The 272158-nt window shown below is 39.4% G+C and overlaps 4 protein-coding genes and 2 long non-coding RNA genes across 8 annotated transcripts; 4 read left to right on the top strand and 2 right to left on the bottom strand.

Moving 5' to 3' along the window:
- Positions 1–35926: 35926 nt before the first annotated feature.
- Positions 35927–45050, top strand: tmem168a (transmembrane protein 168a). The gene is made up of 6 exons (XM_028044149.1): positions 35927–36027; positions 37116–38083; positions 38795–39070; positions 40311–40453; positions 42687–42964; positions 43848–45050. Exons 2-6 carry the CDS (start codon positions 37247–37249, stop codon positions 44396–44398), a joined length of 2085 nt encoding a protein of 694 aa, XP_027899950.1. The 5' UTR covers positions 35927–36027; positions 37116–37246; the 3' UTR covers positions 44399–45050.
- A 23781-nt stretch (positions 45051–68831) lies between these two features.
- On the top strand, positions 68832–76907 carry LOC114161079 (uncharacterized). The gene is made up of 2 exons (XR_003598933.1): positions 68832–75764; positions 75797–76907. It is a non-coding gene; the product is annotated as an uncharacterized LOC114161079 (long non-coding RNA).
- On the bottom strand, positions 76420–82446 carry ifrd1 (interferon-related developmental regulator 1). The gene is made up of 12 exons (XM_028044137.1): positions 82224–82446; positions 79856–79960; positions 79239–79320; positions 78939–79063; positions 78700–78857; positions 78567–78617; positions 78301–78479; positions 78122–78230; positions 77892–78026; positions 77681–77809; positions 77078–77173; positions 76420–77004 (listed from the first exon to the last, which is right to left on the bottom strand). Exons 1-12 carry the CDS (start codon positions 82252–82254, stop codon positions 76918–76920), a joined length of 1287 nt encoding a protein of 428 aa, XP_027899938.1. The 5' UTR covers positions 82255–82446; the 3' UTR covers positions 76420–76917.
- A 26878-nt stretch (positions 82447–109324) lies between these two features.
- dock4b (dedicator of cytokinesis 4b) lies at positions 109325–239027 on the top strand. Of its 3 annotated transcripts, XM_028043594.1 has the most exons (53): positions 109325–109565; positions 142636–142719; positions 147944–147984; positions 149198–149253; positions 149333–149429; positions 150739–150887; positions 152693–152777; positions 160687–160838; positions 167067–167148; positions 167237–167297; positions 167788–167920; positions 169208–169296; positions 175631–175756; positions 184844–184968; positions 185291–185453; positions 187717–187823; positions 188992–189145; positions 190858–190955; positions 191054–191137; positions 191950–192050; positions 193405–193486; positions 194084–194254; positions 195902–196094; positions 197063–197199; positions 198965–199099; positions 199524–199622; positions 200478–200572; positions 200762–200837; positions 201058–201158; positions 201314–201372; positions 202083–202231; positions 203459–203544; positions 205490–205516; positions 205885–205980; positions 206111–206171; positions 208046–208139; positions 208634–208782; positions 209315–209401; positions 209520–209624; positions 209888–210029; positions 212128–212294; positions 214191–214277; positions 215622–215798; positions 219418–219501; positions 220245–220364; positions 220703–220824; positions 222352–222463; positions 223937–224018; positions 225231–225340; positions 227999–228071; positions 230754–230870; positions 231445–231506; positions 236492–239027. In XM_028043594.1, the coding sequence occupies exons 1-53, from the start codon at positions 109529–109531 to the stop codon at positions 236945–236947; spliced, it is 5937 nt and encodes a 1978-aa protein (XP_027899395.1). In that variant the 5' UTR covers positions 109325–109528; the 3' UTR covers positions 236948–239027. The 3 variants fall into 3 exon arrangements, with proteins under 3 accessions (XP_027899395.1, XP_027899397.1, XP_027899396.1); XM_028043596.1 differs by lacking the exon at positions 230754–230870; XM_028043595.1 differs by lacking the exon at positions 205490–205516 and having other exon boundaries at positions 109326–109565.
- On the bottom strand, positions 177307–180493 carry LOC114160797 (uncharacterized). The gene is made up of 2 exons (XM_028043597.1): positions 178610–180493; positions 177307–178401 (listed from the first exon to the last, which is right to left on the bottom strand). Exons 1-2 carry the CDS (start codon positions 179445–179447, stop codon positions 177974–177976), a joined length of 1266 nt encoding a protein of 421 aa, XP_027899398.1. The 5' UTR covers positions 179448–180493; the 3' UTR covers positions 177307–177973.
- Positions 239028–260700: 21673 nt separating the features above from the next.
- LOC114160715 (uncharacterized) lies at positions 260701–270954 on the top strand. Its single transcript, XR_003598838.1, has 3 exons — positions 260701–260840; positions 266164–266333; positions 270865–270954. It is a non-coding gene; the product is annotated as an uncharacterized LOC114160715 (long non-coding RNA).
- Positions 270955–272158: the final 1204 nt, after the last annotated feature.

The following is a 272158-nucleotide window of genomic DNA, read 5'->3' as shown; positions in this document are numbered from 1 at the left end:
TTGACACCAGGTGTGGCAAAATATATGCCGCCGTGGGTAAAGTACAATCAAGAATATTGACTGTATATATTATTTTAAGCACATGCTACACCGCTTTTAGCTTGGCCAGGCTCCCGCAGCAAGACATTTTTTCCCCATAAGAGAAGATAGATTTATTAATTTTTAATCTATACTCTGGAATTATTGACTTAAAGCAAACTTTTGTCTTATTTCAAGTGAATTAAGATATTTACCCAGAAACTAACCACAACATATTTAGTAAGATTTGACGTTTCTGCACACATAAACTTTACACCATATATATATACACCCGTTTTGTCTTTACACTGTTTTCTCAGGAGGATCTTGGTGCAGATTATTCTGTATGTCACATGGCCGTTTTTTTTGGGGGGGGGTTATTATGTTCGCATGGACCATAGTTCTGATTGGCCAAGTAACTCAAAGAGGCAGGAAAACATTCTCAAAATTAATTGTGACATTGCAATATCTTCTCATGCGCCACATCGTAGTACATGTAGAAACACCTTTAATTTGTTTTGTAAGAAAATCCACCAAGTGTTGGATGTTTGGAAAGGGAAAAACAGAGAGCGAGTGACGGCGTGAAAACAATCTAATCAGTGAGTTTGAGATAAATCAGGAGACGTAACATAAAATACTTGGGGGAATGTAGTGTTAATACAATCAGTTCCATCAGCAGCTTGCACAGGGGCTGAGGGCTGCGGTGTGTCACTGATATGATTACCTACTCATCCAAGTCTCTGATCTCATTGTTCTCTGACACGGAAGATAATACATGCATAATAATGCGGGACTGTGCTGCAAATAAAGATTTGATTTTTGCAGCGGTTTTAACGCGGTAGCTTGTTTTGCCGCTTAACTCATTTATTGTGTATAAACGAGTCAAACGGTTAGTGGGAAAAGTAGATTTTTTTTAGACTTGTATTGTCAATGGAGAATAGTGGCATAATTTAAGATTAGAAAACAAAAGTAATCCAGCTGTTATTTTTTTTTAAAAACGTAATAAAAAAGAGAGGAAAACTTTTAAGTATTACTTCTTCTTCTGCTAATAGTAGCAACACATCCATACCCCAAGCTGAGATTATAGATCATGTAGACATTGAAAACCCAAATTGAGATTTTGGCAGTATTTGCAGGAAAACTAAGAAACCTTGTGTTGTGGGGAGACAGTGGAGCTTTCACACTAGGAAAGTTCTCAAGTAATCGATTCGATTGGGAGGGGAACAACAAAACATTTCACACCTTCATTGGGTTTGGTTCACTTTCACGCTGCTTTAAAAAAAAATCATTCAGTTATAGCTACATAATTGGGGCCCTAGCAAAAAAAAAAAAAAGCCCAGCATAAGCTACGAGGGGGGGAGTGGGCTGTATCGCATGCTTCTCTGCATAAGTAAGATAAACAGAACCCCCCCAAAAAAGATGGCAGAGAAGGAGAGACTTTAAGAAGCAGCTCTAGCTCCACAGACACAGAGAACAGTTTTACAGAGAGTTCAACAAGAGTTTTGCTTGTTTGGACCTCACTAGAGTTCAGGTGAACTTTTTCACCTACCAAGACGAAACCTGTTATCTGAGGGGACAAACTCTGGTCGGTTTAAAGTTGACCAAACAATTTTGAAGTGAAAGCGCACCAAGAGTCCATTCGCCCCTTTGATAGGGTGCAGCATTGCTCTCGACTAACCAGTTCGTCTTGCCTCTGCTCACAGCACACGGATCAGGATTGGTCAAATAAAATCCCAGACATACCCAGGTATGATAAGTTTCTTCTGCAGAATATCTGGGCTTTGACAGAGTGAGGAGCGATCCGGAAGAAGAGCTCAATAGAGCTTCTGCTCCTCTCTACCAAAAAGACACAGTCCCTCTTTCTGGGAGGGAGTCCAAAGACGTACTAAAAGGACTACATATCCCTTTTGCCTTTGGAACACCTTGGTATTCCACAATAGAACAAGGTGGGGAGCGTCACTGGGAAAGGGAATGTGTCGGTCTCCCACCTGGACCCGTTATGCCGGGGCCCCAATCTCGGCTTAGCGGAGGACAATAAATGGATTAATGGCTTAGCTTGCAAACTACCACTAATTAGCTAAGACTTTGTTGTTCACAAGAGGCTTCCTGTTCAGCTAACGGCTTTAGAAAAACAATGCACTAGTCTTGGTTACTTTTGTTGCTTAGCAACAACTGAAACCCAATTCTGGCGTTCAGGTTTTTTCTTCTTTCTTTGAAACACCATGCATGTATTGTGCAAACTGCACTTCAGTATGTCATTTTCAGAGCAAACGTAGGGCGGTCACATTTCTCACTGAGCTAAAGCTTAATTGTCTTGGTGGCATTGAGAGGTGGATATCATGTCCTGCTTCAATTCAGTAGCATGCACTTGGTAATCAGATGCCAAAAAGAACACACAGTCACATGAAGCACTTATACTGGCCTTTTCGTGGTGTGATGCAAGCATTGCTGTTGGTGAGACAATGTGTCGAATACACAGAGATAGGAAAACAAAAGAATCATTGATGTTTACATCGAGAGAAAAAAAAACACGCAAACCCACGTTGTTTATTAAAATTAGCTGCAAACAATGAAAGCCTCTCCGCCGCACAATCCCGGTCGTCTGCCGTCGTCGCTGTCAAACCGAATTATTGCGAGAAACAAGAAACGACCCGTTTCTGAATGTGAATGTAGTGGTGATTTAGTTAAAAGAGAATCAAACAGTTGTGAGTCACTGGAATTTATTTTTCTTTAAATCAGTAACAGAAGCCTTGGTTCGGTGTTCACAAGCATCTCCTGAGTGTTTCCTGTGTATATATGCATGGAAGCCTGGAGCTCTATGATGTGTTTTATTTTGGAGGCTGACATAATGGAAGATGAAATTATGTGGATTCAATTATTTTTATTCTTCTTAGTGCAACACTTCGGTACTGTCACATCAGTGTCTACGTTTTGATTGGTGGTCTGTCCTTCCTTGAACCCACAGCGCAAACGCTGAAAATAAAGCCTATGCATAATTGAGTCATCTGGACCGAAATAACCCCACCATGTCAGTGCAAAGAAGAAAAAAAATAACATTCTCCAAGGTACTGTGATTGTAATCACGGTGCATGAACAAAGGGGAATGTTATGTCGCTGTGCGGAGCGGGAGCCCGGGCTTTCTGAAAAATAGAGTAAAGCAGAGCTGAGTAATGTTGGCGACGGTTTATTCACTGGCCGGGACCAAAAGGGAAGGTTATCAAACGGTGTTTGAATCAATATGTAAAACCTGAAATCCCAAAATTATTTGGATTTCACTACTGATGGGAGAATGTTAACCCAGAAGATTTCCATGTAAGACAAGCTGCAGTCGATGAAGCGTATTGTAACAGTGAAACTTAAGTAAGTCAAAGCCAGACTACTGGATCGCTCGAAGAGTCCTTGATGGTTAATTTTTTAGGTTTTGCTCACTTATTTAAGTTCCATATTATGTGGATGGAATACGCACCGGACTAAACATTACATTTCTAATTAGCTACTACTTCCACTAACCATACCATGTGCTTAAACTAGAACTAATTGCTTATGTATAAACTAGAATCAACAAAGATTTTTCTTACTCTTTTCAACCTTTAAGTTCTAGATTAGCTTTTGAGTCTCAAGCAATAAAAATACGTATCAGACAACAGACCAAATAAATTCAGTATGCAGAGTGTGAAATGTTAAATATCCTACCAGATATTGCTTCAGAGTCGTCCTTTGTGACTGTAGTATTGCTCACATTAACATTGCATTGTCAATGGTAGCTCGACATATTGTCCAGCTCTAACCTAGAGGAAAATGTACAGATCGTTTTTCTTGGTAGGCAAGTGTCGTCACAGATGTGATTGTATATTTTCTGAAAATTCATCATTTATCCCTGTGTCCAGCTTTCCGTTTGAACAATGGACATGATCAAACCCAAATCATTTCAAGTTGCCTCCTAATGTGGGATATTGTTGTTTAACTAAAATGTAAAAACCACAGCACATCTCGCACCTGACGATTAAAAGTAGAATAAAAGAGAGTCACAGAGAATCAACACACAGAAAAGTCCAACAAGACTCCATTTAGTTCTTTAAAAAACTTGGCAGCAAATCACTGAAATGATCAACTCCCTTCTGCCTCCTACAAACGCGGTGTTGGTCGTAGAGCATTTTCATCTGGATCTTTCACTGTGTAGATGCTGATTTGTTTGTTTTTGAATAGAAAACTTTCAAAAACCTCTATCCATATTTGTGCAGGCTAAGTTTACACTTTCTCCCATGTGAACCAGTTCTTGATACTCCCCAATCACGTAAAACAACAGTCCACTAAATCTTATAAGTTGTCATTTGTAGCGAAGTCAGGATTCACATCTGCGGTGGCCTTTTTTTGTTGTTGTTGTTGTTGCAGACCATCTCTACAGATAACAGAAAAGCTTCACTTTTTAAGTAATCTGCTCTGCTTCACAGAGAAGTCGTAAGCGAGCCGATTCATCGAGTGAGAAAAGGAAGCCATTTGACTGGATAGCGGGCGCCATCCATTCCCACCCTGACCACAGACATGCAGGTTACAGTGTCCCTGTCTGACTTTATCTCTCGGAGCACAGGCTCGTCTCCAGACCCAAGGTTTCAGGCCCGGCTCTTGCTCAAGATAAAGCCTGAAATAGACCACTCTCGCTGACAGCGAGGCAGCGTTAGATAAGGCTGTTGTGTCCACAGCTTGGAGCTAGAAATGGAGAGGGAGCACAGGGGAGAGAGAGTGTATGCATGAGCAAGTAAGCAGAATACAGTTGAGATTGCAATTCCGTTGAAGGGTTTTGCTGTATGTGTTCGGCCTCCGACCCCCTTGTTCAAACACAGATAAAAGGAGGGGAAGTTATAGAACTGCACAAATCTTTTGCGCCCTTGCTTTTCTCGCTGATTGATTGTGCCTATTGACCCGTGTAGCTTAAAGCCCAAGCCAATTTGGTCACCCTGGCTTACAGAGATAAGAAAATTACCTATTTGCATCGCACACGCCGGTACGTGTGCGTACCGAGGTGAAAGTTCATGCATGCTCGACGGCAGCGTTTTATTAAGCCTCTGCCAGACGCCGAGCAGCAAAAAGTGCATCTGAAATGGCTTTCCTGCGTTGGCATGCGGAAGCCAATCAATAATTGTGTGTCTTAGTAAATTAGATCCTGTAGACAAGAGGCAGTAGTCAGCAGAGCCATCCCAGAGTAACCCCTTGCCTGTTTAGTTCATTCTTCATTAGACAATGGCCCGGAGTAATTGAATTGGCCTGTACAAGCTGAGGGCTTGGCCTTCGCTTTTTCACTTTTGACAGCATATATTCAGATCTGATGGCTGTAGACCAGAACCAAGAGCCCATTTATGACGGAGAGCCAGAGTTAAGACACTTAAAAGTACATTTGCAATCAAATACATTTAGTTTAATGTCCAAGTCTTGGGATTAATATTCAATAGGATGTTGGTCCGTTGAAGTTAAAACTACGTATCAATGTCTCGTGACTGAACAAAATCGGATTTTTATCATACTTCTATACTTTCCTGACTCATTATTCCAGAGTTGACTATCACAATGGCCAGACAACGAACATTGTGATAGTCCGATGGGATGAGAGCATATGATGCCTAACTTTCCATCATTTGCCTCTACATGAACTACGTTTCACAAATAGATGCCATTTTCTTTACGCAATTTTTGTGATATTACCAAATTAATTTTTTGTTTTTATCAGCAGTTGGCACGAACCTAGGAGTACTTGACATTTTCAATGTTTTGTTGAAAATATTGACTCCCACATTCATCTGATTGAAGGTCCTTAGTTTTTTATGGGGTTTTTTTTTTTTTAGGTCTCTTGAATCGTTTTATTTAATTTCCTTGTCAATTTCGCCTTGGGAAAAATAAAAATCAACTAGTCAACAATTTTAATAGTGAAAAACCTCAGGACATTTCAGAAAATGCACCCAAGTTGGGACTCAAATTTTAAATCAGATTTGTTTTTCAAAATAAGATGGAGGTCGTCATTTAAAACTGTCAAAGTTATATATTTTCCCTCCCATTTTAGCCTGGTAGGGCTGCTGGGAGACGTCTGTCTGTTTTCAGCGGTCAAGGCTCAAGAGTTTGGGTAAATCCTGAGCAGGTGAGAAGAGGCCAAAGGAAATCACATTCAATGTTAAGTATTTTGTTTTACTTTTCAAAAAGTAAATGTTATAAGCGCATTCTAGAAAGGTGAAAAAGCTTGAGTCAGCTTCACTTTTGACCTTAAAAAGTCTAGTCACATATGCTATACAAGCTCTTAAATTCAACTAAGATCAATTTGTAAGTTTGCTATTTCAGTGCTTCTTACATTAAGTTTCTTCTTTTCCACTAGCAGAAGGTTCTGTCACACAACTAAACTGCTGGTGTATATAGCATATTGAGACAGTAAAAACAACAACTTAACATAGGCGCACTAAGTTTAGTTTTTACTTGAGCAGTTTCCAGTTTTTTGTTTGCTACAAAGAAACCCCAAAAACATCCATTGGTAAATGTGGTCATAATTCCTTTTGACATGTGCAGTCAAGGAGAAGGAATATGAGGGCTCAAAAGAGAAGAAGGCAGCGAATGACAGTTTAGCAAGAGAGAGCAAAGTGAGGACTTTGCCTGTTTCTGCCTTGCTGAAAAACGCCGTTGTGGTATTCAAGAAAATACACCCAATTTATATTGTTCTCAAAACGGCCAATGAGAAACAACGATCACTAAGTGACGCTGTTTCCGACTTCGGCATGTCCGAAAGTGTGTTCATTTCATTTCATGCTTTTATTCTGTTTTTCTCTGTGACAAGGGAGACAAGAGAGGTACTTCTTTCCCAGTGCAGCTGACTGGGAATTTGGTTCATCTCTTCTAGGAAAGTGTTTCAGGAAGAGATGAGGACCGAAGTGTTTGTTAAAGGGATGATCCAGAACTTTTGAAGTGAAGTTCTGTTAGAAGTAGCAATGTTCATAAAATACTAGAGATACACCGATTTATCGGCACAGATTTGATGAATTTTGGGAGATAGGCGATCGGACAATACTTGCACGTGAAGCCGATCTTATTGTCTGATCTTATCTACCTCAAGAAAGGCCTAGAGGTTTGACTGATTGACCGGCCCACCAAGTCATGTCTGCACGTTTGCAGTTAACAATAGTCGCCCAACTTTTACCAACTCAGCAACTTTATTGCTATTCTTAGCGACATTTCAGTCAAAAAAAATCGGTATTGGCCAAAATCAGAATCGGCAGATCAGGCTTTTTAAAGGTTGCTGATCAGCGATCGGTCAGAAAACTGCAATCAGTGCGACGCTATAAAATACATGCCTATTTCACATCTTGAATTTATACCACTAATTTAGATTTATTATCTCCATACAACATAACTAAAATTTGCTTAAGAAAAACTCTGAACTATTCCTTTAAACTAACCGGAACATACGCATGTAGTTCACTGTTTTGTTTTTTTTTCCTTTTCCACTTTGTAAACATATCCCGTATCTCTTTTGCTGTCACCTGCTACTCTCATCCGCTCTTTTGTTTATCCCTTCATCTCTTCCTGTCCCTTTCAACTCCCTGCCCCGCCGTCTCCCCCCCGCCCCCCATGTCTCTTTCACTGCTGCAGCCTGGGAATCTGCCACCATCCATCGCAAGCAGCAGGTAATGGATCGAGCGAGCGCGGGACCTGATGTGGCTACGGATGAGCCAGCCCCGTGGGCGTGAGAGTGGGTGTTCAAATGGATTTGGAGAAGCTCGCCTGGAGTACCAGCACACCTAGAACTTAGTGTTCACTCCGCGGTGCCAAACCCTTCACATCTCCTCATTTCTTCCCTCAAAGACAAAACAGAACAACAACAAAAAACATGACAGCAGGGTGCCGGAATGTTGTCGGGTTTGGTTGGGGGACATTTTGATGTTATCAGGACGCTCTTCCTTGGCACTCTTTAATCCCGGCAGTGTTGCAAAAGCACTCTGTTCTGCTTCTCGCTTTGTTTGCTGAAGCATAGATCAGGAGCGTCATAAAGGTAGCCCCCCCAATGTCACTTTATCGCTGCTGGAAATCATAAATTGTTTGAGTGCGTCTTGCTACCGGTGTACGCTACGTGTTCAGAGCAGTTGTGGAGTGCAGAGTAAATGGCTCCAAACTAAAGATGAAAAAAGAAAAAATAACTACAGGATGCTGCACTCTCTCCACAGAATCCTAACAGAACACTGGAGGCTAATACTCACAAACATCTGTTAATAAATAATGGATGAAGATGAAATACTTGTACCGGCCACTCTAGAACAGATGTTATTTATAGTGTCATAGAGTTACTGTCTCCATCATGGCTGACTGAATTTAATATAAGACATTTATTTTATGATATCCTAAAGGTACATAGTCATGTATTACAACTTTATGGATTCGTTTAAGCTACGTTTTGTCATATTAGATCCAATTTTGCATGTATTTTGGGGGCGGGGGGGATTTCATGGAATAGGCCGACACAAATTAATAGAACAACAAACCTAAACTAACTTGAAATTTTAAATATATTTTTAGTATTTTCGTCCAGTGTGCCTTGGCTTTGGGGCATTATTTATGAAATATACACAACGTGGCAAACTGACGAGAAGGTAGAAATAGCACTTAAAAATGTATCCACTTTTGCGTTGATTTAAAAAAAAAAAAATTGACCAAATTTGTTGGCTGTCCTAGATTTATCTTTAAGTTGCTAAATAAGACCAGAAAAGGGAGGAAAAGACCTTATGTGTAAAGTTTTGACTTTCTTGTCAAAACTTTAGTGTTTACACCTCAATCCAATGCTGCACCTTTATTATGAACTGCCAAAAAAAAAGTTAAGAGTTATTCAGGGTTTTCTTTTTGTTGTTTTCTTTTATGGTCCACCAAGAAGCCATTCACAGTACAATTAAGAAGTGGTATAAAAAAAAAACCCCAACCTGCTTTCCTTTGCATTTATAAACTAAATTAAGATTCTAAATTGGCCAAAAAGAGAGGAGTGCTCTCCTATAGAAGAGTTACATTTACATGGCAGCAAAGGGTGCCAAATATTTCAGATTTTCGTTTCAAACAATAATAATAAATAAAAAATAAAGAACTCTTCCATTTCTCAGTTTTGTGCTACTTTGCATTTGAGTGTCTGTCACTGAAAATAACGTCTTTAAAGTTTCTGATTTTAACGTGACAATATAAGAAAAATATTTGCTGGAACGCTAAATTACAGTTTCCTTAAATTGAATTATTCTCTATCTGGGAAAGATCCATGTGTCATTTTATGTGTTTTTGCTCACTGAAATATTTGCAGGACCGAAATGAAAATGCATTCTGGCATTGAAAATGTTTGTTTTTGGGGGGGTTTTTTCTGGGTTTATTAGAACACATTTTGGGGGCAGCATGTGGCTACACAAGAGAGAGATGCTGGGACGGCACAGCGGCTGCCTGCAGGCACCGGCGGCAGCCATTGTCGGGGGCGAATAATAGGCCAGACACCTGTTCTCCCAAAATGAAGACAAGCATCCTCTGTTTCTCTGCACGTTTGGGCAAACGGGGGTGAGGCCAAAGACCCGGGGAGAAACAAAATGAAGGCGCATGTTAAGCAATGAGACAGCCAGAGGAAGAAATCAAGGTTATGAGTCCTTGTTAACTTTAATAGACTCTGATGAAGCCGAATGGAATTCCAATAGATTTTTCTGCTGCATGCTTCCCTTTGTGCCGATGCAACTAAATTAAAATAACTGCAGAGAGTCATTTAAATTTTATGAAATATTGCCGTTCATAAGCACGCTGCCCCATAAAGTGAAGATGTAGTTGTTGTTATTTTAAAACACGTGAGTCTTGTATGCTTTGTCCCACGTTATCTCACGTCCCCATTTTCACAATGGCCCTTTTCCGCATGTGCACACAACCACAGCACAATGAAGTCGGTGATTCAGCAGCACTAGATTTTGTTAGCAAATTTGCCTCAAGTGGGTAAAAAGAAAAAAAAAACACAAATTGGCTCCAACTGATGCTCACGTAACATATAATTTATTCACACCTTTCTATTAATGCTCCTGTTGGGATCTGAAGTATATGTTTGCCGAGACTATATAATTACAGGTCGCTCAGCGTGTCAGCTGTGCAACTCCCAGAAAAAAATGAAAGCTAATTTCTTTAAAGAAAAGACAGGGATTTGAGAAAAGGTGTCCAATTTTAAAATACATTCTGTTTTGATTGCTGAAGTTTAACCTCGCGCTGGGAAAATTTGGGTGCGCATATTCAGCTGGGGGAAAAATAGATTGCTTCTTTTTAACGATATCCACGGTGCAACACGTTTTGCCTCGCTTAAAGAAAATTCATTGAAATAAGTGTGAGGTGTTTTATTTTACTCTGTCAAATTGATCAGTTCGTTTACAACCTTTTCAACTTTGATCTAAAACTTTCTCTTTTTTGTGGGGCGTAAGTATGATGTCCCAACAGGGCACATTTCAGATAGCTAATCTTAAAAATCGGACGAGAGAACATGCTACTCAAGTAAGAGAGATGTGTGTCAGATCTTTATGAGTCAGAGAATTATGACCAGAAAATATCTTCTCCAATGTAATCATCTGAAAAATTCAAATAACTGAAAGTGCGACAAACAAGGCTTGATTAGCAATCAAGTTTATCTTACAATGCACAACAAAGAAGTTGATAAGAAAGGTAAAAACCTCACTGAGACAGTTATAGAACCGTGCTTACAATGTTGGTAATTGATGTTGGTGACAAAAACAATCTTTAAATGTTGGTTCTTTGAACAGGGTGTTCTTTGTTCTATTTTTCTACTGGACACATTGTTAAGGCCTGCTGTCACAAGTACATCTGCACCTTTATTTGAGATGTATTACCAGTTAATTACAGAGGAGAGGAATCAAAACTTTACCAGAAAAATCTGCTAGGTTCAGAATAAAGATAAGAGTAACAGGCAACAGAATTTAGTAGTGTACAAACGCTTTCTTCATAGGTGTAACACCCCTCCAAATGCCATCTGCCGTCTGATTACGGATGAAAAGCCTTACATAGATCGCTTCATCTAATGGGTTTCCTTGGCCAGGCAGCTACAGACAAAGCAGACAGTGATCTAAGTCATATATTATGTCATCATCGTCAGATCTCACAATTGCACTTCTAAACACTAATCCTGTTAGAAACCGTTCCTAGAAGAGTTGTAGCAGTTGACACCATGTTAAACTCAATAGATTAAGAATTTAATTCCATTAAACTGGATATGAGTAGGTATCAATGGTAAGCACTGTTGCCTTGCATCAAGAAGGTCCTGGGTTCGATTCCCGGCCCGGGAACATGCAACGGAGTTTACATGTTCTCCCTGTGCATGCGTGGGTTCTCTCCGGGTACTTCGGCTTCCTCCCACCCACAGTCCAAAAACATGACTGTCAGGGTACTTTTTCTCTCTGTGGGGGTGAGTGTTTGTGTGTGTGCATTGATGTTTGTCCTGTTTCTCTCTGTGTTACCCTGGCGACCTGTCCAGGGTGTAGCCTGCCTTTTGCCTCAAACGTTAGCTGGAGATAGGCACCAGCACCTCCCGACCCCGTCTAAACATTGCGAGTACTTGACCGAAATACAAAAGGAAAATGAAGTCTACACAAAGATTTCCGTTGATGTCTTAAATGCAGTTGCAAATTTGTAAGGGTTGAGGAAACAGACTTTTAACGTCTTTGTCTTGGCGAAATTTTGAATTGGACATATGGACATTTCTGAAAATAATTCAGAAAGAACACCAACTTTTTTTTGTTGTTGTCAAAATATCACTATGCCAATGTGTTTTATTTATTAAACATATTTAAGCCGTATCCAGGTTCATAGCACATTGATGTTTGAGCAGTCTTAAAGTTTAAACCATTTCATTCTTTTAGAATGTGCAGTCATTATAAAATAATGAACTGTTGCATTTATCTTTAAAGTCTAATCACTGGAAATAATCACACAATGAATACCATGACAGGAGACGGCAAAGGTTTTGTTGCCACCGCTTTTATGCCGAGGATAGACGTTGGTGTGCAAGTCAGCTAAAGGTATTATTCATGTAAGGTTACCAATAACAATCCACTTCTAGCATGAAGACGTTGTCAGCTAACATATCAACAAACCACAGACATGTATCATCTCAGTGTTTTTCAGCCACAGGAGCCAGGTTTCCCTCTAATAGAAAATATCATCTGACGTGTCTTCACCGCATCATGTGGGTCAAGGTTGTAGCATGGTTACTGATACGACAATCTACACGTCTCCAGTCTTTTCAAATTAGCTGTCTACAAACGCCGGGTCACGTTGCAGGCATGACGACATAAGCGACGAAAAGTGGTGCAGTCAGTGTTGGAGGGTATGCCGGATTGTATGTTATACGAGGACCAGAGCAACTGGCATGATGCAAATCTCTTGCTGAGTAAGCCCGGGGGCAATTTAGCGCAACAATGTAATTTGAATGCTCAAAGATGAATGACACAGTGGGTATACTTGTCAAGACTAATACACTATCAATCCATGACAGCGGCGCCGGAAGAAATTTGTATATATTCAACTGCGTTGCCTTGCAAACGCATTAAACCCTTGAACTTTACGCACACATTACAGCCACAAGCTTCACTGCCTTTTATTGGGATATGATTTGATAGACGAAAACAAAGTAACGCATACCAAAAAAGAAAGTGGAGAGAAAAAATGGCCTGTTGTTATCGGACTTATTTGCAAATAAAAACCTGGAGTTCCTTTTTATGAAGCAAATGAGGCAAAATGTTACATGGAGCAATTTGGATGTAGGCCAAAAGGTCAGCGTTGGTCTCATTCGACAAGACCAACATTCTTATTGTTTGTTGTGTAATCCTCAACTTTTTATGTCTTTCTTCTTGCCACAGTTCCATGAAGATCAGCAAAACCAACAGTTGCTTCTATCAAGACATTCTTCCACCAGAGTTATCACGTCTAAGTAGGTTGCGGTCATTCCTGATGGGAGTGTGAGATGTCTAACGCCGTTTCATGAAAGCAACATTAGAGTTCACTGGCAAAAAAAAGAAAAAAATCAGTTTAAACCGTAATAATTTTTCTACTACTACTTTGTGTTGGTCCATCATTTTATTTTCAATAAAATGAAACGCCTATTAGTTTATCTAGAGAAACTACTCATTACCTTAGATCAACATTTAGTATTAATCTTTTAATATCGTAGCAAGCGAGAAACTCCTGTTAGATTACAAATCCAGAACAAACTTAAAAAGTACCATCTGCTTTATAGAACCAAACATGGAGAACCAACATCTAAGTTTATCAGATCAAGAATCCAGAGAAACTCTTATTAGTTTATAAATGACAGACTATTTATCCTTATTAAACATGGCGAACCAATATGTAGCTCTATACTTTTACCTTGTCTTTCTTTTGGTTTGTTGTTTCCTTCTAGTTCATGTGAAACACTTTGAACTGCCCTGTTGCTGAAAATGTGCTTCATAAATAAAATTACCTTACTTTAAAATAAACTGAAGTTGTTTTGGTAATATAATAGAATGTAGAAACTTTCAAGAAGTATAAGTAATTTTGCATTGCATTTTTTTTTTAAATCACTAAATGTTACTTTTACTTTAAATCAAACCAATCCAACGCTAGCCCCCAAAATATTGCATCTGGAGATATCAGATATTTTGCTCTGTCCAGTCGGAGTACATGCAAAGGAGTGACAGCGCCTCAGAGTACCATTAGTATTCCATCATCGAATGTATTAAACACGCAGAAATGTCAATTTGCATAGCATGTCAGGCCCAGCTGGAGGGAGGCGGAGGGCCTGTCTGTCTCCCTGCGTATTTGTCTAAAGGCAGGACGTGGTTGACACTCTCAGGAGGTGTGAATTCCCTGCTTGTGATTAATTTAGCCCTTCCTGTGGAGGCAGCCTGCCACGAACATTTACCGGGGCCCAGTTTAACTCCAATCAACATGTTCACAGCAAATGCCATCTGGTGGTCTGATTCTGACAAATTACCCCGCATGTTGTGCTTGATAATGCCTCAAAACTGCCGTGTTTATTCTCACGTTGGTGGTTTGTTACTGTGCAAGCAGGGCGAAAACATTGGCTTGATGTGCCGCCGAGCCGATGATGAAGAGAAACCAGACAGGCGGCCAGGCCAGACAAGTCCTCTGTCGTCTCCTGCAGGGAGCCGCGCTGGATTCGTTTCCTCCCCTCGCCCCACTTCCCGAAAACGCTCAAAGTTCTTCCGACTTCGTTGATCCTCACCTGAAGGTTTGCCCCGTGCCGCACCAGTCATGCTTGGTGGGGGATCTGCAGTGAACGGCGGTGCGCCATCGCGTCCCCGCAGTGTACTGCTGTGTCTGCCTCTGCATGTGTCAAGCAAGACCCAGCCTCTGAGGCCTCAACTTCAGGCAGCCTTCCTTCTTATGTCGTTAGGCTCTTTGAAGAACTCAGAGGTCTTTGCTTCCCAGAAAAAGAAAAAAAAAAACTGCTCTGGGGAAACATATAAACATGCGTGGGCAGGAGAGTATGGCTGTGCTAAAGCGGCACACATGAATTCAAATGTTCTTAATTTTGTTGACAGTTTGAGAATAAGCTCATTTCTTAAACGTTGGGATTTCAGGGTTGTAATTAAAAAAAAAGTGTCTCATATGATTCTTGATTTTTAAGCTTCATGGCAAAACAGAGTTTGTTTGTTTTTTTCCTCCTGATTGCAACAGGAAGATGGCCTCAGTTGTGTATAATGACAGGTCAGGTCCGTTATGTCAAACGACTTCCTGGTAGGTAATATCTTATGTTTTCTGTGTCGGCAAAACAAAGTTGTGATATTTTTTTTCAATACTAAAAGACAAAGAACATGGCAACCATGATTTTTTCGAGGGATATTTCTAACAAGGTATTACATATTTATTGTGAAATGATGCTAAAAAAAAAAAAAAAAAACTTCATTGAATTTAATATTAAATAAAGGTATTTCAAGTTACATATTCTTTTTTCATCTGAATATTGTACCAATACATTTCTTGTTAGCAGACCAAGTTATTTCCTTTATTTTCATCAAATATTACAAGCTGTTAGTGTTTGTAAACGAGCGTTGGCCTTGGTGTTAATTTTTCTACTTACACACTCAAGGACACATGCACTTTAAGCTCATGCACGACTGGCTTCCTGCCATCATTCACACAACTTAAAGCCTGTGTTTAATTTCCATTTTCGTGCTGCACTGGCTGCCCCTTAAATTATTAATGTCCACCGGCGGCAGCGGGAGTCCTTTTTTTTCTTCAAAGTGCCATGTTTGTGTTAGATGGGAGGGGGGGAGACACAACTGTGATAAGGAAGTGTGAGGAGAAAGGCTTCGAGAGCAGAATTAGAAGAGAATGGAAAACGGAAAAGGATGTCTGAGAGTATAGGGACGGAGGGAAGGCTCTGTTTGTCATGTATGATAAACTAATACACTTTTCAGTGATGGGACGAAAAAGGTAGTTCCACAAAAGCGAACAGATGGAGTGAGGGTGGGGGAGACGAGGCGTGATGCAGGTAGAAAACAGGGAAGGAAATCCTGACCTTTGTGATATGGACACTACAATAATGTCCATGTGGCTTCCCGTAGGGCAGTGGCACAGCAGCAGAGCATCTGTGGAACATTTTGAGGTCCAGTACGTGAAAGGAAATGTTGAATTTGTCAGAGATCAGCATTTTTGTTTGTTCCCTAAAGCAACAACACCCGTGGAAGAAACACGATCCGCTCGGTGCTTTGGTTTTGTTGCTTACTTCTGTCTCTCTATACGCTCCTTAACTCGGATTTCTTCTCTAGATCGTCATTTTTTCTTTTTTTTAACCTGAAATGAGCAGGTTTTCAGAGGTTCCCTGCTAAATGACAAACATTAGGCTTCACCAGCAGGTGAAGAGCTTGTAATTTAAGTGGAGTTGTTTAATTAAATTTATTATAAGTTATTGGGGCCACAGTCAGTATTTTTTGTCACTACGGAGAAAAAGTTAGATGTGTTCATCTGCTTTATGTGTGATGGATCTGGATTCACAATTCAACTAGGTGAATATTAACCAAACTGCATAAAAATGCCGCTAAATAGCCTAATGTCAATATGATTATAATTTGACGGGTAAAAACAGTACATGGCCGATTTTATTTGTAATGCTGTTGGTCAAAATGACGGAGAACAAAAAGGTCTAGCGCTCCTACCTGAGATTATTTTTTTAACAATGACCCACCTGTTTGTTTTGGCTTATTCCAGATAAAAGCACACTAAAACATTTTTAGGCTTAATAATCTAAATACACAATCTTCATAGTGGACAAGTAACAGAAATCCAAAGTTGTTTTCTGCTTAGCTGAAAATGATTTAGTGTTCTTGTTTGCACCTCTCTCCCTTTCTTTTTTTTTTTTGTTTTATTTTTCTGATTCATCTCCTTGGCAGCTACTAAGCAGCCATGCGGGGAGAGTGGGAGTCGCCGTTTTCAGTGCCTGGTAAGATATCTCCAAATTACAAAGGAGTGTAAATGTATTATTGACCTATATTCTTAGCTAAGCATATAGAAACCTATCTTTTGAACCAGATCTCTCTGGCTCATATATCTGATCTAAGTCCGCTCTGTTTCTTTGTTCTTATAAGCAGAGACTCAGTCTGGTGACAAAGATCAATGATAAATGTTCCCTCTTTTTCTTTTTTACCGTTTTCTTTAATTGCAGCAAGTGTAAGTGGATGCATTTCTCTGTGTGCCGAGTCCTTGCGAGTGTCCGTGTTAGCACAGAGTCAGCTGAACCATAAATCATCTGCATATTTATATTCAGAACAACACTTCCAAACAATGTCGCCCCCAATTACTCCAACCGCTGTGAATCACTGTAAGAATCACAGAACGAAACTGCAAACAGCCACGCCGACAGCCAGGTGAAGAATCCTTCAAAGTGGGTCAGAAAGCAGCTTCGACTCCATAACCTCAAAGAGTCTCTTGAAATTCCTAAAGGCAAGGGGTTTGTTGTTTTTTTCTCTTTTTTTTTTTAAAAAAAGGCTTCTTTTTTTCCTTTCTTCAGCCGCGCTCCATCGATTCATAAAAGGGAAAATTGAAACTAGGAAATGATGCAACAGGAGCTTATTTCTTTACTCTCTCATATTTAAGTTTAGCTTTGCAGAATCTTCATCAAATGCTGCTTTGGTCTGGAATGCGTTTGGTGCGTACTTCAAGAGCAAATCGACGCCACTCCAATGTGAATTTGCGGTGAAATAAACACGTGCGCTGCCTCATTGAACACCAGGAAAAAAAGCACAAAGTGCTTAAAAAGTCTTGCGGGATATACTGTGTGCTAGCTTTGCACATTTAGAGACTGATAATTTACTTAATAAATAGCTCGCGCTCAGTCAGCTTAGTTGGAGATTATATGAACATCAATTTCCACGTCTGCCACTTCCACCATTGTCCAGCATGGAGTGACATCTTGTGTGTCAGTTAAAAGGCTACATTTCGATTTCATCTGACCTTTCCTCCCTATTTTTATTTTCCCCACCATGGCTTGCGGCAGACTCTAGTTGAACCTTTTCCCACTTTCTTCAAACAATAGATTTCATTTCCATCTGTCTTCCAGAGAGAGAGATTGGCGGAGTGCGTCTAGTTGTTGGCAGCTTCTTCTTCTTCAGCTGTGGAGCTCTCTTGCTCTTCCTGTTCCACCTCCTAACTCAGGTTTCACAGCGTTGTCTTTGTAGTTTCCATTTTCAGACGACGTCTTGAACAGCGCCCCGTGAGATGTTGAAACCTTGGAATATTTCTAACCTGACCGTGCTTTAAACCTTTTCAAACCCAAAGCAATGACCTTCCCAGGTGAGCTCCACGATGCTATTTATTATCATGTTCTCTAACAAAAACCTCTTGGTTGGTTGGACTTGGTTTTAATTTTGGGGTCTCAGAGTAGAATTGTGAATCTTCCAATTTTTGGTAAAAAAAAAAAAAAAAAAAAAGTATGTATAGTTTTAGTTTCTCTTCGCAATTTGTCAACATTTGGGTGTGTCTGGGGTAGTTATTTGACAAAGTGTGCTACAATTGCAAAGAAGGGGAAGATATCATGATTACGTTGACAGGGTTTTACCATAAAACAGTGGTAATCAAATTTCTTTTCATCAATTTGCCTGTTTTTTTTTTTTTATTATTCCATTTCTCTGATTTCTTTTTAAGCAGAGGGAATCAGCCTCTATAAACAGCCAGTTTTCCAATGCAGGTTTTGAGAAAGACATCAAAAGGAGCGAATCAAGGGAAACATGACAATTCACACGCTAGCTTGTTTCAAAGATCAAGCGAGACGTGAGCCGACTCGGAATAGTTTTTCAAATAAAAAAAAAAAATACTAACAGTTCAGTCTGTGGAAAGACATAATAAAATTTTTTAAAAATTGAGCATACAAACTGCGGTGATGAGTAAGTGTTGTTACAAACCTCGGTGTGCTTTGGCAGAAGCAATGCGAAGAACAAAAATCCAGCAGAGACACAAAAGCAGCATTGACTGACATCACTTTCACTTCAAGGGGGACAAAAAACAGAACTTGTTTTATCTTAACTTGCGAGGCATAAAAAGAAAAGGAGACAAGGCATCAGTGAGAGTCATTAGCTATCGCTGCTGGGGGTGCAGACTCACACAAAAACGGTGAAAAAAGATTCAGCTGCTCTTGTTTTGAGAGTGGATATTTTGTTTTGTAGGTAAAAAATAAAAATCCAAACTTAGATCTGAGTTGTCTATCTTTCAAGATACAGAATCACATGAAACCCATCTGAGGCTAAAGGGGGAATAAACATATTTTGGCACACACAGGGTGTCACACGTTTTAATGGTGTTTAGACCTACTAGTTGGACCAGAAACTCAGACGTTCATCCAACCAGTTGACGGTTATTGTTTTGCAACATATCCATACTTTTCAAGCAAGGAATTCCTCCCCAAAAAAATTGTAATGCACTGAGTAAAATCAAAACCACTCAGAAATGGAGCATCCACAGGCTCTACAGAGCAACGCGCCACCACCTAACCCTAACCCTAACCCACCGGTTCCCAGGGATTCTGGTGCACCACAGGGATTAAACGTTCACAACAGAGACACTGCTTGCTAACAAAAGGCTGATAAAACTCGAGCGGCTTGACGATGAGGCATCTACACAAACACAAACACACTTATGTGCAACACATGTCACAGGCCTGCATCCAAAATCTCATTAGATTGATTCTTTTCAGTGGAGGAGTTAATTCGGGCATCAGCTGCGATTGCTTCTGCTCGGAAAACAAACCAAGGAGGTGAAAAGAAGAAAGATACCGAATGAGAAATGAACATATTTCGTTTTACTCCCGGAGGCACATTAGGAAATTCAATTTACACATGCAAATTAAATGTTTGTGTTCAACAGATTCAGCTTACGGTCTCGGTCCGGATGCGGTGTACATTGCGACAGCTGAGATTAGCGCACATGTCGTTCATGCAGATGAGATGTGAAATCTACAGAAAGTCAGACGGAACATCAGTCACTATTTCCTTGCATCACTGTTGCCGCTACAGAATATAATACAGGTAGTTGGTAATTGAATTTGGCTGACTGCTGGCCTACAGAGCTTTTAGTAGCTTCTGTTCAATGACATTTTACTCAAATTCGCTGGAAATGAACAGCTTTGCCGACTGAAATAATAGTTATTTTACAAACGTCCAGCAGCCGGTCTTCTTCACTTGCATTTGCTTGCCATTAAGAAATGTAGGACTGACCTCAATCAACAAGTTGCAAGACTTCCATTCTAACATTCTTTTGGTGCTATGATCCACTTTGCAAAGCAAATTATTTTCCTTGTCAGGGCTACGGGTTGGCAGAAAAAACCACGTGTTCATGCCCTGAATACGTAACAGCTGTTAATGCTAATTCGATATCTGGAAGCGTGGCCAACACCCGACAGCTGCCAAGCTACAACCATGGCAGACGACAATTCTGGAAGCAGGTTCTAGTTGCAAACAGGAAAAACTGCTTGACTTGACCATGATTGGGTTAACTGCTTGTAGCCACAGACACCAGTCGATGCATTCCTTTACTTTCAACTACTTGAGGAGAATGCACAAATAGAGACAATACACATGACAACATGTTAGCTGCGTGTTTAAAGGACAATGAAACAAAAAGAAAACGATAATCGCTAAAGTCTGAGAATAGTTTACATGAGTAACAACCATATAGGATTTTAGAAAATTGTAATTTTTAAAATGTTTTTTTTTTTTTTTGGTGTGGTACATCACATTAACGAAAGGGAAAAAATGAAATAACAGAACAAACAAAGATAAAGAAACAGAAAGTATTGTGTTCTAAAGAATGAGTATTATTTAATAATTTATCAAATTCACCGTGGTTACCACAAAGCCTATTCTGTAGGCTTTTTCTAAGGACATGAAAGGTATTTTATTTTGTCAGTCTTGACTCTAAGTTTCTTTGACGCCTTTGAGTTTACCACGCACCTGAGAACAAAACATGTGATTGCAAAATTGATTTTATCCCCTTTTCATTAGACCCGAGACTAAATGAAGACGAATGTGGAGAAAACAAAATTTGCGTCCTTCCTTCATCGTCTCTTTTCAGTTGGCTTCGAGGTTCTCCACCTGAAACGCGCTTATCGCAGTCAACACAGCAGAGAAACCTGACATGTGCTTTTGTTTCAGCCCACATTTGCCCCCTCCTGCCCTTGCTTTCCAATCCGCCCCTCCTTTTGTTCACGCTTCCGCTGTCAGGGGCGATTCCAGCACAAACAAACGCGTATCCGCCAATTAGTGCCGTCAGGCCTTCGCCCTCTGCGAACCTCTCCCGTTTGCCACGAAATATACGGCTTTAAAAGACCTGATCAGGAAGCGTTGTCATGTGGAGCCAGAAGCAAAACACATCGATGGAAGGGGGATTCAAGTTGTATGACCTAAAAGGTCTGGTTCCCAAATTCAGGATGTAAGTTGCCTGCTTGCCTGCAACAGTCTGCTCCAGTATATATCACTGCAGAGTGCTCGCCCCGAGCTCAAGTTAATGCACCGCTCTGCAGTCTGAGGCATGCTGCAGACTCCCGTTGCCATCAACTGTCTACAACCTCTTACATCCGCATATAATTCTGAAAAGTTCAACTTGATGTATTGGGGGGGAAAAAAATAAGAAAGTCAGCAAAGGTCTAACTTTTAGAGTTCCAAGGAAATTGCCACCGAATTCTCAGCAAATGATGTATCCTCATCCAAAACAAAACCAAAGCCAACAGCAGTGAGCCTGCAGTTAGTTGCCAGCTAATTTATCAACTCAAGTTTGTTTCATCCGTCTAAAGGATATTCTCCTCTAAACTGTGGGGATTGTCAGCATAAATTTTAAAAAAAATCAAATCAAATTCAGGCTGCATTTTTATGTTTTGTTTTGGTTTTTTCCCCTGACAAGGCTGAAACCTTCCGGGAAGTTTTAAAAATGGACATTTCCTGTGGTTCACTGAACGTTCCAAAATAATCAACTTGAGGTGACGTTTTCTCTCACATCCAGGACTGGAATACCATGAACATACAACTTTTCTAATCATATTTGCTACTGTGGTTCCAGAACCATAAAGCTGTTATAGATAGAGTTGTAGCCTTTACCTTTAACGTTTATGTACAATCCAATAAATAAATATTTTTAAAAAGACAGCCACTAAAAACATGTGTTTTTGATCATACATATATATATTTAATTGTATCTTTCACAATACTGACAAGTTTAAGTAACATTATTCAACATGGTATGAGAGGATCTCCAAATCTCCAGACCATCTGCAGATTTAAAAACCAGTAAAGCAATATTTTAGCAATTCCAAATTGAATTGAAAGCTAGTGCAAGTAAGCCAGACCTGGAGGAAACATGCACGATGATTTCCATTTGTCGCTTTTAAACGAATCATTTAAAAAAGAAAAAGGATGCCCAAAAAAAACGTGCACACGTTTGCAAATTCTCCCGAAATTTGCACCACATTGTTGCATTAATTAACTGAGTAGGTTCAACTAAAAGAATCGATGCATTTCTAGCAACATGACGTCAAGCTACCTCCACTGTAAATGTGAGCTCAACCAGTCAGAAACGCGGTGAAGCAACCGCAGCATCGTTAGAGCCATAGCAAAGTATGAAACGGTGGCCAGCCGTTGCATCAGCGCCCAATGAATGCACAAGACTGTTGTTTCAAACTGCTGCTGTTTTCAGAGAAAAACTCCTAATGAGACTAGGGTCCTTTAACCCAGCTGAAAACAATATGCTTCAGCTGTCTGCAAAACAGTTCGCTCATTTTATAGTTGAGTCTTAAGGGCAGTTTGACTTTTCCCTGTTATTCAGAAACTGCTGTTTCCAAAAGCAAAAAAATGTTCAAACCTGACGGACGAGGGGATTCATTTTCCAACCGTCATTTTCTACGTTCCCAGCAGACAGGTTTCGGCGTTGGGGCACAGCATCCTCCGCACTTGCGGATGCCGGAGGAAAAGAAGAATATTTTTGCAACAAACAAAGCAAAAAGTAACAACAATAAAAATCAAAATCAGCAGTTGCACTCAGGGTTGGCTCTTGCATAATGGCACCCCTTCTTCTGTGTGCCCATAAACATTTTTGATTTTATTCCCACTAAATGCACACAAAATAATCTTTCTGCACATGTATGAGAGTAATAAAAAACTTATACAAGTTGCAGTAGCTATTTATTTCATCTGGTACATACCATCATCACCACCCCCTTACCAATGCCGCCCTGGGCTATGCCCACACTCAACTTGTTTGGGAAAGTACAAAGGGAAAATGTACAAAATTACATTTCCATTCATGTCTATGCAATTCATTTTAAAATTAATCTGAATGTTGAGATACATTTCAATATGTAATAGATGGTTTAATGTTACTTTTGTGGACAAATGTGACGTACCACTCACTTTTAGCCCTTCCTCACAAGGAGGAAAGACAAGAAAATGTGCCAATTAGGTAAAAGAGATTGATTTTCAGGAGGTCCAAAAAATACTTCAAGTGCGTGTGGTGAGAAAACGACACGTAAATACAGTGAAAATGGTTTCGTGTGCTCTGCCAGGTACAGTGGAGTATCTGAGTGGGTGTCATCATGGAATCTTTAAAGTACAATGACATTTTAAAATGAAAACAAACAACAAGATCTGGTGGCCTAAAACCTGAAAGAAGGTCTTCGCAGAATCTCTCAGCAGAAGAGAGAGGAACTAGACTGTGCTTTGTGTTTTTGTTGTTTTGGGGGGTTTTCCGAGGATAAAGTAGGAGTAAGCAAAGTAATATTTGCATGGCCCAGTGGATTTTGGGGGGAAACCATTACTTCTGAGAGAAATTTATTTATTTATATTTTTAAAGAAAAATGCCCCTTGTTTAAATGCTGAATTTTTCTCATTATTTTTCAATTTGAGCAGAAGGATTTTAATATAACTCTCCCTGGATCTGCATGTGTGCAGCAGTAAAATAAGCTTCTTCTTTCTTTTTTTTTTTGGTCAGTTTTCATTTTCTGTGCCAATTTATTTCCACTTGTGTGTGTGTGGTGTGTGTGTGTGTGTGTGTGTGTGTGTGTGTTTGTGCGTGTGTGTGTGTGTGCTATCTATACATTGCATGTTCTCATCTGGGAAAAACATGAAGGCGCTTTGAAACTTGCATTCGCATTCAATCAGGAAACTTTGTAACCACGTTTCTGCACATTTTGTCAGGGCGCAACTTTTAAGCATATCAGAAGTTAGAATTTCTCGGCTGCTTGCTTCGCAGCATCTAAATAAACAAACTTCCCTATCGCCGCCCGATAAATGTAGTTCAGCTGCTGCTTCAGACACTTCTTCATTGATAACTGAGGCACAGCGGGTAGGGGGAAAATATTTTTTTCTTCTCAAGGCCATCTGTGGGTGAGTCATGACCGGAGTGCATTATAGATTGATATGTTATTATCAAACACTGGCCTCCTGGCTGCGAAGAAAAAGAAGAAGAAGAAGAGAGGGACAGACGGATGGAGGCCAGGGTGGGAGAGTACAAACTAGGATGAAGGATGGTGGAGGAGGAGAGGGCCGAGGGGAAGATGAAAAGCCACAGAAGGGAGGGAGGAGAAGATGCTGTTCAGCTGAGAAGTATAAAGTTGTCACTGTGCGGATAGTTGGGCCAACAAGCAGACATGAAGGTGATGCTGAGTTGTTGTCCGCCCCAGTTCCTTTAAATTTAATAAATGACACAATAATTTGGACGTGCATCAACCAATTATCTGCATTTCATAATGCAGCTGACAAGCCATTAAATAAATTACGTCCACAAACTGAACTGCCCGTCTTCTTTGAAAAATGACCAACCCCTGAAACTATTTATCTTTCTCGAGAAATCCTGAAACTGTACTCTTCGAGCCAAGTCATGACTGAACCCGACCACACTGTTTGCGGGGCATAAACCGGTACTGACAGCAGCTAACAGGTTTTCTAAGTTAATTTTCTAATTAAAGCAAGTGAATCGGTTAAATCTGGTTGGATCTCATCACACCAAAACAGCAGATTATCCCATCATTTAACTTTATGTCGCCTCCATGATGATCTTGTTTACCATTTCTATTTTATACACTCAACGATGCACCTCAGGTCTTGGACTTGCAGATATTGCTTTAGAACAGCTGGTTCTTAACCTGAATGAAAACGATGTTAGCTACCAATCCCTCGGTACGTCTAGGATTGAGAAACAAATTTGTGGATTGAGTGGCATAAATCTCTTGCTTGTTGGTACAGCGACTATTAATCCATCCAGTTATCAAAGAGACAAATATTAACTGATGTGTTTTGCCTGTTAGCTCTAAGCCATGCCTGGCTAATGGTTCTGCTGCCCATTCTCAGTCTCCATTCGTCCTCTCTAACTCAGCAAGGTCAGCAATCTGCCTCCTAAGCAGTTAGCCCTTTAACTCTTGCTCCATAACAAGTCATGTATTAGAGTGCAGATATCATCTGAGGTTAATCTCATCTCAACTGAAAAAAAAAATCTACAAAAACGTCCCCAGATTCTATCACAAGCAGTCAAACATGACCATACTTTTCATGGGGCCAAAAATTTTGACTTTGCGCAATAACTTCTGTTACCATGTCAGTTGGTAACCTAAACAAATGATGAATTTGCAGCTGCAGTCATTTCTAAAACTGTTCAAATGGGGACATACAAGTAGCAGCCTGTTTGAGTCTCACAGACCCTGGGAGGAAGGGTCTGCTGTAACGCTCCTTTGTGCACTGAGGATGCAGCAGTCCGACGTTCTCCAATTTGATGTTATTTTGGCTGCATTATCCTACAGTAGAGAAGAAAGTTGATGGCTACCTCAGAGTCCTGAGGTACCTCAGAGAGCCTGCGATGTGGCCGAGTTTGGTAGAGGCAGCAGAGAATGTCTAAAGATGGCGGCCTGGTGAGTCGATGGAGACGAAATCATTGTAGAGGGTGAAGAGGAACGGTACCCGTACAATTCCCTGCAGGTCGCCCATACCCCAAAGCAGAGAGATAGTCCAGTATACACCACATATATCTACCCCTTCATTCCAGTCCACCTGGGGGCATTTTATAAGGGACACACATACCTTAGAGAAGGTCTAACAAAACCCAAATGAGGCCAAGTATATTTTACGTTTTTGAATGTCAATGCTGTTTCATTCCATTAAAAATACCGTCCTCGCCAGAACATGATCAGTTTACCTCAGCTCAATCTGACGGAAGTTCATCAAAGTATAATTGTCTTGTTTCCAGTGCTGAGGTGCACAAACCCCCGGATCTCGGCTAGCTCATTATCCGGGCAGCTCCAAATAAAACCTGAGGATGTTGCTCTGAATGGGGATGTTTTATTACCGAGAACCTGGCAGCAGACGAGCAATACATATATAATGATGCCGAGAGAAAAGAAATAAAAAGGGGGGGGGGGGAGACGGTGCTGAATAATGGGGAGACTTGATTTAGCAGTTTCACCCCCTAACCTTTCCAGAAAAAGACTTTTTTACAATGGGCTGTTAATGCTTTCTCTCCTTCACAAAGCCCACTGATCCACTTTTATGAAGACACATATTTTCTTTGTGCTGTTTTTTTTTTTAAATGCTCTGACTAAGCAATATGTGCAAAATTTAAAGTAGCTTGACTACATGAGGTAATACAGCCACAGTTCTATTTAATCTGTGCTTTCTTATTTGCTATCCAGGGTCAAACATTGCAATAAATCCTCATATTGCTGCAAGGCTAACTGTATACTCTCTTTCATTACTTTGGTTTTCATTCCACCCACATCTCTCTATTTTTACCCCGCCTCCCCCGAAAGACTCTAGAAAATTTCCAGGTTCCATTTTTAAGTGTACTTAGAGAGACAACATAAAGAATAGCTCTTACTTGTTTACTAAGATAATTATGCCTTTCTTCAAATGATTGCTGTCCAGTGTGGCAGACTCATCACCTGGTAACTTGGCTGTTTTAACTCATGAGCCCTCTTTTGATGCCACTGCACTCAATGGACCTTCACCCAACCTAATTACCTTATTTAGCATTCCCCTCTAAATCCTTGGGAAATAAGGGCGGCCCATGAGAAAATTGGCTTTGATACTTCTTATGGCTTTACAAAAAGTGGAAGATTATGCACTACGTTTCATGATGGAATATTTGGACTCGGCAAAGCTGACCGAGCTTCATTTGAAATGAGTCGACGAGCGCTAATTTTGTGAAAATCTACTGCCTGCCGGCCTGTCAGCTGCAAGGCTGGAGCAAATCAAAATGTTTGAATTTAAGAGGCCTTTAAAAGCTCATCTTTCAGCGGCGGAGACTTTTATGGGAATTCTTGGAAAAAGAAAAAAAAAAGGCTTTTCCAAAAGTTGCATACTTCTGCTTAAATGTGACCTACAGTTCAACATCTTGCTGCATTTTACTTTAAAGTCGAGACAGAGGTACAAATTATTCAAATCCAGAATTCTACATTTCTAGACAACATTAAGACTTCTTTTTCTATTCTAGAACGGCCAAACGGGATAATCTCAGGGATATTATGGTATCTAAATTCCATGCTTTTCAAAATTCTAATTTGTGTAAAATCATATTTAATTATGAGGCAATTTCGGCCATGTGTTCAGAAGCATTTCATGCGAATTGGTTCCCTTTTTATAGGGAGTCCCAAGCAGTAAAAGCTTCAACTTTCCACATAACCCACATTTCTGTAGAGACTAAAACACTGAACTGAAAATATTTTTCTGCTTCTCACCATTTATTTGTGTCATATTTTTCAAATAAGAAGGCTTGTTTTCTTTAGCATTCTGAACTATTTTAAATTAATAATATAAGAGCCAAGCATTGTGGTAGATCAAGAAAAACCTGCATTTTTATCACACTGTGTTTAACTGACATCTTAAGATGACTAGTTATGGATTCCTTATGAATTAAGAAAAGATCATTTATATGTAAAACGTTCACACATCTTAACAGACTTTCAGGCAACACTTAAAATTTTGACAATTATATTTTTGTCAGTGAAGGAATTTGGCGAAGAGCAGAGGTGGTTATGATTAGACCTGCGGCCTATCGAGGACATTCAAAAGGGATTTGTTTTAAGAAAAGAGAGTTGATGCAAGATCAGATCTGAGTTGTATTTTTGCACTACGCACAGATAAATGTCAAAACAGGAAGAAGAAAACCCATCGTGTCAGACAGTCACATTCCACATGTTGATCATTTAATTAGCCTATTGCATAAACTCTAACTTCCCACACCTGATGGGTTTTTTTTGTGGCTGAAAGGCTAAAAACCCAGAAGAAATTTGCAGACATTGTATAATAGTGAAGAAATAAAAGTTTAAAGAATCCTAATCAATATGCTCTGTGCAAATGACAGCGATGACCTTTACGTCCATACAGTCCCATTTAGTTGAGTTTTTATCAATCTGGGCTAAGGTTTATTTTGAATCTATTGTTAAGAATAATGATTATTTTGGTGCTTAATACAGTTAATCTTACGACATGTGTAAAGATATAGCCAACACTCTGATTTGGAACAGTTTTCTGTTGAGCATGTGGGAGCTAAAATAGCAGACATTTAAACAAGCAGGGCCCTTTCCCTCCCCCACACACAAGGCAATAAAATTTACATTCCAATGGCAGAAGAGACTTCAGAGGTGTCTGCGAAATCTCATCTTAGGACTTTTGGCGCCAGGGATCTGCCCGTATCAGAAAGAGATGACCACGAAGTGGTCCGCCCTTTTACTTAGACAAAAACCAGACACCTTTGCCATAATGAGGGGAGTTTCCAAGTTTTTCTGAGTCCCTGAGGGAGTTTCTAATTGGTCAAAGAACGGAACGCCTTGACTGCATATATTAAATAGGGAAACACCTATTTGGTATAAAATTACGTACACGGAGCACGCCGAGAGAGAGAGCGGCCGCTATTTTTTGCCTTTTTTGTCTGTGTTTTGTGTTCGTTTGTCTTCCCCTTGTGTGTTTTTATTTTATTCTTATGAGAAAAATGCATATCTCTGTTCCTCTGCAGCTTTGTTGTTCATTGCTTTGTATGAGATTAAACTCTGTGATCTGTGACGTCAACACACTTTGTTGTTGTTTTGTTTTAGCAGGACGCCGCCACTCGCCAAGGACTCGGGAGAGAAAAGAGGAAAGAGCCAAAACTTTTTGTCCAAAGCTAGCATTAAATGATCCTCTTTTTTTAATACTATCCTGCATAGACATCATGTCACAAGCTCACAAACAACACAAAAGAATGAACTTACTAGTATTCATATATACTTTGTCTATTCAGGTAGAGCAGATGCAGTGACTATGCATAACTATCTTCAATATTTGTCTTTATGGAAAATAATGAAGGTGTACTTTTGCTTTTCTGATCCCTCCATTTCATAATGATCCTAGCAAAGGACCCCCACCCCCAGCCTCGACAGAAAGACGGAGGAGTTTGTTTAGCGTTTGCTAATTACACAATCACGAACCTTCACTGACTCATTTCGCACATCTTAAACAGGGTAATAATGCGCACGCACACACACCTATGTGACATTTACCCCATAATAACCTGTTAAGGTAAAATGTATTTTAGAAGTCATTTTCACGCCAATCAGGCATCTCAATAGACAGGCAGTTCTGAGCTGTTATTACTGTTCTAATGATGCATGAAAGCGTTTAACTCGCTCACCTTGACATTGTGCGAGTAAACATGGTTCTGAGAAATGGAAAAGGAGAGGAGGAGTTACGCGACGGCGGCGTGAGTGACAACGAAGGCGGAAAACGCTGGAAATGATGTCGATGAGGACCCCGGCGTCCTCTCTGAGTGACTCGCTCACGAGAGCACAGACGGCGTCTTGATCCCCATGTTTTCACAAGCTGCGGAGGACAAATTCACCGCCGCACATTTCGAGGACTGACAATGTGCTGCGTCTTAAGCAGCAAATAGTCAGTCTTCAGCAGTTTGTTTTGGAGATTATGCGTGCCGCTGATGTGATCCACAGCGATTGTGTTCGCCAACAGGCCCCTTCGAGTGACGCCGGCCTCTTGGAAAGCACGACAAATCCAGGCTCCGTTGCTGACACCTGCCAATCCTTTGTTTCTAAATCCAAGTCACTCGCCACTTGGTTACCGTGCCTCACAGAACCAGGCAAATTGCTTTCGCTGCAACGCTTTCTAGAACAGTGTAGCTGAGAAAGACAGTAGTAAAGAGTTTACTTTTGATGGTGTGTGATTATAAAGTAAATATGTATTGCTTTTTTGTTACACTTACATGTTTGAGTTGATCAAAAATATCATCTTCCTATTTGACCTTTTCTTAGAAGGTCAGAGAAGAAAAGTCAGATTTTTTTTTCAAGTGGCCCTAATCGTCTTCCGTACAATTTTAAGCTACTCTGGAAAAATGTTTAAATCCACACCGTGCATCTACACTTAATAACTGGTTGGCCTTGGCCTCAACAACTGTTTGCGTTTTGGCTCTTTTTGTGCTTACATTTTGATAATTTTCTTGTTTTTTTTGCATCAGTTTACATCTTGCCATAGGCGATAAGTTAATTTATTTATTTATTTATGCGACTTTATTTATACACTATTTCTACTTTTTGTGCTTGTTGGAATTTGCTCCCTTTAATCAGCATTGTTCTCATTAGCTCTTATCAGCTTTATTATTTATTAGTATGCCACTTTGCTTCCATTCATAACTGTTTCCAATCACCTGATTCTCTTCTTTAAATTAGCCATAATAGAGGGATTTTGTGTTTTTTTTTTTTTTTTTTTTTTTAGCATGAACCATATGTAAGTTCAGATGAGGTCACTTCAGGAAATCAAGTTATCTTTGTCCGATCACATTAAAAACAGTATAAATCTGTATAATGAAAATACTCTTTAAATCCACTGTTTAATATTAGTGACAGCGATAGCTTCATGGCCTTATTATGCCTTCAGATGTTGGTTTATTTTGCTTTGGTGTTCAACATACCCATGAAAGTGATTGTGCCCTAGATATTGGCGAAGCGTGTAATATTGCACAGCAAATCAGGCAGGGTGCATCACTGACGTCCCGCTTCAACATGTCGTGTTGTGCACCGTATGGACCCGTGTCAGGACGCATGTCTGTTTTAAAGTACAAGTGGTTCTCAAGGACATGTCATGTACTCATGCAAAAATTAAAAGAACGAGGCAGTTTGATGGGCGGCTTGTGCTAGTCTTGTGCTACGGCTAGGTGGGATTTTCTACAATAAATCAAAATCCATCACAAAATTACACAAACGTAGACTCGGGTGGTGTTTTTTTTGTTGTTGTTTTTTTTTTTATTAACTTTTTTAAAGAAAACTGGACAATAAAAACAGAACCGGATACTAAAGGATCGATTGCGTAGTTTTGCAAGATGCATGTTCAAAAAGGGCAGAACAACTTTTCAGCAGGCAGTGTGCGTATTCTAGATGGTGACGTCGTACGAGACACAGAAATCGAACTGATTTGGGGCTGCACTGTTGCTTTACATCAAAAGGTTTGAAAGTAAAACAACAGGCTTCCTTCTTTCTAAAACACAGTCAGTCCCACATGTTTCAACTTTCATACAGATGTTTAATACAGAAAAATAAAATGCCTTGAATTTCTACAGGCTACACTTGGACACAAGGTGTTAGTCACTATAAATAAAAGTTAGAGGAGTGTACCTGTTTGCCATGACAACCGTTTTTTTATAGGGTATGAGAGCTCATATAGGACAGCAGAGACATAATTTACTTTGTTGTGACACTAGTGCTTTTTCTGTTTAGTTTTTGTTTCTTCTGAATTCTCCTTGGGATCAAAGTTAAAATCTTTAGTTTTTCTATGGTCATCTATGCCTTATTTCCATCTCGGTATATAGATGTCTCTTCAGAAACATTATGCCAAGCTTGAGTAATGTAAAAGATTTGGCCTGAGGACGGAACCACTTAGCGCTGCTTTGAGTGCACTCAGAGATCCATTTGGAGGAAACATACGTGGCAGCCTCGGCATTCACGTTCTTGTTTTCTACACTTCCAGGTCGACGGAAGACAATATTATTAAATCAAGAAAACATGGACGGCGTGCACACTCTGCGTCGGCAATGCAGTCTCAGCTCTGAAAAGAAGAAAGCAGAAGGTTTTACCCAAATCAGAGCTTGGGAAAGTTGACAAACAGGAACGCCGGTAGTCCGCATTTCTAATTTCTGGGTGAAAACCTTTATCGCGGTCAAGTAGGGGTTCCACAGGGCTGTGTGCCAGCCGACTAAAAATAACTACAGTATGTCGGTGGACAACACAATTGAGCAAAAATGGGGAGCGAATGCAACCGGAAGCCGTCCAGACCTGACAAACGGCGGCCTGATCCAGGTCAATTACAAACGGGGGTACTTTAAAGCTAACCGGCCGAGATAGGAGTCGAATCCCTCATTTGCGGAAACGGTGTGTGTTTAATGAACAATGGCGTTATCATAAGCTCTGCTGTATCACAGAATTAAAATCCATTCTGCCGAGGCGACCGGTTGACTTCAAGAGAGTGCGCGGCATCGCTCACAATGGTGCAAACAGATTCATTATTTGAAGCATAATTCCTCCCCTCCCTTGCTGGCACAATTAATAAATCAGACTTTTCATCTGAACAATTCGTGTTATTAAAAAGCCATCGCTGCCTCACTCAGTGATCTTGGGGAAAATGACTAAATTGGAATGGTAATGTATTATTGCTCTCAACTGGTGGTTATATTCAAAGCTTAGGTTTGCAGGGAAGATGTGCGGCTCTCTACTGTCCAGTTGGAAGTTATTATCAAGTTGGCAAATGCCAGTGCAAAGACTTTAGCTTCTTTTTCTTTCATTGATTTCTTTGATGTCTACTAGTTCATCCCAGTCCTGTTTTCTCTCTTGTAAACAGCAGGTCTGTCACAGTGTCATTTTAAGGAATATAAGTTCAACAAATAGGAGGCCTTGTCAAAGCATGCTCTGAGCAATCACATTAAAAATGACCTAAAACAGGAACCAGACTATGATGTCAAGGTTGTGCGTGCTCTGGAGTCTGACCTCTAAAACTTGTTTTCCTGAGTACTAAATATCTCCGTACTCTTCATCCACCAGTCATCAGCTTGTCTAATCACACCAGCTGAAGTCACACGCCTCTCGTTTTAGATTTTTCATCTCAGCCTTGATGGATATACTAAACACAGAGAACCTTTTTCATTAAGGCTCCTCGTGCAATCCGCCTCTGCTAACATCCAGATTGGGTTCAACTCTCCATCACACCGATTTCTCTGAAGTTGAATCTCTGATTGAACAGGCCTCTTCAGACAGCTGGCGTCCCCTCGTGTGTGTGTGTGTGTGTGTGTGTGTGCGCGCGTTGCCCTGTTCACAGCATTGTAATAAAAGTAAAAAAAGAAAAAACGGCCTTCTAGAAGATGAAACTGAGGGAATGCAGGTCGTGTGGCCAAACTGAAAATAAGTCCTTTATGTGAAATTAGCTGCGGCTGCTCCTCTCAGCCACACTCTGCACTGCTGAGACGAAAGCTACAGAAAAGGTAGCCCGTAATTCAATGCCAAACATCTTAGACGTTTGTGCAGTGACACTTAACAGAGGCTGATAGATAAAATCCCCCAGTGAGGCAACTAGATGAAATAGATTATTTTATGTTGTCCTCCCCTCCTTTAGAGTTTTTTGTTTGTTTGTTGATGTTTTTTTTTTAATCACAGCTCCGGAATCTCTGCACTGGCATAATAAATCTGCGGCACGAGGTATGCTGTCGGTGCCAGTGCGGTGAGACGTCACGGTAGCGTCGAAACAGTTGTAAAGATGAGGGCATTTACATCTCATCTTTGGTAGGAATATGGTTGTTTCATAATAGAAAGTGAAATGTGTCCCTATGGTTACTGACTTGCTAAAGTACCGATTTAAATGCCTATTCAATTTGTTCTGGATAGATTTAGTGTGTATGCTCCAATCACTTGACCCCCTTAAACATTTCTGTGATTTTTATTTTGCCATCACATTTTTCATAAAATCATGCATGTTTTAATATCAGATTAAGATAACCTGAACTGTATGTGAGCCTTTTATGTCCTTATGGAGAAATTGTGTTTTAATTAAACCCATGGAAGGTTTTTAAGCATCAGTACCCTGAACCCATGGGGTCTGTTCGATTTATCTTCAGACTTTGACTGACCCAGTCCTAAATTTTATTTATTTTTTAAAGCTTTTCGCCATGGTGTGCTTTGGATAATTGCCTTGCTGCAAGGATAACTGGACTTTGTGACCCAGTCACAGGCCTTAATCAGAATCAAAATCTGACTTTTTGTAGACTGCTAACAGCATTTCTCATTGTTTCCGTCTTAGCCTGTGGACTGCCTCTTTGATTAATGCTGTCCTTGATTCACGTTCAGTTTAGGTTGACAACAATGTCTTGGTTGGTTTGCAGCTGTTCCATACTCTATCCATTTTTTAGACCTTGAGGCATACTTTATGACCTGACTCTATTTTTGTCCTCCCAATACATCGGAGTTTCTGTGTGTATAGTGATTTGGGTCAGGGGTAATAGCCAATTTTGCAAGCTACTGTACATCTAAAATAAGGGTTGTTTTTGAAGCTGTAACCTTTTAGATCTTTTTTGTTTAAATTGATTCTGTCTTTAACGTAGAATTCCTTGGTAAACATGGTTGTGTTTTGATGTTTCATCAGAAAAAAAGCTGGTCATGCAACAGTTTCATGGAAATAATTTGATCAAATTCTTCAATTATATGTATGTGCAAGCATCTAATTAAATACCTGACCACCCTTTAGTTCTGGTATTTATCTAGTTCCCTGTGCAGACATAAATGAATTTGGAAGAAATTACCAGAAGCCCTTAAAACTGCCTGGGCAAAAATCAAGTGAAACTTTTCTGTTTGTTGCTGCCTCATCACAGGAAGAGAATTAATTAATTTTTTGTCTCATTAATTGTCTCAGGACAGTGAATTTTTTTTTTTTGTTTCAACAGTTCGAGTACCAAGCAGCCTGGATTCGTAGTTCAGCAAAAGACACGGTACAGCTTGTTTTGCATTTCTGTAAAGGAAACTGGATTAGTATCAATTAGTCAGATTCCTTTGTTTCTTTACAGTGCTGAAAGCCGACAGATGCAGGAAGAAAAGCCTTTCTTCTCAAGCATTGTCCAGGGAATTTGAGATTTGTTTAGTAGTCACAAAAAAAGATGCTTATGGTCTACATCCTACTTTATAAATCTCCTGCTTACAAAAGGTAAAATGAAACACCTTTTTTTTTGGACCTTTCTAAAGAACTAATTCTAAAATAAATCATGAAAATTTACAAGAGATGTGTTCTTTATCATGTTTAAATGCATCATATCCTATCTAATTTGAATGACTGAGTTTTTAAAATGTTGGTTGATTTGTGTTTGGTCATCAAGTCCTGCTGCCATTTTCTAAGACGTTTCTCTGATCACAACGCTGATTTATTCTTCAAGGCTGCAGATCCTAGAACACCTGACTCTATACATCCTATTTTCAGGTGTAAACATTTTTAAAATAGGGCAATGTGTGTGTGTGTGTGTGTAGGTGTGTGTGTGTGTGCGCGGGCGTGTGTGTGTGTGTGCATATTTGTGTGAAGAGCGTGCGTTCCCACTTGTGCCTTTTGTCAATCTCTGATCAAAACAGCATGCTCTTATGCTCGCTCTTCTTTGTTTCTATCTCTCCCACACATACGTAAAGTAAAAGTGAGAATTCGTTTTCATTTTGCCTGAGTTCTAAGAAGGTCTTTATTGTTTTATGTCTTTGTATGTGAAAAAGGTAACTTGGGATCAATGGAAAATGCCGACTAAATATGTCCTCATTTATTTTTATTTCTAAATTCTTACGGTTAGTCAGAACTTATTTTATTTTAACAAGTTCAATATGCAAAATTTGAAGCTGAATCAGTTCATCACCATATCATGTTAAGAGAAGTGAATTTATCAAAAGCCACAAGAAAAAAAAAAAAAATATATATATATATATATATATATATATATATATATATATATATATATATATATATATATATATATATAAACATTATATAACTGTAAACATTACATTTAGCTCATAATCAAACAAGCTTGCCTGGAAAATGTTGAACTTTCCAGATGTCAAAAATCTTTTGAATTAAATTGTGGACAACTTATTCTTGTTCTTATTAAACACGGTGAACCTTAGCTTTATATTTTTCTTTCTTTTGGTTTTGTTGTTTCGTTTGTATTGTCTTCTAATGCATGTAAAGCATTAGTATTATTATTATTAGTAGTAGTAATAGTAGTAGTAGTAATGTTACATGTTTGATTGAATGCTTTAAGAAATGTGAGGTTTATCTTTATGAATGTACGGTGATTTTTCTGTGTTACATTTGTGGGGCATTATAACACAAATACAGAAGAAATACAGTAACTGTTTTCTTCTGTACAAAGAAAGCGAAGCGACACACGTTTTACCCTAGCGAGATTCCGTAGTGAGGAATCCGGAAGCACTGCTGTTCACGGCTAACCACCCAACATGTAAGTCACTTCTTTTCTTTTTTTACCATCATAAAACAGATATTATGTTTGTTTTCCGCTGTTTTTTTCTTAGCAGGTGTGTAAGAAACAGGTGGTTGCTCCCGTAAGTTAAAGAGCCGTCACAAATTAGACGTAGTGTTAGCAGAGAAAGCTAACATAGTGAGCAAACTTTTCAGCTTCAGTGAGTGCCACATCGTCACAAACAGACAACAGGGCCTCAGTTTGCTTTTAACGCTGACCAAACAAGACACACATACGTTGTTACGTTTAGGTGGTTTTGTAGCTTGTTTGGAGTCAACATTATAAGCTGTCATGGTGATTTAGATCTAAAATTATGTAAAATGAGAGCACAACTGTCCATAAACTGGCCGATTAAAAGCTTCAGAGCCACATTTCATTCTGCATGTAGATAATATGCGCATGAATAAGGCATATCTATGTTGTTAAACAGCATTCAGCAGAAGTCTCGAAAGAATCCGAATTTTCTAGCAGTAAGAATGCGAAAAACTGTCTAACAAAACTTTAATTTATGAATTGTTTTAGAAATTTTAATTGTTTTTCAAGAAATAAATGTCCAGTTTTTGATTCAGGATAGTGCTTTCATTCAGTCCAAAGCTCGCATTTGTTGTGGTGGTATATAGTTTCGTCAGTGAAAACAGTGAGGGGAAATATTTTTCATTGAATCAAACATCGATTCAGCACTCCATCCATCCATCCATCCATCCATCCATCCATCCATCCATCCATCCATCCATCGATAGATGGGTTTTGTTAAGACTAGACTATTTGCTCTCATAATACTTTTTGCTTATGGGTTGTTGAAAATAGGAACCAGCAGGGTTTGGTAGACATCAAGAATTCCACTAAACTTTTCCGTCATCTGTTTGATTTATATTACCAAAAACTTTAGAAACTGCAGTCTACAGCACAAAGATCAAAGCTGTTTTTAAAGGGACAGCAAAGACAGAAGCATAAAAACTAATCAAGGGAATTATGAGCTGGAAACTTGGAATAGCTTGCAAGCTACATTTATGATTTCTTATTTTCCAGTAATCATTTCTCTTCTTTTTTTTTTTCTTTTTATTCAGGGGTTGATTTTGTGGAAGGTCAACATGAGGCACAGTCCTCCAGTCAGAAGTCCTCAGAGAACAAAAGCAGGACATTGATCCAGTGTTTTTCTCTTTGTTCCGCATTTGGATAAGTCGAGTTCAAGCCAACCATGGATCGGGAGGATGAGGAAGAGGAGCTGACGGTCAAGGTGGCACCGAAGGAGGTGGATGTGTTCACATCCGTGTGCTGCCTGGGCTACTTGTCCAGCATCAACCTCCTGGTGGCGGTGTGCGTCGGCATGTACGTATGCTGGGAGGTGACGAGCGAACCCATGATCCTGGTCATCTTCATCCTTGGCCTCTTCGTCCTGGGAATCGCCAGCATCCTCCAATACTACTTTGCCATGGAGAAGGCCAGCCTCAGCTTGTTCCACCTGTGGTGTGGCTTCCTGCTGGGACTCCTGTGTTTTCTCAACAGCCCCGCCTTGGATTCGAACGTTACAGAACTTGTTGCCAACTATCTCCTTGTGGCCAGCGTGGCGACGAAGGCGGTGTGGGCCGTAACTGAGCGCATATGCCGCTCCGTCCGCTACAAACCCATGCTGCTGTCGTCGTCTGAGTGGCTCGAGCTGTTTGGATTTGGAATCGCCAGCACCACCATGCTCCTTTCCAAGTCGGCGGCCATTGTTGGCTTGGTAGTAGCTCTGGGAGCTCTCGTTGTGGACTTGAGGATGAAATCCCTTCTGGCTTTGCCCAACTTGATCTGTTTTGCCTTGGTTACTTCTCTTGTGTTCTTTCAGGCCTTAGACATCCCAGCCAACCCTTATGCCTTAGGTTGCTACCTCGGCAGGCAGCTCTGTGAGCCCGTTTTGGACGTGTACTTTAGTGGGCTTGGGCCCAGTGAGCGCTGGATGCCAGTGCTCTCACTAGGGAAGGTGTGGAGGAGACTGTCCCTGTTTCCTCTGTGTCTAATGGAGGTGGCCTTCTTCGTCCTCGCTGCCTTAAAGGTAAGAACATCACTGTCAGGGAATTGTTCATTTAAAGCAATTTTATCGTCATGTGTCGGTCTGATAAAGTAGAAAGAGCTCAATGATTTCCATTTGCATGATTTATTGTTTTTCTCTTTTTCTCTCTCTCTCTTTCTACCAAAAACTGGGTGACGAAAGTTTTCAGTCTGCTGCATTGGTCTCAGCTCTAACTTTTTTTGGAAGGACAATTTTGTTCACAGGACCTTCATAATTCATCTTATTTGTTATTTAGGTTTATTTATTTTGTATATTTAAAATGTCTTCCAGTTACAGTTCTTCAATGGTCTTTCGAATGTAAAATCTATTGACCGTTGAGAATGTGTCCTTCCATTGTCGTGGTGTCAAAACCACAATTACAATAATTTCTGGGACAATTTATCATCCAGCAAAATTGACCACCTTGACTAGTCTAGTCATGTACAAGGTTTTTTTTCTCATGAACTTTTTCCGCATTTCTGCTATGTTGAACCGCAAAGTGTGACAAACTAAAGCAGAAAGATTACTTTTTGTAAAAGATAAATCTATAAATAAAGAAAACGTTTAACATTAGCCTCCCTCTCCAGAATTCCCACCTACTTCGTGTTGGTCTATCTATCTACGTGGAGAATTGCAAGGGTTGTGAACATTTTGGCAATGTTTGTTATATGGATTTATCTAATAAATATATATTTGTTACCTTGTCTCGGACAGCTTGGCCACTTGGAGCTTTGGTATCTGGTGATCCCCGGCTTCTGCCTGTTTGGCCTTTTATGGGCCATCTGCCACATCATTTTGCTGATCACTATTTGGGGCTTCCACACCAAGCTGACCGACTGCCAGAAAGCCTGGCGGGCCCATCCGTCAAGTAGACGGAGTCTGGACCAGGTCATGGCCTCTCGGGGCATCCGACACTTCTGCCTCATTTCAGAACGCCTCGTCTTCTTTAGTCTGCTGTCGACTGTCATACTGGGAGCTGTGTCATGGCAGGTAAGATATAGGCTTAAAAGCTATTACATTTTGCCACCATCTGCATGCGGAGATGTTTATGGAACACCCCAATGGTCATGTCGAGAGTTTTTGTCTACATCACTGTCTTGACATCATTTCATGTCGCTCCCCAAACGGAGCCTCTTTTGCTCTTATGTGAAACAAATTTAAATATCCCCATCTACTTGCATGACTAGTACTGATATCTTAACTGGCCTTATTAGGCGCCTTGGAAGAGTTTTGTGGGCACATGTCCTGACTCACAAAATGGTGAATCATGGTTGCTACCAACTGTGAATGTGCCTTAAAAGCTTTCTGGAGTTTACCTGAGATTGCAGTAAATGTCTTCCAAGGTTGACCACATAAGTCCATGTAGCTAAAATTGTATTGTTGCAGATGTAAAATAACTTTTAACAAAACTATGGCTGCAGCTAACTATTTCCATCAGTCAGTATTCTATCGATTGAGTTATCAGATAAAAAGAATTGGTACATTCTGCAGACTTTTTATTTAACTACTTAAGCTTATTTTCACAAAAAATACATGAAAATGCAAATAAGCAATAATTCCATTCTTTTTTTTCAAATAACAAAATCAACATTTTATTGCCCAAAATGCAGTAACATATCATTCCTTTCATTCATTTTTGGTCATTTGTACCAATAACCGATTATCGAATTAGTTGATGATTATTTTCAATAATTGGTCACGATTAATCAGATTAAATGGTTTTTAAGCCGTAATCAAGATATAACTTGTTACAGTTTCAGCACTGTGTTGGTTGAGAAGGTAATTTTTTTTATTAATGAAGCTAGATGTGTAAATGCATTTGAAGGTGAGTTTATTCAGCAGAACATAGCATTGATTTGGCTTTTGTCAGAAACTATTTTCACGAGGTTCACTCAGATCACCATGTCACCTTGTTTTGATTAAATTCCTGACCGTGTCTTACCAAAAACGCAGGTCAGAAAACTGTAAGTTTTAATATACAGCAACTGAACGACAACTTCAAAGCACAATCACAAATCAACCCCTGGTTTATTTATTTCTCTTCAGTGTAACGCGACGCTTTCTCCATTAAGATGGCCTGTCATGTTTTTGCCTTTCGATAATGGCGCCGTCAGTCCTCGACTGTGTTTCTGTCTCAATGCGTGTCGGCGCCAGTTAAGTGAGCCTGTTTGTCTCGATGCGAGCCGTTTGTGGGCTAAACAAAAGCGACTGCCTGTTTGGATTTTCGCAGCCCTCCAACGGTCTCTTCCTGAGTGCCCTGCTGGCGGTGTTGCCCTTGGAGTCTCTCACACACGGCCTGTTCCAGGAGCTGGGCAGCTGCCTGGGAGGAACCTGTGCTGGCTACGCACTGGTGATACCTACAATCTACTCCAGGTACGACCATCCCGTCAAAGACGTGTGAAAGGCCTTCAATTAAGTCAGTTGCAGATGCATACGCGCATGCTGAAAACTGTCTCCGTTTTCTTTTACTCGTTTTAAATAGAATAGAAAGAAATGCCATAGGGAAACAGGTTTTTTGGTTAGTTTGTTTATTTATTTTGGATATTCAAAATGTCTCCCAGTTCCATTGCTGGATGTTCTTTAGAAATGAAGGTTTTATTTTAGATTTGAAAGGATGTACTTGCATTAATATTCCATAATAAGAACTATTATTATATTACATGAAAATAGAACAGAATAGAATATACTTTATTGATCCCCAAGGGGAAACAGCTTATTAGTTGACAAGCTACTCCATCCAAAATGGTGTCCAAATGGGAATATTCTCTTTTACTGCAATAATTCTGGGACAGTTTGTCATCATGACAGGCCGAACTGTTTATTAATAACTTAAAATATTGACAAGACTACATTTAAAATATGTCAAAACCTTTCTTTGGAAGGTAAATATTATTACGCTCCCTCTCTGGACTTAACGCAAGACTAACTGGATAAAAAAAAGTTGACAAAGTTGCATAAACATGTCAATATTTGAGCCCTACAGGGATCACCACGGGTTTCTTTTGCAGCATACTAAGTTGTTCAGCTGCAGCAGACTCTGAGTCAAAAAAAAAAAGCAGTGTTTTTGAAGTTGCCTAGTCAGTCAACAGAAGCTAAACACCGCTTACGTGGTTGTGTTTTCAGATATGAGAACACCTTGGCTGTCTGGATGCAGACAGATTCTAGTGGTATTTCTGGCTACTGTCTGAATGCCAAGTCTTTTAGCTGCTTGTTAGCGTCTGGAAAACACACACAGCTTACTCTAAAAAAATATATATCTTAGTTTGATTTTTAGGCGTTTTAGATATTCTGGGTGCAAGTCTAATTCTGCAGGGAAAGACAGAGGGAGAAAATCAGCAATAAATAATCAACCTCTTGATGGTTGCACGCCGTGTTTTCATATTTGCAGGACCCTCTCAGGGAGATCAGAGAGGTAAGGAAAGGGGACACAAGTTTGGTAAAACAAAAGGAAGCGAGATCTGAAGGCTTTAAGCACTGAGGGAAGGTGGTGGAGGCAAGGGACACACAACAGAGGTGAGGATTTTATTTAAGAGGGGCAAGAGGGTGAAGCTCTGAGGGAGCTTGGGAGAAAAGAACTAGATTTTTTTTTTTTAAGATGAAAGAAGAAGTGTCACAGGGTAAGACGTGGTCTGAATCAGAAAGTTCTAGCTTCGGCTCCCAAAAGCACAACGGGATCTGAAATGATTAAAAGAGTTTTCACTTTTTCGCATTCATCTCACTGCCACAAAATGTAATGTATTTTATCAGAATCGCATGTGATGGGCCAAAAGTAAGTAGTTCAAACGCGTGGAATCGAAGGAAATGGAATGCATGCAAAGCACTTCCATATCATCATGCTGCCACCACCAAAGCAATTTTGTCTTTGCCAAAGAAAAGGATTTCCCACCCACATGCTTTACTTCGCGGATGATGGGTTCAGGGTCATGCTAATTAAAAATCGTGACATTTGTGGTTGTAACTTATTGAGAGTTTCTAACGTTTACTAAAACTTGACATTTTAAAAAATATATATTTTTAGATTTTAAGGAGACTTTTCACATCAAACATTTAGATAAACATTTTAAGGGTATGTATGGAGGTGATAGTGAGGGCACAGGGATGGGTTATGTGTTGTGGCTCCTGTATGGAGAGATCTGTAAGTGTGATGTATGACTTTGCCATCCACTTGACCATGAATAACATCAAGCCCCGAAGATAACAAAAAAGAAAATATAGGGCTGCCCTGAAACGCTGAAAGCCTTGGCTTGTTGTGTGTGTGTCTCTTATCGTGTTGTTGTTACTGTCTGGGAAAGCCTTGTGCCACATGCATCCAAATACTCTTTGAGCTCACCTATTTTCAACCTTGTTTTTTGTTGTCTTGACCCATTTCTGCCCTCGTTTTTCAGTGTTTCTATATTTTGCTTTGCTTTCTTTCTCTGCTCCTGTCCTCTATTTGTCACGTTTCTCAATGGAAGCGAAGACAGTTCCCTGCTCCCAGTCGCGTGCCACTCCATCATCCACTCTCTCTCGTGATGGGAACAAACCAAGTCATTCATCTCTTCTCTGCTGGTGTCACTTCTCTGACTTCCCCGCTCTCACGTCTCTCTCTTCTCTCTCTGTGCCTCAGTGCCAGCGGCCAGCCCACTCTCCTGCCTCCCGAGCACGTTCAGGAGTTGAATCAACGCTCCACGACCATGCTGAACAACATGCAGCGCCTCTTCACGCACCACATGATCCAGTCGTTCGGCTGCGACTACTCCACCAGCGGCGTTACCTTGGAGACCGTGCAGAACAAGCTCCGCAGCTTTCTGGAGCTCCGGACGGCAGACGGGCCTCGTCACGACACGTATTTGATTTTCTACAGTGGGCATTCTCAGAAAGGCACTGGGGCCTGGACTCTGGCAGGTTAGTGCCCAACTGCCATCTTGGTTTGTTAGCAGATGCGTAATAATATTACAGCACAGTTATTTGTGGAAAATATTTTCTTGCCATTATACACAAAAATAATCTACTCATATTCCTTAAATTTCTCCGTTTTTGTCATGCTTTATTGGGATTGTAAGGAAGCATTCACACCAGGCCTGTTTAGTCCGCTTTAATTGAACGCTAGCTTGTTTGCCTGGAAAGTCCAGTGTCGACCAAAAATGTGAACTCTATGAATAAAAGGTCTCGGTTTGGTTAAAGTGAACTCTGGTGCGGTTAGAATGCGTACATGAATGCAAACCGACCGGAAGCCGCTCCAAAAGCAGGAAGCAGGCTGTAGCGCAGGGCATTCTGGGTAAATACAACCAAAACAAACGTTAGCAGGAGAAATGGATCACGGTCTTTTGCGAAAGACAAAAGAGAAATCCCACAACTGCTAAGTTCTCAATTTTCGTTAACATTTCGTGAAGAAGGAAGTTGCGCTTTTGTCTTGAGAGGTTTTTGTGTTGCTTCCTTTGGTGGTTCTCCTTGCAGCGCCACCACAGGCGAGGAGGGGAACAGGCTTTTCAAAGGGTTTTTGGTCCGTTTGACACACAACAATGTGAAAGTGAACCGCACCAGCTGAAAATGTAGCAAATGTTTTTTTTTAGTTTCACCTTCGTCTTAACTGTTCCACTTCGTTTTTAATAGCATTCCTTTTTCAATTAATAAATAAAAGCATCATTTAAAAACTTCATTTTTGTATTACCCCGTTTAACTTTGTCTGATATAAACACTTGCTCAGTGATCTGAGACACAAAAGTATGTCACAAAAAACAAAAATAGAAGAACTCTGTAAATCACAATATCCTTTTCCTCCCCCAAGGAGGCGAGAGTCTGCACCTGAACCAGCTGCTGGACACCTGGAAGGAGAAGAACGCCGGCCACGGCTCCCGCCTCATCATCGTCCTGGACACGGAGAACTCCCTCCCGTGGGTCAAAGAAGTGCGCAGAGCCGAGGGCGTGTACATGGCGGTGCAGGGGGCCGAGCTGCCGCCCTCCAGGCTCGACCCGGAGTCCGGAGATGTTCCCCTCCTCGGCGACTTCACCTCCGAGTGGGTGGAGTTCAACTGCGACCCGACCGGCGACACCCAGTGGGCCGAAAAGGGCAGGACCGTGACGGCCACGTACGGCGTGTCCAAGCACTGGAGCGACTACACGCTTCACCTACCCACCGGTAGCGACGTGGCCAAGCACTGGAAGACCCACTTCCCCAGGGCCACATATCCCATGATCCACCTGTCCAACTGGTGCTGCGGCCTGAACCTGTTCTGGCTGTGCAGCGTGTTTCTGCGCTGCTTCAGGAGGTGTAAGATGGCCTGGTTCCCTCCAGCCATTCTGGACACCGGGCAGGGCATTAAACTGGTGCATTCATAGGAGACAAATGGATAAAAATATTTTAAAAAGTTGGGTGGTTTCTTAATTTGAAGAGGGTGGGTTTGTTATTTTTCTGTTAATTTTCTATCAAAAGTTCTTTACATCTGAAAAAAATGCTTTTTATATTTCTCATTTACATTAGTATTATTTTTAATATTATGTGTAACGGTTTGTTGTTTTTTTTGCCGCCAAAGACCAAATGAAAGACAGAGAATGAGAAATGTTTTACAACTTTTTTTATTTTTTTCAAATTGTGCCATCTATTTATAAAGTTCTGCCTTTACTAAGGGATTTGGGCTCATCATACCCGCCATCTCGTCTCCTCTTATAAATCAATACTTTACAAAAGTGATTTTTACACTGTTCTGCACCTCTTTTCAGTCATTTTCTCCAATCAAGCTTAAGAGTTCTTGCGTTTTGTACAAATTTATGCTGCGATGTAGAAAGTATTTAATCACCACGGAACACATTGTTTCGTTTTTTTTTTATTGCACAGAACACCAGAACCCATTTTGATGATTCCTCCGTGCAATGCTGCTTTCAGGGGAGAGTGTTTCACAAGTGTTTCCAAAGAAGGTCAGGTAGCATCATTCATATGCAAATATCTCTACTGTTGGAACAAATATTGCAAAATAAACATGATGAATTCTGATTTGTTGGAAATGTTATTGGAAATGGCTATTTAGAGTTAGAGGGGCTAAATTCCAATGCGTGCCTCACTTTTCAGATTGAAAAAATGCATTCTGCTTAACAATCGCTCCTTGTTTTGTGCTCAGAACAAAATATAAGCAACATTGCTGACATTGCCATGCAAATATTAGGACTCTGAGCGAAAAGATGAGCGAGGGTGAAAGGAAAAAATCCAAAACAAGGCATGAAGCGTAATCTCAGCAGAGTTTGCTCGGTGAGATCTCGTCTCCCTCGTCTCGGGAAGCCTGAGGGTCCGGTTGCCGGGGCAAAGTTTGGGGGAGACCTTTAAAAGATCAAAGGGGCGGCATTTGTGTAGCTGGGAGAGCCGAGGACAAGAGAACAACAAACACACTTAGTGGCAAATACATTTAAGCTGTTCATTTTGTTTCGTTGCTACAGAAGGGGGGAAAGAAAATTCAGGATTGTGCTTCTTTGTGCTGGTCTTTCAAATTAAATTCAGTTTAAATACATAGAATTTTGATGATGTATTGTGAAAAAAAAATATGTAAAAGCTTAATGTAGGACACATCTCTTGTGGAAATACACGCGCTTGTTAGATAAAACTTACACCAGATGACATAAATACAACAGCTGTGCCTTTAGAATATCTTGGATGCTTTATCAACACTTTAAAGTCTGCATTGAAAATCCGCAGGTTGCATCATAAATTTTGCACCTGCAATGGTATTTTGTTTTAAGAGGAAATATATATATATATATATATATATACATTTGCAGTTCTTTCCAGAAGTCTGGCTCACTGTGTCTTGCAGTTCGCCCGACACTGAAATGTCAAAGCTATTATCTCGCATTACAAGTCTGTTCAGAGGCTTTTACACCATGCTGGATTTAATGCCACTTGCTGGACAGACTGCTCAATTTTCACAGCAGTGGTGCAACCAAAGGGAAGGGGGTTGAGTCTGTAGAAAACACAATATTTCACAGTAAGATAACTTGTATTTGACCTAACGTGCTGTAATCCAATATACAGACGTAATTAATTGTATGTCATAAATAAAAAAAGGCTTGACATTTAAAATAAATACCCAACAATAATTACGTTAATATGTTCTTACACGTTGAAACGTCTGCAAATTTGTCTTCTAATTAAACACTTTGGGAAACATTCAGAAGCATTGGGGGTAAAACGATGAGGCCTTTTCATGGGTCTCTAACTGGCTACTGAGATAATAAAAAGAGGATACATGACACTTCAACTATAGTTGGTATGGGCAAGAGTTATGAGCTTCAGCAGAATTGGGGTCGGATGAAGCAGACCTTTCAGCATCAGTTATTCCATCACTTTGTGAATTCAAGGTCAATACAGTGAATTTAGACAAATATGAACTGTCTTTTATGTGGGCAGCCTTTGCTCCCCTTTGGCATACATAGACTTCTGTGTAGCCACGACACGCACAGAGAGATGGAAATCAGAACGATGATCAAAATGCAAATGAACAAAAGTCATCGTATTTTTTTTGTTGTTTTTTTTATTAGTCGGCCTATGAAAATTATTGTTGGAGTTCATCTTAAATCAAACTACGCTGTTGGTTCTCACAGGCAGCCAGATACGCTTAGTATGAGCCAGATGATGCTGATATGCCAGATTTAATTAAAAAGCGTAAATCGGAGCCTAAAAGGACTGTCAGCCGTCTGTGTGGGATCGGAGGCTCGGTAATTAGCCGCGCTGTCACAGTCGGGTTGAGGCGGGATGGGGCGAGGCTGAGCAGGCTTAGTGAAACAGATGAGATTTTCCATTCTCATCACACATCTGGAAGCCCAGATGTCTTCCTAAGTCGGCCAGGCTTTAACCCCGTAGTTCCGCTCCCGACAAATGCTCATTTAGATGTCATCTGCGAGACTCAGCCGAGGGTTTTTTGGTGCACCTTGGTAGCTCTGAATAAAACACATCTGCTAAATGAATCCTATGAAGCGTGCTTTTAAGATTATCTGGTGGAAACTGGATTTCCTCTGGGAAAAGTGTGTTAAAAGTTGCAGAGACAAACTTTGTTTTTCCACGCAGAATGATAATAAGCTGATGCTTTGTGAGCTTTAGTCGTCTGAAAAGTTACTAATCTCACTTTTAATACGGAGGATATGTGGATAGAGAGACGTTCTTGCCCATAAATGCCCAAATTGCCATCGTCCTATAGATGCGCACCAGGAACACGTCATGGGGCATCAATTACAGTGCTTATTTTTGGCCATCACCTGCTTCATCATAACCTTAAATTTAATATTTACAAACTACCGTAAGATAGTGAATGTCAATGTCCCCCAGGTTAAAGAAAAAGTCCAAATCATTCATAATCCACCTCTGTTCCATGCTTGATAGTTCATCAAATGTAACATTATGGACAAGTATTTTCAGAGAAACTTAAAGTCTTGTAAATCCTTTTTTTTTTTTGCCTGAAAAAAACAACTAGTGGTGTGGCTGTCCTCTGTCTGATGCTTAAATGTCCCACAGCAGCAAATGCACCGTGATGGAAAGGCTGATGAGGTTCACCTGTTGGTGAAATGCACAACCAGGACAGAAGCCTGAGAAGACTAAGAAGAGGCTGATGCGCTGTTAGGTGTTTTGCGATGTAACCACCTGCAGTCAAACAAAAAGTTTTCACCCTGAGGAAAACCCGCCTTTAAAGATGGACTTGCCGCCCACTGAGACTCTGGACTGAGCTTCTGAGGCAACCAGAGGAGAAGCTGCTTTCCGGAAATGAAGGTCCAGGTAAGCTAAACATTCCGGTCTGTTGCTATGTCTGGCTAAACCACTCCCTATTGCCATTGACCCCAGACATTTTCCCCACACAGAAGTTAATGGCCTTGTTTACGTTTTTGGTGTTATTTAGTTTTGGCTAAACATATTTATACTTGCGTCTTCTCAAGACAACATCCCATTTGTCCCACAAATCGCTCAAAGTCCCCTTAGAAAACCTACAGTGGCACGTTTTGCTAGTCTTAGGCAGTTTTTGTAACCATCTTTAATGCTTCCTATATGTCTGCGCACAGGTTATCAGAGTTGAGTAGTAACTGGTTACATTTACTCAGTTGCATTTGCTTGAGTAATTTTTTGGGGAAAAAAAATTTACTTTTAGGAATATTTTTACTTTTACTTGAGAAATTTTATTATGAAGTATTGCTACCCTTTCTTGGGTAAAATTTCTGGATCCCCTGCATACTTTGAGTGACTTCAATGAATGAAGAACAAGATTTAACCAAAATTCACCAGACATGGATGCACACCTGCGGTTTTTGTTAAAGTTTCATTAGTTTTTTATTATTATTATTGAAATTGATTTGGAAAAAATGTTTCTTTTGCCTGTTTCTGTTATTTTGTAATTATTATTATTATCACTTAAATAATACGAGCTTATGAAAATCTGCCTTCAGGAAAATGCTTAAAAATAAACAGGAAAGATGCCTAATTGTAAATACCACATTTACTGCAGCACATGTTATCATACTGCCATAGAGGTACCTTTGGAATTTACACACATAAAATCAAGCATAACCACATCGATCTTTGATTTGACTATCATACAATGTCATTATGACAAAACTAACAGCTACCTTTGTGCAAATGAACTTGTGGTGCTTGCCTTTGATCAGTTTCATTCTACTGGACATGAGGTAGGCTGCAGGCCTGGGCCCATTTCTTGCATTATTCCAGACACCATTTGGGTTTTGGAAATCTAATTAAAAAAAATTTCTGCCCTCTACATCCTCTGGGTAACGGCTGTCGGTATTGTATGTTCCCCACCGACATGATTTGTCCATGATTTCCTATTATTTTCCTCGAAATCCCTATGACCACTGTGCGTTATGACGGCAATGCTGACGAAGGTTAATTCGTCAGCATTGTCCTGAAATTTGTACTTCAAGACAAATTTTGACCCCCTGATTGGTCAGTTGCCGATAAACTTCTTAGAATGATTTACAGGTGGCATCAAGTCAGTTTGTGGCTACTCTTCCCACCTCTTTGAAGGTTATACAACTATAAACTGTCAAAGTTGACACACTCTGCTGGGGGGAAAAAAAAAAATCATATTTCTGTAGTCTGTTGTGGACACCTCTTTTCAAATCCTTGAATATATTCATGAAATCCTTTTTATTGAGATGAATCTGAAATCTGACAGAATTAATGCAAACCCATCTCCTTGCGACACGTCTCCTCGAACTCCCACCGTGATTTGAAATTGTCTTTCCAGCTAATGCGGCGCTGATGAATGACTCGCCTAAACCCACTTCTGCGATCCTCAGTCTGTGTGACTGCCAGTAAATCCGGCTTGGAGATGCACTCGGGTCCCCTTTCCCATCACAACTTAACATACCCACACACTGACCTGGAACATACCTGTTTACTACCCGTAACAAGCACCCATTTGGCTGTAGGCTGTGGGTAATGTTGGATTGCTCTCTTTATCCCTTTTAATGAGTTGGGTTTTCGCTTGAGCCCGTAAGAAACTGCTTCCCCCCCCCTGTGCAGCACACAGGTTAGCATCAGTGACGAATTTAGTTAAATCCATTCGGCATTAGACAGATTCTGAATTTATACCACAACCTTTCCCTGGCTCAACAGAAATCCCGAAGAGGACATGGGACTTTGAATAACTTGTTGAAAGGAGCCATTTAAAAACAGGCACAACATATAATTTTGAGATCATTAGCGAGTGGATGCTTGATTCTAAACCTGCTTCTAGTAACAGTGTGTATCTACAGATGTGCACGCAATACCAAGAAAATGAACACTTTTTTAAAAAATGTTTCTGTGTGTGCGTGTATGTGTGTGTAATGTCAGAAGAACCCCAGGAGGTTTAGCAAGAGCTCGTTTGATTGCAGCCTTACAGTCGGCTCATGCGGTTAGCCAGCCGAGTTCCGGGTGAGGAGAAATGAAAGAGATAAAACGAATGAAAAATCGAAAAATAAGGACACACTGTGATCTATAAATAGTGGAAAAGACAGCTTTCTCCTTAGCTCCAGCTAAAAGAGAAAGCAACGGGAAGAAATAAAACATCCAAGAGGGATGAATAAGCCATATTTGTCTGCAGATGCAAGGATAAGACACTGACAAACGCAAAATCCAAAACAAATGTAGTCTTCGTTCACACAGATGGATTACTGTGGGAATTAAAAGCATGCTGAAGCTCTCGCACAGTTAAACTGCTGTGATCAGAGCTTCATGCTGTTGGGCAATTGGGCAGCAACATGGAATAGCCTAATTTAGAGGCAGATGACAGTGTCCCTGAACAGAGAGGAAAAAATAGACGGAGAAAGGCTCAGCAAAGGTGTGACCCTGAAAATCTTTTTTTTTTCTTCTTCTTTTTTATGGCTATGAAAATAAAATAGGAGCCCATATGGGTAGCGGCAAAAAAAAAAAAACATTCCACAGAAGATTGCAGTAATATTTTAGTAGGCAGGACAATTGAATTGTAGATTTAATATTTGAGCTGAAAGTAGCTTAGAAAGAGATAAAGGTTGTATAACTAGGTGGAATCATGGCGACATAACCACAGAGCAGATCTTCCATCGATCTTCATTGTGTGCCGAAAATATAATCACCCACTTTACAGACTCCTTCAGTTTCTTTTCTTGTTGTTGTCGCATTTAAATGTTTCAAATTACCAAACAATTTTTTGTATCAGACAAAGATAACCTGCATCAACACAAGAAGCAGATTTCAATTTTCACAGAAATGTTATCCTTCTTTCTTTGGGAGCCTAATGGTTAGCCATCAATTTATATTAATATTTTGCTCTGAAGTATTAAAAAAACTAACCAGTCTAACTTTCAACTGCTTCTTGTCAATTTCATGATGGTATTAATCTCTTCCAATGCTTTCATCACAATTGCATGTAAATTATCATTAAGCAAATTTCAGAACATCCAATAGTTTTTTTTCCTTACTAGTGCGCTAGCATTAGTAACCAGCAACTCATTTTTGGAGAAATTTTCGTACTGTACCCTAAACATACAGTGATCATCTACGACAATGGTTGTAAAAAATCTTGTCTTGTTTCTTGTAAAAATCAAGACATGCATTAAATAAATTAGACTAATACTTTTCCAACTTTCTGTAGTCATGAGCTTCGATGGAGCGCTAATGCTGCCTTTACGGATATTTGTTTCAGTGGTTTCTTCTTTCAACCGGCCCCGTGCTTTACTACAGCTAACAAGAATTTATATGAATATAAATTCCACCAGTTTTGGTGAAATATCTAGTGAGTGTTTTAGACTACTGCTTTTCTAACTTTGTGTAGTTGCTAGCTGCGCTGCATTTCACACAAGCTTCAATGTACTGTAAACAGGAAAATGTGTGGACATTTTGTTTCAGCCATGATTTTTTTCCTCCCTCTCTCTCTTTACAATATGTTGAAGGTTGGAAACAATGTTAGCGTCCTCTATATAACAGATAATAAGGAAAAACATATTCTTCATCCAGAAGTAGTACAAGACTAGGGCCAGGAAAAGGGCAGCTGAAGTCTTTGCAGACCCCACACACCCTGGACCCAAACAGTTTACTTTTTCTATCAGCTGGGCAGGACAGAAAGCTATTTGCAAAAACCAGCTGCTACAGAGACTCTCTTTCCCCAGGCTGTTTATCTGAACACAATGAACACTTTACAGCTAGAGTAGTCAGCTTCTCTACTGTGACTCAAAATAAGCTTCTTTTTTTTTTCACTGTCACAATAATCTGTTTTTCTTTCTTATAACAACATTGACTATAAATTCCTGTACATATTGCTCCTTCACCCTTATTTTATTTCCTCTAAAGTTTTTATATTTACACTTTATGGGTATGCTTTAAAAAAAAAAGAGCCAGATTCCTTGATTCTGGACACACTCTTGGCCAATAGAGCTGATTTTGTTTCTGATCTATTAAGTGCATTTCTCATTTGTGTTACTGTTTTTTGAAGAAGTACAATGTTTGAACTGCAACTTGACAGAATAAAACGTTATTCTGAACTGACTAATCTTTCTCTGTACAACATCCTTTGTGTTTGAAGAACATCACTCGAAGACAATCTAAAGAAGGAGGAAGTATCCATTATTAAAGATTGCACTTCCCACTGAGCAAATTGGTAGGGGATCAGTGTTTTTAAGAAACGGTTATTAAAAACAATAGGCATGTCAGGAGGGAAATTAACAGAAAGCAGCTTTTGTACTTATTCCTCTTCTGATTATCACGGATGACGCATGAGACCAGGCAACCTGTCTTATCACCTGAAGCATGCATCGCATTTTAATACATGAAATGTGCCATGTAACTCCGGTTTTGTCCAAAATTTCTCAATCGCTTCAAACTAAAATCACAGAACATAATTAAAACCTTTATGAAGCTCATCTTGCGACAGTGGTTTAATGAGCCCTTCAAGGGCGTTCTCAAATTCAAACTGCTGTTTAAAAAACAGTTTTCTTTTTCTTTAAAAAAAAAAAATTCTTGATGGGTCTCTGTAATAACGTTCCTTGACCTTTGACCCGCTGCTGGCCTTTTCCACTCCTCCTTCCCAGAACTGCAGGATTTTCTGGAGCTGCTAAGCTGTAGTCTAAGGTTGAGATGTTTTAACACCCCATTGTTGATCATATTTTGTTTAATTACCCTGAGTGGACCACGGGGTCCTTTGGAATCGCGACCTGATGCATATTCAACAAACTGACTGAACCAGCAACTGGGAACGATGTGCGTTTGCCTCTGCTCTGAGGATTTATTCGACACCGACCTTCACATCTCCACTGTATTTGCAGAAAAAATGACAGAAATACAGATAATATTATGTTAATAGTGAGAAAGCATGCTCAGGAAAAGCCTTGAGCATGCTGAATTTGAGACGTAAGACGTGTTCAGGCCAGGATTTCATTTCCGTGCCGTGTGTAAGATAAACAAGACGTTTATTACTGCTTTCTTAGAATTGGCATGCGTGCTTGAATATTTGAACCAAAGCACTAATTCAGTTCAGTAATTCAAATTGAAAGAACTTTACAAAACCATGTAGCCTTCTACATTTTTAGGCCAGTTATTAAGGTTTTCCATCTGACTGTATTGAGACTCTTTGCAGCGGTCACTTATACTGAGCATGTATCTGGTGATGGTGAGCAGGACAACTTCCTTTATAACAGGAAGAAACCACCAGCTGAACCTGTCTCGGTGTGAACAGCAATCTGCTGTAGTGGTCTAGAAGTTTGAGGAAAAAAACAGAACAATCAAAATAGTGGAGTAGTTTTAAACACTATTTGAAACTACAAATGTTGTTTTTGGTCCTTTTGTGGCCTCCCAGACTCATAATTATTGTGTGCTCAGGAGTAGTCTAGGTCTGCTAGCCAATACTTTGGTCAGTTCACCACTGCTCCACGGTCAACTGGTGTCTCAAAGCCTTAGAAACTCCTAATTAACCTTTTCAAACTGATAGATAGCAATTATGTTATTCATCTGCACTTAAATTGAAGCATAATGTATTGCCTTTTAAGCTCTTCAAGCCCATTACTGCTCAGTGAGGGTCTATTTATATGTTTTGTTTTGTTTTTATTCTTCAGGTCTTGCATTGCTAGTGTAACTGAGTAAAAAATATTGGTTAATCACAGTAAATTCATGATTTAGCAAGAAAGGCGAAGACATTTTCACATTTCAGCAAATTGATTTGGGTCATTCGTACACTGGCTAAATGAAATGGCTATTTTAAAACTTGTTTGGTTTGAAGCATCAGTAACAAAAAAAAAGAAGAAACCTGTAAATGGAGTGGGGGTGGGGACGGCCTTCTTTTTTTTTTTTTTTTTTGGCCTCACTGTATTTTGTACGCATGACTCACCCTAAGAAATGGCGCAAGTTTCTTTTTATAATCAGAGAAAGATATATTTGAGTCTCACCCCGACCTGAACAGAGAAGCGGCTGCCAAGCCACTGCATGCTTACTTTATTTACTCACCAATGAGGCTTCCCAGTGGCGGAGAGATTGAAGCTGCAACATCAGGGAATGACTTTTATTACCCGGGGGTCCTTTTGTGTTCCTGGCTGTCCACTGTGAAAAAAAGGGCTTTTTATTGTTGTTTTTTTTCTCGACGGAGGAGAGAGGATTTGAAAACATGCACAGGCTAGGTTCGCTGTCTCTGAGTGCCTCAAGATAACTGCTAATAACGCTGGAAGATATTTTACTGTATAAAATATTTACACCATTTTTATTTTCCTGTCCGCATTTTGCACCTCTGTATACAGTCCACGTAATTACACACGCATCGCTGTTTATTTACATACATGAATAAATCCTGGCCTTACGTACAAGTGTTTACTCGGGTGAATGGCGTGCGTGTGTGTGTGTGTGTGTGTACATTTATTGCCTTGTGCAGCATCACAGAGAATTAACAGTCTGAATAACTTAAGCTCTCGCCATGTTAATTAAAGCAGCTTGCCCTCGCAGTGATGCTGCAGCCATGGCGAGACTAATTAATTTTTGAATGGATTCTTTTTAGACTCAAGAATGTTTCTGAGAACTCCCAATGTCCAAACAATTCTGTGCAGTTAGAAGAACTGTTATTAAATGTGGCTAATTATTGTCGAGCTGAACATAAATTCATTTCCTCCTGGTTGTTACAGCTGCAGGGGAAGTCTTTGTTTTTTTAAATTGTTTTTGTAGATGACTGTGTTCACTAATGACTAGACGGATATCAAAGGTAGGACACGTCAAATATCGCCTACCAAGTTCCAGCTGCACCTTTGCCTGCAAGTCACATTGCAAACGTATTTACCGCCCTTGAGCTCCTTTTTTTGTTTTGCCACGATACAACCGCAAAACTCAAAATATAGCACAGATGCATCTTTTTTTTTAAAATAAAAAATCTGAAAAGTGTGGCATGGCTTTGCTTTTCCCCTCCTTTAATCTGATCCCTCTAGGTGAAAGCCGTTTGGTTGCACTGGGGTGTCTTTAAAAAGTAAATTGAGTCCATTTGAACACCAGGACTCAACATGAACCTGGACACCCTGTCCCCACTGTGAAATATGGTGGTGGTAGCATCATGCTGAGGGACACAATGAACGTGTGAAAAGGTGGTCTTATTAGATGGCACCAAAATCAAACTTTTTAGCCTTTATTAAAAAATGTAGGTGTGGCACATCACCCTGAATAATCCACCCATATAAGACATGGTGGCAGCATCATCAGGCTACAGAAAACCTAGAATACACTTTGTAAATCACATGAGGCCAAAGCTGAACTTTTTTGACCACCCTATGTACTTTGAACCACTTATCTCCACTGTGAAATTGGCAGCATCATGTTGTGGGGATGATTTTCTTTAATAGGGACAGGAAAGCTGAGTAGATGAATGCTGCTGAATATTGGACATTTTGCAAATTAGAAATACTTTTTCCCTCTGCTTCAGCTATGCAGCACTTTGTTTTGGTCTGGTGTTTTGTAAGGCTGTGTATTATTTTTTTTATCTACTATTGCCTCAGAGTGGCAGTCATTTAATTTAGGAGTTGTACACAAGGCAAGATGCTGCTAACAGGATGTCCTTGCTGGCGGCTTTATCAGTTAATAAATTCAGATGACCTATGCGATGCAGAAAACTAACCTCTCTTCCTGAACACAAACTATCGAAATTGTCGTTGCCAGTGCTTACCTCAAGTTCATGCGCCTGTGATTGAGTATGCACGTTTCTGTGTGCCTTCACCCCACAGAGCCACTTGGCCCGGGGAGTCTAAAGAAAACACCTGACCCAGAAAGCGGTACAAAGAATGTGAGGCATAACCCTGTCCAGCTCCCGGGTCCCCCCATTCATTCCCATCAGGACCTGTAATAACGCTTGTAACTTGCGGCTGAAATTGCTTTCTGCCTTGTCGGAGTCGGTAGAACTGGACCGCTGCGTGGGGGATGGGGCGGTTTCAGTGTCGGTGTTTCCACCTTCTTTTTTTTTTTTTCTCTTTCAGTGTGTGAATGTGGCTGTAAGAAGCCTGTGGTCAGCCACCATGAAACAATCATATTAGTGTAATGATTTATTTGTGTTGAAAGACCAGGCAGTCCTCGTGATATAGGTTTATGATGGTGTGATAGAGTGGCCTCCAGGCATGCTGTATTTCTACATTCCTCCTAGTCTTATCTTCTGCTACGCTCAGGGCACTTAATTCATCAGTGCTGATGTGATGAATAATGTACGCTGTCATGTTTTTTTACCGGGTGCTTATCTTCTCTGGAACATTTTTGTTTCAGTCTGTGGAACCACCATTTGGATATACACTGCTTCAAAAATATTCATATCAATTATTGGATGATTTTTATTTTTTTTTTGTCTCACTCCGTCAACTTCAAACTTCAGTGTATGTTATGTGATCAACACAAATTAGTGCTAAATTGACAAATGGAACAAAAATTGTGACTTAGTTTTCAAGTTGACTTGGTATACGGTTTCATCCTTCCACCAACTTTCAGCAGCTTCCCTGCTAAACAAAAGCGATGCATGATGCTGCCACCACCACGTTTTAATGGTATAAAAATACTAACCTTTCTTTAACTGTATGTTTGATCTTTCATTTTCACAATATTTTATTTGTGTTATTACATAAAATTCATGGATGTTTATAAACTGACAACGTGAAAAAGTTGAATTAGTGGAAACACTGTTGTAAGGCACTACAGATGTGACAAACTTCTTCTTTTTTTTAATCTCCAAAATGTACCCATACCACTCGACTTCCAGGTCTATATGACATGTTGCCAGGCAATCGGTAGCTTCATTTAACCTGGACTGACATTTGCAGCGATGTCTCAGCAGCCCATCAAGCTGCTCGGGGCTTCATTTGAGAAATTTCAGCCAATCATGCCGAGTTATGCAAAGAGCTCTTGAGAAAGTAAAGGGGTTCAAACTGTAGGGGAGGCAGAATCCCAGTCATTACAGCTTTGAAATAATCTTCCATGTCGACACTTGAGGCACGACTGCATTGATTTTGCTCAAAGAGCTAACTGATGGAAGGTACCCTCTTGCAGTTACTGCTCACACTCTTATAGTGCTTTTTGAAGGCAGCTATAAGGGCGAGCATAAAAACGGGTGATTAAGCACAAACCGACTGTCCTCCCTTCTGAGATATATATTGAGAAACGATATGCTGTGTCAGCTTCTATAAAAGCATTGTCATCAACATCTATTTCATCACTACAACAAAAGTGCTCTTACTCTGCACTTTACTCACCTTCCTTACAATGGAACTGGCAAAAGCTAGCGCAGGATAGAAATGCCTGGCCCAAAGCTTTTTAATAGGAAAGTTGCTTGTCCTGAAAACTTTATTTATTTATGCCACCATTTGTCAGAAGTTATGATTGTCAACGTCACATCTGAGATCTCAGAGAACCCTGTAGTATTACAGGCTAGTTTTCATTTTTACTTGCAAGGTTGTATAGAGTACTTATAAGCAGGCAGTTATCTAGAAAGTTATCTAAAATTCATAAAAATTAAGTTTTTCTCATAAGGAAATTTTAGGAGTAATAAAACTTTTAAAATGCACTTATAACTAGGTTTTATAACTGACTTATTTATGAATTGTTGTTCCCAACAATTCATGAATAGATAGTCGTTGGCGACACCAAAAAGAGAATTACAATAATCAGAATGGCACAGCTATTAGGCGTATCAGGCAGGCGTGACCATGAAATGTACAAGGATGAAAATGAGCTGAATGTCAACATTTATGTGATATGGAAATTCGAGTATTGTCAAAGATTATATGTCGACTCCTGATCTGACCTGAGTAAAACAGTAAAGCTGTTTATTTCAGGGAACGCAGATTTAGGTTGCTATGAAGTTAGAGTATTGTCAGGGATTGGGTATATTGGGGTCGGTGGCAGTTTCTTTTTGAGGACAATACTTAGCATTGTAGATTTTAGAGCTAAATGGACATAAATAGCATTCAGCATGCTGAGCTGAGTGAAGCTTCAATGTTGCATAGAGTAGATCTACATAATAACAGATTACATAACATTTAGAGACATGCTGGAACATTCGAGTAGGAGAGCTATGTTTTTTTTATGTGATTACTAGAGCTCAAAAATATATATATTTTTAATCTTGGAGTAAAATGTGTACCTTAAACACTTGTCAAGCACTCAAAAGTTACCAAATATGTTCCTTGCCTTTTATCCATATAAAACTTTTCTTTGACCTTTTGCAATCCTGCTTCCTTTATGGTTTGTTACTCTTGTAACAAACTGATCCGTGTGGAGAATAGAACATACAGTAACTGGGATATCTACAACAAGCCTCTTCTTGCGAAAAATCATTGATCAAACTACACACATCCTGCCGAGCCATGTAATAATTTCCAGGAAAATTCTATCGAACAGAACTAGTTGACGTATTCGAGTGCATCCAGCTCTACGCTGCAAAAATGGGGACAGCCATAAAAATTGTCCAGGCTGTTTTTGGATTGATTCAGCTCTCAGCTTTGGAGGGGGTCAAGGCTGAGTGAGGCTAAGGTTAGCTTTAATGGTTTGAGCCTCGGTTTATTGGGGGTTAAATGAGACAAGGACCCAAAACTATGTGCTACCTAAAATCCAATTTCGTTTTAATGCCTTTTTGTCATGAGATGACAGCAATACTGCTACCAATATTCTTTAACTTACTGGGGGATTGCTACTAAATTTTGTTTATATGCGGATCATTTGGCTCAGCTCAGCAACAGTGAGGTCCTTTAGCACCTACTACTCTGAGCTGCTGTTTTTAACATCGGTACACCTGCAGACTTTGCTGTCGGATGCATAAAATACACATACGGGCACACATTGTTGAAGAAAAAGAATAAGCAATATTAATTCCAAAGTTTTTCCATACATAAATAGTATTTTCTTGTTTTTTATGCATTTGTTTAAAATGTCTTTTAAATTGTCACCATTTATAGAATCATGGAAAATCACCATCTGACTAGAAAATCTGCAGTTGATGATTTAGTGAGATGGCAAGTGTTTTGACAATGTGGTGTAAATGTAATTATCCAAAAAAAGGTGGCTGGGACATTTTCACCACTTCATTACCATGTTAGGTAACAGTTGACAATCTGAGAAAATGGCTTTGCTGTTTTAGCACCAAAATTAAACCTGATGTTCATTAGAAAGAAAGGCAACATCAGCAGAATAAACAAGTTTGTTTTTTGTTTATGTTTTTTTTTCACAACTGACTACATGTTTAGGTGTAAACTGACTAAAAATGTGTTTGTGGTTTTTTTTAATTTATTTATGTTTTAGTTAAACACATATAGGTACAAATTAATCTGTAATCACCCTAGGATGATGCTGAGAAAGATCCCATTAACGGGTCTTTGTCTGCGACGGACTTAAAGCTGTCTTGGGCAATGGAGTGGATTGCCAATTTGTTGCATCACTGGTTTAGCAGGCACAGAGGAGGGCAGTGGGAGACGATGCAACACCCCGGAGAAAGGCGGTGTCCAAACTTTTTTGGGAACAATTATTGAATTTTCACAGCGTGCCCCTACACACCGGTGACAAACTGGAAAACAAACATGAAAGGAAATCTTGTTTGTTCTCAGATGGGATGAAAACTAGCAGCAAAAATATATTTATTTCTGTTGTGTCTGAGAATTTTTGCCCCAGATGTAGTGTGATCTACAAAAAACACCTAAAATATCGATTAAAATTCAGTCTAAATCTAAAAGAAATGATGAGCCTCTAAAGAATGAGTATATCTGGCTGCACATAAAGGCATTGCACCTTCTCTGGCGAGCAGCCAGCTTTCATCCAGGCTGCAGCTGCAGAAAATCTAATACAGATGACTTCATCATTTTTGCCTAGTGACCTTTCTGGCTCCCTTTCTTTTCCTCTTTACTCCACACCTCCCTCCCCATCCCCTCTCTTCAACACAAACACACCCTTACTACATTCATCCCAGAGTGTCGGCAGCTCTCTCAGTGCGCACCCTCCCAACCTTTCCTCCTTTGCTACCTCCCACTACCCCTACTCCCTTCCAAGGACATTATCAAAGCAAGCTTGAGATTTGCTCCAAGGTGAGGCGGCGACAGAACTCTGCAGAGTTGCGGCATTGTTACCGTCACCGAACTCATTTGCCCGTTGCACAAAACACATCTCATCTCAAACCTAACGTCTGCAGCGGGCGTGAGTGTAGCGATCGATGAATTTCAGCTCAGCCCCGCTAGTGACTGTGAATGAAATGCAAGACAGTGCATTTATTAAGTGAAGAGATATTGATAAGAATGTATTATACACCCACACAAAACAGAGCAATCCAACTGTGTTAGGTTTGTTTGGTTTGGTTTTTTTTGCTCAGAAATTATTGCTGTGAATGCAATGATGGGTTGCATGGAGAGAGTGGAGTTTTGTGTGTTTGGAGGAGCTGAAGGAATATGAGGAAAATATATTTTTTCTGCTCCGACGACTTCACTGGTTGAGTAATCAAACCATACATGTACACATGGAATCGTTGAGGTGAGCAGTTAAATAAGGTTTTGTAGCTTGGCTTTGTCCCCCTATTAATTCCGTTTCACATAAAATATATAAATTAATTTCCAGACCCACAAAATTCAAAATATTCATACATCATTTCCCAATCCGAACTCCTCCCATTTTGCTTTTTTTTTCTCACAAACTTAGAGTTGGGGTTGAGATACAAGGTGTTTTTATCTTCAAATTGTAACCTGCTGTGTCCAATCCAAAAACATGACTGATGTGTGTTTGACTATTATAACTCAACTGAGTTTCAACATCCTGTCTCTTTATTTGAGGAGAAGTTAAGAATTTACAAATGGCCATCCTTAATTATTCATCCACTTTGCACAATCCATGATTGCCACTGGCTGTGAAACGAGTCAGCATGATACAGCCACCGGCGTAGTTGATGGTTGGCAGTTTCTTAAATTTTAAATCTTTAAATTGAGTCTGTTACACTTTCTAATGTCATTGTGGCCAAACATCTTGGTGTTTCCCTTGTCTGATCAAATGTTTTATTATTATTATTTATTTATTTATTCAAATTAAATTTATACTTAGTTACTTTTTTAAAGTTTCTGCATCACACATCTGCAAAGGTCGTTGTCCTCACCGTCGCAATCCTAGTTGTATATCAGAAAATCACCGCAATGTATTGCACGTCTTCAAAACGTAACAATGTTGGGCAAAAATCTTCTGTAGGTGCCGTTGAAACACCGTCAGTCCTGATTAAAACTTCTTTTACAAGCAGTGATAATGTTGGAGCATTGGTTGAGGCTCTCATGTTTGAGAGGGCAGAAGCTTGAGGTCGCTAGTTTTGGAAGGAAGTTAATAAGCTTTATTGACATTTTGTAGGTTCTCATACATCATGTCCTGAATGCAATAAGCAAAAAGGCTCTGAACAATCACAAATTAGTGTCTCTTCACACTATATTATCAATTTCCTCACAAAAATGACATTGGGAAATAAGGACAGAGCAAAGACAGACAAGAAAAGGCCACCAGTCCTACTTGAGATTGAGAAAAGGGTTGGATGGCACAACTTCACTTCCAGGAAGCACATGCTTTCTGTACAGTGTTAGGAAAACTGTTTTTGAGTGGAAACAGTCAAGGTTTGATTTCATGAGTATGGCAGTATTTAATAGAAAGAACATGGTCATATTTTTCAATTGTGGACATTGTAACATTCATTAGGTCATTACTGGTAGTGTAATAAACAGTGTGCTATATACTTTTATCCTAATTTTGTAATTTCTTGTAATATAGGAAGATTTTTGTGGAATATCCAGTTCAGTCACATCTTTGAGGTAATTTGTAGCAGTTGTCTGTCTTTTTTGCGTCTGTTCTGAATAGTGCAGATGGTTTGGGATAAAGGTGTGCTATATAGTGTTTTTCTGCATTATTATTAATGGTAGTAGTAGTATTAAAGTTGATTCATCATCCAAAAGTGACATTTCTGATCTCTCACCTGTAAAGTTTCAAGTCTCCAGCATGCTGAGTTGAGTGAATCCTAAACTGTGTATACTATTTTGTCAAATGTGAAGTGACAAAATTATTTTCATATGGCACGGTCTTCCTACGCTATTAAAGCAAAATGCAGGCAGTAGTGTGTAATTGGGATATTATATCTTTTCAAAAGGGCTTTGAATTTTAAGGTGTCACATTTTATTGACATTATGTGCACATGATTACATATTGTACTTTTTCATATTTCGTTTTTGCTCAAAATCACAAAAAATACCCAATTCCCAAAGTTAGTACTGTTACATAATAATGAGAGCAACATTTCATTTGCCACTCTGTGCAGGATTTATTGGCACGTTGTATTATAAATCCAGCATATAATTTTTTTTACCTACTTGGGTGACATTTTTAAACATACAATTGAATCATTAAGGAGCTTTATTGCAATTTCTCTGTGCGCATCCCAGCACACATGCAGACAGACAATGAAAAATACTTAAAGTGAGTAGTGAAATCTTTCCTATCATTAAACCTTGCTTCCTGACATCGGAGAGGTGAACAAGGAGGTGCAGTAAACATACGAGGGGCGACTGCACTGATGGAAGGGAACACAGCATCCTGTAAATGACACCAACGCATTTACCTGCACTTGTAAAGGATGATGGAATGCATTTAACCCTGAATGCCATGTAAAAGCAGCGACAGAAATACGCCATACAGTTAACAATAATTGGCCTCCCGTTAGCCCGTGCTGCGCTGCTCTCCTTTCACAACATAAGGCTATTTCTTGGAGAGGTTGAGGATAATTACGGGTGCTGTATGTGGATCAAAAATATTAATTCCACTTAAATAGTGAGAGAACGGAACGTTTCTCTGATATCCATTCAATAACATGTGACCATATTAGCATCTGTCATGGATATTACATGCTAACTTGGCTAACTATCCAAGCCTTGATTGAATTTTTCAATGTTAACTTTTACCGTACCTCCCAAGGCCCTTTTGACTCTTAATTTTAAGTCATAAGAAGTAAATGTTATACCTGTTGGTACTAACATATACCAACAGGTATCACATTTTTGCCAGACTCCTATCAATTAGAAACATATCTATCAAGAAATTGACTGCAATACCTAAATGTGCAACACAGCAATACATCAAACTAGACATTTGTGGTTGTGACAATATCTTTAACTTACGAATTACTTTGTGGGTTTCAGGAAATGCTTGCTGCCTGACACAAGCCGTAGGTCGGCATTATGGGAAGGGGTTAAATGTGATTCCCCATGAATGAGATTTATTTGTTGAAGAAAAATAACAGGAGAGCTGGATGTTTGAACCGCTTCAGCTCCACCTCTGGGGATGTTATCCTTGGGTATTTGGGTTTTGGTTTTCATTTGTCTTTTGATCATTTCCTTGTTGTTCATTTGTTTGATAGGTCTTGCCATATTTAATTTTTCTTTGTTGATTAGTGTTGGAAAGGTGTTGCCATATTGCTTCATTCCTTTGGGTTTAGTTTCTAAGTTTATTCTTGTGTTATGTTCTTTGTCCATTTAGATTTATTTCCTTTGAATCTTTTAGTCTTATTTCAGCCGATTAGTATGGAGTGAAAATAGTGTCAAAAAGATTTGTGTGTGCGTAAAATGATTTGTGCGTGCGTAACAGGATTTGTGCATGCGTAAAAAGATTTGTGCGTGCGTAACAGGATTTGTGCGTGCGTAACAGGATTTGTGCGTGTGTAAAACGATTTGTGCGTGCGTAACAGGATTTGTGCGTGCGTAAAAAGATTTGTGCGTGCGTAAAACGATTTGTGCGTGCGTAAAAAGATTTGTGCGTGCGTAAAAAGATTTGTGCGTGCGTAAAACGATTTGTGCGTGCGTAAAAAGATTTGTGCGTGCGTAAAACGATTTGTGCGTGCGTAAAAAGATTTGTGCGTGTGTAAAACGATTTGTGCGTGTGTAAAACGATTTGTGCGTGCGTAACAGGATTTGTAAACCTTAAAAATAAAATACATGTTGAAAAAGTACACACAAATCACCTGGTACGCACACACAAAACTGCAGTTACACACAAATCCGGTTACCAGTGCACAACTATTTTTGAGACTCATTTCACGCCTCGGTGGAAGCTCCAAGATTTGTGTGTAGATGGTGCGTTTACATGCTAGTAAAAGCTGGGACATCTGAGTTTTCTTCGGAACTGTTTCTTTTTTCCACAGTTCAATACATATTTCTCTCTTTACTTGTCTCGTGGCTTAGACATATTTTTGTGAGCGAAAAATACATATGTCATTACACCCACGTCTACTTTTTAATACTATAAGATTGTTTATATATGAATCCGCATTTGGGACCTATTCAACTGTAATTACTTGGGTAAAAAATTCAACCACTAGGTGGCGGAAGTTTATTCCGCTCTGACTGGGAAAAGCCTTCATTCAAACTGAGAGAAGAAACAAGAGAATGGCGGGTCAGCCGAGTGATCATGTTCGTGGTTTACCGTCCGAAGTTAGTGGATGTTAAAATTTGCACGTTTTCCTGACCGTTGTAATGCGTATTTTTTAGATTATTTCAGATTACGTTTTACGTTTCAAGTAGTTCGACCCAAAGTTCTCGCCCTTCTATAGCAATAGCTCATGTCTACGTTAACTAAGCTACTATTAGCCCTCGATTAGCATCGGTCCAGTTTAAAACAGAATCTTCCTGGCCCATTACAGCTATGTCTACGTTTATCACCATGCTCAGCTAGTTTTATGATGCCGACAATAATGTAGGCTTAGGTGACGTCTTTTATTATTTGAAGGATTCATCCCAGATCTCCTCACTAATTGTAGTTTTTGATTTAAATTTTTTTTTAGTTCTGCTACAGACTTATGTTTCGTCTATCACCTGTATATTTTATATCTTACTGTAATCACTTAAGATTTACTCTTCTCTACATTTCTTCCTGGAATATGATGGTCATTGCTTTCGTACCAGAAATAAAGACGTAGAACATCTCTTAACAAATGTACAAATGTATTCTATGCCATACACATACATCTGCACCGTTTTTTATATTAGATTCATGCAGATCATCAATATTTCAAATTTTGTAAATATAACCTCATCCAACACTGAAGCCTTTGTAAGCAGCTGAATATAAGTGTAGTAACTCGGCTGAATCTTTAAAATATTAATATTTCTGTTACTTCATTATGAGCAAACCACATTTCTCATTACTTCCATGTGATGACTTACATTTTTGGGCAGATAATATGTTAAGTTGTGCTTCACATTAACTAAATTGTAATTGTAGCCATCTAGTGAAATTATATTTCTATTGTCCCCAAAAAGTGCTAATAATGTATGTGTTTTCCACATTTCAGTCAGTGTTAAATTTTTCACTTTATAAATTGCATAGTTGAAAAAGGACATATACAAATTAAATATGGAATATTTTATTAATTATCTGCCAGATAATTAATAAAATATAATTATAATAAATTATAATAAAAGACGTCACCTAAGCCTACATTATTGTCGGCATCATAAAAATAGCGGAGCATGGTGATAAACGTAGACATAGCTTTAATGGGCCAGGAAGATTCTGTTTTAAACTGGACCGATGCTAATCGAGGGCTAATAGTAGCTTAGTTAACGTAGACATGAGCTATTGCTATAGAAGGGCGAGAACTTTGGGTCGAACTACTTGAAACGTAAAACGTAATCTGAAATAATCTAAAAAATACGCATTACAACGGTCAGGAAAACGTGCAAATTTTAACATCCACTAACTTCGGACGGTAAACCACGAACATGATCACTCGGCTGACCCGCCATTCTCTTGTTTCTTCTCTCAGTTTGAATGAAGGCTTTTCCCAGTCAGAGCGGAATAAACTTCCGCCACCTAGTGGTTGAATTTTTTACCCAAGTAATTACAGTTGAATAGGTCCCAAATGCGGATTCATATATAAACAATCTTATAGTATTAAAAAGTAGACGTGGGTGTAATGACATATGTATTTTTCTCTCACAAAAATATGTCTAAGCCACGAGACAAGTAAAGAGAGAAATATGTATTGAACTGTGGAAAAAAGAAACAGTTCCGAAGAAAACTCAGATGTCCCAGCTTTTACTAGCATGTAAACGCACCATCTACACACAAATCTTGGAGCTTCCACCGAGGCGTGAAATGAGTCTCAAAAATAGTTGTGCACTCGTAACCGGATTTGTGTGTAACTGCAGTTTTGTGTGTGCGTACCAGGTGATTTGTGTGTACTTTTTCAACATGTATTTTATTTTTAAGGTTTACAAATCCTGTTACGCACGCACAAATCTTTTTACACACGCACAAATCTTTTTGACACTATTTTCACTCCATAGATTAGTCCCACTTAAAATAAATGGTGCTTTTGAATTGGCTGGTTTGCAAACACCAGTCAATATCACTATATTTAAAAAAAAAAACAATTTTGAGTCATATCTTGTGGGTAGGAATAAGCACATTGCATTTGCCACATTCTAGTAGTTTTTTTTTTTGTTGTTTATTTTTACCCATTCTTCTTCGCAAAGCTAACCTGATTTTTGAAGTACATCGACTTTTCAATTATGACCCATGTACAGAGTTACATAACCAGTCATCTTTTTCAGGGTATGTCCTTTCATCCATTTGTGAGGCAGGATTGAAACGGCTATACCATCCATGTACATAAAGATCGTTTGTGTGTGTGGGGGTGCGCGCGGGCGTGGGGGTGTGTATCAGAGGACTGCTGGAGCAGTCATCCTTGCTCTGAGTGACCTTGTTTAATTCAGCACATACATCCAGGCACTGTCACACACAGCCACACACTGCCACAGGCATCAGGCACACAAATACGCTCATGCACATCCATGCTTGCGGTCATGTGAATACACAAGCATGCTCACCCTGGGGACAAGGACATATTTTGTCATTGCTGCTTATCAACAGATATAAACCACAGACAACTAGTGGGAGGCTGGAAGGGGGGATACAGAGGATTTTTAATCAGGTAGATACAACTCTTATTCCATCATACATTTGCTTTAACTCAATAACCAAGCAAGTAAGAGGAATATGAATCAAAAATGTGCTTTGATTATTTCGGCCCAGACTCAGGATTTATATGATGATACCGATAGATCCGTACAAGGAGAGGATGCACTCACCTCACCCCCCGCCCATGCCCCTCATTAGCCTTACACTATCTTGTCTGGTACAAAAAGAAAAGCAATTAAAAGGGGGGGTGAAGCTGAGCAAATTAAAGAGCGGTGCGCAGCGTGTTGCAATAATGAGCGTAATGAGAGATTCAGTGGTTGGTAAAGAAGGAGGTGAGAAAACATCTAGAAAAGCTTCCTTTATGAAACCAGCCAATCCAGCTGGTGAGTTCCAGTAGTGATGAGCAGAGGCAACCAATCAACTCACTCGTTCTGAGCCTTGGCAACAGCTTCCCCAGCACAGCCAAGCGATAGTGGGATGTGCGTGTGCGCGTGCGTGTTTGTGTAGATGTCCTAACATCTGTGGGAGTGTAAAGTGTATATTTATGCAGCAAACGTGCACTTCCTGAAAATTCCTTTTAAAAATCAGCCTCCTCTGTATTCAGGTGTTGTGCGAGACCAGGCATGTCACACAGACTGCCACGTCTGCTCCGATCTGCTGTGTACACTGAAGACCAGGGCTGCTGAGCTGCTTTCATCCCCATGAGTGACAGATTAATTGATGACTTCATGAATTCCTTATTGCGGTCCCCTAAAACACGTGAGACTCAGAGCTAACACACACAGGGGTGTGTGCCTGCATAAATACAACGATCTTGAAAAACTCTTCCAAGTTGGATCAGACAGAAATTGATTTATAGTGCAGCTGATGTTAGAGATAACACTAACCATATAGTTAAAAATTGAAACCAAATGAGTGGTTGGTTGTTTTCTTTTGGTAAACTAAAATCAATATCAGATTTTCTTTTAATGTCCTATCTGTTTGTTGATTTTTAACTCCGGTTTCCATTTGGCCCCAGCAACAGCGAAAAGCTGCTGTGTAGAGTCAATAAGTTGAAAAATACAGTGTAAGCACAGTGCTCATGTTCAAAGCAGATAGATAAGCTTTCAAGCAGGTGCTTCAAATTCAAACATGCAAGAGGCTTTGAGGAAAATAAGGCAGTGACTGTAGCTGGAGATGTACAGTATATGTTTCATATCTTTGCCAGCACTTCACAAGTGAAAAGTTTAAACCCTTTTTTCTATAGCTACACAGTTATTATATAATAATTTTATGGATCTGCTTTGCAATGTCTTGGGTATTTTTATTTTTACCTTCAATTTCTCTAGGAAGTCAGAACTCTAATCTGAGAACTCTGATTGATGTATGAATGATGACCTAAGACGAGCCAGCACTTTGTATTTGCAAGTCAGAAAATCAGAGGAGTTAGCCAATTGTTGTGATGGTAACTACTTTTAGCAATACATGACAATATTTACCATTTTATGTATTAAAATCCAAAAGGAATTCTTCCTCAATTAGAGATGGTGCATTGCTATGTGTGCTGCTGATTCAATTACAATAAACAGGAGCAACTTTCACCCCAGTGAGGTTGCATTTCTTTGATTATAGGAGAATTTGCCAGGCTGCCACAAATTCTTCTGGGCATGTAAAAAATAAAAACATAGAGCTCTAAGAAGAGCAATATACACCAATGCTACATAATCACTGTAAGTGTTACTCATACGTCATAGCATTACGAAATCTCATCCCATGCTATGCAGACGCTCCATCAGCACTGATGAGGAAACCGGAGAACTGCTAGTAAATGACTGAAGTGTGAAAACATGAAGCAAATGTTTTAGACCTTTATTTTGTATCTTGTGGAGCGAGAAAAATGAACAAAGTCCAAACCTTGTTAAAGAGAAAGAACAAAACACAGCTTTATTTCACATCTGCACAGATGGAGAACTCCGAAGAGATCTAACTAGACAAAGGAATCACCTCTCTATATGTACTGTATACTGTCCTTCTCCCACAGACAGTGTCACCACCAACATTCCCAAGGAGCTTATCAGATTAATACACACACAGAGAAAAATGCAACCTTCAGTTAAAAATGGGTTTCAGACAGAATATTCTGTGTCTAATAATAATCGCTCAGCCATCGGTCTGGTGTGTCACTCCGCAAGGTATGACAACTATTTACTTATCGCCTGTTGCTAAGCTTCTGACACACTGAGGCAAACTGTGAAGGCCAGAAGAGAAGCAGTGACTCTGTAAGCCTGAGTGAGACATAATAAACTGATTAATATTAAATAAACTTCTAATAAAAGTAAACACACTGTGAATAATTATTTTTATTCCACAATCCTCTTCGTTTCAAAAGTACATTTCTCTTTTGCTTTTTGAACTCTTGACTTTTTTGTGATGGTATTTGTCAGTTTGTAAACTACCAGTTTGAAGCTGTGACTTCAGCATTCAGTTCAGGGAGTTGGTGACAATTTAAAGAGAAGATCATAGTAAATCTATATTTAAACCTGGCAGCAAAACATACATTTATGTACTAAGTGACCGACAGCGAACTAATCAAAGGTTAATCTGAGAGCAGATTTTTATGACAGACAAAATAAATTCCTGACTTAACTTTTCTTATGAGATAGTCATGTTATTTTGCAATTAGTCACATATTTTAAGGTCAGCAGCTGATTTCATCACATATGCTCATGTAAAAGTGGTGTGGAGTAGATCAATCTGCACATGTTTTTATGGCTGCAGTGATTAAAATATCAGATCTGATGGCTAATGGATTTGACAGTACAAGCACACTGCCAGTCTAGTATCAGTGGGATTGGGCACCCCATTGGGATACAAGTGACAATGAGAGTGCAGAATGGAGTCATGCAGCTATCGTATCCTCTACTGTAGCAAGTTGTACCCGTCCCTCAATATCCTTTCTATTATCACCCAGTCAGGGCTGATGCTTTTGAATGAGGGATAGACCAGGAGAACTAGCTGGACCTTGGATTTTGAAAGATTACAACATAATGCTTGCAGTCCTTACAAACGTGGTATTGGTGGACATGGTTTGTTGAAGATATAGGCCAAGCATTGTTGAAGGTAAATGCAGCTCATTGAGACACTTCCTGCTCGTCAAATTAAACATGCTTCCTGTTACTGTGTCTCATTCTCTGTTATGTCTAGCATACGTTTCAACATCTTTGTAGATTCAGAACATGTTGATTAACTCCTCCAGCTTAGACTGAATAGAAGAAAACCCTCCAATATACTACATGGTATTTTATAAAATGGTCAGCATAAGTATGGGATTAAGACACGTTAACAAGAAAATCACTTTGATTTTTCCCAAATTTCAACAATGTAAATCTTTCTCATTTTTGCCTTTGAACAAAAGAAATGTACATTTATATTTCTAATGGGTTAAATATTGTCAAGTTTCAAAAATCTTGGTTATCAATTACATTTTTACATTTTAAATTAGGTTTCAGGACAAACGGTACAAGGATCAAATTGGCAACCAACACCAATGTAGTTTTTTTTTTTGGCAGATTTAATGGCATGTGTTTGAGAAATGATAGAGACATGAGACTTTACTCTGACTTGGGGTGAAGCACTGAAGTTGACTTGAACTAACCCCTCGAAGATTTGACACTTGACTTTGAACAAATGACTGGTGGTTCATTGACAAATTTTAGATGGGACATTTGTCCGTAAAACAGATTTTTAAATTAATAGTTTAGATAAATTTACACATACAAGCATTAGAAGAGGTTAATAACAGTTGAACACGGGAACGGAAACCCTCCAACTTTGGGGTGCCGCCTGTGACTCAGGCTGTGAGTCAGAGCTTTGGAAGAAGGGCAACAGCATGTGCTTTTCTCAGCCTCAAATGTCACGTGTGTGTTAACCCAGATTTATAGATCAGGGTTTTTTCTTTGTTTTTGTAAACATGGGCTTTCTAAGAGCTAGAAATGCAAATAGCAGGTTTCCTGCACTGAATCTGTCATGTGTGGGACTAATGCTGCCACACATGGAGACAGTGTCGTCCACCCTAACTATGGCCTCTTGCCTCCTCTCTGTGGCATCACCCGGCGAACAGTTGTCATCCCTGACAGGGGTCCCCCCTGACAGAGGGGTCCTCTGTCACTGCCTCACAGAGGAAAAGGGAGTCCGAGTGTGTGCGAGAGACGCAAAAGGAAGGCAGGGTGTGAGGCAGAGAGGGAGGAAAGCTTTTTGAGGTGCTGGAGGAGGGAATGAGCTTTGCCATAGAGCTGTGTTTGAGCGCGCGCACTTGTACGTATCGCACGTCCATGTGTGAGCGTACAGTAGCTGTGAGTCACGCAGTGTGTGGGGGCTATGATGCATCTGCGACCAGCACGACAAAATGTGTTTCGCTTGACTTTATTTCAAGTCTACAACCACATTCCATATGGTGTCGGCTTCGCACAGCAGGATATAGGGCTTCGTTCTGTTGTGCTGCAAGATGAATGAGATGCACAGGCTGTACGCTGAATGAGTGTAGGCCATCCATCTATTTCAGAGCATAAATGCAAATGTTTTCCGAACTTGTTCAAGTCATGTAAGGCAGGCAGAGTAAAGACAGGTTGAGGGGAAGTTGAAACTTCCATCTAAGCCTATTGTTATTGAGAATAGTGGTTGAGAATATGAGGTTATTTTGTTATATTCCTGTGCGATTCAGCGACATACTTTATATTTTCCACCAGAATGAGTCTCTATGTATCATTAGCTATGCTCTACAGCAAACACAGAATTGCTTAATGTAGTTTTGAGTGTTGCTACACCTGATGTCTAAATGGTAAACAACTGCCACCAGCTGGTGAGGTTTAAAATTACACCCTTGTGCTTCAAAAGGCAAGGATATTTCTTTCATGTTTATAGCAAAAGAAAACCAGAATTTAATGATCCTGGACACACTGAGCTTAAGCACGTTTTATTCAATCTTTCAAAAAAAATAGAGTGTTTTATTTTGATTTTATGAAAGACAGAAAGAAAGGAGCACATAATATCTAAGAGGTAGCCACAATGGCACGGTTTTCCCACAAATAAAAAATCTGAAATGAGTTTATTTGGTCAAATGGGACCAAAATTGAAGTTGCCAAGAGGAAAAGGTGAAACTAATGCAAGTTACCATGGAAACATTATTCCCATTAAGAATCATGGAGTCAGCAGCATCGTGCTGTGGAAATATTTTTCCATCAGTATTGACTTTTAGTCAAAAATTTTAAATGTATTTTTGTTCTTCCATTTCCCAATCATGTACTACTTTCCTGTTGGTCTATCAGAATAAATTCCAATAAAATGCACTGAAATTAGCTTGAAAACGTTCACAGGATGACATGTCTCCACCATATCAAGTTCTTGCAGGTACAGCTGTGCATAAAAGGAACACATCAGGATTTAAACAAAGTTTTTTTTTTTTTCTGAACAGTTTTAGCTCTATAGCCATTTTTTATGCATATTCTGAAACTTAATCTCAAACACCCATCTAGAATTATCATCATAATCATCCAATATTTAAAACAAAACTTGCCTCTGAATTCTTTTCCATTTTATTGCCATAGAAAACTATTGTGCTGCTATGTTCCCTTCTAATTTGAAAATGTCATTCATTAGAATGACATAAACATTTAAAGGGCCATTCAGGTCGCAATGATGATTTTATAGAGTCGTTATTCAGTAATATACCGCTACACTTTAAGCATCTACAGTCAGAGAATCAGACGTCGGCTTGTCTCGTTACAAACTTGTGTGCAGATTTAAACCCGTAAAAACATTTGTCATTGAGAAGGCAGTTATTTTGAGTAAAGCAAAAGCTGTCGGCATGGTAAAGACATCTAGACAGCCAACAGAAACCCCTACACCACTTGTCTCTGGGGTTATCGTGTTCCTGCTCCTGCACTGATTCTCATCAAAGTATCTCCGCTGCCTCTGCAGCCATCTAATTATGCCACAGCTGATCTGATATATAGGACTCCCCCTCTTCCTCTAGAGACCAAACAGAGAAGAACAAAGCTCCCCATTTTGGGGGGGTGTTTTTCCTCCCTTCAACACTTAAGTCATCTCCTTGGCTTCCGCTATCTAAAGCCAGTGCACAGAACATGTTAAGGAATCTCAAGCATGGCTGCTGCAGTCACTGTGTGGCTCTAACGGAAAGTGACAGAGAGCGGGACGGATAATCTTCTTGATGTGCTGCATTTTTATGCAGCCTCTGGAGGCAGCAGCCATTTTTATCAGTCACTGCAACAAGCCCTTTGGCAGCTTGGGGATGGCGAGAACACACGGCATCCATTCAGTGACAAAGTACCGACTATCTCTCAGTCCATTTTTTACATACAGATATATTGCGATGGCACATCCAAGTTCAAAATTTCTGAGGAGTGCAAGTATAAAGAACACTGCTGTCAATGTCAGACTTGAGCAAAGAAAGAGGGTGAGCATGCAAGATGACAGGAAATGGAGATCTTACAGAAGCGCACAAGTGGAATAAATGCCTTTATTCAAAAGCGCCCATCAGGAGTGGCTGTGCGTGCAAACGGACTCTTCTTGCTGACAGTGACTGGGAACATCGGATTGCCTAACTAGCCATAGCAAAGACTGGGTCGCAGCGCTGCTGTTGATCAGGCACGCTGCCACATTAGATTGCATTTACTCATGTGATTATGATATTAAAACAGACTTTGCAATTAAATCAGCTGCCTGAAAGGCCAATTAGCTGAAACACAATTAACATTTCCATAACAATCACATCTAATAGTCATCAGCAGCCATCAGCTGGGTCATGCAAAAGACAATAGCAATAACGGGTGCCTTTTTTTTTCTTCTACTGCTTCCACAAATTAATGTTCTTGTTGCATTTTGGGGCTGGGGACACACTGTGATTTTTGTTGCTCTCTGTATCAGTAAGGAAATATTTCAGAGATCTGAATGTAATGGAGATTTCCCACTTACAAGATCTTGATTGATTTTTGTATAAGCTAATGCCATGTTTTGTTGGCTATCAGTGCTTTGTAGTAGGTTCTTTTTTGGTTTTAATTGCTTCAATACCTTTCAGTAAAATTTGACTAATTCTCCACATTTTTAACATTTAAACATTTGCAAAAATGTTTTGCGCATGGCTGTCTTAAGAGTTTAAAAAATAACATCAGGTCAGCCACTAGACAGTTGAGCTCTGGAGCTGTAATGTTTTCCACTGGAAGGAGCCATTTTAGATTTTGGGTCAGCTTTTCAATAACCAGTATGACTCACAGTAGCATAAACGATAGCTTTTACTGTTACACCTCCAATGTCTCGATAAATCAGTTGTGCACGCTCTACAACCAACATTAGTAAAAGTGTAGCTAACACTAGTTAGCCTGCTTACTTAGATTGTACAATCTTTGTTAGTCACTGTGAGGCTATGTTGCGTGTCCTCGTTTTGATGATCTGTTGTCAGAAAAATCTATAAATTGTTTAGACAGTTCTATTTGTTTTAAGCTCGATACGGCCATATTGGTTTTGAAGTTAGACATCTTAACTATGACTCTATGGGCTGTTTACAATGATTTTTCTCACTTAAAATAGTAAAAAGGGACATTTTTCTTTTTGCAATACGTGCCACTATCACTTTCATGGTTTTTCTTTGTGTGCTAACAGCAACACATCTCAGACAAAGTTCTTCCAAATTCAGGTGAGTAAATAATGGAAATGAGGCTAATCATCAATTAACTGAAGGAATCTTATCAGCTCTCTTCTCATTTGATCCTCATTTATCACTCGTGATTGAACATTATTTTCCACCTATTCACAATGGGACTCTGACGAACTCGGAATAACAACAATGGTCTATTGAGATTTATCACGTCTTCTCTATCTGCCTGGATGTTGGAGAGGGACGATCTAATCAAATGATAATGTTTATCTACTGAGGCTGTACAGATTAGGGAGGATTTGTATTAAATCAAGGTTCTAACTGATATAGTCCTGTCAGTAAGTGGTAAACGTATATTAATCAAATTTAATAAGGTAAACCTTTATAATGTCCAGACAATGATACCATATTTAGGAGCTGTACACATTAGTTTGAACAGTATAAAGAAAAGAACAGACACGTTTGCTAACTAACAAACTTTAAGAGGTTATGTTTCATCCTTGTTGGTCAAAGGGTTTCTGTTATGCCTTAGTGATAAGAATGGCTTCATTAAATTGGATTTTACTTATGAAAGTGAGTTTTTTGTGCCTTTGCCTAAGTGGAAAAAAATTATACAAATCACTTTTTGGACCAAAAGGAGTCGTTTAAAAGAAACGTTAAGAAATATGGGTGTGAAGAGAGACGGGGAAAAAAATGAGCGGATGGGACAATCACAACTTCAGAGCCTTTTTGGAATAAAAACGGTCCGACAACATCAAAAATCCTCGACCATACTTAACTGAGATGATGTGCTTTTCCAGGCAATTTTGCTTGTTTCATTCAACATCCATTTGGAGTTATTGTCAAAAAACTCTTTCTCAAAGCACAGTTTCAATTTCAATCACAGTAAAATTTTGCAAGTTAATATTTGTTTATGAATCCAGGACATAAAATTACTGGTTTATTTCAAAAGCAACTAATTGATAGTGAATTTACGCAATTTACATACAGTTTCATTTGTTTTTAACTCCTGATGAGACATGAAGATTTAAGTAACTGGTTCTTGTCTTGTCACCATTCCTTAACATGTCTACCTTTATTGTATTACATATCATCTTGTGTTTCTTTATTTCCATTTGTATGACTTTCTGATCAGAAAAGTCATACAAATCAGAAAGTACTGATCAGAAAGTCATACTAACAAACTAAAGAGGTTTCTGGTCAGAAAGTCATACAAATGTTTGGTTTTTTTCCAGTGTCGATCCACCTTTTAATGTTTTCTCATATTATTGAAATGAAAAAATAAGATTTCCACACCACGTCTTTAAAGATTTAGCAATTACCCCCTTTTTAAACGAAGCCTTTTATCTTTGTATTATGAACCATTTTTAAAATCCAATGTAAAAAATCAAGTGTTTTGCCTTTAAAGTTTAAATATGAGTGAATTAATGTACAAAATCCCAACACCTATAGTCATTTCTTGATGCTCAGGATTTGACACAAATTCTCTAAACCTTTGCAGGAAAGCAACAACAAAACAATTTAAGTGTTCCCATTTTCCTCTTATGATTTAAAGCAGTTTAAATCATCCTATTAGCCCACATAGTCTATTGAAAGCTGTGATATTTACCTTCATGTGACAAAAGCTGCAGTTTCACATATTTTCTTTCCTGCTTTTTCTATAAAATCTGCTCTGTCAAAGGTCTAGCTCAAGCTAACTGAAATGTGTGTACACAGTGGTCATACCCAACATGTCCAAGAGGATTAGGTTAGCATTTTTTTTTCACAACAAAACACCAGGAATAACAAAAGCACTTTTTCTTTTTTTGTTTAATTTGTCCCCCTAATATATATTACCACTACCGAAGACACCATTCACTTAACATAAATAATGACAACTTATTTAGGAGAGTAACATAAATTCAGAGGGTAGGTCTGTATTTTAATGTAGATACCAATTTTACAGTACAAGACTAAAGTCAAATTTTCCTTAAGTTACCAAAAATATTCTGGAAAAGAAGAAATGAATACACAGCAATAAGACAAAAACACTCAACTGTACACCACCAGCCTGTCCAAAATCCATTTTTAAATATTAAATATCCTCGACCGCTTAGTTAATGATGAACAAGATGTTTTACTGATAAATTAAAGAACGTCAGCTAGCAGAAAACACTCTAAATGTGTAGGAGGGAATTTGATGCAAATTTCAGAGCAGACGGTCAATAAAGAACACAATATTTGTTAGAATTTCTTCTAAAAGTGGCCTAATAGAGTAAACAAATTCAACAAATGGTGAAAACGAAAAAAAGCTCAGAATTCTCCCACATCCACCCTCTTGTCTCTGAACTTGCTTCTGGCCTTGGTCCGAGCCTTGAAGGCAGCAGAGTTGTGGAGATGCTGAAATGGAACGATTTGGAATTAGAGTCTTAGTTGAATTTTATAGACAAGCTAGACCTCGTGTTGTATTTACCCTTTCAAAGCGAGAGATTTTCATGGCCTTCATTGTGGCTGAATCGACCAAAATGGGTGGTCCCAGTTCAAACACATCCCGGATGAACTCGTTTGCCTGGAGGAATGGAGTATTGTGCATTACATTACAACTGAAAGTTTCAATATAATTTACATGTGAAGTGTGGCATAATCTGTGCCACACTTCACAGATGAACACATTTCTACAGATTAGAAATGTGTTTCTAATCTGTAGAAACACATTTCAATGCAATTCTTTTGAGTTGTGGTGCACCTCTCCAGTTTTGGTTGAATTTTTAGGAGTGAGATTCTGCTGGAAGATGAACTTCTGCCTTAGTTTCAAGTTTTGAAACTTTAAATAAGTTTCCTTTAGCTCAATCTGTTATCTTGATTCATTTTCACCATTCTCTTTATCATGATGCTGCCATGAGTTTTGTTTTTTTTTTCCTCTAAGCCATAAAGTTTAATTTTAGCCTCATCCTCATCTAACAAAAACTCTCAAAGCCAATTTGGTGTCCTGGACTTTGTGGGAAGCAGTGTAAGAGCGCAAAAATATTTAAAATTATATAAATGGATTCTTTTTAATACACAAAGACTAGAATACCTGAAGGTGGTAGTTCATCCCAGATCCCACAAACTCTCTGAAAGCATCATAGGTCCTCTTTCTGACCCAGCTGTCGATGGTCATGCGCTCGGTTCCGAAGCGAATCGTCTCCGATTGGAAGTCCCCCTCCTGGAAAGGAATTCAAATATTTCAGCCACACATGCCAACCTGACATCCTTTTGAGTGTTGTTTAATCTTTCTACACACTCACCTCAACAGCTTTTAGTACGTCCCTGAACACAGACCTCTGCTTCCTCTTGTCGGTCTTGGCTCGGTGCTTGTTGCAGTCGGTAGCTAAAGCGTTCAGCTTATTGCACAGTTCCTCCCACTCATCAAACTCAAATTCCTGCATATTTAAAAAAAAAAAAGATAGTACTTGGGAAATCAGAAACGTTTCAGTGTACAAAACCTGGTGGCAGACAAATCCAGAGGTGAACTTACAGAATCGATGTCCCTGGCTAGCTCGAAGAGCAAAGCGATCGTCTCCCCAGCAGCGATCCTCATGTTGACATCGTCGCTCTCTAGCAGCTGCTGCAGCCTGGGCAGGTGTCTGCGCAACAAACCAGCAAACATTTCAGCACCAGAGCCGCCAACGCTAACGCCACCGGTCAGATTCTTACGTTTTCAGGACGCTTTGGAGCTGATTGACCGAGCAGATGGTGAGCAGCAGGGCCCAGGACAGCAGGGCATTGACGTGCAGCTGGCTCATCTGCGGACTGATGGAAGGACAGGTTCCGTCCGCCCGGGCGTAGGACCGGGTGAACAGGCTCTCGAAGCACTCCATGGTCGCCTGCACATCCTGAAGCAGAAGAGGGGGCAAAAAATATTTAGAACTTGGGAGTGTGTTTTACTTTGAAAATAAATCAGAAGTGATTGGGCTGCTCACCAAGAAGTCATCCTCTGCAACAAGCGTACAGAGCCCCAAACTTGTTGCCACCTGTTAAAAAAGGAAACATGCCAATTTTAGTCGAATTTCTGAGATTTCAGATGTTTAGACAGGAAGGAAGATGCAGACTTACTGCTTGTCTCGCTTGGATATTAGCTGACCCATCTGCCAGGATGTTTTTGAAGATGGGCTTTAGAGTCTTGAACACCTCCTCGCTCTCGATTCCCGATCCCAACTGAATACACAGCAAGCACGCCAAAGACGCCGCCGCCCTCTGCTCTTCGCCTTTGCCTGGCAACAGGAGGAGAAGCCGTCAACTTCCTGTTCATCTGCCGATAACAAAGAGACTCTGATGTAGAAACGGGCCGATACCTTTCTTGAGGCAACGCTCAATGCTGTCTGTGATGGTCATCCTTCGCTCTGAGATGAACTCGTACAGGATCCGAGTGGCCATTGCCGTCTTGAGACCGTCCAGAGCCCCCTGTCTCGTCTTGGCACTAAACGGGGAGAGAAATGTAGAAAAAAAAAAAAAGATATGATCCAACAGTCGTAGGTAATCATTTAATAAAATAAAATTGGTCCAGATTGTTTTGTGGTCCATGAAGGATTCCTGGACCACCTGTTCTCACTCAAATGAAAACAAAAAAATGAAAAAAAAAGTAGGACTTTAACCTCTTATCCACTGTGCTGTCTATAAACCCCTTCAGCTTATACTGGAAATCCTCCTGGGCGGTGTCCTCACTTGCCTCTCCACCTAAAAATAATCAAACAAATAGTAACATTATTCATAGTTAACATTTACAGAAGCCTTCGCGCTTATTGGCACCCTTGAAAGGACGCGTGCAATCCCTTAAAATAAGGAGCATGAGCTCATAATTACAATTTTTCAGAAACCCAAGCTATAATTTGAAAGCTTATTATGCTTTAAACGATAATCCACAACTTCCTGTATATCTGGAGTATAAAAATGACGGCAGAGAGGGAATTTTCTTCTAGATGTTCAAACTGGGAAAGATGAGAGAAAACGGCATTCCAGTAAAGCAGATTTGTGTTAAGATAGGAAATGGCTGCGAGAATTTAAATTCCTTTTATTTATAATCAGACTGATAATTAAAAGGTTTAATGCACACACAGAGGAAGAAGATAAGGGAGAAATAAAGGGGGAAAAAATCTCACAGGTTAAATCAAACAACTATTGGAAAGTTCAATTTTGAGGGTTTTTTTTACACATCTTTATCAGAATTGCCAATCATTCTGAAGAATAGACGGCTGTACACAGACGAGCCTACCTTCATCTGCTACACTTGTGACGTCACTGAAGCTGCTGCAATGACTGAGTGTCTCGATGGAGGCGTCCTCATCACTGAAAGGCTGCACAGCTCCATGCTGGCCCCCTGAAAACAAAACATTTATTTCACTAAAAAAAAGACACGAGCTTTGTTCTGCACAAATGTGTCAGACAAAATCCCTTATGTAAGTCAGGCATCATACAGGTACTGCAGCAAACACCACCGTTATCTAATCAGTTGTGTTCTTTGGACGGTTTATCCTGCAGGTGCCATGTAGGCAAAGGTAGTCGGGGTGCACTGACTGCAGTACAAACACAGCTGTGTGCCGATTGGAAAGACACAGGTTAAGATAGCTCAACTGACCACTGAATGCAGAGACACGGCTCAAATATAAATAAATAAATAAAGTCTAACTTCAGCTGAGAAAAGAAGCAAGCATTCACATTTGACCAAATATGGAGACAATCACTTAAAGTCATCTGGTACAGTTATCTGCATAATCTGATCAACAGAAATACTTAGTCATACTATTTATATGTACTTTAAATGTTGGTCCAGTGGAGAACAGCATAGCAGAGCAATGTCCAGGCCTGTTTCTGCACACGTCTAGTCAGCAGACTGGAACAATGCAACAAGCTTACAAAAAGTGACATTTCTCTTTTTGGAAGCATTTCGGTTGCACTAAACATGGAAGTGGAAAGCAAATTCACACCACCTGTGACTTTTAAGTTGAAGCTGCTTTAAAACTTAAATTTGTAAGCAGATCACATTTTCAGTGCAAAGTGTATAACATTATCTGAAATAAGAACACTTTGAAATGCAGCAAACTTTTATAACATATTTTTCAAGTAAACAAAAAGAAACATTATTACATTGTTACAAATGTAATAATGCTACATTTAAAAAAAAAAAAATTCAATTCTAATGTCGGTTAAACAAAGCATGTGCTGTTGAGATTTACAGAATAAAGTGAGAGATTATAGCTTTTGACATGTCCAGTTTTTGTGCTTTCCAGTTAAAAAGTTAAAAATAAAAGTAGCATTCATGTATTCTATAAAAAGTAATTGAATCATGCAATAGATTGTCTTTTTCCACTGTACTCTTTAGTAAATACCTCACAACTGTTGTGTGTATTATAAGGCTATGTAGGAAACGGTGCCTGACAACATCCAGGCAGCTCCTGCACAACAAGCTCACTTATTTATACTTGAGCTTTAACATTTATATTTATTATAAAGCCAAAATAAGAATAGAATGTCAGTATAGAGCTAAAACGAAACATTAAATATATACTTTATTAAACCATATAAACAGTGAAATTGTTTATATGTTGAAGCAGGGTAGGGTTATGCTTTAAACCTTAAGAATCTTTTATCCTTTAGAGAAAGGCTCTCTTTTGTACAGGTGAGGAATTTCGAGAAGCATAATGACAGCAAGTAGGAGCCAAAATGAAATCTGACCAGACCAGACTCAACAGGCTCCTCTGTGGCCTGAAGTCACCTCAGGAGGACATGTTTGTTTGGCTTACTAATGCAAGCTTCTCAAATATACCCAGACAAGTGCATTGTCTCAAAGCCGAGACAATGCACTTTAGCTAATAATTTTTCTAAGAACTTATCAGCCTAGTCACGTCACACGTTAATATGTGTTTACAGTGTGTTGGCGTGGGCTTTTCCCACACCACAGCTGATTTCTGGGAACCGGGCGGCGCCACTTCGCTGACCCGCTACACGGAGGACAAAATGTCCTCCTCCTGCTACTACGCCACCAGAACTGATGACAATATTGGAGAAAATACAGACAGTATTTTATAAAAACGTGTGTAACGTTAGTAAATGTTTATGATGAAGAACCGCTAAAACAAATCTGGCTAACAATCGAATAAGATGGAAGTGATGAGCTTTCAGCTCGCAGAGCTGGACTTCCCTTGGTTTTGTTTACACTAAACAGTATATACGCAACTGATAAAACAGTAAAAATAATTAACCGGCTTTAAAAAGTGCTAATCGGTTTTAATAATTAAATATTATTGACGGCAGCAACGTGTTTGGGACAGGGAGTGGTTGATGCTAGCTTGTTAAACACGGTGTAAACAGACATTTTGCCTAACACAATTTGTAAACATTATAACCAAGATTAGTATAAAGTCATGTACTTAAAAACGTTTTAGAAGAAAGCAAAGCTTTGTGTCGAAATTTTTAGCTAGCTTTTGTTTGCACCTAGGCCCGCTCTCCAACGTTTGTAGTTCCAATTGTTAACACGTACAATTCCACGCAATACGTAAGGAAGACTAGAAGAACTACAATTCCCATCACACAAACTGCTCACAGACGCAAGGCCACAGCCTAGCTGCCGTTCTACTACTCACCCTTGCCTTTCTTCTTCTTGTTCCTTGGCATTTTCGTGCAATTTAATATAAAAGATTTGATCAAAAATCAGCCAATACACGACCAGCTTTTATTGTACTGTCTAGTAAAGTGAAAACGTTCCCGTGGCACAGTGGATAAAATGAAATCGAAGGCGATCTTGGAGATAGACTGTTGGCCGAGACGATACATTTTCCTCTCATACACCAGTGCTTCTCGACCGGAGGGCCGCTCTGTGGTTTTATACCGGCAGACATGTCACGAGGAGCTTTCCCGGCATCACTGACCAATAGGAGAACGGCCCGGAGGTATCGAGCGTGCTTGCGCGTGACGCAGTGCGTTTATTGTTTTGGTAAATAGATAAAGGAAGGGAGATAAAGCCATAAGGGGTTATAAAAAACAAAACATTTCTGATTTAGCGCAATGTTTATTCCCTTTAGTGTTTCTATTGGCACTGAAGTGTTAACAGACGCACAAGGACACACAATTAACCTTTTAAAGAAGACATTTTAATGAGATGTAACTTTGACAGTTACCATTAGTGACTACTAGTAGCATCATGTAATAAGCAATACATGGCATTGCAATGTGTGTTGTAGTTGTAATAAAAAATATATATTTATAACCTTCAAAATATCAGCTGCTGTGCTTCAGCTTTTGTGATTAAAGAACCCATATTATTTTCAGATATGTTATGAAAAAAATAGATCAGAGAACCATGATTTCCTTCCTGAAAATTTTGTTTAAAAATGTCCTAAAGTATGCAGAATATAAATAAAAACACTTTTTTTTCAAGAGAATCGAACAAAACAAGGGAGTGGTTATGTATTATTAGTAAGAATTGTAAAATTGTCTTAACAAAACTGAGGCACACCTGTTGGAATGCTATTAATGTACAAAATCCTTGTCAAATATTTAGCATCATCAGTTATATTATTCTATATTTCTGTAGTCTTTATTTCATTTTTATGTCTCATCAAAAAAGCAAATACCAAAAGAAAAACGATGACCTTTGGCCAATGGTTTTATTGTTGTATAATCCAGTCATTTAGTGGGTGGCCATATCTTCTTACCCTTCATAAGTAAAATACAAATCTAACCAAATCATCAGTCAGTACTAAGATTTTTGACCTGGTGACCACAAACTGCTAACTTTCACTTAAACAGATAATAAAATAGATTTTCTTAGGTATTATTTTAATTGAATATTTTAATTTCTTACTCAATTTAACTATTTTTGAGTAATGTAATTGTTCAGTTTTCAAAACTAACCTCCCTGCTGTTGTAATATTATGGCCAAACAACGTCAAAACATAAAAGGGTTAAACCACCTATCTTAGCTCTCCTTTAGAGCTACATGACAATTAAGTCAAAAACGTACCTTGAAGTATTAGTTTTTACAGTTAATGTATTTGTATTTGTTTTTATTTCTGGCTGTGGTGAACAGCACATTGGTCAACTGTGTTGTTTTTAAAGTGCTTTATAAATGAGGCTGGAGTGGAGTATTTCGAACCCCGTACATTTTCCAGGTAAATTGAAGTGAGTAGAAAATCAGAGGGTATTTGTCAGTGATAAGTCAAGGTTAAAGGGTTCGTCCACGCAACACCTTTATCATTTATTTGACTTTGCGTTTGAGAGCAAGGTGGTTCTAGGACAGGACAAAAATAGCTTGCCAGTTGACGGGTGGAAAATCTCACTGGAGATGCAGCCTCCTTGCTGCCGTTCCCATGGCTGGACTGTCAGCAGCGTTCTTGCCAGCTCTGAGAAAAAGCCATAAAGTGCTGTAGCTTGCAGAATCCAAATCGGACTGTTATATTCATGCACCTTGCCTTAGATTCAAGAACGGTTTCCAGAGGTGCACAACGGAGTCACAATTTCTTCATCAGTTAAAGTTGCTTTTCTTGTACAGGGTGCACCGCTGAATCACCATACTCATCGGCAGCAGCGGCTACTCTAATGCCCCTGAGCCACGCTGTGCAGGGACAGAAGCGCTGTTCTGTTTGCAGCATCAAGCTTGAATAATTGATTAGCCAATGTGTGAAGCTGGAGTGTGTTGAGTGGGTGCAGTGACGGTGTGCGGAGAGTGCGAAGTCAAATGGGAAACACACTCGGCAATACCTCCAAATCCCAGATTTTATGCATGGTTTAGAAGAAATCATACAACACTGGGTTCTGTGAAATACTCATGCTTAAATGCAAAAAAAAAAAAAAAAAAAAAAAGCTGCTCAGTGTCGCACTGATTAAAATCATCAAGCGTTACTTAAAAATATAGAAGTTCTCTGGGACTGCCACACTTTAACCTAACCCACTGTGACACTAGGGGGTGCCATCCTGTTTGAAATTCAAAGAGCCACCGTCGCTGCCATCACTGCAGTGGAGCAAGTGGGATTCTCTGACATGTTTTTATGATGCATAATTTATGAAGTGAGTGAACGATGCTCGCTGCTGCTTGGTCTGTGTCTAGCTTGAAACGTTTAATAGGGATGGAGCGTGTGATGCAAATATAAAATGATACAGGAGAGAGGAGAGGAGAAAAAAAGAAGAAAAAGTGGAATCAAACACAGTCTGGGGCTGAGAAATAAACGAGCAGATGTTATATTTAAAGGCACGTTTATGCGGTTCTGGCGAGGCGAAGGAAGGGGTTGTCGGAGGGGAAAGAGGGAGAAATCACCAACAGTAGTTGCCGCTCCATTTTCCCCCCTTACTCGTGTAAGGGGGGAAAATGGAGCGGCTCGTTTCGGGCCTTGTTCAGCATGCCCTGCGTGTTGCATCAGTGGGCACAAGCTCTGGCCAGCCTGATGCCACAGGAATACAAATCACTCCCTGCAGAGAGCGCGGAGTGAGACACGGAGCTGACAGGCGATAATAGAAAATGTCTGAATATTAATTTCGTTTGCGATGCTACTCTATTAAATAATTCATAAATGACATAGCCTGGAGCCGGCTGGCTTAAGCCTGTTGCAGCGAGAGGGGAGCTAAAAACAAAATAAAATAGTAATAATAATAATAATCTTGGTGTCTGTAAGTTGATGAGAACACAACATTAAACAAAGATGAGCAGAGGTGATTTTTTTCAAGACTGCAAGCAGTGTCCTTTGAAATGTCAGAGTGTGCCCTCTCACTGTAATCTACTTCAAACATCGCAAATGACCTGAAGGAAAGTGAAATCAAAGTTCCTCATTTGGTTACTTTAGTTCATCTTTTACGATTAGTAGCATTTTCAGTACTGATAAGCAGGGTTTGGTTTGCAGTACCCTATGAAGGGACCATATGTAGTTTCTAAAATTATGTATCCATCAAGAGGAGTGTTCTTTCTGGTAAAGTTACACTAAAACTGACACATTTGTTCCTAAGGACACATGATGTTACTTAGGAAGTGAAAATCTATATGAAAGTAAAAATCTGCCTATGGAAGTGGGCATTTTTAGCTATATCTGCATTATGTTTATAGATGTTTTCAAACACAAACTGTTTAACACGGTAAAAGCAGGTCAACAGAAAGTAAGTTGTGCATTTTTGACTTTTTCAAAATATGTAGATTGTCAAAAGAGCAACACAACTAGCACAGGCTATACATTAAAGGTTTTAGCTAGTATTAAAATGCATGGATGGATGATGACTCTTTCTAAAAAATTAATTTGGTGGCATGAGAAAGTAACAACAAAATAAAGACTTCAGAGACAGTCTTTTGGACAGATGAATCTGCCTGAACTCTATTTAATGCTTACGGGAAGGTTTGGCAAAAGCAAAGCACAAAAAAATCAGCACAAACTTCACAGACCATCTTTTTAAACCTTGATTGCAGGGGCTTGTTTCGCTGCTGTAGAACACGAGTACCCTGCAGTCACTGAGTTGATCAAAGTATTCTGATAGCTGAAGGGTTGCTTGACCTCACCTCATCAGCAAGGCAATGATGCAAAAAAACAAGACAGCAGGTCTACAATGAAATGACACAAAAAGAAAGAACTAGAGGTATAGAACTAACCCAAAGTACAGACCCCAACTGATGAAAATGCTCTGGGATATTACGACAATCTGCAAACCTTGATCAACTAAACTTTAAGCAGTTCTCCAACCCACTATCATAGCAACAACCCTCTTAGTGATGGTGGTGTTTATCCACAACCAATGTTACAGGCACCTATGAGTTTTTGTGAGGATGATTTCCCAATAAAATTAGTTTCAGAAATCTCTCTATAATTTCACATTTATATTTGCGTTTATCAAACGTCCACCCCAATGTGATAACAATAACAGCAAAGTGCTGGTTAATAAAGATCTAATTTGCCCATCCCGCTCATAAATGGAGACTGCTAGTCACTGAAGCTCTTATTTCCCCTCATTTCACTTTTTGTTTTGACAGGATTTAGCACTTCATCAGACAGCGAGGCTACGCTCCCGTCACTGTAATTACCTTCTCATCTTCGCCTTTTCTTTTTTTTGTGAGTGTGTTTTCTTTCTCGCTGCCTCGTGTTTTGCATCTTCAATCTCAATCCATTAACCTTTTAACAGAACTCCAGAGGTATGGAGGGGTAAAAGGGCCTTTGTTCTGGGCTTCGCCGAAGTGCGTGCCGCACCCTTAGAGCAATCGATGGGATGGATTTTGCTTGATCAAAGACAGTAAAACAGAATAGAAAATTAACTTGACTCAGGAGGAAGAAAGTAAGAAAAACAGAGAAATACCTGCAGTAGCACTTTATTACAACTTTAAACCTCAACTGAGACACTGTCTGGTTCGGAGCAGCGGTTTGCAGATTTGTTTACAAGCAATACATCTAATGACAAGTTGAATTACTTCTTAAACCTGGCCATAGTTGAATGGACGCTTTGCTGTTGGCTCTCCGTAATTGTTTCAGAGAGAGACTCTTTCATAAACAAAAATCCATACTCTAAATTTGCTGAAGGATCAAGGCAGGGGCGCCGCCAGGAATCTTGGGACCCATGACAAGAAATAAAATTGGGCCCCCCACCATTCCCTCTGTGCAGCTGCTGTTACAATTTCTTGAGTCTATCTGACCTATCCAAAGCGTCACAATTTTAAAGGCTTGCGACAGCCTTGCTTTCTTTGGTTCAATACTTATATTAGCACAATATTTACTGCTCGTGAATTTTACATGAAACAGTCTGCATACAGCTTGCAAGTAGGTTGCAAATTGTTGTAGGTTGTAGTTTTAGCTTACTGAAATATCTCTCCCCACAAGCAACAGTCATAGGCAACATGCAAAATATGGATGAAGCAATATAGACTTCTAAAAAATGCTATGCAGTTGCATTTTATTCAAGCTGCAGTACATAACTTTAATAAAAAATATGTTTTCTACATATTTGTTAAAGCTGGCACCATGTCGTGACAGTTTGTTACGAGACAGATAATCTGTGAAAAGATCAATTTCCTCCACCTCCTTCCTGAGCAAAGTAATGCAATGTTCCGACCTAAACAACCAATCAGAACCAGGAGGAGGGTCTTAGTGGTGTCAATCAATCTCATTCACTCACTGCTAAATGTGCTAACAGTGGAGAAACAACTTATCGTTATTGCTAGCTACAGCATAGCACAGAGCAAGTGGAGGGAGGATGAGCAGCCACGTGAGATTGGGATTGACAGCACTAAAACTCTCCTGTCTCTGTTGTTTCTAGATAGTACTGGGAGAAGGCAGATGAAATAAACTTTTCACAGATATTTCTGTACCATACTGTCACAACATAATGACAGTTTTAACAAATATGTAAAAAATATTTTTGATTTTCGCTTAGTAGAGGGCAGGTCAGGAGGGACGTGGGTCAGAGCTGCTGCTAACTGACTCACCTGTTAAGTGTGGTAAGGGGTACAGGTACAAGTCCTTAGAATTGTCATAACTTTTCCCCCCCTGCACGGCTCCCGTGGATCCAGGACAGTAATTTGAGTGAAAGAATTTTGCACCCCAGATAAGACTTATCAGATTATTTAGAGAGAGAAAAAATCCATTTAGGCCCAAAAGCTTTCTCTCTCCCTCTCTCAAACACACACAAACACAAAAACAGGGTAATGGCATTATCACCTAGGCATCTGATTAGGCAGATTAAAAACAGTAAGTGTCTGGCTGGTAATGGCTCTTTGGGTATCCTAACAATCTCGGATATCCCTCTTAAAGTGTTGCAACCACTTTCTACATGTAAATTGTTTGCACTGTTACTAAGCCTTTAAGAACCATCTTAATGTAATTCACATTTTATGTTAAAAACTCAAATTGTCCATTTACAGGGAGTGCACAGAAACGCACAACACCCTAATCTTTTTACATTTTGCTACATTACCAACAAACTTCGTTGCACTGGGGAGGGCATTATGAAATTAACAATGTTGCAGGGAATTCTAAAACTGCAAAACAAGAAAGTTAATACTTAGAACCAACTTTAACTTGCAACAGCCATGTGATTTGCAGATGTAGAGACTGAGTCATTTTTACCCTTTTTGTTTATTTATTTGCAAAATAGCCCAAGCTCAAACAAATCTGAAGTCAAACCAACTGTGAACATAATGTTTCAAGACTTTAGAGTCCCAAATGTATTTAGGTCCATTTTAACATGGGTATTTGCTTCTAGTTGAACCATTCCATTGTATGTTTAGTGCTGGAAAGTGTTTGTTTTTTCCGTCTGTCCCAGTGTGTCTCAGGACTCTCCATTACTTGGATCCATAAATATTCCAATCACCATTAATCCCATAGCATGACAGTGCCACCACCATATCTTACAATGGAGATAGTGTTTTCGGATTGTGGATCTTTAATCACAAATTTTACAATTTGATTTGTGTCTTGTATTTTTGGCCACACTTTGTTCGTCAAGTAAAAACACAAAGCTATATATTTTGTAGCTTGTATTTTTAATTGATGTTTCACAGTTTTGCCTTCTCAAATTGTTAGCTTTATTGTTACAGTTGCCAGAGAAGGAGAAGAAATTGCCACTTTAATATCCCTTGTTACAGATTTCCACAAACAGATATTCGAAAAGCTCCAGGCGTGAAATGCATTCAATTTGTCGACAGCATTTCTCAATTCCGTTTCTTATAAAAGCCCTTCTTCCATTATGGAGATTTGTCTTTTTGTTCCACTCTTCCCTTCTGCTTCCAGTATGCAAACCAGTACAGAAAGGCTTGGCTAGCTGTAACTTGAAAAGATTTCTGGTAGCCAGGTATGAAGATTTCTGGACATATCCCTGTTAAAGTTGATGCAACTGGTTGGTGGTCAGCAAAAAATTAAAATGAAAACTCCCATCTACACACAGGTATCAACTAAATTGTCTCTGTCAGTAATTCACTAGCACAACAGATAAAAAAAAACAAACAACAAATATTAAAATGACATCAAACATTTCCAAAGCACATTCTGCAGGCAGTGATGAAGACTACTGATTTGTGTGTGTCGGTGTGTGTGTGTGTTTGAGAGCTGGCAGCAGCCATCCAGACAATGGGGTTTCTTCAAGAGGAGACATTATGCCCACAGGCTAATAAAGCAGGCAGATCTGTTGGGGAATCTCTCTGGCTTGGCACACTGGATGACTATGCTTCATTGTTGTTTTCTCCCCCTCTACCAGTCTACCATGTGCATCCGTTCTCTTCGAGCCTCTCGTGCATACACACACCAAAACATATGCCATCTGTCTATCAACGCAAATGGTAGTTTATCCACCTTGAGTTGGAGAATATTAAAAATCAATTAGTTCCAGTAAATTTTTAAGGAAAGACTCAGTGCAAAAATACATTTTAGACATATTTATGTTTTTTTCAAACATCTTAGTTAGTACAAGTATTTGACATTTGCAAAAGGTGTTAAAATGTAGTGTGAAATTTTGTGTTATAGGTAAAAAGGACATAAGAAAAACATCTTAATGGAGATTCTACTTTCATACAGGAAAGAAAACCCAATTATTACACTGTTGGATGGATGTTGTTAGACGGTAGCATGTGGACTTGTAGACTTACAGTTGATTTAAAGGTTAATTAATGTCAAGTGATTGTACTCCACCAGGAGGCAATTAAGAATAAGTTATTGCTCTCTTTTATGCAACAACCACAGTTCTATCATAGTCTGATCTTCACAAGGAAGTCCAATTACTAGTGTATCAAGGCACAGATGTCTTTTTTTTTTTTTTTTACTTTGATAAAACATAGAAATAACGTTTATGGTGTGAAAGTTAAAAACACCTGTGGACTCCAGAAGAAAGTTGTCGTATCTCACAGGAACATTTCTTACTTTTTATTGCATTAGCTCCAATAGTATTGTCTCCTGCCCAGCTTCTCCAAAATCAACGTCTTTGACAATGAGGGCTAAGACACGGGCCCCTGTGGAACAGCATTTTTGGGACGTTTAAAGGGTGAAGGTTCTGTCTTGTGTCAGCCGAAGAAACTGCTGTGTACACATGAGAAAGTGTTTATCATTGTGGTCCATGCAATGCTCCTCGATATCGTGTTGGACAATCGATTTAAATTTGATCCTTTGTATCATCACTCGCCGATGAAGCTCTGAAGACAGAAAGATGGAGACAGAACTTTTCTCTATTACTTAATAGCAAATTAAACCTTCCAGCAAATTTTGTTTAAAATGTTTTGCTTGCCGGTTTTTTCCCGTTTTCTTTTTAGTCACCTGGTTTCCAGCAGCTGAAATACCAAAACGTGTAGCTCCTGCACAGTACACTTCAGACAAATCTTGGCAGAGACATGAAAATGTGGCTATAAAGAGCAGGACTTCAAAGAGGACCCAAAGAGGGACGCAGCCTCAAGTTCCTGTGAAGACACTGCGTCCAGGAAGTCAGCTGGGGAAACTCCACACTGTCATCTGGTGTCCATAAAACACTCACTTCCCCTTTTAGACTTCTCTGTTTGGTATTGTTTTTATTGTTCGGTACAAGTCGGTAATAGCCGAGTTGAGTAAAATCAGGAAACCTGGAGGTGCAGACACAGGAGAAAGTAGGTGGTTAAAGAAAAAAGGACCGACGTGTTTAAACTTCAGTCACAAAAAAATTGCGACAATGCAGGCGGGCAGATGTTTACGTGTTGCCTGGCAACCGTATAACTACAAAAGTGGGGGAAGTGTAGTTAGTTCTTTTTTTTTGTTTTGTCTTGTTTTTTTCACATAAGTGCTTTGATTAGTTTTAGAAGAAAAGACAATGGCTCATTCTATGTGGAATATCTTGAAAAACAAAGCTAAAAGAATGAGTGGTAAGAAGTGATGAAGTGTTCTGTAGTGAAATGTACAACAGGCGTAGTATAAAAAGGAGCTAAAAACACAACATTCATAAGTTTTACAGTCTACACTGATTACACAGTCTACATGATTAGAATCCATGAGAAACTCTGAATCTGCTGCTGGGGGGGTTTGGTACTCTATGGAGCTGAATTCTCATTTAAACACTGCCTCTTGGTATGGTGATCATCGTTTTCCTCCTGAGCCCAAGGAATATAGTATATCTGAGAGCTGGTGGAGGATTATGGCTCTCAGGTAGAATCCGCTCATTGGCTTTCCTGTTCAGTCAGTTGTAAATCTCTGTAGAAAGGAAACCTGCGGTGAACTGAACCTCAAGTTGTTCATTCTGTTGAACTGAGAAATATGCAGTACCGTGAGAAAATACTTTGAAATTTGATTTCCGACAATGCTAAACCAAGAGAATGTAGAACGTGCAAATCTCAATTTCATTTTGAATGGAGTAACCCATCCAAACCAGCCTGGGTCGACTTCAAAAATGGATTTCTCCATTGGTAAGTTACACACGTGTGATTGAATTGATTTGTTATTGAGCTTAAGTTTACCCTACCTAGATTACTGCCTGACATGCAGAATCAAAAAAATCATTTAAGCAGAATTTGTCTGACTACATAAATAGTCAAAGGTGTACTGATCCATGGGCGTTTGTGCTTTGGTATGTGGATTCTTCGTATTCAAATAAACGTTTTTTTTAGTTTCTCTGCACAAATCTCCCCCACAGCTGTTCAACATTCCCTTGATTTAATTATTCCTAGCTGGTTTCTTCCATTGTGATCCCCCCTGTTCCTAGCTATGGTTTCTTGTACCTGTAAGTTTATCTTAACTTTTATTTATTAATTTTTTTAATCTCTGCCATTGTTTTGACTGCAGTTGTATGCCTTAGGAACCATAGTTAATTAAATTTATAAACGTATAAGAAAGCTATTGGGATTTATGACATTATCTGAAAAGGCTACAACGCTATTTCAAATGCGTTGGAACTTAGTGGATCATAGAGGTTGAATCGTTTATGGCTGGTGTACTGTAATCTGTTCTCTATTGGCAGAAATCGACTAACTGGCAACAGATGAGAACAAGATGGGGGCGCAAGCTGGCAAAGGGAGAAGTTGATTACTCAGGCAAAAAAACAAACAAAACAAAAACGGTGAACTACTCTGAAGCTGAATAAATCAAACAATGCAAGTCCAATTGCTGGTTCAATGAGAAATTTCACTCATAAATGAACTGGTGTACAAAAATACCACTGCGATTCCAACTATAAATATAAACACTTTACTGTCTCGCGCCAGGCATTGTATTTAAATGACACTGGAAGGTTCTGCAACATATAAGCTGTCATGTTTGAGTTATTAAGCATGAATTATATGTAGACAATGAGAGATGATATCTGCACATACAATTTCCAATAAGTGGCATGAAGCAAATCGGGCCCTAAATGGATATTCACAAAATGTACTGAATTTCACATTTATAATGCATGTCATTCCACCTGTTTTTGTTAAATCAGTATTCAGGCGGTATATTCTTGCAAGAGTCTTGACGGGATAGATTCTGATTTACACTGACAGAAACATTGCTGTGCTCTATCTGAACCCTCACATCACTGCCAGGGGCTACAAATAAAGAAAAGTAAATCCCAGCTTCCCCGCATTCCGACCCAGGGGCTTCAAGGCTTGGGTGAACCTCTACTGTGAACACTGAAAAGAGAACCCGAAAAAAGAAAAAGTTACACCGGCTTCTTATTCGCCATTGAAGGGTGTGTGATGAATGCGCAAATCAGACAGAGAGGATTAAAAAAAAAGTAGAAACGGTCATGGTGGGAATACATTTGGAGGTCAAATGAGTCAAACACAGGAGAGATACGTATAATGATAGAGACGGAGAAATACAGTTAATGGCTTCGGGCAGTATTCAGATGTGCTTAGCGGTCCGGTGCACAGACTGGCTGTAATTTATTACCAAAGTGTGCTTGCTGGAGCTGCTAGGCCCATGGCTTTCTCCGTAATTCATAGAGACAGAAACAAAGGGAAGACGGCGGAGTATTAGAAAACGCTGAGAACACGTACTATTAAATTTACACCACTTTTTTTTTTTAAACGAAATGTATTATTTTTCAATTTGTACTTGGCACTTGGTCAATGGTCTCCTGTCACTTCTAGTTATGATTAGTTTCAAGGAATTATAACTTGAGCAGCCTGGAAAGCGGCGTAACATAGAAATGTGAAAATTAGCGACAAATCAACCATTTTAACAAGCAGGTGTTGGGGGGGGGGGACTATAAAATCTTCCCTGACTCCTCCCTACTTCCATATTTTTATTCCCCTGTCTATTCCATTGAGGTTTTCTAACCCCCAAAATACGGGCTTCCCTCTTATTGATTCGAATGTGTAGTTGGGACTGGGTTTTCTCTTGCAGAGCAAATCTTTAAAGCCCTTTGCAGAAACCTGACATGTCCCAGAGTCCCCAAATCATCCAACAAATGCACAAAGCATTAAAACTAAACGCACAGGGACGAGCACGAACTCTGACTGGGTATTCACCGTCTGAGGATGTTTGTAGGGTGTTCTAACAAAAGGAGAGCAGCCAAAATACAAGCCCAGCAGCAGAATAATGCCCCTCTTAAAATGTAAGGGAGTTGTTAACTAATTATCCATGTTACCCCCAGCCAATGGGACTTTATAATAAAAAAAAGCTAGGTTGAGACGTTGTAAAAACAACCCAAACTGCCTTTCTGTACCTAGAATGCTTTTGACTTGCTTCCCCAGAAGCTACTGTGGCAAGTACTGAAACCTCAAGGAGTTTCTAAAGTCTTGCCGCAGTCTGAATTTCCTGCTCCGAAGTTCTCTAGGTAAGTCTGCTTGGGTCTAAAGTTCCAGTACTCTCTTGAGGGTTGGCATTGTGACCTCTCTTGGACTCAAAGATCCTATGTGGGACTCTGTAATCTTCAGCTGTCATTCAGAGTTTCTTGCTGGGTCCTTGCAGTCTCACCGACTGATCTCCTTGGTGGGTTTCCCGGCCCCAAAAGCTTCTGTATCAGGGGTCTGCAACCTGTGGCTCTGGAGTAGTTCTCTTGAGCTTCCACAACGGCTCTTAATAACTTGACTAAAAACTATACAGAAACAACTGCAGTTTTAGAAATAGATGAAAACAATGGCGGATTTGAGCTAATTTTCAGGGGGGGGGTCATGAAATGATTACATTTAATTTTCACAACAGAATGACACTAAAAACACCAGTCATTTTTATTTATCTCTATTTTCCTTACTGTTAGGCTGAAAACATTGTGCAAATATCAGCATTCCACATCAGAAAATTTAGCCATCATTTTTAAAAAAAAAAAAGGATAATGGTTGTTCTATAAAAAAATTACAAAAATTTTCTGTAATAGTTTTTACCAAAAATTAAAAGATTTTTTTTTTTTTTCCAAAAGCACATGTAATATTTGCAGGTCTAAATCTGTTTTATTAATCTCAACTAAGGGCAAAAAATTTTGGATATTAAATATTTGGATTCTAAAGGTTGCAGTTCCCTGTTATACATCATCATCCTTCATTAGATTCCCCTACAGAAATCAACTGTGGCTTGATGATCAAAAACAAACTGAAAACTGCACCATAAGCTGAGCCAACATCCCATATTATTGTTTTGCATGTTGCAAAGGATTTTAATCACGGTGTGCTCAGAAAACATAATGGAAGCCTTTGAGTTTAATGGGGTGCAAACAGCTGGATGCGGAAGCTGTGCTCATTCCCACCTGGACACATTCTTGGCTGCCTCACTGCTATCAGCTAAATAAACTCCATTAAACAGTCCTGGCACCGACTCGTATTATTAAAAAAGCTTAATTATGTGTTATCTTTTTTTCCCTCTCTCCTTGTCTGCATCTGTGCTGGCATGTGCAATCTATTTCTCATTTTATCTGCAGGCCTAAATCTGTAAATGTTGCCTGTCTGCCTTGCTATCCTTGTATCCGTGTCTCCTCGGTGAGTTTCTTTTTCCTCCACGGACTGTATTGATTCTGCTTTCAACGGCAAGTGTGGAAGTGAGTGTTACTGCAAGCTGGGGCAGCTGGGCGTCTGTTTTCCCTTGAATGTGGTTGAACCCCATTTACGTTTGTCAGTGTGTGAATCCCCACCCCCACATGTTTCTGCTAGTCAACAGAAAGAGACGAGAGATGCCTCCGCGTAACGCTGGAACATTTCAGATTAAAACATCAACTGTCAAATCTATGTATTCTGACACTTGTGGACATTCGGTGAAAAATATAGCAGGATTTCAGTGGATTATTTTTCTGTAATTATTTTATTTTTGGTTTCAAAATATATATTTTTTGGGGGGCAGAAAAATGAAAACCAGAAATCTAGCCCACCCCCCTTTTGCCTCATGTATATGAATAAGGTTTTCCACTTTCTCTGGAGAATTCCAAAAAAATTTATTTATTTTTTTGTTCCACCCCTTCCCCCCCCAGCTTTCTCCACCTCCAAGGTGCTTCTTTTACCACGATTCCACCGCAGTGATGCATGCGCCCGCCACAGAGATCAAAGATTCATAGATCGTATTTCGGTGTTTGCATTTGCACTTGTACGTACGGTGGCTGCCAACAACCGAGCAGATCCAAAAGCACCGTGAAGACGCCTTGGGGGTAAAGGGCGCGAAATCCGGGTCTGGATGTCAGAAACGTCTACGGAATGAGCTGCCTTCATCTGCTCACCGTGAAGGTGAACCACATGCTGGGATGCCTCAAAGCGTCGTCGGTGCATTTAAGACGGCAGTCTGCAGCCAGTCCTCAGACATAAATGTAGATTTAAAAATGAATGAAGCAATAACAGGTACTGTAGAGCAGTGGCGACTTAAGTGGCTTTCTTTAATGGTAAACAAGGTCACGTCTGTCTAGTGACTTTTTCTAAAAGTGGATTTTTGTTCAACCAAATTGCAAATCAAATATATAACACTCAGCTGCGTTAGACTGTTTTTTTTGTGTTTTTTTTACATTTTCAAGTAAAATGCATTTTTAAATGCTACATTTCATGTTGGCTCTCAGACTGCAAATCAGGAAGTTGGACTGTTACATCTATGTGAGACAGCCAAAGGGCTGTTAAAGGTTACAGCGTCGTTTGTGACAGTTTGAACAAAAAGGAAAATCCACCGGGACTCCAGCATGTCTGTCAGGCTCAATATGAAGGGGGGAGACAGAGAATGAGGTCTGTGTGATAAAAAGAGAGTCTAACAAACGCTGTAAAGGTTAGTAATAGACGATAACGCATTCAAGGCCTCTCGTGAAAAAACTGCTTCCTAGTGCAGAGTTAATTAATGCTCTACTTATTTAGAAACACTCTTTATTTCTTTTGCCACGGGATGTGTGAAGGAGTGGGGTGGTGCCTGATTGGTTTGTTTTGATTCAACATAAATTGCAGGATGTGATAAATCATGGGCGCGCAGCTGCTGCTCCGACTATTTTGCTTCTCGGTCCTTCCCCCTCTTCTCGATTGTTCAGTCGTTCCCAATGAGCTTTGCTGATGTGTCACTGCCGAGCTGCTGCAGCCGGCTTGAAAACGCAACCCGACCGTGCCATGGTCGCCAAAGACCCCTGAGAGTTACGCTGGAAGGACGTCCATACAGATCAGACGTGCGCAGATCAGGCTAAGATCGTTTTGCAAACCCTCGAGCTGTTCCACACTTAGTTATGCTGCAACCAATAAGGACGTTAATCGACTTTATTAGGATTTGACAGACCAATGCAAAGTGGCACATAATTTAAAATTAAAGGAAAAGTTGAATTTTTTTTATTTTTTTTTACATAAATGGAAAACTTATAAGTTTGCGAAATAGACCTGTGTTCTAAACGTGGTGGTGGAAGCATCATGCTATGGGAATGTTTTTTTTTTTCTACACAGGCAACCTGCCAAATAGAGGGCAATGTTTCAATTGCAGTGTTGCATAAATAGGCAACTTATGAAGGCAACTGATTGCACTGGATTTTCTGTATATGAATCGGAGTAGAGGGGAGTAAACACTTTTACTCCACACTTTTCAGATTTGATTTAAAATTGTTAATCTTCAGTTATTTTCCTTATGCTTGTACAATTATGAACCGTATTGCGTTGGTTGGTCACCCACAAAATCTCAAAGTAGTTCGAGGTCGATGGCTAAATTCTGTCAAAAAGTAAAAAGATTCACAAATTATTTATGCTACGAATGGAAAGTAGCATCTTGTTCAAGCCATTGTACTTACGTCAGCACTGTCCATTCCCTAACATGCACCGTACCATTCAAATGGAATCGGTTCAAAATCTGCAAGACACTACTCGCTGCTTTATGCTGCATGAAACTCTGTCGCCGTGTGAGTTCCAGTTGCATTTGCGTCAGCGTCTCTGAACCGCCCGGCCTCCGCTGTGAGAGGAGCAGCAGTTCAGAGCCTCCTCAGCCTCCCCATCAGACCGTTATCAGAGTAAAGCCCGCTGCATCTCCCACTGAGGCAGGAGGCACGGACCTGACCTCCAGCGCCTTTCATCTGTGCCTGAATGCAACTCGACTCAAACACACACACAAAGCCCTATTATTAAGGTTTTCATCTGTGTTCTCTGCACTAAACCCTGTTTTGGGGTAGCATAGAAATTACACACTGCTGCACAGAAAAAGAGGAGCAGTTTTTGAAATGATTAATCTTTACAATTATAGGATTATGGTAACCAGTCATCCTGGTTGAAATGTTTGTAGCTTAAGATCTTACAGTTGTTAAATGGAGAATAAATAAGGTATAATGTGTCTGAAAATGGCTGCTTGCATTCTCTTTCTCCTGGGGAAAAACTTTCTCTTTTTTTGTGCATTAGCTTTCAAAAGGGACTTTGGTCACGTATGAATGATGCAATTTGCCTGGCTGGGCTACCTGACCGAGACCCGACAGCAGATTTGGTTATTTATTGCTGTTCGTATTCTATTGGCATGTACGCCAGCATGTAAGAGACTGCTGTGATTTTGTTTTTGACAGTTCGATTGGAACTTGTCTAAATCCTGCAAAGATGCCTGTCGTTTTATCTCGTACCTTTCCAGTTTTGGCTATTTGAATTCAACTTTTTGTTCCTATGGATTCTAAAGTAACTCCAAGTTATTGGTTGTCTTTCAGACAGAAAGAAAGTGCAGCTTGGGAATCCTGCGGAATATCAGTTCTGTGCCGATCATCTGACGACTCAAACCCTGAAATAGTGATGGGAGTACCGTGGAGATTCACCATAGACTACCGTACAGTCGTTGCTCTTTAATTAACTCCTCTTGCTATGCCCAGAGATGTTGTAGGTAGGATTTGATCTCATTCGTCTGAAGGACAGGAAACATTTTATTTCCCACTGAACAAACAGCAAATCGTTTTGTTGTTGTTGTTTTTTTAAATAAGTGGATCATTTCCATTTGCGAAAATCTTTTGTTTCTGACGACCCAGCAGTTGCTCATGATATATGCACAGGAGCTGGTGAGATAATGTTCCTGACTGTGCTTTGCGGTGCAGTAAATCTCTGCTGTTTTATATCCTGCTGCGATGTGTAATCCTGTTGCCTTATCTTTCCACATCAGCCTTCCTGCCTCTGGTTTGCTTGACAAGCCAGAGCCGTACACTCAAACCCACGATAACATCTGTCAGAATATTCTTAAGATGTTATTTAAAAAAATGTTATTGCTTGCTCTCTTATAGAGGTCATGTAATAGTTATAATAATAGTTGCACCTCGCTGTGTCAGTGGCAGCTTTCAGTCTATATTGTCAGACTTTTTCATATCTGGTTTCTAATGTTTCCTTTTTTCTTGATCCATCAAGCAGTCAGTCCCCACTGGCGTACGAGCTCCCCATAATAATGATATTAAGATAATGACGGAAATGAAAGAACTTAATTGCCACATGAATGCAATTAGCCGCTCCATTGACCTCAGCTTACTTTTCCACTAAATGTCAGATTAATAAAATCAAAGATCATCAGTGTGAGACTGCAAAGTTTATTATGTTAACGAAAATGTAAAAGACAATCTAACAAGATGACAGAGGCCTGTCTGATTGAAATTGCTCTTTAAAGTCAAAGACACGCAAACAAAGTCTTATGTTGACCTTTTTTTTTTTTTTAAGGAGTACTGATCATCAAACACCTAATTTGAATGATATTTTTTTTTAAAGCATGAATTGAGTGATTATATTTTGAAAAAGATTGCAAACAAACTTCCCCAACGGTAATTTGTGAAAAAACCCATTTAGAAGTTGATCGCTTTTCGCTGCCGCATTGTTGGGTTTATTTAAACTGGTTCGTCTCCAGCATTTACCCAGCTTTTCTTTTGTTGTTGTTGTTGATGCCATATGTAAGGCAGGGGGCATCCATTTTAAATTGAGTGGAGGTCGGGGTTTTCCAAAAGCTTCAAAAAAACACCTTTGATGGAGAGATTGAGATGAAAGTCCAGCTGTGTCCATGTTTGAACTGACTTGCTGCTAATTCGACGTGATTAAGAATTTCAAGGTAGTCCAATAAATTACTTATTCCACTCTCCTATGTTGGTAGTTTTTAATTCATTTTTCAACCTTTACTATAAGGCAGTTGCTTTACTGGCAGGGATTATGTGAATATATTCTTTATTTAAGCAGAGTAATTATGAAAATTACTTTTGAATTTTCTTACATTTTTTTCTCCCCCCTGATGTTGATTCTGTTGCTGCGTTTTTTCATGCCACAAGTGCTGAATGTCGTTGGGTTTACCAGAGGCTCCAGTTGAAAACAAGTCTGTGTGCTTTTTTTGGACCATGTAAACAAGGCTGCCGGGTTAATCGTACCTCTCGTGGCATTTTTCATGCTCTGCGGATCAGGTGAATCAGAAAAGCAGAAATTATCAGCTCACCTCATATGCACCACCTCTTTAGAAGGATTAGAGCGGACGTAGGTGTTGCAGTTACGCTCGGTACAGCACAGACTGCTCCTCGCTCCGACTCCCACAGGCCGAGCGACTGTTCCAGCAGCTTAACTTGAGCCAGAAAAAGAGCAAACGGCTCTTAGACGGGAGCTTCTCGAGCCTCTATCGGCGTGCGGTTTTAAGATGGTAAAAGTGTTGAAATCCACCTTTGGACATTTGGAATGTTAAAACCCACAAACCTCAAGAACAATGTCATTGTTGAAAGGATTTCATGAGGAGTTTTTCAAAAACCATGAAGGGAACCCCTTTTGCTCGGCAGAGGTCACAGTTGAACGTTTTGGCGGACATCGAAAATGCTGGGTTTGGAGGAAAACTACCGCTTCACCATGAATGCACCATCCTAATGTATGGATCATGCAGGATTTCCTTCTCAAATTCTGTGGGAGGATAAAGATCGTCACTTTTAGTTTGTTTTCATTTTTGTGTATGGTGGACCCCAGTTTTTGGGGCAGTTGGGACCACAGTTGCCCATAAAAGCTTGGAATCTGCAAATAATTAAAACCCTTTCTAAAAGTGACTATAGCTGCATAATGTAACAGTTCAAACACCAAATATACCTTATATACGTTAATATGCACAGTGGAAAACATTCTAGCACTACTGCAAACATTAATATCCACAATTTCTGTTATTTCCACTCTTTGGGGTTCAGCCAATTATTGGCAAGGGCTGTAAATGGCGTTCCTTGATTGGCTGCTTAAAAAAAGCCACCAAATGGCATGTCAAGTAGCCTTGCATGTATGTATTTAATCTTTTCAAGCTTGCTCTTCTTTCCAATATTTTAGATATGGACTACAAAAAAAACATAAATTAATCGATGAGTGAATTTTCTTTGAATAATTAGAGGTTGGATTCCACAGAAAAATCCACAAACACTTAAAATACAAACACATTTATTTATTTTTGTGGTTGTTTAGATGTGTAAAAATCAATAATTGAAAGAGAATGGACTTAGCTTCTAATCCTAACCCTCAATTGGGGATTAGGATTAGATGTCTAGGGTCATGGACATGATTAGTCCAATGAGATGCAAACTCACCACAACCTGATACACATTCCTAATGTTTGGCACAATTGTTTTGTTTGTAATGAACAGATGTTAAGAGTGCACTATATTTAGCTTTTTGTGATCCATTGTTTCCCATTTTAAAATGGAAATGTCCCCTTTTTTGCTGAAATAACAAATATTAATGCTTACATAAATTAAACACACATGCAGTCATTTTCCCCCCATATGCTCATTGTTCCTACACCTATGAAACATTTCCTTTCTTGCTGTTCCACAACTCCTACTCAACAATCATAGATCAATGACATTTGTAATTAGGGGGAAAAACATTATAATCTGGACCAAAGAAGAGAGGTGACATGTAATCTGTAGTGCTTGTTGGTCGGTGGTTGTGTGAACGGGACGCATTGCCAAGGAGGGCTTTCAACCTGCGACAGATAGCTCAGTTTATGACAGCCATCTGCCTAGTATGAGTGTGTATGTGTGTGTGCGTGGACGCATGTATGTGCTCCACAGACACGGTCGTGTTTTCACTGACGGGTGCTGGGCTCCAGGTGGCTGCTTACTGTAATATTGCACCCTCAGTGAGCAACAACACAGGAGATGTGGGAGCCCAGCAGAGCTTGTTAGTCATAAAATCACAGCCGTTGGCGGCCTGCTGTTACCGCAACCCCGAAAACTGAAACCCGAGTAGAAGTTGGGCTCTGGGTTTTTAGGGTTATGGGTTTTATTGTTTGTACAGTCTCGAGATCTGTGAACTCTTATAGGGGCGAGTACCGGTGCATAAAGTGCCCTCCAAAGGCAGTAATCTTGAACTTTTCTGTATTTTGTCGCCTTAAAACCCAAATTTGACTGTTGTTTGGATCTTATGACACATTAAGTTTTTAGGGAAAGGAAAATGGCAAAATTGTAATCCCACCTAAGAGGCCTGGCAATGGGGAACACAGCTCCCAGCTCAGATGGGGGAAAATCTGTTGAAGGGACAGCTATTAGTTTTACATGCTGCAAATAGGCAATAGGGTATTTATAATGCCGAACACAAAAAGGTAACTATGGTAAAAGCACATAATAACTTGCGGACCTCTGGGATAGACTCATACCAGAAACCCAAACAACAAATATAATCATACAAATGCATAGGGCACTGAATATTTCACACATCAACATGTGTAAAAACAGTAAGAACTGTCAGTGGCATACACAAAGGTAGACACTGCTGTTATTACTAGCACGGTAAGGATTTGATCCTTTATTTTGGCTATGGCTATTAAACTGGCTAGAAGCTTTTAATTTGAAAAACTCAACATCAATCCATCTTGCCTAAAACAGTTAAGTTGGGGGAAAAAAATGGTTAAAATGGTACATTCTAGCAGTTTAAGTTTCTAAAATAGAAGCCCTTGCTCGTGTATGTAAAAGTATTATTGGTAGGTTCAAATATTGACCTAGTCCAAGCACCAGGCTGGAGATGTCCAATTCGAAATGGCCGCCAGTAAATGATAAAATGCTGCCTCATCTTCAAGACACCGCACAGTCACAGCGACTTGTTTTCAGTGGCAAAGAAGAAGAACATCTTGATGTCAGATCTCACTTACGCTCCGTGAGGTTTTTGGTGGTAAAGCTCGGCGTATCAGAGAAGCAGTTAAACTTGAGAAGAGAGACGAGATGAAAGGTACGGCAGCGTCTCCCCGACATTTGATCACAGCACAGGAACCACTTGCAAATAACACAATCCCGTCGTGTGCGAGCTGCGAATCCTCACCTGCGACCGAGTGCGATCTGGAGCCTCAAAACTCTGAGAAATCATTTACGGTGCTGCTTTTCACCGCCACTACACGGAGGGAGAATGAGAGACTATTTTTACACCGAGCTTGGAGAACGAAGTGAAAATCCTTCAGAGGGGAGAAAAACTGTGATGCTACAGTCTTTTAGAGAGAATATATAGAATATGCTTCATCATTCTTGTTTTCTTCCAACCCGTGAAGATCAGTGTGAAATAAGTAACCATGTACAACTTAATAATGACTGATTAATTTATAGCAACTGCTAGCAGGTTGGACGAGATAAACTTATTTGGAAGAAAGAGAAGAATTATAGAAATTTTGTTGCTCCAAGTTGTTGGTTCAAAGGTGACAAAAAACCTTAGAGTGCCTGAATATATGAATGGAGAGATTGTTGAATTGATTTTTAGTAAACTGGGGCTTGGTTTAACTAATATTGTGACTCCTATGTTGCGTAAATTACTACAGGAGTAGAAATTGAGAGCGTTTAGGTGCACTTATATTTTGGTATGGTGTTATGATCTTAAGTTATGACAAATCCATAAATTGTTGTTAACTTGAGGTAATATCTAATCAAGATTCTTTTTTTGATTCGTCTATTTTTTTTTTACAGTAAGTAATGTTGTCTGCAAAATATCTTCATACTGAACCACAGCCTTTAGTATGGCATGAGTACATGATTCACGTGTTTTTGTGATCTATGGACTGACTAAACTTAGACTTTGACTAAAATGCAATAAGCAGGACTAATCCTGCAAAAAGCAAAGTAAATAACTCTGATTCCTCTTGAAGATTCCTCCTGTCTTTAAACAGCACAATGTGCACGGAAGAGTATTTTTTTCTTTTCCCTACCAAGGCACAGCCTATTTTCATGGCTATATTTAGAGGCCTGCTTCTGCTGGAGGTGAGGATATAGCCTGCTGTGTGTGAGGTGAGGGAGGCATATGTTTTTTTTCTTTTTCTTTCCCCCCATCTGACCCACGTTTCCTGGTGTGAATTAAATCAGAGCTGAAAAGTGCTAAGAAGCTATGATATGGAATGGTCTCTCCAGAGAAGCCAGTGTCGCTTCTGATTCGTCCGCCGGGGTTAGAGTCGGGCCCGCTGTGTGCGCTCCCACTTTATGGCATTCTAAACCAGTAGCTTGTGGTGGTTTGAAGCCCATAAAATGAGAGGACACACACACAAAAAAAAAGAAGCCAGAGCTGCACCAAAATGAAACTGGAGCTCTTCGGCCACCTTTGTTTACTTTAACTTGTTTGTGCTTCAAAAACTAGTACGTCCATCTCGTTCGATGCGAGAGCAACAGAAATGCCTCTCCCTTTTGCCATTCCACCCCAACCAGTTTGATTTATGTGCCACAGATGTTGCGTGGCCAGAGATGGAAAGAGGATGGTGGTCAAGCAGCGGAAAAGACAAGCTATCTTCATCGGCCAATGACGCCGCAGACAAACATCCGACTCCACGTTCATCCGGAGCTTGTTCATCTGTTCCACGCTTGTTCCACGTTCATCTGACGAAGCTCCGGATATAACGTTCCGGAGAGATGGAGGGATGTTGAGTAGGGACAGAGCGAGAGGGCAAAGATGAGATGACAGGGACAAAGTTGAGATGACAGGAAGGATGGAAAAATAGCACCTGAAAACATTGCTGGATGCTTGATGTGCCCTAAATCTGACACAGTAATCCTCTGATGGTCTGTTCAGTGAGCAGACATGCCACCTTTGATCTCTCACCCTGTTTTTTTCCCCCTTCTATCCAGCAGTTGTTACTTCATCTGTCAATTGTTAGCCTTCTGAGTTATTTTTGGGTCATTCCAAGCAAACTCACCTTCACTTCCAAGTTCTTCCAGAACCTTTATAAAACTCAGTTTTATTGGGTTTATTTTAACTCTCTTATTACTTTTGTGAAAGATTGTTAAACTGAGCTGTGGGTTTTTTTTTTTTTTAGACTAAAAATCCAGCTCAAACTGAAAAGCTCAGCTTTAGCCATTTGTCTGTGATTTGGTTCATTATCTGTATAGAAACCCCACAAGACAACACAAAATGACTATGAACAATTATAAAGTAGATTAAATGGTATTTTGTACATCAATGATTTAATGAGGTGCAATTAATCAGGGTTTTAAAAAAAAAGCTAAATTTAATTTAGCAGCAGAGCAGAAAAGTAAACAAAAACTACTATAACTTTTATACTCAACATTTTATTTTAGCAGGTTTGGTGAGAAACCTCTTGCTGTGATCCAGAGATGGGTTTGTTTTATTTTGGCTTTTCACTTGTTAATATTTTGATCAGGTGTGACTTATTATTGTTGCTACAATGTCTTCCCATACCAGTTTATTCCATTGTGTTGGGTTTCTTGGGGTTTTTTAATGCTACATTTTTCTTGTGTTTTAGCACCTTCCCTGTTTCTTCTGCAACCTCTCTCCATCAGCTGCTCTGCGTTAACCTGATTGTGCTCATCTGGTTTCCATGTCACTACGGTAATCACACCTTTGCATTCAAGCTCCATAGTTTTCATTGTTCACTGGCTGTTTGTTCTGCTGTGTCCACCCCAGTGCCATGTTCTGTTCCTTTAATTCCTCTTCTATAAGTTCTTCATTTTCTTTCATCCTCATTGCTACTCACCTGCTAATGTATTGCTGAAGCTCAATCGTAACAATTAATGAAACTGTGAGAAATTAAATTTTGTTTGTTTGCTTGTTTTTTAGTTTTAAGAAAATACAAAACCTTAATTAATAAGGGCGGGGCATTGGGTTGGGCCTTTAGAGTGCTGTAATATCTAATTTTAACAACCTTCTTTAAAAGGTTGTTTTATTCCAAAGTTTTGGAAAAGTTATTCCAAAATTGAATCACTTTTGAAAGTGGAAGGTGCAGAAAAGATGATCTTGGTGAATCCCGCTTAACTAAAGAGTGGAAACGTGGATCTTGGAATGGGATCTCACCCGTCCGAACCATCGGAAAACCAGTAAGATTTACTATTTCGTGTGCCTTGTAAACGATCTGGACTTGGAAGCTAGTATTTCTTAGTTCCACTGCAGTAAAACCAAATGAAACATTCCCTGAGGATGGGATTCGAAGTTGGAGCTTCTTCGCAAACCCCGAGTTAAAAGGTAGTTATAGCTACTGCAATATATTCTAAATACTCTGGCTGTAGTCAGTTGTAGGTACTAAGCACAGGCAGTGGGCATCCTGTCAGTTTTGTGAATGCATAAAATAAAGAAATACTTTTGTTCTTGAGCTTTCATTGCTAGTAGAAGACAACTTGTCATTGACCACAACAATCATCAAATGCTGTTTGAATTCATCTTGGAAATATGAGCACAGTTTGGATGATGGTGATGATTGGCGTAACGACCGTCTAGATGGACCCTTTCTTCTTAATTGGAATTCTCACATCAGGGGGCATCCTTGTTGATTTTTACTTTTAATTAAGATTCTCACTTCAGAATCCAACTTTCTTACCACGACGGGCTGCATTGTCTGCATTTGGCATTTGGCTAACCATGGTTAGCATTCCAGCTCAGGCTAATTTTTCCTGTGTAATCACTTCTTCCCTTCTTTATCACTACATTAAATGGGAAGCTTAATCATTCATTTGGCGATATAGAACTGCCTCTTGTTTCCTCTTCATATACAAGAAAATGCACTCTGGCTTTATTCTGCCATCCTCTCTGGGTGATTCCATGGGGTTTCTTGGCTTACTTTACTCCTTTGCTCTTGGTTTATTCATATGTTAAATGGAGCATTCCAACACTTTCAGCCTGCACCAATCACAAATATCAAAGCTATGGGATGTAGTGGTTCAACACGTAAACTCACTGCAAAAACAAATAAAATAAATAAAAAAAACAATAATCCCACTCTGTAAGAAAGCATACCATGACAGTTACCTTAACACACGAATGAGGAAGAGCCTCGGGTTGCTTGCTTTTTCGCGGTGCGTCTTTTCACAATCCGCCGTACGAACTACAAAGGTGGGGTGGGTAAAGTGGACATGCGAGCTGGTGATGAGGCTCAAAGAAACGAGTCACTTTTGACACTTCAAAGAATTTTAAACGCACTATCCGCCGCATGAGGAATGCAGAGGGGGTGTTTGTCAGGATCCTTTGTACTTGAAGGCAACAGCAGCTACACCCAGGTGATGCGAGGGGGAACGGCAGTAGAAAAGAAAAGAAAAAAACAGAGTTGTGTGAATTTGTGTCAGATGATTTTCATTTAATGTTTTCTTTGATATTTTAGTTCATTCGTCTGCTCCCTCATTTGAGATTCCCATGAATTTTTCATGCACAGTTTGTCCCGGCCAACTGAATCTGTCCAAGAGGCTTCTACACTATTCCAAGGTCATGATTTAAATCAGCACCATGATCCCCTATGCACAGATCATGCATTTTTCTGTCAAAATGTTAAGCACTGTATGTTTTATTAATGGCCGTACACAGCAAAAATAATTTTACAATTTTAAAAAGAGCAACTAAAAACTTAAACGTTCACCCAGACGATCTAAAAACAAACCTACTGGTCAGCTGATATGTGGAGTTGTACAGTAGGTGCTAAAATGAAATTCTGACGTCAATGTGATACTACAACTCCCAGAATGCTTTGCTATTTTTTTCCCCTCTCGTCGCGCTCCCAATGAAGTTGCGTTAAAGTGCTGCTCGGAAATTCCCCTTAAAATCACAGCTTCAACTTGAGTCTCATTTGAAGAAAAAAGAGAGTTGTACTTTTAAAAATTATGTTTATTTCAGTAAAATTGTTAAGCATGCAAATTAGTACATAGGCAGTGGACTTTAACTGAATTGTGCATTTAGTTTCATTCTGTGGCATTATATTCCATTGCCACAGTCACTATGATACTAAAAGAGCAAAAGGTCATTTTCTGTCTTCACACACACACACTGAAGTTTTAATAAATTATCAATCTGTTCCTAATAAGCCAATTTCCTTGTAGAAATACATGCAGTTTCCTCAGCAAGAACTCAAGTCTGAACAGTCTGAGAATTTTAGATTTTGAAATTATTGAAATGTTGAGGAGTCTTTTATTGGGTACCAATTTCAGCATTATTATCCAGTGTCCATGTTTTCTTATTATGCCTGCACTATGGAGGGCCCATTCAGACAACTTGAAGTGAAAATGGTTTTGGCAAAACATTTTATTTTAATGGCTCATGCCTGCTAGAATGGGGAACTTTTAGACTCAGTCTCCACTGTTTTGCCAGCATTCTGTTTGTGGTCAAATGCTCTCTAAGGGCCAGAAACATAAGTTTTGGTCTCATCCGACCAGGATAACCTCTTTCACGTTGGCCGGGTCTCAGTTTGAGTCACTCTTCTTCTTCTAGTGAGCTACTAACAGTTATGCACTTGTCCTCTCAACAAATTCTACAACTTGAGCTTTGCATCTCTGCAGCTCTTCCATTGACTTCGGCTTCTCTGATTAATGCTGATCTTGCTCTTTTGCTATACCCTTAACATTTTTCAACCAAAGACTGAAAAATGTCCTTGGTCGGTTTAATCATGCAAGTTAAATCTTGTTGAGAAAATACATTCTGATTTGTGTCAGGCTTGTTCCAACGTCATACTTTGACATGTGGATTGAACTTAACTTTGTATTGGACTTCTCATGACTTTCCCTGATCTTTTTGGTGTTTTGTCTTCATAATGCTGTTTGTTCATAAGTGTTTTCTTGCAAATCTTGGGTACTTTCACACAGCATCTATAGCTGCTATGTGAAAGCAACTATAGATGGATAGGGGCTCTTGTTTATTAAACAAATGACATAATTTGGTAGAATAGTTTACTTGGATTTTATTTAGGTTTATCCACGTAAATGGGGCTAAATATAATAAAAACATTTTAGGATTTTTTTTCATGTTTAAATATTGAAAACTATTCTTTTACCTGTTCTTTAGTATTATGTGCTATGTGGTGTGGTCTATGTGAGCCTGTCGCTTAGACTCTAAACATAGCTACGTTGACTTACGTGGTTAAACATACGACTTTCTGCAAGGCAGTGTATGATGCAGCAATGCTTTTTTCCCCCCGCTTCCACCAGCGCATCAAAGACCAATGTACTTTCCTAAGCCAGCCCCTGAATGCGGACTAAACTCGCGGTTGTCACGTTTCCCACAGACCCTGAAAGCGGCACGACTCCGTACCACTACGAGCAGCAGCAGCAACAGCAGCGGCGGGGTATGTGGTGGAGGCGACGCTTTCTCCTTTCTGTAACCTAAACAATGACTCCTGCTACCGAGCGGAGGAGAGCCCACTAATAGAATGCTTCACACACACCTAGAACCCGACGTTTCGCTGCTATTCCGTCCGCTCGCTTAAATGTCCCGAGCGTAAACATGTGGATACCTACAGAACATGAGAAATACGGTGTCGGTGAGTTTTATTACTGCACGTTTTATTATTGATATTCTCAGTGAAACGAAAACGGTTGCCATATTCTTCTAGCCCACACAAGTGCATTTGTGTGTAAATAAATGTGTGGATTGTGAACTAAATCTCTGACTCGGGCATTGTTTTCTATTATTATTATTATTATTATTATTTATAAAGCATCATTTTCCTGGGCTGTCTCAGTTTTAATTGAGTCCCACATCGCAAAACATATCTATCATTTTCTACTAGAGAACCCCATAGTTTGATGCTTATGTAGTTGATTATTATTATTATTTTTATTTGTATTTTCGCTGTGTTTTGCTGTGACATTAACCGGACAGCGTTTCTAAAAATAAAAATCACTGTTTCTGCTCTTCTGTCTGTTTGAATGGGAACCCCAGATAAGCTTCGGGCAGTCGCTGAATGTCGGAGTGTGTCTGTGCAAATTATCCGAGAGAAACCCCCTTGTAGATGGAGAGAAAAAAGTGATTAGGAGGTCCTCGGTAAACCGGCGCGATCTCAGGGTGAAATAGACATGGACGCATGGAGATCATGGTAGCGGTGTGTGTATGTGTGTGTGTGTCCTCCACATTGCATTGTTCCAGACAGTCTCGGGATCACACACTCAAACAAGCGACAACAACGCAAGCGATGCCAATTGTTGTTGCGACAATCCCGCCAGTGGACTTTGTCCTGTTGATGTGTTTGCGCTGATTTCCGTATTTGTCTGCAAAACCTGGCGCTGCTTATTGAACTGGGGATGGTGTGGAGGGTCAATCAGGAGGGACACGAGTCTGTCATATGGACATTCCCTGGAGAGATCTGCTCCGTGGAGATGCTTTCGGTCAATGCATGCCTCAACAGTTTCATTCAAAGGGACTCAATCAATGAGTGGGAGTGTTTGCCACCTTATTAAAACCGATTTAAATTGCAATTTGTTACTGCAGGATGATTATGATTGGGGGACATATAGTTTTGCGTTGAAAAGTGTCCCCCAAAAGCATTTGGTCTCCAGTTGTCATTGTCACTTGATCGCTTTGCGAAATGTTCCCCCTGGTGAGTATTTGTTTCCTTTCCCTATCCGACTTAAATCGCTGCACAGTTATGGCTTATTTGGTCCTGTGCTACACACTCCTCTAGAGTCCACAACCTCTATATTTGCAGACAAATGGATTTAAGCCCATTTTGCTACTTAAACCCACACCCGGCTGTCAAAGTTCACTCTGCTGAATCAAAGGAGGTCATTTAGTTTGGAGGCTAAATAGTTACCATTGTCCCAAGACTTCTTAAGGGTGCCCAGTTAATTGGATTAATTTTTATCCATTTCCCCCCCGCTTTTGCACAATACCAACAGTAAGACTCTTAATTGGCTGTGATTTATTCCTTAAGACGTGTTGGCAGCCACAGACTTCCTTTTGAGTTGTTTCTCTTTTGAGGAAGGAACAGCAGTGTTTTCCTGTTGTGAAATTCAGCTAGCATTATCCACAAGCGCACCCCCACACACGCATGCACACGCACACAAGCAAACGTAACTAGAAGCTGTTTTATAGCACAGAGCGGTTGGGGCAACTTTAAGTCATAAGCTACAGAATGTGAACTGGATGAAATCAGAGGGTCAATTTGTCTGGTTGGTGTCTGGAGAGGATTTAACTCATTCTGTTAGATCAGCTGAATCAATATGGACTGAAGAAAAGCTTTTCTGTGCTTAAGGAGCATCACAAGGGTGAAGGTTGAAGTTTAAAGGGACAAGCTTTTTTGATCAAAAGTCAAAAGCATCAACATTTGTGTCATAATAATGACATATTTTTTTGTGCAACATGAAATGGACAAATGATACTAAAATGTTGCTAAATGACACATTAGTATACTGAATGAATAAGTTGGATTGAGAAAAACTGAGCGCTTTTCTCTTTTGAAGGGGAACGAAGAAGTGATTCCTGCAATTCTTTGTATTTCAGATAAAGTGGGGAATTGTTTGAAGTCGAGAGCTGACTGGGAACACCTGAACCTAGTGTACTGTCTCTTTAGACTAGATTGACCTGGGAATGTTTGGGAATGTATTCTGCCATTTTTTTTAACAATGACTTTGGGTGTATCATTGTATAATTATTGGTACTTTAAAGTACTGTTGCCTTAAACGAGAAGGTCCTTGGTTTGTTTGACATTTGCATGTTGTAACCCTGCACATGCATGCTCTTTGGATACTTCTACAGTCTAAGAACACGCATGTTAGGTGTATATGGGATAGGTGTAAATGTGTTCATGTATAATAGTCTCTATGCTGCCCCCTGATGGACTGGAAATTTGCCACTGGACATTTGTGTTTTTGCGCCAGTCATGACCCTGCTAGGGTAGAAGTTAAAGAAAATGGTTAAATGGATCAGATGTCACTCATCTTACTGTACAACAAAATCACTGATGCTTAATAGCCCTACTTAGGTTTTACCAAGAATAAGTGAACCAAAGTTAATATAGAACTTGCTGTAGAAATCCCAATATTGTTATTGTCTAATGGTTTGACGGTGCATGCAAGCTGTGGAATTATGGGCTATGCTACACTTTTCCAATATAGCAAAGATTTCACTACAACCTTAGATCATAACTCGAGGTGTCTCCAGTAACCCATGCTATTACAAGACAAAACATCAGATTACTGGAATCCAGACTGCTTATTTGGGAGGACAAACCATCATATCAGTCCTGACCATTGGTCCCCACCAGAAATCTCTGGAAAGAACAGCCAGTTTATTACAGTATCTCCCAGGAGCTTATACAAGGTGCAGCATCCTTTTTTATGTTATACCAGTCAGTAATATCTTTGCTCTGGAGATGCTGTATAACTCCTTACGTTAGCCATTTTAAACATGACTATGATCTGCAGGTCCTTTCAATGAACGTTCTATGCCCTATTTCACAGGGAACCTTGTTTTTTATTCTCTCTTTTTTTTTTTTTTTTTTTGGTGGTTGAGTCTCCTTAGATCCTCACAGGAGTATTTGATCTCGGGGGCAAATCGGGATGAGCTCAGAACGCCTCGCTGTCTAATTGGGAATTTGTGGTGTTTGATGTCAATTTGACTTATGAGCAAAAATTGTGGCCCCCTGAATGACGGGAGCCAATGCCATTCATGAAATATGGATGGAGTCTCAGCAGGTTGATATCCGGATGCCTATTAGGTCATTAGTAGGGTAATTATTGGTTAATAAAATATTACAAGAAGGTTAGAAGATTAAAGAGAGATGGTCTATCTAATTCTATAATTGAGGGGATGAGAGTTTAGACTTAGCAGTGCATTGTATCTTTTCCTTCAACCCCATATAGGTTGAAATTATATAGGAATAACAAAAGACATCGTCATGATATTGATTTGTAATGACTCGCATATCTAAGGATGTTTATAAGAACATAAAGAGCAGTCTGTCACAGATGTCACGTAACCTTTGACTCGCCCACTGGCTACACAAACCACTTGAGGCTGCACTGTTACGTTTTGGAGAGATTAGACGTTCGACGGGGCGAAGCCTTTTTTTCTTCATTAAGGTCTTTTGATTCAGCCAATCAACCGTGTCATTGCTCATCAGAATTCAGACAAGTAATTAAAACATTTTTAACGAGCCTGTCCTGGATCCGTTCTCGCCCAAGCGGAATTCTTCTCCAGTGGTTGTGAGAAGAATAATTTTCTATTCGTCTGTTTTCTTTTCTGCGAGTGCTGTGGCAAAACAAGCTAGGAGCATCAACAAAAAAAAGTGAGAAGGTTGCAGCATGATAGACTGCTCATGCTTGGCTGAGATAGAGGGCGAAGATGAGGCCTCAGGCTTTCCTGCTCTCCCTTGGCTGACATTACGTCTTCCTCCCTTGGGAGCATGTCAGTAGTGGATGGGGTGGTGGTGGTGGGGGGGTTAGGGTGCTGGCGCGTGTCAGGGGTGGACTCATTGTCAGGTCGACTGCCTTGCCCTCAAATTCAACCCCTTCGTTATCCCCCACTCCGCAGGGGATTAGCAGGTTGTTTTGGTTGGAGGCTCTGAGGCCCATTCCACCATTATACCCATGATTTCTTAATGCAGCAAACCCCAGGGCAACGCATGGGGGGATGGTGGGTAACAGGGGCGTGGCGAGGTGAGACCTACCAGCATGTAATTGCTTCATCTCCTTTTGTAGAGATGGAAGCCTTTCTCTGCTGTGTGACTTGCCAACAGATATACAAACTAGCTTCTTGTCACTAGAGAATCATTTAGCACATTTTAGGCTCCCTTGTGAATAAAACAGATTGGGCAGTTCTCTGTTAATTTTTCAATTTCAGCAATCTAGTTTTATTTAAGCTGTTTCATAGTGCACATAAATCTACATGGACATGTATATATACATACGACTGGCTTGACGTTTTTGTTCATCGGTAATTTACTTGGGTCAGCGAAGCAAATACTTCAACGAGAAAATGTTTCTTTTCTGGCACACTCATTCAGCACCGCTACACCTGTTGTTGGTGTTATTAAAATGTATCGTTGGATTTTTCATAGGCTCACTGGTTTATGTGACTCATACAAAACCATACGGTTTTTGACACAGACTGTGGGTTGGGGGTCTTAGCTGCATTTCATTTGCAGTGGCAGTGTAGCATGTTCACAACAGGAAGATGGTCTATCACCTCATAGATGCATGGTTGAGCGATGACCAGTTAACCAGAATGCATATAGTAATGTTAATAACCATTATTTCAATTTGACATAAATTATTTGTCTCATTTGCAACTCTGTTGGCTTGTTTAATAGGTCATGTTCATCCAGCCTGTAGATTATTTGTTTCATCAGCAAAATAAGAAAATTAGAAAATCCACAAATGTGAGTTTGCATACACACCAAATGTTTTTTAATTCATGCATATATGTGGATGTTCATGCATCATCAAAAGTTACTGTAGCAATTTCCAAATAATCCACATTGTGCATGTGTTAACGTTAGCATAATGTGAAATGAAAAGGCTGGATTAACAGACAATCGTGTACAAATTGTTCTGTGCAAAAATGAAATGCTTTGCTAATAAAACACATATTACTGACCAAGAACTCACTCCATTATAATATTGCGAGCCAGCAACCAATCAAGAATTGAAAAAAATGCTGTCAGTGATGCCCTCAATTTTTAAAAAGAAATTGAGGGTCGATTGGGGTGACGACTGACATTTATAGCGAAATAACAGAAAATTTAGTTAAAATAATTCAATAATCAAGAGTGTGTTTTTTAAAGGAAAATGTTAGCACATTTCTGTTGCTTAGAAGAAGATGGAAGGAGAAAAAATTAGTATTTTGTTATAAGTTAGTGTGGCGTGATATGGCTGAAAAGCTTATCACGATATAACCCTTTCATATCAGTCAATATTGATAATTGTGTGTCAATAATTCTTGTAAATAATTTTGTAAATAATAATTTTTTTGTAAATATGGTGGCATGACTTTTCCTGTTTTATGTGCAGTCAATGCCATTTTTTTTTATTTTTAGCAGTTGTGAGGAACTGAGTGGTAAAACCTGAAACAGCTGTTGTGCAAGCTGTTGCTAGGCGACAGTGAGTTAGTTGATGCAGCCAACCTTGCTTAGCTCGACCGAGGTTGAGCAGTTAAATCCCTTTCCTCTGCCTACATCTCCCAGAATGCTGTGTGTTTCTATAGATATTGCTCGTGTGTAAGTTGGAATACATTGATGATTTATTGTCCTACCCTGAGTGAGCATTATCACTATTACACAACTAGTTGCAACAGAAAATGAGAAAAGATGTAACTTTCAAAGTAAAAACTAGAATTTGTTTTCTAAAAATGAGGCAACAATTGTTTTGTTTAATCATTTTCTTTTGCATCGAGTTGGCTGAGGCCTACTTTTGTTTTTTGTTGCGAAGTACCTATCCTGCTATTTGCTCATAGCCGTCACTAGCATTTACATTTATTTGACAATTAGTCCCACACTGCTGTACAGCAGTGTTGTAGATTAGATCTCAAATGCTAATTTGTCAGATGGTTTATGATTGTGTGTGGAAAACACGGGTCATACAAAATCATTGTTTAATATGAAGTGATTTACGTCACTTTATTTTTTATTGCACACTGTGATGCGTATTGATGGGAGATGCATCAGTCCGTGAACAGCTGGATTATGACTGACTTCAAACATCTCAGTGAAAGTGTAGCCACTTGCACAGTTCAAGTAATCTCATCGGAGCGTCATTACATTTTTTTAAACAGAAAAATCTGTCATCTGGGTTGGAAAATCAGTACGCTAAAGTAGGTGGAAGTTATCAATTGTAAGGGAACAAACATCAATTGGTTAGCATTCCTGAATAGACATGCCACTTTTGTTTTCGTTTTGTTTTTCCAAGCAGCTTGAATGGCGAACTGGTGGAAGTTCTCCATCCTCAATATCAGTCTGTGATTTCGGTGTCAGAGATGTTAATGGGATGTGTCCCATTAGGAATTCAACCATTTAACTGATCAGTAGCACCCCTGCAGCAGTGGCAACGGAGGCTTGTGCTACATGTTTGTGTATTTGCTGTTTGTGTGGGCCGAGGGAAGAATGACAGGCATGCCTCCCTTCATAAATGAAGAGCGGCTGCCAGTGGCAATCACTGTGAGTGGCAGGTTGAGAGGAGCTGTTTATGCATGCAGAAACACTTGTTTTTAATTTTCTCATTTAGGGCACAAGACTCGTTTCCTGGACTGGCATCAGTTTTTGGCTCGAATGCGTTTGGTTTTTCAGGCATCTGTGCATTGATCATAGGGGAAGTGGTGATTGATTTGGAGTAACCCAAAGCACTAATGTGACCTCAAAGCACCATTCATTTTTAAATCTCATTTGATGATAGTTACACGTACCTCCAGTCTTTTTTTTACTGAAACGAATGTGTTCGCTTCATTGTTAACATACTAATAAAAGGAGTTCAATCTCAGGGCTTTTGGAAAACTGACTCAGGCCTTGTGAATGAACTAACTTTTGAATAGATTTATCTTTACAGTCTTGAGGCTTTTTCTTATTTGTACGTTTTGTCAACCATATTTTTTCTTTCTATTTATGTACACTGAAAATATAAACAAGTTCTTTAGCAATGATGTTTTATGACTTAACCTTGTTGTAGGGACTTAATGACTCTCTCCAGGACAACCTTCAAATAAGAATTGCACCTAGGGGCTGTATAAAACCTTACATTGCCATATTATAACATTTCTCTATTAGAAATGTCACTTTATCAAATTAGCTTGAATAACTTCAGTTTCTCAATTGAGTAGCTGAAATGGTATGCCTTTTTTGAAGAGCTTCCAATATACAAAGTTGGACTTGTGACCCCACCAAAATCTGGTTGTAATATCTTGGTTCTCAGGTGTATTATAGATCGGACCCCTTGAGAATTTATGAGGTGTGATCAGAGTTAACACCAAGATTGGTGTAGATGTGGGAGATGGAGGAAGAAAGGGAGGTGAAAGCCGATTACGAGCTTGACTGGGAGTTCACAGAGCTGAATTTTCCTCCGAAGTCTGTTCCGATGTTTTTTACTGCTTCAATTAAATAGAAATTGCATTGTATTTCTCCTTTCATCAGTTTTCTTTTCCCTCATGTTTTCTCTCCACCTCCTCTCTCTGGCTCGTTCTCGTAGGGTGAGCTCTTTACAGAGACAGCAGGTCGCACTGTGATGACCCCATCTTTTTCTTCCCGCCTCTATTTCCTTAGCTACTGCTCACCCATTCCTGTTCTGTCTGGATTTTTCTTCCCTTTTTCTTCGTAGCCCACTTCCCAGGGTCCATGCCGCTGTCTTTTTTTCTCCCACCTTTATCTCTCTTCCACATACATCCTTTTTCTCACTCCCTCCCTGCTCTCAATCCATACTCACCTGTCCTAGAAATCCCCTGATGGGGTGTGTGAGCGTGTGCACGCTTCATATGTGAATTTGCACACTCCATTTTGCACGCGTGTGTTCACGTTGGCCTCAGCAGACTACATGTCTGAAGATGATAAAACACCATAGATACCCCCTTTGGCTTTGGAGTAGAGCTGTAGATACAGACGATCTTCCACATCCTTTTTATTTTACACACTTTGATATCACATCCTGCACAACGTTTTGCTATTTATTGAAATAAATTCTCAGTTGAGTTTTGAAAATAACCACTAACGTAAATTTAGGACATTTGATGTTTTAAGTGTATATTCATATATTTTTGTGCTGTAACTCATTTGGATGGACTGAAGAGCAGAGTCTCCAACAATATTAGCTTTGACTTCACTTTCGCAAGAAATCTTGTTTCACCTCTACAATGCTTGATGGATTGGTTAATATCTGTGTGTGTGTCTGTGTGTTGCAGATAGGACTATGGCATATAGGTTTCAATCTAATCAAGTCCGTTCCTTTATTGGCGCCCCCTTCTTTTTGAATTTGGTTTCAAAAACTGCTGATCTCATAACACTTTGGCATTTATGTTTTGTAGTTTATTACACCTGTCAATCAAACACAATAGGGTGTAAATATTGTTGTGCTAGCCTTCCCAGCTACCTATTGAGGTTCTTTGTATTAGCATCTCTTGTGTCCTGTGTCCATAATATTGCATACTTAGTCGTAGGAGTGACCATGAAAATCTCTCCCAGATTGCAGGTATGTAATATTAGTGTATATTGACTGTGGGCTCTGGGGCCGTGGCTGTGACATTGATCGATTGTAGACCCCTCTCTGTCCTCCCTGAGATTGAACTGTTTTCACTTCTCCACTGATCCCCACCTCTCTGTAAAGATCACAGTGGGGAGGATCAACTGCAGCTTTACCGATAACTCTCAGACCTCGGCTTCTGTGGGCAGTGTTATTACCCGCTCTGTGTGTTTTCTACAATACTTCGGGTACCTCTGATATTGTTCAATTGCCACCACATTTGCACTTTGTCCGCCATGTAGGTCTGTACATGCTGTTCGTTTCCTGCTCTTTTCATGAGACTGTGGTCTGGCCTGTCAACAAGTCAACCTGCTGCAAGTGATGGGCTGGCTCGCTGCCTGTCCCCAATACTCTTGTTGCCTCCCTCTCATTTCCTTTCACTGCCCAGGCAGAAATGCCACTTTGACATCAGGCTGACTTATTTTTTTTATGCTTCACTTTGTTGTGGATGCCCTTTTTCGCCTAGTTTAAGAAACCCATCTCTTATATTGTCGGCAAGATTGATTCGCACATTGAAACTGACTTACACTAATTAGGTTATTGGACAAATGACTGCTTTTCTTTTTGTTCTTGGTTTAGATGCAACATTGGGATTCAATACTGTGAAACGAGATTTCCTCCACTAAAAGTCAGCCAGTGGCTCTATGACTGACTGCCTCCTCTCATTTGAACAATTCCCATAAATTCCTAAATAAATTGTGTGGGTGTGAAGCATTATTGCCTCAGAGAGTCTGTTTAATTCATCAGGTTTACTAAACCCCCAACTGTGACCCAGTTCACTTTTTACATCTCTTCCCATCAGCCTTCATCGGGGACTCTTACTATTTGGAACATTTATCCACATCAGAGGAAAAGCTCTCCAACCACACAGACAGAAAGTGAGTTTTTAGTTAAAGGGTTTAAATTAATAACGATTGATGGTAATAGTGAAGAAATGCCGACAAAATTTGAGCTACTGGTTTGTCTGTAGGGGAAAACCATGAGTCATTTCCTGTCCATCATTGTCAATTAAATGGGGGCCTGCTCAGTATTCTCCCAACAACAGCCAATGTTGGCATTGAGGTGTGTGGGGGGGGCAGGGTGGCTTTGTTTGTGTTCCTATTTTGGAAGTTGCACAAGGAGGTTTCTTTTGTTGGTTCAGAAGGTCTGGTGGTGTTCTGGCATTTAACCCTTCTAGCTGTAGACTATTTTTGAACCTTTCTACTGAAAAACATCCTTAGTTTACATAGTGAGGAACAAATTTGTCAGTGGTTCGGATGTTGTTCCAGCTGGTCTCGTTAGAAGCGTGGCAATCCAAAAGTCTAATACCGATTTTTTTTTTCTTTTTTTATATTGGGGGTCTGAGCTGCCAATTCATAACAAAGAAAACTCTATTTGTGCAAACCTTGTTCAAGAATGAAGGGCTTTGCTTGCAAAAAACAGCAAAAATGAAAGGTACAACAAAATTTTAACTGTTTTGATATAGCAGCTTTTTTTATTTTTAATACAAAGTGAATTAAAGAACATTTAGATTGACTTTAGACTGAAACCCTACAATGAACAGAAACTGTCAAATGTATATGTTGATCATTATTCTGAGCCTATTAATGAAAGTTAACCCCACTTTATCACTTGTAGATTAATGGACACTTAAATAGTCTTGGAATGGGTCCTTGACTTTTTGCCTCTTTTACATTTTGGCCTTTTGCAATTTTGAACCTGATCTTTTTTTGGCTCTAGGATATTTTAGACCAATGGAAAAACTCCTTTGGACCCGCAGTAATCAGGTCCCTAAATTTGCGAGTTTTATGTTGTTCTGGATGTTTGAAATGCCTGAAAAACAAAATTTCCCCTTGTGGGACAAGAGAAGAACTGGACTGAGTAATTCATCCATTCATACCCACATTAGAGACATTTTGTATCCACCTTAGGGTCTTTTTTTAAATCCAATTTGATGATGGCTTAAAGTTTCTCCATTTATTTTATTGATTGTCTTGTTCCAGGAAATGTAGTTTTGGGATTCAAATTAACATTTTTTTTTTCAACTACTGGAGAAAATGTAAACATTTTCAAAAATACGAGGCATATAAAGTACATTTGGTACATCTTGGATAGATCATTGGTCTACAGCTTTTCACCCAATGAAAAAAAAGATGAATCAAGTCTCATATTTACATATTTTTGGCATTATCTATCCCCATAACTCCATAACTAAATGGTAATTGCTGGCTTCTTGCTGTCAACGAGGCACACTGACCTGGGGCATGTTAATATTTTCATCTGTAGATGGATGTATGTTACTTCAACAAGGTGAAGCAACAATGGTTGATAATCCATGATATCTATGATATCTTAATGATAGATATTAGTTTTTATTTTCTTTTTTAATTAGAAGGTCAAGATGTAATTAATACCTTTTATAAAACCTGACCACTGACTTGCCAAAACCACAGGTTCATTATTATGAATGCGATGCTTTTTTTACCCTAACACAACAAAATGCAACCATATGTCGAAACTAAAAATCTATGCTTGTAAAAAAAAAAAAAAACTTGGTAAATGTTGCATTTAGAAGTCCTTCTGTTTTGACATTGAACTCTTCCGGTTTTACTCATTTGGCAGAATAATACTTGGAGAGGCATTCTGGATCTTCCTGTTTCCAGCTGGCTCAGTATCCTCTAACACAACACTAACTTTATATCTAAATCTTTCTAAAAAAAAAAAAGTCACTTAATGCAGTGGCTTCTATGTTCAACCTGTTCTTAATATTTCCCATGATGCAGAGTTACTGATTTGAGACCAGATTAACATTGATTGGTAACATGTTGCTTGTGAAATTATCCAAGACGCTGATTTTGATTTTTGTCCAACTCATTGATCTGTTAAAGTCCTATTTGCCCTCTCATTCTGAACTTTAGCCAGTAAAGAGTGTTTTTTTTTAGCCTTTGTCAGCACTTCTTTAGCCAATAATAAGTCGGCTAAAGAATTGAGAAATCCTATCTGGAACATTTTGATTTTGATTCTGAACACACATTCTTGGCTTATATATTTTTTTCCATCCATCTTGGCCACCTTGTGCGAGGGGCTAGAGTGGGCAGAGAGATTTGCTAAATACTACAAATGCCATTTGTTTTATAATTTAACATAACAATTTGAGATTTTATGACAAATGTATTGAATTTTGCAGAGAATGTTTGAGCAAACGCTTGACTTTTCTCTGAAACAGGTGGAAAAAAAGTTATTAAAGTAGATTGGGTAATTTTGATTGAAACAAGGATGCTTTCCTGCCCTTGTTTGTCCAACAAGTTCTTCTTGTTGAACACAACAAGAAAAACTTGTTCTTGTTTATATCTTGTATTTAACTATAAAAATAAAAAGGATTGGTTGATAATACCAGATCAAGATCTTTCTTATCTTCTAAGAAAGGGAGAAAGGGGGATGGAATCCTCCCGATTAAGCTCAAATCCTGCTACATACTGCTGTACAAGTCAGTCTTCTGTGAAAATATTTCTGTAGTTTTAATCTCCTTGCAACCCTAAAGCTGGATTTAATGTTGCTACAGGCACTGGTATCAGTTCCTTTGCTTCCTGACAGGCTTGCCAAAAAACATGTTTTGATTGGTTGATCTTGCCCCCCTGTTGGCCAGAAGCTTAAACTCCCTCTAAACATCCACCTGGTGCCCCCCTTGCCTCCCCACAGCAGTTGCATCCTCAGGGGAAGGAGTGTGAAGAAACTATAAGCGGAAAGTAGCGGAGCAACTGAAATGGATCCCCTTTGTGTGGGTGCAAAAGGAGGAAATGTGGAGGAAACCCCCCACTGTGGGAGTCTTTGTGCATGGAATGGCAGCACTTGGACTTGGGTGATGATGGAGGATGGACAATCCAAGCAGCTGGTTCAGTACTTCAGGGGAGCTGATGGAGGCTAAACTTATTTTTCGTACACAACATGAGCTTCAACTAGAATCCAGATAACTTTGATTATCGTTGTTGGTTGTGTCCGTTTCACTCCCAAGAACATTTCAATTTTAAAATAGCATTATATCGTTACCCATGCAGTAATCTCTTGAGTAAATGGATCAATAGTGGAAATCTTTCTAGCTCATGTGTCATCCTGGCTATTTATTAGCAACCTAATGACCCATCAGTGGTCTCATTGCATCTTTAATGCTCATCACAGAGACTTGTATTATATTCCAGCCCTCCAGGACTTCCAGCATACTCTGTCTTTTTGAAGACAGATGCTTTTGTTCTCTTATTGCAACGTAAAAGACTGGCTGACGAGTGTCTTTTGCTTTTGTAAATTGAATCCTTACTTCTTGATATAGTCTCCAAAGCACTTACTGGTGCAGTTTTATGCTAGAGAAGTTAGGTGTACTTGTAGATCCATCACCCTTAAAAATGACATTAACTGTTTAGTAGAGGGAAGCACATTCTCTGCAGCCTAGATGCATGTTTAAGCGGATGCCCATGTTCAAGGGAACAGACCATTGTCTTCCTTCCTGTCTTTCTCTCACTTCAGTCTGGCCAGTCTGCTTTGCTGCACTGTGCTGACATAATGACTACGGGAGTGCTAAAAATACCAATGCACAAATGGAGCATGTGTCACTGCTCATATCTGTGACATATGCTATAGGATGGGTGCTGATGCTGCTGTCGTACCTTCAAGCGGCAATTGAAAATTTGGGCGTGTAGCTGAAATGAGACGATGAAGTTGTAACTCAAAAGTCTACAAGTAGAGAGAGGGATGTGGGTCACTCATCAGCTCCCTGTTCTCCGGCTTGGACCGAGTTCAAAGGTTAATGTGGTAATGGAGGTGATTGAACGGGTATGTACCGTGCCATTGATTTTTGTAGGGTAATATTTCCAGACACCATCAGTGCTGATGCGTCACCCATAAACTCATCCCAGTCCTTCAGCTGGACAGCATCCATAATCCTCTTTGCACTGGCTGCCCTAATGCACATGTAACTTTACCACCACCACCTAGGAATATAGATTTGGCAGTAGTCTGCTTTTTTTTGGTCTTATTTCTATAGTAAGCAAAATAACACATACAATACCATATATAGATGGAATAATTGACAATAAATGGACCCTCCTTGTGTCTGAAAATTGTCCTGCAGAAAAATTGAATCTTCTTGATTTTGAGTCACAAAACTGCACCTTTTTATTCAACCATAGATTTGCCATCTGTACTCAGTCAAGCAAGGTTGATGCTAGGTATAGTGTGGTTATCTGCATTGAAGTTTATCAAGGCTTTAAAATCTTAAGCCGCAAAATTTTCTATTATAATTTCCAACAATTTAAAGTACTTTTTTTTATTTAACTAGTCATAGAAAGAAGAAGAAAGACTCTGCTTTTAAATGGAAATCATTGATTAATTATATTTGATCAGGGATTAAAGCAAATTTAGTTTAACTCCCAATCCATTTGTGAGGCCAAGCATCTTTTACGTCAGCACATTGTGGGGCAACAGTCGGAGACATTTTCTGTCAATATGCCAAAAAGATCTTAATCTTTTTTCTTTTTTTTCCCAATGATTATCGTGCAATATTACTGACTAACTTGTCTAACCAGGAAACAGTTTTTTGTTTTAACACTTATTTAATCCTTCAGTAGACAGCAGTGATTTAATATCAGGCAAATTTATTATGAGAATCTGTCAAAAGAGAGCTTGATTCTGATTGGCTAAATATTCTGAGTTCATAAAGCGGCTGTGTTAAATAATGTATGCCCATCTTGTATGGATGCCCTTTATGCTGAGCTCAGCTAGGTCATTCATCATCTTACTGCACTTTGAGAACCTTTGGCACCTTTGGTGAATTATATTTCTTAGGGAGCAATTAAAAATGAAATTTACCAGTGGCAACTTTCAACATAGAGTCTTTCAAATTATTTACATCCCCAAGCTTTGGATTTCCTCTTTCAGAGGTTGCTTGACAAGGAAAACGAAGAATGTTAGGGCAGAGATGAACTGCGTCAAGATGTGAAGTGATACGGGTAATCTGGAGCCAGTGAGGCAGAGAGAATGTGAGGGTTGATAGGCTGTCAGCTGTCACTCTGCATGGACTTTCTCCTCAGAGATGCACTGCTGATGCTGGCCAAGCACCATGCCGCCAGCACCATGCCGGTAGGTCTCTCTTGGCCCCTCGCTGTGCTTAAGTAACTCTCCCTGAAGCTCATTAGCATCTTTAGAAATCTCAACTCTCCCTCAGGGAGTGTTGGGATTGAACCAGCACACAAATGAGGCTACCTATCTGGTTTGTATATCCGTGTTCATGTGTAACTGTGGGAGGAGAAATACAAAGATGGAAATTAATCACCCTCCTCGTTCTCTCATCTCTAGTTTCCCTTCAAGTTCAGGGGGCCCCTGTCGACTTTTTAACTAGTTCTGTTTAATTACAGACAGCTTTAGAGGATGCACATGACTGATGCTGACCTAAATCAGAAAACTGGGGCATTTTCTCCTCATCGCCCCCCTCCCCCCTCTTACTTTCTTACTCTACTATATTGATTCCATCTGTGTGGACCCGCGCGTGAGCAAATTAGCTGAGCAGGGCCATCGGTTTGACACCCTGACCCTCTGGACGCCACCGTCAGGCTTGCCCCTGTCCCTTTTTGTGTTGTATCTGTATTTTTGGCCACAGCTACTTCTGCTGCCCAATTTATTCTAAAGGATGTGAGGGGGAATTGGGATTCTCCTTCATTTGAGATCCCTGACAGGGACAAGAGCCATTATGGAGCAAATTGGAGAGCAGCCTCGTGATCCACACTTGTGTGTTAGCGTTAATGGATGAGATCAAGGGAAAGTGTGAAGTAGCTCCATTGAGTAAAAGGAAAATTCAAAGCAAACAGAGAGATTTTTTTTTCTTTGTGTAAATGTGTGTGTGGCAGTCGGATATTGCTTAATTATTTTTCATGTTGAGGGACTGTTCAAGGGGAGCTTCTCCCCTGTGTGGTTCTCAATCACCGTTGCTCTTAGCATTCTTGCATCCTAAGTTGCTTGCTTTGACAACCACAGCTCGCCTGGCTCAGACCCAAAGTCAAATCTTTCTGGGGTTTTTTGGGGGGGTGTTTTGTCCCCGTTTCCCATTTATCCGAATTCAAAATTCCACAGGCTCTTTCAGGAATAATCCCCTCTTGATCCACCGGTGGCATTCAGGCAGTCAGGAAAAATGGTCTTGATGACAGCTGAGCGCCTCAGCCTCACAGGAATGTTTAACCATGCGCGCGCGCAAACATACACTCACACAGGCCATACAGTCACTCACAATGTGTGGTTTAGTGGGCATTTCATTTTAAAGGTCGCCACTGTATGAATCAGCTACAAGCATCCACCCGCCCATGTTGGCTAAATTACTCTTGTTTACATCGGCAGATGCGAAGAGTCTGCCCACTTCTTTTTTTTTTTTTTGTTATTTATATAATCCCTTGAGGAGAGATGACTAAAGAACTTTAGAGGAAGGATATTTTCCATTAACACTAATTTGACATTTTGGATACAAGAGATTTGTGCTTAATGGTTTCTTTGTGCTCTATTTTTAAGTTGGAAACTATGAGCAACTTGGTTGTGGAATAGATCTTTTTTTTTCCTTTTCTTCTTTTTACAGAGTTGGTGTAAAATTAGTGTTTGGTGCATTTTTGAAACACCTACAATGCAGGATGTACCGGATTTGCACGTCCTTACCTCCCACATATGCTGCGTCACTAGAGAATGTTTGATTTGACCCTTTTTTCTTTTTTTAAAAAAATTTTTTAGCATTACCTTCTCCATGATAGGAAAGAATGTGAAGCAGTTCCCCTCATAGTAACAGACACTCCCACTTCCAACCCATCCGTCTTCCGCATCTCGTGGCTCACGGAAAGCAGGATGCGTATCACATGGGAGACGCTCTTTATTTTTATTCCGAGGCTCGGGTTAGATGGCAGATTCCACTCTCGTCGTGTTTTCGGCTCGGTCATGCCTCACCGCTGTTGCTGTCGTGTCGCCGTCAGCTCAGCTCTTTTGTCTTCAGCATCTCACATGGTCGCCTCTGCTCGTCCTACCCCACTGAGCTTTGTGGGTCTTGTGGCTGAGCTTTCAGATTTTTTTAGCCCTGTTGCCTGAAGCTCAGTGGTGCACACTGTTGAATGCCTTTTTGTTCGGTAGGCTTTTAGGATTATTAACTGTAAGTGTGACAATTTTAAGTTGTTGTCGTGGAAAAAAAACAAAAGGACTGCTAGTAAACTTTAAAAGTTAAAACCAGAGTTTCCTCAGGTTCAGCTTTTGACGTTTCTTATTGAGAAGGTGTAAAGATGTTTATGGAGTCTCTTTCCAGCTAGTTCTCTCTTTTCTTTATTTTTCATCTACATTAGAACTGCTCAGAGGATTCACTTTAGGCTTCAAATTAAGCTGACCTTTTCCTCTCAGAGCCGCAGAACAGGTCTTATTATGAATCAGTGACTGGCAGCCTTAGCTGGTAATAAGGTACGCTTCAGTGGATTGTATTTGTGTAGCACCTGCCATCTGCGTGTCCTTGGGAGAGCCCACTAAGTGTGTGTGTGTGTCGAATCTTGGGAAGTAGCTTCAATTGCCTCAGCTTTGACCGTCTCCCGGTGCCCAGTCTCTTTTTTCGGAAACACACTGTTCGACTAGCGCATGCCTCCCTTTCCTCTCAGTGATTCTTCCCATGTCTTGACCTCAAAAGCCAAATCTGAACGTCCAAGTTCGAAACCTGCGCCAGACAGCCCCTGCAGCTAAGCACAGATGAAGGACACTGTGGTCTTTTCATTCACTCTCATGCTTTTCATGCACTCCCTGCTGACTAGTACCACTCACTCTTGTTTCGTCTGTTATACAGTCTTTCTATCTCCACTTGTCACAGGCTCCCCTTGTTTTATTTTCTCAGGGGGGAATTGAATAAAAGGCTTCTGGGGCAGCGTTTTATTTGGATGTATAGCCTGGTCTCTCCGATGCATTTGGGTCAGAAGACCAGCGGAAGCCAGCCTGTTTATGTCCACTTCAGCTTTATTTTGGGGCCTAATAAGACTCAGAGGAGTTGGAAAAATGAAATCTGTTTGTAACGTCATCGTTAAGCAGTGTCATTAATTTATTTTTGTTTTGGTCCGTATAGGCAAGCTGTACCAGGTTTTTAAAAAGTACATTTTTTTAGTCAACTTGCAGAACAACAGCTATTAATGTTCTCTGATTTTTAAAAGGACAAAGTTATCTCAATAGACAACTTTGTTTGTAACTGATACAGACAGTCATGACATAAAGACTAATACCCTGTCATATTATTAGACATTTACTTTCTGTTTCGACAGTGTAAGGTATGTGGAAACTATAGGATAATAATACTCTGGCATTGCCTCACAAAAGTTAGATTAGAAACTGGGCCGGGCTCTAATTACCAAATAGTGATGTGACTGAATCTCATGCAATATTCTGAAGACGGCCCTGTCAGTACACTGGTAGTATTCTCTAAGTAGTCAACTTTGTATAATATTTTTGTATCAACGCTGTATCAACCATATGATCCACTGCCAAACCTTCCTTTGTTTGTGCAGCAACTACCCCTTTACGCCATGTGCATCAGAACTGTGACTAATAATAAAGATTATAAAGAGAGAAATTCAAATGATTGACTTTTTAGCTCTGTGTGTGTTTGCCTGCCTACATTTGCAACCCTTGAGTTTGGCCTTGCAGAAGCACTATGTACCCCCACAGGAAATATGTCAACACAATCTATAGCCTAGACCGTTGATGACTGACCTTTTTGATGCCTCAGGCCTTAAGTGCACTTTGACACTCTGACATATCACATGCGCAACTGCAGGCTGTGGGCACATGCAGATTGGCGAATCAGTGACTTGTTATGTGAAACTTTCTAAAAATTATTCTGTGCCACTTTACCGAAATAAGGAAGCAACATCTGGTTTTATTTCCTCGCTGACCTCCTTAGCATAGCTGGAGCTTAAAGACTGTAAATGCATTACTGGTCTTTTTACAATAAAGATAAAATTACCTTTCATTTCAGTTTGCAACACTGAGAAGGCAAAGGCTTTTCATCTGGCTTTTCTGAGAACTTGTGTTTTGGCTTCTGTTCTATTAAAAGCTCTCTCGGTTGTGTTGTGGCATTGCAGTACCTGAGGTATCTCATATTTAGAATATCAAGTTAGGTGTAATGTCCTGTACAACTTCTCCCGGAACTGTTGTATAAGTAGCACTACACTGTTCTCATGCATGCCGTTGAGCTTAAACAATATATGTTCACTATATGCATTTGCTTTTAGGGAGTTATGGTTTCTAATGAGAAGAAGCACCATCTGTCTCATACCAACTTATGATGGCAGGGCATTAATGCTCAATTTTCTGCTGTGTGTAAATGAGAACTGAGAGGCCCAGAGCAAAAACTTCTCCAGGGTAAAAAAAAAACTACCGTAATAAAAATTTAAGAATGATTCATGATTTACATTACTAATTTAGAGAGTACAGGTATAGGTTTTTCAGCATTAGTCCAGAGGACATGTGCACAGAAAATAAGTGTGAGAATGTACACAGGTGTTTCAAACTAACCTTTTAGAATATTGAAAGTGGGTCCAGATTGAAATATATTGCAAAAGATTTCTTCAAGAAAAAAGGCTTTTGTGTTCATGTTTTATTAGCTAAGATGTTTTGGCATAGCATATGTATTTTTTTTTAAAAGTAAAGCAAAGAAAAAAAGAAGTTGGAGTTAATGGCTATTGATATAATCATTGAAATATTCAGCATGAGTTTTAGAAATGCATGTTTTCCTGGGGTGATGTTCCTACAAAGTATTGATACGGTGAGGCTAAGAGCAAACATGCCACAGTTTTCAGGTGTCCATTTGTTATCTTTGAAAGCCATGTTTCCTTTTCCATCCACTTCATAGTTATACACCACCTAGTGTTGATCCCTCAAATGAAATCCTAGTATGTGGTAGTAATGTGTCAGAATGTGGGAAACAAGAGGTATGAGGCACTATAACAGGCACCATACCTGTCGAGCTGTTTTCCATAATCTTGTATGTTGCCTTTTTGCTGGTGGGCTTCAGGTTTTCTCAGCCTATCTCTGAACTGATGTATGAAATATCAGCCTGTGCAAAGTTTAAAGTATGATTGGTGATATATTAGCTTCAAGTTCAAAAGTCAAATTGTTGTATCTTTTCTATTTCTCCTCTAGTGACTCTATCCACTTTAGAAAGGTTAAAATCAGATGTTCTTCTCAAAAATTAACCCTAATTATCTCCATCCTTTTGACCCCGTCTCCTTCTGCTGCTTCTCCATGATTGGCTTGGACTCGCTTTATCCCTCAGCTCTTCCCCGCTGGCCCCACGGTCAGCATGAACATTCTGTACGACTGGCAGGGACTACCTCCTCTCTTCTCAGGCTGACTCACTGCACAGGAGGCACACAAAGTGCAGCGAGAGAGACACAAAAACCTGACAGCTACTTATTTCTTCTGCCTTCCTCCCTTTGCTTTGATCTGCTGTGCTTCTGTTTTTCAGTTACTGGCTTTCAACCCCTCTCTTCCTCCCGTTCTCTCGCTTTATTTGCCACCCGTGTCTTTTTGCAGCCTTAATACACCCTTTCCTTCTCGCTCTCTCTTTCCGCCTCCCTGCTCAGCACAAATCTCAGAAGTGATTGTGGACATAGGCGATGTCCCCCTCTTGACAGGCACAGGATAAAATCCGAATCAGCATACTGTCTTTGTATTGAGAATGTGTCGACAGCTTGACTTCAGTCTGACAATGCTCCTATTGCTTTTTTTTTTTTTTTTTTTTGTCAAAGAGCAAGAGGAGAAAGAGGTAGAAGGGCTCAAAAAGCAAAACATCTTTTGGTTATCCTTTCTCAAAATATATTAGAATTATCATATATTGTCTTTGGTTTAGAGCCTAACAAACCTAACTTAGTTCATGAAATAAGATTTTTGGCTTTGAACCTAAAACTTTTGATTAAAATTACAGATATTTGAATTGTGTAACCAAAGTTTAAGGTAACACTACTTTGAAGCTGCAAACTGTTTAACCTAAATTAATCCTATCTTTTGGCACAATTTTATTTTAAGATCTTCAGATCAACAAAGAAGTTCAATTTCTTACTCAATTTGTTCAAAGTTTAAGAACCTCCGGTCAACATTGTTTGCACCAGTTTCCCTCATAAACCCAGATTGATTGACTTTCATCTTGAGGCCGTGCCTTTTTTTCTTTTTATAAATGCTACATCTACATTATTCTTTTCTTGCCCCACTAGGGGAACTTAATAATGCGAGAAATGCTGTTTGTGAGTGGGTTTTGTTTTACCACTTTATCATTCTCAAGGTCTACCCGACTTTTGTTCCATTAAATTCAGTTGAGTTCATTTTAGAAATATTTAATGAAAACCAAAGGCAAATTAGAGTTGTTGTTTTTTTTAGCATCTCACATTGTCTTAGTGTATTCAGAAACTAATTGTAGATTGTTGTAGGTTTGGACACAAAATATTTATTTGGGTTGCGGGAGCATAACTTTAATAAAACAAGGGTGTATTTCAGCTCTGTAAGACACGACATCTAAAACGGCTCCATCTTTTTTTTCTATTGAAGTGTCTCTTGACTTGTTCAATCAAGTGCGACTATGGTATATTTAGCTTTCCCAAATAAGAACCCGTGTACATTAGGTTTGATTACCTGAATGTTTTCTGGAAACTGTTATTTTGAAGTAAGAAATGAAGTAGTTCTTGTGCTGCTCTGCTGTGTGTGATAAAGTCCAACTACAAAAAGAGATTGCATTAGGTTGGGCAGGAAGGAAGAGTACAAGAAACTTCCAAATCTTTTAAACCATTCACCTGGTTGTATTGTTGGTACTCAGTAGAATAAAAGCAGCAAACAGAGAAAACCACAAATAGCTTCCTGTCTGCTCTAAATAAAGTTGTTTCCAGTTTTTTTCTTTTTCAGTCTTAGCAGAATTTTAGAATCTCAAGTTCATTTGTCTTGTAGCACTTTGACATTGAAGTATAAAGTGCATTACAAATAAAACTTATTAATAAAGTGAAAAATAAAATACCCTGACAAATCACACCTGACCTGGATATGGCAATTTGACTTTTTTTATTTTATTTCCTGCTTAAAATATTGATAAAGCACGATCTCATTCTCAAAACCCAGCCTCAGGAGCTGCTTTCTGTCTTATGTCAAAGTAAGAGTCTCCAGTATCGTTGCAGGTTGTCAAACCTAAAGAGCCACCTTCGTATCTCAGCACACATCTCACTAGTGATTGTGGACATAGGCCATCTTTTATTCTGTGCCTCTTGACAGGCGCAGAATACTGTGCGACTTTAACATTGTTAGACTCCAGCTTGCAGAATCTTCTTACATATGTATTCACCATACATTGTCTTGCTCTAAATCAAGTATATTTGATTTACCCTCTTCAGAAAGTGCTTACTTTCCCGTAATTAATGCTATTGCTTCATATGTTCTTGTGCAACACGAATGGTAAATAAACCAAGAAGAGAAGTTTGTTTCATCACTTTCTTATCATCCTGATGAACGTGGATTTCAACTACTATTTGGACCGCTGGAACACAATGGGATTAAAAAAATCAAGTGCGTTATTGTGTTTTTTTTCTGCCTCCTCGTCCTTCATGGTCGTTTGCTTGTACCAGTACGTCAGCATAATGTGACTTCAAGGCCCGTTTTATTCTGCTGCCGAAACAAAGCACGGAATCAAATGGGCCATATTCATCAGCTTTGACTAAGAATGCGCCTGAAAGTTTAAAGACGTCCATGAAAGCCGCAGACTGTGATGTGTATTGTTAAAGGCTGCATGCTGTTTTCTTTTTTTCTTTTTCTTTTCTGGCTAGTTTCAAGTTTCTGTGTGCACGTTCTGTTTCTGTCGCAACAAAACTACATAATTTGTCATAATTGGATTCAAGAGTGCCTGAAATGCAGATGGAGGTCAGCCACACCGCCTCCTCCCTCGAAAGAGAGTGGGGAGGGAATGCTTCGGAGGTAGATGATAGCAAAGGAAGGAAGTGGAGGGTGCAGCACATTCAGAAAGTTACAGACTGATGCAGTTTCGTGTGACACTCCCAGTTTTAACGGTTGCACCTGAGGGAGGAGAGGCAGATGTTTCTCAGCCCGCCTCATGCTCACATCTGCTGGCAGGCTCTCTATTATCCATCTGTGGCCCACTCATGACCCCGTCAACCGTTCTCGGCAGCATCCTCGTTTCCTAAATCTCGTGGTTTGAGCAGTTTCCCATCAGCCGCACTAACAAGCTTAAATTACCTGCTCCTCCCTGCATATATTTGCATTTCTTTGCTTTTTCTCCATAAGGTTGCTTGAGCTTATCTGCCTCTACTCCTTCAACAGCGTGAAGGAGTAGAGGATAAAAAAATGCCTGTTGTGTTCAATGAGTTTGGGTGGCATAAATCATTAATACTGGTTAGACTTCCTCACATTGTTTCCGTCTTATTAGCGGTGCACCAATGTGATTTCTGTGGTTGATTTGGGACATTTTCCTAAGATTGTAAATATACCTCTCAGGAAATCTTTACCCTGTCTGTAAAAAGAACAAAACAAAACCAACACTAATGTGCCAATACACACAGTATTGTGCATGGTCCCATCAGCAAAACAACCTCTCTACAAAGCATTAATTTTGTAGATACTTTTTAACATCTTTATACTCATTTAGTATTTTTGCTTGACAGCTGTTTTCCATGTTACCTCTGCTAAAAGTTGCCACAATTAGCTCATCGCTGTTCTCAAGCATAAAGTTAAGGATTTCTGATGTTGCCAATTTTTATTTTCCAAAGCAATTGTGATGTACAAACTATAACAAAAATAGCCCAACAGAATTCTTTTTTTTCCTGGTTTATCTATTCTACTGTAAGTTGTGCAACAGCTTGCAACATAGTGTGTGTCCGAGTGGGTTGGAAATGATAAAATGTTGCAATAATCTCCATAAAGAGAATGTTTATTGAGGTAAATCACAGAGCAGGAGTCCAGCAACAAACATTTTGCTGCAATTTCCTCAAAGAGAGGTAGACATTTTTTGCTTCTCTTACTTCAGGTTGAGTTCAGGTGAAATCTGACCTGGTTTGACTCCCATCCAACCCGACGCAGCAGGGACTTCTGATGGACTTGCTGGCTATTTGTGAGGTTTCATAGATTTTCTTTTTTATGATTTTATTTTAGAAAATTGGAAGAATTTACCTCACTATTTTTGCAGCATACTAATTAAAACTAATTATTACTACCCTACGACAACTTGTAAAAAGGATAGGATTGCCCATTTATTCAGGGGAGGTAAGCCCTTCTGAGAAGATTATCATAATTATCTCATCTCACCTTTGGCATCCGTGAGTTATCTAATGTGTGCTCTCACCTAGCTTAAAAGCCTCACACACGTGTGCGCATCTGCACACAACAACCTCAGACAGATTAATACCAGGGAATGAGGTGAGGTTTTAGTGCTCTGACCTATATTCCCGCCCAATCCCTGTCATTTATGATATTTTGTGCCTAAGCTGGCCAGTGGGACAGCCTGCACTGGTCCTTTGTTTCTGTGTACCTGACGATTTGCTCAAACCTGTCACTCTTTTAGTAGGTGATGACACCAACTAACGCTGTTTTCTTTTTTTGGGAGGGGGGTTTGCCTTTATTTTAGTTTGTATAAAATCTGACCAAACACTTTAGCAGGATTTTTAAGATAAGAACGCAGCCAGAGTTCATAAACCTTTGACTCTTTCACATTTCATGTTTTAGAGAGATTGCTACAATGCTCCTCAATAGAGCATTTGCGTACAATTACTTTCAGAAACACCTTTGTGTCATTTGTTAGAAAACAAAACTGCAAGCTTTGAAAATCATCACGTTTCAATGGAAAAAGTGTCTGTCCAGTAAAATGAGTAGCAAGTTAACAAGAGTACTGCTTTGAAAGAATGGCAGCAGGGTTGTGTTAACTCCAAAGGAAGTTGGAGAGCAACACCAGAGATGGGAGAATCTGTTTAACATGACAACTCTTGAGAGAGCAAATATAGAAATATTTCAAGACGAAAAGCTACAAGGAATCGTAATTTCAGTTTGATACAAGCCAAACCGTGCACACAGGAAGAGGGTGCTGTGGTCAGATAAAAAGAAATGGAACTTGTTGGGAAAGTTAACAAGGCACCCCAAACCACACCGGTGCTACTGTGAAACGCGGTGGCAGCATCGTGCTGTGAAGCAGCTTCTTTTCTGCAGGTTTCTGAGCTGGTTAGAGTTGAAGATGGGCGGAGCCAAACAACGGGCTCTCCTGGCAGAAACTTGTTGAAGGCTTTAAGACGTAACTTTCAGAGGGATGCTACTGATTTACATATTGATACATGTTGAAATTTTCAGATTTTTTAAATATAAAATACATTGACGTATACAGTTGCATTGTGACAATATATATATATATATATATATATATATATATATATATATATATAAAAATATGGACTACTTTGTTTCTACATGCTGGTGCAAAATGCTTCTAGTGGCATTTAATGCAACAGATTTTCTGTTTGTTACAGAGGCTGTGCTGTCATGTCGCCAAGCCCTGAGCCGCACTTTCAGTCATGCAGTCATTCCAACAGGAGTAATAACATTCCCCACACGGCCCGGCTATGAAAGCCACCCGCTCCTGCGGCGCGATTTAAGCTAAAGGTTTATTGTTGTCAGGGAGCAGTTTTTGTGACAGTGGCTGGGTTGCTATCTGCTGGCACACAATGGCAGAAAGAGGAAGCTGGCGGCCGGCAATGGAGAGGGCTAAATGAAAGCCGTTCCTCCTCGGTGATTCCGCCTGCCCTGGTTTTTGTCCGAGCTGCCTATCAGACCTCTGCGTCTGTCTAGGGGTGTGTGTGTGTTTTTTTATCTTTTTTTGTCGGTTTGTTCGTGACCGTCTGCCAACTCGAGCACCGGTTTGAGTCGGGAGGCCTTTGCTGCTTTAAAGCGGCGGCGCACTCACTCTTTTCGATCCTGCTGACCTCGGCAGGTCGTTCCCCTCTTGAAATGCGTGATTTCACTTCCCGTCAGTCCAAGGCTCGACCGGAGGAATCCGTGTGTTTTTGCTGACGCGAGTTCACACACGTTTGCCTGATCTTTTCCGGGTATACCTCTTCAGCTGTCAGGCCCGCGTTGACGGAGCTTCTCTGTGTTTTGGATTTTTTTCCATCTTTAGAAATCTCTGGCTGTGAACACATGCACGACATTAAGCAACTGCTTTTCCCTCTACCGCATAGAAACGGGGGATGCCTGAAGCCTCTGAGCTGGAGCTCGCTCTGCGCGAACTTGGCGTCAACAAAACATAACTGAGCTAGCTTTGGTCTGAGTAGGAATGTTTCAGTCGCATTGCTGGAATAATAAAAAAAGCACTTTTGGTTTAGGCATAGGAGGTTTCTGCTGTGATTATGTTTTTAATCAGTGTACCAGATGGGTGATAGAGCAGAATATGAGGGAGCAAAGAGGTACAACGCTGTTTAAGTTTGTCCTCAAACACAATCAAACATTGATTGCTGAACAAAGAATCAAGATGTCTATAAATTTGTCAGGATTTAAAAGTTACTCCAAACCAACTATAAAATTGACACTTCAGGGCGTGCTGTGGTGGCGCAGGGGGTTAGCACGCCCCACATGTGGAGGCCTTAGACCCGCGGACGTTGCGGGTTCGACTCCCGGTCCCGACGACCTTTGCCGCATGTCCTCCTTCAAAAATGGCGCCGGCTCAGCTGGCTGCCTGCAGACGCAGCTCCTGTCGTGTGTGTTAATCTGTGTATAAAAAATTCTTGCTGTAACTGCGAAATAATTTCCCTGCTGGGATGAATAAAGTAATTCTTCTTCTTCTTAAGGACTATAGGAATAAAATCAGTTAAAAGTGTAGTCAGCTGAATAAAATGTATTTATCATGATCTAATATCTTTTCACAAAAAGGACCACCAGCAAAAGCGCTACACTTGTGAACTGCTTACTAATAATAATCATTAAAGGAAAGCATTTAAAACCTAAAATCCATCAAGGACTTTAAGGTTTCTGATGCCAAAAGGAATTGTGTTTATGGCCTAATTTGACTTTCTAAAAATCCAACAAAAAATTTAGAAGGAACTCACATTGATCTGCCAGCTGACAGCACCAGAATGGAACCATTTAGATCAGGAAAAAATATGTTTGTTATTCTGACATTGAGTTCTATCTCTACAAAGTCGGTACTCCATCTCCGTTTCCCTCACCTCGAGATACGGTTACGTTTTCGGACAACTACCCTGAAGAGTAAAGCTGAGAGTTTTTTCCAGATCATAATAGGAAACATGGACAGCATTACATAAAAAAAGGTAAATATGACATAGTGTATGAAGCAAACAATAAAATATTTAGCGCAGTCGCATCTCAAAATGGTGACTAGTCTTCTTTCTGACTTGGTGGGCTAAGATTCTCCAAACCTTTGCTATAGCAGCTCATTATGACTGAGGCTGCTTCACACTCAAAGTTTGCCACATGTACAGTAAACTTTAAGATTTACCTCATGTTACTATGGATTTTTTTTAAAGATTTCTAAAATTCTTCATTATTAGGCTTGATATTTGCTGTCATTTCTGCAAACTGGATAACTGTTGACATATTCATCTTGTAATTTAACAAGAAACTTGACAAGGTTAGACCATTCCTTGTTTAGAGCAGGCCTTTTCTCCACTTTTTAATCAATTTATTAACCCGTTTTTGTGTCTGCTAAGGTCCTTTCATATGTGTAATTCACAATTCACACATGCATTCTCACACACCTATTAAATATTCATGGTCTCTGCATTTGGCACCAACAAAGGCCACTGGAGTCGCACCGGTTTCGTTGTTGTCAAATTAGCATATTAATGGCATAAATGGTGTATAATTAACACGTGGGAGTGGATTATGCATGTGGATCATTGTGGGATCAGTCATAGAGAGTAAAGGGTTAGGCTTATTAGGTTAAAAGGAAAACTGAGGCGTGTGTAGTGTGAAATTTTCCATGTGATTTATTATGTAACTCGAGTAAAAGCTGTAGACTCTCAAATCAGCAAATTCATACTTTTTTTTTTTTTTCTCCCTTCGCTCCAGTTGTAAAGCACAAAAACTTAACGCTTTGATTGGCTGACTCGTGTGAAGTTTGGTCTGTCTTCAAATGTTCAAGGAAAGCTCTGGTGTTCCTTCCCTCCCGGGGCTTGTGGCGCTGCGTCTTTTAAGCAGCTTAGATGAGGTGACGGGCAAACCGGACGTAACACGGTTTGACGGGCCTCGGCTCCGAGTGGCAGCCTAAAACACACGCAGACCTAATCCGGAGCAGTGGGGCCTTCTGAAGGGATCTCGACTTAGTCATCAGAACACAAATGGGAAATGGCAAACAGATCTCCATGTATAATCCTGACAGATTACTGCAAGCTTTAAAGTGGTCGAAATGTAGCCTCTGACCTCACAGTCACACGTGCCACAGTCAGGGAGTTAAAGGAAAGATTGCTTCAAATCAATGCAGCTGTGCTCTTCTGATGTGTGTGTCAAGGCTGTAGATAATGATTTCTCTTCCTGGATTAGTCCGAGTGATCTTTGCTAATAGATTATGAAATAATTACACGCCGCTTAGCTGTTATTTCCTAGCCTTTTCTTTTTTTTGCACCAGTATTTTGGCTGAATCTCAAACTACTTGTGGAAAAAGCTTCTGAGTAATATTAGAAAACAAGCAGTGGTTTGCTTCAAATTGCATGTATTTGTTAGCATGGCCCCATCACACTCCAAGTCTTAAGTTTTATTCATGATCTGTAGCAAGATTTTGCAACAAAAGTCTGCTGGCAGTGATTTGTAATAATATGTTTGAAAATGCATTAAAACGTTGATCACAGCTGATTTAAAAAGTCAGCTTAGAGCCACTCAAGCATGTCAATCTATCAAGTTTATTTGTATAGCACATTTCAACAAAAAGGCAGTTCGAAGTGCTTTACATCATGGAAATGTAAAAACATCACAAATATGTTACATGCACTTACATCGTGCATGTGGCACTTACATTGCATGTAAGTGCCATTGTTAAAATCATCAATATGCATCAAATGTGTTGGTCAATGTTCCATTTATTACGGTTCAAAAGCAACTCTAAGCAGTTTCTGTTTTAGTTTTTTATTTAAAGGAACTCAGTGTTTCAGCTGTTATGCAGTTTTCTGGAAATTTGTTCCAGATTTGAGGTGCTTAGAACATGAATGCTGCTTCTCTCAATGTAAATAAATATTAGCATGAGAGAAATAAAGTAATAAAATCTTTAGCCTTAGTCTTTAAACTTCTTCTCGCATCTTCTAAATAAATTTGGAGCTATGGTTAGCAATAAGCTTACTCCATCAGTGCAACATATGCACATTGAAATTGATTCTGAACATTAATGGATTAAGTTTTCACTTAAAAACACTTTACATAACATGGCATAATTTGCCAAACTGACTCTGGATGACTGAGCACAACGTTTTGCGTTCTCTGTCACTCTGTCATGGAGCAAAGAACCGCTTTCATTAGGAGCTGGAGCTTCATGGAGACCAACAACCAATCAAAATGGGTTGAGTGCCATACGTTAATTCAGTCATGAAATTTAAATATTGCCTTTTTATTATTTTCTTGCTGGTGTTTATAGATGCTGTCTTCAATTTCAGAGTAATTTCTGGATTGTCATTTTTATAGGAACTCAGATTTTCAAAGCACTGACCTCAGCTATTATGAAGGTGATAAGTGCTTCGTCGCATGTATGTGAAAGGACCCATTGACACGCCACATTAGCATCAAGCCACCCAGCGCCTCACCAGAGAGTGTATCGCAGATCGTATATCCAGTATTCCTATTCCCTTGCTTCTCATTCGTGACCTTTTCCCTTTGTAGCCAAACTTGACAGGATCACGCTCTGCAATTGTTTTGCTTATTCATGAGCACATGGCTCTTCCAGGCTGCCTATGACTTCCCACAATGTTTAGCTTTCGGACGGTCTGGTCAAGAATAGCCCTGCCGTCACCACTGTCCACTGGACCAGCGTCGGATAGCATCAGAGCGCGTGTTGTTGTGTGTCAGGGCAGATAACGGTTATCCTTGCGGTGGCCGCGGCGTCGGTCATTGCGAGCCATCTGGAAAGCGACAGCAGTCCAGTCAGTTCAACGGACGCAATTTTTACACGTCCATGTTGCATTTTTTTTAGCGTTAGCAGGTCTGTTTTGGTTTGCTTTGCTGCACTCATGCCTCAGTGATCCCCACCACTGTGATGTGATATTTCTGTGATCACATAAACTTCTGTTTGGTTAGTTTTCCATTGCTCTGCTGTTTTTCCCCAACTCTGCAGACAGCCATGAATGGTATCCATCTCATTGTTTGTGTTTGTGCTCTGGCATCATTCTGCACAAACTGAGCAAAAAAAAAAAAAAGGGAAGAAGATTAAAAAAAAAAAGCTCCCTTGCGATCAAACACCTTCTCGCTGTTCTGGATCCACAATTTGGTGGTCAGTCAGCCTAGTTAACTAAAAGACAGTTGGACTGATGACAGGCAGCTGGGGAATAACAGACAAATAGCAGCTGGCTTGCGGATTGAGAAGAGCTAAGCTTTCATTTCACAGCAGGAAAAAAAAAAGAATTAGAGAGTCAAAACTGAATAATTGAGCCTGTTGAGGCTGAGGGAGCAACTCGGAGGACTCTTGCGTCGGGCAGACGCAAATGTGTTTTCCCGTAACTTGTCCTTATGTAAATGTGTGAGTGACGGGGCTTTGAATAAATTACAGCAAAAAAAAAAACAAAACGGGCTTGTTTCCTTGGATGTGTGCGTTTGTCTTGGAGCGAATTACAAAGTCAGATGTGCGCAAACCCATTTTTAGAGATTGTTTCTGCAAATCCGGGGATAACAAGGAGCTGGTGATGCTTCAGAATTGGCTGCAAAAGGCGCAGAGACATTTATGGATTACAGCCAGGAGAAGCATGTGGCTGTTGTCCTGAAATGTGCAGGAGTACCCCACTGAATTAGAATGTGGTTAAAATCTTAATTTCAGTAAGTCAACTCAAAAAATTTAACTACAATTTAAATTTAAATTTGGTCAACAACCAAAAAATTGTCTGGGGTTTTTCAACTGTTTAGGGTAATTTTGATGTGTTGGATCCAAAAATCACATTGGCTTTGCTCAATCAGGCCAACTTTCTGAACTATGGATGCAACATGAGCATCAAAATGCATGTTCTCACATCTGGATGGGTTTCCTGAGAATCTGGGATCAATGAGTGATGAGCAGGAGGAGAGATTCCATCAGGACAGAAAAGAGACGGAGAATTTTACCCAATGAAGACGTAATGTTCAATTTACATGTACTTACCCTTATCAGTCTTTACTATTCGATTTACAGAAATCCAAGGTTGTAATATTTATTTAGTACACTGTTAGAATTGTGTTTTTCTCCTTTTTTGGATGAAAAATATTAACAGAAACAAACTGATGACGTCACAAAAATGTCATCAGTTTAGTCAGAAGATCAGATTTCTCTACATCAAATTAGAATAAAAACCTGACCTGGTTGAGAGAAATGGATGCCATTTTTGGATTCAGCGTCCAAAAGACTTTTTTTGTGTTATATATACATTTGCTACATATGGGGGGAATTATTTCAAGACTATATTTCTGTTCTTTTTTATGCTTGTGGGTTACAGCCAAAGCAATCTCTAAATTCAGTTTCTTAAACTATAATAGCAGTGGAAAATCAAATTTTAATGCAAAAATGTTACGTTTACCACCACACAGTCGCAGAGAAGATGGATATTTTGGTGCAGCAGTCGGTCAGTGACACCCTTCTAAGCTACAAATAATCATTGCTACACATGTTTGCTGTTCCCAGAGCACTGTATGCTAACACTTTAATAGAAAGTTGAGAGAAAGTACAAAGTTCAGAAAGACAAAGGTGCACAAGTAACAGAGATGACCACAACTTGTGGTCATCTCTGTTAAATAGTGTTAAATAGCTTCCCATGTGTTTATGCAGTTCACCCACAGACAGATTTTTGAACTAGACAACGCTCCAGTGAAAATGTTTTGTTTTTGTTGCTGTTGTTCTTGTGTAATATTCAAAGCTTTAAAAAGTTTCTGAAAATGAATTTTAGGTTTTCATAAGCTGTAATCCATAACCACTCAATAAATACTTGAATGTTGAACTAACTTACTGAAAAATTCCTACAGCAAATATAATATATACTGTATTTTTAAACAATTCCATCTAATGAAGGATTCACTGACTCTCCCATCATGCGGCGTTGCAGTACGACGTTTGAGCGCTGCATGAAGACGACGTGAAATTCTCTTTATCTTTTGAGCTGAGGCAGGATCCCCCTGCCGCATAGTGGGAACTCTTGTGCATTTCTAACTCGGATCGCACTTCTGCTGCATGTGTGTGTCCAGGTGTGAATGGCTTCCTGTGTATCCATGTGTGCCAGCGTACATTGCCCTTTGAATGGGGCACTTGTGTGAATTTGCTGCTTGCGTGGAGTCAAGTTAATGTGCTGATGGGTTTGTATGAGGGCCGAGGTCCTGTCCACTCATCGTCCTCTGCTGCATATTTTTGTACATAGATTTTCCACTTGTCGTTGGTGCATAATTTTGGGATCGCTGCGGTGGCGCAGTGGTAAAGCCTTAGTCCTCGACGTGGCCGTCACAAGTTCGAGTCCTGACCCGGTGACCTTTGCCGCATGTCTTCCCCTGCTCTTAGAACCAGTTTTCCTGTCACTCTCAAATAAAGGCCACTGGAGTTAAAGAAAAGTTAAAAATAAAAAAAACATTTCAATGTCTCTCTGTAGAAATTAATGCTTTTAAGTATTGTTCCAAAACGTTTTTATTTAAGAAGACTATTATTGAATAGTCTTCTTACATCTATCATTTGGGCTTTTAAATAAAACATTACTGAATAATTACGCCTTTTTCTCTGCCTTTTAAAGAGCAATCTCAAATAGAATGAGAAAACTGGTCTGTTCACGTTTCCTTTGGTTTTTCGTTGAAAGGACTTTAGTGCAAATAACCAGTATGATGGAACGTTTTCTCAGTTTTGAGACCATAGCTTTTTAAATCCTTTTTATACCTTGATACTAGCAACCAGCCTGTCTTTTCAAGTTACATTTGTAGCCTTGGAAAAATCCTTTGCTAAGGAATTGTTTTTATTTTAATACTTGGCAGCAGATTGAATTATTATTTTGTGTCTGAACCAAAAACAGCCTTTTTCAAAAAAGCAATTTAGGATTTTGATTGTGTCTTACTCCTTACGCCTCCTGGTTTACACATTTAGTCCTCATTTGGCCTTTCTTGGTTGTTGTTTTTTTTTCTTTTTCAGCTTTGCTTTTCCAACCACGAAATGAAAATCGGCTCACGTCTGTGTTTTGAATCCTTGTTTTCCAGTGCTGGCCAGCTTCCGAGGGACCGTCCAGCACGGCCTCCCGCTGGAAATCGGAGACACGGTGCAGATCCTGGAGAAATGTGAAGGTACGCTGCACACGGCGACACACAAAGAGCTTGTTTTCTCAGAATGAAAGAAGGGAAAAAAGAAATGAAGTGAAACGCAACACTAGATGTAATGAAACCATTTTGCTTCCACTTGAGCGGAGCAGTAAAAACACGCCAGATCACTTCTGCTTCTCATTGGCAAAATATGTTAAGGATGTGATGGAACCTCTCTAGGTGATTTCCATGTTAAAGCTCCCACAAATAATGCGGCTAAATATATAGAAAGAGTGCACACATTTCCAGTTAGGATTTATAAAGTAGAGATCTAGAAATTGACCTATTTTTGACACCGACAGTGTTTTCCCCAGTGTAATTTTAAGCCTGGCGGGCAACCAGGCTTTACTTGTGCCCCTCCAGGCTAAGCATTGCTTATTTAAATTTTTTTTTTTAAATGTTTGCATTTTTTAAGACTTTATAGTTGGTGTTCAGATATTAATCTTCCAATAATACATGATTGTCAAGTGATATTTTCAAATTTCCTGTCAACTTTAAACATTCCTTAACTCAAACACACGACTGGCCGCTGGATGAATGGTTGCCGTAGCGCCCAACCGCCTGGCTTAGCAAGACTTTACATCTACTTTCACATCTCAACCTTCTCATTACAACCACAAACTTTAATGCACTTCACTGGACTTTTATGAGAAGTAACAGATAATTGTAAAGCGAAAGGAAAATGACAGCTTGTTTAAAAGTTTTCAATGATAAAACTTGAAAATTGAGGTGTTCATTTATTGATTACCTCAAATTAAATTCAGATCAACTAATGGCTTTCAGATGCCAACTAAATGGTAATTAAAGTTTATAGTGGAGGCAGCATCGTGCTTGCTTTTTTATGGTAAACAGGGAAACTGTTAAAAGCTGATGACAAAACGATAAAAAAAGTTCTAGATTCTTTTGCAGAGAAATAATAAGATACAATATCTGCGAAGAAGAAGAAAAAGTGAGCAGCGTCTCCTGCACAACGAACGCCTGCAGAGATTTAGACTGGCTTCATTTCCTCTAGCAGTCTTTTTTCTTCTTCTTCTTTTTTCCCCCAGCATCCTGCATCTGTTTTTCTCCTTTCGCCACTTCTCTTCTAAACCCTCCTGTTGTCGATGGTTCTCCTCTACTGCGAGCTTTACTTTCTGCCCGACCCCTGTGACGTTTTGCGAGTTTCCGAACAATCCGAAATCGCTTCACTGCAGGGCGAGCGCTCTTTAGGCACGCTTTTGCCACAAATAACCGGCCGTGCACAAACCTTCAGTCACTTCGGTCTCTTCCGGAGCTCATCTTTCACTTCCTTTTTGGAGATCAAAAAACAAAAAAGAAAAAAAAGAAGAAAAAAAAAACATGCGCACAGCCAAACAGACAGGCAGTCATGCATCTTGCCAGTCAGAGGGATGTGATATTGTGGTATGGGACCCAGAGGAAGTAGACAATAGCAGAGCCAGCTGAATGCTCGGCCCAGAAGGGAGGAACTAAATCAAAATCCTGCCAGCAGCAAAGAGACGGGAGGGAACTGGTGACAGCAGAGGAGACGGACTAATGGCTCTGCCTCATGTTGATGCTATTGACACTTCTAAACACACACGCTACCGGAGTGTCTTTACTGGCTGCTTGCTTCAGTTTGATAATGTACCACCTCAGCCTAATGATTTTTGATTTGCCTCTTCCGTTCTGCTTTCTTTAGTAGCTTCTTGTGGTCAGTGAATTCATTAACCTTTGTAAACAGTAAAAAAACCCAACTAGTTTTGTGTCTGTCTGACATGTCAATAAAAACTGCTGGGCCACCCTTAAAGGGATAATTCAGGTATTTGAAAGCAAAGCCCATTATAATATAAGTTGATCCTGCAGGCTTGTCAGAGAACAAAGCGAACTTTATTAATTTGAAAACATCTCATGTTTTATGTGAGCAGTTTCTTTTATTAACCTTTTCTCTGTTCTTGTTTGTTCTGGCTAACTATTTATGAAGAAGCTAATTATAATATACTTTTAAAAAACTGGCAGTAGAAGACACCAGCAATGATTTTCCTGTGTAAGGAATATAATAGAAAATTCTGAGAATTCCCAGTTACCTAAAAAACAAGTAAACAATCAAGTCACTGTCTCTTGTAGGGTGTGTATGTATATGGATGCTCACACCTGATGTGTATTTTTTAGTCCTTGAGATGCCAAAACTACTAGGGAGTAGCTCGGATAATGATGTGGAGAAAGAAAGAAGTTTGGAAAATCTGGGTTAATCACAATCTGTTGTTGCAGTTTTTAGCAAGTGTGTTGCAACTACTTGCTTCTAATATTGTTTTTGAAATTGTCTTTTTCTAGAAAATCAAAATTTGATTCTGTGTTTGCACCTCTTAAACTAAACTACTTATTAGTGTCACTCTCCTGAACGGTCCCTGAACTGTTCAGGGACGGATAACCTGAACTGTCCCTTTAAGACATTAATTATTTTCTCTTAAAGTCATGCTACCTGATTTGAACAAAGTCGTATTTCACACAACTGAATCAGTAAAAGCTGGTCACTTTTGCTTCTTCTTGCATTTAAATATTTCACACCTTGCTGTCTACTTTTCACCTTACTGCCACAGAGCTTTGCATCAAGCCACCACAGCTAGGCACGTTCTGCACTGACTCATCTCTGGAAAAACTGAGCAAAGTTTCCACAGCGCAGACCAAGACAAATTATTCAGCGTTACCATGACCGAATTTGCCTGAAAAAGATGAGAGGTGCTAAGTCACCGTTGCTCTGGCGAAATCTAATAGTGATTAGAATAATCTAATACATTTACAGTCCATTTGAGCTGTTCAGCTAATGCTCTTATCTGGAGCGACTTACAATGGCTGTGGTGGCTGTGGACTGAGCTTAAATGGACTGTTTTGGGTGAAGCGCATCAGCTCAGATGCACACAAATGTAAATTCATTAGATTGTTTCTGTCTGGGTTGGGATTTGCAAAGAGCACTGCATGTTAGTTAATTTGGTGCAGGTCCATTTTGGAGCGTGTAATGGTGTGAAGACAGTTTCTTTTTTTTCTTTTAATTTCCGGTTGTTGCTTCTTCGTGTTAATACATCGACCTATTTGAGTCATAGGTATTTGCAGGGTTTCTGTTTGGCTTGAGATTTTTTTTTTTTTTTTTTTTACCTGTGCTGCTCTGAATTCATATGTGGTTTATATACTGTACTTATATGCTTTTTTAGAACTTTTTTTTATATAGCTTCAATGTCATAAGTGGGCATTTTGCAAGATAAGTCTAATCAATGTCCGATTACGTTGAATCCAATTGGTTCCAGTTCAGTCAAACTTGATCCAGTTCACTAATGCAATCAGCACAATCACATATAAATCCAATAAAAGTTGTTGCACAATTAAATCCCATACCAGTGGTCAGTTAATGCTAATAGGTCAAAAAATATCCAACTAGAGAAGTGCAGCACACAAACACTAACCCAAGAGTCCTTTCCACTGGAAGTTAAAAATAAAGGCTAAACGCATAGTAAATGAAAGCATTACACCGTGTTCCAAATTATTATGCAAGTGATATTTTCTCAGATTTTCTTAAATGGTCAATGCAAATGATGGTCAGTATAATTTTCAAGTCATGAACTATTACAGTATAAATCAAACTTTACTGAACAAAGCTCCCCATGAGAACAGTTTTATTTTCAGAAATAAAAAACTCAAAATGCACTGTTCCAATTTATTATGTACAGCAGATTTTCTAAACATTTTATGGATTATAAAGAACTGCAAACGGTCATTCTTTGAATGTGCAGCATTAAGTGGTCACATGTACTAAAATCAAAAGCTATTTCAATCAAAAACATCTTAACAGACCGAGTTACATGTTAGCATCGGACCCCTTCTTTAATATCACCTGAACAATTCTTGCATCCATTGAACTTGTGAGTTTGCGGAAAGTTTCGGCTTGAATTTCTCTGCAGGATGTCAGAAAACCTTCCCAGAGCTTCTGTTTTGATATGAACTGCATTTCACCCTCAGATCTTCTGCTTGAGGAAACTCCAAAGGTTCTCAATAGGGTTGAGGTCAGAGGTCAGAGGAAGATGGTGACCACACCATGAGTTTCTCCCCTTTCATACCCATAGCAGCCAATGACACAGTGGTATTCCTTGCAGATTGAGATGGTGGATTGTCATGATGAAGATGATTTTGCTATGGAAGGTACGGCTCTTCCTTTTGAACCATAAAGAAAATGATCAGTCAGAAAGTCCATATACTTTGCTGAGGTCATTTTCACACCTTCATGGACTCTGAAGGGGCCGACCAATGATTCTCTCCCCATGATTTCGGCCCAAAGCATGACTCCACCACCTCCTTGCTGACGTCACAGCCGTGTTGGGATGTGGTGGCCATCCACCACCAATCCACTACTGTGTCCATCTGGAGCATCCAACAGACTTGCATCAGTGAACAAGTCTGTTTGAAAATGAATCTTCATGTACAGCAGGGCCCACTGCAGCCGTTTCTGCTTGTGAGCTCTGGTTAGGGGCCCAATAGTAGGTTCATGCACCTCAAGCCTCTGGAGGATCCTCCACCTTGAGGTTCCAGAGGCACCAGCAGCTTCAAATACCTGTTTGCTGCTTTGTAAGGGCATTTTAACAGCTGCTCTCTTAATCCGATGAATTTGTCTAACAGAAACCTTCCTCATTATGCCTTTATCTGTACAAACCCATCTTTGTTCTGAATCAGCCACAAATCTCTTCACAGTATGATGGTAACGCTTCAGTTTTTGTTAAATATCTAATGTTTTCATATCTTGTCATACGGCACTACACTATGCGATGATTTTCGTCAGCAGAGATCTTTTCTCTTTCCCATATTGCTTGAAACTTGTGGCCTGCTTAATAATGTGGAACATCCTTCTTAAGTAGATTTCTTTTAATTGAGCTCACCAGACAAACTAATCAACTCAGCTCTCTGAAATTAATTATAGTGATTCAAAGAGCCCTGACACACAATACCATCTATAAATTTAATAGCACAACAAAAATTGTAATCTTTCTGACACTTAAATCCAATTTGCATAATAATTTGGAACACGGTGTAGATCTCACTAACAGCTGTTTCCAGAAATAAAGCTAAACACAATAACAGTACCACTAGTACTTTCTGTGCGATGAACAAAACCTTTTTATCTAAGATTGTAAGTATATATAATCTCCAGGGCCATTTAGCGAATTCCAACTGTATTTTGTCTCCACAGGATGGTACAGAGGATTCATTCTAAAGAATCCTAATGTCAAGGTAAACAAACTTTTTTTTAAAGAAATGTGTTTATCTCCTTGCTTGTATGAAACTTTAGAAAGTCTGCCTCAGACAAGAATTCAAAACCCGACTGCTGCACCTGCTTTCAAACCCTATTAGTGTTGCATTATGGTCTCTCCTGAACTCCAATAATTGGTCATCTCAAAGAGACGCATAGGAAGGTTTGAAGAGTCACGCTACAGTTCTGTTCTGAATAATAGTGGCGCAAATATGAGCTTGATGGAAAAAGTAAGCAGAAACAAGCCCATCGGAAATGGTCTGCATCCAAAGATGAAAGGAAGATGGCAGAGGAACGTAAATACTATACAGAAGAACAAGTTAAATATGCTGCCGTTTTAAAGTATCTTGTGAGGCTCATGAAGTTTTACTTTTGACTGTTTCATGTTTTGAAAATTGCAATCTGAAATCTCTGTTTTTGAATATATAATGAGATTAATATTACTCATTTAGCTATTTATAGTAGGCACATGTCTTTTAAAAGACACCATAGAATTGTATTCTACCTGATATTTGTCAAATGACTTATCTTTATTTAAGTGTGTGTTGACATATTTTTCCCAAATTGCAATCTTTTGGGTCTGATTATGAATCTGGTCACATTTACACATCCTTAAATTTGTTTTAAGACTTGTATCTTATGATGAAAAGCAGAAAAGATGTAGATTTTTGTGTGAATAGATGGGAAGAATTTTTAGACAATGGATGGATTCTAAAAAAATTTTTTAGATAAATGATTATAATGAATTTTGAACAAAAAATGGTTGGATAGACAGAAAAATTTAACATTTAGACAATGTGAAATGAGTTGGGTAATATACAATTCTGTACATGCTTTTCTTGTAAGCCTTTAAGAAAAATGTACATTTTAAGACTGTAACAATGCTCTTAATGCCTGCATTTCCACTCGGCACCACTGAAGAGCGGTAATGAAAGCTTATGGGTTTGTTTGTTTTCTGAATTTACCCTTGCATTCATCAACGTGATTTCTACTTTAATCTTCAGCAAACCAACAGCTTTCTTCTGTCGAGCCGTTTTTATCTTCGTCCTCTAAGTAGAATACCACAAACTTCATTTTGTCCACACATATACTTGGCTCTAAGTTGTTTATCACATGGACAGTCTCATGCTAATGGTGCCAGAAGCAAACGACAACAAGAGCGTTTCAATTAACCTGCCTTTCTTCTATCCAAAGGGAATCTTCCCATGCAGTTACATCCACCTGAAGAACGCCGTAGTGAAGAACAAAGGGTGAGTCGTGTCTCTCTGGTTTGCCGTTTCCATTCGTGAAAGTGACGACTCGTTCTCACGCGAACGTCTACGTTTGCAGGCAATTTGAGACCGTGATGCCCGTCGAAGACTCTGTCATCACCGAGATGACGTCGACCCTGAGAGAGTGGGGCGCCATGTGGAAGCAGCTCTACGTGGTAGGGATGATTGCATGCATTTAGACACAGTTCCAGTGTGAGTTTATACGGGACTTGGTGATTGGAAAACAGTTAAAGCCGTTTCCACACCCTTTCATTTGCTGAATTGATTGTGTTTGTGGCCCATTAAGCTATCTCGGGGGCTGATTGAACTGAACTGATGAATACTTTGAGATCGAAGAGGAAAAAAAGCTACAAAAAGCAGCAGGGCACTGAAGCTTATTAGCTAAAATCCATTTTTAGCTTTTTTTCCCCCTCATTATTGTGACACTTTAAAGAGTGGCTTGTCACTTGTTAAATTTTCATGGTGGCAATTCTTACATAGTTGTATATTTCTACTCGGGCAGTGTCCTTCCCTTCCTAGGCACCCTGGAGACTCTTTAAAAAAGCTTTAAAAACACAAATCTTCTATTGATGGATATTCTGTTGCATCTCAAACATTTCCTTTTTAATAAATTATTTAAAAATCTTTTTTTGTATTTTTGCAAAGAAAAATACTTGGCTTTTTGAGGTTGATCAGAATATGTAGTGCCTATTATTTGTTAGTCTGTTAGCTATCATCATTACTTGTGCGTATGTACGACTCAGATGCATGACTGAAATGTTTTAATTTTTAAACATGGAAATGTGACGAAGAAGTTGGAAGTTCCCCACCACCCAAAGTGACTGGAGAAAAATCATTTTAATTTTGGGTCATCAAACATCCATGATCGTTTTTAGAGAGAGCTTGGTTAGGAAGCAAAAAAAACCCCAAAGACTTTTCTGTTCTTTTCATTGGAAAAGGAGAGAATAACTCAGCTTTTTGTCAGTAAAAAAATTTTAAAGTAGATGGAAGATCTGTGACCCAGGGGGAATGTTTCTCTGAGAACACTGCCATTGTTTGTAAAAACTTAAATAAACATCTGTCGGACCCTCCCATAAACTGAAAATGTGTCGACACTGGCCTTTCAATAGGACAAAAATCAAACAAATCAACAAATAGAAGATTCACCAGAATTAGTCGTGGCTCTCTGTTCATCTCGGCACAATTTAGAGAGACTTTATGATCTAACCATGTAAAATATTATATTGGAAAAGGCATGATCATGAAGATGTGATTTAATAATTGTGCTACACGATTAAATGAAAAACTATTCCTTCACGTTCTATTCCAAACAGAGGATTTTGATGGCTGGTATCAGCCGGATCTAATTCCACCTGCTCTTCTCTAAATGTGCGATTATATATTCCGTCACGTTTGGCCGTGTCTCTTCTCAGAGCTTTCTTTCCCCTCGTTCTCCTTCCTCTCCATCACTTGCACCTCCCGCAGAAGAACGAGGGCGATTTGTTCCATCGGCTCTGGCACGTGATGAATGAAATCTTGGACCTGAGGAGGCAGGTGCTGGTCGGCCACCTCACTCACGACCGAATGAAGGACGTCAAGCAGCACATCACGGCGAGACTGGACTGGGGCAACGAGTGAGTATCAGGCCGGCAATGTTTAAGTACGTCTCTCATAGAAGCAATGCGGGTTCAAAATCAGGTATTGGCAAGACATTTGTTTGTTTGAATTTTGGCAAAACCAGCGTTGTTTTAAGTTGCAACTGTAGTTGTGATATAAAGTCATAATGTTTGGGAGGTATCACAAGAAAAAGTCTTTGGCTTTGCCTGAAAAGTTTGTCCTCTTGTAGATTTTACAGTGAACTGACTAATCTGTCGCCAACCCAGCCTCTTCCCGTTTGAGAAACAGTTGAACCAATATTGTACGATCCTGGAGCGAGTACGTTCTGCTCCCCCCTCCTCTGGACTCCGCAGGACTTATTTATTCTTCCGAGGTTGTTGTTGCGAGAATAAAGAAGAGATTTTCTTCTGATGACTTTTCCATGAAGGTCAGACTCCTGCCGAGTTCAGCTAAATCTTTGAATTGTTTTTCCCAGAAATCCCACGAGCGGCGTCTCGTCAGGTTTTCTTGGCCTCGCCGAGTTCATCTTGACCTTCAGACGCTTCTGCTTTCGGCTCCCTCTTTATCTCGTCAAAGCTGCAGGATTCTCCTGCTTCGTAGGCAGAAATTGTACACAATCCCTAGAGGGGAACGTTGGTTGTGAAATGTTTTGATTCCAATTATTTGCAAAGGTTCCTCCGATATGATCCTTCATGTTCTACAAAGTGTTGCATTTGAGTTGAACATGAAAACTTGTTTTCTACACGCACCAGGGAGATATTATCCTAAAGATATGATTGATTGGTATTAAGGAGTTGCATCTAGCACGAAAGTGAAGTCACTTTAACAAGAGTCTGTTTGTGTGACCTCCAACTTTTCAAAGTGCTTTATAACTTGAAGACATAATGCGGTAGTTTATTGGTGTTATGAAGCACCAATAAGCATTTCATTTTGCCAAATAGCATCAAAATCATCAAAAATATTGATGCCTCGAGTTAAAGAAACTCAGTGTTTCGCCTGTTTTCTGGGAGATTAGTGGAACATGCCAACAAAATAAGGGAGTTAATCTACCTCTAGGTCTCTTCAGGGTGGCCGCATTCATCTTACCGATTTGGTTCGACTAAACTTCTCTTAGGGGGGAAGAAAAAAAAATCTCTCCTCGCTTTTTGCCTCGGCTTATTTCTTACACATTTTTGCAGCTCTGTTCCTCCTCTCCAGCTTTCCTGGCTTGTCACACGTCTGTCTTTTTGTTGTCACCTCTCTTCCCTGTAAGCACGCTCCTCACTCAATCAAGTCAGTCTCACACAGCCGACACTTGCTCCATCCCTCCTGCTGTTTGCCTCTCTCCAATCTCTTACCGCTCAATGCTGATGGGTTAAAAGAAGGGAAAGAAAAAACCCTCAACTTGTGTCACATCCTCATTCTGTGTGCTTTTTACCTTTTTCTTTTTTTTTCTTCATTCTCCCGCCATTGGCCATTCTCAAACATCCATCATTAGTCAGAGTGGGACATGTGGGCCTTTTTCTCTTTTATTGCTGCAAAGGAGACACCTAGCGCTGGATGGTGTTGGTATGAACCGCAGGAGAAGGACTGATGAAAGAACGGTCTTAACTCCCACTTCGGGATAGTTGAGAAACGAGGCTGGAGAGGCGCATAAACGGATACGAGGAACTGCTGAGAGGTGCAGGAGGACAGAGCAAATGGAAAGGAGCTGAAGAAGTCGGACCATTTGTCAGATGGATTTAAAACCCCGGCTGAGGTGGCAGTCGTGTTGATTTTTGCAGCTGTGCATCACAGTTCAAAGCACTCTGTGTGTGATTTGTCTTATCTGTGCTTGTTTTAGACAACTCTGCTTGGACCTGGTGCCCAGGCGGGAGTTCAGCATGGTGGACCCAGACGAAATCAGCGTAACAGAACTGTACAGACTGGTGAGGACTCCTAATGTTTGTCAAAACCTAATTTATTGTTCAGATAGTTGAAGGACCTTCCCTTCAATGGTTTTCTACCTGTTTAAGTGTTGGGCTGCAATCTTTCGCCTTATGTTTTACTGACACTGTTGATTTTTTATTTTTTTTTACTTCAAGGTCTGGGTTGTCTTCTGGGCTTCCCTTAATGCACTTTACAAAACGAGCAGGACCAATTCCTATTAAATTATATAGAGTCCAGTTTGAGCAAAAATCAATTCAACTCAATCATAATGCAGTCCAGTTGTATGGTCACCATCAGATCCCATTATGTACTATCCAAATCAATCCAACATATCACAGAGTTAAAACATTTGAAACGCAATGTCAGTAGGTTACAGTTTGTCAATATCTGAAGATGATTTAGGCCCTGTACACACAGAGAGAGGAGTAGTGCATATTTTTGTGAGCCATGAAGAAAAAATACACATCCACGCGACAGAACGCGGCACAGAAAAAAGTCTAGTGGGTATGCCGGGCCAATCGGTGGCGCTGTCGGACTTCAAGAGAACGGTACAAAAAAACACGAGTATGAAGCGAATGCGAGATAATTAGAGACGTCATTGTTTAAACAGAAAGACACGGTTCACATAACTCTCTGAAGATGCACAGATCAGAATTTTGTGCTTTGATTTCCGATCTCTGTTTTTTGCTAAGTTGTGGCCAGACATCATCAAATGTACAATTTTGATGCATTCAGACACTATAATTGGTTGCAGAGTGTCATCTTTAAGACTGATTTGATGGCAAACAAACTCTGACTAAACATCAGTAAAAAACTTGTTAGCGCTACCGTTGTTATTTTATACAGTATATGTGGCGGCCATATTGGGGTTTGGAGTATCTTTGTACTATGCATGTCAGAGTTCTGATTGTTGTGGTTATTCCAGTTTCCTGTTTGCATAGACAATGTATTCCTCACCTGATTGCATTCAGACTAAAAAATCTAATTTGTGTTTTTGATGTATCTTGGAAGCAAACAAACGTTTTTGATAACTGTGTGTGGCACCAATGTCAGTGTTTTCCTCCAAGAGCAGCATTGCTGTTGAACAGAATTGACCGTCCTCCTGTCTGCTTCCATATTTTCTCCCCCCCCACCCTCCTCCCTCTGCCTTTTCCTCCAAAATTTTTCCCACCCGCCTTCTTTTGAACCCCATCCACTGTTACCATGGCAACCACTCCTCTGCCCCATCACGGAGCAAGGGGGGGGGAATTATATCACACGTACTCTCGCGCTGTGTCGGCTTTTGCTTCAGAGAGGGGTAATTGAGGCCCTTAATCCGTCTGTTTCATTTTGGTTGTTAGCCGAAACAAAGGCAGCCGTAGAGAGATGAAAGCAAAACAACACACCTCTGTTCCAAAATAAGCAAATGACTGCAATTCCCAGCTACAGTGAGGCGATATTTTAAAAAAACAAAAAGAAAGGCACTCGCCACACGTATACATGAACAAAGACCCAGAAATGAGATTACACAAAGGCACAATAAACCATGGAAATGCTGTGTAATTACATCAGTGTTTCTCAGTGAGATCTTAAGTTGTGAAAAAACCTCCAGCTTATGTATTTTATGATCTGTTATTTTGTTGTGGCTTACATAAGAGTATTTTTTTCATCAGAAAGGAAAACAAGGAGACTATGTAAAGTGGACGACAGCAAAGTTAACAGCAAAAGTAGTGACTTTAATAACTTCCTTCTGAAAAGAGACACTGTGAAACACAAAAGTCAAATCTACATTCAATGGAAAAAATACACCGATTTAAAGGCAGTGAAAGAAAAGAGACACGGCTAAACCAAGATGCAGCAGAAAGGATGAACCTTATATGGGAACGAAAGAAAATTGGAGCCTCCTAAGTTAATAACAGCAATACCTCAATCCAGGAAATGGATTTAACTAAACGTACGAGCACCAAAGTGTTTGGTCAGGCCGACTTTATGCAGGAAATAAAAACAAAGACGGTACTCAAATGTTACCTTGATGACGACCTGTATCTTGAAAAAACACAAACATACACACAAGCACTGGACCAGGAGAGCTTTCTGTGGAAAAGAGGATATTAAAATGGTACACATGTAATGGCATACTAGTTGTACAAGTGGCTCTATTCAGGAAAGATTAACTGCAAGGTCAGCAAATCATGTGACATTTGAGCAGAGGCAGGAAAGAAACCTTCAGTTAAGCAGGTAAGCACCAGTACAGCTGAGTACTACTATCTAGCTAGTAAATATTTGACATCTAGAAGTTTGAATGTTGGATTTATCTTAAGAAGTTGGTAACATCGTGCAACATTGAGTTGTAAGCTCTTCTGATTTGTCTGTAAAAAGACGTTTCTCAGTTTTTCTGCACTTATTCCGAAAGTAAATTAACATTGGCTTTATGGAAAGGATAAGAGGATTACTTTACTATCAGAAAAGCCTTGGTCTAATTTGCGGCTCTGCATATTATATGGCCTTTATCCTGGTTGCAAGCAAAAATGTATAAATTTGGTTAGAATTTTACTTCCACAAATAAGGTTTTTTTTTCTTTATCATATATTTATTTTAAAAAAAACTTATGTAGAAAGAGACACTGACTTTTTAAAAAAATCACTAATTAGCTCCCTACTCTCAGCCTGAGTCAGCTCACTTGGGATCGTCTCCTACTGCCCAAATGCAATTGAACCTCATACTTCCCACTTAGTCCTTGGAGATTGAGATTAGTTCATTAATTGTGGTGAATCATACAACTGTGAAGGATCACTCAGGCCTGGCACAGGACCTGCTGGCAAAGCTTCCTCTTTGGCATTGCTTGTTGTGGGAGAAGGCCTGCGTTCTCCCAAGATTTTTGGCACCCTTAGTAAAGACATGTAAAAAAAAAAAAGATTTTTACATCAGAGGCTTCATATTTTCTCTGTAGTTTCCTTTTCCAGAAAAAAGTCAATGGACATTTGCTTTTCTTAAATTACCTATTCTCCTTTCGGAGAGTCTCTAAATGAAACGGGCCTTTGTGTCTTGTCAAATTTACACCTCAGGGGAACAGTTTTTGAAAGTTCAAATCTGAAGTTAAAAAAGTACACCACAACGTTTGCTACAAATATATATAATTCTTAAGAGCAATTATTTTCTAACACTGGATTTTTAAAAATAGTGATGTATTTTTCACACCCTGTTTCTCTCCTTGAATCGTCCCGTGGATGCCTCTCTTTTTTTCCCTCCAGTCTCGTATTATTGTCGAATCACAAACGCTGACTTTACTTGAGGCGTATGAAGCATTGCAGTGCTTTAAGCAATGCTCTGGACAATTTTTACGACTTCCAGGAAAATGGGTGAATGCCCTCTTGGAGTTGTTATTTTTGTAAGCCACCCACTCTTGGGAAGGCTCACCGACGACTGATATTTTTTCTATTTGGGGAAAAAGGAAAGCTCTCTATGGTTTACTGAAGTCCCACAGAAATTAGAAATGGCTTTGCAACCCATTAAATATTGATGCATCTCAATGACTTTCTCTTCCATTCTCGAATTTCTTTAACTGGGCCACGGTGTTTAGCTGTGTGATATATTTATGTTCTGTTTAACTTTAAGTGACTGGTTTTGGTTGGTGAAATAAACTCATCTTTTCAAAATCATGGTTCATCAAAGCTCATTCATGATTTATTGAAGTTTGTTGAGTTCCATGTTTGACCCCGTTGCAGTGCACCATGGGTATTTTAGTACTCTAAAATAAAGAGGAACAAATCCCTATGTAAATAGTCTGAATAATACAGGATTCTTTTTCACAGAGCTTCTTCACAACATGGTTACTAGTGAACTTTGTAGCTGCCTCCTGCAACTCTAAACGCTGTTGGGTGAAGTTTATTCCCCTTTTACTATCAGGATTTACTGTATATAGCAAAGGTTAAGCTTGCTTAGGTGTGTGTTTATAACACACACCTAAGAGTGCTAAAATAGCAGAAACTGCTGTTGTGTTTTTTAGTACATGCACAACATTCAACTTGTCCAAAATCTCAATTAGCAGTAGCTATGGATACGATTAAAACAAGACATACTTCTGAAAATATTAGAAGTATTGCTTTGTTTGGCTAAAAAGCCATTTTTGTTAAAAAAAACAAACAAAAAAGGTAGGCACAAACAAAACAGAGGGGAAAAATACATTTAAATAGGTAGGTAGTGACTTATGGTGACTTTTCTTTTTTCCTCTTGTATTGGCTGACTTCCCCCTTGTAGTTTTTCCAGCTGCTTGTTTGGTTCACTTTGTATTGTTCTCAAAAATTCCTAAATAATAAATAGATAGACAAAATGACATTGGCATGTCCAGCTGTCTCCTGCCTTCTTCTCCCCGCCTCCAGAAGCTGACGCATAACCACAGATTGTTCCCATCAGGCAGCTCTAAACGACGCGCCGAAAATAACCTTATAATAAAAACCCAAAGCATAAATTAGGCATTCTCCCGGAACTAGTCATTTTACGTCAAACTTGGCAGCCCGGCCCCGGCCTGTGTCGTCTCTGAGGCACTGATCCCTTAAAGAAGTCGGCGGCGGGCGCCTTGTTTTTAGACCGTTCCAACAGGTGGCTATTTCTGGGGCTTCAGTCATGCAGCGGAGACGGGACTAGACAAAACATATTTGTCACTTCAAGAGACGTTGTTGTTTTTGAAATGATTTATGAGCTCATCTTTGCCGGAGTCTCATGTGAATAAGTGGTTTATTCAATGATGTGTTTATGGCAAAGCTGCTTTCTGCAGGACGTTGTTTTTCATATCGTTTTCTTGGCGTGTCTGTTTATCACATTTCACTTGCGTGTGTGCATCGTGTCTAAGTACGGAATCTCCTCTTAATGTTTTGATATGCTGGCTGAATTTTCTCATCAAAGCAATACTGACTGTACGAAGCAAATGTCGGTGATTGTTCTGGCATTTCTGAAGGTTTAGTTTGAACAGTGGCTGCTCCCCCCCCCCCCCTCAATCTCCGTTCAATTCCTATATATTTTCCAAATCCGGCTTTTTTTCTTCTTCTTTTTTATTTCCTCCCGCTAATTCAACCGAAATCCAATCCCAGTCTATGTGAAATCTGGAGAATAATTTCCTGAGAGTACAGTTGAGATTTTCTGAAGTGAGGTTCTGTTCACAGGTATAAAACAGTTAATCTGCCCATAGTAGGTAACTGTCATGGCAATGATGTTGAGCTACTTTTGCTGCTGAACTCGAAAGCTAAATTTTTCAAGGTAGTGTGGTGGTGGTGTACCTCTAACTGTCTTCCTGTGGGAAACTTTTACTTTAAGCGAAACTACCTGATATAAAAATACTGCAGTGTTAAAACTATTTCACTTAAATCTTTACTTGCTTGTCTTTTATATCACAGTTTCACTTTGGCCAGTTGCGTTTCTAATGCGTGCTCAGTAGATAATTTCTGCCTCACAGATCCTCTTTTCCCTTTTAAATAATTATTGGATTTTCTACATGTAATCATAAAACGATCTTAGATTAAAGATCATAAAACAGAATTAGGTTAAACCGTGGTTTTTTTGTTGGTTTTATTTGGACTAGCTGTCAACATTGACCTCCACAACTGACTAATCTTGATTTAAAATAAACACCAGGTGCTACTTATTGCAGGTGAGATACAAACTGCGTATAGCCTTTTAACAGCACCTCACTTAAAAAGTGCTGAACTATCCCTTCATGTCGGATCTGTTGGCTTTCCATTCATATTAGAACAACAGCTGAATTTATATAAAAAGGAAATGCAGAAAAATATTAATTTAACAAGTTTGAAGGTTATGTCTCGGGGATACAGTTTCAGCACCGTCAATGCTAAGGTTGAGTGTTTGTTGGTATTTGCTTTTTAAAACACAACACGCAACTTTTGCTGTTTCAGGTTGAGCTCTGCAGGTTGTCATTTTGGTAGCAGCTTGTTCTGCTCTGTCCTCGACTTGCCCCTGTTGTGTATTTGCAGTTCTTCTTTTTATATATATATATATATATATATATATATATATATATATGTATTTCTAATTTTCTAATTTTTATTTTTACAACCTCTCCCTACCTTCCATCCCCCCCAAACCTCCTGTTGTGTGTTTTACTACAGCAGTCAATTTAAGACATGATTTGGCAGTACCTCCTTTGACCATCTGGTGCTGTTTGTGTGCAGTATTTTTGGACATCGACAGCAGACCGGGATAAACCTCTCATGCTGTTAAGTGAGCAGTAGTGCACATGTTGATCTAGATGGTAGTTGCCATTCTATGATGCAATCCTGGGCAAGGCCCTACTGCTGTTATTCTATGTAGCCTGACCTAATGCAGCATGTAATGACCACCTGCAGACCACACTGAGATGTGACATTTACTTTCTGGTAATAATGCTCTTAGTTTTGCTGCATTAAAAGACCATTAGATCATTTTTGCTCAGAATATAATTGGACCCTTTTGGGGAAAAACATCAGTAGGGAGGTTGTTACTTTTAGCCGTTTAGGTGACATGAAATGCCTTTTTTTTTTTTTTTACATTCATTGGTGTGTTTTCAAAACCCTAGTTTTCTGTTGCATAATCCAATATTCAAACATTTATCATCTTTTGTATTAGGATTTTGTGTGATAGACCAACAAAAGCAGTGCACAACTGTGAAACGGATAATGCAGATATTATTGTGTTTTATTGCAGCTGAAAATCCAAAAAGTTTGGCATTCATTTTAATTCAGAAACCCCTGAGTTGAAAATTTTGAATCCCATTTTGGTTTAGTTACAGCTTCACAACAGCTTTATGCGTCTCAAAATGAAAGTGTTAGCCGTTATTCTTTGAAAATAGTTTAATCTTTTCCAGATTGTACAGAGAAGACATATATACAGATATATGTAAGTTTTCTGGCAGTTTTCTGCCACACATAGTGGTTTGCATGCTGTCAAAAATGTTTTGTAGCCAACTCCAGGCCTGACTTGTGTCTTCCTTGATCTTCATGTTTGGCATTGTTCTCTAACAAACCACTTAAACCTTTACAGAAGAGCTGCGTTTATACTGAAATGAAATTACAAATAAGTGGAGCGGTTGATAGCTCTTGATTTTGTTTAGCCATCTGAACACCCTTCACTTTGCAATGGTTTGTGGTGATATTAGTGTTAGTTCCTCACCATGACTGGCTCTTGCGCATTGGCTGGATTATCTTGTTGTTCTTCTTTTAAGCATCAGAGCAAACAGGGTGAACACAAATGCACCACCACACTTTTCACACTTCTTTCACACTTAAGCCATCATCATTTTTGCGCTACTTCGTGTTGGCCTAGTGCCTAAATCTCAGTGAAACACGTCAAAATTTACGACACGTTGTAAAGTAAATGCACTCTTTTGAAAAACACCTCGCTCCGCAACCAGTGTGCTGATTGTTTTCTTCGTAATGAGACTGAAACAAACGCTAAACAATCCAGCTGAAGCTCTCACCATATTACCTTCTGGTGCTGCAGGCAGTCTGACATATTACATGCTTTATTACCTCAATCTGTTTTCACTTAATCTATATGTGAGCCTCTTTGGAGTTTTGGATATAAATGCAAATCTGCCTGCAAAGATGCCCCCCCCCCGCTGTGGGATGTCTCAGGGGGATGTTGTTTATCTCTGACTTGGAAATTCAATATTAAATACAGAAGCTAAAATGCGATTGGCTTGTATTTAAAGAACCGAAGCAAATATGTTTTCTTTTTCTTATAACCCCCCCCCCCCCCCCCCCCCCTTTAGTTGTACGTGTTTTTGTTTGTTTTCATTCTTTCAAGATTTAAAACGCACAAACTTTCAAACTTTTCTTTCTTAATTTTAAAACTTGTCATAGATTTTCCAGCTGTGGAAAGCGATAGGAAAACCTTTTTTGTTTGTTTGTCTTTTACGTGGTTTTCTCCTGTTTGCTGCAGATGGAACATCGGCATCGTAAGAAGGAGACTGCTACACCCGCGAGCACCCACCACCTGTCTGTCCAGGTGAAGAGCCTGATGAGCGCCAACCTGGGGGAGGAGCTGGAGGTCTCCTTTCACATTTTTGACGGACGGGAGAATCGGCCGCTCAGGTGAAAACCCTGCAGAATCTGAGTAACGCAAATCTCTGTCTGGAAAAGTTAGTCTTCTACAGCTTTGATTAATTATGGAATTGATTTTGAGTACATATATTATATATAGGAAGATGTTGCTTCAGTATATTTGTATTTCCAAGCTTAAGTTTTTTGTCCTCTTGTCTAAAAAAAAAAAAAAGATCCATCCATCCAGTCATCTCTCCAGTCATATTTTTGGATTTTCTTATAGCAAAGCAACAAGATAATAGGAAATTGTTTTTGGTTCGCAGTTTCTTTAAATTTACTGAGATTTTCTGTTTGGTCAAATTACAGTCACCAAGATTTTTCACATGGAGCCTCTCGTTAAAGTCCACTTGGACACATAAAAGTGGGCAAGGCCGTGCTGTTACTGTTAAATGATGACGTCTTAGCTGCCACATGAAAGAACCTCTTCACCCATAGAGTCCGTTCATGCAGCATGAATGCATACTCGCACACGTCCACACATGCCACATCCTCCTGATGAAGAAGTGTCGCCCGCCCCCTCCCTCTCTCCACCAAAAAAAGAGAGAGGGGGGACGGCGATTAAGCTCCCTAGTTTCATAGTTCAAAGGGAGGAGATTCCATTTTATGTCCAAAAACAAGAGGCTTTTTAAGGGCAGAGAAAACGAGGGGACTGAACAGTGTGTTGGTTGAGAAATGAGCTTGGTATCAGCGAAGCATCTTTTGAGAAGTCGCGCTTTCGGGACTGATCTCTTTGCCTCACAGTAGGACAACAGAAACATGAGGGTGATACTGATGGGACCTAATGTTTTATTACTTTATCCAGGACTCTTTTGCAAAAAATAAATAAATAAATAAATAAAAGCTGTTTTAACTATAATTCAAGTTAGAAGAATTTTTTTCTCACCACTTGTGTGAATAATTGACCGTTCACAGGAATGGGCTCGTTTGATAACTGAGAAAAAAACCATTTGGCTTGTATTACAAGCGGTAATGCCAGTGCTATCACTGCTTCAGCCAAAATAGCATTGCATATACTTATTGGTGGAATGAGAGGAATTATTACAGTCTGTGGCTTATAATTTAAGTTGTGTAAATTGTTGCTTTTGAGAACTGGAACTCTTTAACCAGTACATACTCTGAAACCTTAATTAGGTCCTGATGCTTTTGAGACCTCTAAAAGGTTTTTTAATTGGTAGGAAAAACAATTACAGTTTAAAAATTTTAACTTCAAACTTTAATATTTAAGCTTTAAACTTAAAAATTTAAAGCTGAAAGTGTTCATCCAGCTTTATTTATTTTTCCCCCCTTTTTTTCTTTTCACGTTTTCAGGGAACTCCATTTTCGGCTTACTGACAGTGAGCAGAAGCAGAGTCTTACCCTGTGTTCTCTGGTGTCTTATTAACAGCGGTTTAAGTCACAAGAACAGCATATCTAAAATATTTTAGTGGCTTTCAATGCTCTCTAAAACCAGAAATTACTTAGTCAACACTGTCTTGAGCTAGCAAGACTGATTAGTGTAGCTCTGCGTGTGCAAACCAAAGCCACAGTTATGAAAGATTTGAAAGAGTTTAAATTCAAAACCATTAAATCATCACTGATCAATTTTTAGCTCTCACGTTCAAAATAATCATGTCTTTTTTCCCCCTCGCTCCTTATTTTACAAGTGCATAATTACTGTCCACTGCGGTGACTATGCTCCACTTGGATCACTTCTCTTTCTGATTTCCCTTCTCTCCTTCATTTCCTCTTTTTATCTGCTGCTAGCTGCTATTGAGTACATTAACCAGGCTTAAGTAATCACACGCTATCCGCTTTGTGACGCATTTGATTTAGAACAAACGCAGCAATCATGCTGATCATGTCGTTATGCGGCACGTTATGAATCTCATTTGTCCAACTTTATTGCGAGACTCGCGCAAAAGACGAAAAAAAAAAAAGGAATGCACTTCCTTTCAGATTTCCTCTGTTTTTGCTGTTTCAGATGATTAAACAATAATTAAGATTAGTCAGCGATAACTGGAGTAAATATGAAATGCAGTGCTCAGATGATGATAATTAAGTAATTGTCGCCTAAACCCAATAAGTCATTGTGCCATCCTCCTTGTAAGGCCATGCAATGTATCTAAATTGGATTTATATAAAGACTTTGACTATGGCTCCCCATAAAAGTTGTTTGCTGGTGTCATTTAGATTATCATACAAGTGCGCTGGGGATCATCAATACGTATTTTAGTCAATTTTAGTCAATTTGAGACGGCTCTTTGTTTTCTCTGCAGTAAGGGGTGCGATGTGAAGCTTTTTGAATCTTTTCACCTACTTCATGTTGTCAGATGGGTTCTATGTCAGTGATTCTTTGTTTTGTTTTTGTCCAGTCAGAGTAATTCTCTGTAACAAAAACTGTTTAATCACAGTTCATTCATGATTTAACAAGGGAGCAGTTAACCTTACTGAATTGGTTTTTCACCTAATTCTTTATTGGGGAAAATTGCCTAATGTATTTACTCAAGTTTCTGTCTGATATGAAAATTAGGTTGAAGCGTTTATAAGTAACAATATAAGTAAAAGTTCAAGATATCTCTAGGGGGCAAATACTCTTTCCAAGCATTTTCTATCACTTTTAATTTTCATAAAAAAGCTAAAAATAGCAGCAGTTTTTGGAGTAAAGAGACTCAGAGTTTAGAAAAATTGCTCTAAGAGTCCCATTTCCTGTGATCTGTGAGTACAGTTGTCTTTTTTGGAAGAAAATCGCCACGGTAACTCCTCATCAGTGTTGACTGTGAATACGCATGAACACAGACACACATTGACGTAATCCAGCTGGCAGAGCGCCACACTGTTGCTGCTCCTACTGTGTTGTCACTGGTGTTTGTCAGACGGTCATGTGTGCGAGCAGATGGGGTTCTGACCCGTCGCCACAATGCTGCGCCAACTCAAGCAGCCATGGCAGCTTCTTTGGGTCCAATAGAGACTCCTTGTCAAGCCCTTCTGCAGGGTGTGCGCACACTTGCACTTGTCATGCTGTGCTGCATTCACGCCGGACCTCCACGTTTTTTTTTTTTTTTTTCTGTTTCTTATTTTTGCTGTGTATGTTTTTTGACAATCAAAAGCCAGCTTAAAGGGAACCTATTACGCAAAATTGCCATTCTGCATGTTTATATACTTCCCTTTGGGTCTTAAATACTTATGAAAACCAAGATCTTAAAAGAAAAAAAACAAAAACACCCAGTTATTTTTTCGGAAAACAGTTCATGTTTTTTGATGTCTGGAAAATGAGTTGTTTCAAAAACCTCCTAAATTATCCTAGCAACCCCAACGGAGCTCCAGCACGTTACGCTGTACAATGGCTGCTGGAAAAGGCAAGTGTTTTGACTAACCAGTAAGAAACCATATGCTGCATTCCTGTTGGTTGTGCAGAAGGCTCTACTTCTGCTTGTCAAAGATGTATGGTTATATAATTGCGCATCTGTTTGCAGCCATTTTCACATGCGAGTGTAGACGTTGAGTTCGGAGCGGCGTGACCAGCAGCAGCAGCAGCTTATCTGGATTTAAAGTGACAAGATGCCCTAAAACAACTCGTTCTGAAAGGAGCCAAAGATAGGCAGAACTGATCTGACTAAAATCTCATGATCTAAGAATGATTTTGTGCAAAAAAAATCTAATAAACATGTTTTCACCTGTTCAGGGAAGCATAATGGGTCACCTTTAAAAATCCTTTCTTCCAGGACTCCATTGCTACCTGCAGGAGTTTTTTTTTTCTTTACGCTATCTAGTCTTGTCTTTTTCTTCAAATTTGAGTTATAAGTGTTTTCTTTTTTACTTCTTTTTTAGGTGTCCTCTTGTCAGTTTTCCATTTAGCCTGAAGTGTCGCATTTAAAATCCCCTTTTCTGATTGGAAGGCACAGTGGGAGTGAATTTAACCCCCTTTTTTCACGTCTGTTGCTCGCTACCACCGACCCTCACCCTCCCCAACCCGTATCGGGTGAGCTCCCTGCTCCTAATGCAATCAGCAGAGGGGAGCAGCAAGCGCCATCAGACCCCAGAGGGGAGGGAAAACGGCCACTCAGGCTATGCTAATGCAAGGGGTGATAGCGGCAGATAAGGTCCCACCGGGGGCGGAACGTCGCTCCCCTCGGTTCCAGTGATCAACACGCTGCAGCTGCGAGACAGAAGATTTGCCGGCAAGGGAGTGTTCACGTCGCGTCACGGCATCAGGATCGGCCAGAGCCTCGGTGTTCGCTGGAGCGGTTGTTAATTGGCGGTTGAGGTTTTTTTGACAATGAGACCGCTAATTAGGGTTCGGGGAGCGCATGCAAAAATCTCACGTCTGGCGCGAAGGCATCCGTCTCCATATGGTTGGGCGAAATGGCGTGGAAAGCCGTGGAGAGAGAGCGGCTAATGAGGAACAACAGCCTCGAAATCAAACTGCCGGCAGAACGGCTCGCTCCAATACTGTTGATTTTTGAAAAGGGAAACTGTACAGAAGGAATACATGTATGAAAAATCATAAGAGCTTGTATAATTAATTATCAGGAGCATAATTAATTCAGGCATGAGCACCCACTGCCCTACATACACAACGCATTGAGCTTCACCTCATATTTATATCAGTGGCAACTTTTTGGATTCTGTCGTGACTTTAAATACACGATTCTCATGTAGTTTAAGCTTTTCAACTGTAAAATATGCAGGAATATTTGTTCTAGATGTTTCCCCATTGTGTAAAAGTTTACCTTTCTACCCTTCTTCCTTCTTTGGTATTTTCAGCCTGATCTGCATTTTTTTTTTTTTTGTTGCTTTATTGTGTAAAATAGCCTAAAAATAACTGAGCACTTGATTAATTCCAGTACAAAAGAGAGTGGAAAAATAAATAAAAAATTTGGGAAATGGATTTTTGCATCTTAATCTCTGTGCAGCTCTTGGTGAGCCGGATAAACCTATAGGATCTGTTCAGATGCGCCTACTGTGGCTGGTGGAAGCTAGCAGGGCTAGCAGCCTTACCCATTGTCAAAGCGCTGGTGAATTACAAGGTTTTCTCTCTGCTTATCTGTAGACTGTGAAAGTCACCTAACTGGATTAGCCCTCAGTTCGTCAGCCAGGATGAGAGGCGCCCAGCAGGACATGGCTGCTGCTTCGCTTAAAATGCACAATATAAAAGCCGGGAGGATGAAGTACAGAGGAAAAAAAAAAAAGAGTGCCAAGATTCATGCTTTTTTCTCTCTTTTTGCATGACATTCAATTTCAAAGGCGGCGTGGTGCATTTGAGGTCAGAGTTGTTTTCGTTTTCACATATTTCTTGTTTTTTTCATTCGGTGCAGATGTTCACATCAGGGATGTTGTGCAGACTGGAATTTTGGACACGTTTCGAATTGTGCCGGTTTTGTTTCTGTAGCAGAAACCTTTTAGATGAAAAGTGAAATGCTTCAAGAAGGAAGAATGGAATTGCAATTTATTCAAGCATTTCTAAGTAAAGGAAAAACATGCACAAGGCCAACCCATCCATGATGGCAGCATTAAGATGTGGGATTTAAAAGAAAATGTTTTTTTAAAATTTTTATTAATCAATCTTAACTAATTTTATATATTTCTGTTTGCAGCAGTTGGCTAAAACACTGGATGATGGCCCATGTAGACAAATGATTCAGGTCATTTTAACTTTCGGTCAAATCCACATGGCTAAAAAAAGGTGCTATTGGAAAAACAGCTGTGGTAATATGACTGTATAAAAGGTATCAAATTAATTTAACATTTTTATCTTGATTGTCCAATCACCTACATCCTGTTTTCTACTTCTGTTATTGTAATGGCCGGCCGGCATATAAACTACCAAAGGGGTCAGTATTTACAAATCAGACTTTTACCAACCCAAAGAAAACTCCGTCACCCGTCAGACATTTTCCAGAATATCTGTGTTGGGAATTAGAAGATCACACTCTCCATCTTTCCTCTCGACTTGTCTTTCTGCCGCCTCATATTCCATTTCAGAGCGCTACGGCATGCAGTTTGATCTTTGAAGTGATTCCTCCGATGCCTGCTGCTCAGCACTTGACATTTCTGACACGGTTTCTAATCTTTATTCTGTTCCTGCTCGCAGAGTAACTTGGACACACTCGTTCTTTTTCGGGGGTTTTTTTTATTTATTTTTTTCTTGCACGACAGTAAGCATATGCTCCTGACCTCTTTAATCTCTGTGTGTGTGTGTGTGTGTGTGCTCTTTCCCTCCGTCTGTCTCCTCTCCTACAGCGAACGCTTCTTTGTCAGGCTGAATAAAAATGGCTTGCCCAAGTGGCCTGAGAAGACGGAAAGACAATCCACGCTGTTTGTGGTGAGTATTGTCTGGGAGCGATTGTGTGCAAATGTTTCATACAGTGAAGTGAAAAGCAGCAGAATGTGTGAGTCCTGTCTTCTTTCAGGATTTGGGAAGCAGCGATCTACGGAAAGACGTCTACATTGTTGTACACATCATAAGAATTGGTAGGAGGAACTTATCTCTTCATTTTTTTTATGTTCATCTAATGGGTGGATTTCATTACCTGGTTAAGTATATCAGTGGAAAGTTGAATGGAAGGAAAAAGTTTGGTAGGAAATGGTGCACAAGCAACAGGTGTAGCCATGAGATGACTGTTAAAAAAAACAAAAAGCCCATTCAACAATTTGGGGAGAATTGACCATTGACCAGGCAAAAGTGAAATTTTTATCGCATTGTTTGTTTACTGAAGTGTTCATTTCCTATTCAGACCAATCAAGTTATGATTTAAAAGAAAAAAATTTGGTCTTGTAGAATATTTCAGTTTTCTGAGAAGTGGAATTTATGATGCATCTATATTTGGGTTTCACTTTTACATTCGAGTTTCTGAAGTTGATGAGCTTTTCCGGTGTTACTTTGGTTTATTTGTGTTCACTCAAATATGGTGCATTTTAATAATTCTCTTTGGTTCTGTATTGTGTGTGTGTGTTTGTGCAGGGAGGATGGGAGCAGGAGAGAAGAAGAACCTGTGCAGTGTGCAGTACAGGCGGCCGTTCGGCTGTGCTGTTGTCAGCATTGCGGATCTCCTCACTGCTGACTCCAAGGATGACCACTTACTGAAGGTTTATGCGTAAGTCAGAGGAGAAAATCTTCCTGTTTTTTTAAATTAGTTGAACGATTCGGAACCAACAAATATTTTTGTTTATTTTTTGTCCAATAGAATATAACTTTTAGCAAAAAAAAAGCAAAACTCCTTTTCTGATGGGCTTTGTTTGCAGAAGTGTCAGAGGACGCATTCGCCGGTCCAATATTGTTTGCTCCCGTGACGCCCTTGAGGTTATAAGTTACGGGTGACACAGAAATTTGGCCTAAATTATAAATGGAACATATAAATTTTGCTCAAAAATGCTGCCTCCTGTTTTAAATGTGCGACAATAGTAAACAGGGTCTGTTAGTTGGGTCTTCATAGAGTTTTAGCTGAATGTTTTTGGACTTTGAGTCTGCAGAATATTTTGTTTCTGTCGTACGTTAGGTGATTTAATGTTCCAATTGGAAAAAAAACCTGTTTTTAATACAGCCATCTTCACGTAGATGTATTCATACAACAATACAACTTAGACGTTTGAATGCTTTGTGTATCTTCTACAATTCAGTCATGGTCAAAATTATGCGTACATTCACTTATAATGGACTTAAAAACATATGTCGACTTCTTGTTAACAATTAGGTTGAATCATTGTTAGTAGACACTTTTTTTTTTACCAGCATACAACTTGTTTGACAAATCATTGTATTGACCAATAAAACAATCAGAAAGTCCAAAGAACTTAGGGTAGTTCTTTGGGTAATAATTCTGGGTTTACACTCACTATGAAAGTGCTATAGTAAGTAAGTAATTAAGTTTTATTTACGTCGCACCTCCCACAGGTCAGAAAGCCACAAAGTGTTTTACAATGCAAACACCCATTGAAAACACAGATGATTAACACATAGAAGAAACAAATAAAAACATAATACTTATATGACCATGGAGCATAAAACTGTTTTGCTCCGGTATGTCTCAGCAGGAAAACACTCCCAACACGAAAGTGGCCTGACCTCAACCTCATTAAAGATTTGTGGGGTTTGATAAAAAGTCGCAAACAGCCAGTTTACATGAGCTACAGCAAAGAAGAGCTGTCGAAAAATCCACTTAAAATTATGCTAATAGTTACTTGATAGTCTGTCTGAGCCATGACTTGCTAAGGAATATTTTCCTAAAATTAGTGGGGTTGTATGTATGTATTTGAGATGGAGTGATTCATACAAGTCAGTAAAAGCCCAGCCACATATAGTATTCACTTCTGTAAAATATACTTACATGTATATATATATATATATATATACTTATGTAGTTTTATTTTTGTTTCCAATTAAGATGCAACACAGAGATTGAGTGGTACCAAATTCACGAGAACATCATAAAAAAGGCCAATTCCAGGTACAACTTGTCTGGATCCAACACTGGTAAGAATCTCTTTTATGTTCTTTATCATTCCATCTGGGGGGGAAAGTTTTATCTTTCTTTCAATGCAAGAAAAATGATAAAACTTTTATCATTTTTGGGTAGAAGTGATCAAAGTAATGCCAGATCCAGCTAATGCTGTATTAGCTGTATCTCTAATGCCAGATTCAGCTTTTCTGTGATGTTAAAAATCTCTGTTCGGAGGAGCACTGGATGGCTTGTGTGTGCAGAAAACCTGCGATCTCACATGCATTCAGGTGGTTTATATAAATAGATAGCTGCGTCTGCATCGCGCTGAACATCAGCATCAGCAGTTTCCCATAACAACAGGTTGGCGGGGAGTGAGAACATTCAGTGCCTTGGATGTCAAAGAAAGACTGTTAGTATGAAAAGGTGTCATAAAAAGGACATAAAAGAAGTGAGGAGATCCTCCTTGTATATTGTTTTTCATTCAATTTTTGACGATTCAAACATGCACTACTTTGCAATTTGTCATTGCCTAAAAGGAAGTTACCAACTAGAGTAACTTAAACTTGCAAATGATGAAGAATAACTTGAAAACTAGAGGAAGAATGCACTGAAAATACCAAAATGAGATTAGAAAGGGCAACGAAAGTTAGAAATTTGGTTTGCAAACATACACTTGCTAATAAATTTCCAAACAATGACCTTAACCTGAGAAATGAAATTTCTGATTTATAGATTTTGCATGTTTCAAAAACAGCCGGTTGGTGTTCATACTGCATCTAATGGCTGGCATGGAGACTGAAAACACCATCGTTCACCTAATAAAACAGCGTGGTAATTAAGGAGTGTTGGCAGTAAGCAGGGGAATTGTGGAAAAGTGGTTAGCAGAATGTCAAGAATCCCCCAGAAGACCAATAACGTCTTGAGAGAACTTATTGCAAGTCTAAAATGTTAAATTGTTATCACTTCAAGCGTGTGCGTGTTCACAAGTAAGAGTCATTAAGCACGTTGTGCAGAGTCTGAGTAGTGCTTTCGAAGTAACACGTAAATAGCATAAAAGAATTCAAATGTGTTCATATTGTGGAAGGAAAAAAATTGCAAAGCCTATTGTATTTCTTAGTTATAGGCACAACTAAAACCGAAGCCCTATCTGATAATTGGAACGCTAAGCACCCGTTAATTCGTCACAGCTTCCTCCTCCTGCTGGTTTCTTATCTCGTACTCGACTTCCAACAAAATCTTAATCAGGTTTCTTCTGAGAATTCGGCTTTATTTGCTCATCACTGTAACTTATGCATGACTTGGCCCTATTAACATCGCAGAGCCTCTCCCATGGGATCAAATGATCAGGAGATAACTCGCGCTGTTCGGTGTCCATACCATTAAATCCATGATTGTGTGTGCGCCTGTCTACTTTACTCTGCTTGATGCCTGCAAGTGGAAAATTGTCATACCTTATGTAAAATAACCGTCAACATAACCCAAAGACAACAGAATGTTGAATTGTTTAACCCGCATGTGTCAAACTCAAGGCCTGTGGGCCAAATCTGGCCCACCATACCTTTTCATGTAGCCCTCTAGATTCTAGACTAAACATTAATTGTTGTTAAATATTATGTTATCAATCAAATTAATGCAGTGTTTGTCTGCTTACTGCCGAATATCAGTCAGACCCTCCGGTTTCTTGACAATTATTGTGGAAATTCAAAACCAACAAATGGTGCCAACAGTTGGGAGTTTATTGTAGAATTTTCTCAAGAATTGTCAAAGACTTTCTTACTTGTACTAAACAGCTGCCTCAGCCTTAATTGATGTCAGATTATAATCCATGATCTATACAGCGAGTATTAAAAAGTCGTATTTACCGTCATAAATAAATATCGCAAATGTTTACAAATTAGTACCACAAAAACTTTGATTTTCATTGCAGAAAATCACAAAAAGAATCACAAAATCCTGGAGGGACTGAATAAATATTCAATAATATTTAATTTTAAGAATTCCTTAGTATTTAAATGGTTTGTGAACAGGTCAATACATACTGGCACAACCCGCCCTTTAAAAGCATTCATGTTCTTGATTTGGCAAGAAACGAAAATGAGTTTGACACCCCTGGTTTAACCGTTTTCATCTTTAGTGAGGATTACCAATACGTGTCAGTCCTCATACAGTTGTTTTTTATTTAAAGGATGATGGTGCAACATAATTGACAAATTAGTACATAGCTTATTTTATGCTAATCATAGTGACTACAACTTTTATTTGTCGATAGACTATCTATATCTATCGAATAGATAATCACAACATCTGCATAACAGGCTATACATTATAGGGTCGTTATTCAGACTTTCAGCAGGATAATGATCTAAAACATATGTTTTCCTAATTTCTAAAAGTTAAATGTGAGATTGTACAACTGGAGTAAAAGATTAGCTTTAAACCATTTTACATGTCTTTTTGAGGCGTGCTAATTCTGGAGGGCATTACATAATTGCAGCTGAGTTCTAGTTATACAACAATAACAGATTTGACCTGAAGGGGCAGCGCTCGAAAACTAAAGAAAGAGTAACATGTCAGTGTGGACATATAAAAGCAGAAATATAGCCGTTTATCTTCATTATTTAGGAATGTCTCGTTTGCAGTTTGTTCCTGCAAGGATACAGATGCTGGGGTTAGAGTGCACTGTGCATGAAATAGGGAGCACCATTTATCACTCTTCATGTCAGCTAGGAGGGAAAAAAGTGTGCAGGAGAGTGAGATAATCCCAGGCTCAGATTTGTGCATGTTTGCACATATTTGTTTGTGTTTCTCCCCTTTTTGATCTGGACTGGCAGTTTACTCAAACTCTCACATCGGCAACCAATTAGCATGGAAGAGACAAGAGTTTTACTCTAAAATACAAAATACTCAAGGACTTGAGTAAAAAAGCTCCTTTTTTCCTTACGATAATGAGCCCAAATGATGATTTCTGTTTCTTTACCTGCGCATTTCAACGGCCGCGTGTTCCCTTCTCAGGTAATTGAATTCAACGGACTATAGAGAAGGGCCGATGAGATGGAGATGATGGTTTTGTTTACTTGGACTCTGTGGTCCATAAATGGGATTTCATAAGAATTTGGCTCCGTGTGAGTCAGGCTAATAATTCAGCTCCCACGTCCGCATGCGCGTGTGTAGGCAGCGACAGAAGAGGCTGCGACAACTCACTCTGTTTTTGTTTTGTTTTGTGTTGGGTTTTTTTTTTCTGTCTCTCTTTCTCCTTTTCAAAGCTGAGAAGAGGCAGTTTGGGTGGGCTGAGAACAGCGAAGGTGTTTTTATCAGCCTCGGCTACAGCTACCGGGCTCAGTAGCAATCCTAGTTCCCTGCAATAGCTTTAAGAGTTTGTGAATAGAAAAAGACTGTAAGGAATATTAACGATAATATTAATATATCATTTTCCCTTATTTGCAACTTTTAAAGTTTTCTTTTAGTTTTTTAATCGATACAGTATGAAATGGAAAACAAGGTTTTTACATTCATTCCAACAGAAAATTTATTTCTGCATTGACATGACCTGTTTAAGGTCATGTCGCTGCAACTCTATTTTTTATTTATTCTAGCCATTCAGAGCAGGACTTGTGTCCATCTGGGTCTTTATCTTTGTGCATAATGCAAGAGCTCTTGAACTTAAAGTCACAACCTGATGACCAGAGGTTCTCCTTCAGTTTTTTGTTTATTTTAATTGCAGAGATTTGTCCAGCACTGCGGGCCCAGATCATTGCACTATGTCAGAACTGTTATCATAGTTTGTGCTTATAGTTTTGCACCAAATGTAATGGGTGCACACCTTTCAAAAAGCTCCTTTTTGTGGGTTTACTTTCTTCATGGTCTGTGGTTTTCACCTTAGAACTCTCCCATGGAGGCCATTTTTATTCCCTTTGTTATTGTTGTGTAAACAAACACTGACCTCAAATGAGACAAGTGATTCCTGCAGTTCCTTAAATGATGTTCTCAGCCAACATGGATAATGTGCTAATGACATTTTTTTCTAGTTAGCTAGTACAGTAGGTTGGAGACTTGGCAGACTGGCACTCTACCCAGGAATTTAAAAACGCTCCTGGTGTTGCCAATGAGGTAAATAAAGGCTTTTGGTAAAAAAAATTCAAATTTAAATAGTGGAGACAACTTTCAGGCAAACGTCGTTTCTGTTCACATTTTGACAAGCAATATTTGGAACATCCAGTAAACATGTAAACAGAACATTTGGCCTGGGCTCAGCATGTAGGGGAAGCCCAGAACTTTTTAAGTAAAATAAAAAAATTAAAACTTGTGAACTTTTTTTCCCTTCATGCTCTTGTTGCACTAGTTAAGAACACTCCCCATCCACCACCCCTACACAATTTCTAATTTGTGCGCTCCAGTAACGTATAAAATACTTGGCCTGCTACAGTGGAGAGAGGAAAATACTTGGCCTCAATCTGTTCCTCTCTGCTCTGGGTTCAGGCAGTCGCTCCATCACGTTGACTGCGGAACCTGCCTCGGTTCGCGATCCAATCCGCTTTCACCTGCAGCTGGGCATCACTCATACTCTGTGACCTCTGTGGCCTCTGCTCTAACGCCACTAATGGACTCAGCCATTTCTGTCACAGACACGTTGTGTGTCTTTGCTAGTGGAAGTTCTGACTAGAACAGCTCCAATAGAAAACGTCACCATGCACAGAGGTTTTATGACTGGAGGTGAGCAGCTGTTTGCGGCTAAGATATAATTTTGACATAGCGGCCTAAGACATAGGAACAATATTAAATCAAGAATAGTTTTTTTTTTTATAAAGAATGATCTCACTTAAAGGAAAGTTCATCTCATGACATTTGGAGCTCAAATCTAAACACAACCAGTAGCTTAGACTTTCAATAATTAAGCCACCCAACTGTATGGAAATCTAGAAGTGCCACAATTCAATACTTTAGAAAGGCTCCAAATTGCTATTTTAAAATGTGAGAATTATTATATAGCTGGAGCGCTATGTGTCAAATAAATACATCCATTCTTATCTTAAATCAATAAATGAATATTTTATGTGAATTACATATTTTTGTTATAACGAAGCAAAATCATTCATTGGGCCCAAGAAAGGTGTCTGGTCTGCATCTGAGTTGATATTAATTGAGACACAGTAGCACTTTAAATTAATTAATAATATTGAAATATTTTTTTAATTTAAATAATAGATTATTTTTAATATATATCTCATTTTCATTTTATTTTCATTCCCTAATTTAATTACTTTAGTAAAATATACAAAAAAAGGTATTTATTTGATATATAAGCATTTTTCCAATTTCCAAAGAGCTATTTACTTTCAACAACTGACATTTTCACTCTGCTGTTATTAAATCAACAGCATCCAAAAATGATGAAAATAATTCAGCTTTAAGAGGTTTGAACCTAAATCTTCTTTTTAGGCTTTTGAAAATAAATGTTATTCTGGTTTGATTATATTCTGTCATCGTTTGTACGCACTGGCCTCTTAAATATTTCTATGTGGTAAACTGGGAGGATGGTAGAATTGAGAAAGCCTCAAGTGGCCTCTTAAAACTGCAGTGTTTTCTCTAGATTCATCCTTCGTTTTATAATGGCATAAATAAAGTGAAGAAAAGTTGAGCAAATTCATTAGAGATGCAGCGTTACGGCATACTTCACAGGCACAGTACGAACACTTAAAAAGGCTTTCTGTGTAGCCTTTAGTTGACGGGCCAGTTGGAAAACTTGGAAATCTTATCCAGTGCATCGTCTCTCTTTGACTCCTACTTAATGATTTCTAGACTGCCTCACAATTTCCTCCAAATTGCATCCACAACAGAGATTACTACCATCATTATCTCGTCTTCTCTCTGAGACTACTCCCCTGCTCTTCACCGGGATCCGCGATGACCGAAAAGCGCACTCACAGGGACATCAGAAAGATGACGTTTTAAGCTTTATGAATGCGAGCTAGGATTTTATTATACCTTTGCCAACATTTGGAGTTGTTCTAAGAGATATTGATTTGAGGCTGCTACCTTCATGCAAGATTTCCTCCTAATGAAACGGTGCAGATGACTCACTGGCTGCTTGTATTTTTCTGTTTATGTCCACACGTGGGTGTCTTCTTGCCCTCTATACAGTTAATGTAGCACCTGATATATATATTCAAAGTCATGTATCTAATAAAACTTATGCGTCCTTTTTGTATTTCACTTCACTGCCAATATGTGATCTTTTATTATCTTGACGCTAGGGTGGTGTTTTATTTTGAGCTCTTCATCGAGTGCCTTTGGTAAAGCGATAGAAAGGAACTAACCAAGGCAATGCTGTGGCTTTGTAAGATTGTTGTCATTATCTCATATTTTAAGGTTTGGCGGTGGCTCTCCAGCTTCTCCATGGAGACATAGACCAACTAAGGCGGGAGTACATGGGCCTCTTCACCCGCGGGGTGTGCATCACCAAGAAGCTGGGCTTCTCTGACATCATTATGCCAGGTAGGACTTTCCAGAACCTCCTAGCCTTTTTAGCCTTCTTTTCAAGGATGCTATTGTTTGCTTTGCACAACAGTATCCTTGAAGTATGTACACTTAGCCTTTATATTTTAAAAGCTAATTATAAAGTTAGCTTTATAATTAGCTAACTTTTAGCTAGTGATAGCTATAGTTAGCTATAATCAACCAAAATACATAAATCATGAAGTTATGGTGTGTATCAGACTGGTAGCCCTACATATACTCAATACCTATGAATTAGCTCTCAGTTTCCAAAAGGTCGGTGACCCCTTAAATACAGTAACTGACTTGAATGACCGAAGTCTTGTAATATAGAGTTTTTGTCTTTTTGACAATGGAAAACTGCTAAATGTGAAAACATTTACATTTAATGCAATGTAAATGAGACAATTTCATGAAGTATAAACATTCACTAAAAGACTGGATTTTTGCCTACAAGAGAATTGAACTTTGAAAGTTGAGATGTATAAAAAAAATAGTATTTTGCTGGATTGAAGCAATATACATTTTTATCTTATTTTTTAAATTGAATATAACGTTGGAACAGTTCTGTTTTGAAAATGAAAATTTCTTTCTTTTGAAATGCCCTTTTTCTCTAAAATTAAGATGCCACTCATCCCAATTTATATAATGGCTCAAGATCCTGGTTCAACAGAACGTCGCACATAAAGGAAGACGCAATTTCATAGTACATTTAACACAACGCTCATGTGGTGACACGGCTAATTTAACAGCCAATTAATCTGCTAACCATTTCACCACTAGCATGATATGGTCTTTTACTTATCACAGACACATACATTTGCTGGTTTACATCTACAGATCTCTACGCTTACATTTGCTTGAAACTGTTTATTTTCCTGTTTTGTAATCAACATTGATGGTATAGTTTCTAATTCAAACCAGTTGCAGTCCGTTCATTCACTAAACCACTGATCATGTTGGGTTTCAGAACTCTTAACCTTGGACATATTGACATTGAAGTTTGTGTGCTGCCTGTTCCAGGTCAAGAGATATTCATAGAGAAAACATGTAATACAAATCATTGTCAGAATCACGACTTCATTAGAAGAAGTAGGACCAGTCTGTACTGGGCAGTGTTGTGTTCAAGACCACCTAACCCGAGACCAAGACAAGACCAAGACCAGAGTGTATCGAGACCGAGACAAGACCAAGACTTTTAGGGTCCGATACCAAGTCAAGACCAAGACCGAGGGAAGTCGAGACCGAGTCAAGACCAAGACCAGCGCCAGTATGTGACAATAAAATGTGAAACATGATCAAAATCACTAAAATTGATCTAAAAGACCCACATTCACGTAAAAACACCTAGATATTTTACACAGAGAACTGGAATAAACATAAACATCTTTATTTAGTACTTCTATGTTGTAATCACAGAATTTCAAACAATCAAAGTCGATCAAAATAGTATTTTCTCTGCCTTTCATGAACAGTACATACATTTATGTTGTTTTTAAATGTGCTATTTCAAAACCATGTGCAAATATGTAAAACTGAAAAAATGCCAATCATTTCTCTCTCGTATACAGATTATAGCTACATTATATAACTTTTCTTAAATAAATCTATATCTATCACTAAGTTGTGACAATATGTTATGAGACAGATAATTTGTTGAAAAAAAGATTGATCTCCTTCACTTCCTCCCTGAGCGACTACTGCCATCTGCAGAAATACAAACCCCATTGAAATACGTGCACAAAAACATGACTGACTTTTATCAGTTCTAAGACCCTTTTGCTGGATCAGATGGTTTGTTTTTGACCAAGCAGTGTATTTCTCCAGTTAGCACTGGGAACATGGAGAAAAGGCAGAGGAGCTCAATATTTTCACAGCTTGTCGGTCTCATAACATACTGACACAACATAGTGACATAAATATATAAAAAAAACTATATAACTTTTACAAAGATATTTTTTTGTTTTAACAAAGTTACATACTGCATCTTTAACTCTGCTGTTGAATGGATGTAGCAACTTATACATAACATACATAATAAAGAAATCTGACATTTAGAGGCCCAACTGCATGCGTTTCAAAAATAAAATTATACAACTGGAAGCAGTTTCATAATACGCCAAAGCTTTAGAAAACGTCAATGGCAAAACTCGAGAACAAGGATAACCATGTAGTTGAACAGTGGTTGAAATAAAGTAGGTGATACATAAAATTAGTTTAAAGTAAGGTTTCATTGCACTTCAGAAAGATTAGAGACTGCAGCATTTTTGCACCTAAACGTGCACGATGGGGTCTCATTACAATGCCTCCTCGACTAAAAACCCTTTCCACTGGTGCAGAGGAGGCAGGGACGGATAGCACTTTCAAAGCCAAATTGTGCAGTTGAGGATATTTGGACTGGTTTTCTCCCCAGAAGGCAAGAGCATTGTCACTGTCACAGTCTCTTATATCATTAAAGTATCTGTTTAATTGTGTTGCAATACTTGAATTCTGGACAGAGGAGCTGTGCTTCTTATGTGCCTTGTAGCGTGACAGAAGTCGAGGGCATTTGGCTGGTGGCGAATGACTGGTTGGATCCACATTCATGGCTTCTGAGCACTTGTCATCTGTACTCTCCATGTTCTCCACCCCAAAGATCAATGTGTCTGAAAAACACAAACACAATGACTGTGTTAGTTTTCAAGAACTTTGAGTGTACAAAATAATGTTTATGACAAAAGTAAACTGATGAAAAGAAGACTATAAATTCCACTTTATGATTTAAGGCTTTATGTGCTACGAATTTAAGACATTTTAAGATTTATAATTTTGCAAATAAGACTTTTTTTTCAGCAAAGAAAAATGCATACCAACCTGTCAGTGTCTTCTTAAGTTCATCTCTGAACTTCTTCACCGATGCTGCATTACCTCCGTTGGTAACATCTAAATCCACCCAGCTTAAGCCAAACTGTGGATCCAGCATGGCAGCAAAGAAGTACACATCATGGTTAAAAGGTTCCTCTCTTCCACTGTCTTTGGCCATGTTTGTTTTTGTAAAGATTCCAGAAAATCTTTTCACCAGAGACTGCTGGAGGGCTCTGACCAACGGCCGGCACTGCATTCGGGTCTCCTCCATCTTGAGGAGGTGTGTGTTCAAGTCCAGTACAGTTGGAACCACCATACTAATAGTCACTGATCTTTCCCCTTGGGTCAGCTCTGTTGCTTCAGCAAATGGAGAAAGAACTATACATAGCTCCTTTAGCTGGTTCCACTCCCGCGCACTGAACACGACATCCTCATAGTCTTTGTTGCACATTTCACTGAGTGATTTGTGTTCTAGAGTTGTAAGGGCCTGTACTTGTTTAAATGTACTGTTCCAACGAGTTGTATTTGCAGCTGGAACACTTTTATTGGTGCCAAATGCAGCCTCAAACTTATCTTTAAATTGTGAGCTGCTATGTAAAAGGGTTGCGAACTTTGACGTTTTTGCTATGGTGCGAGAAATGGTCTTGACCTCCTTCATACCATCATGCACAACTAACTGGAGAGAGTGTGCAAAGCAGGAAAGACGTTCACCAGATGACCATGGTAAGTCAATGTCTTCCTCTGAATTAATGTCCTCCCACAAGTGCTCGTCATCTAAATTATCCTCTTCACTCTCACTGTCATCAGATTGCTGCTGGGGCATGTGTACTTTGAAAGCACATTTCATATTGGGTGCATTGTCTGTTATGATATAGCTAATTTTGTCACGAATACCATATTCCTCAGTGATCTCCTCAAAGGCAGACGCAATGTGCTCTCCAGTATGCCTCCCTGTAAAACGCCTACAGTCCAGCAGGTAGGATTCAAGTGCATAGCAATCTTTAGATTTGTAGCACACATGGGCAGTCACCCCAAGAAAGGAGCGTAGCCTGCGATCAGACCAAAGGTCAGTTGTTAATGACACAGACGACTGGGTCTTCAGTTTCTCCAAGACAGTTTCCTTGACTTTTCTGACCAATTCTGGAATTCGTCTCTCAGAAACTGTTTTTCTAGAGATTGGTGTGTATTTACTGTCCAGGACTTCAAGAAAGTGTTTAAAGTGTCCATTTTCCACGAGGGAGAGGGGCAGACAACATCCAATGATCAAATCTTGAACAATGGCTTCACTGATGGCTTGCTGCCTTGGCGATTGTGGGCTGTAGAGCTGCACTTTCTGTGTAAATAACGATATTGTTGGCTGTGTGACATCACTCTGTTGCCCTGCCTTGTATTCCAGGAACCTAATAAATAGGACATAGAAATCAGTTTATCTGATCATATGAACATCAATTACATAAGAAAACAACCTTAAAAATAAGTAGGAACTTTACAAATACATGTCAAATATGTGTAATGTAATGTTACTAGAAACGCATGTAGATAAACAAAATGCAAATCAATGGTATTTTGGCCATCACATTTTTGAAATGGATAAACAAGTAAGTTAAATGACTGATATGGTATGAACCATAGAGAGTGAACTGGTAAAAAGTTACTTATTGACCTGAAATTGTAAATGGCAACATAACAATGTGGTTTCTAAAAGTAATTTGCCTATATCCATACAAAGCAACTAATTTATTAATTTTTCATAAGGTGAGGCATATTAGTCTCTTCACTCTCTGCTTATATCTATAGACTAGTTCCCACAGCCAAACAACAGAGCATCACCTCCACGTCTTATCTTCAATGTCAGGAGCTATATCCAGCTCCTAAGGTCAATGTTACTTACATTGACCTTAGTTCATAATTATGAGACAGTGAATGAATTCATTCACTGTCTCATAATTGTTTTTCATGAGAAAGAAAAAATCTAACTTAGGAACAGGATGTTATTATATGTCCAGTCGACTCAGTCTCTCAAGGTTAACTGCATTTGCTTACTTCCCTTAATAATGTTAATTGTAGGACCAATGCAAGAAAATACAACTTATTTAAGGTTAAGCATATCAGGTTTGGCACATTAATAAATTATATATGATGGCTTTGGAGACATTGGGGTTACCCACCAGCACAAGCCAGCACATGCTGACAGAACCATTACGTTCTGTCATGGTTACGTTACAGAACGTAACCATTACGAACCATTAGGTTCTGTCATGGTTACTTATTGACAGAACCATTACGTTCTGTCATGGTTACGTTACAGAACGTAACCATTACGAACCATTACGTTCTGTCATGGTTACTTATTGACAGAACCATTACGAACCATTACGTTCTGTCATGGTGACTTATTGACAGAACCATTACGAACCATTGTTCTGTCATGGTTACGTTACAGAACGTAACCATTACGAACCATTAGGTTCTGTCATGGTTACTTATTGACAGAACCATTACGTTCTGTCATGGTTACGTTACAGAACGTAACCATTACGAACCATTACGTTCTGTCATGGTTACTTATTGACAGAACCATTACGAACCATTACGTTCTGTCATGGTTACTTATTGACAGAACCATTACGAACCATTACGTTCTGTCATGGTGACTTATTGACAGAACCATTACGAACCATTACGTTCTGTCATGGTGACTTATTGACAGAACCATTACGAACCATTACGTTCTGTCATGGTTACTTATTGACAGAACCATTACGAACCATTACGTTCTGTCATGGTTACTTATTGACAGAACCATTACGAACCATTACGTTCTGTCATGGTGACTTATTGACAGAACCATTACGAACCATTACGTTCTGTCATGGTGACTTATTGACAGAACCATTACGAACCATTGTTCTGTCATGGTGACTTATTGACAGAACCATTACGAACCATTGTTCTGTCATGGTGACTTATTGACAGAACCATTACGAACCATTGTTCTGTCATGGTTACGTACGTCACCTTATTATGGTTATTAAACATAGGTAGAGACTTCCACATCAGTCTTCTCCTTCATGAGAAGTATTGAACAAGAACCAAAATATATTACGATTATCTATTCAGACTTTTATTTTTGCTCTGCTTCCACCTATGTGCTGCAATCCACTCATGAAGCCGACAGAAATACGGAGACATGTTCAGGAAAGCTGTAATTGAAACAGCGTTGTCCATGCACAACACGAATCAACACTTCTTTAAATTAAATCAGTAATGTCCGACATGTTTTCACAAACACTACTAGGTGACAACTTGTGCATCAAGCTAGGTGGCAAATAGCGGATAAGAAAGGAGAACATTCACACTAAAAGATAAAGCATACATATATAACTTTAGCTAACTTAATATGTGTAGCTAATATTGAAATAAGAACTGTGTGATGGCCGGGTAGAATAATTTTGATACCGAGGAAATTGCTTACGTTAACTTGCTAGCTTTCCTAATATCACTTTTACACACAGCTTACCTTTCTTTGTGCTTTCTTTCAAGGTGTCGTCGATAAAAGTTGGACGTAGTCCCCACCGTCTCTGATAGTGAAGCACTGCAGAACTTACATTGCGCTGTATGCTTTTTTCTCAATGTTGCTTTACAAATGTATTGTTTGTGATTTAAATAGCCAAATTTTATAACCGATGATTTGGCCGACATCTTATCCCCTTCTCAGACAACCACTTGTAACTTTCAATCGAAGTGCTGCAGTCCGCGCTCAAGGTGAAAGGGGGTGGGGCGACAGCAGTTAAAAAAACAACAACATGCATTTACCAATGAGACGGGTTATTGCTTGGATTTGAATCAGGAGTGCATCCAATAAAAAGAAGGATCTTAAAGAAATTGATACTGATGATTTAGCGTTATTTTCACAGTTGTGGTCTTGACCGGTCTTGAAATAAAATACCGAGTCCTCAATGTCCGAGACCGAGACAAGACCGAGACCAAATGTGGTCGAGTCCGAGACAAGACCGAGACTATCAAAAAATGGTCTTAAGACCGGTCTCGAGACCAAGACCGTTTTCGAGTACTACAACACTGGTACTGGGCATACAGTGAAGCCTTAAATGGGGATGGAAAATAAATGGATGATTGTAGGGCTGCTAGTATGATGGAAAAATATGACATTAAAACCACAAAAACTATATACGGTCAGTAGTGTATACAGTTATTTAGAAACGCTACACTACAACCTCCTGTACAGCTGCCAGGAGACGCCAAAAAACTTGTAATGGAGGGCCAGCAACGTTGTGCTGTTAGCTTAACAGGAAATCTGGTGCTTTGGTGAGTTCAGTGGATCTCAGAGCCAGTTTCTCAGTTGTATCATTTGTAACATTGAAGTAGTATATTCATTAGTATAAAGAGACAGGCAGAACTACGTTTTATACCTGGACTCCAAAAGATTATCTTTCTGCGCAACTGTAGCTGTTAGTCGGTTTGGGGGTATGGCGACTGTTAACATCTAAAAGCCTCATGCTGAAATCGCTTATCTCTACTCTACAAAAGAGAAAACATTGTTTCTCGACGATTGCCGTCTTTTTAAATTAACAAGCCTCACATCAATACCCCAAGGCTTAGTTGGATTCGGGCTTGTCGCCTTGGTAACAAATGAAGATCCGCTTGACTTTGTAACAGGGAACCAAACAGGTAGATGTCTGTTAATTTTACGTACGCAGGACGCGAAGCAATTTATGGAAGGTGCAGTCTGAGCTTTAAAAGAACAAGAGGGGAAGTTTCATTTATGAAGATTTTCTTTAATAAGAGGTCAGACAAACCACAGACTGCGTTACCCCAGGGCCTCACTAATACAGATTTATCCTCACCATCTCCTTCATTGTCTTTGTCTGGCTGCAGACCCTTGATGCTGAGTGCTCTCACTTGTTTCACATGTTTAAGTCAGCCCTTGGGCAAAGGAAACTCTCTCTCCTCCTTTTTCTAGTGCTGCTAGTCTAGATTTGTATCTGACCGACTGCATATTCCTCCTCATTATCTTTTGCACAAGCCACAGTGCCTTTTTGCTTTGGCAGCCTCCTCCACCATTTCCCTTCTTGCTTCCAGTTTCCCTATTGTTGCAAACATAAAAACATATCTCACCATGTCTCAAAGCCTTCCTGCTCCAAGTGCATTTCTCTCTATGTGTAAGGATACAGTATGGGTTTATATAGACTACCTCATGTTGCTATGGTTTCTGTTGTTAAGGACAGAAAATCAATGTTGACCCCTGTGGTAGAGATCTTGTGATTGCACTCGCACACTTCATAAGGTTTTATATGTCAGAAGTTTCATAGACGGCCTCTAAACTTTGCAGAAGAAGAAGAAAGCATTTCCTGGGACTTAACCTGCACGCTTTGCAGATTTGAGGATACAAGAGCAGCAGTGGCTCAGAGAAGAAGCCTAATTTTGTGTCTGGCAAACCATTTCTGTGTTGAGTTAAATCTTTATTCTCTTGAAAGAACCACGTTTTTAGTATTTTTCTCAGATGAAACAAGATTTTAATTTGTAAAGCCTCGATATTTTGAAAGAGTGACATTTACTTCGACAAATTTTCTCGCCCTTTTGAGGCAAAACAAGTCCACAGCAACACAAATTCTCCACTGTACTTTATTGGCATGACAGGCTTTTTCCAATTTTTTATTCTTTTTAATAGTTTTTGAAGAGCTTCTTAAATAATCAACAGTCATCGGCCTAAATCTTTTGCCTTGCCCCTTGTGGAGTGTTGCACTTTTTGTGTTTGTGTGTTTCTATAAAAAAATGTTGTAGTTAGGAGCTGTAGTTACAAACCCTTCTAAAAAGATTGGAATGATAATAAGTCATTACAAGATTAAATAAACAGCAACATTTTCAATAAAGCAAAAAAACCCCACAACAAAATAGCATTAAAAATAAATATTTCTATCTTGGAATCCTGAGCCAAACAAAGTCTCTCTGCTGGAAATTATTTTCTATAACATTTTCCAAAGCGAACACTTCATTTTCTTTAAATCCACCTGAAGCTGATATTTAATAGCTCTAAATGTCATCACCAAGGGCAGCATGCAGTACATCATTAAATACAGCTATCATAAATGCTCTCCACTCCTGCTGCTAGTGAGAGTCTGCAGGGAGATATCACACAAAGATTTGAGTGCTCCCTGATAATGCTGCAAAGACTATGTGCCTGTTTAACGTGTTGAGGCCTCTCGTGCTCTCCCGTTCCTGCAGGCGAGATGAGGAACGACCTTTACATGACGCTGGAGAAGGGGGAGTTCGAGAAGGGCGGCAAGAGTGTTGCCAGGAACGTGGAGATCACGGTTTACGTGCTGGACGCCGATGGACAAATCCTAAAGGTGAACAAACACCTTTACTTTTTGTCTTGTGTTGTTTTCATCACGAGGTTTCTTAGCCGTCGGATTAAAAATGACTCATCCAGATGGGAGCCGAGTGTGTGTGTCAGATGTGCTGCCCCGCTTCTGCAATGTGACATTCTGCTCCTGCGGTTTCCTCCACTGCCGCGGCCTTGGAGAGAAAACGGAGTCAAATATAAATCCTGCCACTGCAACCACATTATGCTCAACCCTCGAAAGCACATAAAGCTTGTCCACGTAACTCCATTTCTTTACTACGCCGCCTCGTTCGCCCCCTAAACTCTCCTTGTCGTTTGTCTTTCAGGGTTATGTGGCTGCTGGCTCCGGTGAGCCGGGCGCGGATGAGTACCACTCTCTGGTCCTGTACCACAACAACAGCCCCCGCTGGGCGGAGCAGATCAAGCTGCCCATCCCCGTCGACATGTTTCGAGGGTCTCACGTCCGCTTTGAGTTTCGCCATTGCTCCAGTAAGCGAGCTGTGACACTGTCGAGCGAGCACGTCTCCGCGAGCTTTCAGTTGCAATGAATGTCACCTCCTTTGCCGGTTTTGCTCCTTTCCTGTCTGGAGGGATTGCAGGGGAAACAGTTTTCTTTTTACATGCAGCATTACAAAGGCCACACTAATTTCTTCATACTGTTCTCCTACAGTCTGGATAAGTCTGGAATTTGATTTCAGCTTTTTCCCCCCCAGGATTCCAGTATTTGTACTTCCAGATTTCACTCATTAGCTCATTGTCAGGAAATATTTCCTTCCTCATTTACTTTCATGTCTACTTACTATGATGCTAGGGTGCCCAACTTCTGGCTTTCAAATGAGATAAAAATGTACAGTCCATTTATTCCGTCTCACTTTGGATAACATAGAAATGTAACCATCTCTTTTTCTCATAGCAAGCCTATATTATTGTTTTGAAGCCAGGCAGCCATGAGGCCGTGTACAGTATCTATAACAGCTTTATTAATTCTGGCAGGGCTGTTATTATCTCCTAAAGGCTGCCTGTGAGGATCCTAATTTAAACCTGTGGTGACACCAAAGTTTGAAGGCCAAATAATAGTAAACACCTTGGGGCAAAACTGGACGAATGATTTTGATTAGCAGACATCTTCTGATGTCTGACCTATATGGGTACATCTACGTAAACTACAACATTTTTATTAACTAACTCAATTAAAAATGGGAATTTTTGAGGAAGAGTATTGAATTAATAGCTATCTAGCAGGTTAGTCTCTAGATTTAAATTATAACCAGCTCAAACAGTTCTATCTTCCTTTATGGATCAGGAGATAGTCTGTAAGGCGTTATAAAATTCCAGGGCTGTCGAATGAGTTTGTGTGAGCAGCTAAAAATGATTTGTTACCCTAAAAGCGTTTTTAGGCTCAAAATATCTACAGCTGCTGCCTGGCTTCACGCTTGCTTAATGGTGATGCATGCAGCACCATTCACACCTATGGGCAGGCCTGGCAAAGATGCGCAATATAGACATAAATAAAATGGCATTTTAATGCTATAACATGAAGCATAAAAAAAAAGATGAACTCTTAATTTTAGTTCATTTGACCAACTGACAAAAAGTCCCATATTTGGTATGCATTTTGGTATGAAACGTAATATACCACTATTTATGTCGTCTTCTCTCTTTTTATCCTTTTTAACAAAACAAGCCCACTGCATTTCAGTAGCTCCACCATATTTTACTGCAGGCAATGAGGTGCTGTTCTACATCTTCATCCTCTGTTTTTCACCAGACCTGAGTGTAATGCTCATCTGACCAAAGCACACAATTAACATTCAAGTGGCCTTTAGCAAATTCCTGGTGTTTACATTTGTAAAGGTAATTCTGAATCATGTTCATGTTTGGTTCACGTCCAAAACAATGAGTTTCTGTGTAGATGGTTCTTAATTGTTGATTTGTTATTATTGTTGTTATTTTTTCTTGTCATCATCCTTCCTAAAACTGGCGAGCAATTTGGGAAACTTTTTAGCCCTTTCAAATATGTACAAGTGTTAGCATGAAGCTACTTGTTTTAAAGCCACACATTTGTATTAAATAAATGACACGCCACCTTGTCTTTGCCGTTTTGAAGCGTAACATTTGGAGAATGTCATGCCATATTCATACGGGTGCTAATAAGTATGTCACTAGGTATTTTGTTACAATACTTTTAAGCGTAGGATTTTCTTTCCACTGAATAAATGTGCAGTTTGTGGTGAATAAAACAAAGCGACATTCTTTAAGGGGGTCATGTTGTGAGTGAGGACAGGTCAGCTGAAACCAAATTAGCAACAGTTGGGACTCCAAACATTGCAACAGTACTAGGCTACATGACTTCCTGTTTGTATACAAGCTGGCATTAGGACTGCAGCACAGCTAGGCGACACAGGAAGTTAGAACATTAGCATTTTGAAAGGTTCCAACTGCTTTTATGATCCGTGTGGCACATAAATACTGTATGTATTATTGTTGCATTTCCTCATGTCGCCATTTCACCGTGAAGCTACCGTAGTCGCATACTGAAATGATTGTTGTTTGTGATGCATCACTAACTTATCTGACCTCACCAAGTTTTCGCAAAGCTGGTCTGTCAGATTGTTTCAGAAACAATGGGAAGTTTGTGCTGATTCTTTCTTTTCATGCGAATTTTTTTTCCCCCTCTGTTTCTTGACTTTGCAGGCCTCTGTTGTCTATTTTGGGCTTGTAATCATGCCTCTGTGTTGTTGTTGTTTGACAGCAAAAGACAAAGGAGAGAAGAAACTGTTTGGCTACTCCTTTGTTCCTCTGATGCAGGAAGATGGCAGGACTCTGCCAGATGGCACCCATGAGCTCATTATCCATAAGGTAAGAACTGCTTCCCCTCCGTACCAAAGTGTTGCCTGAGCAGCGTAGAAGCAAACAATCTCTGTTCTTGGCTAAGTGTTTTATTTATCAGTGATATGTTTATTTTTTTTATTTTGTTGATTAGTAAAATGCAGCTTGAGGTCTCCTAAGTAAAATCTCTTGCTGATTGGCACCAGTGTTGCTAAGAGTACTTCAAAGGGGGGTTACTCGCCCTGTTTAATATTATATGAATCATCGCCTCTGGATGGCACAATGTACTTCTCTATTTTATCATTCTGTTTGTACCACTGGTTGAGACACGGCTCACGTTGCCTCCAACAGGCCGATGAGTAATGCCCTCTTTAAGGTCAAATTTAACCTCGAGTCAGAGCCAGTGTTCATCTGCTTGCTCACGCATGTGAAAAAGATTCTTCTGCCCGTTTATTTTGCATATCAACTCATCCTTTCGTGCGTTTCGGAGTTGACATGTCAAAGGGTAAATGCAGATTAAAGAAGTATCTTCTCTTAAAAAGCTACCACCGCGCTGCGTCGAGTTGTAACTGCAAATATTTGCAGACTTCTTGGGTTTCCTCAGCCGCAGGCAAATGGTGTGTACGGCAACCTCCAGTCCTGAGAAAGACAGAGAAACTGTGTCTTTCTGTGTTTCTGCCAGGATGGGATTTCAATAGACTTACAAGAAGCAGTCAGATTTTGTTGTACTGTCGTTATCTTTAGTGTTAAGATTCAGTGTTTTACACCCATGACCCGGTGCCCTGCTATTTCTGAAGCCAACTTCCTTAATTCTGCTTGTTCACACCGTTAAGGGGGTGAAGGCCCATTGTAATGCCAGATGGATGGTTGCAGAGAAGCCCAATAAAACTGGCATGGCCTAGTTTCTCCTTAGACCTGAAATAAACTCTGAAGAATCAGTCCAACACTGAGTGGAAGCTTTGGATCTCAAACAGCCTCAGCTGTGCAGCTCATCAAGGCTGAACAAAGTGGAATATTCATCCCTAGATTATCAGATATGATTTTCAATTCATCTTAAGTTCTCTTGCAGGAGACTGAACATAAATTGCTTTTCTAAAGTGAAAGTAAAGTCCGGAAACATGTTTGGACGGTTGCGTAGCTTAACGTTTAGCCACACTGCTACATTTAACTCATCGGTTTTGCTATTCTGTGTCTCCAGTGTGAGGAGAACACCAGCCTGGCGGACTGTTTGCGCTACCTGAAGCTGCCGTACTCCAAAGCCAACCTTCCGACCAACAGTCTGACGCTGAAAGGAAACAAGGAGTCGTTCTGGATCACCAGCTTCCTCTGTTCCACCAAGCTCACGCAAAATGGTAAATGAGTCTCGGTTGTTGATGTCGTTTTTTTTTTTTTGGTTCCAATTTCCCAGGCTTCCACCTGAAAAGTATCGCATAGATTGCCGCCGGGAAGTTGGTTGCTTCAGTTGTTGTTCCTGCTTACGTGCAAGGTGGCGTTATGATGGCACCGAATCAAGCTGATACGGGTCGTCAGAAAAGTAGCAATTTAAACTTCCATGAGCCATTGCTCTAAAAGTTAGAGTTGTAACTTTTATACAAAATGTTTGCTAATATTTTTCTTGTGAAACATTGGTGAAAATTTTATGCACAGTCTCACTTGTAAATGCTTTCAGATAAGCTGCCTGAAAGCATCATCACTTTAAAAACACAAATTTTGATCAAACTCTGTTATCTGAAAATAAAACTTTGGACCATTGAGCGACAGTCCGGTTCTTGTGATTGGTGGCTGTTGAATCACCTGCTGCTGCCTCGGTGAAACTCTCTCCTACTTTTTAATGGATTATAGTTGAAAGCCTGTTGCTGGGAAACTTTCTTTTCTTGACCTTAACTTTCTTTAAACATGTTTGGATTCAGCACTTTGTGAACAACCAGCTTCTTGCACTCCATGTTGAGGCTCTGTTTGTTCAGTAAGCACTGAACATTGGGCCGTCTACTTACCCAGACTGAGCCATACTGTCTAATCAGGCTTAGGAAACCTTTGCCTGAATTAATTAGCTGATTAGGGCGTGACACTACAAGTTTTTATTATTTAACATTTTCACAATATTCTAATTTCCAGAGAGACAGAATTTGTGAGGAGTTTTATCATTTGTAAGACATAATCATCAAAATGACAAAAAAAAAAGGCTTGATATATTTTATCCTACTTGTAATTTATTTAATGAGTTTCACTTTCTGAAATAAGTGGTTTGGAAGAAAGGAAGCAGCACCATCAAAATCATTCAAATGCAACAATGCATGTGTAAATATTAAGGAAGGAAACTGGGTGTTTGTATCTGTAATTAGGTGAGAGAATAATGGCTAACATCTGGCTTTTGTGCTCAGTGTGAACGGATACAGTCGACATTAAACCCACCACAGTGTTTACAATAGATGGATGCCTTTCCCTTAAGCTACATAACCCTGCACAGCAATGTGCATCCTGCCTGCTGCAGGGGAAAGCGGCCTACATGCAACTTTTATGTACAATGAACCCACAAATGTAAACGTTTCCCCCTGTCGAGCACAGTGGAAGTCCCTTTTTTACGTTACGAAACAAAGTCGTGACGATATTTGACTGGCTGCAGAAATAAATAGCTGTTTTCATCTGACTGGTTGTAGAAATGTTGCTGACGGGCTAAACAAGAAATACACAAACAATATCGGGGACGGTTTTAGACGAGAAGTGGCAGCGTTTGTAGCGCTTTTCCACACAGTGACAAAAAGATACGCCTTAGAAAACTGAAGAGACAATTGAAAGGCTTTCTTTTTAACGCTTATGTATTATTCATTCAAGCGTCTGGGGACCCTCACTCGGGGGAAAATGACTCTTTATCTCCTTCATCCCGCCACACTAGAGCGTGTTGTCATTTGTTTGGATTCGCTGGTGTTTAGGGGCTGTAATTGAACGAGGCTACGAGAGCAGAGTTGAGTTTTGCCTCTGCATGGTGCTTTTCTTCACTTATAAACAAGATGTTTGCTGTGATTTTATTTCCTGTGACTCTGGATTTTTTTTTCTTTTCTTACAGGCGACATGCTGGACCTGTTGAAGTGGCGAGCCCACCCCGAAAGAATCAACGACAGCCTCTCGAAACTGAAAGAGATAGACGGCTCGGAGATCGTCAAAGTATGTCCGTCTTTTCTGCTTCTCGTTTGATTTCACTCCGTCGAGTTCGGCCTGGACGCTGAAGGTGTGAACGACTTTTGCGTCGCTTTTTCTATCAGTTTCTCCAGGACACCCTGGACACTCTCTTTGGCATTCTAGATGAGAGCTCCCAGAGATACAGCCTCAAGGTGTTTGATTCACTCGTGAGTACATTTTTTTTTTTTTTTGTCTTTCTCAATCTGCAATAATGACAAGTACAGAAACTTGCGGGGAGAAAGAAAAAAATAGTGATGTAACGCTTCACAGCTCGCTAAACCAATCCCGGTGTGCTCATGCTTTTACCGAGCCGAGGCAGGAGATCGATCTCTGGGTCTCTGCTTCTCTCTCTCTGCACCTTGTCTAATGATGAAAAAGCCTGGTGAGCTGTCATTCTCAAGTTGTTGTTTTTTTCTATGCTTTTGAGATCATCTCTGAGAATATTGACAGGTTTGGCCAGTAAATGCCTCATATGACAGATGATTTTAGTTTTTTCACACACAATGCTTCAGGATAAAGTTCTGTTTGTCATCCTTGCACTTTACTTTTACCTAAACAGAATGGCTGGCTTTTAGCTTGCGTATCAGTGACTTGCAGCTGTAATTGTTAAAGAAAGGTGGTTCAACAAACTTTTTGGATTTTTTTTTTTGTTGCTGAAACTTTTTTAAAATTTTTGTGTTATCTTCTGTTGAGATAAAATTACATAAAAGTGGACTTTATTCATATTACTGGTAATTATTCTTAAACAGTTGTTGGCAATGAATTTTATTCAGCTAAAGGGGGCTGAATAAGGATGCGTGTCTCACTTTATCTAGTCTTATTTGTCAAGAAATTAGAAAATGTTCTTTTTCTTTACAACTATGTGCTTTCACATAAAATCCTATGAGAAATTTGAACATTTGGGATTGTTAAATACCACTTGCAAAGCACTTCAGACTGAGATCCTCCTTTTTAACGTTTATTTTCTCCTAATCTCCAGGTTCATATCATCAACCTCCTTCAGGACAGTAAATTCCAGCACTTCAAGCCAGTCATGGACACCTACATTGAGAGTCACTTTGCCGGAGCGTTGTCCTACAGGTCTGTAAAGTCTCCCTCTCTGATTCGCTCACGTGTAAGCGAGTGTGTGAACGCTGCAGCCTTTCCCACTTATTGTGTTTGAATATATCACATCAGCCGGCCTACGCCACTGGTGAGAAGCGGCTCTATACAACGTGGTGCTTTGAGTCAGGGCTGAGGAAGGAACACAATGCTCATGGTGCCACCTGGCTGGTGGAATGAGAATTATCGAATTGTGGCTCTCACGTCTCATACGAGCACAAATAAACTCACAAATTGCTGTTTTATTTTACACGTTCCTTTTTTTTTTATTCACATGTGCATATACTGCACCCACCTATAAACTCTCACATCTTAGTTTTTGTTTCATTTGCACCTGCTGCTTCTGCAGACAAAAAAAACCTTTCTTATTGAATTTTTCTATTTCTTAAAATTTACCACCATAAATTTTTATGTACTTTATTCAGAACACATGAATGTGGTTTGATCTAAACCATTTCATTGTAGCGCTGGCTGGATGTTAACGTGTTCTGAATCAACACGTAAATCAACTCACCTCAGCGGATGCAGGCAGTCGTTTGTTTAACCTCTTAGAATCTCGCCAGGAAAGTGGATTTATTGTTTGTTTGTTTTTTTTGTACATTTTAAGGAGTTTGTTTTTCTTCCAATGACATCATTAGAGAAAACAGTTTTATTGTGATTTAGAGTTTTACTCTTTAGAGTTTTACTTTAAAGAGCCGTTGTCCCTCTTTAAAGTAAAACTCTGCGCCTTCTGCAGCTTCTATCAGGTTTTTATTTTCCAGGATTTCCCAGCATTTAGCCACTCTTCCATAAAACCCAGATATTTAAAGTGTTTGAGAAATAGTTGGACCTCTGCAGTTCCACCAGTTACCGTGAACCTCTTTGCCACTTCTCTGATTAATATTCCCCTTGACTGGTGTGTCAATTCAGGCGGACGGCCAAGTTTCTTAAGTTCAACACTTATGGCTATCAAAGTAAACAAAACACATCATTTCTCCTTAACTTATCTGTTCCTTTGTGTTGTACTATCACATAAAAGAGCAGTAAAATACAGAAAGACTTAGGTTGTGACAGCTTTTGCCTCATTAAAAACACACCACTACCTGGAGTAGATTTTTTTAAGCCGCAATATTTATTTCATGGCATTCATCATTTATTTTTCCACCATTCCTCTCGGCTGCAGCATCAGCTTCATCCACCTTCACGAAACGGGTGCAACGGGGTTACATGTTAAACCGCTGCATTGCCTCATCAACTGTGGGTTGTTGTTTTTTTTTTTGCCAGCCGGGCTGAGATGCAGATGGAGGTAAATGGGGATCAAGCTGTTGTGTGTGTGCTTCTCTGTCTTCTCCAGGGATCTGATCAAAGTGCTGAAGTGGTACGTGGATCGCATTGTCGAGGCAGAGCACCAGGATCACATACAGCAGGTGCTGAAGGTGAGGCATACATGAAGGTAACCTGGACCTTCTTCCATTTATTTATTTATTTATTTAAGAATGTTTGTAAGACAAAAACGGATTTTCCTCTCAAGCTTTTGCTTTCGCATCCTTCGACCCCTCTGTCAGTCATGCTGCAAGAAGGTTTAATCAGCAAAAGCCCAGAGCCTCTGGTGCTGGGGATCCTCATCATTTTATTTTAATGATGTATGCAGAAATGTACTGCAGACCTGTCTCTGTCGATGAATAGTAAATGGGGCATATACACCACAGACAAGTCTGCAGCACCACAGCATGAGTAATCAGCTGGTGCTGTGCTTTGTGATGCCACTAATGGACATGTTGAAACCAGGGTTATTTCAGCAGATGATGACTTTCTGCTTTTAGCAAGTTCCTAAAAGTCTAAATCTAACATCAAGTGTACCAAAACACAAAGTTAAATAAAAGTGAACTTTTGTGTGTGTGCGTGACTATTAGTACATCTCTGCTAAAGAGTTCCTTTTTTACTTTACTTTGAAAGCTTTACATGCAAAACTTGTTCAGACTCTTCTATTTAACCAACAAACAGGAACTGATTTGCGTGTCTTCGTCCTCCAGGCCAGCGACTACATCTTCAAGTACATCATCCAGTCTCGCCGGCTCTTCTCTTTGGCCACCGGAGGCCAGAACGAGGAGGAGTTCAGAGCCTGCATCCTGGAGCTCTTCATGTCCATCCGCTTCTTCCTCTCCCAGGAGAGCAAAGGCATCAGTCCAGTCACCCAGACGCAGGTGGGCGTGTGTGTGTGTGTGTGTGTGTATCCAGAGCTGTGTTTGTGTGCTAAAACATGCAGCAAGTTTAAAAAAAAAAAAAAAAAGTCATCAGAGACGTGCCTCTGCCTGCTGCACCAAATTGCGTTTTCTTCGTAGGGGATGCTAATGCTGTTGTGACGGGTTGAGAATTTGTCTGTAATTTAATTACACGCTGCCAGAGGGGGCCGGAGTCGAGAATTAGGAATTTCTGTGACAATTTTCTTTTCTTTTTCCGGTGGGAGGTCCGCGCTGCGAGGCGGCTGCTTTCGCGCATTTCAACCAAGACCAAAACAAGCAAGTTATAGATGCCAAAGATAATCCTAATTGCACAGTGGGAGCAAATGCTGCGCGGCTGAGCGCTGTTGTCGGGGAAATTATTTCTGGGTGTTTGTGTTGCGTTGCATGTTTTGATCTTTTGTCTGCTCTCTAATTCTGGTTAAACAATTAGAACAATTTACTGCACTTCATATCCTGTCACAGGAGTGTGGACAGAAAAAAATAAAAATCTCCTCAGCTTCTTCCTGCTTTACAGCTGCAGGAATCACCGTTACGGTAATTTGCAAAAGCATCCAGACACCTTTCATAAAAAAAAACAAAAAATCTGCAAGATGTGGCGTTTGTGTGTTTATCTGATACTTGCTAAATAAAATCCATTGAAGCAAGCCTTTACAAGTCAGTTAAATTGCAAAATCAATCCATCAGAACGCTGAACACGTCCGTTCAGGTGAGACAGCAAACGTGTGCAAGAGGTGGCTCTGGTGAGAGCACTTAGTAAAAACTAACACTAAACAGCGACTTGAACACAGCGACTCTTTAAAACACATTGAAGTTTGCAGTTGTAGTGTAGCAAAATGTGAAAATTCCGACGTTTTTTCAAGGCACTCTGTGAGTGCAGCATTAGATCTCCCTGTAGATGCAATCTGTTTCCTCTGATCTGCTTTAATCTTTATTTTCAACACAACAATAGCTTTGGGAGGATGCGGGTCAGGCTGATGTTAATCCCACCTAATCTGTTACATGTGCTGCACACTCAGGCCAACAAATAATAGCACAGTCACCCAAAGGCAATGTGGCCTGGGCTGTTGCAAAAAAAAAAAAAAAAAAAAGAAAATATTTTTCCTTGAATATTTTAGATTAAAAGTCAAATTTTCAGTAAAAATTAGTAATGGAAGTATTTTCCAAAAACTAGTGGACTGCAATTCTTGTTGATCTTACATAGTTTCAACATGATGGAGTTGCAACCAAATCCACTCCTGGTGGTCATTTTTGTCTCGCAAGTGCATATTTAATTTGATTTGAATTACAAAAAAGCTTTGGAATCACACTGTAGTGATGTGAAGGTTGTGTGTGTTTTCTTGTAGAAAACCTGGTGTAATGAATCCCCTGAATGTGCCCCCATTTGCTTTCTCTGCAAATTGGTTTTGCAGTACGCAGCTCTGATTTAGGCAAAGATTCATTGAATGCACAGCGAAAATATTACTACTTATTTGAGAAATCCGTGTGTGCGCTTCTGCGAAAGCCTCTTTTTAATCTATTGTTGGCATATAAGTCTTTCGGCTGAGTGATTATGGTCATAATGGATGTTGCTCGTTCATAACCGAGCGTTCCTTGTCTCCCTCTGCCCAGGCGGTGTTCCTGCGGACGTTCCCGGCGATCTACAGCGAGCTGCTGAAGTTCTTCACCGTGCGGGACGTGGCCGGGTTCGTCAGGGAGACGCTGGCTAGCCTGCCCACCGTGGTCCAGGCCGACAGCCCCCTGGAGGCGGTCAAGCTGCAGTGCATCTCCAAGACGGTGGAAAGCCAGCTTTACATTAACCCAGGTGAAGCTCCTGAGTTGTGTTCAGTTGTGGGAAGAAGGGTGTATAAAAATCAAGTGGAGGCAGGGAAATGCTGTGGGAATGTTTTCCCTTAACATTACTAATGTATTGCGCAATCTGGATGGACTAGATTAACCAGAATGACAGAAAGCCACTTTTCTGGATATTTATGACACTTAAATAGAATATGTAGTAGGATGAAAAACATGTATAAGAGTTTGTACAGGTGCTTAAAACCCCTAAAAATGCTTGAATTTCAATTTTAAGGTTTGGAAAGTGCTTGATTTTTGTACAAACCCCTTGAAATAGCTTGATATTCTATTTTTATAATGAAGTGCAATCTAATGTTTGACTAAAAGCCTAAATTTGGAAAGTGAAGCCAGGTATTTTCACACACCTAAAAAAAAGACTTTTCACTCTGAAGTTAAATGAGACTAAACAGTTTTTTGTTTGTTTTAGGTTATTTCCATTTGCTAAATGCCAAAAAATGTAGGGAGAACATTTTTTATTATATTTTTGAATATTTATTATTCCCATCTCTCAATGGCTTATTTATTTGTGTAATTGAAGAAAACCCTGGCCTGTATTTTATGCATTAAATAACTATATTAAAATTGGGGGATTTTGTGTAAGAGAGAGATTTCAAAACATAATATTTTGTTACATATTTTTGTAGTTTACCTTATAGTATACTATCACAAGACATTAATCGGTAAGAAATGATATCATACAATAGTAAATGTAAACTTTTTTAAGCTTCACCGAAAGAGTCTTATGTCAAATACTTAAAATTTTGCTTAGAAAAAAGGCAATAATAAAAACCGCTTAAGATACAAATTTAACTCCAAATTTGCCTCACTTAGCTTTCATTTCATAACCTTTCAACAGAAAATGTAAAGGTAACTAAATAAGAATAAATGAGTGTAACTATCAGTCACTTTTTGATGCATGGCATCTGTTTTGTTTTACAGAGTCCCGATGCATCCTGCTACCCGTCGTGCTGCGGGTGCTGCACACCTGCCTGCAGGAGCAGAGAGATCTGGTCATGTGTGCGCGCATCTTCACCAGCATGCTGTCCCTCATTAAGAAGGAGGACAACGGCACCGTGGTGAGTACAAATAGTTAACGTGTGACCAAAATGACACGTTGGGCCGTCTTGAGCTGCGGCTGGTTGCGTCGGTCAAAGTTAGCGCCGTCTCCGGAAGTAATTGAAGCCAAGTGTAGGCGGTTTTGCAGCTGTCAGATTGATTCGTGAAGCTGCCTCCCTGGCAAAACGCTCCACAAACCAGACTGCTTTGTTTGTTTGCGCGCTGTCAATTAGCGGTGGCAACATGGACATTGGCAGGTGTGCGGCTCGCTAATGAGGCTGGTCAATTTAGCAGTGGGGTTGTTGAAGTGACTTTGAGCTTTTCCATCTGTCCGATTAGCGGGTGTGTGTAGGGGTGTGTATGTGTGTGTTAAGGGTCTGGATTGCACAGATTTTTGCCAGAAGGGCAGTTAATGGCAAAAGCTCCTAGAAGGACAGATACTGCTCAGATTGGCAACATACTTAAAGGGAGGCGACAGAGTTGGCAGCTACTGTAATGCGCCTGTGAGGCTTCTTCTCATTATCAGCCCAAAACCTGTACCTTTTGTCAGGTTTAGAGAGAAGACAAGAAAGGAGGTGAACTGCTTTGTTTTATTTAGTTATATTAAATTTTGATAACTTTTGTGAGCCTGTCTTTTGTTTTTAAAACTGAGATAAAATACATTTACATATAAGCCTTCAGAACTGTGTGGTTAAGTGTATAAAGATGCATCCAAATCATTTATTAGCTCAATGTCACGTACAAAAAAGTAAATATTAATATTTTTAAACTGGGTACATTAATGCAGTTGTTAAAAAGGTATCTAATGCCAAGAACTATTTTTTAATTAAATAATCAGTCCTAAGAGCTAAAATAGAAGGGAACTGGACTACTTATCCTGTTTCTTGATGACATTTTATATCATAAACAAAAGACTTCCTTAGTTCTGAACATTGGCTGGATGCTTCAAGGATAATAACAGTCACTAATGTCCTGTAAATTTTCTCCTGTTCAGTGTGTGGATCATTGCTAATTGACAAGCCTTTCCATCCAATGATGCCAACTTCTGAATGTGAATGCTTTTAAACTGCTTATTAATCTCTATTTTGATAACTTTGGTGTGCCTTTATTTTTTTTATTTAAAATTGAGATAAAAATACATCAAGTCTGGACTTCATGTCAGAACGATGGGACCTTTTTATGGTGTAGATTGGTTTTTCATGCTTAAACTTTATGTTTTTTCCACTCTTCCTGAACCATCCTCTCCCGTCCAAAATGTGCACATTTCTATCCCTGAAAGTGTTCCTGGTCCTGCAGGTAAACTGCCCAGTGCTGCCCCAAGGAACACGCTCTGAAAAAAGGGAATTGAATGAACTAATATGACCAGAACAGCTGCATCTGTGTGTTTACTAAGAAGACCAAATGTACATGTTCTAGTAACTTTTGTCGTTATAGTTTGTAAAAGTTCAGAATAGGGAACAGAACCTCTGCTGAACTTGATCAGATCTACAGTCTCAGCATTTTTTTTAACAACCTGCACTGTGACAATCTATACTAGACAAGGAGCTAAGTTTATCTTGGCACTAAGTACAGTGCGAAGGATGTATAGGTTTTAAAAAAAAAAGCTCTCCAAAGCTTATTAAAGCAAAAAAAAAAAAAAGTCACAATGGAGTCACTAAGTCTCAATTCTTTCCCCTTTTCTTCACTCAATTAATGGTAAACAAAAAGTTCTTTCCATTTTGCTAGCTGAATGTGGATGCTGGTTGGTGTCTCCTGTTAAAAATGTTTGATTTCTCTGCTGTTTAGGAGCCTGCTGTGTCAGAGGAAGTGGAGCTAATAGTGGAAAGCCTGCTGGAAGTGCTGCTGAGGACCATCCTGGAAATCAGCAACCGGCCCCAACCTGCTGGGCCTGCCATGAGACTGCAGTTTCAGGATGTCACTGTATGTGTGGGTGTGGGTGGGTGTGTGTTGGGTGTGTGTGCTCATGCTAAATAGCTTGGGCTACGTGCAAAATATCCAAGCGTAATTAAGGGATGTTAAATTGAGTTGCGACTATCACTCCACCAACATTATTAATATTACAGGCGGTAATTAAGATGGGGAGTGGAGATGTTGATAGTAATAATTTTTACTAAGTGATAATAGAAACTTAAATATAGGAGGAAGACTTTCCCATTGAGACAGTGATCATGGTGGATTAGCTCTTGCAGGCTGTTAACCTGGACATCTAACATGTCCTGAAAATGTCAAATAAAGGAAAACAAGGCAACAAAAACAAGAAACAGGACAGTTAGACTCTGCGATTTATCCACCTTTAATGTTCTCTAACCTAAAATGTATTTATTTTTTGCATTTATTCTGTCAGGGTGAGTTTGTGGCGTGTTTGTTGGCACTCCTGAGACACATGAGTGACAAACACTACCAGAAGCTGCTGCAGGCATTCAGCAGCAAAGACGACCTGAGGGTAAGGCCATATATATATATATATATATATATATATATATATCTTATCTGTCATTCTTTTGGAAAACTGTTCTCAATTGTTCATCTATAATACTATTGCCATGCTTTTCTGAAACCAAATATTGTCACCTTCCTAAATCAATGGCCCAAGTCATTTTTTGCCAAAAGTGATTTTTTTTGTTGTTGCTCAAAATCACCTTTAAGCAAAAAAAAAGATCTGCAAATGCATATCAAAATTTGTTTTAATTCTTTTATTTATTCTTTAATTTTTTTTTGTTTTGAGGGGGTTATATTGTAATTTTTTCTTTACTTGTTTTGTTTGTGTTTTTTTTTCTTATTTGTTTTAAATCTACTTTCAAAAAAGCAAATCAAAGACATAGCGGTTTTTATTTTATTTTATGTAGTTAGAAATCTTTCATGAAGGTAAGCATCCAATGTGGTGCCATAGCAAAATCACTTAATAAATATATGAAAATACTTTCCGACTAAATCAATAGTCCTTCAGCACTGAGCATAAATTTTCATATTCAGTATTTTCAACTCATCTCACTAGAAAAACAAACTAAATTGAGCTTAGCATCATTTGATTGAGTACATGCATTTCAGCCAATGCCTGCAGGCGACTTGTAATCACCCGGAGATCCATATTTTATCATTTCCTGTTTATTCAAAACTGCTGATGTATTGCTGACTTGTGCAAAAGCAATTATTGGATTGAAGGGTTTTTTTTAACAGGAAGCATAAATAAAACACCTTTATTATAAGACTGCAGCAGATGAAAGTTAATACTTTATAAAACGTGTACACATGAATATTCAAACTGCCTCTAAGTGTCTTCTGTGGGTTCATTTTGCAGGACTTCCTGCTTCACGTCTTCACAGTCTTCAGAATCCTAATCAGACCGGAAATGTTTCCCAAAGACTGGACCGTGATGCGACTCGTCACGAACAAGTAAGACCACAATCACAGAAAAATAGAACGTGAGATTATAAAGAGATGATTGCAAGAGTTCTCATCTTCTATTGTTGCTGTTCTTTCTCAGTATTTATTTTTTTAACACTTTGAGGTTCTGTTTTACTGTTTTCAACAAGTGCCTTCCAGATATGAATAGTCAATAAAATGTCTGCCCTTTTCTCTCAGCGTTATCATCACAACCGTCCTCTACCTTTCTGACGCCCTGAGGAAGAATTTCCTCAACGACAACTTTGATTACAAGGTATAGCCATTTGAATCCCATCTTTGAACTCATCTCCAGGATGTTAAGGGACCTATGCCTCTAGTTGTTTGATAATCACAAGTAACATGTTTTGTTAAAAACTAAAGCAGATCAGACAAGAAAAATCAAAATGAATGGAAATACAAATGCCAAATTTGTCTCTCGAAATTCTATAAAGTGTTACTTTTTAAAAGAAAGCTTGGTCTGTGCGATTTTCCAGGTTTGGGACTCGTATTTCTACCTGTCTGTAATATTCATCAACCAGCCTTGTCTTCAGCTTGAGTCCTTCTCGCCCTCCAAGAGGAAGAAGATTCTGGAGAAGTGAGTGTCGGCTGCTGCAAATGGACGCAGACTATTGAAAATCGTGTTCGTTCAGCATCATGGTTTAGGTTTAACAGCATGAACCACACAAGTCCTTTTAATCTTTGCATGTCATCAGCATGCGTTCCTGATAATTTGTTTTTTTTCTCATGCAGGTACGGAGACATGAGGGTGATGATGGGCTGTGAGATCTTCAGCATGTGGCAGAATTTAGGTAAACTGAATGCAAATAGTGGAAATTATTACATATGTGTGAGATAGACACACCAAGGATGGAGTTCATACATGAGGCTTTATTTATTTATTTGTTTAACTGGTCTCCACTTTACTGTAATAACCCATTTATGTCATATATTTACATTTTTAAAGTTAAACTTTTTTCTTTTTAATTGTATATTTTCACAATTTGAGAAGAACTTAAAATGCATCTCAAATGCTGCTCATGCTATGGCCTATTATCACTGATCACTCAGTGAAGATAAAGACATAAAAGGGTTTACCTTCATTGATATTCAAAGTAATGTGCCCAAGCAGATTCATGGAAAGTCTGGTGGAAGGAAAAAGTGTTATATAAGAACAAAATCTTTTCTTTATTTTTAACTTCATTAGCCTTCAGCCATGCTCATCAAAAGATACAGATATAAATGCTTAGTCTTACTGATTATGATGATACGTAAACAGAAGTAGATCACAAATTTAGCTAAAGTCAAGTCTTTAAAATACATTCATATCAGTTAATAAATATGCCATATAAGTTTTAAAAAAATTCCACTCATACATACAAGTCTTTGAGAAGTTGTACTCCTGATAACCAATCAAAAAAGCCCTTCACAAAAGGAATTTCCCTCAGTGTCATGTCAGGTCCAAAAGTTGACGAGTCAATCAAAAGTCGAACTCGTGTCTCGAACTTTGTCTTGGACGTAGGGGAACACAAGTTGAACTTCATCCCGGCCATGATTGGACCGTTCCTGGAGGTGACCCTGGTGCCCCAACCCGACCTGAGGAATGTCATGATCCCAATCTTCCATGACATGATGGACTGGGAGCAGAGGCGCAGTGGCAATTTCAAGCAGGTGGGACACGTTCATCGTCTACCTAAAATCTTCATTTGTATACTTCGAGGAGATCAGAAGTAGCCGTACAAAGGCGGATTTAAAACGTGGAGGATGAATGGCTCTTTAATAAAAAAAAAGAGGCAGATTTTATCAGAGTATATAATCCGACAACCCTAAGTAAACGTTAAGATTGCATAAAATTTACAAAGAGGTCTTTACTCACTTAACATTTTAAGAATAGCAGGGACACCAATCTGCATGCAACTCTACAGTACAAGTCAAATACTATATATATATATATATATATATATATATATATATACACAGTACAGACCAAAAGTTTGGACACACCTTTTAATTCAATGAGTTTCCTTTATTTCCATGACTATTGACATTGTAGATTCACACTGAAGGCATGAAAACTATGAATAACACATGTGGAAATATGCACTAAACAAAAAAGTGTAAAACAACTGAAAATAGCCCTTATATTCTAGTTTCTTCAAAGTAGCAACCTTTTGCTGTGATTACTGCTTTGCACACACTCTGCATTTTCTTGATGAGCTTCAAGAGGTAGACACCTGAAATGGTTTTCACTTCATAGGTCAACCTGCCCTGTCAGGTTAATAAGTGGGATTTATTGCCTTATAAATAGTCATGAAAATAAAGAAAACCCATTGAATTAGAAGGTGTGTCCAAACTTTTGGTCTGTACTGTATATATATATATATATATATATATATATATATATATATATATATATATATATATATATATATATATATATATATACTGAAGACATTTAACATTTTCTACGTCTCATTAGAATTTAGTGGTACTGGCGTCATTAGCATTCCTAACTGCATCTGCAGTCTGTGTGTGTTTTCTATTTAAAAGATATGCCTCCCTCAGCAGAAAATGTCCCCAACATTTTAAATCATGCTACATTTCATAGCAGACAGCGGTACAAAGCTTCAAAACTTGTAATAGACAAATGTTCTTTTAGCTTTTTCTCTTTAAAACGCAACAATTTTACATCACTTTAAACAGGGAGTAGTAGTTTTTTTTTATTACTCATTTGAGTAAGCCAAAGAAAAGAGCTGTGTTTCTTTGCTTTTTGACGTGATCCACATCACTTGTGAGACCTTTGAACCATCTGTGTTTGGATTCTGTCCAGTCATTTTATCTGTGTTGCTGAATTGGCTGTATATCTTCTTTCTCTTTTTGTTTTTTTCCTCCTCACAGGTTGAGGCCAAGCTGATTGATAAACTGGACAGTCTGATGTCTGAGGGTAAAGGAGACGAAACCTACAGGGAACTCTTCAATAGCATGTGAGTTACTAAAAAACGCGAAGGAAACACAAATTATATAGAATAATACAGAACATTTCGGCGAGACACAACTAAAAATTAAAAGTTTCGTCTTTGATTTCTAGTTGCTTTTGAACATTAGTATTAAGAAATCTGCAATACGGAGTTTTACATCAGAGCAGTTTAAATCAAGCAGAGTAGTTACATGAAGAGGTTAGTAGTAAACACTTTCACTTTGATCTTCACTCTCACCACATCTGTCGATGGGCTTTCTTCATTCTGTCCGTCTGTTTCCAGATTTCTGCTGCATCTGCTCAGTGTTTGTTTGCAGGCATGCGTCCGACTTTGTGTGTGTGTGATATTGTCATCATTTGTTTTTATTGTTTTTGCATATTTTGCATATTGTGGGCCAATATTTGGACACTGCTGTTAACTCATTCCTGTTAAATAGTAATTCAAGTTCATTTGCATAAGCAACATCTCCTCGCCATCACATACAGGGGCTTACGAAAGTGTTTGCAGTGCTTGAACTTATTCCCATTTTGTCACTTTCCAGATGCGACTTTGATCCACTTCTTTGGGATTTTATGTGACAGACACAAATAGTTAGGCCTGTCACAATAACAAATGTTGCCGGACGATAAATTGTCCTAGGACCTTTTGCGATAAACAATAGATAATATTGTTGTTTTAGGACCATTTTCAAGTAATACAATAGTAATAATGGCACAATAATGCAAGAACACATTCTCAATGATCCAATGAACTTTTAATTCTAATGAACATTTAAACACTGGTCCTGGAAGACATTTTAAATATCCAAATTTGAAATAAACCAAACAGAAACAGGAAATAAAATGAATTATGACATCTCTGTAAACAAAATTGTCTTTAAAAAAAGGGACAGTTGAGACCAAAGCTCCAAACTGAAGACTTTTATCATCCAGTTTTTGGTAAAAAAAAAAACAAAAACAAAAAAACAGAGGGAGAAAAGAGAAAAACGATAAATCAAGCAAATGAAAATGATTGATTTTCTTTTAATTTATCGTGCAATTAATTTATTTGTTTATTGCGACAAGCCTACAAATAATGTGCAGCTGCAGCAGAGGAGGACAGTGGTTTTACTTAAATTCTGGAAACTTAAGTTCACTTATCCTGAATGTGGAGCTTCTACCCAATGTTTGATTAACGCTTCACTTGTCAAGAAAGCAGAAAAGAACTATCGGCATGTTTACCATTAAATGCACACAGAATGATTTGACTATGTCTCCTAATTACGAAATAATCCAAAGGCAAGTTAAAATTAATGTAAAAGTTAAATGTAATTATTAGATATACTTTTCAGATTTTTACTTGTAAAAAAAACTTGGAACCTTTTATCCTTTGTCCTTCTCTAAACACAAGAAGGACAAGGCATCCCCAACAGCATTATGCTGTGGGGATGCTTTTCTTAGGTAAGATTAGGGAAGCTGATGGCGTCCAAACACAAAATCCCAACAATAGTTTATAACCTGACAAAATGTGTAACAGTTCAAGGATGTGAAAACTTCTGTACGACCCTGTAGGTGATTTAAACTGTCCGTTTGTCCTTTTGTCGCAAATCATTCACCTTCTCATCATTTTTTACATATTAGAAATAGCAGATCACTAAATAACTAATGTTTATTTATATGTAATCTGTAAAATGAGGTGTGATAATGCAAAAGAAGTTGTTTTTTTTCCCCATAATCTAATTCTTTTATCATTATTATTTTTTGCTTATTCTAGTCTGTAACTTCTTGCTTTTTCTGATTAAATTGCAATAAATTTTCTATGATTTCAGCATATTTCAGTTCTGTTTTTGCTTTTCAACAACTGTCCCACCTGCTGATCTTTCCCACCCCTTAAGCTGAGCCGTGTGAGTTTGTGCCAATTTTTAATCATGTTAATATTAATTTATTCCGCCTATGCTTCCCGCCTGGAGTAGAATTCCTCTGTTTGGTCCGTACCCTAGGTAAGACGCTCTCGTCTTTGGTCTCTGTGTCGTCTGTGTGAGGGGAAAACAGGGGGAACAATTGGTCCCAAAAAAATACAAAACTATTGTGTGTGTGTTTTCCTAACTTTCCATCAAACCAAGCAGTTGTTATAATCTATATAATCTGTTTAGCTTCATGGTTTAACTCCGGCAGGCGAGCCAACAAGCATAGGTGACACTTTGCATGACCGAGATTAATTTCCTCTTTGCTTTGAGCCGTTTTCTTTCTTCAGTAATTTCTTCCATCGCTATCCCCCGTTCCCGTACTCTCTCCATCTCCCTCGCCCCCCTCTCGAGTCTTGACGTTCTCTCCGTCTTGTCCTCGTCTCTCTTCATTTGTCCCGCAGCTTGCTGAAGAAGATTGAGAGGGAGACGTGGAGGGAGAGCGGGATCTCTCTGATCGCGACCGTCACTCGTCTGATGGAAAGGCTGCTGGACTACAGGTCGGAGAGCACGCACACTCACACCTACACACACACCCCTACACGCACACACGTGTCCTCCGTGATGTATTAGATTGTCCGATTCGGCTCTTGTATCATCTGGTGTTACATGTTCACGTTTATTCCACAGGGATTGTATGAAGTTGGGGGAAGTGGATGGTAAAAAGATCGGATGTACTGTCAGCTTATTGGTGAGTTTTCGCGCTTCCCTTAAAAATGATTATTTATTTACTTCATCTGATGTAAGCATTGGGTTAATGTGAGAGAGCATTTTGTGCACAAAATTTCTCAAATTTAATTCACCAAAACCTGCTAAAAACAATTAGTGACAGATGCAGTGCAGCAATTTTTCCATCCCAGTCGATTGGCAGTTACGTAAATTAGATGATTGGATTTTTATAAAAGGAAAAGAAAGTAATTAACCGACAATCTGTAACAAATTAAAACGTGCTTGCATAATTTGATTTATCAATTAAAAAATAGGCTAACACTGACTGGCTCAAAATCTGTTGAAATGTATTGACATAACTCTCTATCCAATCAAAAACTAAGTATTGATTAAATATAGATGTGGCCTCATTAAGGCGCGTCGTCTTAATGAGGCGATCCCTAGGGCTGGGCGATACGGCGCAAAAATAAAACATTTTTTGTTTATTATTTATATTAAATGCGATTTCTGATTTCAGTTTCTTTTTTTCCTTACAGTTTTTCCTTAAAAAGGCATTTCGAATGAAAGAAAATAATTTTTAAAAATGTCCTTTATCTCATTCCTTCTGTGAGTTGACATGAATTCAAAGTCAAAATTAATAGAAGCTGTCAACATTAATCCATATTCAGAGTAAACCAAAGAGTGCATTGGTTGATTTTTTTCTTCTTCTTCTTTCTTTTACAAATTAAAACCTCAAAAACAGAAAATTTGACAAATACCATCGATTCATCTCCAATCCTTACCGATCAAAGTTAGTTTCAGTCTGACTAATTAAGCAATTCAGTGCGATCAACATATATAAGGTTGAAAACTCAGCAAGGTTACAAGTTCTGGGGCATAACAGTACATTTCATCAGCATTGCAATACGTTAGTAGACTGATTGTTCCACCTAGCTCACTCTAGTATGACAGTCAGAAAGCTACAGAATCCCTTTCTCTTGAATGTGACTGGTGTTTTATCCCAGTCTGATTTTGTGCAGGACAGCTTAGATGTGTAGCTCCTGTCTGGGTTGACTCAGTTAAGAAAGCTGCTGCAATGTGCTACAAAACACCAACATTTCTTGTAGAAAACGGATAACTTAACAAATATAGCTAAAGTTCTCGGTAAACTCCCATTAGCTTTAGCATGTTTGCTCCGTTTAGATGTGACTAATTGATAATTTGGCATGTAATATAAATTAAGTCAATCCTATTTTATCTACGGTACATGAAACTTAGAAAAAGCTGTCCTGCTTCATAAACTTGGTATTTTACATGACATGACACTGCAGACAATACAGTCTATTGTTCAAAATGAGCATCATTGCAGTTAGATTTACTAGTATCTCAGGTTAAACAAGAACAGTAGTAATTTTTCCAACATTTTAATGTCATTGATGTTCTTTTCATAGCTAGATAAAACTACAGGAACCTCTGACATGGTCTATCATTTTTAAAATTTTCTTGCATACCTTTTTTAAAAGTCCATTTAGATTTGATGATAAATGCAGACAGATTTGAATGCTTATTAAATTCACAAGAGTTTTTATGTTCTGCTCATTTTATGCGGCTGCTACTTTTGCCGAAGAAATACTGATTCTTGAAATCTAATGGATGGGAAAAATATAAGCGTGCCCTGCAGGGCTTTTGCTTATGTAACTAATTCCTTCGCCCGGGTGTGTGGGCGAATAAATGAGAGGTTTCTGTTACATTGCAGATGATATGTTATTGCACCTTTGTCAAGCATCAACATTTCATTTATTTATTTATTTAGCCTATTTACATCTTTAAACTCTCGGATTGTTGCAACCTCCTTACCTTCTGTTTGCCCTTTCTTGACTCTCTTTCAACTGAATCATTTGTTTTTTTTCCTTTCAGAATTTCTATAAAACAGAGCTGAACAAGGAGGAAATGTACATCCGCTACATCCACAAACTGTACGACCTCCATCTCAAAGCGCAGAACTACACAGGTACTTTCTGTGGGGACAGGTTTTTTTTTTTTATACTCTTTCACATTTTGCTGTTCTCAACATCTTGGTACTCATATTCCTTGAACTTTTCCACTTTTAGCCACAAACTTATTGTATTGAGATCTTATGTGATGGACAAACTCAAAAGAAAAACTCCTATATCGTCATTGGGGTCTCCAAAAGTCAGCAACACCAGAGAAAGTTGATGAATTTGCCAGTAGTCTCTTTGTTAAACAGTTGCTAGAGCAGTTGCAAAAGGATTACATAAATCAGAATCCAGGCAATTAAGACTTGAGACTGAGATGAAGTTCACCTTCCAACAGGACAATATAGCCCATAAATTACACACAAAAAAAATTGTTGTAGCTTAAGAAAAAGTGGAAAAATTCAAAACGCACGAGCACTTCTGAACGCGTGTACGGTATTGTTATTCTTCAGTCGTTATCTTAACGCCACACGTCTGATCTGAACTTCTTTCTTCGTGAATATTGCAGAAGCTTCATACACCCTTCTGCTGTATGACGAGCTACTGGAATGGTCAGATCGACCGCTTAGAGAGTTTCTTAACTACCCCATGCAGAGCGAGTGGCAGAGGAAGGAGTATTTGCATCTCACCATCATCCAGAACTTTGATAGGGGAAAGGTGAGCCAGCACACAGCGTGAGCTATCTTGTCCAGCATTTCAGTATAATACTTACAATTTTAAGCATGCTGTCTCATTTTTTTGATTTTTTTTTTTAGCTGAGTACGCCAACATTTTCATAGTTTAATCAAAAGTTTACTGCTCTTCAGAGATACACTTCTTGCAGAGACAAATGATCAAAAAGCTCCCCAATCCCAGATGAATTTAGGGAATCATTAGAACTACTCCTCTTGATACAAATATTCCACTTTTCCCTCACATTCACTGGCTTCACCATCTGCCAGTGCGACCTCGTAGGGGCGAGGAGGCAGCAGGAAAAGCTTCCTATCTAATTAGCAAGTCTGCTGGATTCTGTACCAATACCTGTGCAAGGAGAGGGTGTGATTGATTCTTGATTTTTTTTCTCTCTTTTTGTTTGGCTCAATAGTGCCATCAAGTGGTTTGGTAACGATCCTACATGTTAAATCAGATTTTTCCTTCAGGGTTTGTTCTGACATTTTTTTTCTCTCTTTCTGTCCTTTTCGAACCTCAGTGTTGGGAGAACGGCATCATCCTCTGCAGGGAGCTCGCCGACCAGTACGAGTCTTACTACGACTACAGGAACTTGAGCAAAATGAGGGTGAGCTGTGAGAGGAGCTGCAGGCATGCAGTCAAGATTTGAAAACAGGATTGCTATTAATCCGTTTAGCTTGGGAAAAGAGGGAAATATAAACGCAGCGGCTGATTTTCTTTGTCAGATGATGGAAGCGTCCCTGTATGACAAAATCATGGACCAGCAAAGATTAGAGCCCGAATTCTTCAGAGTTGGCTTCTATGGAAAGAAGTTCCCTTTCTTCTTACGGGTAAAATTTTCATATTCTCTATATTGGATTGTGTAATAATTTTCCTGTCTGCAAAATTGTGAAAAAGCTGCAGAGAGAATTAACATTCTCTTACGCAAGACTCCTCCAGTGTAAGGTGACATTCAGCAACTTTTATTCTGTGCCATTTAATGATGTAACAGACCCTGTCCTTATTGAAGTTTGCAGTTGCGTGCTCCAGCCACTAGATGTCAAGCTAACCCCGTGCTGCTTCACCTTTAAAATCCCCTCGCTCTATGCTGCAGAATAAAGAGTTTGTGTGCCGCGGCCATGACTACGAGAGGCTGGAGGCTTTCCAGCAGCGGATGCTCAACGAGTTTCCTCACGCCATCGCTATGCAGCACGTCAACCAGCCGGACCAGACCATATACCAGGCAGATGCACAGTGTATCCTTGACAAGACAGAATCTTTTCTTCTTTTTTTGTGCAACTGTCTACTGACAGCAGAAAACACGAGTACTCTGTATCCATAACTGACCACATGCCATTCCTTGCCGTTTGGTCATACACTTACAAAAGTAGACTGTACTGCAGAGTGCATGCAACGAACAAACTGCAGTCAGGTGCACTGTGGTGGGGAATAAACCCAGGATCTGGTTTCCCAAAGAGGCTCATGATTTTTTTTGCTAGCGAATGGGAATAAGACTGTTTGGTTTTGAAGATTCACAAAATCTGCTTATCAGTCAGCGTAAACATTACGAAATGGATTATTTCAATTTGATCTCAGGGGTGGGGAATCAGATTGAGAAACGGGTCAACGTATATTGACTGGTTCAGCTGTAAGAATTGCATCTCTGGCTGCCTGAGCTTCCGCAGGGCTGCGCAGAACAATTATTGTACTTGGCATTATTCTGTTTCCTGAAACCACTCTCACTGTACGTGTAGCACGTCCTCTGAATAGCAAAAGAAAAGCTCATTTCACTTCCATGCATTGCTTGAATTAATAAATACAGCATGTTGGCCTTGTTAATTATTCACACGAATGTATGGGACAAGTGTTGGCCTACATAGAAGTACCGAAACGCAACACACAGCCACGACGACTGGAAAAAAAACACTTTATCTGCGTCGCAATGTTCAACGTCTACTTCTGGATTACATATAAATCCTCTTGTGAGTTGTGTGTCATGTGATTTCTGAGTGTGTACGTATGAAATGGGTGTGTGTATACGTCAGTCTGAATGGTATACAAACATGAGCGCACTACAGTATATGCATGTACAGGGTTATTTTACGCCTGCACATGTGCGTAGGATGCGTGCTCATGTAAATCTTCACATGTAAATGTGAATTGAAAGCGTGAACATTAAAACAAAATGTTTTTAGTGAAATCTGAACGCGTACATGTGAGTTGTTGCCGTGCATTTTTGCAGTGTCAGCATACGGGCTAATTCTAAGGATGACAGGACTCTGTTTGCATGTGAATTATTTGTGCAAACATGTGAATCGTATGTGTACATTTAAAGTTTGTGCGAATAGGATGTGTGTACTTGTGTCATTTGTAGATATGGATTGTGTGTCATGTGTTACGTGTCAATAGATGCGTGTATTATTATGTGGTGGTGAATGTGACTCATGCTGATGGGATGCGCACACATGCATCCGTGTGAAATGATTTGAAAGATGCATGGATGCACACAAACTGTCCATGTGAACTGGGTATGCGTGAATGTGAATTTTGAATGTGAATTATTTGTTTGCATGTATGAAATCTATGTGTGTACATGTGAAATTTATCCATGTTACCTTTGTGTTTATATGAAATGTGTACATGTGCACCTAAAATGTTGGAGTGGATATGTGAATTGGGTGTATCCACATGTAATTTATGTATGCGCACATGCAAATTAGATTAATTCATAGGTGAACTGTATACAGACACTTACTAATTGCTACATGCGTGCAATTTATATGTGTATACAGGTAAAATGACATGCAGTATTCATGCACATTTACATTTTACATGTCCACATGTGAATCTTTTGGACATACCCATGTAAATTTGACATAGATATCGATTGTTTACATCCACACCTGGTGTGTTATTTTAATATTATACCAATCAATAGCACCTCTGTCATATTGTTCACCCATTCGTGTATCCTTATCACCAACACTGATGATTTATTTTAATCAACCGTGCTTCCTATCATAAATCTGCTCATCAGTGCGAGAGTCTCGGCTAATAAAGGTGAGGCTGAGCTAAGCAAAAATAAACCAAATGGCTTCCTTTGACTCCGTCCACTGCTTGCTCTAACGACCCCAACACACCCCATATCCTGTTAACATTCCCTTCCCTCCATGTGAATGTAAACAAGGCAGTCAGCCATACTTTAAGAGAAAAAAAGTCTTCATCTGCCCATCGGAACATCCTCAGGTCCCCATGGTCCTCCAGGTTTTTGAAAAGTTGTCCATTTCAGCCCCGCAGCACTTCTCCCTCGTTTGCACTCTCACGCTTTTCTTGACTTGTTGGGGGGGATTCCAGACCTGCAGATCTACGCCGTAACTCCCATCCCGGAGAGCCAGGACGTACTGCAGCGAGACGGCGTGCCGGACAACATCAAAAGCTTCTACAAGTTCAATCACATCTGGAAGTTCCGATACGACCGACCCTTCCACAAGGGCACCAAAGACAAGGAGAACGAGTTTAAGGTAGGGAAAGAAGCACATGAACACCTACACATGTGGATATTGGGGAAAATGTTAAGACTCCAATAATTCCATTAGCGCCTTCTCACCTGGACCACTTGAAACGGGCTCATTGACATCCTTCCTGGCCTCGCTCATCTACCATGTGTTGCGAATGTAGCGATGGTTTGCGCTCAGGTATTAGTCTGTGTACGGCGCGCATGTTTTATTCATTAGGGAAGCAGCACCGGTAATTATACACAAAAACCCAGGCAGTAGTCAGAGCCATGTGAGGCTGGAGCGCAAATGAAGTCTTTTCAGGCTGATGCGGTCCTGCAGCTGCACACACTTTAAGACGCCCAGCATCACAGAACCCAATATTACACTCATAAATATTCAGCTTTTATTGCACGCAGGCTTCATACCGTTTTCTCATCACTTCCATCAAGGTTACTTGGCTAAATTTAATCATGGTATCGCATTTTCATTTAGGCTGGATGTCTCTGGCCTTGAGGAAGGAATAGCGCGCAATAAACATTAATGTTGTGACTAGAGTGCGCAGCGGGTCTGGTAATGTATGATTATTGTATGATCCCCCGTAAATAAAAAAGCCATCAATCGAACACCGACAAAGAAACAAAATTAGTTTTTATTATTTCAGTGGAAAGGCAGAGAGCCTTGTATCTATGTTGGACTTTTCTCTCGACTTCCTGTTTGGAGGCACTTTTTTTTTTTTTTTGCCTCCCGCGAGTTGTGTTCAGGTGGGTTTCTTGGCCTTTAAAAGCATAAAATCAATAGAGGGCGGCAGGGCTGTGTAGTGAGTCGGAAGACCCTCCTTCAGCGCGAGGACACTGGATCGATGCTGCGCAAAAGCTCTCAGCTGCTCTTTTGGAGGGTCCTAGAGCAAAACGCTGCGTCCAAAACTAGAATTAAAGCAAACACATGATCTCATTTTGTAACCATCCCAATTTCTGTCTGAAGTCTCCTCAGCAAAAAATAAATGAATAAATAAGTTTAATTGGCTTTTCTGTGTGAAAGGAATGTATAGATGTTTTTTTTTTTATCAATCAGTTTCTCGATTATATCAGTTTTTCTCACATGTTGTAGCAAAAAGCAATTGAGACTTTCTCATGGCTTTCCTTCAGCAACGGATTAGTTTTTCCGCCTCTCTGACCAGATTAGTGAAGTGCACAGCTGACAAATCTCCCCCCTACCTGAGCTGTGGATCTGTGCTGCTCCTCCAGAAGCCTGGAAAGTAATGTTTCTTCTTCAGCTACATCTGTATTTATTCTTACATGAAATTGCACCAGTTTTAACTAGCTGGTTGAATACTGTAAAAACAATAAAAATTTGTGGTTACAAATCAACAAGATGTGCAAAAAGTCAGAGGCGTTAATACTTTCACAAGGCAGTGTGTAGTCAAATCAAAAGAACGTGAGGTGTTGAGAACGCAGTAGGCGGAAACACTGCAGACGTTGGAGCCGCCATCTGTTAAACCTGCACAATAAATATTGAACAACTTTTCACTCCTCGGGTTTGTCGACATGGTTACATTGTGGCACACACGCTGTCACATGTGCAGCGCTATAGGATGAATGTGTTACATTAAGAGCCTCCTGTAAATATTCGAGTTGCCACAGTTTACATCCTGTCGGAGTGACCTTGTGAGATCAATCAGTATTGACGAGCGCGCCGGCCCGCTGTGTAAGTGCCGGAACGTGAATGATGACATAACAGATCAGACGTGACACCTGACCTGCATCCAGAAGTGAACCTTTTTGCAGGATGTGCAGCCTTAAGTATTTGAAACGGAGAGCATTTGTGCATTAGGCATAAGTAGTGATTTTTTTTTTTTCTAGTGATCAGCACAATCTCGTAAAATTAAGGTCTCCTTTTTTCATTTATTTATTTATTTTGCAGAGCCTGTGGGTGGAGAGGACTACCCTGACTTTGGTTCAGAGTCTCCCAGGCATTTCCCGCTGGTTTGAAGTCGAGAAGAGAGAGCTGGTGAGTGTGAACACTATTGATAAAAAAAAAAAAAAATTACCTTGAAGACATAAAATCATACACGGCCGTCACACATAAGGGAGATTTAGATAGCTACGTACATATGGACATTAAATTCCACAAAGAAATGGCTCAGATTTTGGGAAATGTTTAAATCTCCACCAGTGTCGTACATGTAGGTTTGCAAAAACCCTCTAAAATTGTATCATTCAGAGCCCAAAGAAGTGGGTTGACACTGAAATGGCGTCCAGTGAATGTGCGAAACACGAGGCAGCTTCTGTCTTTTAAGGTCTAAGCTCATATTCTTTAGTTCCAGCCGCTGAACGTACTGCAACATTGCCCGAATGTAAATTCTGAATTACTCTGTGATGGTTTAGCAGAACTGCATATGAAATATGAAATTGGCTAAAGGATTAGGCTTTATGAGGGACTAAAATATGAAAGTCAAAAATGGAAAATGGAGGATGAAAAGAAAAGCGTGCTTAAAAGTGACCGGGAGCCGAGTAATTGCTGCTTGCATCCAATTGTAAAAGAGATGCTAAGATAATTAACACCCACTTCTGAAATGTGGAGAGCATTTTAATTGTTTGTTGTTTTTTGCTTTTTGTGAGATACATTTAATAGTTTTCGTTCACTACTGGAGAAAATGGCTCTGAAAATTCAAAGTATTATTTCTCAAGTACAAAAATGTGCAAAATGTGTTTATTTTCCCTTAAGCAGAACTGTCTTAATTTGACCAATTAAATATATAAAAGGTCTGTGAAAATTGTCAATTAGAGTTGAGTAAAGAAATGTAGAAACTATCCACTACTTCAGGATAAACCAAAGATAAAACTGAGCTGTTTAATAGTGGTCATTACAAGCATGAAATCCAGGAGAATTAAAAGTGGAACTATGGTGTGAATATTTCATAACTAAAATTTAGAAGGCCGAATGGGAGGAACAAGCTTGATTTCAGTTTTTCAAAGTTGAGCATTATAGAAGATTACAAAAATTACACCCATAATTTATTTTATTTTTTTACTGACATTATTTTGATTTTTTTTCCTTTTTTTTCCACTTAACTTTCCACAAATTTGACTAAGCTTAATTATATTTTCTATTTTATTATTTATCTACCTGTGATGTTGTGTTTGTTGTGAAGCACTTTCGTCAGCTGAGGCTGTTGTAAACCTCAACTTGGGTTAATAACTCTGTGAATAGACAGCTTCTTTAGTAATATTCTGATAATGATATCATAACCCAAGTCTTGTGATTAAAAAATGTTTCTCCATTTTAAAATATTTTAATTTCTGACACAAGATGGAACTTTTATGAGAACGGAACGTTTCCCTAACCGTGCAGGTGGAGGTGAGCCCGCTGGAGAACGCCATCGAGGTGATCGAGAACAAGAACCTGCAGCTGCGCACGCTGATCACCCAGTGCCAGAACCGGCAGATGCAGAACATCAACCCCCTCACCATGTGCCTGAACGGGGTCATCGACGCCGCCGTCAACGGAGGCCTGGCCCGCTACCAAGAGGTACGAACGGGCGGCGGCAGACAGTTCTTCAGAGACCGAGGGTTGGGAAGCACTGACATATAGATTGCCTAATGATGTATGAAGGTGGGACGCATGAAGCGGAGGGGGCCGCATGGGGGGAAGAAAAAAAGGAGCAGCGGATGAACAGCTGGATGGATGGATGGATGCACGAGCGGCCCGGCGAGGCTTTGATCGAATTTATAGATGAGTGGAGAGCAAGAGGAGGGCTGGAAGCAGAAAAATGAGATAGATGGTTGATGCTGGAATGAGGGGATGGAATGGAGCTCTCAGTCAGCGAATAGATGGCTGGATGGAAGGATGGATGAGGGGAGAAAGCGGCGTCACATAAAAAATCGCATAAAGAGAAATAGCGGGGTTGGGGGGAAGGAGTGTAAAGAGATGGATGACTAATATTAGCTTATTGAATGAGGTAGGAGGATTTATGCAGCTGCCGCATTATAGGATAGAATAGTAAAAGGCAGACACAAAAAGGAGAGACGTCTTCCGTCTCGCCGACAAACATTTGCATCTGCTTGCAGCTTCTCGAGAGCAGCGCGCTGGAGATTGGAGGATAACCGCGCGGCGTGCTCCAATTTTCCAGGAAAAGCACAACAGCCTCGAAAAAAAAAATAAAGAAAAGGAAAAACAACTTAAAATCTACTCAAGAAAATAGTTTTTAGCCTCAGCAAACTGAGTGGACTCTTCTGCTTGTCGCTTAGCAACTGCTGTGAGCGTGGATCTGGAGGCTGGAAAGCTGGGAGGGGGGGGTGCATTTCCTCGTTGTGCATGCCTGTTTGTAGGCCCAGTGCAGAAAGCTTTATCCATATTTCTCTGCTGCTTTTAATTTCTTGTAACCCCCCGTCCCCTTTCTTTGCATAATAATAATAAAACAAATTCGGAATATTTCCTCACAAACTGGACAAATATGGCTCCTTTTTATCGTGCCGCAAACACACTACCACCGATATCAAACCCCCGATTTTCCTCGAGCCACGCACGATGTCGCGAGCGTTCCCGGACCGCGCCTATAAATCTATTAATTTCTTCGCCCTCCTTAATGCCGATTGGCAGCCGTGGAGGCCCTGCTACAAATGAGGGAGAAATTGTCATTATTAATATTCAGATTTATCGCTCCGGTCCGAGTTGAAGCCCCTTTCTGAAGAGGAGGAGGGAGGGAAGAAACGCGTTGTGATTTATTTTCCCCTCCCATCAGCGCTCCCTCTCTAATTGGACTCTGCTAATGATTAACTGAAGTCGCTGGGTAGCCGGGTCCCACTCGTCGCAGTCCGACGAGAAATTTCCATCACGCTGCAGATTATCGATCAGCTTTGCAGCCTTTTTTTTTTTCCCCAGAGGCTTATGATTTGTGGTTGAAGCTGAAATGCAACCAAAGGAAAAAAAAAAAAAAACGGGAAAAAAACCTGACAATATTTATGCACTCAAATGTTTTAAAATTTGTTATCTAACCATTTTGCAGAGCTTAATAAGATATGCTATCCTGTGCGGTGCATACTAATTTGATAAAGATTGCCATCTGGTGATGTTTGGAATATTAAAACACCTTGAGTATTCAGCCTGCGAAAGACGTTTGATAGGGATCTGTGTTTGTTTGTGACTGTTTAAAGCAGCCTCAAGCATCTTTTCTCTCAGTCTGTCTCTTTCAAAACAGACAGCTGTGTCCTTGAGAGGAACTGTACTGCGCTTTTTGCAAACCCCCCCCTTTTACCTTTTACTGCCTCTCCTCGTTTTTTGTTTTTTTTTTTTCAATTTTTTTCTTCCTCTTCTTCTGAATTTCCTTTTGGGGCAGATTTGAGAGGTTGTGAGCTGGGCTTTTCATCATCTCCTCCTCTCTCCCCGCTTTCAGCCGAGTCTAACACAGACTGGGAAGGATTTGCAGTAATCTGTGGACGTATGACAAGTGTTGATGCCACTGTAAACAGCAAGGACTTGACAGTTTATGTATAGGGAATATGAGGGGGGAACAAAGCTTCCAGCTCGCAAGGCGAGAATACGCAATTCAAGGGCAGTTGTGGTTGTTGCATGACGGGCCCGCTCCTTTTTGCCGTCCTCCGAACAACACAAATGCAGGAAGTCGTCTAAATAGTAGGGTGGGGTGCGATATGGTGCAGCCTCGTACAAAACATGTAGGATAGTTTCCCAAGTAAACAAGCAGGGGGTCCAATTCCTCATTGATGGCACATGTCTCAAGGAAATGGAAAACAATAAGTTCTTTTCTGCCCTCGTTTCTAATGCCGCCCTGGATAGCTGCCCAAACGGCATTGAAAGACTGACACTGTTTATGAGATCGGGACGATTGGAATTTTTAAAAAAAAATTTTTACCCCCCCAGGGGGTCTTTTGTGGGCTCTAGTGTCCCTTATATGATAGTAGACTGACAGGAAACGGGGAAGGAGATGGGGGAAGACATGCGGCAAATGTTGTCAGGTCCGGGAGTCGAACCCGCGACGGCCGCGTTGAGGACTCAAGGCCTCCAAATACGGGTCGCGCTAACCGCTACGCCACCACGGCACGCCCTGATTGGAGATTTTTGCTGTGTGTATATATATATATATATATATATCTTTTTTTTAAACTACAAAAAAGGGTTAATATTTCATAAGTCATATATGGAGTTAAGTAAATGTGCAGTCAATTTAGAATTATGCAGTCCAGGTTAGAGCTGCTGTTGTTACTTTCCAATGAGTTCTTCCACCAACACACCTGAAACACATGAATGCATCTAAGAGATGCAGAATGGCAGCTCTGAAAGATTGGACTTTGATAACATTATATTAGTCCTTATATTTTCCTATTTATGCTAGACTATTTATGCTAGTCTTAATCTGAAACTGTTTTTGAAAGAATTCCTGTCCAACGAATAGGCACACAGTTCAGGTTTAATTTGTAAGATTATTTAAGATTTTGATCAAAACCAGGGAAGTTAATCCTTTTGTTTAGCTTCACCAAGAAGCCCCAAAGTAGATGCCAACATGAGTAGATACTAACCACCAAATATCATTGGTGGTCAGCTAGTAGATGGTAATTCTGTTACATGGTCATCACAAAACGTAGCTACCAATGAGAAGACGAATATCAAACTGAGTTATTCTAACCAGCTACAGGTAGCCAGGTTAATTAACTAGCCAATATTAGCCTATTTGTTTTGTTGTAAGCACAACCTATGGCTAAATTACACTAGTGCCTATTATATTTTTATTATTAAATCAATGTATTAAAATAAAAACAAGAGTATATAAATGACAAAAGTAAGATTATGAATTGAATTAGTATTTTATAACTAGCTTAGCAGCAGGAGGACTTTTTGCTGCTAATTTGGTTATGCAATTAGACAAAAAAGAGAAACCTTTTGCAAACCTTGATCTTTAAATCTTTCCTTTTTGGTCCTCTAAAATCCAATGGAAGTAATGCTGTTTTTGTTCACTTTCCTTGTGTGTTTGCTCAAACCTTCCTAAATGCATCGAAGGACTGCACAAACACAAAGAAATAAAACACATTTGCATTCACTGAGTGACGGCCTGCTGGGATTCAGGTAACATCGTCACGCAGAAAGCAGAGCCGCCTTCAGGCCTTCAAATGTTCTGCATTTTGTTTACTTGCAGGCCTTTTTCGTGAAGGACTATATAATGAATCATCCCGAGGACGGAGACAAGATTGGCCGACTGAGGGAGCTCATGTTTGAACAGGTCTGAAATGAAAGAAATAATTATCTTTAAAAAAAAAAAAGCAACAAACAACATTTTGGATTATGAGAATGTGCTCACAAAATTCTATGGTTATTATACTATTAATTGTCATGGATCCTATCTGGGTTTGTTTTTTTTACACATAAAGATAATAGCAACTACAGTATCTGCCTGAAGTATTACATTCATCACCACTACGATTATGTTAGTTTAGTGTTTGCATTTGAACCATGCTTTGTTTTGGAGGGATAACGCAACAAATTATGTTTAAATAGTGAATATTATGCACAAAAACCCAAACAATTACATTCCCCACCACACATATTCTGTACGCAGCATTGGTCCCATTATCCTTTAGCAATATGCAGAGAAATCTTACACTTTTTATCACTGTTGGCAACCTTTTTTCATAATTCTGGCTGGATTATCAGGAAAGGGAGACTTTATTTTAATGGGTTTGCTTATTTGCTGCGTTTTGTCCCAGATCTTGAATATAGGCTGCTGGTTCTCCAACAGGATATATAAAGTGAAATTCAAAGATTTGGAGGGAGCTGTACACCTTCATTATTCCATCCACTTTGTGCAATCCACATTTAGTTCTGACAATGAACCATACAGCATGATGTTGCCACCACCATGCTTAACAGTTGGTGTGCTCTTCCGAATAAAATATACTTCTCGTCATTCCAGGCAAATATCAGGCGCTTGGACCTGTGTTTGTTATTTCTGTCTCTGCGTTCCAGGCGCACATCTTGGAATACGGCCTCGCTGTGCACGAGAAGTACGTTCCCCAAGACATGAGACCTCTCCATAAGAAGCTAGTGGACCAGTTTCATCTGATGAAATCCAGTCTGGGCATACAGGTAGGCCACCAGGTTGTAAATCAGGGACAACTTCAAACATACCAACCAGAATTTTCTGAACATTTCACGTCTTCTGTCATTTCCTTTGAATTATTAACGAACGTCTTTGCGGGAGCATGAAGCAAGTTCGACAGTAGAAAGGATCCGCTGTGCTCAAACTTCCAAGTGAAATGACCCCTGCTGTCCACCAAAGGCAGGCATGGAGGGGCGGAAGGGGGTAGCCACCCCTCATTAAACAAACTTCCCCTTATCTACATACCACAGATTTTATTTACGTACCACACGCTGGCGCCGAGTAGCGTTTTAATCATCCCACTTTCCTCCATGTAAAACCGCAGGAGTTTCCAGCTTACGTGCGCGCGAGCCCCGTGCCCTTCACCAACGGAAGCCCGCGGACCTACAGGAACTCTGTGCCCAGCATCATCAGCCCCGACGCAGGCAGAGGGGTTGCAAGGCGGAGGTGATTACCAAAATGTCAAAAACGACTGTATTTTATAGTGTTAAAGATTTTAAAATGACCATAAAAGCCGTCTGTCCGCATCTTCCATCTGTTTATGGTGTTGGTTTATAATAAGGGGAAAAAGTAGTGGGGAGGGTAACCTACAGGGATCTGTCTATTCGGCTGACTGTGGGTGGCGGCGTGTGTGTGTAGGTGTTTTGATGTGTTCAGTGACCCTTCCACCCTGTCTACCTGCGACATTCTCCTTCCACAGTCTGATCCCACAGGGCACAGAAACTTTGGGGACGCACGCATCACTTCAATCTCACTGTGACATTTACCCTTTTCTTCTCCCTCCCATGTGCAAAGTTTTGATTTCTGTGGAGAGGGGGAAAAGAATGCAAAAACTGTTGGATATAATTTTTCTTTTCTTTAGATTTTGATCTTGTTTTGATGAAATGCTGAAGTTGTTGTACCAGTTGTTTATCATCCAGACTGACACCTGTCTTCTTTTTTATTTTCTGCCGGTTTGCCCTTTGTGTTGGACTCCATGGTGAATTTATGGTAAGTGAAACACAGTTACCTGCCAAATGAACTTTTAGGAAAATAAATAAATAAAATATATGTATTTAAAAAAAAAATATATATATATATATTTTTTTTTTTTTTACTTCAACACATATTACTGTGGTTTTATGTGCTAGGCCAGATGTCTGCAACCTGCAGGTCTGGAGCCAAATGTAGCTATAAAGGCCCTCCAGGGTTGCTATTTATAACTGTGAACAATAATAATGTTTGGCATGTTTTGTTAAGGAAAGATAATGAATGATTTCCTTTAGTGTCTGCAAAGAATTTTCCAATAAGCGTGACAGTTATGTCACAAAAACTACTATAATTAATTTATTTACTCCAAATTTTTGGTCATTAACCATTATTACTGTGCTTTTCTTTTAAAACAATTTCTTTTAAATAATTATTAAAACACCCTGAAAATTCTGTATCAATAAAGATTTGATGTTTTTAGTTTAAAAAATGAATTTTGACTTAAAGCACAATTTTATAGTGTCTGTAGTGTGTTTTCAAAGGGTTGTGTTGGTTTCGCTACTCAGGATAAAGTTTATTTAGCAGGAGGAATAAACTCTGGTTTGCTAAGATTGCTATAAACGAGCTTAACTGTTCCAAATGAGAAAAATCATTCTTGCTGCATGATTCTGCCTCTGTCGTGTTTCACTGTAGGCACGATTTATATCATGTTTGCTTTTAGCCAACGTGTCCTTTTCCATAAAACCTTAAGTATATTGTCCAAATGTACTCAGCACTTATAAGATTGTTTAAAAAAAAGAAATGCACTTCAGTTATGTGCTACTTTGATCAAATCCCCCCAAATACTCCGCTGAAGTTTATGGCCCATAACGTGAGAAAGTACAAAAACGTTCAGTGGGAATTTCAACTTTTTTGACTTCACGACAGATAAGAAAATAACTTCATTTCCTTTTACAAAGATCCACCGTAACAAGCTCTCTCCTTCTGTCTCGTCAGCCCCTGCAGCTACCCTGCAGTGAACCGGTACTCCTCGTCCTCTCTTTCGTCTCAAGCCTCCAACGAAGTCAGCAACATCACCGGGCAGTCGGAGAGCTCAGATGAAGTCTTCAACATGCAGGTAATCCGTCACCGGTAAAACGCGCATGCAAGCAGCCTCTCGCGCACTACCCTCATCCCACGGAATAGGCTGTTAAAGTAGTAGATTGACTCCACATCCCAACATTTGCCCTCCTGCTCCCCACAGGCTCAACTCGCATCACTTCATTGTTTTCCTTTTCTGAATCTGCCCTCGCTTTATTCCGCCGGCACTCCTGCCTACCCCCTTCTTTCTTTCTCTCTCCTCTGACCCTTTTTTCCTCTCTATCATCTCGACTTTTCTCGTCCAGGGCTCTGTCCGGCCAAGCAAATTGTCATGATTATATCAATTCAGGACACGGTGCTTTGTGCGGGCCGTCCAGGGAGCCTGCCTAAGTCTAATCTAAACTGGATTTGGCCAATTCAAAGAGCTGCCGACAACTCCTGGCAAGCCGTCCGCGGCACCTGGCAGGACCGGAGTAATAATAAGAGAGGGGAAACATGGGAGGGAAAAAAGGCTGCTGTCAGGAATCTGACTGAGTCAATTAGGATAATAGATTGGAATATTAAAGCTTTTCTTTACCTGGAAAGAAAATGAAACAATGTGACATCTAATTGAAGATTTAGAGTTTCCTTTTAAGGTGTTACTTGCAGTTATTTGATTGATATTAGTAGAATGAGGCACCGGCTTTATCACTACAGATAGAGTGAAGTTCAAAAGTATTCATACCGATTGCAGACTTAGATTAATAATTGTTTCTATCCAGCGAAGAAGCTTGTTTTTGATTGAAAATGAGACAGACATCCCTCAAGTGATGACTAAACATTTAAAATAATATTTAAAAAATGTAATTGGATCATTGGAAAAACTCCTTATATCAATTTGGCTTTTACATATTTCTGCTGTTCCAGTATTTTGACAGTGGGCTTCAAGTCTTTGGAATATTTTTGCTCCCTCCACAGATTCTTTGTCAAATTCTAGTCAAAACTCCAGCTGAGGCGTTCATACAAACAATAAAAGAGCAAAATGTTATTGTTGTCAGCAACGAGATAAGGACTTCGAAAATGTTCGGTGTACCGTCCCAAGTTAAATGAACGGGTGTAACCAACTCCACTGTTAAATAAAAGTCAACCATCCAGTTTCATTCAATTGGATGGAAATTTAAATGAAAGGGGAAAACAACCTGGTTTAAAATGTATCTAGATCTCCACCAGCTGCATGTCGGTGGATCAAATAGAATAAAGACCTGCGCCTAACGTAATATATTGGAGAAAAAAAACTTTGATTTACTCTAAGTTGTGACTAAAGATGAACCTTTGTCAATATTATTCAGAATCAGAGGTGATGCCATACCGTGTGTGTTTGAACCAACCAAGTTGGTCTTGGTCACTTTGGTCAGCTGAGGTTGTTGTAAATGGACTACATAAATAAATAAACCTTGACTTGAAGTTTATTAATATTAATGTTCTGGTGATTTAAGATAGATGTTCATAATGTCGTCTTTCCCACTTCCAGCCCAGTCCATCTACCTCGAGCCTCAGCTCCAACCATTCTGCCTCGCCCAACGTCACCAGCTCAGCCCCCTCCAGTGCCAGAGGTAAGGTGACTTCTATCAAAATAAATGAGCCCTGTGTCCGAGCATCCAGCTGATATTTCATTTCCAAGCGGTCTGAATCGAGTGTTCTCTACGTGCAACGTTGTACTTTTAACCTTTCGGCGACGCCGTCTCCCAAAACAGAAGGCAATCTGATGAGGTTAGAGCCCGGCAGAAGATCTTCAAAGAGAATGTAGAAAAAGTGAGCTTGAAGGAAAACAAACCGAGGAAAGGCGAAACAGAGAGAATGCAAAATGAAGACGGATAAATAAATGAGCTGGAAGAAATGGTGTTGAAGGGAACATTGCGGCGGCGAAAGCTCGCAACGTGGTAAGAGAGAATAAGAGATTTCTACAAGTGAGCTGACTATTCCCTTATAACAAGCGCTGTCCAGACCAGACTCGGTTATCCGAGCGTCCACCGCTGGGTAGAGTGAATAGCTAATGCCTCATCCTGCTGCCCCTCTCATCCCGATGTGTTCAAATGTGTAAATGTGTTTCTGCCTGATCCCGATCATAAAAAGCGAGAATATATGAAGACGTTTATGGAAGCGTATGCACTCCCCTTTGGCAAGCCGCTGACAGCGGGCGGCGCCCTTATAAAAGTGCCCTCTGTCTACACATAAAGCGTGCGGAGAATTATTGCCTCTGTGGTGCTACCTGAAGGAGAGCCAGCGATTGCCATCTTATATTCATATGATAGTCTTCCAAGTGCTGTCAAGTTGGCTAATGGTTCAAGATTCATGCGGCAGCTGCTGAGGGGAAGGGCGGCAATAATGACGAATTTGCGCGTTTGGATTTTGCCCCTATCTATTGACTCGCGCTACACATGTAACCGTGTCGAGCTGTGGCTCACGTCCCCGTTGTGATTGTCCAGTGTAACGGAGGAGGCAAAGGAGTTGGGTTAGAGGGGGTGAGGAGGATGTGTGTGTGTGTGTGTGTGTGTGTGTGTGTGTGTGTGTGTGTGTGTGTGTGTGAAAGAAAGCCCAAGCCATTTATCATGTTGTGGAGCTATTGAGGCTGAAAGGACGGCAAAGAGAGAGAGGCTTGGAGGGAGAAAGAGAGATTGGCCTTTCCTGATTGCCAGTATTTGGGGGTAATAGCCTAACACCTTGCTCCCTGTTTGGTCCTGAACATGTTTGCGAATATGCTTGCTGGCGGGGGTGCACGTGTGTGTGTGAGACACGGCTCTAACATATCATACTGTTCATTTCAGGTTCGCCTCAAATGGCAGAAAAACACAAGCATTCCAGAGAAAATGCCTGTCTGTCTCCGCGAGAGAGACCGGTCAGTGCCATCTTCTCCAATCCCCTTGAACCTGCACAGGTTGGCAAATATAAACGTATTCATTTATATACTTTGGCATTCTTCCTCTTCATAAATTTCTAATTTATATTAGTAGTTGATACATTGCCATGGAAATGTTTATTATCTTGCAAAGTTTGTGGTTTCATCGGTTATATAAATTCATTCAGGTTCCAAAGTCTTTAGCCAGTATTCAGTAATAGCTTGATGCTAATGTGACACTGAATTTCCAAATACAGTTTTAGTTAGGGTAATAATAATAATAATAATAATAATAAGGTGGCGCTACTTCTCTTTGTACACCATGGCGTCCATTGTGTTTGACACCAAATTTGAAAAGATGGTTAAGTTGCATGAGCCTTCTCCTTCTTTCAACTAGCTGATAAGCAGTGCACAGAAACAGGCTATTCAGTGGCTAGTATGTATGCTACATACAATATGTTACACAACCACAGAAAAATCCTGGTGACTCAGGCACCTTTCAGTGCAATTAAAAGCCTTTTAAACCCCTGAACCTTATGGAGTTTGGAAATTAGAATAGAACAAGACCTTGATGCCACTCAAAAGTAACTGGCCTGGTCATGACGCAGCAGGACACAATGAATTCCAGCCTGCTGATCTCCAGTATACATAAACTTTTCACACTGGGAGTGCGTCAAATGTGATGTTCAACAAAATCTTCCTCACATTTAAACCAACATAAAACATGCATACATGGCAACTCAACCACCGGTATAATGTAAGGAATACATAGCTAGGGAAATAAATTGCTCATTATTTTAAGTCAGTCTCTACCTTTATTACCACCATCAAGATCTCTAAAGTGTTAATCCTGTTATAACTCTATCACATTACATCAAAACCAGGTCAAGGAACATATAGCAACTCATTCAGGGCAATATTTAGATAGATAGAATGCATTTGTATGTCACAAGTGGGAAAAATAACCTCAAAGATCCAGCCATTTCATCTACTTTCTGCCTTCCCTAAAAGGTTTACCGGCGCCTCAGTTAAGTTTTTTTTTTTTTTTGTCAAAGTGTGCAGTTGTGTGATTGGGACACAAAGACAAATTAGGAAGCAGATCTATAGTTGTCCAGCGCGGTGTTACACTCTGCCTAGAGGGAAACTCGAAGTTTGTAACAACTGCAGCACCCAATGAGGTGCACACTGTGGCAGAAAACAAGGTCACCTTTTTAATGTACAATACATCTCAATGGGCGACTTCCGCCTAAGAGACAAAAATGTCTCCTTGGCGACGGCTCGTGGTGTAAGGCCAATTTGTCGCTGAGAGGTGCAATTTTTCAAGAGCAGTAGTTACTTCTGTTTTTGCTAAAGATTACTCCAGCTTTGTTCCATTATGTGGGTGGGGGGCAAAGGAACCGTTCTGTACACCAAGCTGATAACATAAAAACAAGAGGTTATGAGAGCAACGTGATATTGTAATTGCTTTCCCGGTTGAAGGACAGTGTGTAACGGAACCACGCAATCAATCCACCGACAAAGCTCCGATAAAAAAAAAAATAACAACAAAACAAAGCAACCCTAATCTGTTTGCTTTTCAAGGCCGTTCATCGCTCGCGGTCGCGGCTTAATGTGGAGTTCACCTCTTTTTCACCCCGTTTATGTTTAATTCTACGGAGGAGATTATTGCCGATGACCTACATAATACAAAACACTTTTATTGGGTGATTAATATCGGTTATTAGAAAGACGACTTGTTTAGCTGCATTCTTGGTTTTGCAAATTTAGGGCGAACGCAAAGTCACGTTTCTCAGGCGGAGCCAAAACCAACATGTCTTGACATTTCTTTGCAGTTTTAAATTAATGATCTGTCAGATAATTAAGTCTAAAATGATATATAATGTTAATTCTTCATGATAAAATTCACTTGCCCAAAATAAAAGTTTCCAAGCGCACATTCCTATTGTGACATCACAAAAGGGTTAAGGAAACTAATCCACTATTTAAGCATGTCTATTTACATTTTTAGTGTATTTAACCCTTTTTTTTAGCAATCAAAGCTCAATGCTAACTAAACAATGCAAACTCATTAACTTTCTTCTTGTTCCTGTGTCACAAACACAAATACAGACAAAGCCAAATTACTGTTCTTTTTTTTTTTTATCACTTCTCTTATTTGTATTTTGTGAAAACGCCTCTGTTTTCATTGTCAGCGCTTCTTTCTTGGTAGGAAAAAAATACATCATTGCATAGAGTCTGCTAATTTAATCAAGCCAGTTTATTGTGTGTATGCCGGAGTCACATTGCACAGTGCAACCGCAAGCGAATCAATTTCCTGAGTCCACATGAAAATGCTGGACTCCAGAGAAGACCGTCAGACTAAATGAATGAGCTCAGAGAAGTAACCAAAATAACAACATGACCTGGAACTGGACTTCCCAAATCAAATTCTGCTTAGTCAGTTCTGTAGATCAAATTTTTGTCTCCTGGATTTGTTTGGCAGTCAATACAACCAACTTAAATCCTAAACTTCTAGCAAAATTATGAACACTGCATTTGTTACTTAGAATACTCTGCTGTTTGTGTCGTCGATGTTCTCTCCTTTACGAGAGCTTTAGTCCAATTTTTCTAAAAACATTATATCATGTAGCGCAGCTGAAATATCTTTATTCGTTGTGTGTTTTTAAGATTAATTTGTGTGATTTCCTTATTCTGCAGAGAGCTCCTGCTCACCAGATAGGCGACACCACTCTACCCAGGAGTGACCCCAACCTCTCGGCACCAGATAAAGGTACACATTCGCTATCGTTGCACATCTATTTATATTCCTGAGTTGTACTGGGAACTGTCCACTCAGCAATCAGAAACACTAAAAAAAAGAACTCACAGGGAATATCTGTTATTTTATGTCTATAGAAAAAGTGTTTTTATCACAAATTCCTTGTTTGTGTCCATCTATCCTAACCCCCAAAGAGAAATGGCTGCCATCTGCGTTGTGATGCGAAGCTGCAGAAGCAAACAGCTTCTTGGGTTTTCGTCTGTGCATGCAATACTGTCCAGAGTGTCAGCCATCTTGCTCATACATGCAGTGTGTATTTACTACACACTGTAACGAAGCATTTTTCTGGCAAAGCAGCGAATTTCTCCGTAGAAGCTTCTTTTGAAAACACAAATATAACAAAAATGCACTGATTGTTTTTTTTGTGACCTTTTCAAATAACCAATTTTTGCAAAGCCTTGACAATACATTTTCCATTCTGACTGAATTCCGTTTTTCTCAAAGAGCCGTTATTGACAGTAATATTTTTTTGTTGTACTTTTTCTAATAAACCCCCACATCAAAACACAACTGAAGATAAATCTTTAATATTAGTTTTTTGTACAGTAGTTCGGTGAATTTTGTCATGTCTATAAATTTGTTAATTTGTACAAACGTGTTTCACCAACTCTTAAATTGGCACCAAGTGTTTATATGATTTATGTTTTTAATAGGTTGAATAAGTGTAATCTGAATTTTAGACCTTAAAAATTTAAATATAAATTTTAAAAAGTTTCAGAATTGAAATGACAAGATAAAGTGCCACTCAAGTGAGACCGATGTGTGTTTATATTTCTAGTGAAAAATTGATTTTAATAACATTATTAGTAGCTTAATACAGCCTGGTTCATTTGACTGTTTCTACTATCTGGATAATTCTTTGATTCATCCCTGAAAATAACATGGTATTCCATAACAACTAACAGATTTGGCAATATGTATCTAAAAATCATCCGGTTCCACTCTCAAAGCACTCCTGCAGTCAGTGCATACCTACTACTGTATATATAGCTCAGATAGGAGATGGCATCAGTTTAAAATATGCAGTAAACCTATATTATGTGTTTTGCAATTACCTTCTGTGAAATAAAATATTGCGATACAAGACGCACACCATGCAATAATGTCACATAAATTTAAAGAGTCTTTTTTTTATTATTATTCTTAACCCTCGGCAGCCTGATGCAACTTGTCTGCCTTTAACTTTTAAGCCAGAGACGATGCAGACATTAGCATTTTTGAAGTGGGTTCAAAACAAATGCTGAACATAAAAAGAAAGACTGGTTCCATTTGATGCTTTTATGCATTTTTTTCCCCATCAGACCCTAAAGTATTTTTCTTTAAAGCATGAAAAGAACAGTTTGTTTTTTTTTTTTTTTAGCCTTTACTGTTCAAACTTGTTTTCTCAGAGCTTCACAAAGGCTTAGAGTGCTATGAGATCATCCTCTACCAGCTCTGAGCCAGTCTAATGGTCTTAAAGACAATTATTCACATCTCGGCCAAAATTCTTCCAATTTTCTTCAAAAACTTTCCCCGCCTCCATATTTTCTTTTGGACTTAAATTGAAGATGCAACAGAACAACCAACAACAGCAACGACTCCACACTTCTTTCCTCAGCGTAGGAATAATTACAGATGGTGTCAGATTACTCACCTATTAATAAACAGCGAGGAGCGTGGATGTGATAGCTTCCTTGTGACTCGCACGAAAACACAAAACTCTTCCATGCGAGTGGAGTGTGATCTGTAACTAACACAGCAGGAGAAGGGCGCTGTATCACAATATGGTGATGCGGGCCGTCTGCACTGATCACAATGATAAAAAGAAGAAAAAAAAAGGGTGGAAGGATTTACACAGAACCTGTTACTGAGGAAGTGTAACTTTTTTTTTACCTTCTAATTATATCTTTGGATCGCGTTGTTAGAGTTTAACACCCACTCTAAGACATAGCATACAAGGAACAACTGCACCGATTTCCTGATTGCAATTTATTCTCACAGAATCATCTGCATCTAAAGTTGTGACCCAGTGTCAGCTAATGTAATTAATCAAAATTTCAAAAAGATATGCCTCATTATATTCCGTTCTGTGCAGAAAATATCCAAATGTGCGCATGAAGGAAGGCCTGTGGGAATCAGAGATAAATCTATTAAATGTAAAAAAGGAAGCCAAATAATTAACTGCACAAATATCTTCGGAAAAAAATATAGTTTTGATCCACTTTGATTGATAGTGAGCAAACAACCCAATGTCCTTTGTGTGCCGGTGTGTGTGTGTGTTGTTTTTTTTTGCGGAATATGACGTTGCATCATTTCTACTCACCTACTGTTACTTCAAAGAAAAGACAGAAATATGTCTTGTACAATAAGCCAAGCTGTTGAAACGGTTTATGTTGAATCTGTCACATCGAGGTTGAGCCGTTTGCCACACACTAGCTGACATACATGACCTCCATAACTATGAGCCCATTTAAAGCCTTTCCATTGGATCAAAATTCAAGACTGATGCATTTACAACGACTCCAGCCTCATTCATCAGCATGTTATTACCCATAGAAAATGTCAGTGTTTCTACTTTATGTTGTGTTTTTGCATGCAAACTCCATCATGTAATTTTTATTTTATTTTTGTGTGGTGTATCTGTGTGCTGTAAAGTGAGACCCACTCCCAGTAGCTGGAGCCTAGACAGTGTCAAAGAGCGGGCGCCGTCCTTCTCTGACAATGTCTCCAAACCCATATGCCCTCCCATCCCTCCCAGGCCACAGCATCCAGGTAAAATGGCCGACCCTCTGCTGAAGAATGACGCTAATTTTTCCCAATCTGGCTTTTGACACCTGCTGCTCTCGAACGGCTCTTCTTTTTTCCAGTTTCCCACCTGACTCCTCCTCCTCCTCCTTCTGCTATATGGCAGCCGCTCTTTCTATACTGACCGGCATCATTGCGTTTCAATGCAATTTAATTCTTCTTCTGCTGTCAGCTCGAAGTGTTATTTCATTTTAGATTTTTTTATTATTATTATTATTACTTACAGATGAAACAGATTTAGCTTGAGTGTTTTCGGGTTAACCCAGCAGCGTTATCAGCAGATGGAGTCGCTTCCTCCTTCTCCAGAGTGCCAGAGCAGCTGTTGGGTGTAGAGGCAGCTTAAGGCAGTCTGGAGGACCTGCAGAACAACAGTGTTTATTTGATTTCGCTGATTCTTTCAGCTCTAGGCTCTCTTTGCTTCGTGTGTCCTTGTTTGCATGACTTCATGCTGTGTCATCCCGCTGTGTGAAAGAAAACGCTTCTCCCCTAATTCTATTCCTCTCTCTCTCCGTTTTTTTTTTTTTTTTTTTTTTGTCTGCAGTTTCCTCCATTAAAAACGCCAGGTCGCAGTCGCCGGGTCCCATGTCCAGATCGCCGCAGAAGGTCGGTCCCGCTTCTGTTCGCTCTTCTGGAAACGGTCATTATCCCGCTCTGTGTCGAACGTGAGGCAGAGACGGGTTGTATTAACTGCTCACTGGAGCTGTGACCAGCTCCACTGCTGCTGATTTAGGACTTAATGTGTCAGCCGTCCCAAAGAGGTCCCGAAACGGGATTGGCTGGAGGGTATTAGCTAAATATGTTCAAGGTTCTGCAGGGTCACCTGTTTAATAAAAAATCTGAAAACGTACATGGGTTTATTAGACTTCCCTGCTGATATTTTTTTTAATATATATAATTTGCAACACATTCAAAAAAAAAATTCATGCAACTTGTTCCAATGGGATTTTTAGTGAGAGGGATTTTTTTTTGACTTGTCGTTCTGTCAGATTCGATCTCATGCATTTTCACAACCTGTTACTGCTTTTTGTTTTGACTAGACCGGGGTCGGCAACCCGCGGCTCTTTAGCGCTGCCCTAGTGGCTCTCTGGAGCTTTTTCAAAAAAATCTTTGAAATTTGAAAAAGATGGGGGTGGGATATATATATTTTTTGTTTTAATATGGTTTCTGTAGGAGAACAAACATGACATAATCATTCTTAACATTTTCCAATGCTGTAAAAATGTGTAGAATAAATATTAAATTTCAACATTTCTGTCAACAAAGATTTGTGTCACAGCCTGTGACACGTTTCTTTCAGCTGGGCGGGTGGCTGTTGTAAACAGACTGACAGTGTGTGGTGGGCCATGGAGAGCAAAGGGGAAAAGAGGAAAACAGTCGAGGAGAGATTCTACAATTCTTGAACCAAATCATTTGCAATCATTTCCAATGCAGAAGGATTACCTGAATGTTTGCTCTGTAGCGAGAAGTTGTCAGATAACAAAAAGAGTACCGTACTTTCCGGACTATAGAGCGCACCTTACTATAAGCATCACCTACATTTTTTTTTTTTTTAAATAACTGGACACTTACACACATAAGTTGCACTGGGCTAAAAGCCGCATGGTTCAAAGCGTGGGGACAAAGTAGCAACTAATAGTCTGAAAAAACCGGTAATGTGGAGAGACATTTCCAGGGAAGGCGCTACATTAGCTGCTGGGTCAAAATTAAAGTTACACCTTACAAGCCCGATGTTGAGAAACTGTCCAGTGATGTTCGTAAACAGAAGTCACATTAAACACAAGAACACAATCCTGCCATAGGCACATATATGTAGTAACAAAGTGGTTGTTTTTATAAATTGATTAGTGATGTTTGTCACTGTATATTTAGAATGACACTTAGCGATATTATTGTGTTTTGTTGCTCAGGTCCGAGGATGGTTGCGTGTCAAAAGAGAAGAGGATGCTGCTTTGTCTTACCATTGCACTGACTTGCTTGGCATTTGCACAGAAATAAAACTTAAACTGTATTAATTTAATTTTATATACTTTACCTTTTCAAAAGGCTGCTGGTTTATTTTATAACTGCAGGTTGCGTTTTATTGCTTTCCGTTTGTTGCCCAGATAAAGGGCACGTTATGCACGTTCCGTTTTGTTGTTTTTTCGATCACACACTTAAAGGCTAATATAAACACTTGAAGCTTGTTTTGCCTTCATTATAAACCTAATATAAGCCTTTAAATTTTTTGCAGCTCCAGACAGATTTGTTTTTTTGGTTTTTTTGGTCCAAAATGGCTCTTTCAACATGTTGGGTTGCCGACCCTGGACTAGACCGAATGCAAGTTGATTGGAACCATTTGGTCCCAACTCTGGCTTCATGATTAACGTAGGGCTGTCACGATAAACAATAAATCAATTTATCGCGTGATAAATTAAAAGAAACTCAATCCTTTTCATCTGCTTAATTTATTGTTTTCCTCTTTTCTTTCTCTTTTTACCAAAAACTGAATGATGAAAGTCTTCAGTTTGATGTTTAGGTGTCAACTGGCCCTTCTTTCAAGAGACAATTTTGTTTACAGAGACGTCATAATTAATTTTGTTAGTTGTGTTCTTTATTTATTTTGGATATTTAAACTCTTCCAGTTCTAGTTTATAAATGTTCATTGTGTTTTTAAGGTTATCGATCCTTGAGAATGTGCCATTATTACTGCTATGTGTCTTGAAAATCGTCTCAAAACAACAATATTATCGTTTATCACAATAAGTTCTGGGACAATTTATAGTCTCGCAAAATTAGTTATCATTACAGGCCTAGTTTATCGTTGTTGTCCTGGTAGAGGTTGAACCTTGACCCCGGCCGGAAGTCTTCGGCAGCCTAAATCAAGTTTTCTTGCGAGGTAATCTCTGTATTTAGCTGGATACATTCGACACCATGAGGATTCACACTTGTTAGCCACTCTTGAGTTAAAAAAGCAAAAACGTCATTTTGATCTCATCCCACATGAACACCTTCCGTGAACTGGAAACTACTTCCAACAATTTCCTTGCTACTCCAACACACACACAAAACATATAGAGTTCATGACTTGTAGCTTGTCTTTGGAGAGATTCCACCTGAGCTGTGACCAGAGTTATCATGTGTGTTTTTGGTTCTTCTCTAGCCTGCAGGTTGTGGTGGATGGTCATCTGATGAAATTGCTGTAAAATGAAGTTTGTGGTTAAATTCTAATACAGTGGGTGAAAAATTCTTGGTTATGAATACTTTTGAATAGCACTGTAAAATGAAAAAGTCTTTGCTTTTAATGCAGCGAGAAGACCTGTCAGTTAGGCGCACTAAAAGCTCCCTTTGGCATCAATCAGCCGAGGTGTTGAAACACCGTTTTAGTATCTTTGACCTTCGTTTTATTTTTTGTTTTTTTTCCAACATTTGTCTGCAAACAAACTGATTATTCTTGCTATGACTTCAGGCTCAGATTTCTCACTAATGAGCTTCTTATTAGTTAATACCAGCCAGTTGAAGCTGCAGAAGTTTGGGGAAAGGTTAAGGAAGCACTTGCGAGAGCTCCTAATGAGGGTAAAAAACAGCAGCACCGATACTGGTCTCCATCTGGCTCGACTCGTCTCAGTTTGGATTTTTTTTTTTTTTTCTTTACACAAACAGTGCTAACCTCTCCGTCTTCTCACTCGTCACATTTACTTTGTGAGTGACCGCTTGGCGCCCAGCGTTGCGGCGCCTTTTAGTCAGATTCGTGTGTGTGTTTGACGCACACACGAGTTTGTTTGTGGCTGCGCGTTGCCGAGGCGAAACGGAGGCGCCCGGAGCGAAGCCGTGCGGCTCGGCGACCGATCCTCTGCAAGACCCCAAGCAGAGCCGCATTATCCGGCGCATGAGCGCACACACATCATGGGGCTGCAGCCAGGGCCCCATTACCACACCGCAAACCCCTGGAGCAGCAGTGAACCTGCAGAAAATAGATGCAGCCTCTCTGACAGCGCTGCACTTATTCCCCCGTAAAGGAGCAGAAACAATGTTTGGTCAGAGGGTTCTCTTTGGGGTAAAAAAAAAAAAAAAGAAAAAGCGACGAGTTTAAATTACTTATGAGCGCTTTATTAAGTCTATAGATTTTTATCAAGCTTGACCCAGATGAAATAAGGTTTCTCCACTTGTGCATGTCAAATGGTTACCTTTTTTTGTGCATGCCCCTTGTAGTGTGAAGTGTACTGATCAACTCCATGGTCCACTGGATCCAATTAGGTTTTAGCAGAAACACTAGCAGCATGGCATAACTGCGTAGAAAAAAACATTTTAAAGGTTTCTCTTTTCTTTCTTTTTTTTTTTTATTATTGGCCAGCATATTGTTTTTTTTTTTGTTGTTTTTTTTTATCACTGTGCACCAGAGCCATTAAAGGAGTATAAAAGCTTGGTGCTCTTATTATTATTTTTTTCTGGATTCTGTTTGGGCAATTTATTACTGCTACCTTACAAATAATATAAAAGTTGTGCAACTGCACTAATTCATTACTTAGGGAGCATTAACAAATTCTGAGTTTATACAATTATGCGTTGAGGTTATGATATTGTTTAACCTTTAGAATTATGCACTATTAACCAAGGCAAGTTTAATTGAATTTTAAATAAATATGCTTAGAATATGAGAATGAAAGTATTTCTTTGGTTAAGTTGGGATTGTGTGGAGTAGGTATCAGCAGGTGATGTATTACCTGCAACAGCCATCAGTCAAGTCAGTCGCAGATTAGAAATTTTGACTTTGCGGAAAACTGCAGAAAAAAAAATGGTTGAGACAACATCATAAGAATTTGTGTTTGCAGTTTGTAAAAGGTGCTCTGATCAGGTGATGTTAAAATTTAACGCCAGAGATGGGTGGTGCTAACAATCTAGAATCTGGTTTCGTAAGCATCGTTCTATATCTAGGGTCAAACGTAATTGTATCTATATGACAGGATTGAATTGACTTCTATATACCGCACATGAACTGTCTCTGTTTCTAAAGTGCATTGAATTTCAGCAAAACTATCTTAGGAGAAAATGAAAGAACAGTTTGAAGCAATCATAAAAGCAGTAACAGGAATGTTCAGAGCATCAGGATTCACAAATAAGATTTCAGAAAGAAACAAAAAAGGAAAAACTCAGCCGAAACAGGAAAGAAACAAATGAGCCACACTCATGAATAAATAAACAGGAAGGTTCACCTTACAATGGAAGGTCACCCACTTTAACAACGCTCAACGCTCATCTGCGATACCTGGTGAACGAAATGGGCAACCTTCAATGGGATACGGGTTTCAGCCGATGCAGCATGTTCTGATACTGATAAATAAAAGCTGCAAAAGAAGAAAACATCACTTTTTTTCCCCTCAAAGTTCAAAAGATGACTATAATCTGTAATACAGTTTTCCAGTGAAAATGCACGCGTTTATCTTTGGAAAATAGAAGCAATAGAACCAAATGAAACATTGATCTATTTTGATATGTGTGTGGTACATTTTGGTTTGCTAATGTAGTCTGAAAATTGCTTGTGAACCAGTGCAGCGTAAGATTTGATGCATCACACAACAGTTAATATCCTGTGCGTCCTTGTCCTCCCGCAGACCGCCATGCCACCTTTCACCCCTTCCCCCACCGAGTGCCAGTCTACCAGCCTGGTCTCCAACTCGCCCGTCCTGTCCGGCAGCTACAGCAGCGGCATCTCGTCTCTGAGCCGCTGCAGCGTGTCCGAAGCTTCGGGCACCGAGCTGCCCGCCGGCGACCACCTGCCCCACCCGCTGCCGCCGCCCGCGCCGCTGCCGAACTCCATCTCCAGCGGCTCCGACGAGCCCATCCGCCGGGAGAACAAGACCCCGCCTCCCTACAGCGTGTACGAGAGGAACAACCCGCGGCGGCCCGTGCCGCTCCCGCACAGCCTCTCCATCCCGCCGCAGACGGACCCGCCGGCCCTGCCGCCCAAACCTCACCAGATCCGCACGGGCAGCATGAAGCTGGACGGGAACGCCGACCCTCGGGTGCCAAGACCGAGACCCCTGCCCAGAAAGGTGTCCCAGCTATAGGTGTATGTTTAGGCGATATAATAATAATTAAAAAAAAAAAAACACACACCCACACACACTGGCGTATTTTGCACTTTTCTACTCGGCACTCACGTTTCATGTGATTCTCAGCTCGGCATTCCTGACCCTTCCAATAAAAGAGGCAGGCTCATCGATTTAACAGGCGATCGGAAGCTGGCAAAAAAGGTAAAACTAGCGGATTAGAAGCGGTTCCCTTCCACATTTACTAGAGGCATTGACTCTGACGTAGTCATTTCCCACTGGTTTCTCCACAAACCGTGGCCAGTCGTAACATATGTTTACCCAAACGTTGTAGAATTAAGAAAAAAAAACAAACAAAATTTTGATAGAAACAATTTCAGATGTATGTATATTGGTATACATTAGTTTTTTTTGCCTTAAGTATTGGAAACAGAGTCTTTTATCTGTGAGTCTTGCACGTTTTTTAATTATTTGTAAATTTTTTCTTTTCTTTTTTTTACACAACTCAATATATTTGTACACTGTTTGGCGAAAAAAAAAAAGGTGCTAAAGACCTGGAGTATGCATTTCGGTGAAGTGTGGAAGACGAGGGTGTGTTCTCATTGTTACCACTTCTCAAGGGAGGGTGTGGAATATTTTTTAAAAAGAGCTTATGACTTTAATCAATTTCAATTTAGAGGCTGCATTTGTGCCTTGCGTTAAAATTTGTACAATAGTCGTGACTAGACGTGGGCCGGCGTGAGATTATTTTGGTACGGAGTGAAAATACAATTTTCAGGGTCTGGCCAAACTTGCAAAGCGAAAACTGACGGAACAGAAGCAAAACTTGTAGCCTGGTTCAATCAACTGCAAGGACAACATTGCTAAGCAATTGCAGCGTACTCCAAATACCTTGGTAATGATAATCGGCCCATGGCTAGTTGTGACCATATTTGGTCATTTTTGTTGGCAGGACTCGTTCTTGGCACAGTAACAGCAGTTCTGAGGCTCTTTGCGTGAAATTTTTTTTACCTGCCATTTTTGCAAACCAACAACACACTGTCCTTTCTTTAAACTCAGCGAAGTGAAGTCATGACGTCTGGACCAAATGCATGCTCTCCAGCTGTTTGCTGACATAGGTTTAATGCCGTTTATGTGAACACACCCTGTTCTCTCTGCATGACATGTACATGGTAACACATCTTTGAGTGTGGAGCGGTTTAGTAGTCGTTGTGCCAAAGGAAACTGGGGAAAAAAAGAAAAAAAAAGTCCTATAATTTTTATTTTTTACCTCAAATCTCAAAAGCGAAACCGCTCAGACATGCCTGAAAATCGCATTTTTTAACACAACTTTCCTTTGAAAGTCCAAATGAATCTCTACTTTGCCCCCGATAAGTTTTTGAATCTAGACGAGCACAAAAAAGTTTTTTTTTAGTTGTTTTTTTTTAATGAACTGTATTCGAGCAGACGTCACGTTGGAGTTGGGAGTTTTGCAATCAACAGTGACCTTAAAAAATAAATAAGAGGATTGATGGGCGGGAGGAATATCTTCAAACAAATCAAAGTCAAACATTTGTACAGTTGAGATTTGCTTTCTGTTTAATTAAAAACACTGACGTGAGTAGACTGCACGACGAGTAGTTGCTCTGTCCAGCTGTTACTGCGATGAGTAGATGTCCTGTGACAGGCACATTTCACACTGTTTAGTGAATTAGATGGAACGTCAGCATAAATATTCAGCAAATTAACTTTGGGATGTGGGTGAGGACTGGGTAGCTTTAGCATTGTTTGTATTTTAATTATTATTTTTTTTAATTAATTATATGTTGTGAATTTTTGAGATTAAATATTCACATTAATCAGTACTTGAGAACATGTAAATTATGAAGAGATCAATGTAAGTATGCCAAATATGAAATTTGTGTATTACAATTAATGTAAATACTGTGTTTTTAACAAGATGTAGCTATAACAATTTACAGCTTTGAATGTAATGTTGGAGCAACAAATTATTATAAATGTTCAAACTTTTATTGTTTTTGTGAGTGTAGAGAAGTGGAGGTCATGCACAATGACTCTAACTCATTTAAAAGTTCAATAAACTGCCCTATGGAATAAAGATGGAGTCACTGGAAGATTTCTTGTATCCCACGATTGTTACCTTTGTAGAGCAATTATGTTTATGGGAGTTCATGTTAATTTAACCAATAAAACAAATCCAGGAATGCGTTAGAAAAAGCTAAATGCACATTTGCTGCTGTGCGGGAAGGAAGCCGTGCAGTTACGCAAACAGCATTCAGAGTGAAGTTGAACATCGTTAGGAGCATAGACCATGGCCATCATTAAAAATACATGGTCAAGTTGCTGCGAAGCTTACAGAAACACTGAGGGAGGGATGACATATTTATTCTTTTTTTTTCCTCACGGAAGTCTGAAGTGAGAGACGAGCTCAGCCGCCGAGGTCTAACAAGGCAGAAACACAGAAGCCCATAGACATGAAGAGGTGGGAAAAGAAGAAGAGGAGCAGCAGGAATGTCTTAATGACAGCATGGAGGTTCAAGGTGATCGGGGCTGTGAGGAAGAAGATGAGATGAAGGCTGCCAAAGGGACCAGACAACATACAGATGCCAGGCAGTGACAGGGAAAGGAGAGTTGAAGCCAAATCACAGCATAGCTCCAGCTGAGCTGGGCCGCATGGTATGTAAATTACTGCTGCACACCTTTACAAAACAGACACGGCTTAGCTGAAACTGAAACTTGTTTTTGATTAATTGGGATCAAATTTATATTTTAATGGAACTCAAATTTTACAGGGTGAGAACCATGTCAAATTGATGTTTTCCTAGCTTTTGTTTCTGTTTTTTTGATTTCCAAAATGAATTCAGTGTATTAGAGAATAAACAAGTGGTTTGGTTGGGTCAACCAAATGCATTACGCTAAGTAACCCAAAATTGATGAAAAAGCTAAAAACTAAATGTTATTTAAGTCACCAATAGAGGAAGGAAGTGCAAGGTTGAAAGGAATGTAAATCTCTTTTCTTTTTCTGTTGTAAAAAATTAAAGAAATGTACATATGCGGACTTTAAGTTAATAGTTTTTGGTTCCTAAATCATTCACCAGTTTTTTTGTTCAAGATTTTTTTTGGCTAAGATAACACAGCACTGATGCACAAGGAACCTTCAGGTGACAAAGTGGCAGTAAGTGGCCAAACATGTCATCTATGTTCACAGCAATGCAAACCGGTCGAATTTATAAACTCTGTGAAACAGATGGGTCTTACCTTGAGGCCTGTCCAAGCTAAAATAAACTAGTTATAGGACATAATTATAGAAGTATATATGTGTTTGCCATACGGTGCCATCCCACAAATTTCCCTGCTTTCCTCTTAGGACCCCATAAACATTCCCTGATGGTCCTTTTAGTTAAATGAATATAAACTACATCCGTCTTTTTGTGCAGCCTCTTCAAATACACAAACTTCATCGGAGGTACTTTGTCAAAATATAGCTAATTCTACAGACAAGTACATGTTCACCAAGACAACCTCTGTGCGACCTCACAGAGCCGCTGGGATCTTTTCAGGGCACAGACTCCGGTCGGGAACCTGTGCTTCAGGCCCTGACTCTGAAAACCAATTTCACAAGCAAACAAAAAGAAAGCCTCAAAGCTCTTCGTTTATGAAAAAAGCTGTTTGCATAGGTTAAACAGGGTGTCTTAGTACACAGTACAACACCTGCACATCTGAATCCCCCCCCCCCCCTTCATTGTTGTGAACCATTTTTAACATTACTGAGAACCACTGTTTAGAAAGGGGGGGAAAAAAGAGAAGAATCCTCTAAGATTCAGATGTGTAATTGGTTCTGTTCGATAAACACGAGAATCAATAGCACAGGACTGATGTTAAGTCTGGCAGTTAAAAATCTCCTTTCGCCTCGCACGGTTTACAAGGCCGTAAAGGAGTTAGTGGTGTGTGCTAACAGAAGACACGTTTACACCAGGGGAGCAAGTTCCGTGTTTATCACAAAGCATCTAATTATCCCAGCACCCGTATAGCTGCTGCACCGGCTCCTGCTGTATAATCAGCGCCGCAATTGCGTGTTGATGGAGCAGTGCTGCTTGACCGGGGGACCTTGAACAATTGCAGATTTCTCTCCTGACTGTAAACACCAGTTGTAGTTGTGTGTGTTCGGCGAAGACGGAGCACACTTCACCTGTCAGCACTCATCTTAATTGCTGGCGGTCGGCTCTAATTTGACAGCAATTATTATGTCAGGAATGAGTTCCCTGCTAACCGCCGGGTCTCCCGGCAGCGCGGGGCACGTTCTGCGGAGACCTGGGGGCCCCCAAGACGCGATGCTCCCGCTATCAAGCCGGGCCGGAGAGAATAGCTGGTTTTGCCGTCGCCACGGAAAGAGGCGCTTCGGTTTAAAGTGGCAACAAGCAAACTGGCTTTTCAGGGGAGAGGGGAGAAGGAAATTCAACGGGAATCTGTTGATTGTGGACATCGACTCTCTGCTTCCTCACATGAAAAACTGGACAGTGTCTTGCAAATGTTTTCAAAAACATTTGAGCTATTATACCTTTTCTTGCATTACGCAGGGTTTCCCCCAGTGTATCATAAGCCTGGCGGGCCACTAGGCTTTACTTGGGCCCCCACCCGGCTAAGCCTTGCTTATTTATTTTAGTTTTTTGAAATGTTTGTATTTTGTTAAGACTGTATAGTCGTATTCAAGCATTAATCTTCTAACTACACATAATTATCAAATGATATTTTCAAATTTCTTGTCAACTTTAAACAGTTTTTAACACAAAAACACGATGGGCTGCTGAATGAATGACTGCCCTAGCACCCAACCACTGGGCTTAGCAAGTTTTCTGGGGGAAACCCTGTTACGACTACAAGCTCTGTGTTATAGCCCAACACAAAATAGAGCATAACAGTGAAGTGGAAAAGTATTAGTGGTTTTCAGTACAAAAAAAAGAGGGGAAAAAAAACTTACATCACCTAATGGATAGTCGACTGGTGTGTAATTTTTTATTTTTTTTTTATAAGTACAATACCTGGTTCAAAACACCATTACTGAAAAATCTTTCCTGCTTTTCTTAAACTAACCAGAGCTTTAACAAGAGAAACAGAATATAGGCTAACTGCAATTGGAGACAAAGTCTGTTTAACGTGGCGACTATTAGTTTTGAACTCCACAAGTCTATTTTTTTATGGTTGAGTGGCAAGAAGAAAGTAATTGCTGAAGGAAAAAAAACAACACGGTATTGAGAGGATTTTATAACTGCTCCGGCCCTTTCATTCTGCTGCTTTTCTTCCCAGTTATCAAGCAAACAGACTTAAGCAGAAAAACACATCAGCATTGATCTCATGGTGTGATTGGGAGTATCATAGAAATTGCAAAGATCTTTTTTTTTTCTCAGTGGCCTTGTGTCAAATCATGCTTGGAAATCCTGCCTCTCAGTCTTGTGTTTGGGGTCTCCTGATAAACAGCAAACATGTAAGAGAAAAAAACAACTTTCAACGGAAACTAAAGGAAATATTTTACATCTGAAATACAGCGTGTGCAAAAAAAAAAAAAACCCTCAACAATGTACATCAACCTGAACCCCACGTTTTGCCGTCATCCTGTGTTTACATGCATTTTCTAGGCAGAGAAACGTTCTCAGGGTTTGAACGTCTCACGATGCTCTGCTGCCGAGACCCCCGGTAGCTGTGCAGGGGCCTCTGTAAATCCACAGCTTAGGTGTGAGAATCTGCTGACAGGACACCGATTGCAAGCAGTAAATCTGGGTTTTATGAAAGTCTTGGCAGCAAGAGTATCTTTGTCGAAAGGAACCATGCGAAATCTAAATTTTCAGTTTGTCACAAGGCCATGTAGGGGACACAGAAAACATGGAGAAACTTTTTGACTCGCATGCAAAATGCAAATTGTGGAGAAATGGCACAACACCCTGTCTCCATGGTGACACCATGGTGGTGGCAGATTCGTGGTGTGGGATTCATGCTTTTCTTTAGCGGGAATAGGAAAGCTGGTCAGTTAGTGAGGAGGTGAGTGGAGATAAATTCAGATTAAGAAAATCTGTACAGAGACTGGTGAAGCACTTCAACTTCCAGGTCTCTAATGGAATGGTTGGGACCAAACCATACTTGTGTATAAAGTCCATAACTACGTCTAATTTAGAATTAGATGTTTTGTTTAGTTTTGATGTTTGCAGATATCTGTAATTGAATGCATGTGATTGGGAGCTGCTTTCCAAAGAACAATGGGCTAGAAATTCCATGTTTACTTAAAAAGCTGCTGTAGACATAGACTTCCAGCTATAACTACAGTGAAAAATGGTCCTACTATGTATTTTCTCAGTGCCACTGACTGTTTAATTCATGTCACACTTGTCAATTTCCTTCCAATCTCTAATTATGTTCTACTTTGTGTTGGTCGGCCACATAAATTACCATTAAAACACTTTGAATTCATTGTAACCTGACAATGTGTGAACCCGTCTGTGGTACTGTATTGTGAATACTTTGTAAATAACACGAGTTCTCCCTACAATCGTGAAGCTGCTCAGCATAGTTCTTTTCTTTTTTCCTAAATGGATGCAACCTTCATTAGCCAGCATGTGGTGTTTTGCAGCTGTTTATTATTGCGAGTATTAACCGTTTTCCGCTTAAAGCGTTCATGGGTGATGATGTATAATTATCAAGGGAAAGGTAGTGCACGGTATCAATTTAAAGTCACCTGCAGCATATTTAGGAGAACACACAGCCGCGGAGAAACTCAAGGTGTTTGTCTCACTCTGCAAATCTCTCCAGGGAGAGGCGAAGCCGGAGTCGCTCTGCAGGGAGCAAAGAGCCTCCATCTCCGAGGCAACACTGAAGGGGAGTTTCAAAGAGGAGCTCACAAGAATAGATGGCGTGTTTTATCTCTGCGCTCCACTCCTACATCGGCTTTGTTGTGTTTGCCGGGTTGTAGGGAAGGGGAGCGGGGGACGATTTTCACCTGGAAGCTTCAAGAATTTCAGAATGTTTTTAATGGTAAAAGATGAGTGAAGTTTAACTTTTTTTTTTTTTTTGATTCGCACCCTCCTCATAGAGAGACTGTTGCCTCAGCTGAATGGGAAGTTCACTACTGGTTTCGAACGCTTTGAATACTAAAGCGTGCAAGACAAAGAGAGATCAGAGAGTGGGAAAGAATACTGTAAATACTCCTGCATATTTATGCAAAGTTTTTTTTCTTCTAGCCTCTCACAGACTGTGCGATGCCAAGTTCACCCTCTGAGAAGCCTCTTCTGAAATTGACTGTATGAAACATTTACAGTTGCACATTTTGTGGCTGAGACAAGTCAACAAAAACAGTTTGCTCTGTGGTTTTTTTCAGTTGTTGTAAAAGATGAGCGGGTCATGAGTAGTCAGTATCTTATTCGTAGTAGACTGTGCAGTGCATTTTGGAGAAACTGGAAAAACTAGAGTCAAGTCAACTTCTGGTGTGCCGAACTTGTTTCAAAGCAGATTTCTGGCATAAAAAAAAAAAACCCTGAAAAATATCCACAAAAATATTTAGTTTGGATTTTTTTTTTCCATCCATTTTATTTCCACATTGAGCTGCATAGTAACACATTTTTTATTGTAAAAACAAAAAACAAACACAAATTTTGACGCCAAGGGACGGTAGTGTACAGTTTCGATGGAACTGTGAAACGCACTCGTAGTTGATGGAATCATGAATTCTTCTCTCAAACAGAAAATCAGTCAAGGTATCTCTGATCTAAGTATGTCTTTGATGATGAGCAAAAACTGCAGAAATCTGTAAGGGCACAAATACTTTTCCATAGTACTAATTGATAAAACTATAATTAAAGTGGTCATATCCCTGACGAGAGTAAAGACACTATTTTGAAAATAACCCACACATGTTCTCATCGCTCTCATCTTCTTCACCGCTGATTCATCCTCCAAAGGTCAGCGAAAGGCGGTCCTGTTTACAGAGTTTTGTGCCTGCCAAAGGTTTTCCATCCGCCTCTCCACCTCAGCTTTTGTGATTCAGCACTCTACCCAACAGGACCCGAGGGCAGCTGTATCAGGCCAGCCGTGTTAAAAGCTACTCTTCAGGCCTTATCTAACCTCTTGCTGTCACTAGTTCTCATTCTCCGCAAGGGTGTGTATTAAATTAAATGTTAGGCTCTCGCCTTCTCCCGTCTCTCGAGTGATCACCTTAGTTCTGCCTGGCTGGTTCGGCAGAGTAGAACCCCCTCTCCGGCTTCTCCTACACACATGAATAAACATGAGGTCAGGCGAGATTTCGAAGTGCTGTCCCCCATGAAGGGGCTCTGTTTGAGTTGAGAACCAGCTTGAAGTCTTGAATTATAGCAGAAAAGCTGCTTGGAAACGATTGTCTTTGCACCAAACTGTTTCGGTCCATTTCAAGGTGTGATGGAAATGACCACTTGATGTTAAAACAGGTCCTCTGACAGACTGGTGGACTTGGTGTCTCGTCTGATGGCCGCTGAAAACAGGCATGATAGTTATCCTGTCGAGATTTTCCCTCTTGAGCTGTGGCTTTCTACAGCATTTTTCTGTGGTGTTTGGAAGATGGGCAGTTTTACATACATTTGAACATATCGGAGCTCACGGACTTATAAAAGTATGTAAATCACTTAAACATTTTTACGTTTTGTCACATTACAAGAACAAATTCTCTCTGGGAATTAAACAAAATACAGCAGAGTAACACAAAGCACAGGAATATTAGAAAATGAACAAGTTTGTTATGTAGACTTCCTAAATGAATTTTTTTTTATAATACCTTAGAAGTTTCAAAAACCCCTTAAATACTATATCATAAAGTAACAGCAGAAATATTTACTTCCTTCCTCAGAAGTAAAGTACAATAAAAGTACTTGGATCATGTTTATTGTTTTAACGTTTCGTGTAAAACCATAAACCATGATATATATATATATTTTTTAAGTTCATGATTCTCCTCCCAATCTTAGATCAACACAAGCTGATGCTGGATTTGACCCAAACCAACTCTCAAGAAATCCACTCAAAAGTTGTATCTATATTTATCAGAGTTGATCTGATTTTTTAAAACTCATCTGAGCCCAAGAGCCCATCTTAATAGCTTCATGCTTCTACGGCTTGTGTTGCATCAGCAGGAACGAAGGTGTGGGTGTCACTGATAGATTACAGGCACCTCATTATTAACAGGTCAGCATGTTTGCTTCTCCGCACTAATTTGCGATGCTCTTGGAAGACTGTTTGGTCACGATCAACGTAAGCTGCACCTGTATTTGTAGATCAGTTCAGAAGGTGACACCCCATAGGTGCTATTAATTATTTGGGAGTAGACAATAGAGTGCTCCTGCCTGCCGAAGTTAATTAATCTTACTAAACCATAAAAGCAAACCATTTCTTTTTTTTAACCCATGCAAACTACTTTAGGGAGCTAAAGAAATTTAATGATTATGACCTAAACACTGATGTGCTCAATGCATTCCGTCGTCAGCAAAGCTGCTGTTTTTAGATATTAGTCGATACGTTTTATGCCAAAACACGACTGTTTGCCTGTTTTGATGTTTATCAAATGTGTTGCTGTAGGTTTTTTTGTGAAATGGCTTCACACTTTAGTCTCATTTGTCCAAAGGACATGCCTCGAATGGTTTTGGGTTCCTGAATAATTGTTGTTGTTGACTAACTAACTGCATGATGCCCAGGATGTGCGTCTGCAAAACAAGCATGACGGTTCTCAAAAGGTGCATGTACAAAAACGCTTTCCGTCTTGACAAATATGCGCCGTTAATGCCAAATCAGGGTAAAATTATGAATTTGACGTTTTGGGGAGAAACTAACATTGGCTCTTCGTAGAGATAATGTGGGCGCCGTGGTTAGCTTAGTTTGAATTTTTCTTCACCATGGGAAACACCAGGGTTTTTGTTGCAATATGAAATCTGCATTTTTTAATATACATATTTTAGTGTATTTATTTAGTCCTTTGCAAATGGGGGGGAAATATCTCAGATGTCACTAAAAAGTACATTTAATACAATGTACATGCTTTGGTGATGATACTGTAGTGTTGGATAACCAAAAGTAACAAAAGCATAAATAAAAGCTTTTAAGACGACATGTTTTAGTTAAGGCCAAAATGAGCTGTACGTTTTAAAAAATTACAAATGTACAGCTCACAACATATCACAGACTTTTACAAACAGATCGGGTACCAAAATAAATAACATTATGAGATTTTATTGCCAATTTATACTGATTGCATTTCTATTTGAGTGAAGTTCTGGTTATTTTCACTGCTTTTGGGTACAGTTGCTTACTAACTTCTATCAGCTGTGGCTTCTATCACACCTCCCTGCTGTTTTGATTCAACATCAGTGTGTTGCTTGACTTATATACAGTTTGTAAAGACTTAGTATCATTATGAATACGATTGTACCATTGTGTCTTTTAATTCATGTAAAAATAGAGAAGCTGGAGGCTGCCAACCGATGCTGAGGGAGGCGCCATGATTGAGGTCTGCAGGTCAAAACGTGTGCTTGTTTTTCCAACAGGTCGTTATGTGGAATCCTGGCAACAAAGCATGTCCTAAACTACAATATTTTTTCATATTTAATTCTGGCCTTAGTTCTCTGCACAAAAAGGCTGCCGCTTCATTAAGTACAACAAACTATTTATAATTCCGAAGACGTTTTCAGTCTCCACTTTCTCAGTCGCTCACGTCTTTGTGAAGGAATTTTGGCCCACGCTTCCTCCCGGTTGTTTCTATCCATGTAGGTTTACACATATCCATTTTTTGCTCAGCTCAGTTAGAATCCCATCACAGCAGTTCACTGAAGTTAGGAACTGTACTTTGTTTAGGCCTTTGCAAGAGTTTATTGGACCATAGTGAATTACAGGAACGGATGATTGGATGATCGGTTAAAAGAGAAATGTTGATAAGTCTTAAATCCTCTGGAAGCAAACGGTGTACCGACTTTCCACTCACAGTTGTTTCATATTGGAATCTGTTTTTATTTAATGACAGAGCTAAGTTTGTTGTGCGCTTTTGTTCACTTTTTTCACTCATTTTAAAACTAAGTACAAATCAAAACGTTTTCTCTTGTTTTTGGTTTTTCTTTTAACACAACCCCACCATGCACATTCTTAAATGACCAAACTCCTCAAATTTCTTGTGGCACTTGTAGCTTTTATTTGCAGCAATCAGAAAGGAAATTATTAGAGGGAGAAGGGGGAAAGCATAGAGTGAAGTTCCCAGGGCTTGGACTTGAAACCTGGGCGGCTGTGTGAAGGACTGATAAGGGGCTCCCGCTCTACCAGAAGTTTAAGATTTGGAGGAGCAAACGCAGAGGTCTTCCAGAGAAAACAGCGAAGGAAAATGAACTAGATAACAGGTCGTATACGTTAACAGCAGGTCACATGACCAGGACACCCTGGGAGCTCCTGTTGCCCACTGACGTGTAGCGAGGCACTGACTCATCTCAGGTCGGATGTACAAACGTATAAAACCCAAACGAAAAACTTAAACTTTGGCCCTAACTAAAACATGTTGGCTTGAAAAGTTTGATTTAGGCTTTTATTAATTCCACTCTGTTCAACAGGACAATAGCAATAAACCTGGATCAATATGTATCTGACAAACAGACCACAGTTTGTTAGCCGTAGAGGCTGGGTGGTCAGCGGCACAGGAACACCACAGGGTGCTGTACTCTCACCTTTCCTTTTCCCACCATCACCTCAGCCTTCCAGTACAAGTCAGATCCTATTTGTAGTAAAACTCAGATGGCTCTTCACTAATCAGTTGTAATAGGACTCCTTTGTGGCATAATGTAAGCGGAACAAAAATAAAGGGAATATTTGTACATTTCTGGAGAATTGGATATATAATATTCGATTTTCCTTCGAGATATACAGTATACTGTATGTATATATTTTAATTTAGTTGAATTTAGGTAATTTTAAGACAAAATGAAAACATCCTTTTGCTCTTCCTTTTTTTCCATTTCCTTTGTAATTTGGCTTTGTTTTTCCTGATTGTTTGATGTATGCACACAGTGGAAAAAAACAAAAACTGAATTTTATGCTTTTTAAATTTTTTATGTTTTTGCTTTTTCTTTTACTTTTTGAAGTGTGAAGAGAACATTTTAAGACAACGCAATGAAAACAACTACAATTGTTTCGTTGTTTTTGGGAGGGAAACACTGAATGATGTTGACATTTACAATAAGATTATCATCCATACAATAATTAAACAAGCTGGATTTTTGTTTTTAGGCTGAAAATAAGCATACTTACCATTTAAACAAAATGCAAAGAACAGCACACTATTATTACATGTTTTATTTTTGAACAAACTATTTACATGGGTTTAAAGAAGCCGAACTGAGATTATATGGCTATTCTAATGGCCGTCTTTGTTCTGCCAGCCGAGTTTCTCGACTTTCCTCTTGACAGTCGCTGTAATCTCCAGGGCCTCCAACTCATAGTTCTCTGACTGAAGTCTTAGGGCTTTCTCTTTGTCTAGCAAGAGAATGACTGTGGGGACAAACGTGACTTATGGAGTTCATGATCGAGTTAATCAGGCTGAAATTTATTGCCAGTGGTTGTAATATACAAAAAATAGGGCTTCGTTCAATCAGTATGAATACTTAAGCAAGCCACTGTAGTTACTGGTAACTGTAGATGAGTCTGTACTAAGACTCAACTGGACTAAAACTAATATGACTATTAGCACTGGGTTTCTATGGTCAATTTGTCCCATAACCCATACATTTGACAATTTCACTTTGAAAAAAGTCACTGATTCACATTTTCTTATGCCTTGCCATTTATTACATAGCCATGTTGTTGAACCATGGTGTACCAGTTTATTTTTTGTTGTAGCGTACTCTTAAAGGGATAAAGTTACTAAAATCTCACCTACAGTTTGATTCGATTGTATTTAACCTGAAAACTTAGTTTTGGCCTAATAAGGCCAAAACCTTATTAGATTCAAAAGGTTTTGGCCTTTTTGAGTCTAATAAAATATGACAGATCAAGGTTCCTTGATCAATCTGATGACGCTGAGATACCTCCTGCTCATACATTGGAGACATAAACCACATTTTCTTACAGATTGCTACATGTATACATTTAAAAATTGCTTTAAGTCACGGACTGTCAAAGCAGGCATGAATTATTTCACGATCAATACGAAACGAGCAGTAGATGCTCCCGTTTCATACCTGGAAGGTGTGAAATGGGGTATGCATGAAATGACTAGTGCTCATTGTTAGATTCTGGTAATTCTAAGTGCATAAGAGAGGAATATCAAACATCTCAGCTGTCTCCTCATTGTGTGAATCCTAACCCTATTTAAAAACTGTTGGGCAATTGATCTGTTCGAAGATAAAAAAAGATGGAGCAAAGTGTTTTTATTCACGCTCTATAAGAATTGATTGATAACTAACAAATACTATACAGAAGTTATTTGCATCAGCTGAAAATCAGTCCTTTGTATTATTTGTAATACAGTGCTTGAGCCTCCTTTGATTCTTTCATCAATACTGTTCCATTAGATCACTTTACAGACTGAAATGCGACTACTTAATGCACCTACAGTTGGGCCGAACAAAATGGTGCTTCTGTTGCGATCCATAGGTTTTTGTGTTTTTAGTTTCTAGATCTTTCCATACAAGTTAACAACAAATTCCTCGTTGGCTTATTTGTTGGATCCGGTGACCTCAAGGTCGCTCGGCAGAAATGTTTTGCCTGGTCAGGTCAACCTTGGTAAAGCCAGTTTGAACTCCCTGCTTCACTGGTTTGACCTCCGACTCACCCACCTGAACTGTGTTTCATTAGGTCAGCCTACGGGAAGTAGTTTCCACTTTTTCTTACTGAGGAAAATGTTCCTGTTGGAACAATAACATATCAATTTCAAACTTGTTTTTTGCATTTCGATTATTTTTGGGTTTTCATTGCTTTAATGTCTTTGCATATGAATTCTTCTTATAATTTTGCTCTTTGTGAAGTTGGATAAGCCTCCTATTTCAGTTCTAGTTCCGTTTTTTTGGATTACAGATTTTTTTGTGTCAAAACGTTTTGTTTTTTTTCTGCATCGAAATCTGTCAATACTGACATTTTTCAATCCAGTTAGCTTTTACCTAATATTTAGTGTGGGTTTTGGTCACTGTAAACATTTTGAATAAAAAAAACACATGCATTCTCAGCAATAGCTTTTGGCCACCTCTTCATTTGTATTTAAATTTTTAAAATTGATAATGAAGGATCCTATCATGCCAATGTTGACATTAAGCTTTGGAGGTACAGATTGTTTTACTGTGAATAGATGTTTACACAATTGACTTTTACAACATAACGTAACTATTTTTTTACATCTTTTACTTGCTGAGCTTACATCTGTTGGTTTCTTTTGGAAGTGCCATATTTGCAAAATCCAGCAGGAGAATAACTATTCATTGGTTGAGCCCATCTTTCTATGTATGTTTAAAATGTGGGGGAAAAAATAAATAAAAAATAACTGATGTTGGTGCATGAAGGTGACAGTTTTTTAACAACCTTTGTTAGTGATTAGCAGCACATGGCTAACTATTGCAGCAGCAAATTTTGTGAATTTTCTAGATGGTGAATATTACAGGAGATAGAGGCTGAAATCCAAAAGGATACATTCTGTAACCATTCTAGCCTTCATATTAATACTGTAGATCTTTGTCTCTTCTGTGCAACATAGCTCTCACTGCTATAGAGCTGCAAAATACAATTCAATTCTGATACATACTGTATATCTACAGTATATCCATATGAAGCTGCTGTCTGAACATGACTTGTCAGATCAGCTTCCAGGGTAAAGATAGCTAATATTTTACCTGCGGCAACACAGGACCATTTGTCCACAACTCTATATTCAGTACCGATATCAGATCAGATCATTCACAACTGTATTGTAAAAAGATCGTGCTGATTCTGATTGACTGAATATGTATGCGCTTAATTACTCATCAAATTTCTCTTTAATTCTCTTTGAATTATTTGTTACTGATCCAGTGGCTGGATGATCCTCTCAGCACATTGCTACTCAGAGTACATGAGCCAACTGTAAAACATCCAGCAGAGGACTTACCAATCAATAAACTATCCTCCCTGGACCACTGTTGCTCTCATTAGCTCAGACTCTTAACAACATGCTGGTTAGAAATATTTTCTTAGTTTTGCTTGAAGTGCTTAACAAGAAGAGGTTATGTAAAAAAAAAGGGAAAAAAAGTACATTTTTTCTCTCAGAGTTGGGCTGTCAAATTGTACTTTTTTAAAAATGGTAAGCAATCCAGTAAACAAAGGCTTATAAAGACCCAATGCATCAATGAACGGTAATTATCTGTTAGCGCCTTAATGAGTCTGCTGAACCTGCACAGTTTGTCAAGACTTTTGTGTTAAGGTCCCATTACTTTTAAAAGAAGTTAAAGCGTCCTCTGAGGATTTCTTAAAGTGAGCTTTAAGAAGAAAGTTTACATTTTTCCTGGCCCTGCTAAGTATGGTAAAGATTAAAGATGGAGACATGTTGTTTTTTGGGGTTTTTTTATTGTCAAATTTGCCTTAAACATATTTTCACAATTCCATCTTTATTTTCATCTGTGAATCTGTCAGTTTCTATCTATTCAGAATATCTTCCAATCATCCATCTGTCAGTCTCTTTCTCCGTTCATCTTTTCCTCTAAGCCGACCATTTTAACAAATTTGACATGAACAATTGGTGATCCCTATTTCACCCTGGCTTTTAATTTGGCAAAAAAAACATATATATGTTATATAAAAGCATATATATATATATATATATATATATATATATATATATATATATATATATATCGCTAACATCATCAGCTGACTGTGCAGAGCTGGTAACAAAAGGGAACAGGAGCAGCCCAGCCACCTGTAATGAAAAGTGTCCACACTGTACATGGAGGCGATGGATTCTGTGTGCTGTCAGTTACTGCAGTACAACCTTTATCACAAATCAATTTCAGAGGTTAAAGTCTAGGTCAAAGCCGAGAACTGGCCTGCAGACAGAACCGATAGCACCATCTCTGAGCCAGCCTCAGCCAAGCAATAATCCAGAGGGAACAATGTTTCATGCAGCATCCTGCCTCTAATTGGCTCATTTATAATTCTTTATATATGTGCCTTACTTAATGATTTCCATTCTTTGCTGTAGAAGAAAAAGATTGCGGCAGACTTTGCTTTTAAGGCATACACCGTTAAAAAAAAAAATAGTGGAGGTGTGTGTGTGTGTGTGTAGCTTCTTTTGCCTGCCTGTCATGGTAACTCTTTGATTAGATTTTCTGAAACTTGATGAAGCAGTGGAGCACAAGCAAAGGCATCCATTGTTAATATGATGGCGGTCTGAATCGCTTTTCTTAAAACTGCAATCAATGTTGTGAGACAAGGACTACCCTTTGAATGTTGTAGTTTGTCCACAAAGATTGTATATTTCGGGATTTATTTTGTAATAATTTGCTCTTTTGTAAATGTAAGCAAGGCTCCAATAATCTATTGGGATGGGAAAACAGTTAAATCCTCCTTCTGGTTTTTTTTTTCATGCCTGAAAATACAAAAAGCAACTACCTGTTGTCTAACATGCAAAATTGACTGGCACTGGACTTTTCCCACATTTTTAAAAATCTATTTTATTGGGATGACCAACAAATGTGCAAAATTGTAAAATGGAAAGTGGGAGCATTTGTTTCCAAGGCGTACCTGGAAGAAAACCTGCCCCTGAAGCCAAACCCGGCCCACCCCGCTTTTAGAGCCAAGCATTCTCAGCAGCAGCTAGCGTGGATCCAAAACAATTTGAAGAGACGCTTTGAAATGTGTGAATAAGGGGGGCAATCAAAAGCAAGATAAAAAAAAATAAAACGGAAGCAATTCAAGCTGTGAAAACCTGTGATGTTCAAGATTTCTTTTAGAAAACAAAATTGCCGTTCCTCAATGCACCACTCTACTGGAACATTACCATTCAGCTGACCTTATTCCATATCATTCCTTGGTTCGAAAGTTGAGGAGGTATGGAACATGATTCTCTGCTCGCTCTGCTGCTGTCTTTACTTCAGCGGGCTATCGGCGCTTCATCTGATGCTCGACTCTAATCTGCAGACTCGGGGGTGTGTTTCCTGCGTTGGGGCTGTGGCCCAATCCATCTGTCTTCATCAGTGAGCTGAGGCGGTTGTGTGCTTGGGCCAGCAGGACCCCGCTAAGCACCAGCTGCTAGCTGCCTTTTACACTGATTCCCACCAAGAGGGACATATTTACAGTACAGCGAGCTTCCCAGTAAGACTCGAGGATCTTTCAGCTCCTAATGGCTGAATTTTTGTTTTGTCTTGGGGTTTCGTTTTGTTTACTCATTATTCTTTATTTTTCGGGATATTTTTTACTCCGCAGACTGTGCTACATGTGTTTTTTTGTTTGTTTTTTTTATCATTTTGTCATGCTATCAAAACCTCATGTGTGAATTAATAACTAGAAAAGACTAATACTCTTCAGACTTCATTGAAACATTGGAACGTGCCTTTTAAGTTTTAAGATAGCTTTCTTTTTCTCAGAATAGTAAAGATTTCTGGTTTTGCCACCCACTTGGTTTTATTCTACAGATACTCAATTCACAAGAACTAGCTCTAACATAACCTTCTTCACAATCATTCATTTCTTTTGAATGAGATTAAGTTTTTTTAAAAACTTGTCAAATATTGAAAGGCAGCAGCATTATTCAACTGGCTGTTCTTTTTGTTCTAGGAGGTTAGAATTTCAAATTTAGTTGGAAATACAAGAATACACCCTGAAGTTTGAGGTCTCTCATCAGCCTTGTACTCAACATCCAATATAGTCACTAAGCATATATTATTTGTAAGATATGCATACACAAAAGCAAAGCTCTCAATTTACTGGTTTGTCTACTTCCCAACTCTTTTTAAATGTAGTCATGAAAAATAGATCATCATTCAGAAAATGACAAAAAGTCTGGACTAAATTACAGATACTTTGGTTAAACTCCTGGACCTGTTACTCCCAAAATAGGAAAATATGTCTGCACTGACTTAAAATGTAGTTTGAACAATTTTCTGTAATGACAGGTGAAATAAAGTAAAAGCCGTTTTTTTATTATTATTTAATTTGATTATATTTAAGTTTTAATCACATTTTTAAGGGTGACTACAACATTTAATGTGTATGTGTGGCGTTGGTAACAGAGATAGCGCACCTCCTGGAATCAGTCACAGTAACTGGATTGAGTTTTGAGGAAATGCTACTTTATGTCAAGCTAATCTGATGTACCTCCATTAACAACTGGCCTTCAGTTAGGTCCACAGTGAGTGACAGGGCAGTACCTAGTTTGGAAATCAGTTTCCCCACGTGGGACTGCAACTAACTTGGCGTAGATCCGATGTTCAGGCGCAGGAGACCGTTAGACCCATTATTATCCGCTACCCCAAAATGTCACTCTACTCCAACTTTCTTAATTTGTACAGCACAAGAATTTACTGTTTGTGTCAAAACTGAACAAAAACAGCACACTTTAAATCTCTGCCAGTTATCTGACAGAGACGATGATTGGAAGTGAGACTTTAGCCATTGGTTGCGCACTTAGCTTACAAATGGAACGCAGTGGCTGGTGGGCTTTCATCTGTCAGTCTGGTCTTACTGTTTTAGGCAGCAAACGACAACGGAAGTGCGCTCAAGTATCGGTGTCTGCAACAATAAGCCACAAGGGGAGAGAACATGAGCGGCTTAATTTGATACCGATGGTACAATGACATCCTTTGGCAGGTCCACAAAAGAAAGCCTTCTGTCTGCCGTCTTGTGCCGTGTGAATGGTATTGTCACGGAACGCCATCCAGCGAGGCCATGAGCGCGATTGACTGCGAGCCCAGCCGTGTGTTTTGTACAGTGTTATTTTTCTGCAAGGCTTTTCTGACAAATGGCGGCGTGAGTGAGCACACACTGCCATTTGTGTTTCTTTACAGCGCCCATGAGGCAGTTGTGGTATTTCATGTCTCTTGAAGCTTTGTACGCGTCAATTGAAGTTGAAGCGACAAATCTTCATAAAAAAAAAAGAGGGAGAAGCTCAGTGAAGAGCCTATTTAGCTACGATTTGCTTTGACCTTCGAACATGCTTAGACTTCTGTGTGTTATCATTTAACGGATTTAGAGGTGAGTGTAAGCAACGTCCCGGAGGAACAAGCACTCACTGCAACCATCTGAGGAGCGTTGGAGATGGCTGCAGTGATGAGAATTGACTCTGGATGTGAGCAGGCTGGCTTTCCGCCTGAAAGAGAACAGAAGATGGATCCTGCCTTTGGTCTGACTTTTACGAGCGTGATGGTACATTTGGCTTCTCTCTTTAGTGTACCTCTGTTTCTTTGGGACTGTGGTGCTGTGACAGCACGCTGCAGAATATACTGTACTGAACTTTTGAAAAACTGTTCTCCACCCTTGAGCATTTTGGTGTCTTGCTCTTTAGAGCCATTTCGGTTGCAGATACTTTTTACTGTTTTGTCTCTGCCAGCCTTAAATGTGCAAAGACTGAAGTGTTTGCCAAATCTCCTTATCATGGTTCCTCAAATTTCATGAAGTGGAGAGTGTTGAAACAGCAGTTTTCAATGCCTGCCACAGGTTTCCATTTGGATTTATATATGGACTTTGACTAGGTCATTTTAAGACATAAATGTGCCTTAATCTCAACCATTCCATTGTAGCTCTGGGTGCATGTTGAGGGTTTTTTGTCTTGTAAGAAGGTGAACTTATATCCCAGTCTCATTGCTTTGGATCTTGTAGTCATTTATCTTTCAGAATGACTCTGTATTTTGCTCCACCAATCAGCTTTAACCATGAACAGTGTCGCTGGTGGTAAAGAGTCTTTCTTCACTACTTGCTGTATCTCCTACATGGCTTGTGGCGAGTTGTAAATATTATAATCTTATTGTGACTTGTTGTGTTTTTCTTCTAGTTATTTTTCTATAAAGGCCACATGTGTAGCAATTTTCCTCTTCCTGGAGCGTTTTTGATTGTAATTCTGGCCTATCCAAATATTACACATTAGCTTTTTTATTCTAAACTAATTATTTGATTTTTGAATACAATTGGTTACACTGGATTTCATCTAAAACCATCTAAAATGTTAATTCCGCATCCCATAGATACTTTTTGGCTGCCTATATGATATATCTCATTATAATGCGCCGATGTTTGCAAGAACGTGGAGAAAGTTGGGACAGGTCTCTTGTAGCTTCTCAGACTTCTATATCCTCAGCTGTTTATGTGCAATTGCACACAATCAGAATCAAATCACTTCCTCAACCTTCATGTTTCTGTCATTCCTGGATCCATACTCTTGACAACTCTTGATTGAAATGTGCAACTTTTTTTGTTGTTGTTGTTGCTTACTTGCACTGAAACACTGGCGAAATACAGCCTTCCTGCAGCATGTTGCTTAGTTTTTCATCATTTTCTCATAATCTTACTACTTTTTTTTCCCCCCTCTCCTCCCCGAGGAATTACGCTTGAACCTTAAGAATGTGTTCCACCCAAACTGTGTCAAACTCCTCAGATATGCAGTAAACAAAGCTGGCATCCAACTGCAGGGTGGGATGCTGTGCCATTTGTGCAGTGCAGGGGGACAGCAAGCCAGTTTTCTTTGCAGGCATACCTTTAAAATGTTAATTGCTGTGCTCATTTTTTTATAATCGAGGGAGAAGACTCTTCTCCCTAAATATAGCCGCTCTTGCTCACATAGACCAGCACTGATTTATATTGCAAAGGGAAGAGGTTTAAGTCTGCTTTCCCACAGGTTTCTAACACCACTGCTTTATGCACATTTTAAAGCTATTGCTGAACCTAAAAGCTGCCCAAGAGGGAGTTGTAGAGCAGATCGTATCAGCAAACAAGCACAGAAAGAACCGAGGATAATCTAAAGGCAAGCGCTAGGGTCTTTTCTGTAGTGACTCATTTTATCACCCCTTTTTTTCTGACTCTTATTCTTTCTGATCTCTGAATTTATACGCCTTCACCTCTGAATCCTGCCTTCATCTTGCTCAGAAAGCCTTGTCTCTACATCACTCTAGTGGGAGTTGCTTGTATGTTGCCTGTTAGTCAAACCATCCTAGATCGGCTGGGCTGTTTTTTAAAGGAAGCATCCCATTTGTCTGTGTGCCATGCAGATACCAGCAGGCCTTTTGGATGCTTGCTATCAACTCCTCTCTTAAATTGCAAAATCTGATTACGGCAGACAAATGAAAGCCTTATCAAAACTTCTCCCAACGTGGGGCAAACAAATTAATATTTTAGCCTTTTTTTTTAGCCTTTCATTTTTTTTACATGTTTTTTAAAATTATTATTTACGACCTGTCTCATTTTTATCTCTTCCAAAAGGCCGTGCGTTGTAGTTTAGAGGTAAAATCATTCCGTCTTTGTACCCGGATCATTTGCTAGATCAGGTGGAAAGTAACCTCATGAGATTACTGGTTTGCAGAGTTGAATAGTAATATATCGTTTTTGAAGCTGCGTCTGATCTTCATGCACGGTCAAATGGCGCACAAGTCACAAGCAAACGACAGATGTGTTTTCAGATCTCCATGTTTTTCTTTTTCGCATTCGGCATTGCAGCAGAGATCTGTTAAAAGAAAGACAGATAATAATTTAGCACGCTGGCTTCATCAAAGCGCCTCTGATTGCTTTGAAATGTCCTGTGATGTAATGTTTTCCCTCTCTATTGTTGGCGACAGGACACATAAACACCGCCTCTTTCCAATGCAGTTCAAGAGTGAGTGTGTCACTTCTTTCCTGTGTCCACGCCGCTGCACAAAATTAGTCATCAAGTCGATTTTTGTCCCCACTCGCTGCCTGAATTAGTTTGTAAAATCTGTGAGTGCAGCCACTTTGTTTCATGAAAGATATCAGCGAAGGCAATTAGAGTTAAAAGAAGTATGTACTGCATAGGAGGACTTCGATTGGTCTTTCTGGCCTAAAATTTCAAACAATCAACTTGACATAATTTGAATTTTATTGAAGTGAGGTCTGACATTGTCAGTTAATATCTGACCTGCAGTAAATAGCTACCTTGGTTTTTCATTTACTATGAATCCAAATAAGGTGGACTGAGATGCTAACGGCTAGTTTGCAAGGGACAAAAACAAATGGGATTTCTACCATCTCAGTAGTTTCATTTCAAAACTATCGATGCGCTCGGCACCACTGATCTTTCCATGTGAAACAAGTGTAAACTTAAAACGGAGCATATGACATTTTCTAGTCAGAGTAATTAACTAATGGAAAAATAACACTATAAAATTCTTGGAGTTTTGTAGCCCACAATATTTCTGCATTTTGCACAGTTTTATATCAGCCAGTTACTCTCAGCATAAACATATTCCTTTTTTAGTATTGTGATTTGACTCTTTTCTCAGAAAACAAGTAGGCAGTGTTGTCTACTATAACAAGCCGTTCATTAAGTGCCTGCTAATGTCGAAACAGAAAAGTTGAGAAAGTTTTCATTCAAAAGAAAACTCATTTAAGTGATCACTTTTACATGAGCACCTTTAGATTTGAAAGCTATAAATGAGTTCAGCAAAACTGACATTTGTCAAACTTACACAACGATTTAAGCAACAAGGGTTTTTTTAGTAACCTTAGACTTTTAATAAAGATTGATTTGTGACTATGTGTGCCTGTGTGTTTTTTTGTTTTGTTTTGTTTTAGAGTTTATAGAATAATGATCCAAACACAGATGTTGTTTTCCAACCATCATTAAAAAATAGGAAGAAAAGCAAAGAAATACTACGGCTATATTAAAATATATGCAGATGTATCAAAGAAAATATTTTGATCAGAGTCGTACAGCGTACATTATTCCTGATTTTGGTGTGGAAGTAGGGAGAAGGATAATTAACACTTTCAGCATATAAAGGAGAAATGATAACAATACTATTATAAATTCAGTGGACTGAAGATAAGCCATTAAGATCAATCGTGTATTCAGATTCCAGCTAATCATTATTAGTATCAGAAATAGTTACTCAGAAAGCAGACCAGACATTTTAATGGAAATATAAGGAACGGCGTTTTGAATCAAACATATGAGATTAATTGTCTTATTTGGATGGATACCAGTTCATGTTGGTATTGACGAGGACATGGAACAGCAGATAAAGACAAAGGAGGCTACTGTACACATTTTAGTTGTAATGATTGTAAACGTGAGTCGAACAGAAGTAAAAAGCATCATAAAGAAGAAAATGAGAAAAAATGGCAAAAACAATGGGAAGAAGAAAGAAAAGGTAGGTAGTTTTGTAGGACTTGGCAAAAGAGAGATGAGTGCTGAAAGGAATTGAAGGTAAGAGGTAGTCATGTTTTTGAATTAAATAGCACTTTATTGACAATAGAGAACATAATACAGGTTAATGAGATTGTGGAGAAGATGAAACTGCATAGAACATATTTTGCTATGCTGTCAGAAATCTGGAAATGAAAGAGTTGAGCAGATTAATAGTCTTTTTAAAATTAAAATAAGATTAAGTTCCTCTGATATATTTAATCTTATATATTAAATATATATATTATATTACAAATACGTTTAATAGCTGATTGTTCTCATTCTTAAGCTTTAATAAATTATCTCATTTTTATTTGGAAGGATAGGAGTTATTTGTTTTTGTTTCAGTTCACACTCCATTCCAGTTGGTGGCGGTAACGCGCACCCAAAGTTTTTTTTTTTTTTGCCAACTGCCAATAAACCCCAAGAGAAGAAGTCCCAAGATGACAGCGAGAGGCCAGATGTGGTGAACTTGGAAACAAAGGCAAATAAACTGAGAACTACCTGGTCTGAGAAGTGACCAAACAATGATTGGGCGCATTTGTCGTGGCTAAATATGTCAAGGTACGTTTTTCACACTAATTTTTCACCTCTATATGCTTGCGCGTGGAAGAGATAGCTTATTCCTTCGGTTTTTAGTGACTTGCATTGATGTTGCAGACTTTTTGCTATATTTTTGCAACAGTAATCTATTATTTAGCTTATGTGTGGGTTCTTGTCTGAGTTAAGCTAAAGGGAAAAAAAGCACTTTTTGAAACCTACTAAACCAGTGGTTTCAAACTCGAGTCCCCAAGCACCAGTGTCCTGCCATTTTTAGGTGTCTTTCTGCTTCTGCACACCTGGCTCCAATATGATCTAATTAGCATAGCGAGGCAGTTTTGCCTTTAATTCAACTGTGTAGGACGAGGGACACATCTAAAAGGGAGGAAGACTCTGGTTCTTGAAGACTGCAGATTGAGACTACTGCTCTAAACTAACATTGTACCATTTGGCTGCTCATTTTATGCCTAAAAAAAACCATTGTTTTTGAGTATTCACAAGAAACTATCCAAGATTCTCAATTGATTTTTATTTTTTTTGAAAGATTGTCATTTCCATATATTAAAAAAAATGTTCTAGATGTTTTTACTAGTTCAAACTAATTTTTGAATAGAATAAAAACTAAAGCAATTTATGTTTGCTGCATTCTGCTACTCCCAAAATGTTAATCTTACAGACATTGTGTTCTAAGCAAGACCAAAAGTAAACTGCTTAATGTTAAGTTTGGCCCTTACAATCCACCGTCACACATGTTTAAGTGCCTCCCTGCTGCCACATAACCGACTTAAATGAAAAGAATGGGTGATTAAAGGCTTTTGAAGAACTTGATGGTATTCTGGGGGATTAATGCAATCATTTGAATTTGGCGTTCTGAGAGCAAAGACAATTTTCAAACATGTGGCAGTGAAAGTAGGCCCTAAAGATCAGGATTGAGAACTTATGTTTTAGACCACTTCAATTGAAAGTCAAATCAGACTACAGTTTAAAAAGATAAAAATATCCAACCTGAATGAATTATGTCCAGTTAATAGATTGGTACCACAACTTGGTTTTCAAGTTATCCCCTTGACTGTATAAAACTGTTTTAGTTGTAATCTCTCTTTTTTTTCTAAATTGGTATATTAAGCAACTTTCTGAGTTTCAGAGAGTTTTGGTAATTCAACATTAGAAAATATTAATTGCTGAATTATCAGTGGAGGATTCTGAGGAGTATTCCCTGAATGTGTCATTAATTTTAATGTAATCAGTAGCAAGCCGTTTATTCACTGTGCTGTAAAAACAGATTGGCTTCCTTACAGATCTCTTCAGTTGTTTTTGTCACACTTAAATGGTTCAGCTCATCAAATTTTAATGTAATACGAGGCTGACCTGAATAAATAGAAAAAAGCTAATTTTTAAAATCATTTCATTTATCATGGCCCAATGTGGAAAAAGTGTCTGCCTCTTAAAACCTGAGCACTAGTTGCATCACCCTAGGCCGAGAAAACCGCTATCGAGCATCTAAATTAGTCTCTAATGTAACTGGAGAAATTCTGGGACATTATTCTTTACAGATTTGTAACAATTTGGCCACCCATTACAACTTGCAAGCAGGAACAATCGTGCCAGATCATTTCAACCAAATTTGAGTTCAGACCCCAACATAGCCTTTAGAAAACGTTCACTTGCTATTGAGCTTTATTCAGAATTTTAAGGTCACAAGGTGAAGGTAAGATATTCTCCTTCCAGATTTTTTTCCCCTAAGACATTTTCCGATCTATTATTTTCAGAAAGGTTGTCAGTAAAGCAGCTCCAGGTAATCATACTACAACCTCCTTTTGTTGCTGTTTTAAATGCTAAGGATTTTCCCCGTTCAACATTTCTCGCTAATGCCTTTTTATGTTTTGCAACAACCGTACCACTTAGGCTTCTTGAAGCTTTAAAAATGGATTGTCTACATTGCACTTAGTGTACATTATAAGGAAATGTAGTTGTCATTACATTTCCTAATGTAATGACATAAGGAAATGTCACAAAGTCTGGAAAGTGATATTTATCATTTTCCAGAACAAAGTTACTAGGATGTTTTTAATAGAATAGAATAGAATTATAGAATTATTTGGTCAAAATTAAATTGAAATGGTTGACCTCTGACACTTTTTTCATTGAGGTCAAGAATAAACTAATTCGTGGCATTTAAAATAAATAAATAAATAAAAAAAATTATATATATATATATATATATATATATACTGTATATATATATGTAGATAGATTCAAAGGTTTCTGGTTCCAATTCATTAGAATCAACTTCAGGAAGTGTAAATGGGTTTATAAATGATGTGCCTTTTTTTTAAGCAGGAAGTCATGCATAGTGAGAATTAGCTCACACTCTGTGTTATTTGCACCGCGTGGTACTCCAATGCATATTCAATATGGGTGAGATTTCTCCCGTTTTGTACTTGTTAGGTCGATTTCACACACACCCTTCCCCTCCCCTACAGGTGTTGTTTTCCTTCGGGGAGCTGAAAACGTTGCCGTTAATTAACTCGCTGCCGATTCCACACTTGTAGCTCTCTGTCAACACTTCCTTTACAAGAGGAATCTAAATGGTCTGGGAAGCTACGAGTTCTCACATCTGTGTATGCGCCAGGGTGGGCGTGTGTGTGTGGGTGTGTGTGTGAGTGATGCTAAATGGCATCTTGTCGCCCTCGCACCTGAACAGCTGTAGGAAAAGGCATAGTGGTGGAATAGAGATGTTGACTTCCTTAAGAGAAACAAGTCACATGTTTCCTACAGCATCAATTTTGTTCTGCTTAAAAGTGTACAGTTTGTCCTAATAAAATGAGGCTTTTCTCATCTGTAGAGGGATTATTTCCTTATAAATTACATTTTATTTCATAGATTTGCTTCCTTTCAGATGATAAAAGTGCATCTTGCATGTGTTGTCTTGCTAAGCAGAGCAGCACTAGGTTGAATGGTCATTAAGTGCATGATTGCCCCAGATGTATCAGATGAACATTTAATTACAAACAGAAGCACTGGAGGCCAATACAAGCAGAAACAGGCCAAATCGCTTGCCATGTCAGTCAATTGTCATGCATTTATAAAAAGCCAATATCAGTACAGAGACTTTTCACATTGTAATGTAGTGCTGCTTCATCAGGACCTGGACAACTTGCCATAATTGATGAAATATATTTGTATAATCTTGCAGACAGGCACACTTGGTTTAAGTGGTGGGACAATGATCAGAAGCGTACCAACAACTCTACCTCTGAAAGGCTTTGGAGTGGCCTATTAAAAGTCCAGACTGAAATTGGACTGAGGTGTTGTGGCATGACTTAAACTGGTCCATTGCTGCTCAAAAATCTTCCAATGTGGCTAATTTAAAACAATTCTGCTGAGAGTGTCCCAAAATTCCTCCACAGTGATGAAAGACATCTTAATAAATGACTAATGCATTAACGTTTCAGCATTATTTTTAGTTTACTTAGTGAAACATATTATAGATTAATTGCACATAGACTGAAATTTTTAGGTCGTCCTGTTATGATTTTCTGCTTGCAACTAATAAGAACATGACATTTAAGATTATATTACATTAAAGTTTATTTCATCTTTAAAGATTATCAAAAGTTTATATTTAATGTTGCTAACTAGCCTCATCGTAAGGAATTTTCCAAATTATTGAGACCTACCTATAGATTAAGACAAGTATTTGACAATATAATCTAACACTATTGGTTAAATATTAGGATATAGCTTAATTTTTTTTACATTTTAAATTCCCTATCCCAAATAATGTGTGTGTATATAGCACTAAGCTGCAAAAAATGCTTATAATACCACCTAAAACTATTTAGAAGCAAACTCTAATATCTGCTGATTTTTCTCCTATCTCTATCAATGTCTTGGAATTAAATTGATTTCGCATATGTAAGCAGTCTTGCTCTACATCAAATAAGCTGGCTCCCACTTCTAACAGTCCGATTTGGCTCCAGTCCTAAACATTGTTGTTTGAAATGTGCGTCTTTGTTTGGGTGGCTGCCTAAAGGTAGCAGCCCAATGGGAATCGCTGGTGTTCAGTCATCAGAACGGATAGATCAGAGGAGACAGCTGGAAGGATTCAAACACACACGCGCGCACACACATGAGGGTGTCCTAAGGGACGATGTGCACTATGCCAGGTAGGACAGATCTACAGATGACGCACACATTCTACAGCACACATCACAAACAGGGGCCTTGGGCTGGCATACATATGTAGAACTTGGACTGCTTCAGCTGGGAATGAATGAGTGAGATGAGCCAAGAAATTGTGAAACAGACAGATGTCAGACACAATGCAGGAAAAAAAACAAACTGAACCTAGTTTTTAGGAAACATTGGAACAAAAACATGGTTACCACTAATGGTTCATTTTATGCTGTATTACCGTTTTAAAAAGCATGAAATTAAAATTTCAGAAGACATTTTATGCAGCTAGACTGAAAATATTAAATTGCTCTATTAGCAATTATAGTGCTCTCTCTTTTTTTATTTTTAAATACCAAAACTAGACCCATAGCAACTTAAGATGGTAGTTATCTTTTTTGAAATGCAAGGGGGGAATACAAAACCTTTTTAATGCAGAAATGTGGGTTGTTTTTTTAAACCGAGGACAATGGGCTTCATAAAAGGAATTCCAATGTTTTATATATATATATATATATATCTGAGGGACACTTCTTATTCTATAACCTTAAAAGAACAATTTGTCTTATTTTGAAGGGCAAGGTCAGGACAAACAAGTTACATGATGTAGAAGAGTTGGAGTTCCTCCCTGACAAGAGAATTGTGGTTTAGGTTATTAAATGGTAAATCAGCACTATTTTAGTAATAGTGACCAGTCAGATTTTTCCACCCAGTAAGCAGAATAGGTACGTTGCATTGTGGAACATTATGAATTACAATTAAAAAAATATTTTCCTAGTAATACTTTTGTTGCTTTGAGTATAACTTTACACTATTAGTTGCAGTCTCATCCTGTACAAAGAACTTGAATAGTGGTGCCCCTAACTTCTGCTTCGTGTTTGTTTTTTTCCCTTGATAAAATATTGTGCCTAAAGTTTATATTGCACTAAAATACGAAATTAGTATATGTGCTGCCAAATCATTCTGCCACACTTTCCATCAATTTGCTGTTGGACTTGTGGACATCACAGTAGATTAGAGAGCATAGTCTGGTTGAAGTTATCTTCTGCACTCAAAGTAGTAAAACATTACATATTTCTTTATTTTTATTCACATTTGTTCTTTGAGTGGACTTGTACTCTGCATGGTTACAGGAAAAATAAATTCTTCACTATATGTTGAAACCCACTAGGTTTCTGGATAATTCAGCATGGGAGCTGTTCATGAAGAGGATCGCAAGAGATCTGATTTTCAAGAGCCACCTTCATATCCTGCTGCAACCTACAAAACTGCCACCGCATCCACCATGACAGTCAAGAATAAGGAAGCTCAGCCATGGCTGCACATGGAGCATAATCCAAGGTACAATGTTAATTCCAACATAAAGAGCACTGCAGCGACTAAATTGTATGAACATTCAGTTGTTGCACCTGATTCAGTTTTACACAAGAGAGGGAATTAAGTCTGCTGCTCTGTCATTAATGCACGGTACAGTGGATTTATATCATTTCTCTACTGGAATGTAATATAATTCAGATAACAGCCATATTTACGAGCAGATAGCATGCATGATATTCAGCATTTAAACATGTATATAAATATATTTCTAACTGTTCTGAAAACTATATTGCCTTCATCACTACTTGTTTCAGTCTTGTTTTTATTAATCATGGCTCATCCGACTCATTTTCTGGCTCAAACATACAAATATAAAATTGAGATCCTTTTATTTGCAAATTCCCCATCTAACTACCTTCATCTACCGAAACAAAAGTGCTTTAGAATCTGTTGAATTGGTTGTTCAGTGTAAACTTTATTAAAGCCAAAAAATTACCCTCAAGCGCAGCTCTGTGTTTTAGATGATTGTTTGCGCGTGTATGTGCGTTATGGTTGTTGAAAAGGGAATGCACCTCCTAACATTTGCCTTAATCCTAAACATAATTGTTTCCTTTTTGTAACGGATGAGAAAGAACTAAAGTGTTTGAACCTTCATATCCAAAATAACAAAATTAAAATGATATTTAGTTATCATCTGCTCTTTAACACATATTAACTGGGCTTATTAATAATGATTTTTGCATAGCAGTAGAGAAGTAATGAATATTCAGGTCTGTATAATGTCCCACTTTTAATTTTGCTCACTCTTTGCACTTTTAAAAGTATAAAAGGTTTAAATGTACTATATCAGTCCAGGCTTGCTATTTTCCAATGTAATATTCTTGTTTTTTTATTTATTTATTTAGCATACTAGACACACTAACACAGAGGTGTCCAGAGTCAGTCCTCAGGGGTTGCTATTCTACATGTTTTAGTTCTCTAAAATATGTAGAGAACTACATGTTCTCTACATTTAGTAGAGAACATGTAGAGGGTGGTAGTTACTACAGTACGTCACTGTTCTGTAGAGACCTGCTAACAAGTCATCATTTGATTCAGGTGTGTTGAACCAGGGAGATAACTAAAACATGCTGGATACCAGCCTGTACAGACTGATTTTGGACACCCCTGCACTAAGAGTTTAAAGATTAGTGATGCTTGTTCAAAGCCATTCTACCTAAAATTGTCTTGATAGCACAAAATCTTGCTGCATTTATGTAAGAAAGCCACAAGGAAAAAAAATTTCACTGGTAACTAAGTAATAACCTTCAGTCATAAAATTTCAATACAGATTTTATAGTTGCATAAAATAACAAGTTGTGTTGAGGAATGTATACACACATTTGCAAGGCCTGAGAATATGTATAACTCCTTTATTTCATATGTACATTTACAGTATTCATGACCTTTGATTTGCTTGCTATGCTTGTTAGCAAAGAAGAAAAACATTTGAAGTGCTCTTTATAAATACATTTAATACCACTTAAGACACACATGACTATAACTTCAACATCGGTTTTGTTTTTGTTGCTATACATGCATTGTTTGTTAGAGAGGTTGCAGGAATGCTTGTAGGAGTACGACACATGAGTTTGATTTATTTGCTTCAGGTGAGGAACAAGAATTATTAGTTTTTCTAGACTGCCAGAGCCAACAGACAGGTGGTGTAGAACTTAATACCTTAAATGAAAGCCAAGAATCCAAGGGTAAAGTTAATCTACGCAGTGTTCTTAATTACCTAACTGACTTTATTACTAGTAATTTCTTTTTTGTCCCATTACCCATTTTTATCTCACTGTAGCCTTGGTAGACATTGTGCACACAGAATAAGTATAGACACCTACCATGCCATAAAACATGCTTTTCATTAAAGAATCGAGATGCTTTGATGCTCCCAGATCATTACAATCCAGATAAATCACCTTGAAAAATGCTCCATTACCGGCCCAGAGGGGGCACTGTGTTGCTGTGCGGGGGGAAGCTGATCCTGCAGGTCAGGTGGGAAACTGCAATACTTATCCCTCCTTACATCACCTCTCCTCCTGACAAAGTGCACCGAGTGCTTCAGGGGCATACTAATTCGCCCGATGTGTATTAGCTCCCCGTGTCTGCCATTCAACACAGTGACAGTAATTTGGCAGAATGGTGGGAATAAGTTTCATCTCTGTTCTGTTTCCACTCAGAAGCTGGGAAGATCTTGTGGAGGATTAGAACCAGCACAAGGTAGCAGAGATTTAACCATAACTGACAAAAACATAAATGCCCAACTGTCATCATAAATGACTGCCTTAATTGCTGTTAACACTATAGCAGTGATATAGACTGGATTATAGTCATTGCAAGAACTAAGTACACCACATAATTCTATAGTTTGTTAAACCACTCTGGAGGAATTTCGGCTCATTTTTCTTTACAACATTGCTTCAGTTCATGGAAGTTTCCAGATATTTATCGGTCCACTGCACTCTCAAGTTTCCACCACAGGAGTTCAGTTGGGTTGAGAAATAAAATTTGACTGGGCCATTCCACCACATTGATGATATAGTTCCTTTTCAGCCACGCTGCTTGAGATTTGCGGCTGCTTTGTGTTCATTGTCCTTTTGTTGACCAAGTTTTTAGCTTTTGGACAGATAACTTTCCATTTTACTTTCGAGTAGAATAGGACATAGAAAGGTTCCCTGTTGAGTCAAAGACTGCAAAATATTCAGGTCCTGCGGTTCCAAAATAAACCCAAATCACACCCATGCTTGACAATTTGCATGACGTGTTGTGCTGTTTTTGGTTTAAGTTGGACTATTATGGAACTGTGCAATAAGACCAAACACCTTTACATTGGTCTTACAGTATCTATCCAAAGGACATTATTTCAGATGTTTGCTGCCATATTCTTATTACAGAGGTGAGCTTTTCTTTGGGAAACAATCCAAATAGCAATATTTGTTTCATCTTTCTATTTTTTTTCTAATTCTCATTCATATATTTCAACATTGAATATGCTAATTGAGGCCTGTAGAATTTGACGGACTGTTGATGAATTTTGTTTTATTTGGAGACATTGGATTGTCTGATTCTAGGGTGAATCGGAAGGTTTAAGTGAAAGTTTCATTAGAGAATAATCGACAGTTACTAGAAATGCTCGATGGTGGCTAGTGGGCACAACTAAGTATTAAAAGAGGCTCAAGTTGGATTTGCTAACTTTTTTTTTTCCTTTTTTACCCCTCCAGGGGGTCTTTTGTGGGCTCTAGTGTCCCTTAAATGATAGTATACTGACAGGAAACGGGGAAGGAGAGGGGGGAAGACATGCAGCAAATGTCGTCGGGTCCGGGAGTCGAACCCACGACGGTCGCGTTGAGGACTCAAGGCCTCCAAATACGGGTCGCGCTAACCACTACGCCACCGCGGCACGCCCAACTTTTTTTCCTTTTAATAAAATCAATTATTTGAACATTTTATTTCATTTTTATTTAGGTTACCGTTGTTTGATGACTGTTTAAAATTAGATGTGCGATAAATGACAAAAACTGAAGAAATGCTCAAGAGGGAAAATACTTTCTCACTACACTTTTTGTTTCCTCATGCATACACACCGGCCTTTATATCCGCAACTTGTGACGGCTTAGAGTGATAGTGAATCTTTAGCTTCATCAACTTCAGTTTTTTAACCATGCTGTTGTGCTTTTTGATACTTTGCGACATTTAATTAATTCAGATGCCAAATTGTTTGAAAAGGACATTCTAACCTGTAAGAATTGGTTCTCTAACATCATTGTAGATATTTTTCTACTTTGACATGATTAACATATGCATGATTTACAATCTGACAAATTCCTTTTATATGGATCAGCTAATCAAGTGTGTTCAACCTTCACCATCTGGCTGCTGCATTCCATCTTCAGTCCAATCCAGCCAGGTTGTAGATGGTCTTTCAGGTCAGTAAATGCTCCCCCCCCCACACCCCCATCACACCCCACAATTGCATTTAAATGCCATCTTGTTGTCAATTTAGAGCAATAGCTAAGAGAAATCTTAATTTTTTATTCGAAATATCATCACCAGTAAAGACAACTCCTGCAGTTTTAACTTTTGAAAAACTAGAAATTTAGCTTCCTGTTGCAAGGGGAGGGAGGTTGGTTCCTTATTCAGCATTTCAATTTCAAACATGTTTGTTTCTAGTGCCGTATATAATTCCCAAACATCATTCATATTCACCCTTGAAAGCAAATAGTTCAAGGAAATGTTTCCCTCCGCAGAGAAATGCCTCACTTTGTGAACGTTCTTCATTTCAAGAGGCAGCATCTAACTCCTAAAAAAAACAAACAACAAACCGCGCCACTCCGAGTCCGTATGGAATTCAATACTTAGAAATCTTTGTCATTCCTGCTGCAGGAACATTACAGAGCTGATTTATTCACTATTCTGCAATGAGCCCAAATTTATCTTTGGGCTGCTTGTAAAACTGATTCATTCAAATGATCAGTTCCCTTCTGATGGTTATGTTTTATTTGCATTTCTGCAGTTTCACATCGCAGAAAATTTGGAGGCGGGAGATTGAGTTTCTGTATCGATCCATCAAGTCCTGCATACCTTGGGCATGATCTGCTTTACTTGGTGTAAATCAGCTGTCTAATTTAGGCATAGTTTCTTTTTGGAAATAAACTTGCATATCTCCCTTCCTGCAAAGGATCTCATTTTTAGCAGAAAATGTAGTTTCAAGATTCATTAGGCGTCATTTCTAAGATTGAAAAATGTGTGAACACGCCCACATGTTCTAGTAGGAATGTTTAAATGACTCAAGCTTGAGTATTGCCGTGTAAAGCAAGGTTTTCACATTTAGACGTGACAACTACAACTTTATTATGTTTGAATTACATCATCTGATAAACAAAGTAGTTTATAATAATCAGATTAAAGTAAAATGATTCATGGTTTCTAAACATTAAAAAAACCAAATGTATTGTGTGACATGCATTTTTGTTCTGGCCTATTTATTCTGATACCACTGACTAAAATACAAAGGAAAAGGCTTAGAAAAATAGTGACATTCAGTGAGGTTTATGGCTATATATGAAGCCCAAAACTGATTTTAGTTTTGACTTTAATTGTTTTCAAAACTTTAAATTGCCCTTTTGTCAAATCCTTACTGTACAACAGTATTAGTGCAAGATACATAAGGGAATTTTTAATGTAAAGTTAAAATAAATTTAATGTTGTTTTATGACTCATCTCATGTATTTTATTTTAATTTTATTAAAATTGAAAATCATGAAAAATCTCAGTGTAGCGAAGTCCATGGGTCTGTGCCTCTCCGTCGCTCTGTAAAATTTGTCCTTTGCTTTGACTTTTAATTATCTGGTTGCTTCATTGAAGAAGATTGCCAATGAGGAAGTTCATCTTGGAACAGTTTTATTCCAACTATATTTATTGTACTGTTGTGCTTTATTTTCACTCTTTTCAATGAGTAGAAGGCAAGCTACTGTTGCCCATTGTCCCTATGTGGCTCAGTACCACCCCTATCTGTGCAGCATTGTACTTACTAGTGCATTTTATCTGTTTTTTCATGACATATCTGAAAAACTAGGTATGTATATAATGTATACAACACACATTCAATAAATGTGGAAAGTCAGTATGGCTACCTCTTGATGTGACAGAGGCTAAATCTCATAATTTCTTGAAATATTGAAATAAGACTTTGGTAAGGAAAACATTGGCGGTTGGCAATGAAAGTTGTTATTCCAACATCTCATAAATATTCTTCTTGTGCCTCCTCTACAATACCAACACTAATGCTTGTGTGCGACACCAACAAA

The sequence above is a fragment of the Xiphophorus couchianus genome, chromosome 17, assembly GCF_001444195.1.
Source record: "Xiphophorus couchianus chromosome 17, X_couchianus-1.0, whole genome shotgun sequence".
Lineage (NCBI taxonomy): Eukaryota > Metazoa > Chordata > Actinopteri > Cyprinodontiformes > Poeciliidae > Xiphophorus > Xiphophorus couchianus.
This window is presented reverse-complemented; position numbering and strand designations above follow the sequence as displayed.

Bases quoted from the DNA above. Each gene is read 5' to 3' on its own strand.
- tmem168a (XM_028044149.1), top strand. From the start codon at position 37,247: ATGGATCGGGAGGATGAGGAAGAGGAGCTGACGGTCAAGGTGGCACCG. The intron at 38,084-38,794 runs GTAAGAACATCA...TGTCTCGGACAG, and splicing joins TCGTCCTCGCTGCCTTAAAG to CTTGGCCACTTGGAGCTTTG. The intron at 40,454-42,686 runs GTACGACCATCC...TCTGTGCCTCAG, and splicing joins ATACCTACAATCTACTCCAG to TGCCAGCGGCCAGCCCACTC.
- ifrd1 (XM_028044137.1), bottom strand. From the start codon at position 82,254: ATGCCAAGGAACAAGAAGAAGAAAGGCAAGG. The intron at 79,064-79,238 runs GTTAAAGTCCTA...CTCCCCGTTTAG, and splicing joins GACAGCACAGTGGATAAGAG to TGCCAAGACGAGACAGGGGG. The intron at 78,231-78,300 runs GTAAGAATCTGA...TTTGTTGCGCAG, and splicing joins CTCCAAAGCGTCCTGAAAAC to ACACCTGCCCAGGCTGCAGC.
- dock4b (XM_028043594.1), top strand. From the start codon at position 109,529: ATGTGGATACCTACAGAACATGAGAAATACGGTGTCG. The intron at 167,149-167,236 runs GTGAGTATTGTC...GTCTTCTTTCAG, and splicing joins GACAATCCACGCTGTTTGTG to GATTTGGGAAGCAGCGATCT. The intron at 205,981-206,110 runs GTCGGAGAGCAC...TTTATTCCACAG, and splicing joins GAAAGGCTGCTGGACTACAG to GGATTGTATGAAGTTGGGGG.
- LOC114160797 (XM_028043597.1), bottom strand. From the start codon at position 179,447: ATGAAATGTGCTTTCAAAGTACACATGCCCCAGCAGCAATCTGATGAC. The intron at 178,402-178,609 runs GTTGGTATGCAT...TGTGTTTTTCAG, and splicing joins ACTTAAGAAGACACTGACAG to ACACATTGATCTTTGGGGTG.